The sequence below is a fragment of the Pelodiscus sinensis genome, chromosome 6, assembly GCF_052426305.1.
Source record: "Pelodiscus sinensis isolate ZL-2025 chromosome 6, ASM5242630v1, whole genome shotgun sequence".
Classification (NCBI taxonomy): Eukaryota; Metazoa; Chordata; order Testudines; family Trionychidae; genus Pelodiscus; species Pelodiscus sinensis.
In genome coordinates, this window is record NC_143057.1 from 59,258,718 (window position 1) to 59,502,510 (window position 243,793).

The window sequence follows — 243,793 nt, forward strand, 5'->3', positions numbered from 1 at the left end:
ATTTGTGTACCAAATGCAGAGTGCAGCATGAAGAGGTATATAGTTTAGTCATGCAAATTCTCAGCAAAATATCCCCTATGCCATACCCATTACACCCAATTGTCCACCACTTGCCATAGGCCATTTGGGGTACGTTTACACAGCAACATTATTTCACAATAATGAGCATTATTTTGAAATAACTTAGTCTATGTCTACACAGCAGGCAGTTATTTCAAAATAATGTTGAAATACTATCAAGCTGGAGGACTTCTTACTCCAATTCCTGTAACCCTCATTGTATGAGAAGGGTTCAACATAAGTGCTGTGTAGATGCTCCCAATTTAGAAATAAGTTATTTTAAAATAAGCTATGCAATTGACGTAGCTCAGTTTGTTTAGCTTATTTGGAGTTAAGTCCTGCTGTGTAGATTCATCTTTGGTGTGCTCCTCCATGGCCTTTGGAGAAGGGCACATCTAAATATTTTGTCTGGATAAACAATTATTTGTCTGAATTATTGTGCAATATACACCATTCTACCTCCTCCATTTATTCCCCAGTGGTTCCCAGTGAGCTCCTCCCATTCTACATATTCCCATAGGCTTTATGGGGATCCCCTTATTTCAAGGTGTCATGGTAACTATACATAGCATATAGTTCTTTATATATGGTGCTAGTCCCTTAGTTGAAATTTTTGCGTTCTCATACACTTCCACTTCTAGGTTAGCCTTTAGAAACCATCCATCACCCTAACACTAATGTGGACCCAGATGCAGAGAAGATACATACAGAGACTTTAGCCCTGAGCTTCAGCTGATAGATGGTGGGGTTGCTCCACTTGATCCATCTTGTTTTGTTGTTTCTCTTTAGTCTGAGAAAAATGGCATTCTGAGTAAAAGTACATAGTAATTCCTTGTATCTGGAAAACCCAACGATTAGAAGCATATCTGTATAACTAAGATGAATGAGAAGGGAGGGTAAAAGAAACAAGACCTCTGTGCTCACCTTAAAGAAAGCCCATTATTTCTTGAAATGGTATCATACTGTACAGATATCAGTCCAAGCTACTGTGGGAAAGTGTCCTGGTTAATAAAGCTCTAAGATATTAACCTATAATTTATTCCATATTATCTCATATTAATTACATAACTCTTGTACTTTAAAATGAAATGGTAGCATCTTAATTATATATAATTGTATACTATAATGTATGTGAATTATGAAGGAACTTTTTATAATTATCCTGACAGTAATGACACGTCCCTGTCATCTAATGCATGGGTGCCCTAACTGAGGAAGAGAGTTAAAGGGGCAACTTTCCATCTACACCAGCTCTAGTCAGCAACGTATCAGGTTTACAATCAAATACTAGGGAGAGAGAGAGTCAGAGAGTGTCTACTGCCTGGCTAGTGGACCCAGCTGTTTGACAGGGTGTGGTACCATCTTCCCTGTATGCATATTATTGTGTTCAGCAAAGACGAGGCATGTGCACACACTGATTAAAGGTAAGCTGTACTTCACAGTATTGGCTACTTCCCCTCTCCCTTCCTCCGCCTTTGTAATTCCCAGCTTTGGCACTCAGTGACATATAGTGACTGCTCTGCACAGGAAAAATTGTTTTGAGATCTAACAAGTAGCCAGCACTACGGATGTTAAACTGTGTTTAATCAGCTAATCGAGTAGTGGATGGAATTTCCACTCCTGGACCCAGGAGCTAACCCTGCTAGGCTCTTAATACATTTAAAAGGCAGAGGCGTAGCAGGAGGACTGGGTGTGAGTCGGGAATCGGGAACTAACTCTGCTGCGGCTCTGCAGTTTCCCCCCTTATTCAATAATCAAGTAGTCAATGGAAATTCCTGATGGTTCTTAATACACTTAAAAACAGAGATGTCTGGGACTGGGCACAAACCAGGACAGCTGATTCCTGGCTCATACCTGGTCCCCCGCCGCTATGCCTCTGCGCTCTCTCCCCAAGGAAATGGTGCCCGGGGGAGACGGCTTTTAATCCGGGTCCCCCCAGCACTGGCTCCTTCTCCCCCTTCCTTATTGCTTCTCTCTGATAGAGTCAGCAAGGGTGGGGAAGCAACTAGTTGAGTCACTAACTGATAAGCATCTGCTTATCTGATAGCCAACTAGTCACTTACATCTCTAGCCAGCACTGGTCCATTCCTCTATCTAAAGTCCACACATGTTTTTTTCACTATATACAGTACAGTCCCCGAGTTACGAATGGTCGATTTACGACCAAACCTCCCATTAAGCGGTCATAAAGACGGTCCCCGAGTTACAAACGTGACCCGCGCTTACGAACAGTGCAGTTGCAGTGTAACTCAATGGGGTCCAACTTACGAACATTTCGAATTACGGCCAAGTGTTTGATCCGTAACCCATTCGTAATTTGGGGACTGGCTGTAATAATGCATAAAATTGCCACTTAACAAAACACACCAAATCTAAATTAACACATAGAGATGACCTAGATAACCCATTTTCATTTGGAAAACACATCCAAAAGGAATATTAAAGCCCTAGGTGCACTGAAGCTGCAGCTAAACAAAATAACAACCAAATAGATATGAACCAGAAAAAAAATAGCACTCCATTTCACAAACAAACAATAAATACTGTGTGTGACTGGAGAACTTTCATTGTTGTGGCATAAAATACATCTTGTTAATTCTGCAGCACTCAGTGCTTGGTGAGACCACTTAGCTCTCCCTCGTCCATTCTTCTCATATTTACACAAAATGAATTTGCTTGTTTGTTTTTGCATGTTGCATTTGTTAATTCAATGTATTGATTGAAAAAAGAAAGCTCTGTCATTTCTACTGATTCTGTAAATAAATATGAAATCCTGCAAAAAGAAATCAAATCCTACCACTGAAAACAGCAGAGGAAAATATACTTTTAGTAAACTTGATTTTTAACTTTCAGCAGTAGTTATTATTAATACATAAAGGCTTACAGTCTTATGTGAAGAACTTGGTACAGGATTTTTTTTTTTCTTGTACTTCTCAGTAGAAAAATATAAAGAATATTCTTCTTTGTGGGAGCCCTTCAGTTTGGCCTGTAAAGTGTGACTTCTAGGTAAAGCTATGAGTGATGTACTGTCAGGTTTCTGTTTGGAGAGTATCAGTGGAATTATTTCTTCTCTTTTAATTCTGGTGGGTTTAAAACTAACTTTAAAGTTCATGGCTAAATACTGTCATAGTGTCAACTTTCCATAAAACCTGTGCTTTTTTGTAAAAAAAAAGGGAAAATAAGGTGCCGCTACCTCAGCCGACTGTTGGACATTTGCGTACAGAGGTGCCAGTACGCTCCGTTCTTTCCAGGTAAGCTCTGCCTGGAGGTGCTGGTATTGCATCTGGCGGTGCCAGTACTGCATACCAGGCAGTACCATCACACACAAAAAACACCACTGCATAAAACTATAACTCAGGCCAGATGCGCTCAAACTTCCCAGACTTTCACGTGATACTAAGCAGGAGCGGCCCGTGACTGTAGGGGGACTCAGGCGCCGCCGCCCGGGCACCTGATGATGATGTCACGGGGCGCCCGATGAAGACATCAGTCAGTTGATGGTCCTACAGGCGGGGGCGCCAATTGCGCGTTCTGCTTGGGGCACCAGCTGCTGCAGCCGGCCTCGGGCTGCTCCTGATACTAAGCCCCACAAAGTCCCTTTTATCAGATAGGAATCATTACTGCTCTTAGTGAGAGGCTAAAGATTTTCCCCAGCCCCCAACATAGTGGCAGTGCTGGATAGGGGTTAAAGCATAGATGGAAGGTGTTGTGCTCAAGGAGTCTCTGCCAGCATGACGGTCCTCAAGGGAATAGTGCAAGATGGCACAATTCAGAGCAGCCCTGATATGGCTGATATCACTCACAGCTACCCTCAGTACTGGACAGAAAGGTGATGATAAGCTCTGTCTTACTGCTTGGCCCTGTACTTCCCAATGCATTTTACAGATTCAACCCTAAAAATTTGTAAACCTTAACAAATCTTTCAATAGGCCTAATCCATGTTTCCATTTTAGTAATACAGTACTGTGATTTTATATAATGTTATATGTTCACAGCACTATACAAACAATGGGACTGATTGTGATGTGAGGCATATATTGTAAATACTGAGCTTGTTTTCTGAAACCAATAGAATTAGTAAATTTTGCACTGGGTTTAAATTTGCCCCTTAAAAAGCCCTCCATTTATAGCCTAAATCTGTATAAGATGGTGGCAAAATATATAAAGGAATCACAATCTTAGTTTCTCAGTTTTCCTTCAAGGTTTTGTAATTTCCCTTTTGGCTTTTGCTCGCCTTTTAATGACACAAAGCTCTAAAATGCACAATCCATGCTGGATAGTTTTGAAATGATTTTAGTATTTGGTTCTGCTTCTGTTAATTTGCTTGTGTTGCTTATAGATTTGCTGATCATTTTCTTTCCATGTTTACATCAGCAGCCTTTAACACAGTTGATTATAGTGGGTAGTCTAAACCAGCCACAGTGAGTAGAGAAATAATACGCAGCCTCAGTTATTTTAGCTTCAGGATTATTGGTAAGAATATCATTATTTCCTCAACTGTATTTGTAGTTCACAATATTTTCTACATTAAAAAGAAACCTTTGTTGTTCTGTCTCCACTGATACAGTGTCAGCAATATACTCTGCATGAATGTGCATGCAAAACAAACTCAGAACGTACTATAAACATGGCCAACATTTAGTTCATTGAAAAAAGTCTAGCAGATATTCACAAATATGGGTCTGCGGTTATTTACCTACATTTAATGGAGATAAGTTTTTTTCTACTGGCGTTTTCTTGTTTATTTCAAATGCAGCTGGCCAGCACAAGTATGTGACCCTTGTATTTCTAAACACCCATTCTCTCAACCTTCTCCCTGGTCAGAGGTGCATAATTATTCTGACGTGACTTATTTACTGAAGAAAATTCTGAGCCTCTGAGATCTGAAAATAGCAGCAAGGATGTGTACTGTTCATTTAAAGCTGTAACACAAAGCTAGTGGGGAAGAAGCTGGGGAAAGTTCTAAGCAGATGATGTATAGTGAAGCAGACAGAGCCTGAGTAAGAGCAATTACACTGCTTTTTGTTTCCTTAGCCTAATCAAATTCCTTCTTCAGCATTCGATGGGAGTATCATTTGGTGACTCTGTAACACTATCACATGATGTAGTCTTCTCTGGGACAGCTGCTATCAGATTTGTTCAGATGCTGCAATGGAAGGTGCAGGATATCTGCACAAGTAGAGTTGTCATAGAAAGAATAGAGCTTTTCTAGCATAGAGTTATACTTACCCAAACACCAATCCAGTAAGAACATTCAAAAAAATCTGGACTTGAACGGCTGATTCTTATTTTTCCCAATTCCTACAAATAGGGGGACTGATAGAAACAATTTATTGAATCTGATCAGATTCTTATTTCTGCTACTTAAAAAGTGGTCAAAATTGTGCTGCAGACTGTTCTATCTGATTTGTCACTCACAGATTTAAGCTGGAATTTAGCCAATTCTGTCTTCACAGACTGATGTAGTGCACGTGTCTGTGATCTCTTAAAAATAGACTATTGTGCTGCTTTACTTTATGGCTTTCCTGAGAAAATGCTGCTGTCACTAATCTTGAGGGAGCTGCACTGTCTCTTTCTCAAACATCAAATTGATTTTAAAATTGCTGTGGTGACTTATATAGTTAGGAAGCAGTTTTGGGCCTATGTGTTTCTCTGTATGAGTCTCATCACAGTATAAAGGTCACTGGAAGCTGGTTCATTGCCATACCAAAAATATAGGTTAAAGTCTTATGTTTATATCCTTCTAGTTGCTGTGCACCTCAAATTGGAGAAAAAACTGGCTAAAGTATTTTTGAAAGTCAAACTAATTTAAAATTTAACTTCTATTTTATATTTTTCTTTTTAAAGTCCCTTTTAACAGGGCACCTGCCACTGCATTTTTTAAATTAAGCTTATATTTATGCAGTATATCATTTTAGTTAATATTGTGTATGTACGACGGAAAAAAGACCAAGAGAAAATTGTGGCTTTGTCTGCACATTAAAATCATGATCCTTTTTCTACACTGGCTATTATACGACTATAACAGCACTTGTACCTACACAGGTTATTCTCATAAGGGAAGGAGTATAACCTATACCAGCATAAAGCACTTTTTTCCCCATGTAATTGTGCCAATACTAGGGGATGTATTGATTTCAGCTAGTTCAGTAGACAATCACCTCCCTAACTTGTTTAAACCACTGCAAAAACTGTGAGTAGACAGGGCCTGAAATAAAACAATACTCAAACCGCTAGTTAAATTTATGTTAATGCATGTTTTAACCCTGCTAAATCTCAGTTATTTGCTAGTCAGCTGTGGGAATGGTGCTCTCCTTTTCTTTGAGTACATAATTTGAAAAAAAAAAAAAAAAAGGGTGAGAAAGTCACTTTACTATTGAACTGGAAAGATTCTTTTCAAGCAAGAACTGAGTATTAAAAATTCAGAAACTAAAGACCAAGAAGAAATCTGAACTAGAGATCATCATGAATTGCTAAGCTTTCTACATTATTTGTAAATTTGATAATTAGGTGAAATTAGAAAGGAAGAAAGTAGGTCAGAAACATGATAGTCTGAAAACTACTCTTGCTGTACTTCTTGAACCAACATGATTTAAAACTAGGGATCTGTCTCTATTATAGTCTCAATTTAATAGAGAGGCAAAAAGCACCAGACCCTGAGACATATTTGATGGATTAAACTAAAATCTAGCATGGACTATCCATTATATAGCAGCATGTGTGCACAAACATGTGTTTAGGGAACAGTGCACGATGGAGAGACTGGGGGGTGTTTAGGGAAAAGTGTGTGATGGAGGCACTGGAGGACTCCAGGAATGGGTAGTGGGATACAAAGCCTTTTACCTGATAGTGGTAGAGATTTCACACAGTATCTGTGGCTGTCTTGTGGCTTATAGTATGTGAAATGAAGTGGTGGCTTTTTCTTTACAGTCGTGGCAGAAATAAGGACAGAAATGAGACTGAAGCTGAATCCTCAGCCCCAAAGGTGGTTCCTCCAGAGTAGATGTCAGCACATAAGTGGGGGCAGTATGAAGAAGTTTGCACTGACAATGTCCATACTGGATAAATACAATTTAAGGGGACCAACATTTCAGCTGGGAATTGGCCCTTCTAGCTCTGTTGAAGTCAAGAGACTTAAGCGAACATATACAATACACAAAATACGTGCCTCTGCGGACATCTCATATCCCCTCCATGTCCAAAGCTGTCAGGCTGGTTGCTTACAAGCCACTACACTGAAAAGAAAAGAAACCAACTTCAACATATACTAGGTCTGATTCAGCACTGCATTACTCATGCTTTATGATGGTGTAATTCCATTGACTTCAGTGGAGTTATTCTGGCATAAAATTCAAGTAAGTCAAGGGTGAACAAGGTCCAATATGTTTATTCAGCACTAAGGAACAGATTCTGACACCCTTATTGAGAGTGTTTCCCTTCTCGAGAAGTCAGGTTGCAATCTGTGGTGTGTTTCACAGAACAAGGTACAATGTAATGTGAATACGACTAACAGAATCTGTCCCTATGTGATTAGCTTAATAGTGAAGGACATTCAATTGACCATAGCTAGCTGACTTCTTAGCTGCAGTCTTTCACAGAAATGGAAGAGATGAGTTAGATGTTGGCATTTTTTAATTACAAAATCTCTCTAGTTCTTTCATGACACACCTAGCAATCATTCCCTGGAGAGTGCAAATTAAAAAAAGAAGCAGTTAAATTAATGCATTGCCACATTGCCACATCCTTAGGTATCTGAAGCACAGTTAATATATACTGATCTTGTAAGTGCTTAAGACCATCAAATAGGAAAATCAGAGATTTTTTTCTTTTTTTTGAGAGAGAGAGAGTATCTCAGAGAAACAAATATTCTCTGGTCACACAGTGGGGCCAAAAATAGTCAAAGGAGGAAAAAAACATTTTAACAAGTTAAAACTATAAGGTCCCAATTTGAGGCCCTTGAGTATTAACAAAACTCAAGGGTCTCAGAGGGAAGCTATGTTAGTCTGTAACTTTAGCACTGGCACTACAATTGATAGATACTTCCCCCCCCCCCCTTCCTTCTACCTTCTTTTTCTATTATAAATTCTGAGTCCTCCTTTTTTCTCCACTCAAGCTCATCTGAAAGCTCATGATACTGTGTATTTATATATATATTTGTTAGTCATTAAAGTGCCATGAGACTACTTGTTTTTAAAACTCAAGAGGTGCATTAATGAGCTGTTCAACCTTATATATACGGTTCATACTGCACACTGCTATAGTTAAGATGAGGCCAATAGTTTTATTTATAAGGCCATATTTTCAAAGAATATAGATCAGATTCTCTCTGGCTTCTGGCTTATATTGAACACAACAGATAAGGGGGACTATGATGGAGCTGGTTATTACCCCTTGATTCTCTCCTTAGCCCCAGACACAGGTATAAGTAGCCATTCATCCTTCCAGCCTCCACCATGCCCCTTCATACACCCCACATTCCCTCAGTAATGAGTGCGGGAGGATGGGAGGGAGGCACAGGAACCAGTTTTGCTGGATCACTATGTGCATCTGTCATCCTCAGCTGCCACAGTGTCTCCATCTGAAGAAGTGGGTTGTACCCATGAAAGCTCATGATACCATCTACATATTTTGTTAGTGTTTAAGTGCTGTAGGACCATTAGTTGTTTTTTAAGTTCTTCCCGTTACAGACTAACACAGCTACCCCTCTGAGATTTCCCAGCTGGAGTGTTACAGTCTGTGTCTGCACCCCTGGTGGCACCACCTGAGCACTACAAACGGAGAATACCAATGGCAAACAATTTGTTCTTGTGAGTTTGTACCTTGATGAATGTCAGTAACCGCTGACTTATGTCAGAATTGTGAGAGGAGACTCAAGTCCATAAATAGGACTAAACTGTGCGCCTTTGAAAGCACTGTTAGGCCACACACTCTCAGCATAAATAATTACTCTGGTAGATCAGAAGCACTATCAAAGCATTATGAATACATGAGAATGCCACTGGCTATTAGTGGTTTAATCTTTTTTTTGTTGTTCATATTCATTAAAACTGCTATATAACAGAATTTTTGAAAAATATTCCCCCAGATTTGTGAGGTGTGCTTAAAAAAACCACAATATCTGTATAACAAGGCAGGGCTTACTCAATATGCAACTGCTTTCAGTTTGAGAACTATCCTAGAAACCAATTAAGGCATTTGCAGATGACACTAAGCTAGGGGGACAGCTAGATATGTTGGAGGGCAGAGATAGGATCCAGAGTGATCTAGACAAATTGGAGGATTGGGCAAAAAGAAATCTGATGAGGTTCAAAAAGGACAAGTGCAAAGTCCTGCACTTGGGACGGAAGAATCCTAAGCATTGTTACAGGCTGGGGACAGAGTGGCTAAGCAGCAGTTCACGAGAAAAGGACCTGGGGATAACAATGGATGAGAAGCTGGATATGAGTCAACAGTGTGCCCTTGTAGCCAAGAAGGCTAATGGCATGTTAGGGTGCATTAGAAGGAGCATTTCCAGCAGATCTAGAGAAGTTATTATTCCTCTTTATTCAGTAGTGGTGAAGCCACATCTGGAGTATTGTGTCTTGCTCTGGGGCCCCCACCATAGAAAGGATGTGGACACATTGGACAACCAAAATAATTAGGGAGCTGGTGCACATGACCTATGAGGAGAGACTGAGGCATATGGACTTATTTAGTCTGCAGAAGAGAAGAGTGAGAGGGGATTTGATAGCAGCCTTCAACAAATGGAGATTGCCTATCTCCTAGAGCTGGAAGGGACCTTGAAAGGTCATCAAGTCCAGTTGCCTGCTTTCACAGGAGGACCAAGTACCATCCCTGACAGATTTTTGCCCCAATTCCCTAAATGGTCTCCTCAAGGATTGAGCTCACAACCCTAGGCTCAAGCAGCCAATGCGCAAACCACTAAGCTATCCCTCCCATAGTGCTCAGCCCTCTCCCAGAGCCAGCATCCCCTCCTGGACCCCATCTCAACCCTGACCCTCCTTCCTGAACCAGCCCCCCATGTCCCTTCCTACCCCACACACTAACTCCTGTATCCCAAGCACCTGTCTCAGCCCTGATCACCCCTCCCAGAGCCAATGCCACATTCCTCCTCTTGCACCTCAACCCCCTGCCATAACCCTGACCCACTCCTTCACCCCAAACCTCCTCCTGTACCCTAGCTCTGAACCCCTACGCAGAGCTATCCATACTCGGCCTAAGAACATAAAAATTGCCATACTGGGTCAGACCAAATGTCCATCTAGCCCATTGTCCTGTCTGCTGACAGTGGCCAATACTAGATGCTCCAGAGAGAGGGAACACAACAGGTAATTGTCACATGATCCCTCTCCTGTCATCCATTTCCAGCCAAACAGAGGCTAGGGATACCATTCCTACCCATCCTGGCTAATAGCCATTGATGGACCTAACCTCCATGAATCTATCTAGCTCCTTTTTAAGCCCTGTTAAAGTCCTAGTCTTCACCCTCTGGCAAGGAATTCCACAAGTTGACTGTGCACTGAGCGAAGAAAAACGTCCTTTTGATGCCTGCACCCGAATCCCTCTCCTGAACCCCAACTCCCTATTCCAAGCCAATAAAAGTATGTGAAGGTGTGGAAGAAGGAGTGACCGGGGGGGGGGGGGGGGCATGGAGTGAGAAGTGCAGCTCTTTGCAGAAGGGGCAGGTCCTCTAGGAAGGATTAAGGTAAATGTTGGATTGCCCTTAAGTTCAGAAAGTGATCTTGGGCATTAACTACACACTAGCTGGGCACCACTGTATTAGATAGTATTTCCTGGTGAGGCATACATAAAAATATCACTTCAAATTGGCAACCAACCAGAGCACTCTAAAGCACATGACAGTGCAATTAATGCAGTCTTACATTCATTGTAATTGCTGCTTGGTAAAAACCATCTAGTCCTTCCATTACAAAGTGCTTATCTTCCCCCCCTCCCCCAACATCTCTCCCTCTCCTCCTCTCCACACACACTGAAAATCAGGTATATGACAATTTTTTATAAATCTGATTCCTCTGGAATGCTCTATTTAACACTTTCAAATATACATACAGGCAGAGTTCACAGAAGAGCTGCACTTCTGAATTAGGTTGTATTTTAAGCTTGTACAAACACTGCCTATTCAAAGAATCTTCTGCTTTACAAAATCAACTATTGATATAGGTTTCCAATCAACAAATGGCAATATATTTTGGCTTCTGTATTGCTATAGGATTTTTTTCTCAAAATTTGTATCCGAAGCAAGGCACTTAGGAGGCTGACCCATAGACCACTGGTGTCAACCGAAGTTTTTCCACTGACTTCAGTGGGTTCTGGATCAAGCCATAAAAGGTTTACTGATGATGTTCTGTTAACCAATGCTTTCCTAGAACTATACCAGTCAACTGCAATTTGCATTTGCACCATTGTGCAATATGCAGTGAATTCTGCTCCACAAAGAAAACAATGAGATAGCCCGGAGGATTTCTATAATTTACTCATGCCTTCATTCGAGTGTAGGGAACTGATGAGGAAAAAACAGGACAAAATCAATCTTTTGGAAAATGCGGGCTCTAATGCAGAGTACAGTTCATAAAGTAAAATTCCTGCAAGGCATATCAGTTGATTGGTTTTTAATGGAGTGCAGACTTTAATCCAGTTAAAACCCAAGTCACACCTAAATCAATTTAGGATCCCTCTAGCTGACTTCAGGAAAGGAATGTATTAGAAAGCAACTTGTTTGTTATTGCTTTCATAATAGAACTACTCCAGTATATAATGGATGTGGTGATGGGAGAGGGTGCATAAGAAATATGGTAGCTGCATATATGTCAGTTTTTGTGTAATTAGTGAATGGACCTACCGTGGTTTTCACCAGCATCCATTGCCATCTGGCATTCAGAAGGCAAAAGTTTCCGTGTTCTCTGAGTTGTCCATCATTTGTTTATTTACATTGAACTTTATGAGCATACACCTTTTGCATTTAATTGATATGTCATCCAACCCACCCACAAACAAATACTCAAGCAAACATATGAGCCCTGTACCATAGGTTAATAAATGTAGACTTTGGTGAACCATGAAAAGCAAGTCGATTTTCTATTGAGTATGTCTGGCCTCCAAATCCCCAGAGTCTGATTCAATGATGATCAACAGGAGCACCTACACGTATCTCAGTTGTAGGAATGTCACGTAGGGAAAGGAGTGAATTTCTTCTTAGCCTGAATCTTAGTGGCCTCAATTACACACAACATTTAAGTTCACCTAGCTATATTCCTCAGGGCTCTGAAAATATAATGCCCCTTACAATCTAGTTTCATCAGCCTAATCTCTGCTATAAATGGAAGAACCTTTCTGTTAACCTAACTATAGCCTCTGACAGGTGAATTTACTAATGTGAATGAAAAGGTCTTTCTCATTTTTGCACTTGTAGTACAGGATAAGCCTCCCAAATCTGGAACTCTCTGATCCGGCAACATCTGTGGTCTGGCATGGTCACAGATGTTTCTTGACCAAGGAGCTGGGGATCCAGGAGCAGCAGCCAGCCATGAGACTGCTTCAGTAGCTGGGACAGGCAGTGGAGCCCCAGCCTGGCTAGAGAATCTCTGAGGTCAGAGGGACTTGGGGGTGGAGAAATGCATCCCCACCCAGGAACCCCTGGAATCAGCGGGGCCAGGTGGTGAACGGGGAGCTCCTGCCCTGGCCAGGGATCCCCTAGTGACATCAGGGCCAGGTGGCTGCCAGGTGCTCCTTGGCCAAGGAACCCCAGGGAACCCCTAGCAGGAGTAGGACTAGCACTGGCAGTGGGGCTGGCAGCAGCCAGGTGGCCCCAGACTGGGGAACCCCGGGAAGCCCCCAGCAGCAGCCCTGGCTGAGGAATCTGGTTTCCCCAGTAGCAGCAGGGCTGGGGTGACCAAATGGGCCCAGCAAGGGAACCTCAGGTGAGAGCAGGGCCTGGTGACAGCAGAGTAGAGTTGGCTGGGGAGCCTGGGGAACCCCTAGTGGCAGCGAGGTCAGCAGGGACCAGACGTCCCAGCCAGAATCCAGGGGAACTTTGGTGGCAGCATGTGGGCAGTAGGGTAGGAGCCCAGCCTTGGGAGCTCCAGGGAGAAGGACCTGGAAGCGGGTAGCCAGCAGGGGAACACTGATCTCCCCTGATCTGGCAAACTCCCTGGTTTGGGATTCCTCCAGTCTTGAGGGTGCAGGACTAGGGAGGTCCAACCTGTATAGACATACCCACAGGCTATTGTAGATTAAAGCCAGCACTAGGAAAAGCACTCAGAAGCAAATAAAAAGCAAGTGGAACAACATGTTCACACTGCTGAGCAGCTGAAAATGTCCAGTTTTCTCCAGTGTCACTCCAAGTTGAATTGTATTGCAGTAGTCAAACTTGGTGATAACAAGAGCGTGGCTGCTTCCACAGAGAAGTAATAAGCTCTGTTTTGAGTGGGCTGTGTTTTGGTAGCACAGATTGATCAATCGACTGTTGTATTGGTCTGAAAACTTTTTTTCCTTGTTTCTCAGGAATAAATTATAGCAGGTCACCCTGAGGTTGGTATGACACTATAGACAATTATCTGAATTGTAATCACAATGATTTCCACATAGCTACAGAGACTGTCCCTTTAAAACATCAGTAAGTGTATCATCTCTCCTCTTCCTCTGTTCCCCATCCTCTCTTTTAGTCTAGAAGTAATAGCATAGCTGAAATTCTACTTTATAATAATTCTTTGTAATTATATGGCATTTTACATTTTCAAAGACCTCCCGAGACACTGAGAAACCCTAATAGCGCTCAATGACTTTCTTTGAGTGTGCATCATGAATAACCATAATGTATACCTAGTGAAAGAGAAGAGGCTGCTTTCTTGGGGCCACCTTGCTCTGGGGCTGGCTGTTTGCTTTCAGTCATGCATGCTGTGCTACCAAACACAATTTCTCATCCAAGCTATGTTGGGAGACAAAGTGGTTTTGGTGGAGTATGTACATGAGTTTACAATCACAACCTGCTGCTAAGTTGCCCAATCTTTTGTTAGACCAATTACAGCATGCTGTGCATTTTCTGATAGAAGTTGCTGTTTTCAGGGGGAGACGGGTGTTTCCTTGGATACAAAAGGAGGACATTTCTTTAAACATGTAAGACTGGGGGAGGGTAGAGTTGATAGGTGAATATTAAATGCCTCAAAGGAATGCTGCCCTTTCTCTCCCCCCTTATAGTGCATTCATTGTTGATCAAGGCTGTCTTCCCTTTGTTTGTGTTCATTGTGGAGTGAAATGCACTAGTTATTTACTGGTGAAAATGAGATGGTAGTAACAAGCAATGGGAGACAGTGTTGTTTTTCATTTTGCATTGATGCCCCTCTACAAAGGCATGCATTTCTCACATTAATCTTCTCAAAGCCTTTATTGTCCTAGCTTCCTGTTACAAATCAAGCTAGCGATGGCAGCCCCATGAAATCCCATTAGAATACTGAAAGTAGTGTATTACAGTACCAGGCAATAGAGTAAATACAGAACAATAAGTATAATAGGGAGCGTATTAACCCAAAATGAAATGGAGGCACTGTATTGCATGCCAACACCACTAAGGTGCCTTTGCTGCTGTTTGAAAACAAATAAACAAAGTATTTGGGGTTCAGCTTCACAGCCAAGTAAAGGCTGAGAAGTTCAAATGACAGAAAGAGATAAGCATTAAAAACTTGACTGCTCTGATGCTTCTGCCTGGTCTCCCTAACTGTTCATGGACTCTCATTTGAATCTCCCTGAAAAGAGATTGACTTGCAGGGCATAAAAAGCTGTGTACATTTGATCTCAGGAACTGCAGAGGTGATTGGAGCCTGCAAACAGATGAACTCATTTTGGAGACTTTTTCTTTTGCTTCTCTGGTATCTGATGCAGCTCATGTGATCATTTGCCTTCAGGAGAGATGCTATCTTTAAAAGTGGCAGGGTTGATTTTCAGTGTCAGCCCCAGATGGATAGACTGCAAGGAAAGCTGCAAGTTAGTAGCCAGGGATGCAACAGCCTGGGAGGAATATATTGATATGGGTGAATAGAAAGACAGCTGGGTCTTCAGCATATGCCAGCACAGCAACTATACTGCCAGTTTCCCAGGGGAAGACTTGTATATGTCTTCTCTATTGGTGGTCTTAATGGTCTTGCAATTAAGGCACATACACATGCAACTGCAAGCCACCTGTGAGTGCCAATGTATTTTTGCACTAACAACAAATTGAAATCCAGTTTAGAGACCATGCTAAAAAGGATTTAACATTTATCCCTCTCTGGAAAGGGCAAACCTTTATAAAACCTCTGAAACCCAGGCCACAACTGTACATTCCCACTGCCTTTCCTTGCCCCAAATATCCATGTACTGGAAGGGTGAAAAATCAGACTACTGTACATAGCTTCATAATGACAGGAATCATCAACCAAAAAAGATTTTTAAGAAGAAGGGTCAAAGTGGCTTTTTCATGTGTTTATTGTACTTAGATAGCGTCATTTAAAAATTCCACATACACATCATGATTTCTGTATCAGCAAGTCAGTGCAGTGTTTACATGTGGACATACTTTTTTGCTTCAGCACTGGCTTTACATGCTGACCCATGAGGCCAGTGGGCTCAGGGATCTGTATATGCATATCAGTTTCCAAAGTCTGCAGAATTATATTCACCCTAAAAACGCCATAGTACCCCAGCACGAGGGAAAAAAAATTGTCAAGAAGATGAAATCTGGAAAGGCATCTGTCAGTGACGTGATCCCATCAGAGATTTCTAGAGCTGATGGTGGTCAGATGATTCGCCATCTCACCTGTTTATTTATCACTGTTTGGGAGAAATATTGAGTCCCCTGAGACTTCAAAGAGGACCTGATTGTAGACATATATAAGAGAAAAGGTGACCATGCATGCTGTGATTACCACTGGGGCATCCCACTGCTGTCTTTAGCTGGTAAGATCCTGGCTCATGCTCTATAATCAGCTGTCATTACATGTGTTCACAAATGGCATCATTCCTGAAAGTGTGGATTTCGTTCTAGTTAAGGCACTGCTGACATGATAGTCACAGCCTGACAAATACAAGAAAAATGCAGACAGCAACACCAGGATCTCTATGTGATTTTCATTGACCTGACCAAGACATTTGACACGGTCAATAAAAATGGGGTTTGGAAGAAACTTAGGTGAATTGGCTATCCTGAAAAAATTATCAATATAGTTCAGTCCTTTCACGAAGGTTGCATCCCTAATGAAGAGACATCAGCAACCTTTTGAAGTATCAAATGGTACAAAGCAAGAATGTGTCCTTGCTCCTCTCCTGTTCAGCATCTACTTTTCAATTATGCTGTTAGTTGCTTTCAAGGATTGAATATTGCGCATAACTATTCAGTTCCAAATGGATGGTAGCATTTTCAACCTCTGAAGATTTCAGGATTGCACCTAAGTGTTCACTACAACTCTCTGTGACCTCCTGTTTGCTGATGACTGTGCTCATTCAATTGAGGATGCACAGGAACTTTCTGATTGTTTTACTCTTTCTGCTCACCATTTTGGATTTGCTCTGAGCCTCGAGAAAACAGAGATTATGTCTCAGTCTGTTCTGAAAGAGCCCAGTACTCCGGAGATAACAGCTGCTGATACTGTCCCGAAGGCAATTGATAAGTTTCAGTACCTTGAAAGCATATTGTTCTCCAACATAAACATTGATGAATCTTGATGATGTATCTGCTTGACTAGCCAAAGCCAGCACTGCCTTCAGAAGACTGACCAAACAATTATGGAGTGAGTATGGTATTAAACTCAATAGGAAGGTAAGAGTCTATCAGGCAGATATCCTGCTGTATGAGTCGGAGTCATAGAACATATATCACTATTAGAGTTTCAAAACATATCTGTTCCATATGCCTCAGGAAGGTTACCCATGTGATCTGGTGGGACAAAATTCCTAACATGGAGATCCTTAAGCCTCCTTAAGTCATAAGCATGGAAGCAATACTTGTAAATCAACCCATTTCACTGGATTGATCATGTTATGAGGATGGATGATACACAGATACCAAAGATGGTCTTCTTTGGTTTGTTTGTGCTAAGTTCTCTATTGGTGGTCAGTGTAAGCACTGTAAAAATATCTTAAAGGTCAACGTGAATGCAGCATATCTCCCAGTGACCTGGAAATCATAGCTTAGGACAGATTGTTCTGGCAGCAAACTATTGTTCAGACTCTCAAACACTTCAAAAGTCAACATATCCAGAGATTACAAGAAAAGTGTAGGATTCAAAAAGAATGTGCAACACCCACAGATGGTGAATGTTTATGTGACCTCTGTAATTGGATTTACTTATCAAGGATTGGTTTCGTCGTTCACCACTGGCGTAATAGAAGATGAGATCCATCGAATTGTGAAATTGAACTTGTGCGGGAAATCTCATAAAAGATATCTATGTGAGTGTCCGCATTTTCTAGTTTGAAACAAGTTAAATGATCTAGGCTCAGACAAAAGTAGGAAGTGTTTACAAGCAGCAGCATTTAAAAACAAAAGCCCAAAGGGGGGGAATCCTAATTAAATACCTTTTGAATCTTGCCAAAAATTCCATTCAGGCTAAATGTAGGTTCTGGATAAAGATTTAGTTTGGAAGATAGAGAGAGCCCATCCCCAACTTTAATGGAGCCATTCCTACAGTTAGACTCCTTTCCCATGGCAGCAGGGCCAGCAGCAGCTGGAGAGGCCCGGGAGTGGAGGCCAGGGCCAGTGGTAGCTGGAAAGTCCAGGCATGTGGGACTGGGATCCAGGACCAAGGTTCCCTCTAAGCTAGGTGGCAGCATGGCCTGCAGCTGCTTAATGAGCCCCACCCAGGTCAAGGCTGTTGCCCATGGAGCTGCCTGGCTGGGGAAGGGGCACTTCTCCATCAATTACAGTGGCAGCTCCCTGATGAGGACAGAGCAGCGAGTCTGTCCCAGCCAGTAGAGAGGGGAAGCCTACTCTGTTAATTCCTCTGACACAGGGCCATGATCCCAGTGACACAGTAAGGTACTGTGGCCTCAACTCTGACCCACAGTGGGAGGTACGACCATGACATCACCACAGTCCCACTGTGCTGACCTCTGTACATATTTACACATTGTAAGAGAGTCTGATGAGCCTACAGTCAAAAGACACAAAGGATGGGAGAAGAGACATTTTTAAGTGATTTGCTGATATCATATAAGAAGTCTGTGGCATTAGTGGGAATTGAATCTAAAAGTTCTGAGCCCCAGAACAGTGCCTTAGGGCCAGAGTCAGCAAAGTACCTACCTTTTTACTTAAATGCTCGACGAATAAGATGATCCATTCTAAAATCTAATTGGTATACTTTGAAAGATATGAGGGAAGGATAGTGAAATTTATTTTCAGTGATTTAAACTCAGAGCGCTCTATCAGCTACATCAATCCACATTACTTTGCAACATTTCCTGTTAGTGTTAGCATGCTGCTCTCATTCCCAATAATCAGTGAGGCATCAATTCCAAGCATTGGAAGGGATTTGTTTGATTTCCTCTGATATTTTCAAAAGGATAAAAAGACTTGAAACTTTTTGGAATGCCACTGATCCACACATTAGAGATTGTGAAAGTCAGATGGAGCCAGTCACATCCTGACAAAAACTTTTAAAAGTCTAGCAGAATTCCTCTGTCCTTGCAAGAGGCCATCTTGCTTCTATGTATGATCTGATTTGGAGATGTTACAGCCCTTATGGACCTGCATTTAGGATTTGGTTATAACAATCAAATTGAGGTTAGATCCCTATTATAGAATTCCCCTGAAAGTTGCTTCACCAAGTTATAGTCTAAGGGTACGTCTAGACTACATGCCTCTGTCGCCAGAGGCATGTAGATTAGGCTACCAGACATAGGAAAATGAAGCGGCGATTTAAATAATCGCCGCTTCATTTAAATTTACATGGCTGCCGCGCTGAGCCGACAAACAGCTGATCAGCTGTTTGTCGACACCCGCGCGTCCAGACTATCGCGCTGAGCCGACAAACAGCTGATCAGCTGTTTGTCGGCTCAGCGCGGCAGCCATGTAAATTTAAATGAAGCGGCGATTATTTAAATCGCCGCTTCATTTTCCTATGTCTGGTAACCTAATCTACATGCCTCTGGCGACAGAGACATGTAGTCTAGACGTACCCTAAGGTATGGGAAAGAGGAGCTTGACTGAATAGAAAACTGTCTTCGGCTACAAAATTTGAACTGAACATAAACCGATTTCAGAAATATTAAGCTAGGTTGATGATTACTTTTTCTGTTAATTCCTGCTAGGGTACCCAGCATTGGTCATTGTTGGAAGAAGACCCGATACTCTGATAGATGGAGCTTTGGTCTGACCCAATATGGCCATTCTTATGTTACTTTTTAAATTTATATGTACCTCTGGTGTTCCTGCTTTCAGCCAAAGTCAAATGTGAATATATTACAAAAAGCAATAAATGTGTTACCTGAAATGCTGCATTATGGAACTTCCAGCCCAGTTTCTTCTTCAAATGCATGTATCTGTGTAGGTAAGTTTGGTTAAACTTTTAAATAAACACCCCAAACTTGAAACTAAACTTTACCTCTCTGCCATTTGGGATTCATTTCTATTCTATTTAAATTAATTATCTGCCACCAAGACATGACTAATACATTTGAAAATTTCATCTGTTCTAGTGTAGTTCCATTGACTTCACCCCAGTTAAATTTGACTTTCACTAGAATAAGCGAGATCAGAATCAGAGCCCAAAGTATTTTCTACTCTGGAGCCAGATCCTTCCATCTGTTTATAAGAATTTCCTCACAGAGATTGACACACACAGAAAGGTCATGAAGCCCACCCATTGATCCCAGGGAAGCTTCCTGGCACTCCTGTGCCTATGTATCAGTCAGAACCCTCAGCTACTTCCATCCCTTAATTCCCTAGAAGCAATATTATTCTCAGGAAGTAGGACTGGATATCTTTAGAAAAGACAGTTCAGCCCACACTATATTACTATTTATAAGGAATAATTATGAGGCTGAAGAAAGGGTGATATGTGTCTCTCCTCTGGGGTCTCCACTTCTCTCCCAGTCTTGTTGTCTCCAGTCTTTAACCTTTCCTCACTCAAGAGACCAGACGCACAGACTGCTGTCCAGAAGAGAGAGATGTTGCCATAGAGATGGCTGAGATCTCCTTCCACTGAAAAGGGAAAGACCTACACATGTAAAGCATCCTCATTACATGGATTGAAGGGAAACAATCCAGCTCCTGATTTGTAAATTAATTAGGGTTTCTAAAATGTATAAGGTTTTTGTTGAAATAATTTAAAGACATGAGCAAAATATTAGTGAAGCTGAATAAAACTGCTAAGTGTTACCATTTGTTTCCACGAGAAATGAAACTATGTGCATAAGAAAAAAAGAATAGCCATACTATGTCTGATGAGTGGTCCATCTATCCCATTATAATGTCTTTCAAGAGTGGCCTGTGTCAAATGTCTCAGGGGTAATGAAAAAAACCAGAGTAATTATTGAGTGATCGGTCTCCTAATATCTAGTGCCAGCTTCTGGCACTCAGAGTTTTAGGGACACCTAGAGCATGGGGTCGCATACCTGACCATCTTGGCTAATAGCCAGTGATAGACCCAACTCTAAGAACTTAATCCTCTCTCTATTTTTTTTTTTTAATCCTAGTTGTTATTTTGGCCTTCACTACATTCCTGAGCAACAAATTTCATGGGTTGACTGTGTATTCTGTGAAGTAGCACTTCCTTTTATTGATTATATTGGGGACAAGAAAATATGATTGAAAAGTGTAATACTATTGTAAAAAAAGGTGGGGGACTTCATCCTAGAATATATTAGCAGGAGTGTTGTAAGCAAGACACAAGAAGTAATTTTTCCACTCTACCCCACACTAATTAGGCCTCAGCAGGAGTATTGTGTCCAGGTCTGGGAGTCACATTTCAGGAAAGATGTGGCTATATTGGATAGAGTTCAGAGAAGAATAAAACAATTTATTAAAGGTCTAGAAAATATGACCTATGAGAAAAGATACAAATTCGTTTTGTTTTGCTTTGGGTATTTTTGGATTTTTGGTGTGATGGGTTTTTTTTGGTCTGGAGAAGAGAAACTGAGAGGGGACATAAGAGTTTTCAAGTACATAAAAGATTATTAAAAGGAAGAAGGAGAAAGATTGTTCTCCTTAACCTCTGAGGATAAGATAAGAGGCAATGGGTTTAAATTAGAGCCAGGGTAGTTTAGGCTGGACATTAGAAAAGCTTCCTGTTAGGGTAGTTTAACACTGGAATAAATTGTCTAGAGAGGTTGTGGGATCTCCATCATTGGAGATTTTTAGACAAACTCCTGTCAGGGATAGTCTAGATAATATTTAGTCCTGCCATGACAGCAGGGGCCTGGAAAAGATGATCTATTAAGGTCCCTTCCAGTCTATGATTTTATGTTTGTTTTAAACTTATTGGCTGCATCTAGACTGGCAAGTTTTTCTGCAACTTGCCAGCTGTCTACACTGGCCACTTGAATTTGCGCAAGAACACTGATGATCTAATGTAAGATTGTCAGTGTTCTTGCGCAAATACTATGCTGCTCCCACTCAGGAAAAAGCCCTCTTGCGCAAATGCTTTTGCGCAAGAGGGCCAGTGTAGACAGCTAAAAACTGCTTTGCGCAAAAAAGCCCCAATCGTGAAAATGGCGATCGGGGCTTTCTTGCTCAAAACCGCGTCTAGATTGGCACGGACGCTTTTCCGCAAAAAGTGCTTTTGCGGAAAAGCATCTGTGCCAATCTAGACGCTCTTTTCCACAAATGCTTTTAACAGAAATTTTTTTCCGTTAAAAGCATTTGCGGAAAATCATGCCAGTCTAGACGTAGCCGTCATGTGTTAATTTCTCAGAGTGATCTCTGGTTCTGGTGTCATGTGAAGGAGTAAATAACACTTACTTTCTCAATATTACTCATGATTTTATACATCTTTATCGTAAGCCTTCTTAAACATAATTTTTATGCTAACAGTCTGTCTTTTTCATCTTTCATACAAAGGCTGATTTATTCCCCTAATCATTTTGTTGCTCTTCTCTGTACTTCTTCCAATTCCAATATACCTTTTTTGAGATGAGGTGATCAGAATAACATACAGTATTCACGGTGTGTGTTTATCATTGATTTCCATAGTGGTATTTTGACATTAACTATCTGGAATAATTTTGTATCATTTGTACTTAGCCACCCTATGTTTATCCCTTTTTCCAGATCATTTGTGAGCAGCACTGGCCCTAGCACAGACCCTTGGGGAATCTTGCTGTTTACCTTTCTCCACTGTGAAAAATAGTCATATATTTCTACTCTTTGTAACTTTCTTTTTGCTCAGTTGAAGGGCAAATAGTTACAACAGAAATCCCCATTTTTTTCTTCTGAGTCCCGTTCAACTTTCTTCTGGATGATGTAGAATAACAGTCAGCTAGGTTTTGAACACCCCATTCTCCAGTAGCGTACCCAAAATAATGAAATATACTTTTGTGAGCCAGAGATGAAACTGGAGAGGATTATTTGTTGTTCTCTTAGGGGTGCATCTGCATAGCACCCTAAACTCAAAATAAGATACAAAATTTGCATAGCACTAATTGCATATCTTATTTCAAATCTATTTAGAAATATGCTATTTTGAAATTTGGTGTATCTATACAACACCACATTTTGAAATAACGTCGTATTTTGAACCGTTCCTTATCCCTCGTGCAATGAGGTTTATCAGGATGGCAAAATAGCGCGCCCATTATTTAGAAAAATATTTTGAAATAAGAGGCAGCTTGTGTAGATGCGAGGTAGCTATTTTGGGATAATTCCGGTATCCAAATAGCCGTGCAGTGTAGACATACCCTTAAACACAGAAAATCTCAGAAGTCTGTCAATTCCCAGTCTTGTTAGTGAAGGCAGTTCTTAAAGAATGAAATGTATTGTTTTAGTTCTGTTGTCAGCAACCGTCATTAGATCTTCAAATTGTCCACAACTTTCAATTTCAAACTATAGAACTATCTAGAAATCAAAACTATACATTATGACAAAAGAAAATCTATGAATTGTTTTTCAATACTTAAATCATTTAGGAAACTAGATACTTTAATTCCTTTTATTCTTAGAATTACAGTAATATTGCTACAGTTGAGAGAGGCAGCACAAATAAACCCTAGACACAATACAATTATGTTGTTTGGATTTTTTTGTTTGGTTTATTTATTTATTTAATTTCATAAGCCACATTTTCTCTGAAAGTGAAATCGAGTGGCTTGTCCTTCTTTTAACCTAGCAGATTAGAATAATCTTTTAAAACCTCATTCTCAGAAACTGCAAAGAGGTGTTTTACCAAGGCCTAGTCAGGGCATTTTACTGGCTATGGTATTCTAGAAAATGAATCAGAATTCCCACAGTTCTTTAAGAATTCTACCAGGACTTAGCTGCTAATTGCAGAAATAATGTGTCTTCACTTCAGCAGCCTTTCTTTATTTTAAGGACATTTTTCATCAACTTTAAGAGATTTTTCTCTTTGAAATGCCACATAATTTAATGCTCCCCATCTGGAAAGTTAATAATGTACATTAAGAAAGAAAAGGGGAAAAACAGAACTTAAAAAAAAAAAGGTCTTTGACTCCTGTGTCAGTGGAACCAATTAGCTGCATCAGTTTCCAGCTGTTTGAGCAGAAGACAAGGTCAACAGCTGCATCCTTTCAGGGAGGCAGCTGACAAAGCCACCAAAAGCCCCGTGCCCCTCTCAATATTACAGGTATCAAATCAACCAGGCTTTGTGTGCTAGCATTGAAAACTCAAATCTAAATTGAAAAAAAAAATCTCATTATTTCTTTTGCAGTGAAATCCTTTTCCGTGTTCATTTGTATAATTGGTTTTGGTTTCTATTTTATTTTCTGGGAGTTGGATTGAACAACATAATCCCATATGTGTGGAAATGTATGGGTTTTCTAGTCTGCCCATCAATAAGTGTGCCAGAACAATGTTAAAAATTACAGGGCAATCAATGAGTTCCTTTGGCACAGTCTAACTATGCAATTAATTGGTAATATGTATTGTGCTAGGTGGTTTTAACTTAACCTATTTCTTTGCTTAAAGAAATAACTACACTTAGCAATAGTCTCAGTATATACCATGAAAATCAAATTATTTCTCACATTTAAAGGGTGCTGTACTTTTCTTTTGAAAAACAGGGACATGTTTACTCTAGGGATTGGTAAACCTCAATGAGTTCATAGTCCAGGCATATCTCAGATAAGCAACTTAAGGTTTTAGTGTTTGTTCAGAGTTCATCCGAAACTTTTGTTAGTCTGCAAGACAAAGCTGAAAATTTCAAGGAAATAGGCTTTCTTGCAAGATTTTTGGCACTTTTGACCTGGCTGGAAATATTGTGTATACATCATTTTTCATATTTTAATGTTTCTATTTACAAGCCCTGCCATAAATAACAAGTGAAAAAAAATACTGTTCTGCACATTTCAGAATTTTTTTTTTTCAGTTTGGGATTGGTTCTAAAACAGAGTAAAGTGTTTGGAAAAGAGCTAGCAAAACTTTTTGAGCAAATGGTTTATTTGGCAAAAATAACTGCTTTGATTGACTCAGAACTATTTGCAACTGTGACACAAATAGTTTCAACCATTCACAAAAATGGCCAGAGGAAGAGATAATACTGATGATGACAATTCTACCCCCTCCCTGTAACATTTAACCCAGCAATTAGGATGCTCAAGGAGAAAGTCAGACACTCAGTTTTTCAATTCACCAAATAAAATTGAAAAGCTTCAGATTCGGTTCAACTCAAACCATTCCGCCCTCCACCCCCAGTTTTATGGACCTGCCACTTAAGAGAAAAAGCAGTTATTTGCCCAACAGTTTAGCATCTGTCCTATTTCATCCAGATCAGTTTGTCCATTGTTAATTTCATTACAAAAAAGAGAACAAGAGACAAAACCAAAGCAAACTATTCATAGTGAATAAAGTTAAGCCTTTTTCTGTTTTTACATTATTCGTGTATTTTATATTCATTATAATATCTGCTATGCATTCAGCTCCACTATGAGGTTAGATAGTTTAATCATGTGGTACTATTTCTGGATCCTGACTGGTTGGGTAACATTAATAAAGAACAGGGAGGATGTGGCCTATTCACTGGATCATTCTTTATGTCAAAAAGAGCTGGTGTTTCTGAATTTGGGAAGCTCTAGGCTAACAAGAGTAGTACTTCTCTTTCCAGGTTACCTGAATAGGCCTTGCCTGACAAATCATGGGTAGAAAAATTGAACAATTGTAATATTATTAATTTATGAGTCAGAATTATAATTCAACTTTGTCTCGGCATATTTACACAAAACAACTGAGCAGAAATATTCATGCACAGTTCTGCCTGTGCACTTTGTGAGCAAATTCTAGCGAGATTTACTTAAATGTCTCTCTTTGAGGACTTTCAGCCAGGGCACCTGTGCATTTTCCTGGAGGCCTCTTATTTCGAAAAAACATTCTCTTCCACATCCCCACGCACCTTTTTCTGATAAAGCTTTTTTGGAAAAAGGCTTCTCCCTCATCGTAAGAGGTGTACTGCTATTGGAAAAACCCCTCCGTTCTTTCGATTTTCTGTCAAAAGAACAGAATAGCAGTGTGGATGTAAGTGTAATTTTTCCAGAAAAACAGCCATTTTTCCAGAAAAAACTGCAGTATAGACAGACCCTTACTTTTCCCCCACTTTTAAAAAAAACCATTTTATTTTAATGTCCACATTTGGAATTAACTAAGGCCAGGATCCTTACAAAAGATGTGTGTATGTGCGTAAAGTTAAGCATGTGCTTAACTTGCAGGATAGGGTTGCCAGGTATCCGGTTTTGAACCAGACAGTCCGGTATTTGAGCTTTCTGTCCGGGAAACAAATTGAGAAAATACCGGACACATAAATGTCCGGTATTTTCTAAGTATGTTTTATTATTATCATGAGTATCAGTACGTAGTTGCGTACTGCCTGGCTGGTAGACACACTCACACTGCGTCAGCATATCCACCAGCCAGGCAGTACACAAATACTCATTAGAAAGGAGGGGGGTGAGGCTGGGGTGGGATGGAGTCCCTGGGACTGAACTCACCTGTGCACCCCGCCAGGACCGTGAGTGGGATGGGCAGAATCCCAGGATCTGTGTGCACCCGGGCTAGCCTTGCTCCCCGCCAGCTGGTTTCCCCTCCAGCCAGCCCTGCTCCCCCTGACCCTCTCCCTGCCACCCCTGCTTCCTGCCAGCCTGTTCTCCTCCTCCTCGATCTCCCCCAGCCAGCCCTGCTCCCCCCAAACCGTTCCTGGCCAGCCCTGCTTCCCACCAGCCAGTTCCACTCCCCGCATCTCCCCCGGCCAGCCCCACTCCCTCCGACCCCCTCCCGGCCAGCCCTGCTTTCCAGCAGCCATTCCTCTCCTCCTCCTCCCCCCCCCCCCCCCCCCCAGGTCTCCTCTGGCCAGCCCCGCTCTCCTCGACCTCCTTCCGGCCAGCCCGGCTCCCCTCACAGCTGCCCTCCCCTCCCGCATCTGAGATCAAGTGTGTCTGGTATTTTTTTGAAATCATCTGGTAACCCTACTGCAGGATGAAAGCCCAAAAATATTGTCTTTTTAGACAGTCCTAGTACCTAAAGTCCTGTGTAAGCACGAGAGTGGTTTATGACAGTTACTTATTTCTGAAGTAGTTCAAGCCTCAAATTACCAGTATCTTCTCATTATGTATTTCTATTATTATAGTAGCCAAAATTATGTTAAAAGAACATAGTCAAAAATTTGAAAGTTAGGAAATGTAAACATTGAGGTGCAATCCTTAATTCAGCAATTTTGTGCCTCTGGAGGCTAGAAGGAGCAATTTCAGGCAGGGCCGGATTAAGGGAGGGGCTATCCGGGCAGCTGCCTGGGACGCCAACCTATGGGGGTTCCTGATGGCAGCTGTAAGGTGCACTGGGGGGTAGGGCCGCGCAAGCGCCGTGCTCCTGGGGGCGGAGCCGCGCATGCATCGCGCGCCCGCTGCCCGGGGCACAGGAATGGCTCAAGCTGGCCCTGATTTCAGGGAAATCCTGTTCAGGTCCTGCAATCCTAGAACAGAACAGGCTGAGTCATTCTGTAGAGCTGACATATGTGCAGTCTGGTCAGCACATCTGTGAGGGGAAGAAGCATGTTCATCACAGCTAGAAGCTTCAGAGGTTATGTCTAGACTGCAGGTTTCTTTCAGAAGAAGCTTTTCCAGAAGAGCTCTTATGAAAAAGCTTCCGAAAAAGAGCATCTACACAGCAAAAGTGTATAAAAAAGTGATCTGCTTTTTTGAAAGATGGCGTCCACACCGAAGGGACGCTATCTCGCATTTAAGCTGTGATTACTATGACCAGAGTGGCCATCATTGTACTTGTGCTTTTTCCTCTACTCTCGAAAGAACTCCCTCTTCCCCATCCATACATGCCTTTTTCCGAAAGAGCTCTTTCGGAAAAAGGATTCTTCCTCATAGAAAGAGGTTTAGCAATGTTGGAAAAAAAACCCTGTTGACTTTCCATATTTTTTCAAAAGAACACAATTGAAGTATGGATGTAGATGAAGGTTTTTTTCAGAAAAACAGCTGGTTTAAAAAAAAAAAATTCTGCAGTATAGATATACCCAGAGTATTTAGCTGCCAAATGCTAATAAGTCTTCACTAAGCATATACAGACTGTCGTTAATTTTATTTGTAATTTTTTTTTTAATTTGGGCAAATTTTCATAGGGACTGCAAAAGATGTTTTCCCAACATTTTGTGAACACTCTATCAAATATGAAATCCTTTGCTCCGAAGCATTGAATCACTGAAGCTTCTACACAAGACTTGTAATATTCTTTTCAAGATGAGTAAAACAACAAACTTCCCCAATTTTGTTCTTGGATATGACTGAACCAGTTTTACTGGAACATTTTTAAAAATTCAATCTAAGGCACATCCCTGAAAATTTCTGCCCAAACAGTTTAAGTTTGACAAAGTTATAAACAACTGAAAAAGGCTCTTATAATGAAAAGTGTCAGGGAGCCTTCAATACAGGTATTGCTACCTTCACCACCTATAATTATTTATTTATGCATTACTTATTATTTTTAAAATAGCACAGCAGAAGCAACAAATAAAATTGTAATGATTTTTTTAAAATCTAATACAAAATGAAGAATTTTATTGGCAATAAATTTCTAAGATAAAGCAATGCATGCAAAACCAGAGTGTAGTACAAGAGAGCTTTTAAGTTCATTCAATATTTTGAATCCTCAAAGGTTCATATATCTTTGAAGGATAATGACTTTTTTGATATAAAAATCACTACCTTACAATGACAATATCTGATGTTAAAACTGCCTCTGTTAACATATGTTTCAAGCTGAAAAATATTCCTTATCTCATGGCTAAGAGGTTTTAAAATGACTGAATCTTGGATCTTGAATCACTAGGCTATTGTGTTTCAAACGCTTCTTCTGAAGTATAATGTTTCTCATAAGTATATGGTTTACCAATACCTTCTCTCTTCATTTCTGTCCTTCTGTTCTACTTTCCTCTTTTTGTCAATTACCCCCAACAATAAGTATTTCTTGACAATATTACCCTTTGTATCCAAGAACACCAAAGATCATAATAAGAGATTTTGCAATTAGCTGTTGGAAATGAGATAAAATATCCATAAATCAGAGATTAAGCTACACTGGCTAATTATATTTTCTTTATTATTGAAGCTATTTGTAGAAGGCTTATTCTCAATTTGCATTCAATCTCTTCAAAACTTACTTTTAGTGTAGCCAGCTGATGCTCCAAAGATTTATAGAAGGTGTCTCTCCATCAATAAAATCAGCTTCAGATTTTAGACTTTCCAAAGTCTGCACCTACACAGGAAGTTATCTGCTCCAGTATAAATGCCTAACAAACAGCGAAATTGTATTACTCTCCACTCAGAGTACTGCTTTATAAGACTCGTTTATGATGTCAAATTCTCTGAGAAAGTTGAATGTACTAGGTAGTCTCAACTTATTACCCTTGTTATCACAGTACCTTTTGAGAACAACTTGGCTCCTGAGAATGGTCTTATATTGTACAAAGGGTTCATTATCCGTATAGCGTATATCATATATCTCTAGATCAGGGAATGGAGAAGAAAAGAGAGGGATAATGGACCAAAGCCCCTGCTTTATAATGGCTGAGGACCTGGCCCAGTGAATCCCAGGTGTTCTCCTGATCAAAGTAACAGAAAAATATGTAATTATGCCTGGTAAAAATTGTGAACATTTTTTAGATTAGAAGATTGAAATGGGAAAAAGAGCAATCAAACTCCTGTCTGCAGAAAGCAGAAGGATTCTGAATCCATTAATGTGTACTAGGTTTTATTTCTTTATTTCGAAAACCGTAACATTTCCAATCTTAAGCACTGAGAATTTTACCTAATTTTAAAATTTCACAATAGGAAGTATAAATCAATACACATTTGTAAATACAACATACCATGTTCCTTAATCCAATAATACGCAGATTGTTGTTACTTTTATTCCAATGGCCCTAAGGCTCTTTGTGATGCTGTACTAATATGAAACTAAAATATAATCTCTGGCCTTAATTCAGGCATCTCAAACTCAGTTTACCTCTGGGCCAGTGTTAGTTCTCAAATCCTCCTCTCTGCCCAATAATGTCACTGAAGATGGTGCCTGGGGAAAAAAAGTTTCTCGTATTTTTTATTCTGAATTTCTTAGAAATAAAAAAACTGTCATACAATTGTATACAATTCTTCACCTGGCAGAGAGTTTTTAGTGTTTGCCAGACTGATTTCAAGAATCCATTCTATTTTTGGGGTTGGGATGGGGGATGATTCATGAGTTTTGAACTCTTGGGGTTTACAATACAGTACATACAAGTTGACAGCATCTCTTCATGTGTCCAGGAGCCTAGTCAGAGATCTGCAGAAGACATGAAACTGAGTCCTCACCTTGAAACCATTACTAACATCTATGTCATTGCACTGGGATCCTGCCTACCCCTCTCCTCCCCACTTCACCCTCCCTCCAGCTGCTAACGTTCATGTCCTTGTGCTGGAATCATCTGCCCCGGGTAACTGAACATGAAACCCACTGGCCCCACCCCACTGGCTGCAGAAGTGCATCAGCTCAGGTGTCTCACTGGCCACTCCAATGCAGTTTGCATTGCAGCAGAACCAGCCAGTGTGGCTTCCCAGACCAAGTGGTGCCCTCTGCAGCCAGGACTACGTGGGTGTGTCTTGACTGGTAAGATTTTGCGCAAAAGCAGTCGCTTGATTTGCAAATGCTTTGACGCTCCCGTTCAGGAAAAAGCCCTCTTGCAGAAATGATTTTGCGCAAGAGGGCCAGTGTAGACAGGCAGCTAAGATGTTTTGCGGAAAAGCAGGCTAAACGGAAAAAAGCCCTAGTGGCCATTTGGAGACTCCGTAGCCACAGTCAGCTCCTAGACTTCCTGGTAACCCGAGCCCCCTTAAAGCAGACACAGGCTGATGAGGTCACGAGGCAGGAGCCCTTCTCGGACCTCTGGCCACAGCTCTGCCACGTGGCCCCTCTTGTCCCCAACGCCACCCCAGACCACGATGGCAGCTCCAGGGGGTGATCAAGTACCCGCACCCCCAGCACAGGAGGGCCCCAGGGCCAGAAAAAGATGGGCCCCATCCTAGTTGTCGGGGGAGCTGGAAGCCCTCCTGGACCTCTGGCAGGAGGAGGAGGCCCTGCACGAGACCCGCTCCCGGCACTGGAACACGGACATTTTTGCCCACATGGCCCAGGCGCTCACCCAGCAGGGCCATCCAGCCCAGACCCTGGTGCAAGTCCAGGCTAAAGTGAAAGAACTGCGCCTGGGCTACGTCCAGGCCAGCGAGGGCCAGGGGGCAGGAGCCGACACCTGCCCTCACTACCAATGGCTCCATGTCATCCTGGGCCAGCCAGCACCACAGGGACCGGACGTCCCTGTGGACGCCTGCATGTGCCCCCCCCCCCCGTCACCAGGACCACCGAGGCGGAGGAAGGAGACACCAGCAGTGGGTAGGAGGGCGAGGCCAGCACCGCTACCCTGCAGGCCCCCTCCGGCAGCCCCGACATCTCCTGTGCGTCCGCAGAGGCCGGGGAAGGATCCACCGGTGAGTGTTGAACTTTGCACTCACAAGGGTGGGGGGGGAGCCAGGTGCCCGGAGGGGGCGCGGGGGAGAGAGCATGTCACTCAGGCCACGTGAGCTGCACGGGCTGTGTAGCATTAGACAGTATGCAGCACGTGCAACCATGTGGCCGCAGCAGGCAGCTCCAGAGCACACCTGTGACCGTGCTGCTCACACACATCCGGCAGGATCGGGGGGGAGGGTAGATGCCGGCTGGAACCCAGCCAGGGCCCCAGGGGCTCCGGCCAGAGCCCGCACCTCCGCAAGGGTGCAGCACACAGAATGGCACAACGTCCCATGCCTGGCTGTGAGGCACAGACAGCTGCTCCTGGGAAAACCGCTGCATCACAGGCCATGACCGTGGCCCCCACTGAGCCCCTTGCTTGCTTCCGGTGACTTGGCTGGCCCCCCGAGGGAAGTCCCCACTGCAGCCACACATGTCCCTGGGCTACGTGTGTAAGGGCTAGCGGGAGGGGGAGAGGGAAAGAGCTTGGGCTGGCCCTAGGGCCACCTGAGTTTTGCTGCAATGATGATATACTCCCCAGTCACTCTCCTGGTTCCGTCCAGGACACATCCCATATGATGGGGATCTGAGAGCCCAGACCACGTCTGCTAGATGTGCTCCCAGGAACTGTGTGGGGATTCATCTTGCTCCCTGTCAAACACCATTGATTAGCCCAAAGCCTCACAGCCTCCACTGGCAGGGAGTTCCACAGGTTAACACAACACAAGCGCCCTTCCACCCTCCAAGGGGCCAGGACACAGACCGGTGGTTCCAATTCATGGAGAAGGACCCTCCTCCAAGCATGCAAACATACAACACGAGGGGAAAGGGCCTTACTGAGTGGGCCCAAGCCACACTACTGTGGGGTCACCTGGGCTCAAGGGTGGAGGGCATGAGGTGTGGGGACAGTGGCCGGGCTGCCTGACTGAACCATCCTTTCTTCTGTTCCCTGCAGCGGGACAAAGCACAAGCCGGGGACCCTCTAGCCCTGTAGCAGCGGCGGCAGCAGCAGCACCCCCAGCCACCCAACCACCACGGCGTTGACTCCGCCACCAGGACCAGCTCCTTTGGCGCCACGTGCAGGCCGTCGAGCATGTTGAGGCAGCCATCACTCGGCGCGTGGAGGTGGGTGTGCAGTGGCGCCAGGAGGCCTGGGGCTCCTTCCAGGCCCAGTGCATCTGCATGGTGGATTCAATCGCCACCCTCACTGCACACATTGACCATGCCATCCATTATGGCATGGCCTTGTCCCATGCACTCGCCATCCCTCCCCTAGCACTGCCCATGTCCCCTCCTGCAATGGCCTCTCCTGCTCCTGTCCCTGCCCCTTCTGCTCACGTCACCGTGCAGCCTGCCCCGACGCGGCCTGCCCCCCATGTGCAGGTCCATCCCCACAGGAGCGGTCGCAGAGGCCACCCCTCCCAGAAGTAGCTCCTCCCCCTCCAAGTTGAAGGTCTCCTCCCGCTCCAAGTTGAAGGTCTCCCCTCTCCCCATTGTAAATATAACAAAGACAAGTTTTTGTGTTCCAGAAAAACTGTGTTTGGTGTTTATTGGGAGGTAAGGGGAAGGGAGGGGAGAGAGGGGAAAGGGTAGGCGATGGGAGGGAGTTGTAAAGGGAGACCGAGGCGACCCTACTATGGCGCCTGGGAGAACATGTCCGACAGGGCCTTCCGGATGCACACTCCATCCTGGTGCGCCTGGCGGAGGGCGGCTGTGCGGGGCTGTTAGTAGGCCTGGTCCTCGGCAGCCATCCATGAGGGGAGGAAGGCCTCCCCAATCCGCTCCACAAGATTGTGGAGCACGCAGCACACGGCCACTACCTCCGTGGCATTCCGCTCACCCATCTCGAGACGGGTGAGCAAACACTGGAAGCGGGCTTTCAAGCGGTTGAAAGTGCACTCCACTTGATTGTGGGCCCGGTTGAGGTGGTCGTTGAACCGGGCCCAGTTCTGGTCCAGCTGCCCCATGTAGGGCCGCATTAGCCAGGGCAGCAGGGAGTAGGCAGCGTCTCTGATGACACAGATGGGCATAGGCACATCCCTGACAGTAAACTCCCACTGGGGGAAGTAGGTGCCCACCTCCAGCCTGCAAAACAGGCCAGAGTTCCGTAGTATGCGGGAGTCATGTACCCTGCCGGACCAGCCTGTATAAATGTCCAGGAAGTGGCCACAGTGGTCCATGAGGACCTGGAGTACAATCGGGCAGTACCCCTTCTTGTTCATAAAATGGGCCGCTCGATGCTCCGGGGCCCAGAAGGGGATGTGAGTTGCATCCAGGGATCCCTCGCAGTTGGGGAACCCGAGGGCAGCAAAGCCGGCCACCGTAGCAGAGAAACACAGGGGAACACATCACATAAGGCAGGGTGAGTGTGCGCTCCTTTGGGCCCCCCCCATGTGTTGCCCTCTGTGCTCACGCGCACACACATGCCAAGGCTGCCAAGGCCCCACTCCCCCCCCACCAGCAGGCCTGTGCAAGGGAGGAAAGGCCCAAACCCCTGGGTGACCCAGAATGGAGTCTTGACTGCCCCTGGGCATGGAGTGTAGCACTCTCCCTCCACCCCACTCCCCCTGGGACTTACCTCCATCACGATGACACTGACGGTGGATCTGCCCATCCCGAACTGGTGTTTCACCGATCGGTAGCTGTCCACGGTGGCCAGTTTCCAGAGTGCGATGGCGACCCTCTTGTTGACGGGGATGGGTGCCCGCAGCCGGGTGGTGGTTCTCTGGAGCTCAGGGGTGAGCCAAGCACACAGCTCCAGGAACATCTGCTTTCGCATGCGAAAGTTCCAGAGACATTGCTGGTCGTCCCATTGTCCCAGGACCAGCCGATCCCACCAGTCGGCACGGGTGTCCAGTCTCCACAAGGACCTCTCCACCCTGGGGAGGGGATGCCACAGGGACGCCATGGCCTCCCTGGTGAGGGAGTCCAAAGCGATCTGCGCCTCCAGGTCCTGGAACAGGAGGGCAGCAGCCTGGAGCACCAGCTGCAGGCACTCCAAAATGGCCAGCAGGGGCCAGAGCAGGCACATGGCCACCTCTGGCTCCATGGCAGAAAAAACAAGGGAGATGAAAAAAAACAGGCAAAGGCACTAAAAGACAAAAGGCAGTGGTGTCCAAAAAGGCAGAGGGCAACTACCAAAACTGCTACGGCTGTCAGTCCCTGCAAGAAGTCTCCAAGCACTCAGCAGGAGAGAAACGGCTGTCCAGGAGATCCCTTTAAGCACGTGTCTCAAAGGAGCTCCAGCCCCCTCCCCCAGAAAGGGCTGGTGCCCTTTTGCCCTCTTCAAAATGGTTCTGGGCTTCTGCTTTTGCGCAAAAGCGTCCCGCCAATGTAGACGCACTTTTGCACAAAAGCGCATCATTATAACGATAACTCTGGGACCAATCTAGACGCGCTTTTGCGGAAATACTTTTAACGGAAAAACTTTTCCGATAAAAGTATTTCCGGAAAATCATGCCAGTCTAGATGCAGTCCATGGGTGTTGGGCTATGGGGTGTTGCTGGGAGTCATGTGCACAGGTAAGTCCCTACATGCTGCAGGATTCTCATCCTTCCCCTTGGGCCAGCAGACATGAGGGCTGGACTAAATAACTTTTTCAAAATATTTCATAGCTAGATTAGGGAAGTGCTTGGACTGTAGCTGGTTCGCAGGCCAGAAGTTTGAGATGCCTGTCCTAATTGTTCACAATTTACTCCAAGACTAGCAGTAACAACAGAAAGGCCATATAAAGGTTAATGAGGAAAGCCAATAGTGCAATAATTTACTTGCACACTTTATAAATACGTACATGGGGAACAAAAACTTGACAAGAGAGTCTTTAGTTTAGCAGGTCAAGGTCTAACTAAATCCAAAGGCTAAAATCTGAAGCTGGACAAATTTGGACTAGAAATAAAGTACATATTTATAAAGTACATACTTCATAATAGAATAGTGATAGAAATGTAGCCGTGTGTGAAGGGTAATTAACCATTGGAATAGTTTATGTTTTATGGTGGATTTCCCATTACACACTACTTTTTATATCACATTTGGATGAAGGTGAGCAAGGGGAAAGTCAGGTTTTAGGCAAGGGGAAGAGGAGGAAATAGTGAAATTGTTGAGGATGGATGGGGCATTTGGTAAGTTCAGGAGGAACTGTGGTGAGGAGGGAACACAATTTACTAACTGTAAATGGTCACAAGGAAACCAACCCTGAAGCTAAGTGTCAGCTTGAAAAATGTTGTCTACAATGTCAGGAGTCTAATGTGCCCTGCTGCTGCTCTCAAGACATCCACTCCATTCCCTCCAACAGATCTGCAAGATGTCTGGAAGGCTAACACATTCAGACTCTGGTGGAACAATGGGTGTGAAAAAAATTCTAAAGTCTATGCATCCTCACAGGCTATGCCCCCCTTGGAAACTTCATTTACTTCATAGGAGCATACAGTTGAGCACCTCCAATCATCCCAGTGACATTGCCCAGTATTGTACACTGGTAGATGTGGTCTTTTGGGTATATAGGTGTGAAAAAGACATAGTCATCAGCAAAGGGTCATAGCGTTGAACTAAGCAGATTTGTGTCACTTCCTCAGGAAAGGCTTTCATAGTTTTATTATCATATTTTCATACTGTACATTTTCGTAAGAAGTATGGATGGATTACACTCGGTGACTCAATTTCAAATGCTACAGAATAAAACAAAGGAAAAGGAAAAGAATTCTCAATGGAAATAAAACACATTTCATGTTAGTCAATCAACAATATCTTCTTGCTTGTCCTGTATGAATTATTCTACTTGTTCAAGTTTTCATAGGTTTCCTTTTTTTTTTCTTTTCTGGTGTTGCAATTATTATAGAGGTGAAATCACTGCTATAAATGAATTTGTGCTGCTGCTTATATTAAAGCAGCAGTAGCCCAAGCGTGCCTTACTCGTTACGTGAAAATGACAAACAACAGGAAGAGGTCAAGTTAATTAAAAAGTGATGATAACTTGAATCAATTGTTTTTCCCAGTTGTATTATGTCCATATAACCCCATATGCTCTTTCTCGATGTTATGTTGCCATGTGAAAAATGATATAGTTGCTTGAATCATTTTCCTAATTTTCTTTAAGTCTACTGTACACTCCCACCTATAACAACATTCACTTAGACAAATACATTGTCCCACTAGATTTACCACAAGACTCTTCTGGTAAACAAACTCACATTTATATAAAAAAAATATTGTCATGCATTCAAGCTTAAGAAGAGTTTTTTAACATCACTAGTAAAATCAAATCACTAGTGAAATAAAACTTCTGAAAAATGAAGGCAGCAAAATACAGAGGAAGGGACAGCAGAGAGAATTTAAAAACATAATGGATCAAATTCAGAGATGGTGCTAAGCAAATTTCAATTCATTTGCAGAAAGTTCGCTTGATGCAACTTAGACCTACTTCTAGAATCCTAAGTATATATATTCTACAAATTATGGCCCCAATCCTACAAAATCCTGGGATTTCTCACAGGATGTGTAGATTAAACTGAACAGATAAATGGGTATACGGATTTTCTGAACATCTCACAACTCTGTTTCTACCAGAATCTCTCCTCAACCTTTTTCTCCCACTACCTAGCAGTTGATTGGGTCTAGCTATCATGGTTTCACCACTATGCTTTGTGCTTCGTTGTACAACACTTGCTGCAAGTTGTTTATTCCTTGACATGTCAACAGGAATGTAAACGGGAGTTTGAATGGGAGTTCTGTTGGAGGAGAAGTTTGTATTTGGTTTTGTATTTGTATTGTTTGTATGTGTAGAGGCTTATAGGGGTAGTGTGCTGGGAGAGAAGCTGAGCCCTGATTAGGGAGCGGGGCTTAATTGATTAGGGGTCCTATAAAGGTAGCCTTCTAGTCAGGCAGCAGCATAGATAGCTGCAGCGGCACAGGAGCCAGCAAACAGAGCTGTAAACAGGGGAGTTTGAGTGGGAGTTTGTAAAGGGAGTTTGGATATTGAGACTTGTTTGGGGTTTGTTTTTGCTGTGGAGGGGATGTTTTGGTCTGTTTTTGTGTTCACCGGACTAATAGGATTTTGGTGAGAAAGTAGATAAAACATAGAGGCAGTAGTGGCCATGGCCCAAGTAGTAGAGAACACAAGGAGGATGATTGGATGTGGTAGCTGCGGTATGTACATGATTCTGGAGGGGGTACCTGAAAGGAGTTTTGTTTGCATGAAGTGCCGCCTGATAGAGCTGATGGAAGAAAAGATCCGAGGACTGGAGATGCAGGTGGAAACTCTGGTCGAGTTTAGAAGGGGGTTTGAGCAGATGATGGAGCAAAGGCATGACGTGGCTGAAGGGGAACGTTTAAATATGCAGATGGAAGCAGGCAGAGGAAAAGATGGGTCAGTGAAGGAAAAATAGAGCTCAAGAACAGGTATGTGGAGCTGGAGAATGAAGAAGGGGTACAGCAGGTAGATAATGAAGATAGAAGGGTAAGGAAGAAGAGAAGAGTGGCAAGTCCCATAGATAAAGGGGAAGAGTTAATGGAGACAACACCAATAATGAGCATTAGGAGGATACAGGATGGGTTAAAGAGGATTACAAGGGAAAATAGAAACAGCAAGGACTTGCAGCCAGAGGAACCAAGAGATAGACCACTGAATCGCACTGACACTAGGAAAAGGCAGGTCTATGTGATTGGGGACTCCTTATTGAGAAGAATAGATAGGCCAGTAACCAGAGCTGATCCAGAGAATAGAAGGGTGTGCTGTCTGCCAGGTGCTAAGATATGGGATGTGGAACTGAGGTTGAAGAGAATTATTAAGGGAGCAGGAAGGAATCCATTGATCATCCTTCATGTAGGAACAAATGATACAGCTAGATTCTCGCTGGAACGAATTAAGGGAGACTATGCTAGGCTGGGGAGGATGCTCAAGGAAATTGAGGCTCAGGTGATCTTTAGTGGGATTCTGCCTGTTTCTAGAGAAGGGCAACTAAGATGTGACAGGATTATGATGATCAATAGATGGCTTAGGCAGTGGTGCTATAAGGAGGGCTTTTGGATGTATGGTCACTGGGAGGCATTTATGGACAGAGGACTGTTCTCTCAGGATGGACTTCACCTAAGTAGGGAGGGAAATAGACTTCTAGGATGGAGGCTGGCTCAACTGATTAAGAGAGCTTTAAACTAGGAATTTGGGGGAGATGGTTGGGAGATGCCCAGGTAATCTCTACGCCAGATTTTAACACTGAGAGGGAAGAAAACGAAGTAAGAAAGGATATAGCTGGGGGTAGGAGAATGTACATGAAGAAAGGTAGGGTGGATACTAGTCTAATAGGTCATGTTGGAGGTACAATGTCTGGGCCAAATTGGGTAAAGAATGTGAATGAGGCCAAACAGCAAAAATTAAGATGTTTGTACACCAATGCCAGGAGCCTAGGTAACAAAAAGGAGGAACTAGAGTTATTGGTCCAGAAAGTGAAACCAGATATTATAGGAATAACAGAAACATGGTGGAATAATAGGCATGACTGGAGTACAGGTATTGAAGGGTATGTGCTGTTTAGGAAAGACCGAAATAAGGGTAAAGGTGGTGGAGTCGCATTGTATATCAAAGATGAGGTAGATTGTAAAGAAATAAAAAGTGATGGAATGGAGAAGACAGAGTCTGTTTGGGCAAAAATCACGTTGGGAAAGATAACTATCAGATCCTCCCCTGGGATAGTGCTTGGGGTGTGTGATAGACCACCAGGATCCAATTTGGATATGGATAGAGACCTCTCTTCTTTTTAATGAAGAAAATACTCATGGAAACTGCGTAATCATGGGAGATTTCAACTTTCCAGATATAGATTGAAGAACAAGTGCTAGTAATAATAAAAGGGCTCAGATTTTCCTAGATGTGATAGCTGATGAATTCCTTCATCAAGTAGTTGCTGAACCAACAAGGGGGGATGCTATTTTAGATTTGGTTTTGGTGAGTAGCGAGGACCTCATAGATGAAATGGTTGTAGGGGACAACCTTGGCTCAAGTGATCATGAGCTAATTCAGTTCAAATTAAATGGAAGGATAAACAAAAATAAATCTGAGACTAGGGTTTTTGATTTCAAAAGGGCTAACATTAATAAATTAAGGAAATTAGGGAAGTTGATTGGACTAAAGAAATTATCTTTAGGCCTGGAATTATTTTAAGTTAAAGCTGCAGAAGCTGTCAGAAGCCTGTATCCCAAGAAAAGGGAAAAAATTTATAGGCAGGTGTGTTAGACCAAGCTGGATGAGCAAGCATCTTAGGGTACGTCTAGACTACATGCCTCTGTCGCCAGAGGCATGTAGATTAGGCTACCAGACATAGGAAAATGAAGTGGTGATTTAAATAATCGCTGCTTCATTTAAATTTACATGGCTGCCGCGCTGAGCTGACAAACAGCTGATCAGCCTTTGATGTCGACACCCGCGCGTCCAGACTATTGCGCTGATCAGCTGTTTGTCGGCTCAGTATGATAGTCTGGACGCGCGAGTGTCGACATCAAAGGCATTTGTCGACCACCCAGGTATGCCTCCTGGGATGAGGTATACCTGGGTGGTCGACAAATACCTTTGATGTCGACACCCGCGCGTCCAGACTACCATGCTGAGCCGACAAACAGCTGATCAGCGCAATAGTCTGGACGCGCGGGTGTCGACATCAAAGGCTGATCAGCTGTTTGTCAGCTCAGCGCGGCAGCCATGTAAATTTAAATGAAGCAGCGATTATTTAAATCACCACTTCATTTTCCTATGTCTGGTAGCCTAATCTACATGCCTCTGGCGACAGAGGCATGTAGTCTAGACATACCCTTAGAGAGGTGATTAAGAAAAAGCAGAAAGCATATAAGGAGTGGAAAATGGGAGGGATCAGTAAAGAAAGCTACCTTATTGAGGTTAGAGCATGTAGGGACAAAGTGAGAGGCTAAAAGTCAGGTAGAGTTGGACCTTAAAGTCAGGTAGAGTTGGACCTTGCAAAGGGAATTAAAACCAATAGTAAAAGGTTTTATAGGCATATAAATAGGAAAAAAACAAAAAAAGAAGTAGGACTGCTAATTACTAAGGATCGAGTGGAGGTTAAGGATAATCTAGGAATGGCCCAATATCTAAACAAATACTTTGCTTTAGTCTTTAATGAGGCTAATGAAGAGCTTAGGGATAATGGTAACATAACAAATGGGACTAAGGATGTGGAGGTAGATATTACCATATCCGAGGTAAAAGCCAAACTTGAACAGCTTAATGGGAGTAAATCGGGGGGCCCAGATAATCTTCATCCAAGAATATTAAAGGAACTGGCACATGAACTTGCAAGTCCATTAACAAATTTTTTAAATAAATCTCTAAACTCAGGGGTTGTACCATTTGACTGGAGAATTGCTAATATAGTTCCTATTTTTAAGAAAGGGAAAAAAAGTGACCCGGGTAACTATAGGCCTGTTACTTTGACATCTGTAGTATGCAAGTTCTTAGAAAAAAATTTGAAGGAGAAAGTAGTTAGAGACATTGAGGCTAATGGCAATTGGGACAAATTACAACATGGTTTTACAAAAGGTAGATTGTGCCAAACCAACCTGATCTCCTTTTTTGAGAAAGTAACAGATTTTTTAGATAAAGGAAATGCAGTGGATCTAATCTATCTCGACTTTAGTAAGGCATTTGATACAGTACCACATGGGAATTATTGGTTAAATTGGAAAAGATAGGGATTAATATGAAAGTTGAGAGGTGGATAAGCAACTGATTGAAGGGGAGACTACAGCGGGTCATACTGAAAGGTGAACTGTCAGGTTGTAGGAAGGTTACTAGAGGAGTTCCTCAGGGATTAGTTTTGGGGCCAATTTTATTTAATCTTTTTATTGCTGACCTTGGCACCAAAAGTGGAAATGTCCTGATAAAATTTGCAGATGACACAAAGTTGGGAGCTATTTCCAATTCAGAAAAGGATCGGGATATCATACAGGAAGATCTGGATGATCTTGTAAATTGGAGTGATAGCAATAGGATGAAATTTAATAGTGAGAAGTGTAAGTTATGCATTTAGGGATTAATAACAAGAATTTTAGTTATAAGATGGGGACACATCAGTTGGAAGTAACGGAGGAGGAGAAGGACCTTGGAGTCCTGGTTGATTATAGGATGACTATGATCCGCCATTGTGACATGGCCGTGAAAAAGGTTAATACGATCTTGGGATGTATTAGGCGAGGTATTTCCAGTAGAGATAAGGAGGTGTTAGTACCATTATACAAGGCCCCCATTTGGAATACTGTGTGCAGTTCTGGTCTCCCATGTTTAAGAAGGATGAATTCAAATTGGAACAGGTACAAAGAAGGGCCACTAGGATGATCCAAGGAATGGAAAACCTGTCTTATGAAAGGAGATTCAAGGAGCTTGGCTTGTTTACCTTAACCAAAAGAAGGCTGAGGGGGGACATGATTGCACTCTTTAACTATATTAGAGGGATAAATACCAGGGAGGGAGAGGAATTATTTAAGCTTAATACCAATGTGGACACAAGAACAAATGGATATAAGCTGGCTAGTAGGAAGTTTAGACTTGAGATTAGACGAAGGTTTCTAACCATTAGAGGAGTAAAGTTCTGGAACAGCCTTCCAAGGGAAGTAGTGGGGGCAAAAGCTCTATCTAGTTTCAAGATTAAACTAGATGGGTTTATGAAGGGGATGGTTTGATGAGATAACATGATCTTGGTAACTAATTGACCATTCATTATCAGTGGGAAATAGGTCAATGGAGGGACGATAGGAGTTATTATAGAGAGCTTTCTGGGTGTCTGGCTGGTGAGTCTTGCCCACATGCTCAGGGTTTAGCTGATCTCCATATTTGGGGTCGGGAAGGAATTTTCCTCCAGGGTAGATTGGCAGAGACCCTGGAGGTTTTTTGCCTTCCTCTGTAGCATGGGGTACAGATCACAGCTGGAGGATTCTCTGCATCTTGGGGTCTTCAAAGTATTTGAAGGCTTCAATATCTGAGATATAGGTGAGAGGATTATTCTGGGAGGGGTGGGTGAGATTCTGTGGCCTGTACTGTGCAGGGGGTCAGACTAGATGATCATAATGGTCCCTTCTGACAAAGTCTATGAGTCTATGTCTACAAAAAACTTTTAGCTGTTTATTTTAATCACAGAAAGGGATTGTCTCAGAATAACATCACTAATATATTGTTGTGCTTTAGGAAATTGCCCATGGCTAAACAGCTCCCCAAACACACCAAATTCAATAATGGCACAGTAAGTATCAAAATAGGTTTAACAGTATTTTATCTTTTTAAGGGTACCACATGCCTATACTTTGAGCAGGAGGTGTAAATTCAAGCTCAAAGAGATGCATTGGAGTTAGCGTTGATGGAGTTGGTGTCCTAAAAATAGAACGCAGCCATGGCTGCCCTGAATCCATGTGCCTTGTGTCTCGGATGAATCCATACAGGGTAACAAGCCTCTCCCATGGTTTGTGCTGCCACAGCTACGCATCTATTTTTAGCACACCAGCTCAATCAGAGCTAAAGCGAATATGTATCACCTACCTGGAATTTACATCCCCAGTTCAGAGTGCAGCAGCAGCTGATACTCTACCAGTTGTAGATCCTGTGCAAGTGTCTTGGCAGTCACCACATCTATTAGTTGAACTTGCCAATGGGAAATATTTCTCATTTCCCCTAGACTCATGGCTCAGCTATGACACTAGAGACTGAGCTGGATGAGATTTATTTTAGACTTTTGCACAAACAGAGATAAGGAGCAGTATTGCACTGTTGAAAACACCAATGATTTTTTCTATGGTGCTCTTTGGCGCTAGAGTACTGAGTGATTCCTCAGTCCTTAAGCTGCTGTCTTGTGCTTCATTTTATTCTGTGTCAGTTCCATTTGGCTGTGCAGAACAATACATTAGACCTTCACAATAACGTCCTCAAACTGATGGGAAGCAGAGCCCCAAAGGGCACAGTCCCCAATAGCATTATGCATGTTGTTATTTAAGAAATATTTACTTTAGCTATAAAAGGTTAATTTTCAAATTTTCTATTTTTACGAAATACTTACCTCTGTTTCAGTATCTCCCTTCAGTGAATGGAATATTTATTTTACTCTGTGGAAGCTACTGAATGCTAAAACATGTTTCCAGTTAAGATGGTTTCTAACATGGTTAGTTTAGATGGGAATTAGACAATACTGATTCTGTCACTTTTGATCCCATAACCACGTTGGTTAGCCAAAACATATTAGAAACCTGTGTAGGTAGAACTGCATCTAAAGCAAGTGTAGATGGCAAGCCCTTTCACGCCTGTCTTCCTTGATAACCTTTCAAAAATAGAACAAAAAATTGTATTAGTCATTGTGAATGCAACTCTGTGAAATGGCTATAAATAGTGCATGATGGAAAATAAAACAGCAATAGTGAGAGTTGTCAAATCTGATGTTCTATTTGACGTAGCAAGAGATGCATAATATTCCTCTTTCAGAGTCCCAGTCACAAAATTTGGCCCCTCAGAAAAGATTTCCAAAGATGAGCAAAAAAAACCACCCAAACATGTTTTTTAACTTTTTTCTTTCCATTTCTATGCTTCATATGTGGTCTACTATGTAAAATATTATCTACAGCTGGTGGAGAAAACCATTCTCTATGGAGCAATATCCTTTTTTGATAACCTTGCCCTCAAAATCAGAACCTTTAATATAATTTTCAAATAACAGTTTTACATGGAATTATGTTTTAGAAATGCTGAAGAAACAAGCTATGACTCCGATTAATTCATATAAAAAATTTTCATGCATAACAGAGTTTTATTCCCATGAATCATCCCATCAGACAAAAAAGGGTGAAATCTTACCCCAATGAAGTCAGTGGGAGATTTGCCATTTATTTCAGTGGGGCCAGGATTTCAGCCAAAGAGCTTACTCATGTGTATAAAGTTAGTCACATGAGATAAATCTTCACAGGACAGCACTTTAAGGCAAGATCCTTATGCCTTAAAAGAGGTATACTGATCTTCCGCAAAAGGTTTTTTTTACACAAAATGGATCCATCTACACTGCTAGTATTTGTGCAAAAACCTCTTGTGCAAAAAGCCTCAGGCAGAGATTATGTAAATGAAGCATAAGAAGTTGCTAATGAGCGTTTCATTAGCATACTTTCTGCCGGCAAAAGCCAGCAGCGTAGATATAGCCTAACTGCCAAGTAACAAATATATTTCTTCTGAGTTTAATGGATGAAAAGGGGTTGAGATGAGGACTTGTTCAAATCCCTGGCAAACAGCTTGCTTCTGCAGTTCTATTTATTAATTCTGCAGTGGGTGTTTTATACACACCACACAATGCCATTGAAGGTTAGCACAGTTAAACAGCAACATAAATGAGTACTACAAAGTGATTGGCAGTTTATTTTAATTCAGCTGGGAAAACTGACTTGTGTTTTTATCATCCTTTGTATTTGGCAAAGGTGAAGGGCTATCTCAGTTTCACAAGATGCCAAGCTGTTGAGCAGATTCTGCCATTGTCTCAGTGAACTCAGAGTTGAATATTAAATCCAGGATCTAAGCCTCAAAAGGTAAAAGTGTAACATGGCCCAGATGGAGTTAGATGGGATTATTTCATTTAACAACCACATTAATCTGATTTTTAATGTTTCCTACAGAAATATTACTGACTCCTTCGAATGCTTGACTATAATTTGCTACTACTTGTGGCTTAAAATGAACTACTGCAGGCCAAGCCATTAGTGCAGCATGATTATCTTGTAATACCATTGAAATGGCCCAGATTTGGCAACAACCTCAGAGTTCCTGCTCTCAGGGCCCCCGGAGACTAAGTACATCATGGAGATGAAACACATGATTTTCTAGGCAATATATTGATGACACAATGCTGAGTGCTTATCCTTGGTTGGCCAACAAAGGAATAGTCAAGAACAGAGACTTCATAATTCACCTTTCCATGGGTGGAAGATTGTGGAGAGCAATCACAACAGCTGAGGGAGGAGTGCTAAGAGCAGAAAGTGAAATAGCCTCTGTTTGCTGGAAGTTGGTAATGGGAAACTGGGGATGAATTATTTGATGATTACCTATTCTGTTCATTCCCTCTGAGATATTGGCAGTGGCATTGGCCACTGTCAGAAGGCAGGATACTATGGCTATGTCTACACAGTGGCTGTGTCTACACTGGCACCCTTTTCCGTAAAAGGGATGCTAATGAGACACTTCGGAATTGTAAATTCCGCGGGTGATTTAAATATCCCCCGCGGCATTTGCATGAACATGGCTGCCACTTTTTTCCGGCTCGGGGTTTTGCCGGGGAAAAGCGCCAGTCTAGATGGGATCTTGTGGAAAATAAGCCCTTTTCCGGAAGATCCAGTAGGAATAAGGGATCTTCTGGAAAAGGGCTTATTTTCCACAAGATCCCGTCTAGACTGGCGCTTTTCCCCGGCAAAACCCCGAGCCGGAAAAAAGCGGCAGCCATGTTCATGCAAATGCCGCGGGGGATATTTAAATCCCCCGCGGAATTTGCAATTCCGAAGTGTCTCATTAGCATCCCTTTTACGGAAAAGGGTGCCAGTGTAGACACAGCCTATGAGTTTTTGCGGCAGAAAATATGCTAATGATGGGTCTAATTTAGCATAAGTTGTGATCTCATTTGCATATTTTCTGCTGATCCGTTTTTTTCTAGGGGTTTTTGCACAAAAACAAGCACTGTGGACATTTCCTTTTTGCACAAAAAACCCTTTTTGCGCAAGATCAGTATACCTCCTTGTTTGAGGCATAAGGATCTTGCTCAAAAAGGGGGTTTTGCACAAAAAGGAAACATCCACACTGCTTGTTTTTGCGCAAAATCCTCTAGTGAAAAAACAGATCCGCAGAAAATATGCAAATGAGATCACAACTTATGCTAATGAGTCACTCATTAGCATATTTTCTGCCACAAAAACTCCTAGTGTAGACGTAGCCTAAGTTAGATGGGGTATTGGTCTGACCCAGTGTGGCTGTTCTTATGTTCTTAACGGGCAAGAATCACGACTCACTTGATAGCTAATGAGTTATGTTAACATTTGACAGACTATGTCCTAAATCAATCACCAACAGCTAATTTGTATAGTCTAAATCCAAATCTGATGTTAAAGAAATGGGAAAATGTGTTCGAGAAAATAATCTTCAGAGGAAAAAGCCATAATTTAAAATTGAAGTAAAGTATTATTTGCAATTTACCCAAATGCTTAGAGGTGACTTACAATCCCCACCCTGATTCCAGATCTTACAAAATAATGTTTTAGCAGTTTTTTTCTAGATAAATTATGATTTCCAAAAAAAAGTACCCCATTGACAAAATGGGCACTCAGAAGAGCTTTAGGGTGGAAGGAAACTGTAACAAGCAAGGAAATAAGAAGTGGACAGTTAATGTACTGAAGTTTCCTTCATGTTATATAAAGGAGATCCTGGGCCTATTCTTATTCTCTGCTAGGAACAGTTTTTCTTGCTTTTTCTAACACAATATTCAAACTTCTGTAATCATGAACGAAACCTAAAGAAAATGACAGGTTTGCTTTTCTCTTTAATTTTTGACTTGTCCAGGAAGTTTTGGCTGGAATCTTCAAAAGCACCTAGAAGAGTTAGGCACCCAACTCTGTTGAACAGTAATGGGAGGACAGCACCCAACTCTTACAAATCCTACCCTTTACGTTTGCATTATGGAACAGAAGGCTAAGAGCTGGGAAGAAATTAATCTCCAACTTCCATTCTTTTATTTCCCCATGCACCCTGATTGACACAGCTCCTTCGCATGATTCATTTTCAGGCAACTATTGTGATATGAATATAACCCTTACAAATGCACACCCCGCCCACAAATATATATAGTGCCACGCACACACCTCCCCACAATACACACACACACAGAGTATACCACAGTATAGTGGTACAGGTTGGATCTCCTTGGTCTGGGACTTGACCCATCCTGACTGAGGGAATTTGCCAGATCAGGGGAGGTTCCCTGTCACCAGTCTCCCGGGTCATTGCCCCTGCCTCCTGCTGGCTCCGCTCTAGCCCTGCTGCTCCTGGACTTGGGCTTGGCTCCAGACTGCTGCTCTACACCCGGCCAGGGCTTCCTGGGAAATGGGCTCTGGGCTGCCTCATTTCTGTCCCACCCAGCCAGGGCTTCCAAAGGACTAGGCTCCATGGCTGCCCTGCTGCTGCCATGCCAAGTTGGGGTTCCCTGGCTGCCCCACTGTGCAGAGCCCATCAGGGGCTCTCCAGGATAGGGCTTGCCAGTCCCGATGGTGTTCTCCCCACCACTGGACTCCTGACCAGCTCTCATTCCCAGGTACCAGGAGTCTCCAGTCTGGCAACATGAATGATCCTGTTGGAATAAAGGATGGTGCCAGACCACAGAGTCCCGGATTTAGGAGGTTCAATCTGTACTATTCCTATGCTTCAGGAAAAGATGTAGTACTTTATCTATCTACATTTTTGGAGGTGACTTGCATGAAAAAGTTGATTGCTCCCCCTTTTTCATATAGGATCAAATACTGCAAATGGAGTTTGGAAAATGATGGATCATTTTATCACTATTGCTAACATTTGCAGTATGCAGGCTGAGATACTAAAGGTAATCAAATCTCCTGTGTCACAATGTAAACTGGTCTGCTGCAGGAGTCAGGAAAGAATATTTCTTCCAGGGAGGTTTTAGTGCATTGTTGGGACTTTGGCTGCCTTCTGAGAACTGCTGGAGGCAGAGTAAATTGGTCTCTGTTTATAGCAACTGATGGTAATGATGATTTTTTTTAAAGTGCTGTTTATGATGACAACCAACCTTCCTTACTTCTCCAAAGCACACCCTCCACCCCCAATTCTATACTGATGGCTGCAAGGGTAATTGTTGGCATATTTTAACTTTTTAATGGCAGTCACTCATCTGTGTCAGTATAATGAATGCTACTGTCTGTTCCCAAATCTCAGAGGTAAGTAAGTTTCCTATCTCAGGTCAAACTTAAATTACTGTTTAGAGGACTCAACCAATTTTTTTTTCACTTTGGCTATGTGTGGAGCAATGTATGCAGCAGAAAACTTTCTAACCCTCTGCTTCTATTGTATTTGCTTCCAAAGATGCACTCTAAGGGATTTTTTTCTTTTTTCTTTTTTCTTTTTGGATGAATATCCTATATGTTCTTTCTTCACTACTCATGCATACCATATAACAGAGTTTGAACTTTATAGTATAATGTGGTTCACTTTCTTATGTGAAAGAGAGGAAATACTGTTGTACTTCACATCAAAATCAGCCAGTTTGTAGCTGCTGGGACTTTTAATGATTGATGAGAACTTTGGCATAGTTTCTATTTGGAAAGGGTAGCTTTGAACTGATGGATGAAATGCGAAAGGAAGAGACTTAGATAATGGGCCCATCTCCCCCTAATCTCCTCACTAAAGAATACTCAAGGAAGAAAAACAAGGAGTCCCTTGTAACCCATGCAATGACAAGTGCCTTGTTTAATGTATTCAGTTACTTATTAGTAGACCAATATAAATCTAGCAGAACTGTGCGCAAAGTCAGCAGGGGGTCTGAATCCTGATGTTATTTTTCCCACCACTGAATAAATGATTCCTATCACCAGATTCAGAAGCTCCTCCTCATTAGTATGTATTAAATGAGTGGAATAAGCACTGGAAGATTTATACTGTTCTATATGCAATTTAATTAATAAACGGCAGTGCTGATTTTGGGGGAAAGAAGCAATGTCCATAGATTCCGCTGCACCTTTCATTGTAATTAGTGATATAAATCTATCACAGCATGGAGACCTTAAAAAGTGCCCTCATCATTTCCTTATCCTACTGATATTCATTAACCAGACCTTTCAGCAACCTGCATATTATAATGTGCTACCGTCATTAAGGTGGCAGCAGAGTTTTTATTACAAGCCCCCTACTTGCTGGGGTTTATAGCTCTACTGGAAAATTAAGGCTGGAAGTGTGTCAGCTAAGAAACATTTTTAATACAGTCTTTGCAGCAATAGTAGTAGAACTAATTTTAAATTCTAGACAGGCAAAAACCAAAAAGGGGGAGGGGAGACACTGGCCACCCTAGTTACTGGCAGAGCCTTCCAAATCTGCGGATATCTATTTTATATACATGGGTATCTGCATCCTTGGATGTGGATGCAGTTATCCTCAACTCATTTTTTTGGATACAGAAGCAGATGTGGATACAACATTTTGTATCTGTGCAGGGCTTTAGCTATTGGTTTCCAATGCAGCTTTGAGCCCATATAATGATTTTTAAATGTGATCTTTTGCAGGCCAGTCCTACCTATTGGCCATCTGCCTTGCAAAGTCTTGAGGAGGACACTGAAAATGCCTATTTGTTGCCACTTGAATAGTGACTAATAAACAGGGCTCGACAAATTATACAATCTACTCACCCATGGCGAGTAGATTGTAACCCGGAAGAGCCGGGTTCAGGCGATCTGCGCATGTGCAGAACGATTTGTGCATGCGCAGATCGCCGGACAGTGTGGCTGGCGAGCAGGGCTCGCTGCGGTTCGGTGAGCCCTGCTAATAAACGTGAACAGCCATTTCTTTCTACAAAAAAGAATTTCAGAAGTTCACTATCCAAACACCTATCTCCTCACATGTGGAGGTTCCCCAGGCACTGAAATCTGTGCAGTTCTGCTGCACCTAGTGACTGATTGTATCAGGGAGGTTCTTATTAGTGCATGTACTCCTTTTGTGGCATAGACTACCCTCCACAGAATGGACATTATGGAGCCTTGGGGATCACACAAGATTCCAATGGGCTGGAGTAGACTATGCATTCCGTTAGCATGAGGTAGGCTGTGGGAGAAAAGGATCTAAAGTTCCTCCCTGCTTCTCTCTCTCTCTCTCTCTCTATGTGTACTCCAGACCCAGCCTGAGTGCTTGGTGCTGGGGTCGGTGTTTATACCTATTGCCAATTTCTTGTTGTACTCAAGTCAATGCCAGTTTTGCCATTAGCTTCAGTGAGACCAGGATTTGGGCTGGACTTTCTAGTTCTATGCATATTGTACTACATATCACAAAGTTTAGGAAGATAATCTCTCTGATGTTCTGCAATCCCAGAGTTTAAAAGAAAGGGTCAAAACTGATTTATGCAAAGAATTGTGAGAATCATGGTTGAAATCCAAGCTCCTATGGAATCAATGGCAAACCTGCTAGGCCCTAATTCACAAAGGGATAGAGGGAATACATACATTTCAATAAAACACCCACGGTAGAACCATGGTTGGCACTGGTCAGCTGACTAGGATTCATCAGACTCAGACTGTGGGGCTACAAAATTGCAGTGTAAATGATCAAGCTCAGTCTGGAGCCTGGGCTCTGAGACACTGTGAAAGGGGAGAGTTCTAGACCGCAGGGTTCAGCCTGAGCCCAAATGTCTCCACTGCAATTTTTAGCCTCACAGCCCTCACCAGTGCAAGTCAGCTGACCTGGCCTCTGAGATTTGGTGCCATGGGGACTTGTATCATAATGTAGACATACGCCTTAGTGTTCATTTAGGCCTCCAGAAAATCACTGGAAGAGCAATGGGATACAAAAAGCCAGAGTTAGGTGCCAAAGATCCTTATGCAATGCACAGGGAGAGACATGTGCCTGAAAGCTTGTCTCCACTACACCTGGAGATCAATGCTGAACTGATCTATCCACCGGCTGTAGATTTATTTCTTCTGCTTAGATGCAATAAATCAATTTCCAAGCAATCTCCTGTCCCACCAGGATGAGAAGAATAGCCGGCATCGACAGGAGAACATCCCATGCCAACCTTACTGCATGCAAGATGCCACAGTGAGTATGTCAACTTCAGCTACACTATGTGCTATTTGTGTAGCTGAAGTAGGTCAATGCAGGAGTGAGTGTAGACTAGGCCTTAGAAAGCAAACCTAGAAAGTCAGCGTATTTGGCAGCTCCCCATCTAAACTAGCCAATGAGAGATATTGACTGGAGCAGGGGAGGGCCAGATGCAGCCTCCGACTTGCCTGGATCTGGACCCTGAGGCCCAGCCTCCCCCCTCCCTGCTCTCCCCAACATTAAGGAGCATGTGCTGGCACTCTGGACCCCCCCACTGCTCTACCATGGAGCTAGAACAAACAAAATCTTCTAGGCTGGGCCCCCCTAGTGGGGAGTGTCTTTTTCCTCAGCTGGGGCCATGCCAGTGAGAGGGTTTTTTTTTTTTTTTTTGGCGTTTTTTGGTTCTCACTTGTGTTTAGCCCCAATTGATTTTCCATGAGTCAGTGGCCCCCAAGCCAAAAAGGATTCCTCACCCCTAGATTCCCTAAGTCCAAGCTTCAGGGAGATGCCTAACTTTTCATAGAGAGCCACAACCACAAACCACTCTTATGGAGTCAAGCACCTAACAAGATTTTTAATAAGACCTAATATATTGGTAGCCTCTGGGCAAACTCATTGGATTAGACTCCAGTATGAAATTAGTGAGAAGACTTGGTGCTTGTGAGGCTTAGGCAAGGTAAACATCTAGGCACTAGAGTTAAGCAGCAGTGTGCGTGCCGAGAGGTAGAAATTTAGGTCACTAAGGATCTTCTACTATAAAAAATTATGCACTGAGTTTAGCTGCCTGCAGGGTTAGGCTGCAGCCAAGCTGGGCTTTTGCAAAGCACAGTGGCACCAAAAAATGGTGCCTAAGTTCCTATGCATATCCAGGCCCCAATGACTTTACTGGGGGGAAAACGTGATTTGACACCAGGTATTCTCATCCATAGGAAAATATAGGTAATATATTACACCAGATTTGTCCTTTATGTTGTTAAAAATAAAAAGAGGTAACTTTAACAGTAAAAATTCCCTACTGGGCCCTTGCAATGTGTGTGCACTGCTTAAATTCACTCATGGCATGCCTTCAAAATAGGGCATAAGTGGTATGTAGGCCCTTGGATTGGCTCTGTGTGAACCCTAATACATATGCTATGCAGAAAACTATGTGAAATACACACAAGCACCACAGGAAGTCACAGCAGTGAAGGAAGGTTGCTGGCTTCAGTGTATCATGAGCAAAAGAGCCAGTCATCAATAATGTTATAAATGGTGCTGTTGAGAATACTTTTCAGAGAATGGAGTTTCATAAATGATAACACACATATTTAATATGATGTTTATTTCATGAAATTTAATGTTTTTCCACATTTCCTCTCTGCTATATATAATCTGTTTAGTTCTATTGTTTCCATGTATTTGTGCATAGTTAGACATATAGATATGCTTTAACATAAGCAATAATGTCAATATTAGCAATACAGGATGCATTCTTATGTGTATGTTTGGTGAGATGGATTAGGAAAAGGGCAAACTTTTAACTCAAAAATCAAAGTTTGTGTCCATTAATAGCTGGAAAATTCCCATTTGTATAACGACTCAAGCAGGCTTCTGTTCCTGCATGGTTTCCTGACCACTTTGTTGGTTTAATGAAAAATGTTCAAACTGGCTGGCCTCTCTGAAGTATATTTCACTTCCTTTCCCATTTTGTTATAACAGCGTTGGCCTCAGGGGAATAACTAGAAACTGTGACAGATATGGCAATTTCCTGCAATATCTTTGGGAGATCTTACTGTATTAACTTTTATGTATCATTGTAGGTCAGAGATTGCATGTAATTGTATGGGGGAAGGTAACTATAGCCCCTGCAGGATCTAAGAACAGTCAGAGCCATCCTGTGCCGCCCCAGGACCTGTGTTCAAGGGGATGGAGGCATGGCAGCTGCCTCAAGTGTCATATGAAGGGAACCCGGGGGATTACCTGGGGGGCCTGGTGTGGGATGGCAACAGGAGACACCCCCTCACCATCATGGCAGGAGCTGGAGTGACCTGGCAGCCTACTCTGCCCCACTGCCTTCTCTCAGCTTGCTGCGCTCCACTTCACTGTTGTGACAGGAAGCAGAGAGCCCTGTTCTCATCTCCAGGGTACTCTGCTTCCCACCACCATGGTGAAGTGGAACATAGTGGGCTAGGAGAAGGCTGTGGAGTGGAGTGGAGTACAGTAAGCTGTTGGGTTGCTTCGGTTCCAGCCACTGTGGTGAATGGAGGAGGGGGGCATCCCATGCCAGGGCCCCCAGTAATTCCCCAACTTGTGTTGCTCAGGGAGGGGGTTTCAGACAAGGGGGTGGAGAAGGGGTGGAGTGGGGATGGGGGGGCCCATGGCAGGGGTTTGTCCTGAGCCCCACACCTGGGGCACTGCTGTGGGGGACTGTTTCAAGCCCCACGCCTGGGACACTAGGGTAGGGGAGTTGCTCTGTGAACAGTAGAATGGGATTAGGTAAATTCACTCAGATTATAACACCTTCAGAGATGTATCACCTCCAGGGGAAGCATATACTAGTTCAAACTGGAGTCTGCAAAGGACTTTTGGATAAATAGCCTTAGTTTAAACTGACTCAGGGTCTTTCTGATTTAGCAAATGGACAGCATCTTCTATCCAAGGGAGGTGGATAGTGCTTAATTTGTGTCTAGCCCTGCCAGGGCTGAGCCCGACACCTCTAGGCAGCCCTGCTGACAGAGGGAGGGGGGTTGTCAAAGGAGGCAGTTGCCCTGAGGCCTGGCGATTCAAAGGAGCCCTGAGCCCTTTAAATCATCACCAGAGTGCCACACCTTGCTCTCTGCACAGCTCTGAGGGCTGGAGGGGGACCATTGATATGATCTAGGTAATGCTGAGGGCTGGCTGTCCCAGCTTCACATGTTCTGCCCAAGGTCCCACTCCTTCTGGAGGCACAGAGCCAGCTTCCCCCTCTGCCCCCCCCCAGGGGGGGCCCACACAAGCAGTCAGCCCTTGTGCCTCTAAGGCACTGGATGTGAGGATGTAATCCTTAGAGAAGGGCTGGAAGGACTAATACCTTCCCTACCCCAAGGCTGGAGTTGGGGGTGAACTATGCCAGGCTTGTTAGCATTTTTCTGCAATATTTTTACTTGAAAAATAAATGTGCTTGCTTAGAAAACACTGTGTGATAATTAACTGTGGGCAATTATGCTGTTTATATTGTCTGGGGAGAAGGTAAAGCAGGCCTAACGAGGCAGGCTGACTTGCTGAAGATTTTATAGTGTAAGCAGGAATTTACAGGCACCCTGAAATACCCACCTCAGAAAAGAAAGAGAGATTTCTCTACCAAAGAGAGGTGATGGCTAAAGAGTCAGAAGCCTGAGAGTAGATTCCCTTGGTGAACAATTGAGGGGAAATACAAGTGCAATTGCTCTGAACTGTGACAGAACCTACTTAAACAACCCAAGAATTTTCCAGCTGGGATTTACCTGTGCCTGAGTGAAAGAGATTAGCTAAGGGATGATTCCAAGGAAATGAACAGACATGCTAGTTCTCTCTCTGGTGATAGGGCAGGCTTCATTAGCAAATGCTTTTCAGCTCTAATAATCACCAGTAAGTCCCAGACTAGCATGTCTTCTCTTGTGTAAATGCAAGCTGGTTACTTCCCAAGTCAGCCAAGATGTTAAAATGATGTTTGCAGAGTGCAATACTAATTTCTCATAATTAATCTGAAGGGAATTTAATGTCCATTATGGGCATTTAAATTCCACCAAGGCAATGTCTTTTTTTCAGTTACAATAAGGCAGAGAGTGGTCTCCTCAGTGTAGCAGTTAACTAGTAGTGAAATCCTGACTCTAGTGAACTGAATGGCAAAATTCCCCTTGATATCAGTGGGGCCAGGACTTCACTCCAGAGCTATGTCTACGCTGTGCATTGTTGCACAGTAAGATATGCAAATGAGGCACAGGGATGCTATGCCTCATTTTCATACTTAATAAGCTGCCATTTTTTTGGCACAGGCTTTTGCTCAAGAAGGAGTTGTCTACACTGCTCTTTCTTGCACAAAAAAAACCCTGTTGTGCAGAGTCGTTTCACCGCTTATTTTCAGGAAGAATGGCTCTGCGCAAGAGGAGTTTCTGCGCAAGAAGAAGCAGTGTAGACAGCTCCTTTTTGCACAAAAGCCCATGCCGCAAAATGGCAGCTCATTAGATATGCAAATGAGGTACAGCAATATTCATCCCCGCACCTCATTTGCATATCTTATTGTGCAACAATGCGCAGTGTAGACATAGCCCAGGAGATGGGGTTCCTGACACTCTTCCAGACTTTGCCACTGATTCAAGCTGCAGGACAAGTTACATCATATCTCAATTTGTCCATTAGTTTCCCGGGCAATATTCTTTTAGCTCACAGGAGTCTTGAGAGGGTTGCTTATTTAGGGCCAAATTTTGCCCAACTTATTTCAGCAAAAGGTTAAAGTTAAAGAACATGTGAAGGATTATTCAATAAAGCAACAATTATGTTCCTCAGTAGCTTAATTTTAGCATAACTGATTCAGCATTATGTTTCTGAGTTCATCATATAAACAGTTTTCCCTCTAATTATATCAGGCATGCATTCTAATTATCAGATATGCCCTCTAATTATATGCATTCTGTAATGTCAAAAGAATACATCTCTTAGATATAACCCATAGACTACACACACACATATCTATTTCTATATCCTATATGTTATACCAGTTCTTTAACTTTTTCTGGATCCCAGAATTCTCTACATTGGTTGGGCTGTGTTTGGGAAATGATCTTGAAAGTTGGGGCAGCACTGGAATAAAATGCCTATGGATAGGGCAGGATTAAGACCTTTAGAGGCTCTAAGCACTGAAAAGATTATGGTGTCGCCCCCTCCCCCATATGTAATTCAAAATAAAAACCATACTATACCATAAAATCTTTTTTTTTTTTTTTTGTGCCCCTGATTTGCTGGTGCCATAAGCACATGCTTAGTCTGCCTATTGGGTAATCCAGCCCTGCCTATAGAGGTTGTAAAATCTCCATCATTGGAGATGTTTAAGAACTGTTTAGACCCATATCTGTCAGAGATGATCTACATGATACTTGGTCCTGCTGTGAGTACGGAGGATTGGACTTGATGACTTTTCAAAGGTCCTTTCCAGTTCTAGTGTTCTATGATTCTCCTTACATATGAAAGGGCATTGTAAGACAGAATGTGATTCTGATCTCACACCAATGTATAACAGGAGTAGTTCCTGATGTCACTGGAGATAAATTGATCTAAGAAAGATCAGAATCAACACAGAAGCAAGGTGTATAAGTGACAGTGATGGTTGTCATCATCATTATACAGGCCCAGATTCCATCAGATCTATTTACACCAAGTAGTACCTTAGTCCATGACTAGCCCTATTAACTTCAATGGAACCACATGTGGAATAAAGTGTTAGTAAACATAGATAACATTGGCAGGCTCTAGTCTCATAGTTATTTTAATCTTTTAGTATCTCAACACTGTTAATATATACTTCCTGATATAGGTTGAATCTCTCTAGTCCAGCACCCTGACTGGTGCCGAACCAGAAACTTTGCCAAACCATGGAAAGTCAATATTGACTAGCAGTGTTACCAACGCTTCCACTGCTTACTGGGCTATTAGAAGACATTTAGAAGTCAAATAGATCTAAATAACAGCACCAAACACTGAGAGCCAGTACTGGCAGCTGTAAACAAACTTTATGAGATTGTGGAAAACTTGGTCACACCCATGATAAGCAAATAACTGGCTAACTAAAATCATGCTGGACCACAGATGTTGCTGGAGCAGGGAGTGTTGGACTAGAGAGGTTCAACCTGTAGTCACACCAGAAAAGTGTGAAAGAAAAACCTCCATATTCAGATATGTTGAACTGGTTTGGAACTCCATACCTATGGGCTACGTCTACATTGGCAAGATTTTGCTCAAATACTTTTAACACAAGAGTTTTTGCGTTAGAGTATTTGCGCAAGAGAGCGACTACACTGGCATGTGCTTTTGCGCAAGAGATGTACTTTTAAGCAAAAGCATTCATTCCAGTGTAGACACTCTCTTGCGCAAGAAAGCTCCAATGGCCATTTTAGCTATCGGGCTTTCTTGCGGAAGAAATTCATGTTGCCTGTCTACACTGGCCTCTTGCGCAAGAACAGTTGCATAAGAGGGCTTATTCCTGAGTGGGAGCATCATAGTTCTTGCACAAGAAGCACTGATTTCACACATTAGAACGTCAGTGTTCTTGCGCAAGAACTCCCCACCAGTGTAGACAAGCAGCATGTTTTTGTGCTAAAGTGAGTGCTTTTGCGCAAAATCATGCCAATGTAGACACCGCTGTAGGTTTTAGCCTTTAAAAGATAATGGTTAAAAAAAAAACCCATGAACAAGCAGAACCATGAAAATATCTTGTTTTGGTCTTGTTCTTAAGTATTATCTCTGTAAAATATAGGATACTCAAAAATCACCAGAAAGACCTGCATCTATTATCTTTTTATTCTACCTGGGCTGCAGTCACAATTTTCATGCTCTGCCTTAATCTGGGGGAGGAGTAAGTTTTCCGCATTCCCTACAAGATGTAGAATACTAACCCTCTTACAGCAGCTTGACTGCACTACCTGATGCAATAGAAGGGTGTGGACTTTAGGCCCACTCTCTTTTAATTTTCTCCCAGACCAAGAGTTAACGGCCTAGTGAAACCTGCTCTCCTCTAGTACCTTGAGTTGCAATCTGGATAAACCATGCCAGAGTGATATTGCCTCATACACTTTCTAGCTTCATTAGCCTTAACTACACTCTGAACCAGGGGTGGCCAATAAAACAGTGACAGGTCACCAGGATTAGCCCCTGGTGAGCTGCTGCCACTATATTCATCTGTGCCTCCATAGGTGCAGGTTGTGATCCCCTGTATCTGCAGAGGCACAGGTTAATACAGCAGCATGGGGGCCCACTAGAGGCTAACCCTGTGCGCTAGTATTTGCCCACCCCTCTCTGGAGTTACATTCATAGTATCTGCAAATCATGAGTTATTTTGACCTTATTTTGGGTGCATGAAAAATTGCATATCAGACATCATTGTGACTTGACTCACACAGATGAATGCTGATCAGTCAAAATGGAGACATACTTTTTTTCTTTTCAATTATTTGGTCATAATGTGTTTGACATAAATTTTTCCATTAATTTAAAAGTATTATGCTGTTTCAGAACACATGCAAACACAGAAGAACTCAGGATCCCCTTTTCTAAGCACCCTTTGTTTATTCTGCACTCCCACAAGATAGAGGAGAAAATCTGATTTGTATGATCAGTTTTTCCTCTTTTTTCAGGGACCAACAGTGATTGGCCAATCACATTTGTCCTACATTCTCATCCTATGACCTACTAATACTTTGCTAGGCATCAGCCTTTTTCTCAGCTTTTTCTTTGTTAGCTTCCTAACTCTCTCACATACATCTTTCTTGCTCCTTAGTTCTCTCTGTTTCCCCCACATACACATACACATACACCTCTGCTATTTTTTCAGTCTGTTCTAATCTCAGCAAAGTCTTCTCAGCTGGAGCTTTCCTCTCCTCTCTCGCTTGCTCTCCCCTTTCACCCCCTCCAAATCCTTTTATTTCTTCCAATGCCATCAACTCCAAGGATTTTTAAAGTCAGCTGCATGAGATTTAATGTTGTGAATTAAAGTGGGGGGAGGGGAGTGAATAAAGCCTCTTTCTTTTCAGCTACTGAAACCATTAAAGATTTCTCTTTTGGTAATATTGTATTGCCTAGCAATTCAAAACACTGAGTGTTCCTAAGGGCTTAGTTCAGCTGAAAGGACACTGAAAGCAATGATTTTTACTTATTTAACTAACTACTTTTTATTATTTTAAATTGGATTTGCTCTCAGTTTGATGCTATAATTGTATTTAAAACATTTTATTATATCGACCTCTTTCAACACTGACTTTTCAATTATGATAATTTTACACTTTTCTTGCCCCCCTCCACTAGATCTGAACTGTTCATTGCTATTTTGGGAACTGCAATAATGGTCTGCTTTGGGACACATTCATCTGCAGTAAGAACACAGACAAAGCCAAAATAAATCTACACTTCCCTCACCACCTTCCCTAAGCTCTTGATTGATGCCCTGATTTTATCAAGTCCTGCTGAGAACACCTTGAAAAATGCTTAAACTGGCTTGACTCTCCAGTTCAGATATTTTTGCACATTCTCAGAGTGCTTTTTTTTCACCCCTAAACAACACCATGGGGTTAGCTTCAAACTTTGATCGTATAAACAGGACCAGCAACTGAAAATCTATGAATTTTATTATCTTTGGCTCATAGCTGTACTCAGAAAGGATGTAATGGCAATGAAGAAAGCTTGACAGAGCTAAAGAAAAAAAAACTTCGGAAATGGTGAATAAAAAAAGTAAAGCGCAGTGCTACTAACTAAGCTACTGTATAAATGCTAACTAAAGAGCATATTGTACCTTCCCACAGAAAAACCCTTGGGAAGGGCAGTCTAAAACCCCACACAGTTCACCTCATATAATTTTTGCTAAATTTTTTCATCAAGTGGGAAAGTGTTTTGGCTTTGTAGAAGACAGATATTACCAGGCTTTTTGGATTTTGAAGGTTTCATGTGTGAAGAAAAGAAGCTCCCCTTATGGACAATCCTGTACAATTTAATAGCAACAAATGACTTTTCTAAAAATTTTTGGGACTGATAGAATACAGTAAAAAATTGTATCCTTTCTATGGAATTCTATAGGATGGTTAAAAAACTATATACAAAATGAACAATTCTCCATTAAATTCTATCAGCCAGATCCTCAGGCGCTGAAAATCTTCTGCAGTGGGAGCAGCTTATTCTTCTTTCATATGGCAAGAGAGGTAATTAGCAACATTCAACCAAGTCTAGATTAGTAAGCCAGTGTATAGCTTTGGAAGTGGCTATGTGTTGTCTGAGATACCCACCACCAAAGGACTGAAGTGAGCAATGTGGTCTGCAATTTGCAACTAGTGTCTACGCTTGCATTGTCTCTTACGTTCCTAAAATGACAGCATATTATACATGATATTCTGAGGTGGGTCAATGAAGATCATTGCTTCTTGGATAAGCTGAAGTTCTCCTATGCTATGGGGTCAACAACCAGGTGTTCGTGTGGGATATTAGCATTATCCCAGAATTATTTCAAATGTGCACCAGGATTCATTGAGGATCCCCAAAGGGCTTGCAAGATTTCAGTCTTTTGGTAGGTTCTGTGATAAGATCAAGCTGGCTATGAATTGGTAACATTAAATTGTTCTTGTGAGGTGTGTGTGTGTGTGTTTTCAGATTTAGAGTGGAGTTATGTGCCAGAATGGGTGTTGACAGTAATATTCAGTTTAGGATTCCCATTGCAGCATTAAACTGTGCATCCTGAGATTTGGTATGTGAGCTGCAATATTGGTACATAATATTCAGTGGTAGAGCATACCAGGGTTAGAGTTGCTGTTTGAAATGTGTGTGCACTTTGACACCCAATGTTGTGCCCACAAGTTTTGAGATAAGGCTAGTCCTTGCTTTTACTTTTCTTCATATATTTTTTCCAGGTGAACCTTAAAAGTCAAACTTCTGTTCAAGATTGCATGCTGGTGCTTTGAATAGGGCTCTCATTTCAGACCACAAAAGATGATAGTGTGTGATTCTTTGATGCCTTTTGGTTTAGGTCATAGGTTATTACCAAGAATTTGAAGGCATTCAGAGGAACTTCCAATATTACAATTATTCTGCCATTATTTTGAGGTTGGTGGAGAGGCTGTTGCCAATAATAGCAAGATCTTTGCTTCGTGCGCCAAGAGCCAAGTCATTAGCATAAATTAATGTATGCAAAATTTTATTAGGTAAGTAACTAATATAGATGTTAAATAGTCAGGGAGCCAACATGAAACTCTAAGATAGACCATCACTGAGCGTGAATCCTTCCCTGATCTGTCAGTTCAAATGACATAGTATCTTATGATTGCTCACTGTGGCCAAGAGTTGCATTTTGCTGGGTACCCCTTTTCAATAAGGTGATTCTGCATATAGCTACCTTCTGGGCATGTAGAAAAGAGCGTAAAGAAGTTATGTAAATGGACATGGATGCAATTCAGGAATTGTATCCACCTGCTGTTGAGCTGGTGTTTGACCTCCTTGAGACATTAAAACAAAGTTGGAGACTATTAGTCATACCTTTGTCAGGCTGCACTTTGTCCTGCTTCCTTGATGATTTGTAAAAGCTCATCCTGGCACTCCAGATGTTCCTTTTGTGTCTCTGTAGCCAAACAAATGTCATCTTCATATTGAAATAAAACACATGGTTTGGAAAGCCTAGAAAGAACTTAGATCATTTGTCCACGGAAGGCAGACAGGCTCTTATGGGATCCTTGGGGCAAGACTTGGCAATGGTACTGACCCCACTTCCCCATGAAAGTCAGACTTTCTTTAAATCGGGTGCTGACCAATAGCCATTGGCAATATCAATGGTAGAAAAACGTTGAGCTTTGGGAATTAAATGTATTTAGATAGAGCATTTTGGCTTCAACAGTTGCACAAGCTGGAGTCACTTCATTTAATTTTCAATGATCAAGAGTAAGATGCTGTGTCACCTCTGGTTTTTGTACTGGCCAAACTGGAGAATTGCATGCTGAAGTACTCTGATGAATTATTCTCATTGCAGCAAAAATTCAATGAATCTTGCCTAATCTGGAAAAGGATACTGTTGCTATGAGGGGAAAAAATATCTCCTCTTGCAATTTCAACGGTTACTTCCATCCTTTCACATGCTTGTGTTTAGCAAAAGCATTAACATGTTTAGCCACTAATGTCTACATATCAGCTCTCCCTCCTTCAGTGTTTTCTAGAGTACACATGCTTCGTTCTGCTATTGTTGAAACAATGTCACATATGGGAATGACAGCAGGCTGATTGTCTGATGTCTGTGAAATTGCAAGCGATTGGTCAAAACTATAATGTGCCCATGTTTTTGTTTTTTCAAAAAAATCTATTCCTAGTAAATTGTAGAGTTCCTTCAGATTTGCAAATGAATGTGTCCTCTTCACATGTCCTATTTATAATGCCATTCTTTTAAATAACACTGTTGTGATCTGGTTACTTGCAAATATTTGGAATATTGCAAATGTGTTACTAGCACCCTGGATTGCTCTGATGATAAAGAGGATAATTCTGCATTTTTATAATTGATTATGCTAATTGATGCCTCAGTAACAGTAATAAATCATTATTGCTGATATTGTGGATCTCTCTTTTACATTTCTTCCCAAAGGCCTACAGCACTACATGGGGCCGCCTGGCATCATGTTCTCGGTCCTTGTCAATCCATATGCTCCCTCCCTTCCTGGCTTTTATACCATATATGAGAAGTTGCAATCCAGGACAATGGTCCAATAACTACTGCGAAAGATTGAGGTGGAATGTCAATATCATGGAGTTAATTTGCTATTGTATTTCTTGCTTTTCAGCCTTCTTCACCTATTACTGAATATATAATTATTCTTTCTAAGTACTGATGAATTTTATATTTCTATAATACTACAACTTAATTCTACTTCACACATTTGCTATATATAACATGACATACTAATTCTGGGATGGTGTGACAGGGCACTCCCGCCCCGCACGATGCCTCCCGCCAAGCAGGTATTGCTTGGCGCCGCAGAGGGAGCAGCTTGGAGGTGCACAGCATGCTCCGGTGCCACACTGTGGAGGGCCAAGCCGGCCGGCGCACAGGCAGCAGGCGGGGAGCGTCGGAGTGAGCACGCGAACAGCGCGGTAGCACTCCACCCTCCCCCGAATGTCCGGTGCTCTGTGGATCAGCGGAATGACGTCGCCTCCCCCCCCCCAACGGGTGATGTGTAGGGGCGGCGGGACGTTTAAAAACACCGCCGCCATAGCTAAAAGGGGGGGATAGGAGGTTGGAGGCAGGGGGAGTTGCCAGAGAGATACTCCCCGAAGATGGCCGAGCCAGGAAGGCTGTTGAAGAACCAGGGATTCCGGTGTGCCACTCCTCTGGCCAGAGGTGAGCCCATCGACAGCCTGGCCGCCATAGGGAAGGTGAGCCTCCCCACGGTGTGATGCCGGGGGCGGGGAAAGGAAGCAGCCCAGGGCAGAAACCTCACGGGTTGGCGGGTTGATGAGTTGCGGCAGGATGCCCCGTCAGCCGGGACGGGTCTGAAGTGACCCGTGCCCTTAGGGCCCTGGGCTGGGGCCCATGAGTGAGGGTGAGCCCGGGCCCCCCTTTCTCCTGTCCCGCGGTCTTGGTGGGGGAATCCAGCAGGTATTTGGTTACGGTGTCACGGTAGAGCGTTCACTGTGACAGGCTGGGTGTACGAACAGCCTCCATGAGAGGCGTCCAAGTAACATAGTCCCCCTCCCCTTTTTCCCCGAGGGGGGGGCAGGAGCAGGGAATCCCATCGGAAGGGACGGGTACAGAGTTGTACCGACGAGCCCGAACCCGTACAGATGGGCAAATAATTTTTTGCCGGGTGCCGCACTGAAAGGGGCAGGGCCAAGATGCTTCTGGGCTTCCCCACCCACAGATCATGATTGGTCTGGGAGTGGGGAAGCCCCTTTTCCCCCTCCCCAGGCTCTCCCTAGGCACCCATGCTCCTGGTGGTGGGAGGAGACTTCCTGTGCTCTCCTACCCCCAGGCCAATCACTTTGAAGCACCATGTGCTTCTGACAAGGCAGAGGAAACTTTGTGCACTTCCGCCCCTCACGCCCATCCCCAGGTTCTAATTGGCTTGGGGGCAGGGGATCAGCAGGGCCTCCACGGGCCAAATCAACCCACTTGGTAGGCCAGATACGACCCGTTGAGGCCTTTTTGCCCACCCCTGTACTAATTAGTCATAGCATCACACAATAAATGAATAATAAACTAAAATCATTAACTACAATGTCATCCTTGTCAGTAGTTTTTCCATGTTTAGTGGCCATGAGGGCTTTGTTCTTATTGTGACAGACTGAATCCAGAAGTCTGCCACACTCTTGTGGAAGGCAGGTATACAGGGCACTGGATAAGTGGTTTTCTCTTTCCAGAATAAACTACTAGAGCCTGCTGCAATAAAATGAAGGCAGGAAAAACACCTAGGGCTAATTAACTAGATTGCTCCCTCAGGCAAGTCACTCAACACCTGCAGCCAATTACAGCCAGTGGAGTTGCTTTAAAAGGCCTCCCCAGGTCAGGTGAGAGGGAAGACAAAGAATAACAGAGTGGAAGGAGAAACAAGATGAAGCTGTGTAAGAGCTGGTTAACTGGTGCCAGTGGGAGACATTTTAGAGGGGTTGTTTAGGGAAGTGGCCCAGAGAAAAAGCTGCTAAATTGGAAGCTAAACAACCTTGACTGCTACTTTTGGGACCCTGGGCTGGAACCTGGTGTAGTGGGTGGGCTTGGGTTCCCCCCAAACCTTCCCCCATGCCATCCCTGAGCCTGTCCCAAGAAGGGAGGCCATGGTTTGGGGATGAAACACTCCCCCCCTCTCCCCCCAGTAGTCCTGAAGTATCCTGTGATGAGTCTAGCTCTCTAAGCTGTGGACTCTGCCTCCTGTAAAGAGAAAGGAGTTGTGTATAGGACCACAGTGAGTCTTTTGAGGCTAATATTATCTACCAGTAGGTGAGACCCAAAGGGCTTGGCCAGATTTTTGCCACACTATCTTCTGTAGTATATGGAGATAATAGCAGGGAAGTGGTGGGACTTTGTCAAGTAGAAAGAGCTCTTATGGTCTTGTGTTCTGTCACTTTGTTAATTTTGGTCTGTTACAGAGAAGGAATAAGGCAATGGCATTGGCCATCACTTTTGGTTGATAGGGTTTCACTGGAATTACAAAGGACTTGCAATTGGAAAGAGTGAAGTCAAGACCCTCCACAGTCTCATTCCATCTCTTTGGGAGGGCAGAATTCAATGACTCTATTAGTGCTTTTGCTGTGTTTGGATCGCTGCTCTTCTCATACTATTTGAAGAGTGCTTATCTCTGGCTGTCAGCAAAGCTTGCAATAGCTGCAGAGAATGTGTTTCAGAACAGCTTTGATAAGAAAATGAACAAAGTGGTCATAGTATATTGGGATCAACTTGATAGAGTATCCTGTTTTCAGTACCACCAATAGTATATGAACCCCAGTTCACTTTGTGGAAATGGTGATGAAATTTTGGTGTTGATTCAACATTCTGCATTTTGTCTTTGGAGTTTCACTAATTGAAAGTTTTGTGGTACTGTTTGTGAAGCACGCAAAGGAATGCCACTATTGTCTTTCATCAGAATGCACAGAGCTGAATTGTATTCATGGTTCCATCTGACTAAGTCCCTGATTGGGATTAAAAAAAAGGCCCAATCTGTGAGTTTGTCACTGGCTGCCTCATTTCTGCTATAACCCTGTTGTGAATGGTAAGCATAAAGGTCACCATTGTACATGGCACGATGAAGAAAGATGGATAAAGAAAAAGATTTGGAGGCTTGTTGATATTCGTTATGGTCAGTTGTCTGATTCTTGTTGTTTTGGATTCTTCCAGGATAAACATCTATAAGACTATACCAGGTATAGATGGCAAGGTCATATGTTCCAGAATTCACAGTGGCAATTAGATCATAGCCCTGAATTTAATATCTTGCAGCTTGCTCATTCACTGAACCATATGATTCTTGTAGAACTATAACATCAGCTTTGTACACTTTGAGAACTCTTTAAAGACACTCACACTTAGCATGTGACAGGCCTCCTACATGACACAGACTACATCCTACAGTTCTTCTGCACTGCCCCAGATGACTTTTAACACATTTCACATAGCTAAAATTGCATTAAGTAGAAGAGACACAAATGCACTTACAAACATGTGTGTGTACAATCAGTGCTCAAAGAGAAAAAGGAAGAGCTGGAAAGCCCCCATCCTAGAAGGAGATGCATAGTCAGCAGCCCAGCATTAACATGGTTTTACTTTCAATATTCTTTCTTTGCTCTATTTGTTTTTCTTCTCCCTTCCCTGTGACAGGTTGGATCACAAAAATCAGCTTGGGTTGTCCCCCGGTGTGGTAAACAAGCCACTGATGGCCGTCTTCCAGCCATCTGGCGCTCCCTCCCCACCACGCTGTCCTGCTGAGCCAGAAGCTCTGATCTTCCCCTCCCCTCCCTGGCTCCCCCAGCCAAGGCACAGAGTTGGGGTTACTGCCCCCCTGCAGATCAACACAGACACTAAACAAGCTCAACTCTGGGAGGACTCAACTATAAGGCATGTGGGGGGGAGGGCTGACACTCCCATCTCCCAATATTTATCCAAGCAACTGTGAAGTTAATTTTTGCACAGATTTTTCACTTATTTTTTCATAGTAACTAATAAATTCCTGAGAGAACTGAAATAAAATAAAAACCAGAAAGGAAAGGTCAACATAACATGTAACAGGAGTACCATATGGAGACTGTCATCTTAGGAGCTGCACTGATGTCAATATAATGACACTTTATATCAAATGAGGATCAAAATTATACGTGTTATATAACAGGGTTCTGCTATGAAATAGCTATAGAATTCTACTTGTTTAACATCTGTTCAGTTCTAGAACTCTGTTCCCTAGTGTGGTCCCCATACCTGGAGTCTCTGTATAGGGGGCCAGTCACCCTGCTCTTCTGACACCAGCCAGGTTTTTCTCGGGAATTCTGCTTCTGCTACCTAGTTTGACCAGGCCTGTGCACCACTCCCTCTGTGGGAAGCAGATGACATATGAGCAGTTATTGTTTGTCCTACAATAGCATGAATTTCTGCTGATTTTCCTGGCAGAAATACAACTGGTTGACCAGGGCAGCATCTTGCATAAAACAGCTGTTCCCTGGCCCTGTTTCCCTTCTGTCATTCCCCACAGCTGTGCACACCCAATTGCATGGAGTTGGCACAAGGTTCTCTGTGGACTCTTAGAGGAGGGGGGACATATCATGAAGTAAAGTCCTGATGTGGATTATGAACTCTTTTGTTTACTCCCCTGAGCATATTGCACAGGGCCATCCTGCTCTTACCCTGATTTCAGTTCACTTCAATATATCTGAAACGTCAAAAGCTTATAGCCCTAAATCATGGGCTTCATTTGATAGCCCTTCTTCAGTCAAAATGTCCATTGATTCCTTGCCCAAGAAAGAAGTTTGGGATCAGGCCCCTATAAGTTAACTATTCACCCAGCTGCTTCTTCCTGCTGGTAATGGTGTGAGCAGGAATGATTATCTATTGATCTAATGTCAAGCTGCTTTTAAACATACTTGGAACACAGCTGAATTTTGAGAATTCCTCTGATGCGATTAACAGAAGGATCTTATCTTCTCTGTGTAGGAGTAATTACTTTGCTAAGCATTCAACAATGTTGTCTTGACAGAAATCATATTTACAGTTTGGGCATTCCTTGTTGCTGTAAGATTAGAAAGAATGAAAACATATCTGTATTAAGATGTCTTTTTGCTCAGTGTTCTATTCTTGCATTTTAACATAATTGTATTCTGCAACTTTAATGTCATCTTGGCCTGGATGCACAAAAGTATGGCACCTGGAAAATCACTGCAATTAAATAGCTTGAGTTAGGCTTCTAAACAATGAATGGGGAGAGGTGCCTTATGCTAGCTTTTGCAAGTTGTAGTCTAATAGGCAGTGAGCTTCCTAAGCTAGCAACTGGGAGATGCCAGCTACTAGGCCCCACACCTCTCTGCTAGCAATTCACAGCCAGGAATCCCCCTTGGAGCTAGGTGCCTATACCATTCTTGAAAGGAGTGACATAAAATTAACAGAAGCTTCAGGGGGTAGCCAAGTTAGTCTGTACAGAAAAACAACAAATGGTCTGGTAGCACTCTATAGACTAACAAAACATGTAGATGGTATACATGTTAAATGGTTGAACAACTGGCTGGCTAATAGGTCTCAAATGATAACTGCAAACAGAATCCTCCATGAAGCAGGTGCATTTCCAATGGGGTGCCATAGGGATCTGTTCTAAGCGAATATTAATAATGGGCTCTTCAATGCAGCAAAGAAAAGTACATCATGATCAAGCGGCTAGAAGCTAAAGCTAGGCAAATTCAGACTGGAAATAATGTGCACATTTTTTATACCAAGAACAATTAACCATTGGCCCAATTTATCAAGGATCATGATGGATTCTTCATTACTTGCCATTTTAAAATCAAGATTAGATGTCTAAAAGACCCGTTGTGGGAATTATTTTGGGGAAGTTATACAGAAAGTCAGACTAGATGATCACAATGGTCCCCTTTTACCTTGGTATTTAGGAATTTCCTCAACACTTTTGGCCCAGTGGTTAGAGCACTTACCTGGGATATAGGAGACCCACATTTCAGGTTCCTCGTCCATTTAAGAGGGGAAAGGGATTTGAACAGGGATCTGCCATCTTGCAGTTGAATGCCCTAACAGGTGGACAATGGGTTATTCCAATAAGGGCCCGCCTTACTTTCTCCTGTTGAAGCCATGGGACTGTGGATAATGCATTCAAAAAGTCATTGGAGCAGGCCTGGGTCTCCCAAATCAGTGCTCTAAACACCATGCTTTAGAGTCATTCTCTTGCTTGTGTGTGCGCGCACATGAGGGCTGGCCCAAGATACGGGCCAACTGGGCTACCGCCCGGGCGCCACATTGTAGGGAGCGCTGTGCAGGGCTGCTGGGCTGGGCAGGGAGCTCCACGCACCCAGAGGCAGCACCGCGCTCACGGGGTGCACGAAAGGCTCGGGCCGGTCCTGGCGCACATACACACACTCCCTCCTTCTCTGTTTTGATGTGGGGCTCCCTTGGGGTATGTCTAGACTGCAATGCTATTTTAGGATACCAGAGGTATTCCACATCTTTTGAACCAGTCCATTGTTTCAAAATAAACTTTGAAATAATGGGTGTGCTATTCCAACATCCCTGTAACCCTCATTCCACAATGGTTACTGGGACAGGTTGGAATAGAAGTTTTATTTTGAAATTTGGCACTGTGTAAACAGCTCTGAATTTCAAAATAAGATACACAATTTTCATAGCTCAAATTATGTATCTTATTTTGACTTACAGGTGTAGTGTAGCTGTTAAAACTGTTGAACTCTGGATTTTTAAAAAAAATCAAGAGACAGACTGTGTGTGACAGTGACTCTTTAGATTTGTGGGAGGTGGGAGACCCAGGATCCAGTCCCCAACCCCAGTGACTCCTTCTGTTATTCAGTGCAACAGCTTCAACAAGAGAGACTTTAGAGTGCCCCACATCAGAATATCTCATAGCCCAGTGGTTTGGATACACACCTTAGGGGTTGTAGATCCAGGTTCGCAATCCCATCTCCTCAGATGGAGGGGGTATTTGACCTAGGCATCTCCCACATCCCAGGTTACTATCCTAACCACTAGCCAAAAAGAGCTTGTCCTTTCTCCCACTTTGTCTAAAGCATGCTTATAGGGGACCTGATCCAGAAGGCAAGGTTTGAGTACACTTATTGAATTAAGTCCTACATGGAGGAATGTCTATCTTCCCCCAGTTTATGCATCACTCTGGGTTTTAAATGTCTGGATGTCTCATGTAAAATGCCTAGGACATTTTTGCAGAAAAATTCAAGTGCTGAGCAAGTTGGAGTACCCATGGGTTTCTGCACTAGAGCAGGAGGGTTGTGAATCCAAGGGTATGCCTACACAGCAGGGCTAAAGTCAAATGAAGCTATTCAACTTCAGCTACTTCAAATGCATAGCTTAAGTCAAAATAGCTCAACTCAGCTTTTGGCTCTGTATACACAGCAGGAAGTTGAAGGAAGAACACTTCCTTCTTCTCTTACTCCTTGTGAAATGAAGGTAATCATGAGTTGGAGTAAGAAGTCCTCCAGCTCGCCGCCATTTTGGAATAAAGGCTTGTAGTGTAGACATGCATTTTATTATTTTGGAATAATGTCAGTCTTTCCAAAATAATGCTGCTGTATAGATGTACCCTTAGTGGTCTAATGCTGGGATTTAGGCATATTTAGTGGCAATTAGGCACCTAAGTTGTGAATTTAACCAGTACTTTTACCCTACAATAAAATAGGCTAAAGGGTCCAAATCTTCCTCTCCTCCTCATATTCCTGTTCACAGGCCCAGCAAGTTACTTGTTAAGGTGAACAGGATTTGTGTGTCAGTTTTCAGAAGATCAAACTCCACCACAAAATAGTGTGAAGGCTGCTGTTACACTATTAAAAATAGCACAATGCTCTCAAAGGTAGAAGAAACAAAGGAGAAAAAATGCTTCACTGGGTTGGGTATTGAGAGAGCAAAAATAGAGACAAAGTTAAGCAAAAGGGGAAAAAGTTTAAAGCAGTGAAGATGCAAATAGGTAATTTTGCAGACTGGTTCTAGTCAGCTGAGAATGGAGTAAGGGGAGAGGAAATTAAAGGTGAGTTTCTGAGGCTGAAGCAGGAAGTTTTTTTGAATGTGAGATTTGAAAGAAATACATTAGTGCAGATTGGAAGTAGGGAAATGAAGGAAACAGAAAATGGTTGGATAGGAAGCAGTTTTACAAAAGAGCTTAGATATAACTTTTCACTAATAATAATGTTTAGTAAATAAGGAAATAGGTTTCTCAGCTGCATTTTCTTGCAAAGCCTTTTGAAATCTAAAAATCTGGCCTTCATTCATGAGAATAAGTTTAAAATACTCCACCCACCTCCATTTGAGAGTCTTTTCTATGCTGAAGAGAGGAGAGTGAGTGAGAGCATTTCTGAAGTTTTAGTGAAGAGCATGAAGTATACAGTGCAGGCTAGATCTTGTTGTACTTCCCTTTCAAACTTCTAAGGAAGTCAATGGAATCTTGGGAGCCCAAGTAATACAGAATTGAATGTAAATATTGCATATTGTTGAATAGATAGCCTCCATCGGTGGGGATAGGGGGAGGGAGATATTATTTCAATTTTTCTATTTCTGGTGACTTAGGCCTTGTCTTCATTTACCAGGAGACTGATGCTACAGAGATTGATCTCCCAGGGGTTGGTTGAGTAGGTAAGGAAACACTAAATCAACCACTGATCATGCTCCCATCAACTTCAGTACTTCACTGGGTCATGAGGAGTAAGGGAAGTTGATGGAAGAGTTTCTCCTGTTGACCTTCCACAGTGGGGACACCACTAAGTCAAAGGAAGGCACGCTGACTCCACCTATACTGTTCACATAGGTGGAGTTCCATACTTAAGTTCGACTTTGCTCCCTGGTGTAGAATTGGACTTAAACAAATAGCACTATCAGTCTGGTGCCTCTTTAGGGAAATGGGGGTAGGGCACTCACCAATCATGTCCCATTCATCTGGCTTCATCCCTGACACTGTATTTGATACCCAAATCATAGGTACTGTACTACTTCAGTTTCTCTAATTTCAGATTTAGGGTAACATTGCTTAGTTAAAATTTATCCATCTTCAGAAATGATTCTGCTTGGTGCTGAGCTATCTTGCTTTATATTTCCAGTGAAAAGATATATTAAATATATAAAGTCTCTTTCTTTGGTTAGAAAATTACTCTAAGCATATATTCGACTTAAACTGTTGTGGGTGGAGGGAGAAAATATGCTTGATACCAGAAAAGTCTTTTTCCTTGTAATCTAACAGCTAGAAATTGAATGAATTTGTGTAACTTTATATCCTAAAATAAATGCCACAGCAAAGCCAATTTCTAGCAGTCCTTTCATTATCTAAAAGTAAAAGGCAGAAAAACAGTTGTCATAAAGAAGTAATTATTTTAATGCCATGCTTCTTATGGCCAAATAGTAAATCCCTTAGCTGTAAACTGTACTCCATCATTTAATTTATCTGGTTCTGAAATGTATTACTTGAGGCTGTTATTGCAATATGGGGCAGTTGAGAACTCAAAAATGGAAATTACTATCAAAAGCATTGATTCATACCACTAGACTGAAGACCTCAAAACATGCAGAGGGTTTTTTTTGTTTTTGGTTTGTTTGTTTGTTTGTTTGTTTTTAACACAGACCTGGATTTTTCCAGTCTCTGACTTTTTTTTATTCTGCTCCAGTATCTTTTTTTAAAAATTTTCCCAAACAATAATTTGATATAAAAGAGAATGGAGCTAAAGATTCAATGCAGTACAGTAGAATTATTGTTGAAAGAAAGGACAGCAGTGCTGTGAATCTATTCATGGGGTACATATACAGTAAAAGTACTGTTAGGAAACATTCACACACTAGTTAGATCAAAACAAGAGGTGGTGGTTTTGATCTAACTACCAAATGAATTCAGGTTATAGTTTAGTTCCTTCCCAGGACATTAAAGGTTGTTTCATATCCAGATTTAAGATCCTTGAGTAACACATGGAGATTTCTCTAAGCTGCATTACACTCACTGTAAAGAGATTCCACAGTGGTTTTCATCCCTCCCACATCCCAAACAGTGCTTTGTTTCAAACTGGAAACCTAGTGGGATTGAGCACTCTGAACGTCAATACTGTCTATGAGCAGCGGGATTTTGACCATAGAACCCCTAGGTTTTAGCTGCAGCAGTCAGACAAGATCGGAACAGCCTGAAAGTGGCAAAAGGGGAAAGGAGTGTCTTTTCCTCTTATTCCCCCTGTTCCTTCCCTTACTGTGAAAAAGTCACTAGTAAAAGAGTGCTAGAGCCCCCAACCAGCGGATTTACACTTGGCTTCCACTACAGTTTCATCTCATAATCGAAAGGGTTTTAAAATGATAACTGTGTAATTGGATCGTAATGCAGCCCGATTTGGAAAATTCTAAGGGCGCAGCTTTCTTTAGCGAGAGGCTACGAAAAAGGTAAGCAAGCAATTATAAATCAGTGTACTACTGGCTGGTGTGTGTAAAAGCAGCAACAGAAATATCCTGCCCCTTGAACGTCTCTAAAATAAAATAATAAACATTAATATTCAAAACAGCGATACAGCCTGCGAAAGAAAACCCCACCCCGCCCTCTCCAGAAAAGCAACGTGTCTCACATTTCAACGATATCCATAAAGCAAACAAGACAGCTTAATTGTTTGTTTCTCTAAGGGAAGGAGCTAAACCTGGAATTAATTTGGTTCAGCCTGTGAAACAATCCGTTTGCTCTGCCTAATTCCGGCAATTAAAGAAGTTTTCCCAGACACAATTAACATGTAAATCAGCCGCGGAGTGTAGGGCTGGAGCAGCTACCGCCGGAGACAAGAGTGAAAGACGGCTCCGGCTCTGTTCCTTCGCGGTACCCGAGCCTGGGGGCGCTAGAGCTGCTACTCGCCGGAATAGCGGCATTGACTGGCAGCAGCATCAGAGAGAGCAGGGTTCCCGGGAGGGGGGGTTGGGAAACCGGAGGATTAATCTATTAGCTCTGCTCTTGCTCCTCGCTGGACTGATTGGCATCGAGGCATGGACGGATTAACCCAGCCAGCAACTAGCAAACTGCGATTGGTAGCGTGGGGGGAGGAAACTGGGACTGATCTGCCAAACAGGACCAGCCGTATTTCCCTAGAGGCCATCGGATTGATGTCATCATGGTACTTCAGATTAGTGCCCTCAGGGTAATGTCAGTAATATACGATTAGGTTGCACAATAGAATGGGATACTTCAAAATGGGGAACTGTATGGAGGTAGCTAGCGACATACGTAGCATGGGTCTCCTGTACGGGAACTAGGGAGGGAGATGTCCGTGTATCTATGCACACACAAACCGAAAAGCATGAGACGTGTGTAAATCCATACTAGCATGACTGGAGGCAGGGAAGCTCCAGCCGGGCTAATACTAGCGCAACTCAAACGTCCGATCAAGCTGCCATTGAAGTTTGTGGTGGTTTTGCTGTCGCCTTCAAAGGAAGCTGGATCAGGCAGCAACTTTGCAAATGTAATCAATCCACGGGTTGTTCGCACAGGCGAATTAGTGCAGCGGCCCCTTCTGGAACACAGGAAAACAGCGAGTCAGAGCTGAGACGTCGCTTTCTCTGGGCTGATCCCCTTCACACTAGGTAAAGCTATTGTGTGCGAGCATGTTCTTAATCATAACATCTTATACGCACGCAGACTGTACTTACACACCATACATGCCTATATTGAATCTATTCCGTTGCACTTACGTTTCGGAGGTAGAAGTTAGACCACCTGAGTGAATTTTTCATTGTCATATTTTCAGCTTTTTTTCTGCAGATCTTTGTACACAAGTCTATCTCCCTTCTATTTTGCTGCTTCTCACTATCTTAAAACGAAACATTGCTACTAGCATGGAAACAGTTTTAGTGGACTCAACAATCGCGACGATGGAAATTTCGATTGCCAGCATCATCAGCGTTTATGGTTACCTCACTCAAATCAAATCTGGTGTAAACATAAGCATATACATATGGAAGAGAAATAAGGATATGCCTTGGGAATCCAGAGGAGCGGGGATGTACTGACCTTTGGGAAGTTTCCTTTAAAAATGTCTCTTCTTTTCTTTTCCTTTTTTTAAACGTGGGCGACTGATGGAGGTTGGGTCTTGGCAATTTAAGATTTTTAGAAGAATGGTTCTTTCTTTTCATGCATCGCATAAAATAAATCTAATACTTCAAATGTGCTTGTGCACGTAGTCCATGTTTTTTTTATTGGCACTGCATTTCCTTTAATAAGGATTTAAATAAAAAAATATCATTACATGTAATTACAAAATAGCAAACACAATGTTCAGACTACCATAGCAGTTCTGTTAACTTATTGGTCTATTTTTCTTTAAGGAGCTGTTATACCTACATATTTGTACAAGACTACTGTCCAAAAATACTGTGTACTGAACAGTTATTTTACATATATTTACATACCTTGTAGTCAATTCGCTTTGTGTGTAGGATGCTTATTGCTCTAGGAAGTGAGAACTGGAACTGTTCGCAGAATTAGAAAGTCTAAACAATTCACTTACCCTCATCCTTTAAAACTTTTCCATTTAAGAAAATCGATGAGTAAGTCCTTTCTTGTATTTGTATCTCGTCTCCTGGAGTACTTCTTCCTTGCCTCTTTAAAAAGTCAAGGATCAGTAATACTTCTCTCATCACTGCTTCATTCCCAGTCATGATTGCAAACACAATGCACTGTACATAAATACAGTATTTGGGATAAGCGCTTTTTCAGCTCTTCACTTTCGTTATCTCCTTGTTTGCATATAGCGGGGGGAGGGGAGATTATCCACTTGGAAGCTTGCCATGCCCTCACCCTATCCTCTACCCATTGCACATGCTCATCCTTGTTCGGTATAGCAAGGGACTGGAGAGGATGGGTGGGTGGAATCAAGCGAGTCCATCTGGAGAGATCCAGTCCGGGATTTGACTCCGCCCGCACCAAGCTGCCTTCCTTTGACAGAAGAGTTGGGACTCGGAGACTACCAGTGGGAAGAGAGGCAGGGCACTGGGAGAGAGGTTGCTCCGAACTCCTCTCCAAACACAGTTCAATGACCAGGAGCTTTGGGCTAAAGCGACCGCTCTTTCCTGCCGTGGCGCACTGAGTGCCGCCTGCCTAGGAGTGTTCCTGAAGCAGCCTCTACACCTGGCGCACTTTTGGTAGAAAGGGAGCAGGACAAGACCCTGAAATGACTTGCCTCCTAAGATTCGACTGAAGGAGACTTCCTGGAGTGGAATCCTAGTGGAATTTGGGTTTGGAGAGGAGTTGTTGCTAAACCTTTTTTTTTTCTCTTCCCCCTTTTCTCTCCCGTCATTGGAAATGAGCAAATTGCATTTGCATTCCAGAAAGTAGCAACATTAAACATCCCATCCCCCAAAGAAGCACACATGTAGTAATGACAAAGGATTGCAAAGGAGAGAGTGGATCCAGTTTCCCAGAGAGATCCCCTTAAATGGATTACTAAATGGGACACTACATCAGCTAGTTCTGTCCTCTAGCTGCCCAGATACATGCACCGAAAAGGTACGGTACTCCCCTCTCCATATCTCTGTCTAAGCCTTTGGGTTGCTTGCAAAGGAAGGCTCCTCTTGGTTTGCACTGGCAGGTCCGCGAGGAGCGTGTTCGGTGTGTGGTTAAGGCTGGCTTCTGGTTTCTAGCTCGGCAGCGTTTGCAGCGCTTCTGCAAGGCGGAGGAGAGCCGCCTGTCCAGGCACACGTTGTGCGGTTGCCCCTGCCGGGTCAGGTTGCGGTTTGGGGGCTGCCTTTTTGACCAGCCTGGCACTTCAGCCCGCAGGGAAACAGGGGCGCCCCTCGGGGGCTCGCGCGCTACCGGGCTGACCGCGTTTGTTCTCGCGCCTCACTCCGCCCGCTTGTGAGCAGCGGACGCGGAGCTGGAGCTGCTTTGCCCCGCCGCTGGGCGTGCGCGCCACTTGCGCTGCAGGGCGCCCCGTGTGACAGCTCCAAAGCGGGCCGGACCGGGCCGGGCGCAGGCTCTGGGACGCCCATCCCCCGCCTTTAGCGGCTCGCCCCAGGGCTGCAGGGCGACCGGCGGGGGGAGAGTCTTTGTTGTAGGGACAATGTGGGCGCCTTGCACGTGCGCAATCCCTGGCGCTGCTTTTTAGCCCGGGTGCCGAGGCTGCAGTTACTGGCAGGGGCGCTGGGTGTGGAACAAAGGAGCCGCCTGCCGGCTTGGAGCCCCCCACGCTCTGCCCTGCGCCCGCCGTGCCCATCCCGGTCCCTGGGTGTGGATGCGCGCTGCTGCCTGATTGCCCGGCTTTGTTCGCCAGCACGGGGCTGGAGCTCCGGGCTGAGCGCCCCCTCCCAGCCGTTACTCTGCCCGGAGAGGGGCTCTGGTGCTGTCCCTCCCCACTCTCCTAGCTGGGGTGTGCATGTGTCGGGGGCCATGCAGCGCCAGTCGACTCCGGGCGGCTCTGGGGCAGGACCGGTCCCCGCCCCCTCTTGCCGCTGCTGTCAGCTCCATTGGGGCTGGATGCGGCTCAGGCGCTCGCTCCCCCCGCTCCGGGCTTCTTTCTGCCCTGCTAGAGGGGCCAGGCGCTGCACCCAGGCCTGAAGGGAGGGGAGTCTCGGAACGCTCCTCTCTTGCCAGCTGTCCGCATTGACCCGAGTATGAAGGAGCCACAACACGGTCCTTGGGGGAACCAAACTCCCCGCCCTTTCCTTCCCCTGAGCCCTTGCCCTCCTGCGCACCCCTGCCCCCCTCCCGACAGTGAAGATCCCGGGGAGCCAGGCAAAGTTTGTCTAAAAGGAACTAACAGGGCTGGACCGCACAATGAAGCGTTTGTTCCGAGCTCCCTCCGAAAAGTGCTGCCTGGGTGAAAACATACAGGGGGGAGGGGAGGACTCCCAGTGGTTGGGAATAAGAAGGGAAGGAACCGAGATGGCGATAAGACCCTTGTCCACCGGACTACTTCAGACAGAGGGCGTTAGATCTGAAGGGACCCGAGGGCTTTCCGCCCCCATCCGCACCCCTAGTCAGCAGCAGGGGGCGGAGAGGGATGATGGTGGCAGGGAGGATGCTGCTGGTGGGAGGGTGTGTGTGTGTGTGTAGGAGCATGAAAAGCTCTCAATTGAGAGTAATGTGCATTAAGTGCTCTGGCTGTGAATTTGCATGAGCGAAAGTGGGAGCCTGAGCCTGCAAATCCCCATGAGTTGTTTTCCTGCCTGCTGGTATATTGGAAAAGTGGAGCAGCACTGAGACAGCCCGGGGGAAGGTTGGGGACTGGTGCCTGCTGGCCTCCTACAAGCAATTACAGAAGTAGATAAATCAGTCCGGGTCACGGGATTGTTGGCTCCGGGGCCAGAGAAGCCATTTGGGGCCTTCTTGTGGCTCGGGAAATGTTAGTGAAAGTTTTATCTTAGGTATGAAAAGACATCTGATTTGGCCTGCACGGAGCGCTCTGTGCCAAAGATTTTTGCTTTGCTCCTTGCTTGTGATGAGAGGAGAGGGAATCGGTGCTGACGACTGACATCCAGAGGAAGGGTTAAATGTAACAATCACAGCTTTTCCTGTCCCTTTGAAGCTAGACACCCACCAGCTTTGACAAAGTTTAGGAAGTAGGACTTTTTAAACCACAGTCAAAGGATTGACTGTTTCATGGCTACTTGTGATATGGTAATTATTGGGTTCTTCCTACACGTCTGCTTTGATAAATCCTTGACCTCTTGTTTAGAAGGAAATTTGTTCTTCTCTTTTTTTCTTTCATAAAATAATTGCTGGTGTTCAGGTATCTTTGTAAACTTACATACTTACGCCAGTGTTTATACATTTCAGACCTCCTTTAAACTGATACAGAATGAAGATCATGAAGTTCAATGCAGATACAGAAACAGTGGCTTTAATTAACTCTGCTATAAATAAAAAATGGAAATTCCTAATGGGGGGAGGGGGAAAGGATGTTTGGCTTTGTAAATACATAACAGAGGAATTAAATCATCCCAAACACCTTTTTCTTTATCTTTGGGCTACATATCTTATAGTATTGTTTGAAATATACTCTGATAACTTCTGTTTAATATAATCCAGAACTAACATTAATCATTAACCCAACCTTAAATATAGTGGCAAAATCATGTCTCCAGCTATTATCTTGTCTTTGTAATTTCAATGACTGTGGTTTACACGTTCTTATTTACTTTGGACCCCATTCTACAACCATTACTCATGTGAATAATCCTTTCCCACAGGAGTACATTCATTGACTTCCCAGTAGGACTTGAAGAAAGGCTTGAAGGATCAAGCCCTTTGTGCAAATCTTGACCAAATTTATTCGACTGGTTTAAATTATGCATAAATATTACTGATTTTAGAGTTTGGTTTGAGGATTTCAGAACAAACAGTGAAAAAGAAAAATGACCTTGTTTTGCTTAACTAATCTTGTTTAATTGGGCTGGCCAGAGTATTTTGAAAAATAGTGGGCCATTGCCAGCAAATCCTTCCTTATAGTAGTAGTCCCACATGACTTTGAATGGAACTACTGGCATGAGTAACAAAACCAAACCACCAAAATCACCTACAGTGCCAATGTGTTTCTCTGTTTATACAGTTTTCTTTAGAATATTAAACATCCCATTTTTATATTGGTAACTATTTATAAAAGACCCAAAGACAGTAAGACAAAGGGAGTATTCTTTTAGTATAAAACCAAGCACACCCTAAATATAAAAACAGATGGATTCAGATTCAGTTCTATACTCCTTGCTCAGGAAAATCTTCCACTGAGTTCAATGGAAGTTTAGTCAAAGGACTGCATATAGAGCCTTACCTGTGTAAATGCTAAACGTATGTTTTATAAGAACTAGTGCAGTGTTTCTCAATCCGTGCTATGAGAAGTCTGAATGGTATGTCACCACAACTGAAATTTGGAGAAAAGTGAATTTTTGTTCTAAGTTTTACAGCATTTTATTATTTTTGTACTTTTTACACCCAAAAATCTCATTGCCTGCCTGGCTACAATTAAGTTGCTTAAACAAAAGTGTTGCAATGGTAGAAAAAAATTGTGTGTCTGAAAACTATAGATACTGGGGGTACTTTTTTTTTAAAGGGGTACTTTTAAAAAAAATAAAGACTGAGAAACACTGACCTAGTGAGCTCTGCCCTTGCTTGCTACTCTCTGGCCACTTTTTCCTTGTTGGCCAGAGAGCGTGAAAGCATGATGATGTCATTCTGGTGTGAAAATGTGACCCTGCAAGAAAATTCTGTCACCCTGCAAGAAAAACTTTTTTATATAGAGAGATAATTAATTTCATGCAATACAAGATATTTGCTACATTTGCTTTTCATATAATAGAAATCAGAGAAGATATGAAAATGAGTGAACAGTTTTGAGTGAAAAGAATAATGCGGTCCGAGATGTTCTGCATATTTGCAATTAGTTTACATGAGAACTGTGTTTTTTTCTTATGACTGCATAATCTACCTTATCAGCTAAACCAGTGCTGCAAGGGGGGAGGGAGCTAATAAAATTTGCAAGGAACAGTGTATTTAACATCTCTTAACTACTTGAAGATAAAAGTAGATGTTAGCTATGGCTCCTTTTTAATATATGTAATTTGAGGAAGGCAGCTATTGCAATTGAAGTCAAAAGAAGGAGGTAGCTGGGGTAAAGACAAGGAGCTGTTTTCATTGATTCATTGATTTTTTTTTTTAAAGGAGCAAATTAATGACCTGTGAAAAATCCAAAATAGAACTGTTTGCATTTAAAAGGAAATAGGTGATTGTGAACCTGTTTGTGTGTGTGTGTTTGTAAGGAAAGAGGAAATTTGTCATTTTGTTTTGAAGGGCAAGAAGATACATAAAAAACATCTGAAAAGAATTCACACAGTTTACAGAAGAGAAGACATAAAATGTTTTATGATTAAATTGGCCTGTGATAACACATGGATTGCAGCCTACTTGTTTGCAGGAACACCTTGTTATGCTACCCAAACGAATGTTTTGTATATGGTACATGACTACCATATAGTATAATAAAATACTCAAAAATCTTACAGAATAAAATCTGGAAAGTAATATTAATTCTGATTTTTCATAAATATTTTGGCACATAAGGTCCACAATAAATTGTGCTGAACTGCATATCTTTCAATTACCAGTTACACCCACCACCATCCCTGGTAATTCTTAAAGTATTTTTAACAACCATTAACCAGTTATTCCACATTGTATTACAATGAGGTGTGCATGGGATATATGGAGATCACTTTGACAGAGAAATGTGACCACCTCTGGTACAAAGAGGAATTATAATTCAAAAACAAACAGCAGCAGCAACACAATTGTCAGGATAGGAAGTAAACAGCAGAGAAAATTGGTTCCTGATCTGTGAACTCTTAGGTAAATGAATAACTTTACTTGATCTCAGTGGGACCATTCACATGATTAAAGTCACTTAGAAGTCAATTCATGGCTTAAATCTGGACCACCAGATACTTTTGAACAGCCTGGGAAATCTTTTTATTTATTTATGTATTTATTATTATTATTATTATTATTATTATTATTATTATCATCATCATTATTATGTTTTGTATTATTTGCTCTGGAGTCTGGACCTTGACCAAAAATAGTTGATTACCCCAATGTAGGTTTTTGCAGCGCTGGGCAAGCAGAACGCAATTTGCAGCTGGAATTTGGTCTGTCAGCTGAATTAATTCAGTATTCCTGATGTTGGAAATAATTGAGCACTAAACTTTACAGTTTTATGAGATCTTTAATTACCTTTATCACAAATGGTCACGAATTTGGTTTAGGACTCATCCAAAGAGTGGCACTGATAGAAGGGCAGTGCCTTCAAGCACTAAACTGGGGTATTTGATATAGCACTTTAGAGTGAAGAGTACCCCCTTGTCAATTGCCATTTATTGCAGATCCTAGATTTCTTCTGAAGATTTTCAAAGCACAAACTAATATAGCCTGTCCCTTTAAAGCAACAGTGAGATCAAAGGGTCAAAGCAACAGGGGAAATGTAAATAACTTTAGAATTAAAGACATGTATAGTTAAGAAATCAAATACAGTATTGAGAAAGTCATAGTTTTATTTTAAAAATATACACATAGAAGGACTAATTATTTTTTACATTTCAGAAGCAGAAAAGTTGCTAATGGTTAATGAAGGGGACACAGGATATAGAGAAGGGAAGTGATACTTTTGGAAATCTCCTGCTCCCACCTCCCACTTTCCAAAATCAGCTTATTCTTGGCATTTGTCACCAAATGAACAGAAATAAGTCTGCCAGCCTAGTGTCTTTTGAAATTTAAAGTTTGACTCAAGTTATAGTTTTATAATTGAAAGTAGATATAACTTTGTGTAAACAACTTTTAAAAAAGCAAGAACTACGAGAAAAGAACCACAACCACATTATCCCATAATTCACTGCAAAACCCCATGAAAGTTCAAACTTCCCGGAGTCTTCCACAGTATGGAATTATAGTTATTTATCAGCCAAAAAAGAGGGGTATATAATACAGTATATGAAATACAAAAATGTTCTTGTATGAAAGGGGTTTTTATTAAGTTCCCAAAGTATATCTGTAGTGGTTGAAACAGAGATGTAAAATGAAGTAGATAAGCCAGCTATTAAGGGAACTGCCAGTTGCTATATCTCAAGAGTGAAGACATATGGTAATTCATGCATTCATGATCTTTCTTTTAAAAGTATTGTTAGTAATAGCTATTTCTATATACAGTATTTTAGAGCAGATACTTGGAATTCATGTTTAATGTGCTGCCTTCTCCTATTTCTTTTCAGTGGTTAAATCATCCCCTTCCCCTGCTACTCAGAGGATTTCTTCAACAATATTTTTAAAAGTTAATGCCATATTGAAATTAATAAGAGTTTTCCCTGCATGAAAGATTGCAGAATTGGGCCATTCATGGTAGGTTAAAAAGAAAGTATATCACAATATTTTTGGGTTTCCTGAATTTAATTACCTTCAGTGGACGCCAAATGTTTATGGAAGCAGAAGGAAGTGAAGAGTGGTTTTTGTTATGGGTTTTTAGGTTAGCCTGAGACCAGCAGATAGACCAGGAGTAGCCTGAGGCTGGCTGCGGCAGCTGGCGCCTAAGGCAGAAGGCGTGATTGGCGCCCCCGCCTGCACGGCTGTCAATGGCCGTGACGTAATCACGGGGCGCCCCGGCAACTGCCTAGTTTGCCTAGTCTCACGGGCCGCCCCTGAGATAGACACTATGTATCAGAAGTTTTCCTAGAGGGGATAGTGAACTTCTGACTTACTTACTGATTATGCATTTTAGTAAGAATTCCAGGACTTTCATCAATGTTGTAGTGACCATGGTCTACAGCAGTAAAAATGACAGTATCCTGATGCTGCTGATGAAAAGGAATGTTCCTTTTATGAATACCAATCCCAAAAAGCTGCATCCCACCATACTCCTAATCCAGGAAACATTACCCCTATTTCTTTATGTCCAGTCATGCAGCCTCAATTGGATGATTCCAATAGTAGATATGCTTGTGTTTAGCTTTGAAACATCTATGTATGAAATTGGCTGTATCACTCCCTTCATCTGGCGGATTTTTATCTGTCAGTTGCATGGGAGATACTTATGTATATCACACTGAAAAGATGGGTATCTAAACAATAGTCAGCACTTTGTACTGTTTTTAGGTGAACAAAAGCACAGTCTTCTTGATGCCTCTCAAAATCTACTTTTTATTGGTAGTTTGAGAAATTCTATGCTAATTTCTCCCGTGTTCTTGAATTATGGCCTACCTAGACACTGTCGCTGGGATCTTCATCTATTAATCATGGAAGCTGCTTTCTTATTCGGTTGCCATAGTTTCAGTGTCTCAGATAGTGTTGGGGTGCCTTGGGAAAGGCTTGAGATATACTAGGACTTGCAAACCTTGCAGTTATTTTGGCAGTAGTAGAGCTCTAAAAGAATAGAAAACAGCTCCCAACATAATTCAGTGTTGGATTAAAAGAGGCAACTCCTAGATGTGTCTCTCTGGACCTTGTTATGTGAACATACAGCTGATTTTTTTACTCCCAAGATTTGCTTCTTGCTAAGTCTTGCTGCTAAAAATGTACAGTTCAGAGAGTAATGGCTACTTTTATCTATTGCAAGAGTAGGAAAGGCTTTTCATTAGGACTGTTGATAAATGGTTGGGTAAATTAGGGCATTTAGGGCTTACTAAGCAATCCAGGTAATTTGTTTTAGAGTCTGTTGAACTTAGGTACATGACATCATGTGTTTAACAGAGTAAACATTTGTTTAGTTTCCATCATTAGCTTAATTTAACCTTTCCTTTTTGGAGAGGGAGATCTCTGTTCAGAGGAGGTAACATTTTACTGGTTACTGTGGCCATTTGAGTTACTTAGCAGGAAAAAAAAGGAAGTAAACTTTTGGCATTCTGTACTAGTGCTCTTTCAGCACTGTATGAGAACATGCCTTTACTTTTCCTTAAGGTTGTAATATCTGTTTTTAATTCTATTAAAACATTTGTAGCTTTATATAGGCAGAACTAGAAGCAAATACTAGTAGCTCACCTGTAAAATGGTGTTTTGTTTGACATTGGAGAAAAAAGTGGAAGAGTACTGATCTGGTATATCTAGAAACACTAACAATATATATTTCTCAGTCTAATTATTTATGTGTATTGTATGCAATGTAAAATATTGTACAGCTTTCATTTGGCACACAAATTATGGAACTGCTTCTTCTTAGGGAAGCAAAATTTCCATTGATTTCAGCGTGGGTGGGAATGATCCATTCATTTTAGCAAATATTTCAGTCCCATTTTTGTTAGATTTTATTTCCAATTTTTCAAACAGGAATCCAATGCTTCTCTTCAGTTTTAATAATGCAGTTTTGTTATCATATAGACTATGTCTAGACTGCTGCCTTTTTTTGGCAAAATGTAAGCAAATTGCGCTCTGAAATTTGTGTTCCTTTTTCCGATAGTTTTGTTGGCAGAGGCTTTTCCAAAATTTAGCCCGTCTACACTAGGACAAATTTTGGAAAAACCTCCTCTTTCGGAAGAGCCATTCTTCCTCGTGGAATGAGGAAGATAGGACTTCTGTAAGAGCATGTCTGCTCTTCCACAACAGAAAAAAACTCCATAGACATAGCCATAGATAAACTTGACCAGTATTTTTCTTTCAAGAAAAAACGTGTAAAATTCCTATCAAGCAAGGCATCATACTAAAAGCTGTGCAGTGAGATTAAAGAAAGCTTGACTTCATTATAAATTGAACTAATCTGAAAAATTAGCCTCTTTTTACTGTAAAATCATTAGATTTCATTCAAAGATGAGCTTATGAGCTTCAATTTGGAATTTCACTACACCAGCTTATCCGTTTTCCAAAAAGATCAACAAATAGTTTTAGTACATGTAACCATCCCTTATGAATTATACCTAATGACTGATTTTAAAGTCTTAACAGTTTAAAGTAAATTAGAGGGGATGGTAAGGCTTTAATTGCTGCTGGCTTTGGTAGATTTCTGGGCCCAGAAATTAATATAGTATATTTTGTACTTTCAAATGACATCATAGTTTTTAATTCTGTGGTGTGACTTTCTCCTACATTGCAGTTAGGTCTCCCGACCCCCAAATCTTTTCCATTAACCAGAGAAAGCATAGAGTCCCACAATAGAACCAAGCACCATCTAGATCATCCCTGAAAGGTGTTTGTCTAATCTACTCTCCAATGAGGGAGATTCCACAACCTCCATAGGCAGTTTATTCTAGTGCTTTACCACCTGGACAGTAAGGAAGTTTTTCCTAATGTCAAACTTAAATTTCCCTTGCTGCAATTTAACACCATTGCTTCTTATCCTATTATCAGAGGTTAAGAAAAATAATTTTCTTCCTCCAACAAACAACCTGTAAGGTGCTTGAAAGCTGTATCATGTCCCTTTTCAGTCTTCTCTTTTCCAAACTAAACAAACCCAATTCTTTCAGTCTTCCCTTATAGGTCATGTTTTCTAGACCTTAAATAATTTTTTTGTATCTCTTCTGTGGACTTTCTTCAATTTGTCCATATCTTTCCTGAAGTGTGGCATCCAGAACTGGACACAATACTCTGGCTGAGGCCTAATCAGTGCAGGGGAGAAGAATTACTTCTCCTGTATTGCTCACAACATTTTTATTAATGCATCCCAGAATTGTTTGCTTTTTTTTTACAACAGTGTTACGCTATTGATTCATACTTAGCTTGTAGTCCACTGTAACCCCTAGATCACATCCCATTTTGTATTTGTGAAACTAACTGTTCCTCCCTAGCTTGTAGTCCACTATGACCCCTTGATCACTTCCCATTTTGTATTTGTGAAACTGATTGTTCCTCCCTAGCTTGTAGTCCAATATGACCCCTAGATCACTTCCCATTTTGTATTTGTGAAACTGATTGTTCCTCCCTAAGTGAAGTGCTTTGCATTTGTCCTTATTGAACTTCATCCCGTTTACCCTCAGACTAGGGATGTAAAAGAGCAGTCAAATAGTTGACTACCCAGTAAGCCTAGGCTTATTGGGTAGTCGAGTCGACTACTCTCATTTCCTCCTTACCTCCCACCACTGCCTCTATATCAGAAGCAGCAAGGGGAGGGGAAGCAGGAGCCGGTGCTGGGGGAGCCAGCTTAAAAGCCAGAGCGAGCCGCCAGGCTCTTACTACATTTAAAAGGCAGAGCCACAGCAGGGTTAGCTCCTGGGCTGGCGTAAGCCAGGACTGTTTAGTTTCAACTCACACCACCCCTAGGATCTAACCCCGTTGTGGCTCTGCAGTTTAAATGTAATAGGAGTCGGGGCTGCTGCACTACATTTAAACTGCAGAGACCCAGCGGGGGGTAGCAAGCATCCTGACTAATCGAGTGGTTGATGGAAATTCCATCGACTGCTCAATTAGCTGATTAATCGCAATTTAACATCCCTACCTCAAACCATATATTCAGTTTGTCTAGAATATTTTGAATTATGACACCATCCTCTAAAAAACTTGCAATGCCTCCCAGCATGGTATCATTTCCAAACTTTATAATCATACTCTCTATACCATCATCTAAATTGTTGTCAAAAATATTGAATAGAACTGGTCTCAAAACTGATCCTTGTGGAACCCCACTTGTTATGCCCTTCCAGCATGACTGTGAACCACTGATAAATACTTTCTGAAAACTGTTTTTCAACCAGTTATACACCCACCTAAGAGTAGCGCCATCTATTTTGCATTTCCCTAGTTTATTTATCAGAAAGTAATGTGAAGCTGTAATAAATGCTTTACTAAAGCCTAGGAATATTACATCCTTATCCACCAGACTGGATATCCTATCAAAGAAAGCCATGAGGCTGGTCTGGCATGCTGACTATTACTTATCACCTTATTATCTTCCAGAGGTTTGCAGATGGATTATTTAATTATTTTTTCCATTATCTTTCCTGGTACACAAGTTAAGCTGACTGATCCTTAGTTTTCTGGGTTGTTCTTATTTCCCTTTTCATATATATATTTGCCCTTTTCCACTCTTATCGACTCCCTCCCATCTTCCATGACTTTTCAAAGATGATGGCTAGTGGCTCAGATACCTCCTCAATCAGCTCCTTAAGTATTCTAGGATTCATTTAATCCAGCCCTAGCAATTTGAATACATCTAACTTTTCTAAGTAACCAGGTGACATGGTTCAGGTATGCCGGAGTCAGGGTCACTGTGGCGCAGCTGGAACCAGGGCTGCGGAAACCAGGGCTACAGTGCATCTAGGAACTGGTTCTGGTGCTGCTGGGGACTTGCTGGGTCCAGGACACAAGGCACTGCGGTGCGGCTGGGTCTGGGAGACGGGACCACTGCCAGGAGCCAGAGCTGTAGCTGCTGTGGACAGAAGCTACAACTGTGGGATCCAGGGCTGCAGAGTGGCTGGAGGCTGGTGCTGCTGCGGCCACTGGGATTGTGGTTTGGCTGGGAGCTGATGCCGTGGTAGCTGGGGTTTCTGGCTTGGCCACGTCTGGTACCACTTGGTGTGAGGCCAAGTCTGGCACTGGTGCTGTTGTGGTAGACCCACCAGGGTTGACTGGCTGGGATCTGTGGGCCACTGCAGTGTGGCCAGGACCTGCCTGCCTGCCATGCGGTCCCATTGGCCACCATGACCTTATCAGGTTCCTGCCAGCTGGCACCATGTGGCTGGCAGTCCAATTAACTGGTTACCAAATAAGCATTCCAGAAAGCCTAATGCTTAATGGTTAATCGGTTAACCTTTTACATCCCTACTTAGGGGACATTGCTATTTACTTCTCTCCAATCTGGCAACTGACCATTGCTTCCTACCCTTTGTTTCCTATATGTTCACCATTTACTGATTCATGAAAGGATTTTTCCTCTTATCCAATGTCTGCTTACCTGGACCTTAAGTCTGGGTAACATCAATAAAATGGGTGCTAGGCACCCATTGCTTCCTTCTAAGTGTAGGGGTAGGGAGAAGTGATGGGAAGAGAAGTTGGAGCCTTGTCTGTACTTCTCCAGTGCTCTGGTACAATTGAGATATTGTAGGCAGTGGGTAAGGGTAGTAGTGGAACAGGCCAGCAGCAGAGTACCATCTTCCATAACACATGCCAGAGGAGCTGTGTGTCACTCCATGCACAAGTCTTATTCCAAAGTAATCATTTTTGGAGTTACAGAAGCCTCTCCGTGGAATGAGCTACTACCCAATGACAAAAAATGGTTTAGAATTTTAACACCTTTTTCATTAACTGGTACCTCAGAGCAGACCTCAACCTATTAATTATAATCTTGAAGCCTGGTTGATGAATCATCTAATCAAAGTCTGGCTATCTTTTAATAGTGCTTTGCTTCTAAGAATAGCTTTATACCGAAAATAGGGTATAATATGTTAGAGTTTTAAATTAAAGTTTTGTGTGTGAACAATAAATTTGTAGCTTACATAAACTTTTAGTAGCAGTCAACTAATCAATTTTAGAGTAATTTGTACTTATTAATTATAAATTCTCAGGTTTTGCATTTATGACTAACTGATCCTTAACCATCTTACTAAGAAAGGAACTAGATTAAATTGAATTTTAATATTTGCTGTAATGTGTTCTAGGAAAGTGATTACATAACATGACCTAGTCTAATAAGATTTCCTCTAATATAAGTAAATTCATGCAATATATTTTACGGATTTTTCATGGGGCAGTAACTAGAGTGGGGAGGGAAAAGTAACTTTATTTTTTTGCAAACAAGTAATAAGACTTCTTTTTAGTGGTTCTTTTGGGTCTCAGTATTGCAGTGCAGGCAAAAACAAACAAACAAAAGAACACTTTGAATTCCATAGGCGTTTTTCCTAAGTAAAGCCTACAGAATCTGGCCCTTAAAAATATTATTTGAATGGGAAGGACTTTTGCATAAGCTATTACACTTTTTAAATTATCTTCAAGGTGTTTCCTTTTAGTTCAGAGGAAGGGAAGTTCAGTGTTTTCAAATACTCTGATTAATTCCCTCCCCACAAGCATATATCGTAGGGTGGTGTCTTCTTTTCTCAACTTTTATCCTGTTCTGAACATAAGACCCGGAGATATTGCCAGAACACTTCCTTTCCCAAGGAAGAGGGAGAAAAGGCACTGTTCTTGTTTAACAGACCAAATGGATAGTTAGCCAACTTGGAGCTAACAGTTTGAAAACAGGGATAAAAGGTGACTGGATGACTAACAACTTGAATAACACAGTTCTTTCATTGACAAAATATGTTTCCAAGTACTGTATATAATTTAAATATGCTTATAATAAAAAATTGACTATAATTGGAAAAAGTGTTTAAAATAAAAATCTAGTCTATGTAATAATTAGACTATGTTCTCAGACACCAATATTCTATTTCATTTTTAACAACTGCTTTACATTTTTAACAGAGATATGTTTATGCAATAGTTATATTTATCTGTGTTTATTATTTCTTAAGATATCTTGTGTAACTGAGATGGTGGAGATGACATCACTTGCAAAATCATAAATAGCACCTAACAAGTGTTGTTTGTAACATTGTGCTGCAAGTATATGCTGCTGATGTACTGAAGAGGGAATGAAAATGTAGAATGAGTAATGACCGTTAATGTCAGAGAAGGGATCTGTAAGAATGCATTCATCGATTTACCTTGAATAGCAAATCAGTTCTTTTAGACATTTAAAAAAAATGGTCAGTAACAAGTGTTAGTTTAAAACAGAAGGAAACACTGATTGTCATTGCAGTCCAAGAATCCTAAGAACTTTGCAGACTCTAAATCTCGTCCTGTAGTATTTTCTGAGTACATGGTACAGTATCAGGGCCTAATTCTGCAGTCCTGATTCATGATGAACCTGAGGGTGCAAGTCTTGGGGCCCAGTGCTGCAAATCCTTTTTAGGCAAGTAGTCCTTACTAGGGATGTTAAAGACTAATCGACTAGTCGACTATCCGATATTTGCTTATCGGATACTCTGTCGACTAGTCAACTAGTTGATTTCCCTGCCCCCCCTTGCTGCCTCTATGAGATAGAGGCAGTGAAGGGAGGGGAATGGGTGCTTCAAAGTAGCGTTTCAAAGGGGCAGCCACTGCACAACTGATCCATGGATCAGCTGTGCAGCAGCCGCCCCTTTAAAATGCTGCCTCTGACATTTCAAAGGGGCAGCTGCTGTGGACCCTCGGGTCAGCTGGGGACTTGCCCAGCTGATCCCAGGCTCCCCATGGCATTTTCCCAGAACCCGGGATCCTCTGGGGAGTCCCCAGCTGACCTTGGGCTCCTAGCGGCATGTATGGAGCCTGGGGTCAGCAAGGGACTCTGTGTTCCTTGCTGACCCTGGGCTTCATGTCTTTAAAATGCACAAAAGCCCCCGCTGGAGACCCTTGTACATTTCAAAGCAGGCACTTTCATGCAGCCCAGATTCAGCAGGACTTCCTGCTGGCTATGGGCTGTACTCGGAGTTCCACATTCCTCCTTTGAAATGTACAAGAGCCCCTGTGTGGGCTCTTGTACATTTCAAAGGAGGAATGCAGAAGAGCCTATCGACTAGTCAATGGAAATTCCACTGACTAGTTGACTAGTCAGTTAACCGCATTTTAACATCTCTAGTCCTTACCTATGTGAATCATCTCATGAAAACCAATTAGACTTCTCATACAAGTAAGAACTAGTTGAATGACTACTCATCAAGTTTTTGAGACTACTTACAAGAATAAGGGTTAAAAGGCTGTAGCATTCAATCTACTTATACCTAATTGACAAAACTACGGACCAATCTTATTTCAAGTGGCAAAATCCCTGTTTATTTCATTGGGAACAGGATCGGTCTTTAGGGATCCAATCTGATTCTCACTCAAATCAATGGAAGGACTCCTACAGATTTCAGTGGGAGATGGACTGGACCCTCAACCTGGAGATTTTCAACTCTCTAAAGAAACAAATAGAAAAATTCCATGACATTCAACCCATCCAGAAGTGCCTTCTTTCTCTACATATATAAACATGTAAAACTTAGATAGCAGTTGTTTTGAAGAAGTTATTTCTTGTAGAGTGCTTGTGGCAAAAACTTTTAAAAGTGAACTCTTTAAAAAAGTTAAATTTGGAAAAGCCTGATATTTAGTGAACAAGATTGAACCCTCCCCACTCTTCCAGGTCACAATTTTATTTACTTTTAATAGCCAAATATGAGCTGCTGTATAAATTTCTTATGAGATGAAGACCTCTGCAAAGATGAATGCCATACACTTACACCCTAAACTGTGTCTTGTTCTGCATACAGAATTTACTTGGAGATGATATGTCACATTATCATTAGTTAGTACAGAAAAAAATAGTACAAAACAAGCAGCTTTCCTTGGTGTTATGTAGTAGCTTCAGAAAACGCTTGAACTTTCAAGCAAAAAAGCTTGTCACTTGATAACATAGCTAATTTTAAAATTAAATCTTCTGTAAAACTACCACTATCATTAAGGGAACAAAGAAGGGCTTAGCCTGATATTTTTCTTTGACAATAAAAAATATTTATCTTTTAAACTTAAAGTATTGGGGTTTTTTTAATCTCCGCTATTTACATCTTGAAAGCTAATAGAAAAATATGCTTTTCTTTCTGTTTTTCTTTTCACGTTACATATAGTCTGCCCTCTTGTGTTTATAAATCTCAGTGCAGACATTCTTGCCAGCCAGAGTTTAGCATGGGGAGTGAAAACATTAAATAGAAATAGGAAAAGACCCAAAAATCACTTTTTAAATGCTCTGAAGCTTTTATGTTTGTGTGTTGTCTTGCTGCTTACAAGTAATATAAGATGCAATGCAGTTGATAGCTTTCTGCAGTAGAGCCTGGTGATATCTCAAAGTGGGTTAGTGAAACTGACACAAACATGCACTCAGAGCCAATTTTCAGTAGTGAGTAAAGGACATAATGTGTCTGATTCAAATGAGATTCACTGCTGCCCTGAGGAACCACGGCTTGGATTAACATGCACTTTTAGGGCCCAATCCTGCTTATAATCAAAGTATTGGTGAAATTCATGTTTAATTTCAAGGGTAGTAGGAATGTCAGGCTATACAAGTGTTAATAAACTTAGACATGAAATAATAGATATTTTCCTTCATCGAGGCCATGGCTGTTCATTTTGGCAATACGTCATTTTACGTTAATATTAAAATAGCGCAGTCTAGGTTTAGTTCTAAATTATTTGGTTTTCTGATTATCATGCAAAGGGGATTCTTAAAATGGTAGATTAACTTCAAACAAATTAGCTGGATTTTCCTACAAAGAAAGGAAGGAAGCAGCTAACAAAGATTTCACAGCTTTTAAACAATCTTTCCTCCATTGGTGAAACAAAAGTAAAAATTGCTCCAAATTATTAAATAATTTCTGGCAATTGTCCCAACTCAGATGAAGTATATTTTTAATGGTTTCAGAGTATTTATCTCTTGATTTATGTTGTAAAGAAATGCAATTATTTTGAAATGTAAATAAATATTTGGAGGGTACAGAAAAATAGGCTGCCACAGTTCTATATTAAGCGAGTGCTCAGCAGCATAAATAAAATTAAGGTAATTTGCTCTTTTTATTGAAAAACATGTTCTTATTTCAGCTGGGGTGGTCTCATGAGCCTTAGCTTCCAGACCTGACCTTTCTCAGAGTTTGGTGGGTCTGCAATTTTGGTTCTGATTAGGGTGACCATCTGCCCCATTTTTAATGGGGCAATCCTTTTTTTAAACCACCTTGAAGGTGTCTTGAATTTTTTTTAAAGAGCAAATTATCTCATATTTTCCTCTCCGATGTGCCCCATGCTGATCAATCACAGTCAGCACAGCTGCAGCAGTCTCCTCTTTGTGGCTAGCACATGCATGTGGGTAGGTGGTGCTCTCAGGCAGTGTCCAGAGGCAGAAAGATACAAAGCCAGTAGGAGGAGAAGCAGCCTGTGTGTGATAGAGTGGTAAGGTCCAGGTGGAAGATGAGTGAGAGGTGTGTTACACCCTTCCCTGTGTGCACTCTAAAACAGGGTTTCTCATGGGGGCTACCAGCCCTTTCAGTCTGCGGAGCTGAAGCCCCGATACCTGACAGCCCCTGCAGGGCTGAAGCCCCAATTCCTGGTGCTACCCCCCCCCCACCCCACTGAATTCTCAGCACCCCACTAGGATTCTGAGCAACCTTTCCCCCCCCCCCCCCCCCGGCTGAAGCCCCAATCTCTGGTACTCAAGTCCATCCCCTGGTCTAAAAGCCTTGATCTCTGGAATGCCCCTTCCTCCCATCAATGCAGCTGGGATCTGTGGAGCTGAATGCCCAAGCTCTGGTAACCAATGCAGGGGTGAGGAATTGAAGCTGGGGGTGGCAGAGCTGGATCCCAGATCCCTGGTGCTCCCCATGCAGCAGAAGCCCCCTGAACTCCTGGGCAGAGCTGGGGGGAGGACTGGGAACGTTGCCCTCTAAAGTTTCTGTCGAACCACAGAGCAGTCTCAGGGACAGACCAACTACTCCTCTTTCCCTGTCTCCTGGCTAGTTTGGAGGTGGGATGCCCGAGCCAGGCAGTGTGGGGCAGTTGCTCCTTTGGCTGGTGCCAGGGCACAGGCAATGGGGATGCAGGAGATTCAAGTTTCTCCTCTGCTCCCAGCCCCCTTTTCTCACAGAGCTAGTTAGAGCTGTTGTGCCATGACTCTTAGGCTATGTCTACGCTCGCAGCTTCTTGAGGCAGAAATATGCAAATGAGGCTAAGTGTGGAATATCGCCGAGCCTCATTTGCATACCTAATGAGCTGCCATTTTTGCAGAAGAGTCTCTTGCGCCAGAAGGAGCTGTCTACACTGCCCCTTCTTAAGCAAGAAAACCCCTCTTGCACAATGCCGTTATTCCTGAAAATAATCGGCATAGCGGCATTGCGCAAGAGGGGTTTTCTTGATTAAGAAGGGGCAGTGTAGACAGCTCCTTCTGGTGCAAGAGCCTCTTCTGCAAAAATGGCAGCTTATTAGGTATGCAAATGAGGCTCGGTGATATTCCACGCTTAGCCTTGTTTGCATATTTCTGCCACAAGAAGCCGCGAGTGTAGACATAGCCTTAGAGCCCTCAGTGAATAGGGGCCATAGGGCACACAACCTCTAGCTACCCCTGGCCACACACAGCCCCTAGCTACTCCTTGCCTGCCCCGTGCTACCTCCCACCTGCAAAAATACCCTTGCTACTCCATCTTCACCCTGAGCAACCTCCTCCCTGTACCCTGAGCTATTTTCAAATTTTTTGAGCTGAGCCTCCCCACTTTGAGTTATAATTTTTGATTGAGCCTCCCTCCACCACAATCAAGACAGGCTGAGTGCCCTGTTGGGGTGAATCGGGGTTGAGGTGGTGTTGCCTCCCTGATCCTGCCATATGGAGCTGCTTGAGCTCCCAAAATAGAAATCATACTAGACCTATAGTTGAGCCTTCCCTCCCCTTTGCTCTACCCAGATCTACATGGCCCCCTTTCTTTGCTGGGTCTTGGAGTTTTTATAGCATGGGTTATTTTCGGCATGGGAGGGAGACCACATCGGTCTGATTGATTGCCACTGAACTTTTTTGCTTTCAAGCAAATTTACCAGTTGTCTTGTATTCACCATAGTGAAATATGGTCATCCTAGTCCATTTTTAAAACATTTCATTCGCATTGTGATGAAACACGGCTCAAAAACTTTTTTGTACAATTTATTGCTTTGAAAGTTTTTAAATTTGGAACAGGAAAAGGATAATTTTAGTAGTATTTTTAACCATCTTTAATTAAACTGCTGCCTGATTGTCAGCATTTAGCATCTAATTCTGAGCTTGGTTAAGTCCGTTGGTGTCAGAGGGTGCTATTTCTGACTTTTCTCTAGATCATTTTTCTTGGGGATGAGGTTTATGTGTATGGAGTGAATGAAGTCCCATGCAGGTCCTTTGAGATCCATGAATATCCCAAGAAATCTGCAGAAGGACAAAGTCATCTGCTTAGAGGACCTGTGCCAGCAGGTTCCTAGCCCTCTTGCCTCAGGATGGTGTCACCATCGAGTGCATCCTGCCAGGGCATACTCATCTAGCATTTACCCCAGACCACTCTGTGGAGGGGGATTACTCATTTAGAATCATAGAACTTGAAGGAAACTCAAGAGGTCATTAACTCCAGCCCTCTGTACACATGGCAGGACCAAGCACTATGGAGAGAAGTGGAAAAAAAGTTAAGGTGAACAGAGGCTGCATTACTGTGTGGACTCTCTGCTCTCTTGCTTTTTCCTCAGACCCATACCCTCCACATTTTCTCTGCCCCACTCTCCAGTCACAGATCTATAATGTTACACAGGCCCTCTGGGGAGGCAGTTAACCTCTGTTTCCATGGGAAAGGAGAAGGATTGTTGCACAAAGGATTCCCTCAGCACGCCAATCTGAGCGGGGATGATTAGGTCTTTTTTGTTTGTTTAAATGATTTTCCTTTATTACTGTGAATGTATATAATATGTTTCAGCCCCAAATGTTTCAGGAACTCACAATATGAACAGCATAAAATTCACATGGGACTAAAATGAGGAAATTAGGCAACTCTAAAGCTTTTGTCTTTCTGGGTATGTCATGGAAGTGAGGTAACAATGCTTAGTTGTGTGAATGAGATGATTATGCTTGATTTTACTGGTAGGTTGGCGGCACCAGTGAAGTAATCAGCCTTTCCAGTCAAGCCATTATTTATTAGGATTGATAAGAGGTGCTAGTTGTTAATTTTTCAGCACATGTAAAAAAATCAGATACATAATAAAACTGTCTATATTTTAGTTTAGTTTCAACCAAAGACTCTCCAGACATGTATTCCAAAATCCCAATCAACAGCCCTCTGCCATTAAAGAGCTGGGCAAAATAAGTGGGCATTGCAGTAAATCCTGAGGTTGTCAAAGATGGAGTCTGTCTGACACAGACAGGGTGGAGTGAGGTGAGCAAATGAGTTCCAAACGAAAAGATATCTCGTTGAGAACACCTGCCCACCAACCCCATCTCTTAAATCAATATGTTAACTCTCAGGGTATATCAAGACTACATGCTTCTGTCACCAGAGGCATGTAGATTAGGCTACCCGGCATGGGCAAAGAAAATAAAATTAAAATAAACATGGCCACCGCGCTGTGCCGATGATCCGCTGATCTGGCACACCGTGGTAGTCTAGATGCGGATCGGTCGGCTGGGGAAGCCTTTGCTGACTGATCCTGTAAACCAGACATACCCTCACTGTGTAACTGCCACACAGTCAAACAACAAAAGAGGTGATCTCTATGGTAATGCCATTGCCTGCACTATTGTGGGTGTGGCTAGGAAGAAGATCTGTTTAATAAAGAGGAGGACCACATTGGAGATATTGTCAGAACTGGATTTTCTGCTGGAGGTAGGAACCATAAAATTGTGGACAAGCTTAAATGTCTGGGATGGCCTATCATCTCCGTACATACAAAAAATTGTGTTAAAACACAGTCTTAGAACATATGATTTCCTTGAACTGTGCACAGTACTTCAATTGATATCCGTGGGGGTTCAGCATACAAAACAAGCAGTATTTTTAGTAGCAGTAATTTAATCTAACAAAGGCAAGAAAATTCAAAATTAAGGCTGTCACTCTGTGGTTTAAACTTACTTCATTCTGCCTCTACAGTACAGTACACAATACAAAAGAGCAAACATGGTCTTAGGCGCATGTATTAAATGGAAAGTTAAGAATGGAACGACTCGGTTAAATACATTTCTTTGCTTTCCTTGACTGAAATGAAATCCTTAACATTCTTTAATGAAGTATTTTATCTCTAATGCACATTTTTAGCTCTATTAACCATTACTTGGCTAATGTAGTGGTAGGAAAATGTGGCCTCCTGGTTCAGCATACATCTTAGAGCACTAAATAATACATTGGTTACCTAGTAAGGATATGAATTGTTAGCCAGTTAACCTGTAATGGCGATGCTTACCAGTTATGTTGAACCACTGCTTGCGCTGGAGCAACCTGCCATGCTGTGGGTGGGGGTGCTGCAACCCCTGGAGCAACGTTTAAGCAGTTAACTAATTACATGGGATTTTACATCCCTATTACCTAGGGGTTACACCTGTCAGTAACTCAAGAGGGTTTTAGAAACATATTTGGAAATTAAATAATGTCTTAAAAATAGTTTCTATGACAAGTTGATATCTACCTTGTATGTTAAGTACAAGCTTCCAAGCTCAAGAAGATCCTTCCGGATATCCTTGTACTTGATAACCTTAGAAGTTTTGCTGTGCAAAAGGCTATCTACCTTGTCTGCATTTTCTTTGGGTGGAGCTTCACCCCCTATGAATTAAATGTACAGTGCTGTATTGAATGTAAATCTACTGCACATATAACCCCTTCAGTAAACTGAAATGAATACGGCAGGAATACATCAGTGATCTGCATATATATTACCTTTCAAGAGTATGTATGTATTTTTGTATGTAAATTCAGAGTTAAGGTCCAGCTCACGAGAAGTTGCAGTATAGGTAGCTATTGGTTCTTGGCATGTATCCTGCCATCCTTAATGTTGGAACATTAGTGGAGGGAGAATATAGCCATCCAGGGGAGTGAGAGTATGACATTTCCCAGGTACAACCTGGGTTCTTCAACAGCTGTATCCTCCTCCCTCATCCCATTCTCCAACCTATGCTGCTTCTTACACTGCTCTACTGTGCCTATGTCTACACTGCAAGTATTTGTCGGCAGAGAATATGCTAATGAAGTGCTCATTAGCATTTGTTGTGCTGTCATTTGAATATCTTTGCTGATGCTTTTTGTGCAAGAGGTTTTTGGACAAAAACAAGTGGGTCTGTTTTGCGCAAAAAAACCCTTTTGTGCAAGATCCCTTATGCCTCAAAAAAGGAGACATACAAGATCTTGCTCAAAAGGGTTTTTTGTGCAAACGGGCCCATCTACACTGCTTGTTGGAAATGATATGCCCCAACCTTGCTATCCCAAATGGAGCTTGCCACACACTGGTTAAGATAAACAGTAAAATAAATTTATTAACTAAAAAAAAATAAGGAAGATCTTAAGTGAATTACAAAAACTGTGGCATAAAAGTCAGGATAGGTTACAAAAAAATAGTAAACATAAAATTTAAGCTGATGGCTAACAGAAATAGGAGGAAGATGAGTGAAGTCAACCATGTTCTTCCCCTCTTTATAATTCAATTGCTTGTGAGGGAAACATTCTTGCTGACTCATGGTAACAGAAAGTCTCTTGTGGGCATGAGTTTTGAACTGTCCCTATGATGGAATGTACATTTCTTGTTTACCCTCTTCCTCTTCCTGGAGAATGAATATTTAAGTAGGGAGTACCCCTTTAATACCAGCTGGAATGCCAGTGTGACTTTGTCTTTGAAAAATAGGTTTGGGCCTGCTTTTCTTAACCCTGGAGTATAACAGCGTCATACAGTAGAATCTTGTAACATTACATAAAACGTTGTACACATATTTTATCTAGACAATAATGTTCAGCAGATTATGAGTTTTCAAGTGATCTCGCAGAAGGCATACTTTGTACAATATATCATAACCTTATAAAAGGGTGAACATGGGGTACAGGGAGCCATTCAGGGAACATTTGAGGAAGAGGGAAGCTGGAAGGAACAGGTCTCTAGGTCTATGGGTACGTCTAGACTACATGCCTCTGGCGACAGAGGCATGTAGATTAGGCTACTGGACATAGTAAAATGAAGCGTCGATTTAAATAATCGCCGCTTCATTTAAATTTACATGGCTGCCGCGCTGAGCTGACAAACAGCTAATCAGCTGTTTATCGGCTCAGCGCGATAGTCTGGACGCTCCCCTGACGACATCAAAGGTATTTGTCGACCACCCAGGTATCCCTCATCCCAGGAGGCATACCTGGGTGGTCGACAAATACCTTTGATGTCGGCACGGGAGCGTCCAGACTATCGCGCTGAGCCGATAAACAGCTGATTAGCTGTTTGTCAGCTCAGCGCGGCAGCCATGTAAATTTAAATGAAGCGGCGATTATTTAAATCGACGCTTCATTTTACTATGTCCAGTAGCCTAATCTACATGCCTCTGTCGCCAGAGGCATGTAGTCTAGACGTACCCTGAGTCTGCACTGTTCCATGACTTTTGAGTGCGCCCATTATTTCAAAATATAATGGACTTGCTATTCTGATGTCCCTGTAAATCTCATTCCATGAGGAGTAAGGGACATTTCACAATAGCGATGTATTTCGAAATAAGTGCTGTATAGACAGCACCAAATTTTGAAATAAGCTATTTCAAAATTAACTTGAAATAAACTATGCAATTTGTTTAGCTCAAGTTGCGTAGCTTATTTTAAGCTATAAGTGCAGTATAGATGCACATTAGGGCCGTGTCCAGACTCAGGGTTTTTTTCGAAAAAAGTAGCCTTTTTTCGAAAAAACTTCACCTGCATCCAGACTCAAGCCGCGTTCTTTCGAAATTAAATCGAAAGAACGCGGCTTTTCTTTCGATGGCGGTAAACCTCATTTCACGAGGAAGAACGCCTTCTTTCGAAAGTTCCTCTTTCGAAAGAAGGCGTTCTTCAATGTAAATAGGGCTTCTTCGAAAGAGAGCATCCAGACTCACTGGATGCTTTCTTTCGAAAAAGCAAGCCGCTTTTTCGAAAGTTCAACGTGCAGTCTAGACGCTCTCTTTCGAAAGAGGCTTGCAGTCTAGACATAGCCTAGGTGAGGAACAGGAAAACCAACTAGCAGAGGAGTTGAGATAGTAAGGTGTGTATTGGGAGAAGATAAGAGATAGAGAGGAAGTACTAGCACCTTTCCAGTCTCCTCTGCCTTATAAATCTGTGATTTACACCAGTGAGATTTCTTTCTGATGAACCATTCCACCAAATGACCTCAGGAGGTCAAAGTGAGTGGGGGAAGTCAGAGAAAACAGTAGGGTAGGGAAAAGATCATGTTCCTATAGAACTCCTGAGCTTCATAGGTGGGGAAAAATAGAACCCCTCACTTATCTTCTTTTTCCTGCAAAGTCTTAGAGACTCCCTGACCTTCTTGCCTCCTTCTTGGAAGCCTTTGATGGAAAAATTCTCTTTTCATCCTTAACAAGTGATTGAATTAGAACTGGAGACCTGCCTCTGCAGGAACAAGCACGTAATACTTTCAGAGAAAGAAGATTTGCTCTCCAGCTAGGGTTACCAGGTGTCCGGTTTTCACCAATTTTCCCCTGCCTGTTCGGGATTTTTTGTGAAGGTATCTGGCAACCCTATCTCCAGCAGCCATTTAGCATGCTACATGAAGTTCACCAAAGCCAGCACTGACACTCTTGATTCAAAAGCACATAGGTTTTTAAATTGGACTTGACATTTTGGTTCAGAACAGCTAAAGGACAGTAAGGTAAATTTTATTGTTCTTCTGTTTGTTTACTTTCTTTGTAACAAAGTGGCAAAAAATATATATATAGAAGACTTTTTGAACTCTAGTGAAACCCTGTATTTCATTGGAGTGTCCAAAATTAGGAAGCCAATTCACTCAAACTTTGGATCTTGGTAGAAAATTTCTACTTTGACCTCATGACTAACCTATCAAACACTGCCTAGCAGACTTTTTTAATGGATTTGACTGAAGGTATCAATTTGCAGCCTGTAATGGTAGCTCTCTTTTAACCTTAAATCCACAGTAGTTGTAATGAGGCTCTTCCAAGCACTGGTCCTAGAGCAGTTATAACAACGAAAACATGTTGATCCTTGCTGACTCATCTATAGAGGGTCAGACCAAGGTTGCAGCATTTGGCAGAACTTGCATTGCTGCTGTCCATGATCTACCTCTTCTATCTGGGAATTATCAAACTGTCATTGTTGTAAGACTTAAAAAAATGTAATGCATATTACAAAAATATGTATATTGCAAAAAATATATTGCAGTGAATTTCCAAACCCCAAGTTTTAATGGAAATATTCCTTCAGATAGTCAAAATACTGGACTTTAAAATGTGTGCTTTATAAAAATGATTAATTCCTATCTTGATTATGAATCTTGCCAGAGGAGCTTTGTACATGTTATTCTTTTGAATGTAATTGATTAGTAACAGCTGTGATTTTTTTCAAATATTTTGATTTTCTTTAAAAAGACTGATTTTTAAAAATTCTACTTTAGTTCAAACCAGGTTTTTCAAAGCTAAAAGTGCTTGACAATGTCTCATTAATAATTAGATGGACTAGCTCCTACTTGGATAGGCTGCAATTAACTGTCTTTGGTTCAAACAGACACACTGTCTTTTCAGTTCCTGGAGCGCTTTGTGAATGTTTTTAGTATTGGTTGCCTGTGTGTTTTAAGAACCTGGCTAGAACCTGGCTTTATTACACACAGTTTTGTTTGATGCCAAACTATTTTGAACCCAGCAGAAATCTGTCATAGATACATTATAAATTAAATTACACATGTATGTGTACCATTTATATTTTCTAATGGTAGCATTTTTATGACCCATGTCTGAATTAGTGTATTCATGGTGCAGTGCTCCATGGAACGTGACAGCATTCAGAATGTAAGGACCTTGATTGTCTTCCTTCCCTCCTACCCATCCCCCCTCTGCATGGAAAGTAGCCCTGATTAAAGGAGCCAGAACATACTCAATCGGTAGTGCTGTGTGCTATTGAATCCATTGTTTTATTCTTCCAGTAAGAAGCCAAATCTCATTTTATAGCACAATGTGTTGTAGAATTTTCACTTCATTAGGACTACAGGCTTCCCTATGTCTCTGGTTTTCCCATTTATTGCTACTGCTGACAGTACTGTACTGTTTTCTGCAAGTGTGATTATAACCTACTTCTCTGAAAATTTGGTCCTTAATATTAACAAGGAATACAGGCATAATATATTATATCATTTGTAAACTAATGAGCTTGTGTACTAATGAGAAGAAGAGACAAAGATGGCAGTGTCTCTGATATTAGTATAGCGTTTTGGTCTTGTTTGGAGTTTCAGGGTGGTCTTGGGGGAAGTTTGGATAAGCACTTGTTGTGTGTGTATTAGCACTTGTTAATAGTGAAATAAACGTATTAAGGTATTCATTCATTGTAACACCAAAAAGCTTGAAATGTAAAAATTGGGCTAGATGATATAAATAAAAATACTACAGGGAAACAAAAATATTTGAAATTATATGCCACCTACATGTGGTACCTATGGGATGAATGGCAGAGTCACATGTTAAATAGCATTTGTTATGTACCTTTGGCCATCTCACCTGCATTTTTCCCATTAATACATCCATCCTTTGATTAGTTACAATATTCCAAACTTAGAAATACATTCAAACAGCAGTAAGTTTCTTCATCAAATACCCCAGCAGAAAAATATGATACTGACTTACCCAATAAATGAAGAAGTATCTGCTCAAAACTACACTTTGCCCAACATCAAAGACATTAATCAGTCATGCCTGCAATGAGAAGTTTAGGAGTTGATACCTTCTGACCTATCTTCAGGGTTAGAGAAGGATGGTCAGATCTCAGTTGGTATAAATTGTCATACAGCTGAGTATCAAACTCTAAAATGATGGAAAAAGGACATCTGTATACTGCCAGCTGGACACAAGGCACTTGATTCCAGGGCCTTTTTAGGCACCAGAATTTAGAATGTTGACATTTTTTTATTTCGAAAAATCTAAACTGGATTATTTTGAGGTTTCCAGTGTTGTCTTGGTCTTAATTTTCCCGCTTCTGATTTCCGTACACTTGGATGCTAAATAGCTGAAATAGGAGACTCAGGCTTTATCTGCACTATCAGGTTATTTCAAAATAATATCTCCCAAAATAACTATTTCAAAATAAGCTCATTCCTCTTCACAAGCAGGAGTTACTATTTTGAAATAAGAAGCCCATTATTTCGAAATAACAGGCTTGGTAGTGTGGATGCTTGCCTTGTTATTTTGAAAAGAGGGAATTATTTTGAAATAAATCCCTGGGGTAGACATGCTCTCAGGTATTAACAAAGGGATAGAAATATAATACCAAATCATGTACTTTAGCATTGTTATTGCTAGCAGTTTTCAACAATAATGTGAATAGGGCCTTCGTTTCACTCCATAGTTGCATATTCTTGCGCTGCTATTATCTTATTTTGAAATATTATGTAAAACAGATTTTGAATGCCGATTCAAATGATAGACATATTCTGGCTTTGCAGCGCTTCTCAGACTGACTCAACAAATGGAGGTAAAGGATGAGAGAACTATGGAGCCACATTGGTAACAAAATACCTCTATCAGAGAGCTTCTGTAAAGCAAATTATTGTTAACATTAGCAAATTTGTTAAGTTATTTCACAGTGCTGATTTCAAACCCCAGAACTGGAGCACTGAAGCTCTGCCTGTATCAAGTAACATTTGAGATAACTCTTTCTGTAACCTTTTTGCAATCCATATAAACATTGCTGACACTGTAAAATTTATAGCAGACCTTCAGGCTCAAAGTGCAGTTCAGTTGCACTCACAACAGAAAACAAGTGTTACTTATGGTTTTGTCTGTTGTATGAGAGAATCACAGGTTTAGGGAATTGACATTGGGAGCAGATTGTATTAAAGCAGATGTCAAAAATCTGCCGACCTCTGAAAAAAATATGCAAGAAATGTGTTAATAAGGGATGGATGCATCTTATACAAAATGATCTTTCAGAGTACGGCTTGGTAGCTCATTAACATTCAATATGTACCAGAAGAGATATAGGCCTTGTAAACTAAAATAGAAATACGGCTAGATAATCTCATTTTGTATGGATTCTATAGAAGAGGTATTTGACTTAATTATCATAGACCTATTTACATGCTGCCTGTGAGAGAAAAGAGGGTTGGCCTCATAGTCAAAACACAGTCTGTGGAGTTAAACTATTTTCATAATCCCTATTCAGATTCAGACTTTTATATGACCTTAGGGTAGTCACTAAATATTTTTCTGCCTTCGTTTCTTTCCATCTGTAAACTGAGCATAGGTTAAATTTATCTGTCAAGGGTATTACAGTGTTTAATTAATTAATGTTTAAGTGCAACGATTCTTCATTTATTTAATAATGCAAATATTATTAAAACAAATGTCTTATAACAAGTTAATATGACAATTTTCCATTTATTATGAATGAAGGGATTTTTTTTTCTCCAGAGTTTTGCCTTCATGTTTTATATTCCTCACTCATTTTTTGCAGCTGTTAAGAAAGATATCTGGCCTGACTTCTAGACTTGCTAGATAACCAGCAATGACTGTTGCAAGGGCTCCCTATCTCTTCGATCAGAGCACTAGGTCTTTACTTCCAGCCCCCACAGTAAGTAACATTGGTATTATCTTGAGCCAGATCCCACGGATCGTTTTACGCAAATCTCCCATTGACCTCTGTATGAGTTGCACATGCTTAAGGGCTGCAAGATTGAGTCCTTAACTGATCAGCTGACATGAAGGTACATAACAAAAGCAACCAGATCTTCTTGCCATTTTCCCAGAAAGATTATGAAAAATATCATTGCAACACACCAAGCTTTCATTAGCGGAGTCCATTCCCAAATCCTAAGTGCACTAAAATGTGTCACTGGATAAACTATTTATAGACAAAATGAAAACAAAACATAGTTCTCAGCATGTTCCCTCTAATCTTTTCCATCCCTGTGCAGAATAAATTGTGTTGTGTGCACTGAGACGTGTACGGATGTGGACCATCAAAAGAAAAACAAACCTAGTTGTGAGTGCTTTGCCAATCAGTTGAGTGACATTGGAATGTCTCCTGAGCGCATGCACAAATGAACATTGAAACATTGGTTCACAGTATTATTACGGGGAACATTGGTTCTCAAGAAAGTTTTTAACTTTTTGAGTTCCTCAGAATTTCAAATATATACAGTATTGCTGCCTATAACTACTCAAAAATCACGAGTCAAGACCCCCAAAACCACATGAAGGTTGACTTCTGAATCATGAAACAAAACAAAAAACTATAATGTTGAGATCTCCTTATTATCTTCTGGTATTTGTGTCTTTGAAATGCATATTTTCTGTCTTTTCTCTTTACCTATGTGGGCTAGAACATAGGGGCTATGTCTACACTATGAGTTTTCTCAGCAAAAATATGCTAATGAGGGACTAATTTGCATGAGTCACGATCTAATTTGCATATTCTCTGCCGAGCCATTTTTACGATGGGGTTTTTGCACAAAAACCCGAGTGCAAAAACGGATCGGCAGAAAATATGCAAATGAGAACACGACTCATGCAAATGAGACCCTCATTAGCATATTTTTTGCCAAGAAGACTCGTAGTGTAGACGTAGCCAGGGGCTTTTTAAAATAGACACTGAGATTCTCATATAATCACATGATTCCAGACGCAGAAAGTTGAAGAGAAACACTCCATGTAATGTGGCTCTGAATAAAACAGAAAGACTGCAAATAAAATGGAGTTAGGAATAATGGGATGATAAAAAATAAGTTGGTTTAAAAATGCAAAATAGCAAATCACATTTCCTGACAGCTGTTCCTCTGGGTCAGTCTGTTTGCAAACAATATTTATGGTTGTCACCTGTCAGCACTAAAGATACCATGAGTAATAAAGAAATAAAGTTTTACTAAATAGTTACATCATTCACTCATTGTCAGTTACGATAGTGTTAACAAGATAACACCACAGTAAATAACCATTTTGTGAAACTAATGCTATTCCTGTAGATTTTGGGATTTCCTTGGTTTGGTCATGGATTGTTTGTGAATCAACTATTGGATATACAGTATAGTTTAAACAGGATTTCTCACACAGTAAGGGGCTAGTCAGCATGAGTAAGTATGGCAAAATCTGGCACCTGGTGATTAATGCAGAAGAAAGAGTAATATGGGAGAAACAGCAGGGCAGTTCTTAATATGAACATTAAGTCTTAATTTTTTATAGGTTGTAAATGTATATTTTTATGAATGAGAGAAAGATTAGTATAATTTCAAAACTTATCAAGAGTCTAGTGTGGGATACATATCCAGATAAAGGTGACTCTCTAGGGGAGTTAGTCAGAATAGTATGTGAAAAAATATGATGCATAAGTATGTTGAACTTTATTCCTTGAGCATCACATAGAAAGTTTATCCTTTCGTGACCAGTGAGATTTTATTGAAAAAAATTGCCATGTGCAGTGGAAGTTATTTTATTAACCACAAAAGTCATCAGCACTTGAATTTAATGGTTGGTATATGATTGGCACACCAATTTTATTTGAAATCAGGAATTAAATTTCCTTAATCAAGGCTTGAAACAGGAAAAAAAAATGTTCAAGAGGGCAAAATTACTGTAAATTGGCCAGGTGCAGTTTCTTGGTCACAAGATACAACCACAGTGGAAGAATATGCCAGAAAGCAGGGAGGAGGTCCAATATCTCTGTTAAAAATATATTCCATAGCTGAATGCCTGGATTCTGTAATTGGCCAAAATCATCTGTAGTTGCAGGAGCTAGTTTCTATGTTATAACTGATACAGGATAAGAAAAACAAAGGATGAATGTTCTTCACCTCTATTTGTGGTCCAAAGCCACAGTAGAACAAACACAACGATTTACTTTAGTAAGCATCCCTTTCAGTGTTATTCGTGAATTCTGCATAATTTCCCATGGCAGGAATATTTCTGTAAAAGTGACTTACTTTCTCCAGTAGTTCACTGTTTCTACTAACAGTTGAGCCAAAAACCAAATTTATTGGAGTATCTACAAGAGCAAGCAACACAGGAACGTAAAAACAGAAAGAGCATTTGTTTCAAAGTTTACAGGTATATTTTGCAGCACTTCCTCAGTTCTAGTGAGGAAAGAATCAAATAGATTCCTAAAAGTTAAAGATGAAGACATACTAGATTACTCAGGACATCCCCATACAAAAACAAGATATTGTCAGCTGGCAAGAGAACACACCAGATGCTAAACTGACATAACATCTGTTCTTAGCCAAAAGGCCAATAGCATATCAAGTACTCATAAATTGAAAAGCCCATTTGCAACTCTGATGGGAACCAATAAACAGCAAAAAAAAGTTTGTGAAAGAAATAAAACTAATTCAGAAAGCAAAGTGATACATTAAGTTGAACATTGCATATTTGAATATTATTTATTAATAGGTTCTAAGGAGTTTTAGATTACTGAATCTATTGTTATGATACCTTAGCACCTTCAACATAAAATCATTTAGTAGCTGTGAAGTTCTTGTTGGACTTCATAGAGGTTACAAGTATTATTCACTTACATATCCCATATTTTTAATGTTCAGTTAATGAAAATTCTGTGTTAGTATTGCTGTTCTATAATTTTCATATTTTGAGAGAAAAAAAATCATAAGCTTTCACCACATATTCTGTATATAAGAAAACCTCCCCTTGACTTGAAAGGTCTGTAAAATAAGTGATAATTGCAGGACATATACATATTATGTACGGAGCCTGTCATCACTTTGACACAGATGGTCTTATTCTGGATTGTGATGAAGAGTACACCATACAGCACAACTCATGGGGAAGTTTTGTGGAAGTTGTGCCAAGTGTCAGAGACTCCAAAGGGCCATTATAGTAAGTGAAAATCAGTAGAGCATAAAGGTACTTTAGTTTCATCCTCTTTCTCTGGGCCTCTTCCCTTCTGAGGAGGGCTTGGACGACAGTAGTGCAGGCATGACTGTAGCAGATCTATGCCCTCAGAAGAACTCCTTACCAAAGAGAGTCCTCAAATAGTTTAATCTAATAGGCATATGTCAGTTTTACTCTGGGGGAATGGGACAAATAAGATGCTGGAGTATGAGAGATGGAAAACCATTTCCAGTTACTTGTTTGAATAATTATAGCACTTACAAAGTCCAAAGAATATGACACAGAAGCTCTTTGTCATAAACAACGAGGGTCTTGAAAATGTTTCTTTGTTTAGCCTTGCAACTCCTTTTAATTGGAGAACATGATTATATTTTTGTTAGTCATTATACTTTAAACATATAAAACTGCCAAACTTTGTCAGAAAACTAATTAAACTAGACCTCAACATTTTGCATGCCTTATGGAACACAGCACCTGCACTATAGAGAATAGAATTCTTAGCTGATATGACTGGAGCCATATTCTATCAGGGTAAACAGAGACAGTAGACTTTACTGACTGGAATTGCTAGAGGAATTACCCTAGTTTAGACTGCTGTTTGGATTAGTTTAATCCTTATCACAGTGTTCAACAACACTGAGATGGGGAAAGGGACTTTATTTTATTTATTCAGTGAGTGACTGTAGTTTATAGTTGAAGTGAAGTTCAGAATGCTTTTGTATGAAATAATGGGAGCAAACAGCTGGAATGTATAGATGTGTCATATTGTACAGGACTACTCGTTGTAAAACAATAGTTTGTAAATCACCACTGGTGACCAAAGGTCAAGGTGAATAGGAAAATGTGTTTGCATGAGATGCAAAAGGCCAGTTTGTGGCAAAGTTCTGCTGTCTTAGCTGCAGCCTTGATAGTTATTAAATAATAGGAGCAGCGAGGACAGAACATGCTGTGCTTTTGTTTGAAATATGTTCTACTTACAGTATTTTCAGTAGTTATGCCCCGGGCATTCAGCTGATTAAGTGGATCAGCATGTAGTGCCTTACATGGAAAATGTCTGTGATGGACAAGAGACTGACTTGGGTAATACCTTGCTATGAACCCAGGAGAGTCTTTTAAGATCCTGCAAGCAACACAGATGTTAAATGCTACATATACCACTGTGGAAACACTGTCTACAAATAGTGAAAGTCAAATCTCAAAGATCTGGATTTCAGAAACCATAAATCCTCATAGATCTGTATGTCATTTAAACCTTCCACCTTTCTCCACAGCTTGTCCCATGGCATGTTTATCAGGGAATGCTCAGGAAATTTAAGCTGAGTTAAGTAAAGGTGTGAATTTCAGGTGCAGTATTTAAAACTCATTAAAAGCCCTATGAACACACACTTATTCAGAAGCAAAGTGTTCTTAGTTGGATTTAGCTTAATTCACTTTGGAAGTTTAAAGCACTTGAACTAAATATATTAAAATTCATATCTTTAGTTAATGTAACAATATTTCCTCATGTAGATAACACCACAGTATTCTTCACAACTCAACCTGAACCCTTCTCCAGAACTATGCTATCCAGATCCAGATTCTTTTTCCTACCCTCACTTTGTATGCGGTCAACTCTCTCAGGGTAGGTCTACACTACAAAGTTAATTCGAACTAACAGACTTTAGTTCGAATTAACTTTGATAGGCACTACACTAGTGCTCCGCTAGTTCGAACTTAATTCGAACTAGCAGAGCGCTTAGTTCGAACTAGGTAAACCTCATTGCACGAGGACTAAGCCTAGTTCGAACTTACTAGTTCGAATTAAGGGCTGTGTAGCCACTTAATTCGAACTAGTGGGAGGCTAGCCCTCCCCAGCTTTCCCTGGTGGCCACTCTGGGCACCACCAGGGAAACTCTATTGCCTCTCTCCCGGCCCCGGAGCCCTTAAAGGGGCATGGGCTAGCTACGGTGCCCGTGCCAGGTGCAAGCCTGCCAGCACCCAGCCAGCAGACCCTGCACCTGGCACACCATGAGCCAGCCACCCGCTGCCACCCAGCCCTCCGCCTCTTCCCGGGATCAGGCTGGCGGCTCCCGGGAGCCTGGCCAGGACCGCAAGAGGCGGGCGCCTGCCTGGTCTAGTGCAAACATCGTGGACCTCGTCCACGAACTCCGCACTAGGCACAGGAAAGTGGCCGTCTAGGGCAGGAGAGCTGCCAGTCTGGCCACCCAGGAGCAGGTTTGCATGAAAATCAAGGTGGTCCACTGAGACCCCCGACCCTGAGCCCTGAGCTTACAATGGCCGTACTGGGTCAGACCAAAGGTCCATCTAGTCCAGTAGCCTGTCTGCCGACAGTGGCCAACCCTAGGTACCCTGGAGGGGATGGACCAAAGACAGTGACCAAGCCATTTGTCTCGTGCCATCCATCTCCAGCCTTCCACAAACTTTGGGCAGTGACACTATTTCTACCTCCTGGCTAATACCACTCCATGTACCCAACCTCCATGACTTGATCTAACTTCTCTTTAAACTCTGTTCTAGTTCTAGCCTTCACAGCCTCCTGCAGCAAGGAGTTCCACAGGTTGACTCTTTGCTTTGTGAAGAACAACTTTCTGTTACTAGTTTGAAGCCTGCTACCCATTCCTTTCCTTTGGTGTCCTCTAGTCCTTCTATTATGGGAACTAATGGAGAACTTTTCTTTATGCACCCTCTCCACACCACTCTAGCTTTTATAGACCTCTATCATATCCCCCCTCCGTCTACTCTTCTCTAAGCTGAAAAGTCCCAGTCTCTTTAGCCTCTCTTCATATGGGACCTGTTCCAAACCCCTGATCATTTTAGTTGCCCTCCACTCTCCCAGCCTCTCTCTTCCCCCTCCCACCTCCCTTTCCCAGTCTCCCCCAGTTTTGTTCAATAAAGAAAGATTCTATTTTTGAACACACATTTTCTTTAGTTTGTATATCAGGAAGGGGGGCTAGGGAAGGGTAAGTGGAAGGAGGTGAGGGAGGAATGGGGTACGCGCCCCCGATGGGGAGGACTGGGCTGGCTATGCGGGCTTCTCGGGGTGGAAGCTCTCCTGCAGCCCCCCGATTGCCCCCTCACCCTGGATGGCAGCCTGTGGCAAGTGCAGCCGGGGTGATGGCCGAGTGCTGTGATGTTCCGCGTGTGGGCACTCAGGGCACTCCAAGCCAGGAATGCTTTGCAAGCGGGGCACCCTAAGAACTGTCTGTCTGGGGTGGGGGTTGGGTCCCTTTAAGCACAGCCCTCGGCTAGCCTGAGACAGCAGCTCCACGCTATAAGTCCTCATCTGATGCTCTGCCGGCACTGCTTCCGGCCATCCTTAACCTCTGTTCAGGGTCCACTCTGTGTGGACATGCTAGTTCGAATTAGCAAAATGCTAATTCAAACTAGTTTTTAAGTCTAGATGTGCTAATTCAAATTAGCTTAGTTCGAACTAAGTTAGTTCGAATTAGCGCTGTAGTGTAGACATACTCTTAGTAATTCCCACAGCCCTACAATTTGATTGGGATGATGCCTTTTACTCACTAGTTTTCTTTCTTTCTTCCTTTTTTGTCTCCCTAGTTCCTAGTCTTATCCTTTTATCTTTCTTATTGCCCCAAAATCTCCAGCAGCATCTCTGTGTATCTCTAATTTCAAGGCTTTCCCAATTCATAGGCATCCAACAATATAATGCACATTGCATCCTGAGGAAACTTTGGAGTACCTGTGATCTGGAGATAACATTCAAGCCAGTAGAGACTTCTACACCTGCTGATCCCCGTATGATTGAGCGGGGTGGGTAAGATTTGGCCCACGGTCTGATTTAGCCCATGAAGCCACAGGATCCAACCTGTGGGCCACCCCACCAGGACCCTCCAGCACAGCGCAACACCATCTGCTCCCTGTGGCACTCTGCTCCAGGCATGTGGGGAGGAGGAGATTTCACATGCTGCCTCCATCCTCAGCACAATTTCTCATCTCCCGTTTGCCAGAGAGCAGCCATTAGGAGCTGAAAGATTGTACTGACAGTAGGGGCAGCACACGAAGCCTCCCTCAAGCACCCTTCCCTCCCCCCGGTACCTGAAACAGAGAACTACAGGAAGCAGCCAGCCACTTTGAGTGGCCTGGGGCTGCTGTCAAGTAGGGAGCATGCCTTGAGGTCCTTCAGGACTGCTGGCAGGGAGATGCCTAGGTAAGAGATTCCTGGCCCAGAGGCATCCCAGCCCCTCTCATACCCCTCCCCTAGGTCACCACCCAAACCCTCTATATTCCCCCAGGTCACAACTCCCAGACCCTACCTCCCCTCCTAAGCCCTTCCCTGAGCAAGGGCGGCACCACACATGCACCGGGGGCAGGGCCACAAATGCGTTGCGTGCCCAGGGCCGGCAGTGCATGTGCTAGGCACCCGGGGACGGGGGGGGGAGGCCACACGCCTGGGCGCGGGCCCGCGCACGCATTGCACTCCCGGGGGCGGCACTGTGCTCCCGGGGCGCAGGACGCACGAATGGCTCGGGCCGGCCCTGCTCATACCCCCTCCTGGATCCTGCACTGCAACCCCACCTAGCCCAGAGCACAATCCTCTCCTTCACCCAAACTCCTTCTCAGACTCCATACCCTCTCCTACACCCCAGTCCACTCCACGAGCTCCCTTCTGCACAGTCTCTGTCTCAAACTCCACACCCCACCATAGAAGAATGACCATTTACCAATCCTGGAGTGGTCCCCGATCAAAAATTATTGCCCACCTATGTGATAGAGACTGATATTATTCTTAGTAACCAGGGGGTCCTGACAGTTACATCAATAATTACTTACCCAAATCTTTAGAAAGATCAAGTTTTCATTTAATGTCTTGGCTGAGCTTTCAGTTTGTAGTCTTTTGTCCCTAAACAAATGAACCCACCCCTGAGCAAAATCAATGATTTAATGTTTCATTAAAGGAGACTTGGGTCTACTTTTATGTATTGTTGTTTATACCTTGATCAACATGAATCCCTTGCTAACACAAATCAAATCTCTTTGTAATAATTAAATCATTTTTCTTTATTCCTGAAATGGGGGCTGTAGAAAATGCTAGTTATAGTGTGCTTTGGAATGGATATCATAGAGAATCGATGGACTGAATCTGTGAACCTGTACACGATTGGCTGTATTGATCATAATTTTTTAAAACCCTTTTGTTTAGTTGACACTATCAGATAATGAATCTGTGTCCAAAACAGATGGAAAAATTATCGGATAAATGTTGATTTCAGTAGAAGCAAAATAGGGCCTTAGAAAATCAGGGATGAAATAGGGATGTAAGCAACTAGCCAAGTAGTCGAGTCACTACTCAACTTGTTGCTTTCACAGCAAGGGAGGAGAAGGCGATGCAGAGATACAGTGGGGGACTGGGCACAAGCTGGGAAACAGTTCTCTCAGCTCGCGCCCAATCCCCTGCTTTGCCTCTGCCTTTGAAATGTAGCAAGAGCCACGAGCTCCACCCCCAGCTCTTGCTACATTTCAAAAGCAAAGGCGCAACTTCTGGGACCAGGTGTGAGTGGGGACTACGGATAGCAAGCAACCCCTCCCCACACACACCGCCATTTATCAACTAATCAAGTACTCAATGAAAATTCTATCAAATACTTGATAATCTGATTAATCGAAATTTAACATCCCTAGTATGAAATCCTAGCTCCTTAGAATTCAGTGACAAAACTCCCACTGACTTCCATGGAGCATGAGTTCAATCCAGATTCTCAAAGGCTTTTCAGAAAGCTGTAATTCAGAAAGGTAGTAATGTAGCCTAGATTTGTTTATCTGCGAGGATATTATGTGCTGGTTGTTAGGGTGAAAAATCTGTGCAATAGTTATAACATTTTTATAGTGACTTTAATTGACAAAGAGCTAGAAATGTGTCTTGTTGAGTTTAGTTAAAGACAAGGGGGATATAACAATGGAGGTGCTTCCTTGCTTGAAAGTAATCTCTAAAAAAAGGAGAAAAATAGAATGGGGAGAAAAGAGTATAAAAACTGGGAAGAGAGAGACCACTTTTCTTGTATCATGTTCAGTTTTTCTACAGTTTATATGGGTATTTAATTCCATATTCCCAAAGACTGAAAGCTTTTTTATATTGTAAGGAGGAATGAATCTGGGGAACAGTTGACAAACTCTGGCTAAGTTAAACAAAAGCCAAACACAAGTCTTTTACTTTTTAAAGGTGCATTAGTTGCAGCTGGCACTTAGTCAAAACTGTCATCACCTCCATTGTCTTTGAATGAAGACAATTTAGAAGACATTTTTCAGTAAAAGGTAGAGAAGTGTGTCTCCCCTCTTGTTTCGTCTATACAACTGTTTTTGATCTTCAGCCACAAGAAATGCAGCCTACATGCAAACTGATCTCCATTCACAACATCTTAATTTATGGAAGCTCATGTTTATTAGCTTGCTTTAACGTGATGGTCATTAATTACAAGCAGAGACAACAAATGTGAAAGAGAAAAGGGTGGAAGATCTTGTATCTGTGGTTACTATAAGCGTTTTAAGCAGCATAGTATAAAGATCAAAAACAAAGAAATGAAACTGAAAATCCATCTACTCTGGGAATTCCATAAAATATGGAACTACTCCCATTTTAATATGATTCTTAGAAAGTATCTTTACATTTTAAATTGTGCATCTTTCCTGGGCATTTATAAACTAGACTTTTCAGTGTACGCTTAGATCTGAAGAGAGAAAATGAAAAAGAAGCAGGAATGTGAAGGGCAGAAAGAAAAATGCTGATTACTCTTTGGAAGTTATTTCAGTGACACTGCCCATATCTGAATTAGACAAACATATTATTAAAGATTTCAAAGGATAAAGTGTGTAATTTCTAATGATAACCTTAGAGCAGGGCTACTCAACACATAGCCCACGGCCTGTTTGTTTGCAGCCTGCGGTGCAGTTTGGTTTTATGCGGGGCTCAACACTCGGCCCACGGATGGGAGCCAAAACAAAAAAGTATTCGATATAATGGTCTTCTGTTGCTATGCTGTTTAGTAATTAAATTCCTGTACTGTCATTACTCATTAAAAGTGCTGTCATGGATGGAAATCGGGTAAATATTGCATTTTATTAATATCAGCAGAACTGACTTAAATGGGGCTTACATGTTGTGTAGTCTTGCCTTAATCTTTGTATTCATGCCCGTCAGTGTGAAATGTGAGACAGGTTGCTTTTCTAGAGAGGGCAGGGTGGGGTTTTCTTTTGCAGGATGTATTGCTGTTTTGAATATTAATGTTTATTATTTTATTTCAGAGCCGTTCAAGGGGGAGGATACTTCTGTTGCTTCTTTTGCTCAATCCAACCAGTAATACACTGATTTATAATTGCTTGCTTACCTTTTTCATAGCCTCTCACTAAAGAAAGCTGCGCCCTTAGAATTTTCCAAATCGGGCTGCATTACGATCCAATTACACAGCTATCACTTAAAAACACTTTCGATTTTGATTATGAGATGAAACTGTAGTGGAAGCCAAGTGTAAATATGCTGGCTTGGGGCTCTAGCACTCTTTTACCAGTGCCTTTTTCACAGCAAGGGAAGGAACAGGGGGAATAAAAGGAAAAGACACTCCTTTCCCCTTTTGCCAATTTCAGGCTGTTCCTGTGTTCTCTGGCTTCTGCAGCTAAAACCTCAGGGTTCTATGGTCAAAATCCCAGTGCTCATAGACAGGACTGATGTTCAGAGTGCTCAATCCCACATGGTCTCCAGCTTGAAATAAAGCACTGTTTGAGATGTGGGAGGGATGCAGACCACTGGAATCTCTTTACAGTAAGTGTAATGTAGCTCAGTGTAGCACAGGGCTACTCGACACATTTCTTTGTGGACCTCAGTGCAGTTCGGGTTTACGCAAGGCTCAACACACTGCCCACGGGTGGGAGTCAAAACAAAAAAATAGTCAATATAACAGTCTTCTGTTGATATACATTTTACTAGTTAAGTTCCTGGACTGTCATTGCTCATTAGAAGTGCTGTCATGTAGATGGAAATTGGGTGAATATTGCATTTTATTAATATCAGCAGACTTAAATAGGGCCTGTGTGTTGTGTAGTCTTGCCTTAATCTTTGTATTCATGCCAGTCAATGTGAAAGAAGCTATTTGCATATATTTGCATATGTATTTGTATGTATATGCAACTATACTTAAGTTGCGGCCCTTGGGATGTGCTTTGAGTATCATTATGGCCCCCAGGGCTTCCAAAGTTGAATAGCCCTGCCTTAGAGTATAAGATGAGCTGTACAGCAATCAATTTCATTATTGTAAAAAAAAAAAGTCATACCTCATTCTGCTTTTACACAGACATAAATCAAGAATAACTCCATTGAAGCCAATCAGTAAGGCCAGGTCAACTTAACGTATGCAACTCCAGCTATACAAAACAAGTAGTTGAAGTCAGCTTAATTTAAGTCAAGCAATAGCAGTGTACACACAGCAGGAGGTTTGCTCCCATTGGTTTCTCTTACTCCTCACAGGAAGAGCACCAGATGCCAACAGGGGCTGCCCTTAGTGTTGGATGTATGGGTCTACAGTAGACCTGCTAAAACAAGTGCTAGAAGATTTGACCTCCAGAGTGTTGATCTTGTGCTAAGTATAGATGTGCCCTAATTTATGGAATATGAGTAAACCTGGTATAACTAAGATCAGCATCTTTAAATTGCTCTTTGCCTGGATATTTTTTTCTTTCTTTCTTTCTTTCTTTTTTTTTTCTTTTTTTGTTTTGCAAAGCATACCTCAATCTGCTAAACTTCATGTCAGATGCTCAACATTACATCTATGGTACCAGGACAAGTATGATAAACTTCAAGTTGATGTAAGCAAGACAAGTAGTTTGATTTGTTAGCTAAAAACAATATACCACCACAAAGCAAATGAATGTTTGTGAAGCTGGAGATTTGTCTTCATTGCTTCTGAATTTCTCATCAGCATTCCTCCAGTATGTTTTGCAGTGCTCCGAGACTGAAGAAGAGCTGGTTATGCACCTTTAATTGTCCTTTCCCTTTTTAAATAGAAGTGTTATTTTATAAGACCTGGCTGCAGTGACATAACTCACTAAAAGAAGATGGGACTCATTTAGAGATGATTAATGCAGGAAAACAAAGATGCAAACTAAGATGTAATATATTAGAACATGAGGCTTCTCATTTTTATGGATCAAATTTCTTTAAGGCTTGCAGAATTTAGGGGTTTCTCCTGTCCTGAATATCCATTCATGTGTAGGATATGACTAAGTGCACTGGGTTTACTATTGTATGCTTTGGAATTAGCATTTGAACAGTGATGACAATAATGTGAGCTCAGTATCGACAGTCAAAAGGTGTGTGGGTGGACTATTAGGAGCAGCATATTTTAATTAATCCTTTGCCCTGTCCATGGTATTCCTTAGTTTCCAGCAGAGTTGTTTGCAATTATATTATTATATAATTTTCCATTCAAAGCCATCATCACCATTAGAAGTGAGAAATCATTGTACAGTTTTAAAGTATCTCTTCTTCCTAAATTAATCATTTTAGTTTCTGAAAACTGATGGACAGAAGTACTGCGGTGTTAATTTCATTTCCACAAAATCAGAATTTTTAGACTACCAATTAATTATTGCCAATTAGCAGTTTGTCTCAGCAAAGCCAGCATGTAATTCAAGCATTCCACAAAGTCTGGGCTTTCTGTCTCCTAGAATAGTGTGCATAAATGTTCATAAGGAGATTCAGCCTCTAGTATATATGGAACTAATCCAGTTGTCGACCTTCAGCTACTTTGTCTTCTTTGAGAGATCTCTATGAAGAACCATTGCAACAGGGGTAAGAGAACTCAATTATATGTCACTGTCAGTATGACTTGTTATAATTCCTATAGTTTACAGTGAAAACTCTGACATTGACTTAACTTTGCTTGTGGAAATTATATTTGCCAAGGATTCCTGGCCTGAGTTTAGGGACAACAATAAGATGTAGCCCAAGGACTGAGAGAGATTAAAAATGAAGCAGGGAAAAGAGGGAACTGTGCCAACTGGAAAAGGAAGAACTGCCAAAGAATAATACTATCATGCACTGTATTGCATGTTTTATTTGAGGATCTTAAAAGTGCATTACAGGTAGTGAGACCCATAATATCCCTGTGAGGTAGCTATCACTGTACAAATTTTACAGACAGACAAATTGAGGTATACAGTCATAAAAAGTAAGTGGAAGAGCTGAAAGGGGGAGCAAAGAGTGACTAGTCTACATTTGTCCTGGAAGACAATGGAGTGAAAATGATAAATAAACTACTTGCATAGTATCTGGTTTTTGGACGAATAAAAGGCTCAATCTTAGAATTACTGGACATCTTTCACCTGGAAAACATGGACTTGAAACACTAAGAGGAAACAGAAAATGTGCATTAAAAACAGATGGGGGGAATGAAGGCAAAAATAGGACCTCCGAATGTATTCCCTTTAAATTGCCACTATCAACCATCACTTGCCTTCCCTGCCTTTTGGCACATTGTCCTCCTGGAGTCTTTTTATGATGTTTCTCTTATTGTTATTTCAATTAAAATCAGATAATTAGGAGCCAGTAATAAATATTTACAGTTTGGTGAATTTATGACACTAGTTAACATCCTCGAGTCTAAAAGGAATTTTCCATCTCTAATTTCTATTACTATGATTTACTTTGTAGGGGAGGATCTAGTTTTTGTTTTGAGGGGGGTTGTTGGGGAAAAGGCAACCTTTTTTCATCTACCGCAGGGCTAATATATAATGACAATGGTATGTCTTTTATTCTTACCTCTGCTGGAAAACACAACCATTCAGTGGAAAATGTTCAATTTTTACCTCACTCTGTAAAATGGGCATGAGTGGCACTGTGACACAGTGATTGATCACTGTATGCCAAAATAACTGCCTTATAATTGACATAAAAGTTGCTACTGGCTTGGTATTTAGGATATTAATGCTGCTCTTAGCACAGGTCTGGCTTCCAGAATAAAGCATATTCCCTTTTCTCGTGCATATTAATTCATTGTCCTTCTTCCTTTTTCTAATAGCCCATGAGATTTGAACTTGAAGTCAGCAAAGTACAGGCTTTGTGATGCACAAAAGAACACCAGGTTTTTATCACACTATGCCTGTATTAAAAAAAAGCTGTTCAACCATTCAGTTGCTGCTTGTATTGTGCAGCTGTTATTTTACTGCTGAGAACATCTTGCTGTTGACAATGTAGTACCTGAAGAAAACACTAGCACACTGAGCTTTTCAGGAGGAGCTGGGATTGGGATTTTGCCAATTCACTCTCTGGAAGGTTCAGGCTTTTTCTTTTCTTTTTCACCCCCATCCTAAAATCTCTGTAAATAAGTTACATTTTTTACTTGCTTTCCAGTATCTGCTCCAAGATTTTTTCGCAATGACGTCTTCTCAACATATTGGCAGTCACTGTGTTTTAAGCCCACCTCACTAAAACTTTTTCATTGGTCCTAGTCCACTCACAGTTTGCAATACATCATTGTGTTGACTGAGTTCCCATGAGTGTGAATTCCTGGGACAATGTCCCTTTCTTCACTAAAGGGACAGTCAATATCTGGTCAGTCTCATCTATTTAAAGTCAGCCAAGCAGGAATCCCAGGGCTCATGGAGAGGATTCTTTGTTTGCTTACAAGTTAACAGGAGATTCAACTGTTTCTAATTAAAATTAAATACAAACAACTGTGTTAAAACAACACTAAGGGGCTGATTTAAACTTACAAACCCAGGAAATCAGAGAGAACTTCTACAACTTATATAGCTGATAGATTAAACTCTGCTTCTGGCAGTGGGGTTGCAATTCTCATTGCAGTCTATGGCCCAAATCCTTCTTGTCTGATTAATACAAAGAGCCACATATTTTAGCAGAAACTTTTTCCCATACATGAATGCATCATTCTTGTTGCAAGATAGTGTGAGGCTGAATTTGTGTATTATGATTTAGAGTGTACAATAAAGTCCACAACAAGATACAACCTATCATTCTAAGTACAGGATACAAATTCCATCTTGCTACCCTCCAGCCGGTTACCCTTCTATTCACTTAATCAAATTCAATGGCAGGTTGTCAGGAGCAGGCCAGTAGTTTAAACGTATGGCAATGACTGTACAACTAATGCTACGATAGCATCTAAAGCCCTGACCTTTGCACTACCTAGAATGCTGAAAGTTTGTGCAGTAAAAGCAAACTCAATAAAATAAAATGGTATTTTAGTAAAACCTGTGAAAAATTGTCTGCTGCACTCTAACAATCATGATGCGTTGCATAAAAACAGGAGAACTAATGGATTTTGGTGTGTGCTGTAAACCAAGTTCAAAAAACTATTGTATGTACTCAGGAGATATTTTTCAAACAAAAATATCTGTAGTTTGTCTGATTTTTTTTGACCAAAGTACCTTGTATATGTTACTGATCCATTCCCATTACATTTAATGAGGCTCTTTCCATTGACTATAATGGGAAGTTGAACTGGCCCTATAAGCCGATCATTAACACCCCCCTCCCCCCCCGAAAGGCTTAAACTGCCCCTTTTTCCCTTTAGGAACTGTGTACTAGGGATGCGAAAGTTAACTGGTTAAACACCCCAATGGGTGAGGCTTACCAGTTAATCAGTGAGGGCTGAAGCAGCTTCACACCTGCTGCAGGAAGGGTGATATTCCAGTGCCATGGGGCCCATCACAGATAGTGGCTGCTCCAGCCACCTGGGAACAGCCCCCGTCAGCGGCAGACCTTGGCGCGTTGCAGGCAGTGGCTGTTTCAACTGCCCAGAGGAGCCTTGCCTGTGGCAAGCCCAGGCAATGTTTTAGGTTATTTGTACTCTTAAGGAGGAATTTTTTTGGTATTTCTGTAACAAGTCCACATGCATACACAAAAACATATAGGTTGCTGGACAAGAACCCAAATCCTTCACCTCTAAAACCACACTGCAAGGCTATGTCTACACTACACAATTATTTCAGAATAAGCTATTCCAGAAGAAATACTCTGAAATAGCTTGTTTAGAAATAGCGTATCTATACTACAGGGAAGCCTGGAAATTTGTCTGAGGTAGGCTCCCCTAATGTGGGCATGATACCTCAATTTAGATCCCCAGGAAGCACTGGGGCGTAATTATTTTGAATGGCCTAGCAGAGGAGCTATTTCAAAATAGCAGCGGTGGAGTGTCCACACTACTGCTATTCCGAAATAGCTATTTCGGAAAAGGTGTTATTCCTTGTGGAATGAGGTTTACAAACACCGAAGTAAGCTGCCCATAATTTCAAAATTATTTTGAAATAATGGGCTAACTGTGTAGACTAGACGCTTGCATAGTTATTTTGGAATAACAGACATTATTCTAAAATAATGCTGCTGTGTACACTAACCCCATGAAAATTCCTTAAGCACGGTAGTTCTGAAAATTTATTCAGTTTGAACCACATATGAATACAGGCAGTCCCCGGGTTACGTACAAGATAGGGACTGTAGGTTTGTTCTTAAGTTGAATCTGTATGTAAGTCGGAACTGGCGTCCAGATTCAGCCACTGCTGAAACTGACCGCCAGTTCTGACTTACATACAGAATCAACTTAAGAACCCCAAGCGTCCCCAAGTCAGCTGCTGCTGAAACTGATCAGCAGCTGATTCCAGGAAGCCCGGGGCAGAGCAACTCTGCCTCGGGCTTCCTGTAGTCAGCGCTGGTCAGTTTCAGCAGCGGCTAAATCAGGACGCCTGGGGCAGAGCAGCTGGGGTGCTGCTGGGTTGCTCCAGTAGCGCCGCTCCTCGGCACTACTGGACCAACCCAGCAGCACCCTATCTGCTCTGCCCCAGGCGTCCTGATTCAGCCGCTGCTGAAACTGACCAGCAGCGGCTGAATCAGGACCAGAGCAGCTGGGGTGCTGCGGGGGGGGGGGGGGGAGGGGGGAGGGCAGCTCCGCTGTCGGCTTCCCCGCGGCTTTGCAAAGCCGTGCGGGGGGAGGGGGGGCTCGGGCAGCGGGGCTGCCCCGCTGCCCGAGCCTCTCCGCGGCTTTGCTCTGCGTCTTCCTGGTCTGCAGACCAGGGAGACGCAGAGAAAGCCCCAGAGTACACGGGCGGCAGGACCGCGAGGTCCCGCAGTCCGTGTACTCTGGGGCAGCCCCGTTCGTAACTGCGGATCCGACATAAGTCGGATCCGCGTAAGTCGGGGACTGCCTGTACAATGATTGTTTCAAGGACCAGCAGCTTTTACTGTTCATGCACTGAGGGCTACCTCCCCACATGTGATCAAAATACACCCCTGAGGCAACTACTGTAATTGCTGATGTGGAAATGTGAGCATAGGGAAATATTTAATATATTTTGGCTGTCTTTTAATGTGATTTAATAGCTGGAAAAGAGGGGAAGAACCAGCAGCAAATGACCAGCCAGATATCCGCAGAATGCTAAGGAAATGTGCCTCAGACTACATGCTACACTTTGAGATCCTCAACTTTAGCTAGTAAGAGCGAGAACATAAGTATCCATTCTATGGATCAAACACTAGGGCTGCATCTAGACTGGCAAGTTTTTCCGCAAAAGCAGTTGCTTTTGCGGAAAAACTTGCCAGCTGTCTACACTGGCCGCTTGAATTTCCGCAAGAGCACTGACGATCTCATGTAAGATTGTCAGTGTTCTTGCGGAAATGCTATGCTGCTCCCATTCGGGCAAAAGCCCTCTTGCGCAAATGCTTTTGCGCAAGAGGGCCAGTGTAGACAACGCGGTATTGTTTTGCGCAAAAAGCCCCAATTGCGAAAATGGCGATCGGGGCTTTCTTGCGCAAAACTGCGTCTAGATTGGCACGGATGATTTTCCGCAAAAAGTGCTTTTGTGGAAAAGCATCCATGCCAATCTAGACACTCTTTTACGCAAATGTTTTTAACAGAAAAGTTTTTCCGTTAGAAGCATTTGCGGAAAATCATGCCAGTCTAGACGTAGCCTAGAGGTCAATATCATTCATTCCCTAATGTCTATACACATATATATACTTTGCTTTTATCCTTCATCTACGTAAGATTAAAAGGATTAGTGAGATTTGTAAATTAAAAATATATATCATATTCATGAAAGCCAGTAAAATATATAATAGTACCTTTAAAGTTGGGGGGAAGCAGGTTTTATTTATGCAGCTCACTTGTTTTCTTTCTTTATTTCTCTCTTCCTGCTGGGCCACTTTTCTCTAGCCATCTTTTGCAATGATCGCTCATCTTTTCCTTTTCTTCCGCCTCTGATATCATGATACCTATCATCTCATTTACTTCCTTCTAAAGTCATCTCCATTTTTGGCCCCTTCTGCAATTCCCCTCCTGCCCCACAGAAACATTCCCCTGGTTTTCATTCCTTCATCCATCCTACTTACCTTCCCCCAAAAAACTTCCCTTCCTCCTTCCATGGAATGCTACCAATCCCCCTCCCCCCTCCTCCTTCCTTCTTTCCCATTCTCTGACCTCTCTCCTCCTGCAGCCCCATTTCCAGAGACCCTCCTGGTCTCCACCCCCCACTTTCTCTTTTCTTTGTTCCTTTTCCAGGTTCTCTTTGCTCTCACCTCAGAATAAATTCTACGTTCAGATATTTCCATGATGTTGACTACAATGGGAAATGCTTGTAAAAATCTGAGGGCAGAATATCACTCCTGAGCCTAAAATGGCCAGAGCAGGAATTATTTTGAGCTTTCCATTGGCACACCCCACTCCTTTGTTTCCTGTTGTTAGGAATTAGGCAGCCTGACTACTGCCCAGTCAGCAAGGGACAGATTGAGCAGCTGCTGCCTTGAATCCCAAGAGTTACGGTGTTCAATGCGTAGTAGTACTGCTGTAGAGCAGATCAGCCTGGCAACAGTGAATATGGAGGAAAAGATCTGTAGAAAAGAGTTTTTGGAACCCTTGCATTATGACACCTTTTTGAGTCTACATACATGTTCATCATTACAGTTTTTTCATATACCTTTTTATAGGTGTAACTAGTTACCTGGTAAGCATCACCCAATAAGGGTGATGCTTACCAGGTAACAATTAACCAGCACCCAGGATCAGCTCACACCATGGGTGGAGGGCTGCTTCAGCTCTATTGGGCCCACCGCACGGCAGGGCAGGGCAGGGCAGGAGCCGAACGCCCCACACAGAGCCAAGAGCCATGGCGTGGCTGGAGGATCCTGGAGCCACAGGAACCAGGAGAGGAAGCAGCAGCCCCCCGGGCTGGGGGCTGCTCCAGCTGGACTGGAGCCTCCCCTTCCAATCCCGCTTAATCGGTTAACCCGTTAAACCTAAACTTTGACCAGTTAATTGATTAAATGGAATTTTACATCCCTAGTTTCCATGAGGCCTATCAATATTTACTCTCCTAATAGTATTGTATATTCATAAAAAATTTAACTCAATATCACTGACTCTGTACTGTATTATTTGTAGTACTTAGGGCCTGCTTCTGCAATCACTTCCCACAGAGAATTCTCAGTGTAGTCAGTAGGAATACCACATGGGGAATGGCTGCCAAACTGGGCTAAGATGAGATAAACTTACTGGGCACAGGGACTACATCCTCCTATAGAGAACTGAGTGTACAGTTGGGTCTCAATAAATAATAGATATATAGAAATAATAGTGAATGATTGGTCTTGTAGTACAGTTGAGATCATAAATCATTGTATAATCAGGAAAAATGCATTATGGTGGCACATTTTATTTTTTCCTTCAAGCTTTGAAGAATGCCATTTAGTATATATAGGGAAAACCCATTGAGACTTCCCCTATTTCAAGTGACAATGAGCATGGGTATTTAATGCAATGTGATTAAACTCTCTGGGCACCAGTAGTAGGCAGCCATTGAACAGATCGTGATGAGGGTGGATAGAATTACATTCACAGTGCGTAGGATATCTGCTTTGAAAGCCGAGGACACAAAGGATTATCGCCTTTAGATGTTGAGTTCTGGGCTGTCAGTAAAATATCCACAGATTTTTATGTAGTGTCAGTCATGTCTTAGACTGTTAACTGCTGCTGTTTGCTATTTAGAAGCTTTCCTATTTTTACGAATATGACTGTGGGATGTAAGAGATGAGCCCAAGATGAGTAAAGGGTTCTAAATGGTATAGCTATGATACTTCCAAAAGTGCTGTCATACTATTGCTCTAGTCATTAGCTGAATGGATACTTGAGACTAATCAATATCAAAGGGACGTACACACAGCCATCTATTTCGTTAAGCTAATTTACATGACTCGGCTTACCCAAGAATCAAATTTTCATGCAGTGTCAGTCTTCCAATCAAAGAAAATAAAGGGAAGAGAAGGCCACAAGGCAAGGCCTATGGATGTGCACATTTCTTTAATCAGATACCCTCTAGTTCACATTGCTTTTAGAAATGAGAAATAACTACCAGTAAGCTTTATCAAGCTTAATTTTAGTCACTTCATATTACAGGGGCTGACTTAGAAGGGAGAAATTACATTGCCAAAGTTGAAATTGTAGAATTGGTCTAAGTTCTTCACTGCAAGATATGCTTGAGGCCATTAGCCACTCCTTGGATTAGAAATAAAAGTGTTGTTTTCAGAGATGGGGATCTGAGGGTTAGAATAGTTTGTTCAAATAGACCTGCAAAGCTCCAGTGGTCCCTGAGAAACATCAGTGACGTTTGTATATAGACTCACACAACAATGTGATCCTAGGGGAGTCATGGCTGCTATTTATATCATATAAGAGCTGGCTGTTACTTTAACAGAAAGCTGTAATGTGTTGTAATGTTTTCTTTCTTTACCCTGGTGGTCACTATACTTACTATCTTTTGTAATCTGACTTAAAAAAGAACCCATAATAATATTTAGTATCATCCTTTTCATCATTGCAAGAACTGAGGCTTAAAAAAATTAATAACTCCTGAGTGAAACTTTATTCCATTAATTGGAACATCTGGTAATTGTTTGTATGTTAAACCTTGATCTTATCTAAAGTGGTTGTTTCTGAGTTTTGTTTTTAACTGTGAATTTGTGGTGATTACTGGGGTATCCTTGTTGAATACAAGTTCCAGAAATCATTAAAATTAATTAAACTTTATTCATTTTACGTGATAAAGGAACACTGTTGTCAGATTTAAAAATGCTTCCTGAATGCTCTTCCATAATTATTGGATCAAGAATGGGGTCAACTATCTGATCGATCTTCAAAGATTTCTAAACCTGCTCCAGCTTCTCTAATAATGATTGCATTGTTTATCCAATTGTTGCTCTATTTTTTATGGCAACTTTTCAGGATAGAGATTTCACAGCAGTCCTCTTGGTATTTATGTAGCTCTTGTCAGTGCACCTAAAAAGCGCAGCTCTGAGTGACCACTCAATAATGAGAAAAACACAAAACAAAAACATTATTATGAATTGACTGTTACCAGAGAGATGAATCATCATATTTGTGCTTCTTGAACTGGAAACTGTATTTTCAAGCCACATCCCTGCTGGAACAGAAACCGTGCTAGCAATAACTCATCTTTTCTGGTGAACATTTCTATGTGCATGCATAGGGTTCTGAAGTCCCTGTTACAGGACTGAGGTGCAGTAGTTGTATATATACATTTAACAGTGCTGGCCTTGGTTGGAGAGGCTGTGCTCAGAGTTAAAATTGGTGATTTAAAAATCAAAATGACTAAATAAAACTACTTAGTTTAAACAGAACTGCAAGTGAGGAGTACTTTCAACATGCTTTATCAGTTTAGATGGACTGTAAGCTTTGCAGGGCAGAGGCCTGTTTTTTCTTAAACTTTGTAGATCTCTATCACACTTTCAGGAGACATATATTAACCAATAAGGGTGGCATCCCAGATGGTTTAGTCCGGGGTAGCCAAGGCTTTTTATTTACTTTTTCTTTAAACAGTCTAGTTGATCCCATGACACATATTAATCCCCAGCAGAGTTCTTGCACAGGGATGTAGCACAAAGGTTGTAATTTGTGTGTATGGCAGACACAAATTGGGATACAACAACCATGACTTCATGTTTGAAAATGGTTCCAAACCCAGTTACTGGCACTGGGTTTGGAACTGGTGGGAACTGGTGGGAACATGCTGTAATCTTTCCTTCAGCAGGCATAGTGTCACTAAAGCCTTTTAGGATATTGGTAACCCCTGGATAATGGTGTGTGGTTAGTTAGAAGCAAATCAGTAATCAAATTTCTAATGTATACGTCACCGGAGTCAGAGAGGATGAGCCAGAGAGGGATGAAGCTGCTGTTGGATAAGCTGGGGGGGATAGGTTTCCTGCCTTAACTCTTAAATAGCATCTGGTTTTGCTAATTAGGGCTGCTTTATTTCAGGCCTGTCATAAAGGAGAGCATACCTTTTGTCTGTGTTTATATTAGAAAGCTGCATATTGGAAATAAAAGGTTTTATATGGCTCTATGCATTTTTTTCAAAGTTATAATAAATCCAGAGAGAAGGAGAATACTGGCAAATGTTTGCATTTTTGAACCCATGGTATACATCTTATATTAGGCCAGCATTTTTTCTGATGTGATTAATTCTAGATGTTTCTAAACATGCATAACATCAAACAAAGGTTGTGACTTGAAGAAACTGAAGTGGAAAATGTTACAAATTAGATTTTTGTCACCATTTGTATTTTCAGTCAGGCAGAAGGCTGCTGGGCTATTGTGCCCATTTCTTGTAGCAGAGGGGCAGGACCTCATGCTACTCAGCTCTTCCATGAGAGAGAAGCAGCACATTCTACTCCCAAGGGGAAGCAGGTTGTTCAGTTCAATAGAGGAGCAGACAGCAAACTTCATTCTGTGGGGAAGAAAGAGGTGAGGGGAGAAAGGGTACTCACCTCCCAGAAAGGAGGCAGCTTCCTGTTCAGAACTCTCTCTCACTCCTGTAACCGCATCCACATCTTTCTATTGCAATCTTTCATTAAAATATATCTTTTCTGCAAACCTATCTAGTGTTACCCACTAATAAGTGAATATTATAGTTCTGATTTACACAAATTCAAACCAAATAGTAGCTTCCAGTATTATGAAATAAAATTATTTTCTGATCATCCAGATCATGATGATTATTAGAAGCACTGACAATGTAGTTAGCAGTGTCCAAAAGGCAGGGTAAGAGGCCGTCTGTCCCTCAGAATTTGCACCCTAAATAGATGGAAGAGACAGTTTGGAAATATCTGCTCTTGGGAGAGGTTGGAAGAACTTGGAACTTCAAGAAAAGTGTGGGTGTGAGGGTACCCAGTTACTTGTGTAAAGGAGGCAGCATTCTTAACTTTTATAGGCAAGTCATCATTATACCTTGCTCTTATAGACTGTGGAGGCTTTTGGAGGTTAAACAGAAAGTATGCTTGGTGTTTTCCTGCACAGTGCTATGTGCTCAGTAATAACTTTAGAGGACTCCATTCTTATTAAATTTAACTGGCTATTTATTAAAGCAATTTATGACAGCTCCACTTTTAACTCAGTTTTCTTAATCATGTGCATACTCTGACTTCATGGAGACTATTCCAAATACTTCTCTCCTGCAACTGTCCCTTCAGTTTTCATTCAAGTTGCTGCAATCAGCTTCTGTGAGAGAGGAGGCTGCGTGCACAGAACCTTAGTGAAAGGTGCACACTTGCTTGCTAGGGGAAATGCTCTCAGTTCTAGGGATAGACTGAGAAGCGCAGAGCAAGTGCTTGATTCCTGAAATTGGAGGTAAACTCAGGGCCTCAACAGAAGTGATAAGTACTAGGCAAATTTCAACCCTTTTTCTATTTGTGGATTCAATATTTTTTTAAATGTATTTGTTATTCAAAATAATTCATCAAAATATTTTTCAGTTTCATTTATTCTGTGGATGATTCTTTGAGCTGTGTTGCTTATCTGTGACTGGCCAAGTGGTGCTGCTTTGGGGTGAACCTAACTTTTAAAATCAATTTACTGGTGGACAGGTTTTCAAAACTGAATTCTAAATTTGCTTTCCATAGCTATTTACAAGTATGATGTCATCCAGGACCTGCTTCACTGATGATTCAGTTCTGTGATAGATATCCATGAAAAGTCACTCTTGAAGGTCAGGAGGTAGGAGGGACGTATAGATACTAGAAGTAGAGAAGTTCAACACTTCCAGAGCAAGGGATATAGACAGTAAAAGTTTAATTATTTTTTTCTCTCAGAACTGGTGAAAACACACACACAGAAACTGCATAAAAGAGAAAATAATGCAGGGCCTTCACACTATCCTAATCCCAAATCAGAGAGAGAGAATCTCTGAAAATCTGTTCTGGGGATACTGTGTCCCAGAATTTTGTACATATGCACACACATCCCTATATTAGTGTGAATCTTAAACTCTTGTGAATAACGTATTAGCTGTGCTGCATTTGAAGTTGAAAGCCTCTGAACTGAGCAACCATATACCATCACGTGGGTGATATTGATCCTGTTGTTCAGGACATCAAAAGTTACCAATGTACATAATCACAGACATAGTAAACAAAGAGGTGTTCATAATCTGGGATGAAATATATGTAAGTGTGCATCAAATAAATAAATATTTACTTGGAGTCAAACTGGAACTTCCTTTGCTGATGTTTTCCAAAAAAGAAGAAACTCCATGGGAGTCTGTTCTGAATTAGTAAAAGGGAAATTTTCCAAAAAGAAATGGGTAACAGAAGAGAAACATGACCGAAGTCTGCTACTTTGGTTACCGTAAGAAAGACACAGTGGAACTCAAACTCTCTGAAGGCTGATATTAGACGGGAGATCCCTACTATAGTTCATGGGGAGCTGAACTGCAATATGTGTCTTTTCTCACTTCACCAAAAAGAATGGGAGCAAGGACATTGGCCAATAAATCTGTACAAGGTCAGGAGAAAGTAGTTGATTCCTACAGGATTTATAAAAGAGGTATTGCAAAATCATCCATTCCATGAGCCAAATGCTCAAAGCTGCTGAGCACCTATGACTTCTGCTGAAATCAGTGGGAGTTATGAATGATGCTTAATCCCATGGATTCCAATGTTAACATTTCCACTGATTTTATCTGAAGGCCCTTTATTTGTAACTGGTATTGGGGGCCAAAGAATCTAGCAAGCCAAAGAATCATTGCTCTAAAGCAGGGATGGGAAATCACAGGGCCAGGGGCCGGATGCGGCCCGCAGCTTGCCTGGATCTAGCACCTGTGGCTCAGGACTTCCCTCCCCCAGCATTGGGGTGCCTGTGCTGGTGCTCCAGCCCCTGCCACTCCCAAAATCTAGTAGGCTTGGCCCTGTAGGCCAGTGTTTCTTAAACTGTGTTCTGTAGCACACTGATGTACCACGAGGCAGTTGGAGGTGTGCTTCAGAGAACAACAGAGTTCAAAACAGCCGCCCTTAAAGGGGCAGGCGACTTTTTTTTTTTTTTTTTTTTGGCTCAATAACTTTTCACTGGCCTCTTTTTTTTTGTCCCCCCAAACAAAAAATCCTTGGTGTTCCTCATTAAAAAAAAAATATTGTTTGGTGTTCCTCGGTCTTAAAAAGTTTAAGAAACAGTGCCCTAGGCGTGATGGAAATGTGAGGAGTGTCTTTCTCCTTCTCAGTCAGGGGCCACATCAGTGAGGGTTTGATTTTGGTTTTTGGTGGTGGTGTTGGTGGGTTTTTTGGCTTTGTTTTTTGCTGTTCACTTGAGTGTGCCCCTCGACTGATTTTTCTGTAGGTCAGCAGCCCCCAACCCAAAAAAGATTCCCTATCATTGCTCTAAAGTAATGAGAAAATGTAAGATTCAGTCCTTCAGCTTGTACTCAGGTGTAGTCCTGTAGACACCAGTGGGTTTATTCTCATGAGAAAGGGCTGGAAGACTGAGTCTGTTGCAAGTACGCAAAACCATCATGCCAGCAAAAATCTCTTCAGGCTTTTCAAGATACCATAGAACACACATCTATCCTGCAGTCTCATTAAAAAGCTATTTGAGTATTTGATCTAATTCCTTTTGTGCTTTTAAAAAAAATCTCTTCTCTCTCTGCTGGCGGAGATCCTTATCTTGGCTGTAGATCAACAAACCCTGGCAACTGACCAGTTGAACTTGCAGGTTATTGAGGCCCATCAAAAGTCATTGGAAATTGCTCTCAGCCATATTTGATACAGATGATATAACCAGCAGAGATGCAGCAGGAGAAACAACACAGCAGCAACTACAATGTTCCTGGTTCTACACAGGAATTATACTTTTATCATACAATTTATGAAGTATTTATACAAGCCCAAAATACCCAACAATCATGCCAGCTAGAAAACAATAGTTATCCTTTAAAGCTGTAAAGTTATCAGACTCTCATGTAGAATATCACAAATGTTCATTTAATGATTTTTTTCATGTGCCCTCTCCTCCTCCCCTTTGAAGGGTGAAGTCTGTGGAGAGGGAGAAGAAAAACTCTTTGGTCATCTGAAAAAAAGGACTAAGTTTCAATTACAGCCAAACCAAACAATTATGTATCTCTAGAGTTAGTTAGTAGCCTATCCTGACAGTCAGCTGGTGGGTATAATTTCATAGTTTGGCAGAATGTTGATGTCTGTTGCTGTATGAATTTTTAACTCTACACAATTAGTTGGATTATCTGTAATAATGTTTTCCACATCAGCCTTAATTGTGTGAATGGGTCGAAGTTTTTTCCCTCTCCAATATATCTCATTATTATTTGTTGGAACACAAGTAAAGTCAATCATTCCTAAAATAACTGTAGAAACATCAACGACATAGAAGTCTTTTTGTATTATTGTTACTATGGTGGGCCGAATAGCTTAGCCTGTCTTAGCTTGCTACCTGGAAACAGACTGCTGATTCATCCATGTGACATTCTTTATTTCCTTTGCAAAGACCCTGGCTAGGTTATTGAAAGGGCAGTGAATATTTCCTGAAGGAGAGGAAAACGACTTTGCTTTGTTCTACCAATTATCCTGAGAATGGATTAGAGCTTTCCCTTGTCGACAAGGAAACTAACCCATCATTTCAGTTCATGCATTTATATTCTGAAGACCTCTTTTCTCTCACTGCACTGGGCAGGCTCTTTTCCTCAGCCTTTCCAGAGATGTAAAGTACATAATAACAGAGCTATTACTCTTCTAACTTGTAATCTAGGCGGCTACCAATGTTGCTCTGACTCCCTTTTTATATTATTCTCATCCTCTCAAGAAACAATGAATACATATGGATGCTTGTACTCTAGAGTAAATGGGTGAGGGCATGTCTACACCTACAGTGGTGCAGCAACACAGCTGTACCAGTGCAGTTGTGCCACTGTAGCACTTAGTGAAGATACTATCTATGCACAAGAGCTTTTCTTGTTGACCAGAGAAGTCCTCCTGTCAGCATAGTGCTGTCTACACCAGGCATTACATCCACACCGGTGAGTGATGGAGTTCTCCTGACATAAGTTTGGCTGCATGTATGCCTGCATAGAAATGTAGTGTGCCTGTTTGGTGCCACATCTGAGCTCTTTCTGAATTGGCACAATCTGTTTCCTGACTATCTATATGTCAGTTTTGTGCCTCTTTTTCACATCCCTTCTCATCAGATAATTTCACATTTCCTCTTGATCCTGGTTTGTCAGTAATTAGAGTGATTGTGCAGTGTTCTATTTATTAAAGGAATTGTGATTTTATATTTAGGGATTAATTGGTAATATCTGCATATAATATTATCCTAAAATATATTAATTACTGTAATTAACGTTGTGTCCAGGATAGCAGACAATAGGTGCTTGTATTAAGAGTACCCTGGAAGTAGGATCATTTAATACAACTGTTGGCTCCTTTAATTTACTTTTTTCCTATTACCAAAGTAGATAAAATGAAGCTATAGATGAAATATATGCCATGTTGTCTCATCAGTGATTCTTTTCCCTTTTTGAGGGTAGGATTCTCTTTTGTATCAATCTCTCTCCATAAAGTTGGCAAAGCTCTGGATGATGTGTAATTTGGTAATTTTCTGGGCATATATCCAGCCAGAGTAGAGCTCAGAGACTGCTACTTGCAACTAGCAATTACAGCAGAGTGCAGGAACTGGATGATTGGTAACTGCAAGCCTGGGGATCATCCCATTTTGGAAAAGTAAAACTAGATAGACATTCAGAATCCTTTAGGACTTTTGCCTGTTTATTTATAGACATACACACGTATGAAAAAATCTGAAAAGTATCCAATTCCAGAAATTACCAATGAAAATAAATAAAGTAAAATAGAAATCTAGACAATCTATCTACATTTTACATATGCATTGCTCTGATATTTAAGCACCTGAAATAAAGTGTGCATGAAATGGTGGAAGCAATATTCCAGTTTCATTCTTGCTGCAGTGCTCTCAGTTTTGTTATCACCATTGACTTATGCTTACCTACAAGGTGCTTTTAAAATTTGCCTTAGGGATTACATCTGTTTTTCGACCATTATTCATTTTTACAGCAGTCTCCTTCTTGCCATTCCGCAAGGTGGAGAGAAACTTGAGAAAATTGATTTCATACACAAATAAGGGAATAAATGTATAAACACAACTCTCCAAGAACTCTTTGCTTACCTGCAGTTTTTATCTATCAGGGACATACATAAATTATCATGATGAAGAGGCTGCTTTCCAGGAGAAAAAAACCTGCCTTTACTTTTCCGTTCTCCTTCAGAGTTTTGATGTACATTTATAAAAGTCTCCCTGTTTGAGTAGAATGTTGCTATATTTCAGTTGGCAGCTTTTCAAGGATACATTATTAGGGGCACAAGAACAAACCATACAACTACATAGGAAAGATAGGAAGCATGGCAAGAGATCACTCTGCCTTAACCAGGAGATTTTCAATTATCTAAAAATCAAAAAAGAATTATACAATAAGTGGAAACTAGGTCAGATGGCAAAGGATAAATATAAACAAATAACACAAGGATGTAGAAACAAAATTAGAACAGCTAAGGCATGAAATGAGATCAAACTAACTAGAAACATAAAAGGGAAACATTCTACTAATACATTAGAAGTAAGAAGTAAAAGAAAGTAAGACATAAAAGAAGTAAGAGAAGTAAAACCATGGATAGGATAGGGCTATTTTACTCAATAAGGGGGGGAGGGAATTGTATCAGAAAATGTTGTAGTCAGTAATTTTAGTTTTATTATTCATTAATTGTTTGATTAATTAATGTTATACTCTGTATGCTCAATATATGTTAATGAAAAACAATAAAATTGGAAAAAGTATAAGAGAAAGCAGTACAGTATTTAAAGAAATAAGGTAATAGGTCAAACAAGCTAAAATACAAGAAAACGGTAAGCAAAAGTTTGCAAAATCTAGCTTTGCTATTTTAGTCCTTGAATACAAAAACAAGTAACCTAAAAATAACCCAAAACCCTAAAATTCAAAAAAGAAGGCAAAAACTGGTAATATTGCAAAAGCAAATATGGACAAGTTAAATTTAATTATAAAAGTGCTCTAATAACAAAAATGTGTTTATAACATGTGCCTATATACATTCTAGAAAATGTGGGGTCCCTCGAGTCTTCAGAAAACAAAACAGTAAAAAAAATGCACAATGAAGGTATAAACAAAATCATTGTACAAAAAAGTGGTACCCAAAATAAACAAATTAAGCTTCCTACAAAAAAACTCTAGCAAAACCCATTACCGTGTTAATAATCAATCCATCCAAGGGCCAAAAAACTCTACATCACCCCAAAATGTAAGCATTTCTATAGTTGTAGTTAGTTCATGGCACTTATCTTTTTTTTAATGGCTGTTGCATTTATAATTTTATTGACAATTTTAATGAAATTGCTAAAAATAAATGTTCTTGTAATTGTATACGTTATGTGCAACAATTTATTGTGTTCCTATGGGCTCCAAACTGTACAAAGCAAACTCCCCCAAACTAAAAATACCTGTACATAAAATAAATGGCTACAATGTGGAAATGACAAAGGCAGTGTTCCCTCTAAGCTGCACCACAGCACAGTTTCATAGGTGATTAATCAGCCCCATCCAGTCAGTCAGCTCCATGTATGGAGCTCTGAGCCTTTGACTGGGCAGGGCTGATTAATCACCTGTGAAGCTGTGTTGCCCTGAAGCTTACAGGGAACACTGGACAGAGGTGCCTAATGACTTCTTTCAATGTCAATCTATAAGAAAAAAAAGGGAAATTAGGACAACCTAGAAAATTATAGACCAGTCATCTTAACTTCTGTACCAGCAAAGATATGGGGGCAAATAAATAAGCAATGAATTTGCACACATCTAGAAGCTAATAAGAACAAAACCTGTAGCTTTCTTTGACAAAGAATCAAACCTTATGGATAGGGGTAAGTGGTAGATGCAGGATATCTTCACATTAGTAAGGCTTTTGATACTATCCTGCATTATCTTATCATAAACAAACTGAGGAAATACAATCCAGATTAAGCTACTATAAAGTGGCTGCAAAACTGGTGGGAAAACCATTCCCACAGAGTAGTTGTCAATGGTTCATTGTCATGCTGGAACAGTGTAATGAGTGGGGTCCTGCAGGGATCAGTTCTTTGTCCAATTCTGTTTCATATCTTCATCAGTTATTTAGATAATGGCATAGAGAGTACACTGATAATATTTGCAGATGATGCCAAGATGGGAGGGGATGCAAGCACTTTGGAGAATAGGATTATTATTCAAAATGAACTGGACAAACTGGAGAATGTCTAAAATAAATAGGATGAAATTCAAGGACAAATGCAAAGTACTCCATTTAGGTACAATCAGTTGCACATATACAAAATGGGAAATGACTGCCTAGGAAGAAGTACTGTGGAAAGGTATGTGGGGTTGGTTCATTGTGGACCACAAGCTAAATATATGTGAAAAGCATAACTCTATTGCAGAAAAAACTTACGTCATTCTGGGATGTATTAGCAGTAAATATATAAGACATGAGAAATTATTCTTCCACTCTACTCCATACAGATTAGGCCTCAGCTGAAGTACTGTGTCCAGAGCTGGCCAACATATTGGAGGAAAGATGTGGACAAACAGGAAATAGTCCAGAAAAGAGCCACAAAAATGATTAAAGGTCTAGGAAAAAAAGACCTATGAGGGAAGATTGAAAAAACTTGGTGGCTGTGTCTAGACTGGCCAGTTTTTCCGGAAAATCAGCCTCTTTCCGGAAAAACTTGCTGGCTGTCTACACTTGCTGGCTTGAATTTCCGCAAAAGCACTGACTTCCTACTGTAAGAAATCAGTGCTTCTTGCGGAAATACTATTCTGCTCTCGTTCAGGCAAAAGTCCCTTTTGCACAAAGCTTTTGTGCAAAAGGGCCAGTGTAGACAGCTCAGATTTGTTTTCCGCAAAAAAGCCCCGATCACGAAAATGGCGCTCTGTTCCGAAAATGCTTTTAACAGAAAACTTTTACGTTAAAAGCATTTTCGGAAAATCATGCCAATCTAGACGCAGCCGGTGTGTTTAATCTGACAAAGAGAAGACTAAAGAGGCATATAACAGTTTTCAGGTCCCTAAAGGGTTGTTACAAAGAGGGGGAAGACAAAAATGTTCCTTTTAACCTCTGATGATGGCACAAGAAGAAATGAGCTTACATTGTGGCAAGAGAGCGTTACGTTGGACATTAGGAAAAACTTCCTATCAGGGTGGTTAACCACTGGAATAAATTGCCTAGGGAGGATTTTCATAATTGGAAATATTAATTTACAGGTTAGAGAGACACCTGTCAGGGTGATCTAGACCAGGGATCTCAAACTCCCAGCCCATGAGCCATCCCAGGCCAGAGTGATTGTGCAATCTGGTTTAGTGCTCCCAGCAGGCCAGAGGAGAGCCTGTCTGTGATTGACTTCAAAGACCTGCCCCTTCCCACCATCACCCTGCCTACTTCCTCCCCACAACACCTCATTCCCGAGGACACGGCTTCAGAATCATTGGGAGTGGTGGCTGGTCACGCCCCCTGCACACCCCATGGAGCCACAGGTAAGCACTGGGCAATTGCACTCGCCCCACTGTGCTCTGTTTCCCCTATGACTCCTGCTGCTGTGGGGAGTGTGCGGAGAGGAGGACGTGACCACTGCTGCCACATGGGGGGAAGTATCCCCTCCCCAGTGATCTCTGAAGCCACATTCTCAGGGACAGGATGCCATCAAGTGAGAGGGCAGGGTGATGGTGGGAAGGGGTGGGCTTGGGGGCTAGTAACAGACAAGGAACCGCTAGCCCTCCAGGAGTCCCAGGACAGATTATGCAATCACTCCCACTGGTGATGGTCCATGGGCCGGAAATTTGAAACTCTTGGTTTAGATAATACTTAGTCCTGCCATGAATGCAGGGGATTGAATCAGATGACCTCTTGAGGTCCCTCCCAGTCCTATGATTCTGTGATAGACAATGAGCTTGAAATTTGGCCCAAATCCTGTTATTGACAAGTCTATACTGTGCTAGTATATATAATGGGTACTAGGTTCTTATTAAGTTGACATTGTTGCTGTGGAGGTAATGCACTTTCATGGGATATGGCACAAGTGATTGGATTAATCAAGCAATGATTTAAATTTTCTAAAGTGGTTAGCATTGTGGGATGGTTGCCATGAAGTTGATCCATATTCTGGTTTGTGGTATTTCAATCACTTTTGAGCTAAATTTGATTTTTTTTTAAACATATACTGTAGAAAGTTGCTATTCTACTGAATGTAAATCAAGCCAGGTTAGTGATTCTTTTTTCTAAGTAAATTGCATTAATGTGCCTAACATTACATATCCATAATTGTTCAAAAGCTAGATGATGTGCTCTGATTACTCAACAGTTGACTTAAATGTGTTCTCTGCTGTTTCATGAAATTTAAAGGTGGGCATTTTCATTTCAAATAAATAAGAATGAGTTTCTTAAAGAAAGCAACCAAATGCCACAAATCAAGAGATAATATTTCATTTCTTGAGTCTAGTTTTGAATTTTAAACAAATATGCAAAAAATTATTTATGATTATGTAAAGCAGCAATCAGACATTCCAAAACACAATGATATGTTATTTGGGATCCTAATTTTGGTCTGGAATAATACTGTGCTCTTTTTGTTGTGCAGACATAAATCAACTGTAAATTACTTTTTTTTCCTTTGGGTGGGGGAGGAGATTGAAGAAAAGACTGGAACCTTTTTAAATATGCACCAACAACAATGAAAGGAGGCATATGCTGAGTAACTGAGGGAATCTGACCTGAAGAGTTTAATGCATTAGAGGGATTATTTTAGGATTACTGCCTGATCCTGATGTTATGTTTACCGCAGACATGTAGCAGCTCAGGGGATGTCTGCAGGGCTTTGTCAAAGTTTTAATCAGTGGCAATTGGCAACAGTGTTTTGAAAACATACATGGTTTTATGTTTCACCGTTGCTGTTATTGATAACAAAAGAAAAAGGGAAGACCACATTTCATTTTCTCATACCTTTGAATCACATGGTACAGTGTAATTTTAATTCCATATACAGAAAGAGGGAATAGAAGGTCAATTGACTAGCAATGATATTTCCCAGGCAAAGTCACAGCTGGGAAAAATGATGGTGTTGCTGGTAGTGTATCTGTTTTCTATTAAGCTGAGATGAAACAGCAAAGTGTATATTAGAGATGGTGTTCTGTCTTGTCTAAAGGCAGTGTTATGTTTAGCTCTTACATCAGTTCAAAATCTTGACAGTGGTTTATTGAAGTCCACAAACAATCAATAGAGCTATTTTTATCTCTTACAAAGAGAGGTGTATTTAAAACAGGGATGTAAAATCCCAGTTAATCAGTTAACCCGTTAAATGTTAGTTAACCGGTTAAACATTAGATTAACCTAAGTGGGATCCAGGGCAGAGGTCCAGCTCCTGCTCCCAGCCCCACACTGGGCTGGTTGCTGGCTCCTAGTCCCAGCCTCGCTGCAGGACACTCCTCCTGGGTAACCAGTTAATGGTTACCTGGTGGTAAATATCACCTGGAGGGATTAGAAATTCACACCCCTAATTTAAAATAATAAAGACATTATTGTGATGACTGAAAGTTATTTCTGTTGCTCTATATAGGCTGTGTCTAGACTGGCCAGTTTTTCCGGAAAATCAGACGCTTTTCCGGAAAAACTTGCCAGCTGTCTACACTGGCCGCTTGAATTTCCGCAAAAGCACTGACTTCCTACTGTAAGAAATCAGTGCTTCTTGCGGAAATACTATTCTGCTCCTGTTCAGGCAAAAGTCCTTTTGCGCAAAGCTTTCGCGCAAAAGGGCCAGTGTAGACAGCTCAGATTTGTTTTCCGCAAAAAAGCCCCGATCGCGAAAATGGCGATCGGGGCTTTTTTGCGGAAAAGCGTCCATGCCAATCTAGACGCTCTGTTCTGAAAATGCTTTTAACGGAAAACTTTTCCGTTAAAAGCATTTCCGGAAAATCATGCCAATCTAGACGCAGCCTATGTGTTTCTGGTAGTAAGAAGAGGAATAATTTGGGCACTGCCTTTGTTCTTTAATGCAGGGCTTATTGCCCCCAAAATAAAATGGAATAAGTTTCTAGCAATGATCCTCCAAGCACAAGTAGCTTTTTTGCCAGTTTTGGAAAGCCTATTTTCAGTATAAAACTAAGTAGTTATAGAAAGTGAAATACTACTTGATATAATGCCACCAGCAGCTTCAAGGCAAAACATTTTCATGGTTTCTTTTGCCATGTGAGCAGGTTATTGCCACAGAATTACCCATTCCTTTAAAATGTGTACCTCTGGTACCCTGACAAAGAGATAACCAGGGGAGTAGAAAGGAACAGATGCTTCAGCAAGGAACTGTGGCCATTTTTTCATTTGCATTGGCTTTGTATTTCAGTGCAAATATCACTTAACAGGGAGCTGGTAAGGTCCCTGTAGATTGCTTACAGTAAAGGTAACAACCCAAATCGATAGGCCTGAGATACTTCTAATTCCATCTGGGAGATGTTCATCTTCCATCTGATTGTTCCCTATCTGAACCACAGAATCCTATTAAATCTGTAGTCACTGGAACTGTGTCACTCAGGTCAGCAGAAGGTTCTTCCTGTTTAAGCCTTTTTTTTTTCTTTTTTTTACATTTTCCTTTTGTACTATACTGGGGTGATTGGTAATAATGGTCTATACAAGATAGGTTGCCAGCACTATCTACAGATATGACACCTTCTTCAGGAAGGGATTCATCAGTTCTGCCTGGCTTTTTCCAAATCTGTTCAGCTTATCAGTTACTGATCCAGGAAGAAGATATTATACAACAGACCTGACATGGCTGTGCATGATCTATTGCCAGTGTAACGTTGCAAATGATTACTCACTTTTACACAAACCTCAACATGCTGCAAAAGAACAAATCCCTCTTGAAACATTTTTGATAAATATTTGCATTTTGAGTTGAAAATTGATTTTGAGTTGCTCTGGTTTTACTGGAAAGCTGCATCCACCCTTGAATAGATGATTATGCAGTATCTGCTTGTACTTGTGTGATAGATTTTTTTATTACTCTCTTCAGTAAAGGTATATGCTGTCACTTGCTATATAAATCAGAATATATCCTATGTTTCACCACCATGTATCCCCTAGCCCAGTCGTTATATCTGGCATGTAGCCTGCAGCAGGTGGGAAATAAGTAAGCAATGCTAAATCCAACTACAATGGTAGTATAGTGCATATATCTGAGGATGGCTATCTATTTCGCCTATGTGTGGGGTGCACTTGGAGATATGCATAATCAATGTGCATAGAATTTATATGCACATGTATTATGCATTTATTTATTTTATTTTTATTGTGGTAGTATCCAGAGTCAAATCCTAGATAAGGTGGTCATTGTACCAGGCACTATATAAACACCTACAAAATGGTCAGACCTTGCTCCAAGAAACTTATAAATCACAGAGGGTATAGTCAGCAGGAAAGGGCTTCACTGCACACCAACCTGGACCACATGGCATTGTCTGCGCCCTAGCCATGTGCATGTGGGAGAAGTCCCAGTCAGTGTGTAAACTGAAGTAGCCCAGGTGGCTACTATACAATCATAGTCAGATACCCGGACTGTTTGAGACGTGTGGCCACAGAAATAAGATGGGCAGCTGAAGAGACAACAGGAGCAGGACAAGAGGGGGGGAAGATGAATGATAGAAGCACAGTGGGGCACAGAGTGATGTTGATGATTGGTAGCTATGGTGGAAGAGGGACTTGGCATGAGTAGTTACAGCCACCTGCACCCAGGTGTCTGATTATCATCAGAGGAAAAATAGAATTGGCCTTCCCAGACATCATTTTGCTGTGTGCCAATTCAGTGCTAATGCCTGGCACTCCAAACAGTTTCCTGATGATTACCACTGTGTCACCTGCATTGTAGTGCTTGTTCATTTCTGCAAGCACCCTTGAGCTTTCCATTACTTCTGTTAATTCCTTTTTGTCTGCTTGCCTATGGCACCGTTCCATCCCCCAGTGGTCATCAGAACATTGTGTGTGATTGTTTTCACTGCCACACTCAGCCATATCTGAGTGGTCCCTGGGTGGTAGATGTAACCATTACAAAACAGAACTGCTGTCCAAAAATCACATCTAGCAATAGGATGGTTTTCCTGGATACCTCCCTTTGCTGATTGCATCTGTCCATCTTTCTTCTTTTCACAGGGCTAGTGGATTGCAGGCTACATTCTTATTATTGCTGTTTTATTTCTAGCTTCTTTTTCTGGCTTGCATAGAGCCATGACTTTCTCTGTCTGGGTACTGTAAATTTAGAAGTGGTAAACAATAATAATAGTGATACTCTGAATTTATACTAGGATTTCCAAAGATTTCTCCAGCTGGAGGTAGGGAATCATAGTGTAGTCAATTAACCAATAAGCAAAAGCTTATAGGTTAATTCTATAGACAACAGTCATCCCCTCCCCCTTGCCAGTAAATTGTTTAACAGGCTGACGAGCAGCCCAGCTCATTCCTGGCACCCTGTGCTGCTGCCTCTGATACAGAGGCAGCAGCGTGGAGTGGCAGACGGCTCCTCAGGAATGGGGCCAGGGTGCACTGGCTGCTGGCCTCACCCCTGCGAACTATAGAATAGTTGAGTAACCAATAAGAATTCATGAGGTTAATTATTATTAAGTTAACCAATATTTAACAACCCTAGCTGGAGGCAGTGGGGTTTAAGTAAGCTGACGATCATCACACAGCAAGGCTGTAGTAGAGTGGGAGTTAGAATGCACGATGGGCAATTGAGTCACATAGCTTGTTTTTACTATTAGAAAGCACTCTCCTTATATAAAGTGAGAGAGACATATACACACATGTGCTTTCAATTAGGGTCCTAAATATCTGTGTCACTTTTGAAAATGAGGCTTAGGCTCCTAAATCATTTATCAAAATTTTATACAGAGAGGCGAGCAAACAAATTTAGGCAAACCTGCCTTTTAGAACTTGTAGATGTTTTTATGTTGTCTAAGTTCTCTTCCTATCCCTTCATTAATTTTCATATTACCTGAAAGTGATATGAGAACCTTTTCTCCAGGTATTTATGGAGACCCCCCTGGATTCTGGCAGGTTTTATTGTCTCCGTTATTCTTTTCTTTGGGAGGAAGGTATGTTTTGAACACTTGAATTTCTCATTCATTGATTCTTCAGAATGTTTTTTCCCACGCATTCCAAAACTTGCTTGCAGGAAGGTAGCTTGTCTCCTTTAGTTTGTATGAATATATATGTATTCTTCTCATTATTAGTCATAGAGTTTTATGGTCATTAACAGGGCTCGACAAATCACTGAATCTACTCGCAATGCGGGTCTTGTGCATGCGCAGTGTGACACTGGCGAGTGGGTTTTGCTGTCATTTGTCAAGCCCTGGTCATTAAGATCACTTAGGGTATGTCTATACAGCCAGCAGTTATTTCAAAATAATGTCAAAATACTGTCAAGCTGGAGGACTTCTTATTCTGACTCCTGCAACCCTCATTGTACGAGGAGTAAGGGAAGTCAGAGGAAGAGTGCTCTATTTTGAAATAAGTGCTGTGTAGACGCTCCCAATTTCAAAATAAGCTACACAATTGATGTAGCTCAATTTGCATAGATTATTTCAAGTTAAGCCCTGCTTTGTAGACTCACCCTAAGTCTAACAAGGGCCATTAGATTTCCCCAGGTGCTCAATGCAGGACAATGTAGCACTTTAAAGACTAACAAGATGGTTTATTAGATGATGAGCTTTCGTGGGCCAGACCCACTTCCTCAGATCAAATAGTGGAAGAAAGTAGTCACAACCATATATACCAAAGGATACAATTAAAAAAAATGAACAAATATGAAAAGGACAAATCACATTGCAGAACAGGAGGGAGATGCGGGGGGGGGGGGAAGGAAGGTAAGTGTCTGTGAATTGATGATATTAGAGGTAAGGAGAGTGGGATGTTTGTGAGTTAATGGTATTAGAGGTGATAATTGGGGAAACTATCTTGGTAATGGGTGAGATAGTTCAAATGTTTGTTAAGTCCTTGTTGGAAAGCTTCAACAGTGTGTGGATTGAATTACAGCATATTCTTTGGAAAGATATCTAGCCTTGATTTCAAGTATGATATGTGTGAATCCAGCAAAAGCTGTGCAAGACTGATCATGATTGGAGACCAACAGAAAAACCCCAGCATTGTTCTGCATTCTGACTTTGTTAGAATTACACCTGATTAACTGAAAGTACAGCTGAGCTCAAAAGTTAAACAGGACTTTCTCCAACAAGGAAGATTGTAGCTCTTCAGGACTATGCCTCTGTTCTCAGGATCCAAACTAGCTTTCAATTTTCACAGATTCTATCAGGAAATTAGTGCTTCATTTTTACATATTACATGTAATATCTGCGGAGTAAAGTTAAACCCTTCTTATAAAGTCCAGACACAGTCACAAGGTACAGGCAGTCCCCGGGTTACGTACAAGATAGGGACTGTAGGTTTGTTCTTAAGTTGACTCTGTATGTAAGTCGGAACTGGCGTCCAGATTCAGCCGCTGCTGAAACTGACCGCCAGTTCTGACTTACATACAGAATCAACTTAAGAACCCCAAGCGTCCCCAAGTCAGCTGCTGCTGAAACTGATCAGCAGCTGATTCCAGGAAGCCCGGGGCAGGGCAACTCTGCCTCGGGCTTCCTGTAGTCAGTGCTGGTCAGTTTCAGCAGCGGCTAAATCAGGACGCCTGGGGCAGAGCAGCTGGGGTGCTGCTGGGTTGGACCAGTAGCGCCCAGAGCGGCGCTGCGGGACCAACCAGCAGCACCCCAGCTGCTCTGCCACAGGCGTCCGGAGAAAAGCCTAGTCTGATGGGGGGGGGGGGTATACTAGCTGCGCCCCCCCCCCCACCCCAGCAGACCAGGAAGACACGGGCGGCGGACCGAGACGCACCGCGGTCCCGCCGCCTGGGTCCTCCGCGGCTTTGCTCCCCGTCTCCCTGGTCTGCTGGAGACCAGCAGACCATGGAGACGGGGAACAAAGCCTCTGAGGACGCCGGCAGCGGGACAGCTGCGGGGCGTCTGGGCTGTCCCGCTGCCGGCTTCCCCCGCGGCTTTGCAAAGCCTCGGGGAAGCCGGCAGCGGAGCAGTCCAGGCGGCCTGGGCTGCCTCGCTGCCCGAGCCCCCCCACAGCTTTGCAAAGCCGCGGGGGGGCTCGGGCAGCGAGGCACCCCAGGCGCACCTGGGTTGCCCCGCTGCCGGCTTCCCCGCGGCTTTGCAAAGCTGCGCGCGGGGGGTGGGGGGGGCTTGGGCAGCGGGGCTGCCCCGCTGCCCGAGCCCCTCCGTGGCTTTGCTCTGCATCTTCCTGGTCTGCAGACCAGGGAGACGCAGAGCAAAGCCCCAGAGTACACGGGCGGCAGGACCGCGAGGTCCCGCAGTCCGTGTACTCTGGGGCAGACCCGTTCGTAACTGCGGATCTGACGTAAGTCGGATCCGCGTAAGTCGGGGACTGCCTGTAATAGGATATTGTGGCAGTAGCAATATATTCATTTCCTTAGCCAAAGGGTTATTTTGCATGCATTTCTGCCTTGAACCATCCCTCAGTAAACACTAAAAATGATCAGACAGCAGAAGGCTGATGTCATGCTGGTTCTTTTTCTTTGGCTCATAGAATTATAGGCTTCCTGAAGTTATATATTGCATTTGGCTCCAAAAAAATGAAACTATTCTTTTTATATCACAAGCCATATTGAGACAGGGATATTATTACCTCCTTATCTTCAAATACTCCTTGATGCCAGAAATTTGTTTTTTCCCAATGTGTAGTTTAGAGACTAATAATTACATAAACTTTATTTATTTATTGATATTGAAGCATCTAAATGCCCTTATCAGGATCAGTGCTACACCGTGCTGTATTCTTGCTTCCACGAGTTTACAATCTGAAACATTTCCCTATTTTTTCCCATAAAGGACTCAATTTGCACAGCAGACAAAGGAGGCTATGTCTACACTATAAGTTTTTGTGGCAGAGAGTATGCTAATGACGGACTCATTAGCATGTGTTGCGATGTCATTAGCATATTTTCTGCCAATGCTTTTTGCGCAAGGGGTTTTTGCACAAAGAGAAACAGTGTGGCCGCTTCCATTTTGTGCAAAAACCTCCTTTTGCGCCAGATCCTTATGCCTCTCTTGGCTATATATAGAGAAAGGCATAAGGCTCTGGCGCAAAAGAGGTTTTTTGGTGCAAAATGGAAGCAGCTACACTGCTTCTCTTTGCAAAAAACCCCTTGCGCAAAAAGCATCAGCAGAAAATATGCTAATGACATCGCAACTCATGCTAATGAGTCCATCATCAGCATACTCTCTGCCACAAAAACCTTGTAATGTAGACAAAGCCAGATTATATGATTTCTTTATATCTAATCATTGCAATGACAAAGAAAGGAAAATATATATTTACTTAGGAAATATCTCCTCTCCCTAACATCTGTGCTACCTCATTAATTTCAAGGAGATTGTTCAAGGTAAGACACTTTTTCATCTATGTATACCTTCATTAGTCTTAGGAATTCAGGAAACCAGATTCCTTGTTTGTGTCGCTCCGAACTCAGAAGAAAGTCATCCCCTTTCTCAAAACCTCACTAGCTGAACAAGTTGTTGTAGAATTGAAATGGAATCTTTCATTCAGCTACTTCTTAAAGCATTTACCATGCTGTATCTCAGCAGTTTACAATTTTAAAAAACCCAGGCAAATAATAACCCTCTTGCCAAAATAAATACTTTTCTGTTGATGCAATGTATGCTTTCTGAATAGGAATAATGGAAGTTCTTTGATACAGAGCCTCATCTGGTGTAAACGGGTGCAGCTATATTGAAGTAAATGGAGCCATATCAATTTACACCAGCTGAGGAGCTAAACGTGGATGATTACAAAGCCATTATTTGGAGACGATACCTCTACTCTGGCCATCACCATCTGGCTATTTGTGCTTCATCATATGTTGCATATGGAAAGGCATTTGGTTAGCAAGTAGTTCCATCACACTTGTAAGTCAGGACATTTCTATCATTCCCAGGAGCCCAGCTAGAGTGGAGAGGACTTGCTGAAAAGGGAATGTATAATAGAAAGGCAGGTAACTAATTCTAACAACCATCTTTCTAAAATTTCACTGGAACTGATAAAAAAAATCTCGCCCTACAGAAAGAATACACAAATTCATATTAAATCAGTATAATTACCTTCCAGAAAAAGTTGACATAGGCTGATAGAGTAATCTTGGACCCAGGTCTCCACTGCACTGCATTTACCACAGGAAAGAGTGGGTGTAATGTGATAACAGATCAGAATGGGAGAATTTTGTACTGGTGCTGACTACACAAAGTGTAAGTGTGGTACACAATCAGCCTCCATCTTTATTAGAAACAAATAAAACAGAGTATTTTGGCTTGAATTCACTAAACAAGTTAGGTGCCTAAGTCTCAGGTTTGACACCACTGTGATATACAAAACTCCTGCTGAATCCTGTGGGACCTAAACTCACATGACCCCTAAGTTTTTGTGGAGAGTTCAGTGGGCACCTCTATTTCAGTCTTTGAGCATGCTGCTACCTCCCCGTAGCTATTCACAAACCAGGGGAGCACCGGCATTTCCCTGCCTAACTTGGGTGTGTAGGGCCCAATCAGTAGGGGCCCTGCAAGCATGCCTATTGGATTAGGCACTTCAGAGGATTTCTGAAACATTATGGGGGAAAAGATAGTGATCCCTCATAGCATTTAGCTCAGCAGTTGGTATGCTTACCTGGGAACCCTCCATTTCAAGTTTCTTCCTGTACCTGAGGGGAGAAAGGATTTGAACAAGAATTTACCACCTCTTAGGTGAGTGCTCTCATCACTTGATGTGGGGTTCCCTCAGTCTCTCTGGATGAAACTTTTGCACTGCACTTAAATAAAGAGTCCTTGGAGCAGGAAGACTGATCCTGAGTTCCAGCAGGCTATAGAATCACACACATGCTTGTGCGCTCGCTCACTCTTGCGAAGTCATTTGGGCCAGAGAGCGCAAGTGAGCGAGCAAAAGCATGACTCTATTGCCAGGTGGTTAGAATGTACAGCTGGGACCTGGAAGATGGAGAATCAGGTCCCCCTGTTCCAGTGACTTTTTTAAATTAATTATCTAGAGTGCTTCAGCTTCAACAGGAGAGGCTGAGGGACACCTTGCTCTCACTTCCAAATAGCCTATATCCCAATGAGTAGAGCACTTATCTAATCTCAAAGAGAGAGAGAGGAATTCAATTGAGGGGAGGTTCCCCCACATCCCTAATCACGGGGCTAAAAACTCTGGAGTGTCTCCTCCCATCCAACTTCTTGCTAAAACGGTGAAGGCACATAACGCTAATGTAACCCACACACTGGGTATTGTTCACTGTCCTGTGTAAGCAGGACTTAAACCACTTACAGAGAAAGAACTAATGAGTGTACTCCTCAATCTTAGCTGTGTGCCAGCTGGCTTTTAGCTCAAGCTGTAAAGAGGCTCATGAAGCTGCAGAGGTCACATGTTTGGATCTGCCTTTTGGCGCCATGCTTAAGAGAGGGTTTAAATCTGGAAATTACAAAGAGGGATGGGGCCTCCAATGCAGAAGGTTTAGCACACAGCCCTGTTGTTGGCATCTCTCATTGGCTCGCTTCGATGACACCTTGCTAGCATGCTGGCTTCTGTGAATCACAGTCTAAGATGTCTATTCATTGTGTAGGAGCTTAGGAGCCTAACTAAGGCTTTGTGAATCACAATGATCCTCAAGGCACCTAAAAAAGTTAGTTGTTGTGTCACTGATCATCACAACACTTCACTTCTTTTTGTGAAGTCTGGCCTTTGTGTATAAAAACAGCTTTGCACTATTGAGCTGTTAGGCTACGTCTACACTGCGGAGCTATTTCGGGATACCTTCAGTATCCCAAAATAGCTATTCCCCTTCTTAAGAGCAAGTCCATTATATCAAAATATAACAGGCTTGCTATTCCGACGGCCCTGTAAACTCCATTGCACGAGAATTAAGAAATGTTTCAGCACAGCGCCTTATTTTGAAATGTGGCTCTGTGTAGACAGTGCCAAATTTCGAAATAAGCTATTTCAAAATTACCTTGAAATAAGCTACACAATTTGCATGCCGCAAAGTCCACATCTTATTTCGAAGTCAGGATGCTGTGTAGACACACCCTTAGATGGCAGAACTGAAAGCTCCTTAGTCTTCTCTTTGTGTTCATCTAAAGAAAAAATCTCAACTATTAAAAAAAAGTATAGTTAAAAAAATTATATTTAAAATGACTCTGTGGTATAACAGAATTATAATTAATCTGAGGGGAGAGCCTCTTGGCTACATGTTTACACAGAACAGTTCAGAAGGCTGAGTGACAAGAAGGGAGTAATATATCACAACCGTCTGTGAAAAAAAGTTTTTAAGGCTTTGCAGTGAAATGGCTAAGATTTATCAATGCTGGCTTAATGCTTTTCCACATATAATACATACATTGTTAGCTAGTTGATGATGTGCTGATAGAAAATAACATAAAGACGCTATTCTTCTGTTGCAGAGTCCCACTGTAAGCCATATTAAGTTTGACTTATCAGCCTGCAGACTGGTAGTGGGTAAAAAGCTTTACATTGAAAAACTGAATTGCTTGTTAAATTTCTTCTAGATAAACTACTCTTCCTTTCCTGTACTTCAGAAAAAGAGCTTTGCATTTGACCAAAGCATTTGCAATGAGGAAGGAATTGAAATTTATTGATATAGTAAAGCACTATACTTTGTCACCTTGCAATGCACTTGTAAGAGACAAAATAGGCACTTCATGCTGAATATGAAAAATGAGTCTTTAAAGGTAAAAAGCAAAACTGCACTTCAGGAAGGCTTGTAAGAAGGACGAAAATCAGCCCCTTTATTCTTTTTTCCTTTTAATGCAATGAAATGCAAACCCTAGAGGAAAGTCTGATTTCGATTATTGCTGTTTGTTTGCTATTTCTGTTGTAGTAGTACATAAGAACCTCAATCAAGAATTATTAAATTTGGCACTATGCAAATAAACCATGCATATTCCCTGCTCACAATTGTCACTGATGAAGGAAGGGAGACAACAAGATAGCTACAGGAAGGCACAGTTGTCTCATTAGTCACAGGTGGCCACCAACCTAACCCGTTCCAGTCAGAATGGTTTCTCTTGAGACGCCTGTGCATTAGTCTCTCCCCATATATTTCCTCATGTAAAATATAATAGCAGCCAGTTTCTGTTTTATGTTTTACTTAATATTGTACTTTCACCATTCTTCAAATGCTGCATGGCAGCCAAGGAGTCAGTTAATCAAAGTGGCTCACATCAAAGTTTATTTTCTGTGGGTTCAAACATTGGTTAATAAAAATACAGAAGCAGCCAAGTTTTCAAGTTTGTGTGTGTGAACAATAATAGGGAAACATGGAGTATAATAAATCATCTAGTTATTGCCCTGAGGGATCACAGTGCCCTTCAACAGAGTTTCCATCTAAAGTTAAGTTATAAGAGCTGGGCTTTTCATTAAAAGCATATATTAGAAAAGGCAAATTAATTAGTGTGATGTTTCCAATTGAATAAATGATTGGGAACCAACTGTGTCAGTGAAATCACAAGCAAAAATGCAGTACTCAGAACTTGTTAATGCTTTTTTTGGCATGGAATTGGAGACATAGGTATCTAATATTAAATGATGTTGCAAAAGGGCAAGTTGAGACTTTATTTGCCAAATTAACTTTCAAAGATTATCTAGGTTATAAAGTTTGACTCCTGTACATAAATCTTGAATGATTGACAGACTACTGTATTATAATGCAGTTTTTTCACTGTATGCACAGGAAACTTTGGTTCTTTTTATCTCCAAGATTTGAGGGTTTATTTATTTACTTATCAGATGAAATGTTAATGAGTGAATACATTGGTGAAACATGAAGGGAAAAAACCTGATGTTAGCCAGTTCTATTCACCTTTATTGTATTGCACGTTGGATTGTTGATTTTATGGTACTTAAATTGATGGGTACATATTTTTATGGTAAAGCTCAATGACATGTTCAGAGTGCTCCATCAAACTCTCTGTGTTTCTGTGTTTGATTCACAACTCTGCAGGGTATGAATCAGTCTCCCAGTATAACCCTTAATCACTTTTTTAAAACCTATATAATGTAGTGCAGCTTTTATTTATGGCCTGAGTCATCATCTAATTATGTAAACCTACCCAAAGAAACACCAGATGGAGTATTTCCCTAAAAACTCTTGTCAGCTATACATTGACTCAGAAGTTGAAGTTTCTTTACTGGGTCCAATCAGCAGAGACAGAAAATGCACAGGCAGCACACGGCATATTTAAATCCGGTCAAAATCAAGCTGTAGGTGCCACTGATATGGGCAAGTGAGGCTTATTGTAGGGCAAGAATGAAAGAGAAGGGGCCAAAAGGACAGGCCCTTTTAAAAATTAAACTTGACAATGAGAATCCCCTTTGTTACCTGTTGACCATTCAAGCCCTACTTTCTGTGTGCAGCTGTTAAAAGAGAATGGACAGAAAGTTCTTACACTCTTGTTTGTTTTCCGCAGGGTGAAGTGAAGAAATAAAGACTCCCAGCTGAACTACTATGAGGTCAGAAGCCTTGCTGCTATATTTCACACTGCTACACTTTGCTGGGGCTGGTTTCCCAGAAGATTCTGAGCCAATCAGTATTTCGCATGGCAACTGTAAGTATGAAAGGCCCGCTGCCTGCTTTCTGCTCTCCCCTATGCTTCAAAAAGGAATGTATTGATCACTGAACTTCCTGCTTACACAGTTTTAGCCGATCTGAAGTGAACAATATTTTTTTGTTTCTTGATGGCTCTTCAGATCAGTCAGGTGATTACACTAGAGCAGAACACTTCCACCAGGACCTGTTTACAGAGCTGATGAGCTACTTGCTCCTCTAATGCCATAACCTATAACAGTGGTTCCCAGCTTTTTTTTGATACCAGGGACCTGCAAACCCATTCACAAACTTTTGGTGGACTGGTAACATTTTATGTACAGGATTGTGTATTCAGTATGCACGTGATGAATATGCAAATGTGCAAATAAAACAGTCCCCCAAAAGCCCAGCCCCAAGAGCCCACAGTGCCAGCCTTAACCCCTAGAGTCCCACACCCCTCCACTATCCCCAATGCTGGCCACTGGCCCCAGAGTCCCCTGCACCCAACACCCCCCCAATGCCAGCCTCACGCCTTAAAAACTCCCCAGTGCCAGCCCACCATCCTAAATGCCTCAGTACTAGCTCCCTGCCCCTTAGCACCAGACCCCCCCGTACCAGCCTCCTGTTTCCAGAGCTCCACAGCACCCAACTCTCCCAGAGCCTCCTCCTATGCCAGCCCCCAATATTAGTCCCATCCCCAGAGCCCCCCAGTGCCGGCCCTGCTCCCATAACTCCCCCACTATTAGCTCAGCCTCCAGAACTCCCCAATACTAGCCCTGACCCTGGAGCCCCCAGTGCCTGCCCTGCCCCCCTCACCTAGCCCTGTGCTACTGCCTGCATTGTGGTGGTTCTGGGGGTAGGGTTGGGGTACACTGCCCAGAGCCTCCCCTCCTACCACGGCTGTTGGGAGAGGCATGTCCTGCCACACCGCTCAGCGAACCAGTACTGGGTAGGAACAGAGTCTCCGTCCAGCTGCAGAAGAGCAGTTTACTGCATAGCCCTCAGGCTGTACAGGGAAGTGCTTTTCTGCAGGCAGGAGTAGACCTTGCCCCTGCCCAGCACTGGTTGGCTAAGAGGTGGGGGCAGGACAGGCCTCTCAACAGCTGTGGCAAGAGTGGTGTACCCCATCTCCAGTCCCCAGAGCCACCATGGCCTGGGAACCAGAGGCTGGGCCACGGCCCAGTGTTTGGAAACTGCTGACTTGGAGTTTCTGCAGTGCAGCTAGTCTGCAGTTTCCCATGCAACCCACAACAAATGAGCAAAGCTTGTTTTTCATGAGCAGAAAGTTTCTTACCTGACACCCAAAAGCAAAGTTCTGGTGGTAGTAGCTCACTAATGGAGCTGTGTGGAGGATATACCATTGAAATGATTGACTAGAACTACACAAATGACCAGATTTGGTTGCTCAGTCTCTGAGGAATCTCTGTCCCACTTCACCACTTAGCATTTAGATTTTGACAAAACAACATTTTAGTGACAAGACATATTTTTTTGCCACAAATATTCTCCATTTTCTGACCTGAATTAATGGGGAGTCTCTCTGAGACTGGACTAGCACAGGACACTGCAAGTCAGGATCAAAATGGTCCTATTTAATATGGCTCAACTTTATAGGAAATCATTCACTGCATTTGATTACCTGGCTCAGGCCCTCAGTTTAAGTGCCTCTTTATCATGGTTACCACAGTCCAATCACAATTATGCCAAAAAACCTTCTCAGGACTAAATTCATATGGGGGCGTTAGGCATCTCACAGCCCCTTTAGTAGCCTAGGTACAACAAGCAGATTTAATTGGTATTTACAGAATCACACTTAGCTGCTTTGTAACTCTGGAGTTACCTAGGCATCAAAGTTTCCACTTGTGAAGTTTAGGCAGTGCCTAAATTTATGCCATGAAATCTTACATTGCCCAGCATCCTGGCATCCCGTTCACACTGGTGCCCTGTGAGTATACAATGTAGGCATTCTCCCCACCAGTATGGCAATCCATTTCCATAGTGTCCAGCATGCTAGCCACTAACCATGTGTGGCTATTTGGCTGGTTGAGTGCGGCTAGTTGGCTTGAACAATGTGGCTATTTGGTCAGCTGAGTGTGATTAGTTTGCTATAGTGGCTACAGCTTCAGAATTAGTTTGACACCATGGCATTAGACATAGTCATAGACCGGACAAAGGACAGTTGGAGAACAAGGTAGTGTCCCACCTGTCCCTTTAACCCGTAGCCATGACCAGGCCTGCCAGGGCCCAGAAATTCTAAAGGGCCTGGGGCTCCCTGCCATCACTGCTGTTACTGTAGCTACTGTGGCACTGAGAGCTTTGGGCTCCTTAAATCACTGCTGGAGCCCTGCAGGCATGCTCCAGGTGGCTCTAAGGACTGGAGAGGCAGCATGGAATGCTCCAGCAGTGCTGAGGGCTGGCTGCCCCAGCTCCACCCCTTCTGCCCAAAGTCCTTCCCCTTCCGGGAGCATGGAGCTGGCCTCTTCCCACCTTGCCCAGAGGCCTGATATGTCTGTCATCTCCCCTGACCATGGCTTTCTCTGCCTGATGTGAGGCTTGGGTTTAAACACAGAGGTCCTCCTCACAGATGAGTGCTGTAATTTCTGGGCTTTCCCTCTCTCCTGATGGAGCTATTGTACTTTGTATAAATAATTCAATATTCATTAGTACAGATATTTGAACTTGAGTCTCCCACATTCCAGATGAGTGCATTCCACCTATAACATCATTGCCACTCTCTCATGTCTCTGAGTATGATATTATTTTATACAAATTGGAACAATGTCAACAGAAGAGTGAGAAACATCACACTGGTTAGGGCACTCTCCTGGAAAGTGTGACGCCTGCATTCAAATTCCCCACTGTCTGGTGTGGAGGAGAGATTTAAACTGAGGCCTCCCATCTCCTAAGTGAATGCTCTAGTCCCAGGACTATTGGATCTGAGGAAGTGGGTCTGGCCCACGAAAGCTCATCATCTAATAAACCATCTTGTTAGTCTTTAAAGTGCTACATTGTCCTGCATTTTGCTATTGGATAAAAGTGCAAGATGCCATCTGCAGCTCAGTTTTTCTTGGGAAAGGGTTGACTTGACTTAGGATTCATGGCTATGAACCATCTCATGGAGCTAGGTACCTGAGAGGAAACAGGCATTTCCCTCTTGCTCAGACTAAGGCCATGTCTATACTAGAAAACTATTTCAAAATTAGTAAATTCACCTTAACTTCCAATTTAATAAATTCCAACTAACTGGTCCATACTACATAGAATTCCTGAAATTAGTCCAAAACAGGCTCCCTTAATGTGGATGCACTACCTTAACTTAGAGCTCCAGGAAGCACTGGGGTGCAATTAGTTCAAATTACTCTGGTGAGTAATTATTTCAAAATAGTGGCACCAGAACATCCACACTAATGCTATTTTGAAATAACTATTTTGGATTGAATGTTGCTCCCAATGGAAAAGAGTACAGATTTTGAATTCCTCAGCCCATTGTTTTGAAATAATGGGCTTGGTAGAGTGGACATTCCACCTATAAATTCGACTTTGTGAGGATTATGTCTAAATGAAGTCCTAGTGTAGACCTGCGCTTAGGCACCTTTTGAGAGGCAGGGCTTGGGCCCTTCTCCTCAGCATTTCCTGCTGGCTATCTTAGCTGGCAGCCTGCTCAGCTTACTGGAGACTGTGAATTCCATATTTAGGTGCCTAATTCTCCCCACACACTGTAGGAATCCTGGGTGCCTCTCTTGGGGCTGTGAATTCCATTAGATAGCAGGGCACAGCAACTAAATCTAGCCCTGGATGCTTTGCAGCAATAAGGAAGTGTTCAGCACCTGTGTGGCTTGTCCCCTGCATCTGTAAAAGTGTGGTAAGGAACGGCAAGTCAGCAATCTTAACCCCTTTGCAAAGGAAAACATGGGAAAGGTCTATTTCTATGTTATGAATGTCAGATGGCTACAAACATATAGGCCCCAATTCACACAAGGTCCGTCAGTTACAAAGGAAGCAGTGTTGGACAGAGGAAAGCTGGAATGTTAAAAATTATTATTTCTCAAGTAAATCTTGATCAGGAAGATTAACCTTCTGAACCCAAATCTTCAGTGAGTTTGGTTAATTTATTTACCCAGGAATGCTCAGATCAAATGCAGCATCTGGTTTACAGGGAAGTTCCGGTTTCTACCCAGTTTTATAACTATGCTGATGAAAACACAGGGGGACTTTCCCAAGCCTGGACAGTGAATCAGTAACTCCACCATGATTAGAGCTGAGAGAGTTTATGATAAAAATTAGAGTATCTATAATAATAGCCCCTTATGGTAGCTTTATTTGGTTGGAGCCAATAGATTTTTGGGAAAGGGCTTAATGCTTGATTTGATGCCAGTCAACTGCATTATGTGACTGTGCAGGAATTCTGCCTTCTAATGCTGCTTCTACTTACAGTCTCCTTTTCTTTCTGTCTTCTGCATGTCTTTCTGATTACTTTCCTGGGAGCTGGCTAGTTGACTGCCTTTTGCAGACAGACAGACAGACAGATAGAAACTCTGTCAGAAATGTTTTCTGGGTGGCTATTATAGGATCTACAGACAGATTGTATATAGACCTCATCAGTGCACATTGTCTTTCCAGCAATGAGAGCACTGGCATATAATGACTCATTGACTGTCAGAGTTAGGGAAAAGACTGAGTGGCTACTGGCGCAGACTTTCAATCAGCATTATCATCTGGCTGCCAGGAAAAGTGATGTATCAGACAGGGTGCCAAAAATAAATAAATACGGCCAAAAACATTCAAATAAATAAATGTCAATTAATGGGTACCCACAGCTTCTAGAAAAAATACACACAGCTGCCTTGCAGTGACAGCCCAATACTGCAGGAAACCCATGGAGTTGGCAATTTTGTACCTAGTAGTGCCAAGTCCTTTGCTCTGCCCACTAGCCAGCATAGTCACTGCAGTGCCAGGTTATTAAAAAACAGTGACCCTCTTTTATTTGCAGACTCATAAAACATTTAAATAGAGATCTGGACTTTTTAGACATAGTCTGTGGATCCTCCAGGAGTCCATGTAGCATAGATTGAAAACCAATGTACTATGGTAGTGACAATCTTTTGCAGATCCCTTAGACATAGTCTGTGGACCTCCAGTTGTCTTCAGACCTCAGAATGAAAACCACTGCATAGTATACATAAAATAGCTTTGTCCTGAAATATAAACGTTGGCAGGCAGCATCCAGCATTTAAATCACTGCAGGGAATGAAAAGAAAACTGTGTGAAAGTGCTAAGTACCTTTATGCCAAGAGATCTCAGAGCAGTTTTAAGCTCTCAGGAATTACAGTTATTCATTTCTAAAAACATAATGGCTTTCTTCTTGACAATTGCAAGCAAAGATTATAACCTTGATGAGCTATGCAATCCATTGTGCTGTTACTTCAGTACCCCAGGTGATGTTGTGGGAAGGGACAGCAGGAGCAGGAACTAAAGATTTTAGCTGTGGATTTGGTGATGGGTTATTCCATGACTTCATAATGTGACCGTCTCTCTGTCGTTTGCTTTCTTTCTCCCCATCCCTTCCCCTTCTTACAGATACAAAACAGTATCCGGTGTTTGTGGGGCACAAGCCAGGACGCAACGCCACACAAAGGCACAGGCTAGACATCCAGCTGATCATGATAATGAACAGAACTCTCTACATCGCTGCTAGGTCAGTAGAGTTTTCCTCATTCTCTTCTACCTTCTACTAGAAAAAAAATGATATTCTGAGTTCATATCTGCTAGACATTTATTTTAGGATTTGATCACATACATTGGTCTTTATAGTTTGTGACACATCTTAAAAGCCACGTTCATCTGTCACCTTGGGTTCAATCCTGCAAGGAGTTGAGCAACTTCTAGGGGTGCTGGGACCTGCAGCCACCATGAAAGCCAATGGAGGTTGAAATGACTTACAAGAGCTTGCAATATAGAGCCAGAACCAATATTTCCTTACAGGAGTTTGTGATTTTTTTTTTTTTTTTAGCAACAATTAATTATATATATTTTTGGAGAACAAATATAAATGATCCATTCTGTGCATGCATTCATATTTGAATAAAAGTAATTAATCTTTAATGTTGCTGTTCTAGACATATTTTGTAGTAAAAAAAAAAAAACAGACTAAATATGCTCACTGTTTTTCTTTTGATGTACTGCAAGAGATTAATTTAATGTCTTTTCTGCATCTTTTAGCTAGACAGATATATTTTTAAATACAGAAACACATGCATTGACATGAGAGGCTTATTAGGCCAGCTCCTTAATTGGTGTAAATTGGCATAGCTGTGGCAATTTCAATGGAGCTACACCAATTCACACCCATTGCAGATCTGGAGCATATTATATGTAAAGACTAATTCTCCCATAAATTGTTGGCTTTTTAATACTAACTTAATGTTATCATATAAGTGTCACAGAATCATACCTAAATACCATGTTGATTGGCACATAAGAAAGAATACATTCAGGAGGCAAATGTGTTAGAGCCACTGATTGATGGATTGATTGATATGCCAAGGAACTGAATTGTTGAGTAAGAAGGTGCCATTTTTACACCATAATTGCACTTCCAAAGTGCTTCTCATTATGTCTAGACAGTGGAGGAATCTGAAGAATTCACTGCAAAGCTTACTTTCTGACAAACTCTTCAAATACAGGCTTGCATTCCCCACATGCCTTGGAGATTTTGCGTCCCCATTCCTCTTCTTGTTTCCTATGATCTTTCCTTTCCTTAGCAAATACTCTTCAAGACCAGCAGTCCCTAGAAAAGGATGCAGTTTTGGAATTGCGACAGAGTGGGAAGTACTGTTTTAAGCTAAGAGCATCTATTTTCAAAACAAAGCCATTTTGTCTCCCCCCCCCTTCCCCTTTCCTCAGACCCTACTCAAACATCATTGTGCTGATCCCTGTGCATACTCCAGCCTGTTCTCAAGTATTGCACGCCATGTTTTTATAACGTCTCCAATTCCTGTCCAAAAGGCACTAAAGGATGATCAAGTCTCAAAATCAGGTATTCTGCATTGCAACCTGTAGCACTCACTAAAGGACTAGCCAGGCTGGCCTTTAATGTTCATTAGGGGCCAAATTCTGGGAACGAGGGAAAGTGTTACTCCAAATAAATAGATAGGGGTGGGCAATAAGGTGGAGGACTGGAATCCTCAGCTTTAGCCTCTATAGCACCTCTATAGCACCCACCACACTGCCCAAACAGTTGACAGCTACTACTACTGGTTTTGGAATAGGAAGCAACGGATGTGATTTATGGTGCTCCAGGTAGTATTCTGAGCAACAGGATCCATGCTGTGCACGTACCTAGTGGCTGGGTATCCCATTGTATAACTTCACCTGCAATTAGTCTTCAACGAACAAGTATGAATCTTGGCTTGTTAACAACAGAGGCTGTGGAGAGTCTCTCAGGGAGGGTGCTCCACTCTTTGCCTTCTCATGAAAATATATCACCAGTGTGGTTAGGTGCATGGGGTGGGAGGAGGACAGAGAAAGATTGGCGGCAGGATTTCCGCAATATGTTTTTTTTTCATGGGTGAATTCTCTTATTTTCTGTACTCATGTTTGTTAAATTGGTAGATTATTTTCCCGCATGACAATTAGAACTGAGACTCACTAATGCAAATCTGCTTGATGGATTAAACTAGACAAACTAAAAATATTTAAAATATTAGTCTTAAGTGCATGTAATATATATAATATTTGGGTATGAATGTGTGTATTTTATTTAAATACAGAAGGGCTTCAACATTACTGGGGACAAATGACCTGCCAAAAACCAGAAAGAATCAACTTTTACTTATATGAGCACAAAAAAAATCTTCTTACACTTTTCTTTGCTCCAGTAACTTAAAAACTGTTACGTAGTTTATTTTCCTCCTCAGAAAATAACTGGGAAAAAAATCCCTGCTAAGTTGAAAAGCCTATGTGATAAAAGTTAAAATTCAAAGGGTCATTTTTATCTTCAAGTGATAAACTTTCAAACATGAGTAATCTTTCCATAATTAGCTTGAATGAAAGTTTATATCTGTAACACTAATGGTGGCAATAAACTGAGAAACTGAAGCAAATGTGAACTCAGTTGAAAGTGTTTATCAAAGAGCTTCATAACAGAATTAATTGAAACTGTATTTAGCATAAATCCCTTAGCTACCATATCAGATGCTTCTTTTAAGTTGTTTTTAGGCATCTAAATATAGTGATACTAAGTTTACATTTGTACCCAATTATCTGAAAAGCAACCAAAACAAATGATTAAACAGTGAAGTTTTTGAGAAAATCCAGTGCTCACTGTTTGCTGTGCAGTTAATTTCCTTGGGAAAAAGGACAAACTGATTTCAGAGACAGCTACCAATTTATTACTAGATGTCTGGCATACAACAAATTCTCTTTGTCAATTGCTTATTTGTTAAATATGATATGAGGATGTATATAAGAATTATGTACCATTATTAAATATTTTTGTGGCTTTGGAAAGATTGCAGTGCAAATTATGGGATGTCTATTCAGCTGATGTAAGTTAGCAAAGGCTATGTCTACACTGTAGAGTTTTAACTCTGCTGCGTCCAGGGAATGAATGCATCTGCTCTACCAAAAATGTTTTCCGGAAGAGCAGACGCACTTTTTCAGCATCCCCATAAACCTCATTTTACAAGGAAGAAAGGATGTTCCAAAAAAGGTTTTTTTTTCCGACTTTGGAGCAGTGTAGATGGGACAAGTATCAGAACAGCCTCTTCTGAAAAAAGAAGAGGAAAAAGCTACGCAAATGATGATTCGCAATTTGCGTAGCTTTTTCTGGAAGAACAGTGCAGTGTAGACATACTCACGCTTCACTGAAGTCAACACGGCTAGAGCAGTACACCCATTTGCATCAGCTGAGCATCTGTCCCAGGGTATCATTCACTTTTGGGCAAGCAGAGTAGTTTCTCCTCCAGACCATAGTTTGCTTCACTAGGACTTTTCATAGGCTTATGCTATTTTATATTTTCTACTTTTTTCCCCTCTCCCAACTTCGTAGGGTACAAATTGTGTTCTATCCAGGCAGTATCCGGGTTAAGTCAGTCCGACTTAAGTCGGACCCCTACTTACGAATGGGGGGGGCGCAGCTAGTGCAGGGTGCCTCCCCCACTGTCGCCGCATCCGGCAGCGGGGGGGGGGGGCGCTTCCCCCCAGCAGACCAGGGAGACGCGGAGCGACTTTTCTCGCCGCGGAGGACGCGGGCGGCGGGACCTCCGAGACGCGCCGCGGTCCCACCACCCGCGTCCTCCACAGCAAGAAAAGCCGCTCCGCGTCTCCCTGATCTGCTGGGGGGGGGGCACAGCTAGTGCGCTCCCCCCACCCCCAGCAGACCTGGCTTTTCTCGCCGACACCTGGGGTAGAGCAGCTGGGAGGCTGCCAGGTTGGTCCCACAGCGCCAAGGTGCGGCACTACTGGACCAACTCAGCAGCACCTCAGCTGCTCTGCCCCAGGCGTCCCCAAGTCAGCCGCTGTTGAAACTGATCAGCGGCTGATTCCAGGAAGCCCGGGGCAGAGTACCTCTGCCTCGGGCTTCCTGTAGTCAGCCGCTGGTCAATTTCAGCAGCGGCTGACTTGGGAACACCTGGGGCAGAGCAGCTGGGGTGCTGCCAGCTTGGTCCCGCCACACCAAGTGTCGGCGCTACCAGACCAACCCAGCAGCACTCCAGCTGCTCTGCCCCAGGCTTGTCCGATTCAGCCGCTGCTGGTCAGTTTCAACAGCGGCTGAATCTGGATGCCAGTTCCAACTTACATACAAATTCAACTTAAGAACAAACCTACGGTCCCTATCTTGTACGTAACCTGGGGACTGCCTGTAATAGGGATATAAGTGACTAGTTGAGTGATTACTTGACTACTTGCTATCCTGCCACCCTTGCTACCTCCTGTTTCCGAGGCATCAAGGAGGAGGTAAAATCAGGAGCCGGTGCTGGGGAGAGCCAGTTTAAAAACCAAGTCTCCCCAGTACCATCTTCGCAGAGCGCGGGAGAAGTGGGGGAGGTAGAGCCGCAGCGGTCCTGGAGCCAGCACGAGTTGGGACAGCTCAGCCCTGGATCACGCCAACTCCAGGAGCTACCCCCAATGCAGCTCTGCAGTTTAAATGTAGCAGGAGCCAGGCTGCCTGCATACCCAGCTCCTATTACATTTAAATTGCAGAGCCACAAGGGGGATAGCTCCTGGATCCAACGTGAGCCAGGACTGAGCAGCTCCCCTTATCGACTAATTGTGTAGTCAATACAAATTGTTTTCTAGAAATTGTCACGACTTTTTCTGCCTCTTCCCCCATCTGAGTTTTTTTTTTTTGAAATGTTGCCCCTGAGCTGTCCCTCCGCATATATGACAGAATAGGAGTATTTTCTTCTTCCCTCAGACAGTACAGGTTTGCACACACCTTTCCTAAAGTTCACAGTTCAGTGCCATCTTATTTGGTGGTTGCTTTTGTTCCCATGATCTGTCACCTCCCATATGTATGATCAGAATGGTTCACTGAGCCCCTGCAGTACCAGAGTGCAGTTACACATTTCCAGACACTGCACTGAGTGGCTAAGGGTCATGCAGAGCCAGCAGCATTATTTAAATTCCCTTCCTCCACAAGAGTATACCATGGCAACAAAATTCAGCTCTACTGACTGGAGGTGGGAAAACGGAAGCAGTAGGATTAAGTCAGTTTGTGTTAGAATTACTTAATTAGCAGCGAACTGTTCACATGCCACAGCCAGTAGACAGTACTGGGGATGATAGGGAAAAACAGTCCCTTCATATCTATAGTGCCTTTCACTGGACAGTTCTTTTAATTTTTGCCAATATTGTGAGCAACTGTGCGTTAGATACAGCATGTGGAAATGGTTTTAATTATCCAGAAATCAAATTTCATAGAGGTAATTCCACAACTTGGGATATGAATTCTCCTAGGACACTTTGGCAAGACAAAAAGTAAGTTGCTTACTCACTTAAGTCTCTCAGAAGAGCCATTGTTTGAGTGATAGTAAGTGACACAAGCCTCTCTTGGAATCTCACCCCTTTACTTCTACTGGATTTTTGTTGTTACTTAATCTTTTACAAAGAAACCCACAACCCTAAAATGATCATTAACATAAAGAGCTGTACCAGAAGGAGAGCAATCAGAATAGATTTTCAGGTGTTTCCAATGCATAATTATCAGTCCATTTATAATTCAGATTATTGGCTTCCACTGTTATGTAGAAGCACCAACTACTATAAAACTGATATTAATTTTGTAATTTTATTCTTTTACTGACTGTGACCAAAAAAAAAAAAATCTCTTCACTTTGGCATGAAGCAAACTGCCTCAACTGCAGTGGCAGACACGTTTTTTTTTTAAAAAAGCCAGTTTCTATTAGCAGTGCTGTCCCTTTTCTCCAGGTGACAGAAGTGTTGCTTATTTTCATTTTACAGCAAAGAGTGTTTTCTATCTGCTTTAGTCAGAAGCTAATATTGTTTCTCTCAAACTCAATAAAAGGAAGCTAATCTTGACAGGAGAGGCTTTTAAAATGGAAGTGGTCTGAATCCTACTTTCAGCAAACTCCTATATAGCCCCCTTTTAAAGCTCTAGATTATTTTCTAGTCACAAAACTTCTTGTATTTTTGAAAAATCATTGCTATTTCAAGGAATATGAGATGTAGGGTGTTCTTCGCATCTCTTGCCCAATTTGTTGTGGCTTCTTCAGGTGTTTTGTTTTTTAATTCTGTGCCCCAGTTAGAGTTGCCAGGTGTCCAGTATTCACCCAGACAGTCCAGTATTTTCTCCTTCTGTCTGGTTAAAAAAAATCAGAAAATACAGGAGACCTAAGATATCTGGAATTTTCTGATTTTTTTTCCCCCAGCCAGGAGGTGAAAATGCCTGGCACCTGGCAACCCTACAAAAACTCAGCCCATGGCCTCCCACCCAAATACGCCCCCCCAGTCTCCCGATCCCAGACCCCATGCTTACCTGGTTCCGCAAGGCTGCTGGCACAAAATGGCGGCCGGCAAAAAGACCAAGGGGAAGCAATGACTCCCCTGGGTCTTCGCGCTCAACCGCTCCCCTGTTCCTATCCCTGCACTCACTCTTAAAGGGAACATGCTGTTTTAATGCTGTTTTATTTAAAAACAAATTTTATGGGGGGCGGGTGTTCTGTATTTTTGTTTCAACCATCTGGCAACCCTAGCCCCAGTCAACAATATCTCTGTGCTCCAGTCACTCATAAGGGAACTGCTTAAAAATAACCCCTCACCAGACTTTCTGAGTCTGTTTCCCCTTGCTCAGGGAAGATTGGCAGTTAATTGTAAAAAAAAAACCCAGGTTCTCAGCAAAACAGGAAGGCAAGCACAGGAAAGACATGTAAACTTTTTTTGAGGATGAATTTAAGAGCTTGATTTGGCCATCAGTGTGTGAAGAGTAGAATAATTTCTGGAAACAATTTTGTTGCTGTCAATTTTTTCCCTTCCATATTGTCAATCAAATCATTATGGCTGAGGCTGGAGGTGTAACTTTAAAAAAAAAAGGCATTAACCTCTTTAACTCTGAAGGACTAAGAATGGCATACTGAATAACATCCCAGAAAGCTGGTAAAGGTTGCCTAAGTAGGATTGCAGCTGATATAAAGATGCACAAAAACATATGCCCACCCCAGAGGATATAGAATTAGCCCCTTTTCCTAAACCTTGTTCATACAAGTAAGCTGTTACTAGGAAGAATCTTGAGTTGGGTTTTTTTTTGTTTGTTTTGTTTTGTTTTTAGAATTACTCTTCATATTGAAAAGCAAAAGACTTTATGTATTACAGCGCATTCTCAGAAAAAGCAATCCAATCAATCATTAATGTTCTCTTGTATAGTGTCTATTCTTTTTTTTTAATTGTATAAAATAAATTGACTACTGCTTTTGACTTTGCATTCATTTATATTTGTTTACAGGGACCATATTTATACTGTTGATATGGATACATCACATACAGAAGAAATTTATTTTAGTAAAGTAAGTTACTTTTTAATCATCCTGAAACCAAAGACACTAGAAAAAAACCCAGAATAAATAGGAAGTGGATATTGTTTCAATCAGCTTACCAGCACTGCTGTAAAAACCGCATTAATCAAGTAAGGTGGAATTGCTAGCCATGTATGGGGAAAACTGGAATAACAGTCATGACCTCTATGAATTCCTGATAAGTGACTTAGGTCGCCTGATAAACAGCCAGTACTGAAATACATTGAGGTCCCTATAACCCATCAAACACCTATTCACTGATATTATGTAGCTTTCTATAATTACTATACTGTACCAATTAAGAGTACTAAAAATCATCATCAAAGGAATAGGACTACTTACGTATTTTTATATTATGGATGTAAAATCCTGTTCAACTAGTTAACCAATTAAACATTATGTTTAACCAGTTAACCAATGAAACGGGGCAAATAAGCAAGGGTAGGTTGCTATGGCCAGGCTGTAGTGATCCCCCCCCCCCCCCACAGATAGCAGCTGCTCTGGCTGGGCTGGAGTGTCCACTACCAGTGGCAGGCCCCTCAGGACTGGAATTTAACTAGTCACATCCCTATTTCATACACAAACTTTTAGTTGGTCATGCAAGTAAACAATAAATAAAATCTTATTATAATATCATGCTCTAGAGTGTTGTAAGAAAATCCACATTGCGTACATGGGAAATTTATATCCATAATGGGAATAGTTTTGCTTGCATTGCTCTCCTGTATATTAGCATGAATGTTGCTAGAAATAACCTCCAACGAACTTTATTATACTGATTGCATACTGCATATCCTACGTGCTATATGTGGTATTCATAGAACACAGGGGTGAATTTTAGCCCAGGAAAGGAAAAATGGATGTGTTAAATCCATGTTATGGATGAGCTTATGACAGGATAGTCATACTAAAATGATGTCACTGAGAAGCCGAGGAAACAAAAACTAGTGTTACATCCATGAAAAATGTTTTAGTGAAGGACTCTTAAGCTATGTCTACACTCGCAGCTTCTTGTGCAAATATGGCCGTTCTTGTGCAAGAATCCACAGAGCATCTACACTGCCCGCCCACTCTTGCGCAAGGAAATTTACAGTACGGCGTGGCAAGAGAGGGCTTCTTGGGCAAGAGCTATGCACTTTTTAAACAGGTATAAGCCCTCTTGCGCAGGAGCTCTTGCGCAAGAGGGCAGTGTGGACGCTCAGCAGCGATTTCTTGCGCAAGAAAGCCCTATGGCTAAAATGGCCATCGGCGCTTTCTTGCGCAAGAGAGCATCCATACTGCCATGGGAGCTCTTGAGCAAAAGCACAGCGCACACATGGCAGTGTGGATGTTTTCTTGCGCAAGACTTCTTGCACAAAAACCCTTGCACAAAATGTTCTTGCGCAAGAAGCCGCGAGTGTAGACAGCCTTAATGAATGAGCACTAACTCAATTCCTTCAGTGGAAATGTTGTCAGGTATAAAGGTGTTAGTATTTTTAAATAGGGAATTTTTAATGAAGTTTTACTATAATTATTCAAATCAACTACACTCACTCCATGGCCTAATTGATGACTATATGTGGAGTCAGGATCTTCAGGGTTTTTACCTTCCTCTGCAGTGAAATGTGGGGGCCATCTGCAGGGATCACTCAGGTGTATCACACTTAATTCCCTACCCTGGCATGGGGCCCTAGGGGCACTTCATCTCTCATGTCTCCCATTCGTTGCCTCGGGTACAACATATTCTAGTCTTTTGTGGGCTTTAATTTCTGTTGTTAGATTAAGACAGGCATGTCCAAAGTCCGGCCCGCGGGCCAATTGCGGCCCGTGTTCTGGTTTAATACGGCCCCACAGGTAATTTGGCAATATTTATCTTTTATGGCCCCCAACGAATCCATATGTATTGAGATGAATACATTGTAAAATCTCAGTTAATGTCAGTTGGTCTAAATCAGTTATAAATATATTTGGACACAACATGTATACTTGGTGTTATGTTCCTGTTCATATTTTTTGAACTTAAAAGTTGACAGACAACCTTTATTACCAATAATATGTAATGTACTTTACAATGTTCCTGACATATATTTCAGCTTCCTGGATTTTTTTTTCATCTGGCCTTCAGATATGAAAGGCAGAGTGATTTAACACCTGTTTAGATTTGTCATCCATGTGACGAAATGAAAAGTATGCTGTTTGCAATAAACTTTGCATAAAATAGTTAATTTGCATTTAATTTTAATGGTTCAAAGAATGTCAGGCAAAATGGTCGGCCCTCACGCATGTTCACTTCATCAAATCTGGCCCTTTTTGAAAAAAGTTTGGACTCCCCTGGATTAAGATGTGGATGCTGAGGTGGTGTAGATGGCCTGTGATATACAGGCAGTCAGATTAGATGATTTGATGGTCCCTTCTGGCCTTAAACTCTGTAACTCTGTAACTTGGCCACTTGGAAGGCTTAAGATTTGCTCAATTCATAAGATGGTGTATGTAGATTCTAGTTCAGGGTTGGGCAAGATACAGCCCATGGGCTGGATCCAGCCCCCCAAGCTGTTTGATCTGGCCTGCAGCCTGCCCTGCTATGCCTCTGCCCCCAGGCCAATCAGGATCTTAGGGCAGGGGAGTTCGTACCAGAAGGAACCGCCAGCTTTTCAGAATGGCTGGTGGTTCCCTCTGGGTGCCATGTGCCCCTGTCATGGCAGGGCTGGGAGCTGAAAGACTTTGTGTGCTCCCCTGCCTGTCAGGGGAGCGTGCGAAGTCTCCTTTCCTCTCTCACTCTCAGGGGCACATGGTGCCTAAGGGGAACTGCCCCTTCTGCCTAAGGTCCCACCCCTTCTGGGCAGAGCCAGCCTGGGACCACTACCAAAATTGGTGAAGTGGCCTCCCTACAAAAATTATTGCCCACCCCTGTTCTAGTTCACAGAGGAATGAAAATGAAAATTGGGATTTACCTGTAATCATTCCAGAGGAACAATATTAGCAGATAAAACCTGTTGTATTTTGATATACAAAGGATCTCTGAGCCTGTTAGCTAATGTGTAGTTAAAGAGAATAATGTGAATTGGGTTTCCTTGTTCATCTGAATTAGACTGTGCCAATGTGTAAGCTTTGGCTTGATAACTAATGAGTTTATAGTCCATTTACAACAATTTGCTTTTTAAAAACAACATCAAATTAAAAGAAATGATGAGAAAATGGATATAACAAATGGATATAAACTGGCTAGTAGGAAGTTTAGACTTGAGATTAGATGAAGGTTTCTAACCATTAGAGGAGTGAGGTTCTGGAACAGCCTTCCAAGGGAAGTAGTGGGGGCAAAAGATCTATCTGGTTTCAAGATTAAACTGGATGGGTTTATGGAGGGGATGGTTTGATGAAATAACATGATTTTGGTAACTAATTGACCATTCATTATCAGTGGTAAATAAGTCAATGGAGGGATGATAGGAGTTACTCTAGAGAACTTTCTGGGTGTCTGGATGGTGAGTCTTGCCCACATGCTCAGGTTTAGCTGATCGCCATATTTGGGGTCAGGAAGGAATTTTCCTCCAGGGTAGATTGGCAGAGGCCCTGGAGGTTTTTCGCCTTCCTCTGTAGCATGGGGTACAGATCACAGCTGGAGGATTCTCTGCATCTTGGGGTCTTCGAAGTTTTTGAAGGCTTCAATATCTGAGATATAGGTGAGAGGATTATTCTAGGAGGGGGTGGGTGAGATTCTGTGGCCTGCACTGTGCAGGGGGTCAGACTAGATGATCATGATGGTCCCTTCTGACCTTAAAGTCTATGAGTCTATGAGAAAAGAAAAGAGTTTTTAAAAAGTGAATATATTTTTAAAAATTGACCAGTTGTTAAGTTCACATGTTTCTAGGTGTTAAAAGGTGAGATAGATTCTGGTTTAAAGAATAGATAGCAACAGAAAATTAAGTGAATGTTCTACATCACTGAACTTTCATTTTTATGGTGAATTAATAATGGAGAAAGGGTGCAGAAAGCTTTCAATAAATATATGTTCAGCAGCTAGTCTCCCCTAGGGAACTCTTACTTCTGAAATCAAATGCAACAACCTCTGGGCTCTAATTGATTTCTTTCTTGATCTTTGCAGAAACTGACATGGAAATCTAGACAGGGTGATGTAGACACATGCAGAATGAAGGGGAAACATAAGGTAGGCAATTTTCATTTCTCCTGAAGCTGCCACTTTAGTTTAGTTTCTTAACTATTATCTCAGACTGCTCTCTGTGATGCGGAATGGATCATGCCATTCACTTCTTTGTTAGTAATTGCTTTTTCCATCAACTTATTGAAGTCTTTAATTTGCAAAAATAGTTTGCTTTTAATGTGATGAAACATTACGACAGCAGCTGCAGTAACATCATGAAATACTTAGAAGCAGTGGGAATTACGGACATAGTGCTAGATGTACTGATATTGCTTAATGCAGCCTTGTATAGCTAAACACTGCTGTCCATTCTCCATTGGGAGTTTACTGAAAAAATCTCATAAAAAGCCTTAATACAAAGTGTGCATTTGTAGACGCAGAGGAACTGATTCTGGTGTGATTCCAATGTTACATTACTGCAAACTATGACTAACACTAGTCAAATCACATTCAGGCCCAGAATTTCTGGACCTGATTTCCATCAGTTTTACTCTAATGTATTCCATTGGATTAATTCATGATACTGTTGTCTTACAGCCATGTATCTGAAAGTTCCTCCATCTTGAGTAAAGCAACAAAATTCTTGAACAATAATGAAGTCCGACCTGTAATGTAAATAAAATGTCTTCACTTCCAAGCAACGGTGTTAAAACAAACAGAATGAAAATTCATGGTCTTGTTCACTGTCAGTTAAAACATTGTGGAACAAAAGCCCAGAATATCACAGTGTCTACTAGCCTGTTTCATTTTATCCCTTACAATAAAAAAAGTATGGCACAAGAATAAAGCCAAAGGATCTGTACTATAGTGGGTAAAATACTTATTATTTTTCCGCAGGACGAGTGTCATAATTTTATTAAGGTCCTCCTGAAACGAAATGATGATACCTTATTTATCTGTGGAACAAATGCCTTCAACCCTTCTTGCAGGAACTACAAGGTAAGTTTTGTGTTCAGGAGCTTGCAGCTTTGCTCTTAGAAATTTGACAATTTATTTTCACTGTGTGGTTGGCAGCATAAAAGGGGTCAGTATACGTTATATAGTTTATCCTCATTTATTTGACTTTTTCAGCATTGTACATGTGGAATCTTGACTGTGCTTCTGTAGTTTGCCTGCAACCCTTACACATCAAAGTATATTGCTACTTTATCTTATCCTTCACAGTTGTCTTGAACAATAACTTCTAACTGCAAAAACATGGACTAGTCCTCTGAATTTTCTTAAATAAAAAAGTTTATTAATGATACACCTCAAAGTACAGGCCTGTTGCTGAGAGTTCTCATCCATAAAACATTCTGAATCTTGACTATTGTGTTGTACCCAATGCCAAAGATGCTTGCCTAGACACTAATGGGCTTAGCATAATAGAAACTATGCATTTTTTTCTGTACTGTTATTTGGGGAACGCTATTAGTAGGGAACATGTGCAGGATGCTACACACTTCTTCATTCTGTGAAAGTGATTTCAGCAGCAGACTGCTCCAGGGAAATGCAGAGGAGGAGAAGAAATGGGGTATCTACAAGGTCAAAACTGCACACAGAAATTAGGAACAGGCTTCACTAAAGAGCTACCCAGCTGTCTGTTACTAAAGCATACGGTGGAGTTGAAGGTCTTGTGCTGGACTCCACAGAAATCTATGGGTATTTTTCCAGTTGCCTGAATGATAGCTCAGGGCCTTAGAACTCAGCCTAAGAGCTGAGCCTAACTCTTTTAGAATCTGCCTTTGTCACCAGCTGGATTCCTAACCCCCCTTTTTTTTTGGGGGGGGGGGGGAGAAGATCCAGTTACTACTGATAAAAAGCATATACCTGCTCGCATAATAGTCAATGGCAAACCTCTCATTACTTCAAGGTACAGAATCAGGCTGAGAGTTATTGTAAGAAGTGTCCTGAAAACGAACTTAAAATATAAACAGCCAGGAAAGCATCTTCAACATTGACACACAGTATGACCCTGCCTCTCACCATCCTTCCTCTGCCATGGTAGTTCAGCACCTGCAATAGCTTTAGCCTGGGAGGAACATCTGTGCATGTGCAGAGCAGCAGCATAGTCTTACCTATTGGTCTGGGAAAGAAACTTCTTCAGAGAGACATGCATTTCTAGTTAATTCTATTTTGCAGATTCCTGATAAATGGCGAATTGAAGTTAGACTAACTGGTCTGGTAAAAAAAAAAAGTGTTTTTTTTCTTCCCTTATCCCCAACCTCTGATCTGTGTCATGTAGCCAGGTTTCCTGTTTTCAATCCTAAATTTAGTTTGCTGTTTGTCATTGCTTGGTGTACAGTACAGTTAATGCCGGTGACAAATCCCAAAGAGTCACCTTGTTGAAAAGCTATTTCTTCATACGAATGCAGATTTTCTTGGCATCCTAATGTGAGGATCCTTTCTGCAGATGTTTCATTCCCCTTGATATATGGCCCATGCTGATTCCCTCACCTGTTACCATGCTCTGAGAGCCTGCACGGTGATGTCTCCTGGGGCCTATAGAAGGTCATTCTGATACAGGCACATACTTTCACTGACTGTATTTCAGGGATTTCAGATGGCATCAGGGCAATTGAGACATGCCAAACTGAAGATAAGGCCATCCCTCAGCATTGTAAAGTGAAAGTGAAGATGACCCTGGAATGCTGTGCTCCTTGGAGAGGGAAGGAGCTCCTGAGCATGGCTCATTTCCCTTCACCATCACTTGAAATGCTTTCCCATCCTAGAGTAAATGCAACTGCTTCCCTTCAGAAGGTCTTGACAGAAAAGACACATGGCAAGAAACAACTGATGGCAAAGCATCCATTGATTGACTTTGATTTCATTATATATGAGCTTAAAGTTGATTATGGTAGCATGATGGTGCTAGATGGGTTATTTTTCATGGTCTATGATTCTGAACTCTGCATTAGAGCTATACAGTCTGTACTGGTGAAGTAGTTAAATATACTAGAAGGATTTTGCTCCAACATAAAAGTTATTGATGTAACTTGAGCCTTTTTAATGGCTAATAATAAATGTATTGATTGCCAATTAATACTAATTAATGAGTGGGGTGGCGGGAAATAAGATTCTCATCCCAGAATCAAGCTCCACAGAATTAAAACTGACAAGTTCATATCTTAAAGAGCACCAGAGCCGGCCTTAGGCCGATTCACCCGATTCCCCTGAATCGGGCCCCACGCCTAAAGGGGTCCTGCGCTCTGAACCCAGAAGTGTGCCGGGCACCATGGGCGGCGAGTTAATATTCAGAGCTGAGGACCTTGCTCCAGCAATATTTGGAGCTTGGTCTCTCCCCTGGCTCTGCCTGGAGCAGTCTCCAGCCTCCACCTGCCAGCCCCCCTGTGCGTCCTCCCACCCGGCCCCAGAGAGTCCCCCTCGGCCCCATCCCATCCCATCCCTGCCGTGTGCGGCTTTCAGTGCAGCTCCCCCTTGTCAGCTGCTGCTGCTGCCGCTGCCATGCGCAGCGTTTGCAGGTGAGTGGGGAAGGACAACCGGGTGTGACGTGATGTCACGGGCCTGGGACTTTGAAACTACTCGGCCTAGCTGCGGGTTCAGAGTCCGGGGCCCGAGTGCAGACTCCGGCCCCCACAAAGTGGAAGGCAGAAGGTAGGGGAGGGAGTTGTGTGGAGCGGGGAGGGGCGGGAGAGGAAGGGGCTTGTGCGGAGGGGGAGGGGGAAGAAAGGGGAAGGCACCAAGGCACAGGGTGGAGGAGAGACAAATGCCAGGGGGCCAAGTGCAGACAATGAGGAAGAGGGCAGGAGGGGAGGTGTCAGTGGGAGGGGGGACAGGGTGATGCTGGGAGAGAAGAGGAGAGGGGAAGGGCATTGGGGGCTAGAAGGGGGAGGGAAAGACCCTGGGAGAAGGCTTGAAAAAAGGGGTGAGCATGGAGAAAGTCATGTGTGAGGGCACAGAGGGGCAGGAGGGGAATGGGGGCAGAGAGTGGTGAGGGGGTGGACATCAGGGAAAAAGAGAGCAAAGAGGGCAGGCACCAGGAGGATGCAGGGCTAAGGGATGGTGCAGGTGCCAGGGGATTATGGGGTGAAGCAGAAGGACAGACACTTGCAGGAGAGGGACCAGCATCAGAGGAGAGAGGCAGGAAAGGTGTATAGAGGAAGGTGTTAGAAGAGGGGATGAGGAGGGGTAGCTCACATGATCAGTGTGGAGCTATTGGAGGAGTGGGCATGGAGGAGAGAAGGGCTGGTAGAGGGGGGCAGATCACAGGAGGGCTGAGGGCAGTGAGAAGGGCAGCAGAGGAGGGTGAGGAGTTGGGGGCAGCAGGCACAAGGGGAGCTGATGGAGCAAGGGGAGGAGACATGGCAGCAGAGAGAAAAGGTAAAGGTTTATAAAATATTTATTAATAACTTGGGTGCCACAGTGGCACATACAAACAAGCCACATGAACTCAGTTCAGGTGTACAACACAAAATCCATTCTGCTCATGGGAGGAAAGTCTTAGGCTATGTCTACACTGGCGGCTTCTTGCGCAAGAACTCTTGCAAAACAGTTCTTGCGCAAGAACATGTCCACACTACCATGTGCAAGCTGTGCTTTTGCGCAAGAGCAACCATGGCAGTGTGGATGCTCTCTTGCGCAAGAAATCTCCAATGGCCATTTTAGCCATAGGGGTTTCTTGCACAAGAAATCCCTGCAGAGGATCCACACAGCCCTCTTGCGCAAGAGAGTTTACGCCTGTTAGATAAGAGCGTAGCTCTTGTGCAAGACACTCTCTCTTACCATACCATATTGTAAATTTGCTTGCACAAGAGCAGGCAGGCAGTGTGGCAAGAAGCCATGAGTGTAAACATAGCCTTAGAGGGAACACTTCCCCCAGCCTCTCTGCCCCCGAGTTATTGTCACACACATTGGATTAATGCAATTGCAGGATAGTTGCATGAGGTGGATTTTGTGGGGGGCCAAACTAATCCCTGTTGGTAGGAGGATGGTGGGAAAAGTCCTTCGAGAGGGGTTACATGACACCTTTTACTTCTGGTCATGTGTCCATCTTGCCCCGAGCGTGTCACCTCCACAGGTCTGGTTAACGGGGGTCAGGGAGTGTGGCTAATGGGGGTCGGGGCATGGTTAACGGGGATCAGAAAGGGTCGCTAATGGGGGTCGGGGTGTGGTTAACAGGGGCCAGTCGGTGTGGCTTATGGGGCACCTCCAAAATTTATAGAAATCTGCTGCCCCTCCCGGCCCTGGAGGAGGAGTGTGTCAGCTGCCTGTGCTGCAGGCGAGGGGGGTGTGGGTGTGGGTGGGTGGATTTTATACTGGGCTTTTTTTTTTTTTTTTGCTCAATCCAAAAAATCCGCCCCTCCCCCCCCCCACTTGAAACTGCTGCGGGCCGCACTTCCTAAAGCCGGCTCTGAAGAGGAGCTCAGGGTGATTAGCAAAGGCAGTCACACTGAGGATAAAGGAAAGCCTAGCTATCTTTTTTAAACAAACAATACAAACAAAAAAGCGCCAAACCACATCAATAAATAGGTATAATATACAATATTAGTGATGTCTTTGATGTCATTCCCTGCATTTGCTCATATTCTTATATTCAACCCTTCTGGGGACCTGGGGGTGAGAGACAAAGAATGAGCCTTGTCTCTGGCATGTCAACTGAATCCAGTGGTCCAGAACCTCAACACCCAAAGATCAGTGCTAGCTAACAATGAAGAGCTGAAGGATGGAAAGCTAGCCCCTGCAACGTGGTGGCTTAGTCTATTTAAGGACCTGGGTACTATCACAAATATTCACTCTGATGCCAACTTTCCATGTTTAAATCTAACTTACTAAGCCTCATAATATTGGGTGCAAGTATCCTATAGGTTAACATATTAATGCCATTTAGCTCTTTATCATATGCATTACCATTGCTCAAGCAAGTTAGTGGTTAGACCAGGCCCAGTATTCAGTGTTCCTACAGTTGCCTGGTATTGTTATATACCAGCTTCCTCTCTTGAGCAAGCTATTCCCGGTTCCCCAAAATCTGGGATAACTGTCAGTCCAATATTTCTATGCTAAGGATCATAGGCCTATTTTACTTTAATTTTCTTAAGCCAATGCTTTACAGAAAACAGGCCTGTAGGTTCCTTGCATTACTGAAAAATAAAATAAAAGGCTAAGCTAGCTCTACATTGCTGGATAATCTTACTAGTTGTAATATATTAATCTTAAACATGTGGGATCTGCACCTTTCCCTGTAGTTTACTAAAACCTCTTGAACTTGTGCATAAGGTTGAGCTGATTATTTGTATAATTACTGTACCTGATGGTGAATTAATTTCCCAGGGGTTACACTTAAGTCTAAGATTCTAGCCCTACCACACAGATTAATTCTTGCTTGATGGTAAGAGTGTTTCTGTATACCATAAGCTCAATCATTGCAGTAACACTTGGAAAGCCGACCTTTCCAAAGTGCACTCAGGAAAGAGAATAGCACAGTTTTGACTACCCAAAATAGTGTCCCAGTTTAAGAAGGGGGGCAAAAGGCACACATACAAAATTACCTTGTGCTTTCCTTCCTATTTGTCTGAGTTGCAGGCTATTGCTCTGGATAATAGCACTACTGTTGCATCATTTTGAGGATACTATTTGCATATTTTCCAGAACCACAGATCGCATAACCTATTACACTTCAACAGGAAGCTTATGCAGAGATAAAATATCAGCTGAAGACTTTTGTAAAATGTAGTGGGGATGAGAACAAGAAGCTTTAAAGATGTGTGACTTATTGGATGCTCTTTCCTAGATTGATTTTTTGTAATGTTATTATTTTGCATTGTTCTTAACTCTGAGCAGAACCGCTGCTACAAAAAAGGACCTTCTTCTCTGCCTGACATGAATAGTGCATAGGTTTTGTCTTGGTTTCTTTTCTGAATACATTCCTTTTTTTTTTTTTTTTTTTCTTTCAGATGGATACATTGGATTTCCTAGGAGATGAGTTCAGTGGAATGGCCAGGTGCCCCTATGATGCAAAACATGCCAATGTTGCATTGTTTGCAGGTAAATAAAGAAAAATGAGACTATCTCACTCCTTCCCTTCTTGCAGGTCCTGCTTCCTATGATACAGTATCCATCCCCATAAAATGACACATTTAAAATGTGAGAGACAAGATGGGTGAGGTAATATCTTTTATTAGACTAACTTCTATTAGGGAGAGAGACAAGCTTTCTAGCTTGCACAGCTTCCTCAGGTCTCATTTAAAATGTGGCACAGTAAGTGAATAAAGACTCAAAATAGGGGCCATGAGGTATCATTAGTGCAGGAAACTTCTCAAGCTGCAGGATTAACTTCAATACTATAAACAACATTGTTTACAGCATGTTTTCTGATTCATGTTTACTGGATCCATGCTGATAGAAGTGAGATAAAAGAATGCCAGATCAGTGTGAGACAGAAATCCTGACCCTGTTCTGCTTCTATGAAAGCAAAGGACAAAACTCATATTGACTTTAGCAGGAACAGGCTATGACCCTATATTTGGTTAAAATTAAGGTATCTTTCATAAGGAAGGTCAGTTCAGAGATGTTTAAAAATATCTGTGAATGCACTCCTCTCTGCATCAACAAAGAAAGCAGAAGTGCTGTGTTTTTTTTAAAGTAGAAACATCTTGACAGATCACTCCCAGCTGTGGCAGGGGAAGGCGAGAAATCTGTTGGTTTAATAATGATTTATGCTGCATGTAACAGAATGCAGTTAACTAGTGTTTTTCACAGTAATTTAAAATGTGAGTGCATATTAATGGGGTTAATTTAAGCCAATGATTATACAATGATATTTTAGTACTTCTCCACTTTTACATATTTCTGATTATATTGTTTAATTATTGCACTTGTGTTAGTAAGAACCTTGGTGAACACATCTTTGGTTTGGCTGTAACATAGATGGTAAATTATGCTAGCCACATAGGAAAACATTAATACTCTTTTTGAGCAAGTATCTTGCTGTTACATAGAAAATGGTGATTAGATACTTACTCAAAAAGAAGTTAGAAATTCACTTGAGAACGCAGCAGTTCATAAGCAGATCAGCCACTAAATGGAGGTCATTGCTGTAACCAAGAAGACATAGTATCATCTACAGTGTCTGAATTGACATGCTGTCTTTTACAAATATGAGATTCTCTAGGAAGATGCAGCATGCCCTCACTTAGCATAGTATTAATAGTGCCATCTAATTTAAAAATACTAAGGAATAATTCATTAATTATAGTAAGGAGAAAATTAGAGAGATTTTTCTAGAGAATTAGAGAGATTTTTCTAGAAGTTGGAGAGTGGCCTTTTTTTTTTTTTCTGACTTCTCTTTTTACTCCAGAATAAGTTTAATGCTTCTGAGGAAGAGGGTTTTAAAGAAATAGCATCCACTAATATAAGTGTATTAGATAAGCAGGTGAAGTAAATTAGGCACCATTCCCACGTCATGGGTGCATGTCACACATTCTTACAGTACACTTAAACTGGTTCCTAGGAGTAAGATACAGTGCACGTTATCACAAAAAATAGATAATTGAATAATGAGGTTCTGTGTATCTGAATGCCTCTCAGTACAAGATGTAAAGTTTGTCAAATAAATCGTTACAGAATAGATCAAGTAAACTCACCTAGCTTTAGTAAAAAGATTCTGTGGTTGATGGATTATAAAGTCTGATCCCCTAGGAAAACCTTTTGTTGTAGTCAGCATCTTAGGGAGCTAGCCCACCTGATTTATCTGCAGGATATTCTTATGTGTATAAGATCCTTTGTGCAGCTATTGTAGCTAGTGTGTGTGAAGCGTGATTGGTCACAAGACCTATTGGGATGAGGCAAGTATTAGTGTTAAGCTTTAACATCCACAGTTGAAAAGTTCAGCCTTTTAGTGTCTGCTTTTAAAACATTTATTTTTGCCTAAGAAAGTGGACCTGTTTTTAAACAGCCAAAATCTGATATTTGTTGTGTGGTGCAGAAGTTAGATTACTGCCCTCTAAATGAAAAGATTTAATCTGTTGGTTTTTTTTTAAATCTTGAGAGAACATGAAATGCTGTCTGTTTCTGTTAGTTGGAAATTATCAGAGGTAGGACAAAAGGGCTGAGAAATCTCTGAACAAGGGAACACCCATTTTGTCATATAAGTTCTAGCCTAATACCAGTGTAGATCCCAATGAGTAGTGCAGCTCATACCTACTTCATTTAAACACGACAAAGACTTGAGTTACTGGAGCTGCATAATGTTCTATTCTTTGTGCTACTATAAATTATCATGGATGAAAGACATTTCTTATAACCTAAAATAACCCTACAGTACTAGGAGCAGATTTTGCAGTTGCTATCAAATTAAACTTTGTTAGAGTTCCTGTTTAACTTGTTATGTTTTGCCTCATCTCTTGTCCTTTCTGTGCCCATTCTCAGCTCTCCTCCTCCTATGCTCCTTAAGAGGTAAACATGCCTACGCATAGATCGGATGCCCAAAAGGATAGGGAGCCTTCATCCCCTACATTAGTGTTTTTTCAGATGAGACCTTAAAGGAAGGGAGTTTTTTACACATGAAAGACCAAAAAGAAAAAAGGAAATAAGTGTCAATTAGCTAGCATGACAAAATCAAGGAAAAAGGCTCTCTAGAAGTATCTAGTTTGACAAACTTGTGAAAAACTAGTCTCTTGGTCTCCCTCGTATCCATTTATTTTGCTGGGATCTGTGGATAACAGCCCCATCTTTTCCTGCCACTATTCCAGTCACATTAGATTACCTAAGGTATTGTGGTAATGGAGTCAACAATGAAGCCGGGCAGGACATTTCAGTCTCAATTTATGTGATCTAGTAAACAGGACATTTTCTAGGAATACCCTTTTTTGCAGTGCACCCTTCTAAAAATTGCCATTTCATTTTAAAAATGAATATTTCAGTATGCCTGTGATTCCAGTTATCCACTGAGAATTTTCATTCCCAAGAGATTGAGATGATTTCATTTGTCCCATCTCATATGATTGATGAAGGCAAATAATTATATTTCTCCCCCCCCCCCCCCGTCCTATTTTTTCTTTTTCCTTCCTACTCTGCAAGAGGGAAAGCTATATTCTGCCACAGTGACTGACTTCCTTGCAATAGATGCAGTAATTTACCGGAGCCTTGGAGACAGCCCAACCCTGAGGACAGTCAAACACGACTCAAAATGGTTAAAAGGTGAGTAGTTAAGAAAAAAAAGGAGTAGTATCTCTGATTAGAGTCTTGTATCGCTGACAGACCTTGCCACAGTTTCATTTCAGCAATGCTTTCCATCGGATAGAAGAAACTAAATTACATCTTTTACTACACTGATTTACTTACATTGTCCCCCCACTTCCCCTACCAGTTACTGGATACTGAAAGAAACTACAAGTGCCATCACAGCAAACTACATTTCCAAGCCTGAATCTTTCATTTTATAGCTATTGTGTAAAAAAGATGGAATTTTCAGAGCTGGGAGAGGAGACAAAGGTTCTTGGGCTGTGCCTAAACCAACTCCTTTCCTAGGATTGTGGTAGGTAATAATTAGGCTTTTATGAGATATAATTTGTTCTGCAACACTACGGTTGATCAGTATAAATACAATTCTTACACAAAGCCTTATTTTTGTAGTAGTATTTAGGTAATGTATGGCTTTGCTGCTGAATTAGGCAATTTCTAAATACCCTCTTTGTTAAGAGAGTTATTGCTTCACCTCACAAAGGCATCGTTAATGGTAGTGAGACAAGCTGAGGTATAAGGGCTTGGCTTGCATGCGAAAATGCAGAAGAAACCTGTGTGTGTGTGTGTGTGTGTGTGAGAGAGAGAGAGAGCCATATGTACTACTGCTATTGCTAAGTCTGGGGAATATCGGTTGCATGTTTTGTTGTTCTCTCCACACAGGAGATTTTGGCCATAAGGATCTACCCTTGCACTAGCTAGCTATGCCCATATTTGAAACTGTCACCATCCTCACCTTTCCCTATTCTCCTGCAGAAATCCACAGGGAGAGGTCATTTCATTGGCATGCATGCAAGTGCATAACTGCTTTTCATTGGTTCTCCACTGCATTGCCTTCAGCCACTGCCTCCAGTCAAAATTCATTGTTTCCTATGTGATAAGCCATTTTCTGGGTGAAAGGTTTGAAAACTGAGCTCTACCCCCTCTGCAAAACTAAAGGAAATTATATGCATTGTGTGCTTTGGGTAGACACATAATGTGCATTGTCCAGGAGGAGAGTAGAGCCATGTGCCCTGGCTGTTGGTTTCTCCCCAGGACATCCCAGAGTAGGGAGGTTGACCTGGAGGTGGGGAGGGCCGCATAGGCCTCCCACTGGCACTGCCTAGCCCAGGAACAATGGGGGCTGGCAGCTGCTCCCGAAGGCAGGCTGAGGTGTCAGCTGCTGCCAGGCTAGTAGCCCCTCTGTGTTCATTCCCTCCTATCAGATCCCTTCCTTTCCATTTTATGAGAAACAATCAAATTCCAGGCACATCTCATTGTCCTGGCACAACCAAACCCTGACAAGGTTTTATGATGGGATAAGAGGAAGCTGCATCCCAAATTTGGTGGTCCTAGTTCCTATCATTTAGGAGGAGTTCTTCAACAAGCAGACTCACAAACAGACAGACAGACACACATTTTTAAAATATATCTATTATGTAATGTACTCTTCATCAGAATGTGTTGTTTGTTTACAGAACCTTACTTTGTCCAGGCAGTGGATTATGGTGACTACATCTACTTCTTCTTTCGGGAAATTGCAGTGGAGTACAACAGTATGGGAAAGGTAAGAAAATTGCCTTGAATTGTTTTGTAATATTCAGGGGAAAAAAACCCAAACCCTGCTCTAGGACCAGTGCTGTTAGGAATGACCTTGAAATGAGAACCATAAATCACAATGACAAGGTCATCGTTTTGAGAGGATCCTGCTGCTCAGGCCAAAAGGTTGGTTGGAGTGAAAGATTGCAGTGTCTGGATACACAACATGATGGTGGCAATATGTGCGGGAAGCTCTTTTATTTTCCTAACTCGGCAAAGTAAATGGCAAATTCACTTAATTCATCATATTAAATTGTAGTAGTTAAATTTTTACTTTAAAGAGGCCAGCTGTACTCAGGAGATGAGAATCAGGAGCATTAAGTAAACAAGGCAGGAATTTTGTTCTTTGCTATATTGTAAAGAACAATCGAACACTTACTGAATAACATTTTTTTATATTTCCACAAAAGGCTTCCGACTAAGCAGACAAAAAAGCTGACCAGGGTCACAAAGGTGCAGGATATGAATACAAGCCCAGTGAGGTTTGCATAGTTTTGAGTGGCGAAGATATGAGAACCAGAAGCTGGCAGCGTGGGTTGCAGGGATTGTGAATATAAAGTGCTTTTGTTTGGGGAAATAGAAAGCTAAGCAGCCTGTATGGAAATGAGTTTATATGGGCTGAGAACTGATCTGCGGGAGGATTTATGGTTGGGTATTAAATGCCACAGCCTTATCTTTTATAGCACACTCTTCCAAAGCTGAATTTTCCTTTGTTTTGGTTTGTCACCGATTATGGAAACATGGGATTAAATTAAGCACCTCACTGTGTCATTTTTATTTTTTTAAGGCAGGCTTCCAATAAAGTTTCTCTGATCAAAGACATATTTCATTTTCTCTTTTTTTTTCTTACCTTCGCTGCAGGTAGTTTTCCCACGAGTGGCTCAGGTTTGCAAGAATGATATGGGAGGATCTCAGAGAGTTCTGGAAAAACAGTGGACTTCCTTTCTCAAGGCTCGCCTGAACTGCTCAGTTCCTGGAGATTCACACTTCTATTTTAACATACTGCAGGCAGTTACAGATGTTATCCATATCAATGGCCATGATATTGTCTTGGCAACCTTCTCCACCCCCTATAACAGGTAACCAGTGCAATTGCCTTTTGGCTTATGCTTCCTATGTACCATGTGTTTGCCTTTTTATTGCAGTTTCTTTTTACACTTTAAAACAACAAGAAGCAGTAGCTACTAAAATATATTTTTTTATTTAGCATGTACATGTGGGTACTAATTTTCCATTTTTAAATACTCTGTTACTGTTTATTAAATTATATGACTTGTTTGAGGTGAGCTTTAAATCATGTGCTACATGGGCACCTGCATTAGGTTCATTGTCTTGTATGATGCAATAACTTTACATAGGAACAGGAAACTCTGCAATGTCCAGCTAGCAGAATTTTGTGCTCTTTCTGTTGTCAGAGCATGATTGGACTCTCCCAGCTCTCTAAAAGAAGGTGTGGGTTCCAGCCTGGTTACCCCGGATCCCTTAATATCCATACACATGTCCCTGGTCTGCCACCCCACCCCACCAACTCCTGCTAGCTTCTTGCAGTCTGTCTTCTTGAATGGCTGTGCTCTTCAGTTCTTGACCTAGTTGCCAACACACCCATAATAAATGGCTCCAAAGTGTGGAGAAGATACTAGTGGAAGTTAACAGAACCTCATGTTGTGTCAATTTCTGTATCTCTCACCATGAGTTTGCAAGGGAGAATCTGGAAGACTCCAGATCTCATTTCCTGATGTCCAGCCCTTTCTAAGTCAATGGAACAGCAACCCCCAGGTCTGGATGTTAGCAACTAGTCAACTATCTGATAAGCCTATGCTTATCCAATAGTCAAGTAGTGACTTGACTAATCACTTCCCCCCACCCTTGCTGCCTCTATCAGAGGCAGTGAGCGGTGGAGTGGGAAGCAGGAATCGGTGCTGGGGACAATTGGCTTAAAAGCACAGTCTCTGCGAGAGGCAGAGGAGGCAAAGGCGTAGTGGGGGATCAGACGCGAGCCAAGAATCAGCTGTCCTGGCTCGCATCTGGTCCCAGACGCCGCACTTCAGCCTTTTAAATGTATTAAGAGCTTGGCAGCGCAGTTTCCCCCCTTATCGACTAATCGACGGAAATTACATCAACTAGTCCATTAGTTGATTAAATGCAATTTAACATCTCTACCCCCAGGATGCTGTGTTAAAGACAATTCTGTAATGTGAGAGGAAAGCAGGGGGCATGGCCAAGTGAGAAGAGGTCTTCCCATCTCATGGGTGCAGAATCCCTCTCTGCACAGACCTGTCTTCCTATGTGTTTGTACAGAACCTGGCACAACAGAGACCTGTTCTTGTAAAGGGGCACTGCCACAACACAAGAAATAAATAATAATGGGATCCATTGTTCTAACACCTGCATTTTATAGTTGAGTATATAAAGGCATCTGTTTAGCATTTGTTACCAGTATATATTATAACATGCTGTTCCATAAGTTATTAAAACACATAACTGCATCTAATTACTGAGGTCTCAGGAAAAGTTAAAAAAATGTTCTAATTAACGAAAATATGCTGCAGGGCCCCAGGGGTCTGTTTCTTTTTCCCTGTTATAAGGGACATTGGGGTTGCAACATGAACTTTATTGCTGGAGTTCATCTGCGCTGGTTGTACATTTCCCACTTATAGTCAAAGGGTGACCCCTCTGAGGTCAATGACAAAACTCCCACTGATTTAGAACGGGAGCAAACGCAGGCCTCCGATGTATAATTACTGCTTCTGACAACAAAATTGGAGTAGTCGCTGTGGAATAATTATGCCACAAATGCAGGACATGACTTCAAACAAAAACAAAGCAACAGGAGCAAATGACCCTGATTTCATAGAAATCACCTTAATAAAACAATAACCAATTTAAAAAATCAAAAGAAAGCCCTGGAGAGTGAGGTATGTCATTAGAATTGTCTCTAAATGGAAAGTTTTCCAATGGTTTCCATGCTGTGCTGTTGGTAATCATTAAGGTATCTACCACAATGACCGTGAGCCCTGAGACCCACCTCCCTGTAGCTGAAGCCTGGAGACTTGCCACCCTTCAGGGCAGAAGCCCTGAGCTCCCCTCTCTAGCCCAACATTCAAATCTCCCCCCCCCCCCCCGGGGGTGGGGCTCTGGGAAATATTATATGAGACTTTAAGCCCCAGCAACCATCATGTAAAATGTAAAGCATTATTCCTGTGGGCATAGTCATTTTTGCAGGGGCAAAAGGGTGGTATATTCTGGCTGGAGACACTGCAAGAACAGTTCTGTGCGTGGAGTAGCTATAGCTAATTTCTTATCCATTGAGCTGGGTCTCGTAAAATGTCTTTGTTCACAGGAATTAGAAGGGGCAAGTAGGAAAGGAGTACTCACTCCCAGCCTAGAAATAGGTGATGGGTCTGGGTCAAGCTGGTACTGGGGTTATGGGAAATATTGGATATGGATTGCTGTTCTCCCGCTGTGCTAGTAGGTGGCTAAGTGGCTCCCACTGCTGTGAACCTCAATAGCCAGATCTTTGGCCTGCCCATATCCATCTCCACCAGGATGTCTTCACTATGCAGGGAGTGCAGAGTTACACGCTGGAGGTGTTTTTGTTCTCCATACCAAACCTCCTGCAGTTAAATTGCTTTTGGCCCTTCGTTAGGAGCTTAATTCAGTAAAGTGCTGAACTCCTCCATCTCCAGTGGGATTTCACTGGGAACTGAAGGTACTCAGCACTTGCAGGGATTGCTCTTCTATTTTCAGGATTGAGCCCCAAATACTCAAGGCATCCCTCAGTTAGACTCTAAGGACCAAATTTATCCTGGTGTTGCTCCATCAAAGTTACCCCAAGATGAACTTGGCTCTTTCTCTTTAAAATATTTCAGAACGTAAACTCACATTAATAACCTTAGCACTTTGTCTACTTCCATGAGACAACCCAGCCTTTAGAGAGCTATCCAACTCCCTCTGTTTCAAATAGAGCTAGTGAGAGTCCCCTATTTGTTTCATTTGCTGACCTTTGGACGTTGCATTTTGAAATTAAAATGACAAACTCTCATTAATTTTAGAAAACTCTTTTCATATTAATGTATGTTCCCTCTCATAGTTTTCTTCCCACTTTCAAAGGCCAAGTGCAAAGTTATTTTCAGTGGTGTGTAACAGTCTACTAGCTAAAAAGCCTGATTATAACTCTTGGCCAACTGGTGCTCAGTATTTATCTGATCAAAATCAAGCAGCAGAAGTCAGACACAAATTCAAGAGTTCATGTGTAAACTGATAAATGAATAGTAGATAAATGAATAATTCATAACTTAAGTCATTGAGCAAGAGGAACCTCTAAACCCTGCTGGTAGTGTTTGTGTAAGGATGTAATTATATTTGGACATGGTTACTAGCCGGATACATGCTAATAATCAGAAAGCTTTAATTAAAATGTTTAGTGGCTATAAGCAATGTTGTATTAATTCCCTGCAAACTTTTTACAGTTGTTGAAGTTAACTGTGCGTCGGAAGTCAATAAAAATGTATAGGAAAACCTGATGGAGATCTGAACCTGAAAGCATGGGGTGGTACTGTTCAACTCTCAGGCTTAATGAGATCCTTCAGCACAGAGATGCATCAGCTCCAAATTCCAAATTATCTCCAGATTATATTTTTGGGGCCCAGCAAGAACTGTGAGAATCCAATATTGAGAGTGTATTATACATTACAGGAACTTGATTTTCAAAGTGCTGGACACTAAATTGGCTAGCCTGTGATGCTTCATACATCACCAATGGCAGGCATCATTTCCCAGATTCATTTCCCTCTTCACGATTACTGAAATTCATTCTTTCTATAGAGGCTTTTGAGGCAAGTTGTGCTGATAGGAATGGACTACCCATTGATACTTTTTTAAACTTTTCCATGGGGCAGACTTTTACTGTCAATACCCAGAGGTTAGAAAGTTCAGGAATGATTAGCCTGTGACAGAAAGACTTCTATGAAGCATGTTTTTCAGTCAAAATTTTATGCATAACTGCATAATGAGTAACAATTTCTGGGAAATGTCACGTTGCAGCATCCCGGGCTCTGCAGTTTGTGCCTATGACATGCTTGACATTGCCAATGTATTTACTGGGAGATTCAAAGAACAAAAGTCTCCAGATTCTACATGGACCCCAGTTCCTGATGAACGAGTGCCGAAACCCAGGTATGCATTGATATGCTGTGTAGTAATGAATTGTGTGTTGATGCACACACGTGTGATAGTTTGAGCAGCAATGTGAAATACAAATGTAATGGGAAATGCATATTTTAAGTGAAATAAGAATTCAGTCTGATTCTGATCTAAGTTATGGTGACATAAATCAGGAGTAGTCTGTTGAAGTCAGCTTTAATACAGGATAAGTCAGATCAGGATTTTACCCATTAGGTCAAAGTCAGGGGTTGCTTAAAGGCTGTGTAAGTGACACATTGTCAGGAAATGAATGGCACCAATTTGCCATTCATAGGGGAACATAACAAATATAATTAATGTGCCAAGTATGAGGAAATAAGGGGGAAGACGGAAAAGCAACTAACCAGAGAATGTTAGATAAAATAGGGGATCTGCTTTACTACCCATATTCATTGCTTCCCATATGTCCCCTTCCCTTAGAATGTTCATTGCACTCATTGTGTGGACCAAATGAATAACAGTTCAGTGCATGTTACATAACCTTGCTGCCTACACCCATTTTTTGACTCACTCAGTCACGCTCAGGGCAAGATTCCATTTAATAGTATACTGTTGTAAATCTGGAATAATTCTATATATGTCAACAGAGTTATACCACTGGCCCCAAATCCATAAGGCATTCCCCCACCACTGTTAATGTCATCATTTAATTTGCTCCTACATGGGGGTTGCACCCAGTTACACCAAGTCTGAATTTGGCCCATTATGTTTTAAACACTTAGGGTATGTCTACACTACAGCGCTAATTCGAACTAACTTAGCTCGAATTAGTTAATTCGAACTAAGCTAATTCGAACTAACGCATCCAGACTAAAAAACTAGTTCGAATTAGCATTTTGCTAATTCGAACTAGCATGTCCACACAGAGTGGACCCTGAACCAGGGTTAAGGATGGCTGGAAGCAGTGCCGGCAGGGCATCAGATGAGGACTTAGAGCGTGGAGCTGCTGTCTCAGCTAGCCTAGGTGCTTAAAGGGATCCAACCCCCACCCCGGACAGACAGTTCTCAGGGTTCCCCGCTTGCAAAGCAATCCTGGCTTGGAGTGCCCAGAGTACCCACACTGGGCGCATCACAGCACTCGGCCATCAGACCGGCTGCACTTATCGCAGGCTGCCATCTGGGAAGAGGGGGCAATTGGGGGGCTGCAGGAGAGCTTCCACCCCCAGAAGCCCGCAGAGCCAGCCCAGTCCTCCCCATCGGGGGCTCATACCCCATTCCTCCCTCACCTCCTTCCACTTACCCCCCCCTAACCCCCCCCCCTTCCTGATGTACAAAATAAAGGACAATTGTGTTCAAAAATAGAATTTCTCTTTATTGAACAAAACTGGGGGAGACTGGGAAAAGGAGGTGGGAGAGGGGAAGAGAGAGGGTGGGAGAGGGGAGGGCAACTAAAATGATCAAGGGTTTGGAACAGGTCCCATATGAAGAGAGGCTAAAGAGACTGGGACTTTTCAGCTTAGAAAAGAGTAGATGGAGGGGGGATATGATAGAGGTCTATAAAAACATGAGTGGGGTGGAGAGGGTACATACAGAAAAGTTCTTCATTAGTTCCCATAATAGAAGGATTAAAGGACACCAAAGGAAAGGAATGGGTAGCAAGCTTCAAACTAATAACAGAAAGTTCTTCTTCACAAAGCAAAGAGTCAACCTGTGGAACTCCTTGCTGCAGGAGGCTGTGAAGGCTAGAATTAGAACAGAGTTTAAAGAGAAGTGAGATCAAGTCATGGAGGTTGGGTCCATGGAGTGGTATTAGCCAGGGAGTAGGAGTGGTGTCCCTGCCCGAAGTTTGTGGAAGGCTGGAGAGGGATGGCACGAGACAAATGGCTTGGTCACTGTCTTTGGTCCATCCACTCCAGGGCCCTAGGGTTGGCTGCTGTCGGCAGACAGGCTACTGGGCTAGATGGACCTTTGGTCTGACCCAGTACGGCCATTCTAAGCTCAGGGCTCAGGGTCGGGGGTCTCAGTGGACCACTTTGATTTTCATGCAAACCTGCTCCTGGGTGGCCAGGCTGGCAGCTCTCCTGCCCTAGACGGCCGCTTTCCTGTGCCTAGTGCGGAGGTCGTGGACGAGGTCCACGATGTCTGCACTAGCCCAGGCGGGTGCCCGCCTCTTGCGGTCCTGGGCAAGCTCCCGGGAGCCGCGAGCCTGGTCCTGGGAAGAGGGGGAGGGCTGGGGGGCATCGGGTGGCTGGCTCGATCCGTGCCAGGTGCAGAGTCTGCTGGCTGGGTGCTGGCAGGCTTGCACCTGGCACGGGCACCGTAGCCAGCCTGTGCCCCTTTAAGGGAGCCGGGGCCGGGAGGGGGGCAATAGAGTTTCCCTGGTGTTGGCCAGAGTGGCCACCAGGGAAAGCTGGGGAGGGCTAGCCTCCCACTAGTTCGAATTAAGGGGCTACACACCCCTTAATTCGAACTAGTAAGTTCGAACTAGGTTTAGTCCTCGTACAATGAGGTTTACCTAGTTCGAACTAAGCGCTCCGCTAGTTCGAATTAAGTTCGAACTAGCAGAGCGCTAGTGTAGCGCCTATCAAAGTTAATTCGAACTAACGTCCATTAGTTCGAATTAACTTTGTAGTGTAGACATACCCTCACTGAACTTACCATTTTGCTTTTATTACTAGGACTGAGATTTTCTATCTTCAACTTGATTTGTAAGTTTTTCCCTGGATAGGAAGCTTGAATGACTCTGCAAGATCATTAAAGTCTCAGATGGGTAGTTGTGTTACAATGAGTAGTCCCTCTGGTACCTTAGAGACTAACCTTAGATATATAGAGAGAGAATCATGAGCTTTCGTGGGCAAAAACCCACTTCTTCAAATGAGATGATCTTGCGATCTCTTCACCATAGTGTCTCAGTACCTATGTTCCCCTCCCCCTCTATCCATTAGCTTAGCTAGCCTTCATGATACTATCTACTCACAGGAGTAGACAGTGAAGATTTTGTTACCACAGGGCATCTTTGTATTGCCAGCCATTGCACATTAACATACTAAGCTGCCTCTTTGGTTCAATGCAGCACAAGCACTCTAAGTTCATTTATTTGAAGTGTTCGTTCATATAAAGGATATTGCGGAGAGGTGCACCACTGTTAGATTTTATAAGTGAACATCCATTTCAGTGGTTATGTGGGGTCACACAGCAGATAAAGCTGCATCACAAGAATTGAGGCTGAGCCAGTATTTACCAAACAAATATGTCAAGCATTAATATTTTAATGCTTCTTTTGAGCCAATGCCAAACAACATGACCTCTGCCAAGGGATGAACTGGCAGAACGAATTCAGATATTTGGCCTCTGCAACTGATATTTAGCACTATTGATTAATTCTAAGTCACATTGAAGTCCATGAGAGCTGGGGGCACTAGGCTTCTCTAAAAAATAAGGTCACTTCTATTTAAGTGCTTAAATAAGGTTTCAATTTTAGGACCCTTATTTGAAAAGTTACCTAAATCTGGAGACTATATACTATGTAGGGCTAGTGTCATAGTGAAAATGGGTCTAATGCAACTGACTTCCATGGAGCTATTCATATATGTTCATAAAGAGTTGAGGGGACTTTTACTCTTTTGTTGTCCCATCGTACAGCAGCTGAAGAATTAAGTGGAAAGAGGAAGAGGCTGAGCAGTTCATTGCAGGAAGTAGTGATGAAAAAAACCTGATTTTGCTATGCTGCAGCTGGATTTGGCTTACCTTAAGCTGAGCTTGATGGCTCCACACTATGGGAGGCCAACGGGAGCATACATTCCCTCCAGCTTCCATTGCTCCTTGCAGAAGAAGGAGTACCAGACGCCATCAGGGGCTGCCCTGAGCATTTGATTTATGGGTCTACATTAGACCCACTAAATCGAACGCTATAAAATCAACCTCCAGAGGGTTGATCTTCTCTGCAGCGTAGACCTGCCCTGATTGCTCTGGTCAGGCTAAAATGTGAGATTATCTTAGGGGACAAGAGGACTTTTCAGGAATAAGATGAGCAAGTTTGCATTGCAATTATCCAAGAACACTCAGACTGCATCTCAGTCTAACTGCTGGGCAAATTCATTCATGCCAACAGTATTGGATGTCACTGTTCAGGCAACTACACCTGTATTCATCTCTATGGCGCATCAAGGGCCCGCACTCTCAGGTTTCCAGCTCCCTCACAGTTACCTCACTTGGGTGGAGCCCTCCCTCTTTCCAGACCAAGGTATCTTCATGCTGTCCAGTTCTCTGACTATACAGTGATTTTCCCAGGAAAACAGTCTGCCTCAACAGGCCTGCTTACTTCTCCTCTTGGGATGTGTCTAAACTACATGGATCCGTCGACAGAGCCATGTAAATTAGGCTGATCGGCAGAGGGAAATGAAGCCACAATTTAAATAATCGTGCCTTCATTTAAATTTAAATGGCTGCCGCACTCTGCCGACCAGCTGATGATCAGCTGTTTGTCAGCAGATCGGGGCAGTCTGGACGCGCCACAGTTCACACAGAAGCCTTTGTTGATCGGCGCAGGTAAACCTGGTTTTATGAGGCATACCTGTGCCCGTCAACAAAGGCTTCCTTGTCGACTGCGGCGCATCCAGACTGCCCGATTGCCGACAAACAGCTGATCAGCAGCTGGTCAGCAGAGCGCGGCAGCCATTTAAATTTAAGTGCCCTTGAAGTGTAATTGCCCAGCCCTGCCTATGCAGGCCTCTTTTATTCTTAAGGACAAAGCACTACAAAGGACACATACTAGAACAATAAATGAACCTACACTTATGCTAATAAGTTTACCAGATTTCATCCTGACCTTCAGATGAGGTCCAGGAGAAGCAGTGCTTCGTGCCCCCACCCCAGAGGTTTTCTTGTGGTTTTAGATGCAGATGTGGTCATCCCAGCTCAAAAAAGATATATTGAAATTGGGAGGCTATGAAGACCAAGACTATAACAAGGTTAAAAAAACAACTAGAGAAATTCATGGAGAATAAGTCTATTGATGTCTATTAGCCACAATGGTCAGGGATGGTGATCTTAGCCTTTTTTAGAAGAGGCTGGGAATGCATGACAGGGGATGGATTGCTCAATGATTATCTGTTTTGTTCATTCCCTCTGGGGCGTCTGGCATTGGCTGTTTTTGGAATACAGGGTACTGGGCTAGTTGGATCTTTGGTCTTACCCAGAATGGCCATGCTTATATATTTGTAGATCACAGATTCAGCTCAGAACAAGCATAGTCATATGAAAAGATGAGTTCATCCTTTATACAGGGATCTTTGATCTGGAGTACTTAGTTAGGAGACAATGGCTGTTTGCTAGGACATTGCTGTCAAAGGCCTCCCAACTACCTCCTAGGATACACACTTCACACATATTCTCCCAAACTTATTGGAGTTCCTAACATTTACATGAGTCAAGTCCCTAGAAAAATTACACACAATCCTACAGTAACATGTAAAAAGATGCAGTTGTAATACAATGGACCCCAAAGATACTAAAACCTAATTCAAAAAAGTTTAACTTCATTCATTAAAGTTGATCTTAATTCAGTGAGATTTGCTCAGGATATTGCCAAGCTGGGGTTCTTATATTTGTCAGAAACAAAGTGAAATCACAGTAAATAAGGTGTTCATATTGATGCTAGTTCCCCCCTTCCCCATTTGGAACAGCTTATTTCACACTTGTAAAAAACAACTTTTCTCTTGAAAATTAAATGGAGTGCACTTATTCCATATGAAAGCACTACAGTTGTGGGGCCAGTTAAAACTAGCAGAGTGCCTTGTCCCTGTACAGGATCTTGCCAAATAAGTCTGCACATTTATATAAACTCCATGTGGCTGGATGTACTACTGACTCATGTATTTTCAGCTTCATGATCTGCTTGTTTGGGTGGCAATAAATCTAAGTATTCCTGAGACAGCAGAACAGGGTCCTGAACATTCACTAAGGTCTGAGTGGGCCCAAAGGAAATCTAACAGTACTTCATTTGGTGGCATTCTGAGTTGCTCAGCACAGAAACTTTGGCACAATCTTGCCTAGTGCCAGATGCTTAGAAAAGCAGTTCACTCAGAAGATGTGCCTTCAGGCACTAAATAAGCACTACTCCCCTGCCCTTTTGTTGTTGTTTTTTTAGGCCAGGTTGCTGTGCTGGCTCTGTGTCATTAGAAAAGTACATAACCTCCAATGAGTTCCCAGATGATACTCTAAACTTCATCAAAACACACCCTCTCATGGATGAGGCTGTTCCTTCAATTGTCAACAGGCCCTGGTTCCTGAGGACGATGGTCAGGTAAATAACTAACTTCCAAATGGATTTTCCTCACCCTCTTAGCATGTTGTTGGGATGTGTTAATGAACTAGACTTAGGAATATTTTGAAATTCTAATAATAATTTCTGCTGTGCTGGGCATGAATCCAGCTATGAATGATGACAGTGCTGAATAGATGCTATGGAACTCTCAGAGTGGCTTTCAAGGCTGGAAAAGCTTTCAGTACTTTTCAGCCAAGATGCACTTGAAACCAGATTGCAGAGGAAATGGAGAGCAGGGAACATTGCCCTGCATGTTAGCTTATGGGTCAGTATTTGAAATAGTTCTGTAGAAAACTTTGGGTAAAGTTCAACAGATGGCCAGGGAATATATCCACAGGATATAAAGATGCCTGTCAGGATATGTTCACAGGATACAAAGATGTCTGTCAGGATATGTGCTGCTGTGTTTCAGTGTTTACACAAGTGTAAAAAAAGAAATAATAATATAACCTCCATCTGTTCTATGACAACAAGAAAAGAAATAATAATACAGAGATTTATACAAAGGCACGTAAATCAACAATCCTCAGAATCTGTCACTCCCACCTGTTGGGAAACACATTTCTATTCTATCCTGTAAAGGTTCTTAAACTGCTCTCATCATGATAATATCTAAGCACCTTCGAGTAGCACATTAAGTGAAGTGACTAACATCTGCCTCATACAGTTTATTCTCTTGGTCTCATTCTCTCCCATGGGGGAGAATTGTGTGTGCAGTGTGGTGTTTAATTTGGGTTGGGTTTTGTTTAAAGGAGGAGGGTTTTTTTTAATGTACATGTTGCTCTGTGTTTGTTAGAGAAGATAAGGTCAAACAGGACACCTAGCACTTGCAGAAGAAGGTGATGAGGTTTGTGATGGTCTGTGAAAGTTTATTCCACAGTCTCGTACTGGCCTCAAGAAAGATTGTCTTGCACATAGATGAGCTTTATCCTTATTGTAGAAAATTCCCGATGTATCAAGCTTTAGATGGTCTTTTAGATACTGCGGGCCCAGGCCATTGACAGCTTTGAAGATAAAGACTGGGAACCTGGCCCTTGATTAAATATTCTATTGGAAGCCAGGGAAGGGAGTGGAGGATAGATCTGATTTATTTGTGGCAGACAATGTTGTTGAGAAGATGTACTGCAACACGCTTGAATTAGCTGGTGTTTCCTCAGAGCTGGAGGCTTCATGGCTGGGAGTTTTGCCATACTACTGTCCACATATAGGCGATGCAGGTATATGTAAGGAATGTATAACCAAGGACTGGAGTCTTTGGTATTTCTCATCCTACCAGAGAAGACTGAAAACTGTTGTGTGCACCAGCAAATAGTCAAGGTGCACTCCTAAATTATGAACCAAATTTATCAATTGTGTGTGTGTGTTCCTTCAACTAAAGGAGACAATGGCTACAAACTCCTCTAAGGTTTTCTTCTACCCACTAGCATCACCTTTGTCTTGCTCAGGTTCAGCTTCAACAAAGCTGTTTTTCATCATGAGCTGATGTTGTCCTATCCCTGGGCTATCTGATGGTAGTGGTATGGTCATATGTGGTGAAGTATAAGTTCAGCTGATTTAGCTTTCAGCTTTTCAGTATTATGCTGACACAGCTTTTACTATCTAAAAGATGAATATGGATATGCCATCACTATTGCTTTTTATAACAGAATATGACATTTTAAACATTTCCATGTGCTAATTTTCTTTCCCTGCTCGTAGAAGTCATCAGACTAGCACTTTGCTTCTGATTAGAAAGGTAATTGTTAAGTGGTTTCAGACACTTATGCACCTCTTCAGATGGCTGCTTGAGCTTTGCTGCTGCAAACACTTTTGCTAGCTGTGTAACATACATATTCACAGACAAAACAGCACCTTTTTGGTGCCCAACTAGAGCTCTGTGTGTGAACTTATAAGGTCAGTCTCACTGAAAAAAAATAGCTTCTATTTCTTATATAATTACTAGAAAGCTATGAACTATTATTTGAAATGGAAAAAGTGATAACATAAATGATAGACTAACTCAAGTAATGACAGATGCTATGTTGTCCTGCTAGATACCGTCTGACCAAGATTGCAGTAGACACTGCTGCTGGGCCACATCAGAATCAAACAGTGGTTTTCCTGGGCTCAGAGAAAGGAATCATATTGAAGTTCTTGGCCCGGACAGGAAACAGCGGTTTCCTAAATGATAGCCTTTTCCTGGAGGAGATGAACATTTACAATCCTGAAAAGTGCGTATCTGGTTCTTTGTACTCATTTACAGGGCAGCATTGACACATCTGAATTTTCATGGTGAAGGTAGTCTCAAGAAAAAAGGAATGGCCACTGGAGAGTCATTTTGAATGTTTCTTTTGTGTTTACTTCTCTCTGATTTTCATTTATCTTAGTTTCAACACATATAGACAATTGCCCATAACAGGCAGCTCTTAAGCATCCCTGACAATACAGTCCAACAAAGACAAACAGAGCAGTAGCTAATCAACAAAAATGAACTCTCCACCCTCAAAATGCTGATTTCCTTCAAAAACCCACACACAAAATAAGACCTTGCAACCTTCAGCGCTCATCAAATATAAAAAGAATAGTTTTGCAGCCTATCATAAAGGTTAAGGAGGGAAGTGAATTCAAAACGGGCCATATGGAGTCTTCCTTGCTGAGAACTCCCCCTTGTATATATCCATTTTAATAGTTGTTTGTATACCTTAGTAACATGACTTCAATGGATCTCCTGTATTCTTTTCCCCTGGCCTGATCATTTCTCCCTTCTGTAACTCACTCAAATTAAAAAGTCATTATGCCATAATTAAATTTGCCTAGAAAACCCATTTATAACATTATCCTATTCTATCAAATCAGATGCAGCTATGATGGAGTAGAAGACAAGAGGATTATGGGAATGCAGCTTGACAAACAAAGCAGTTCTCTATATGTAGCATTCTCTACCTGTGTGATAAAGATTCCCCTGGGACGATGTGAGCGTCATGGCAAGTGCAAAAAGTAAGTGTTTTGTGATAGGGTTTCTCTCCACATTTCAAACCCTTTTGCATGCCATAATGTGCATTAGAGATCTGAAGAAGAAAAAATTCCAGAATACTTCATGATCTTTTCTTTCTTAAGGGCCTGTATAGCCTCCAGAGACCCATACTGTGGCTGGGTGAAGGAAGGTGGGGTGTGCACACAGCTGCTAGCTGGTGTAAAGTAAGTAACCACTGACTTCAGATACACAAAGTAAAAATTAGCTGCTTTTGCAATTATGCTAATCAGATATTATTTTTGGACACAAGTGTTCAAAAAAATCCAGCAGGAGCTCTTGGGAAAAAGAATGTGAAAAATGTTTGTTTTCATCCCATTTGCATTCTATGGAATTCCAGAGAATAATTTGATGCAAACTCTCCACTGCTTATTTACCCTTAGGTAAAGAAGAGAAGACAGATACATAGTAAATCCCATGCATTGCTCAAAGAGGGAGAGCTGAGTGAGCACGTCAGGACCACACTGGTGTCATCATAGTTGATTAAAAGAGACAAAATTCCAAATTAAATTACTGAAGCAGTTTGACCACCAAAAATGAAACCAGACTTCCTAATTTACTAAGATGAATCACAGAGCACTAAAGTACACTGAAGGAATTGGTGGGTCTCTCATGCTTAACAGTGGAATTTTAGTACTTCATGACAACACTTTGGGACTCTAAAAGCTTGTTTAAATACATTTATAAATGCCTCATTGCAGGCAACAGACCCACCTGATATTTTGGCCAGATCTGACACACCACAGTCTTGCTCACTTTAAGCCTTGGCTGTACTTCAGGTTCTGAGTACAGGTGTATTGTTGATAATTAGATACCCACTGTATTCCTGCTGACAGCCTTGCTTAGTTGCTTCCTTATAAGGTCTTCAATAAATACATAACTACTGTTATTTTTATATATATTACTTTACAATGATTTTTTAAAGATTCTCTGTGGATTTGTGTTAACTATAAGTGTCCTGATGTATTCTCTTCATTACAACAATGTGAATTGTGCCTCAGACAGCCATTTGGTAGAATAGTATTAAAGGATATAGTGTTGACATTTATCTCTGCATCTATGAAATTTCTGTAGTATTTATTATCATAGTTCCTAGGCTCAGTACCTACATACTGGTTTAATGTATTTTTCTTGTCAAAATATCAGTGCACCGTCTGCAGAGTACAAGCAAGCTGAGATAGAATCATAATTGCTTGCTGATCGCTTCATTGTTTGTTTTAGACTTATCACTTTATTCGCAGATGTTCTCCCATTTTTCATAAAGATATGTATCTGTTTGCCTGATTTAACAATACAAGAGGTCGTAGATTTTGCAGAAAAATATGTCAACACATCTTCTGCACCCAAAAGAAACCATTAAGAGGTGAAAATAACTCCATTTGTCTCTGCTTGCATTTTGCAAGTTTCCCAGTAGCGTAATAAAGAAATGACCAGTTTCTCTCTGTATCTTTATTTCATTTTAGAGGGTATGACTTCTTTCCGCTGAGGCCTATGAGTGTTGTTATTCACACCATTATGTTTCTATCTGTTGTTTAGGTTGGCATTTGAGCAGGACGTAGAGCATGGCAATACAGATGGTCTGGGTGACTGCCAAAGTAAGCAAAGCTTTTACTCACTGTTCAGCTTGTCTCAGAGAATCTTTCTCACTTTCCAAAATCACCATTACCTGCCCAGAGCTCTACTGGTAGCAAAGAAACACATAACAATAGCAGCATCCACACTTAAAGTAACCAGTACAAGAAAAGCATTTGTGTGTCTGTTTACAGAAAACAATTACCATTTTGGCTTATACAAACAGTGGCACTTGTCTTAATGTCAGTTGTGTTCTGGGACAAATCCAGCATTAAAGGATATTAATTATAGCAGATATATAATTGTATAGTACTGTATCCTCATTGCTGTTATAAACTCAAGGGTGGGTGAAGGGCTTGATTGATTTATGTGTGATCTTGCATGCAGGGTCTCAGCTGTGCAATGCAAAATGAACATTTGTTGTTTACAAATGTTGGGTGAGATTGTGACTCGGTCTGTTTTCCCATACATGACAGTGAGAGCTCCTTTGCTCTCTTTTCTCAGACCTTGAGTCCCAGCCCACAGGGGTAAGCAAGGCTACCCTCCCTGGAACAGCAGTGACTTGAGGAGGAGTGAGGAGTGTCTATTGCCTTGTCTCCACTACCTACTCACTGGCCAACACAGCTGAGACAGCATGTAGTGGGAGGCAGTAATTTGCAACTGGATGGCCAGAGGTAACCCCTCAGCAGTAAGGGTCAGCATAGAGGGAAGTGCAGCTCCTGGAGAGACAAGTGCTGACTTGGGATGCTTCTGGGGCAGTGCAGTGACCCATCATCATTTTTATGGGCTGCGTCATGTGCCAAAAGTTCTTTTAGATTAAGCATATTTAAGTTTAGACTTTAGGAAAATATAATTTTGCACATAATAAGCCAAACCCTTTATTATTTGTGCATCTAAAACTCTAGGGATGAAATCTAGACTCCACATAGATCAGTGGGCATTTTGACCTTGATAGTAATGGTGTCAGGAATTCATTCTTGTTGCCTACATCCAGGGGCGGCCCGAGGCAGGCTGCCGGCACCCCAGGCAGAATGCGTGATTGGCGCCCCTACCTCCACAGCCCTCAATGGCGTGATGTCATCATTGGGCGCCCTGTTTAACACGGCGCCCTAGGCAACGGCTGAATTGGCCTATACGCATTGGCTGCTTCTGCCTACATCGTTGGGCTTGTTTATGTTATGGAGTTCTTTTCTGATTTTCTTGATTTATGCACATTTACTAACGGGGACAATGTAGGCAATGAGTTTGAATGAACACTAATCACTAGTGGCCATAGTATGATCATATGAGTTTACCACGAGCACCTAAAGTATTCACATTGAAGTACAAAGCACTGTGGTCAAGTAAGGTGCTAGTCAACATAATGAGCATGGGCTCAGAAAATGTGGCCTTTTGGACTGTACATGTGAAGTGATTTTTTTAAAATAACCCTTTAAATCTGCCTCTATGTGCTAATTCCATGAGGGACATTTTAAAACCCATGCCAAAAATCCTTTTAATAACTACTCCCATGGCATGGCTTTACACAAAATATTTATTTCAAAATTTGTTCAGCAGTGCTTACGGATACATTGAGCTTCATTTGACATACTTAACATACCTTAATATCCTTAAAGAGCCTAAGCTCTTTTAATTAGAGAGAGATTTAATACACAAATACCACATATAACTTTACAAGGTAAATTTCTAGTGTGGCAAGAGTGCAGGATTTCACCCCATCATTCCCAGCAGTGGAATTCTGAAGCACAATCCCTGTATGACATTTTGGAAAATATGCCTCTTTGTACCTTGGAAATTCAGAGTGAAAGCTGTCACTCAGTCCTTAAAGAGTCTGGCTCTCAGGGACTGCAGCACGTCACATGCAGTGAAACCTTATGTGCTGATTGGAGACCCCAGAAATACCTCGGGCTGCATTCAAGACAGCCATCATTCTTATTCTTGCCTATGTTGGATTAATTCAGAACCTGGACATTATTTTAAACCCATGAAACCATGAACCCAATTCTTCACAAAACAATTTCCACTGCTGCCTGTGGCCACAATAAGACTGCTGGAGCTGAGGAGTTAATGTAGAGTGAGCCAACACTTATGGAATAAATAACAATGAAGCATGTTGACTGAAGGCCAGAATGTGCTTGACTCCTGCATAGGCACACTGCAGAGAATGCCAGGACCTCTTTCTCTTTATACAGCCATTTCTTATTGCAGACACTCTGGTTGGGAGAGCTTGGGATTTAATCTTTTGGAACAGATGTACTTAGATTTTCAGAAGGCCTTTGACAAGTTTCCTCACCAAAGGCTCTTAAGCAAAGTAGGTTGTCATAGGGGAAAAGGGGGAAGGTACTTTCAGCGATTGGTTAAAAGATAGGAAACAAAGGATAGGAATAAATAAGTTTTTCACAATGGAAATTTACAAATAGCGGTGTCTCCCAGGGGTCTGTATTGGGATGAACACTACTCAACTTATTCATAAAGGAGCTGAAAAAAGAGGTAAACAATGAGGTGGCAAAATTTGGAGATGCTACAAAATTATTGAAGGTTGTTAAGTCCAAATCAGACTGCAAAGAGCTTCAAAGGGATCTCACAAAACTAGCTGACTGGGCAACAAAATGGCAGATAAAATTCAATGTTGGTAAATGCAAAGTAATGCTCATTGGGGAAAACAAAATCCCAACTATACATATAAAATGATGGGGTCTAAAAATTAGCTCTTACCACTCAAGAAAGATCTTGGTGTCATTGTGGATAGTTTTCTGAAAATATTCACTCAATGTGCAAACATTTAAAAAATGTTAGGAATCATGAAAAAAGGGATATAGAATAAGACAAAAAACTATCATATTGTCTCTATATATCCATGGTATGCTCCCATCTTGAAAACTATGTGTATATGTGGTTGCCCCAGCTCAAAAAAGGTATATTGTAATTGGAAAAGATTCAGAAAAGGGCAACAAAAATGACTAGGGGTATGGAATGGCTTCTATACAAGGAGAGATTAATAAGATTGGGTGTTTTCAGTGTGGAAAAGAGATGAGTAAAGGGAGATATAATAGAGGTCTATAAAATCATGACTAGTATGGAGAAAGTATATAAAGAAGTGAGATTTACTCCTCATAACACAAGAACCAGGGGTCACCAAAAGATAGGTTTAAAACAAACAAAAGAAAATATTTCTTAATACAATGTGCACTCAGTCTGTAGTGCTCTTTGCCAGAAGTTGTTGGGAGGCCAAAACTATAACAGAATCCCGAAAAGAACTAGATGAATTCATGGAGGATAGATCCATCGATGGCTATTAGACAGGATGGTCTTCCTAGCCACTGTTTGCTAGAAGGTGGGATTGAATGACCAGGGATAGCTCACTTGAGGATTATCTGTTCCTTTTATCACCTCTGGGGCACCTGACATTGGTTACTGATAGAAGACAGGATACTCAGCTAGATGATCCAGTATGGCTATTCTTATGTTCTTATGTATGTTCTCATCTTACTCCCACATCAGTCTTGACTCATGGGTGAGGAGGACAGGGTACACTGAAATCTGGGTTACTAGAAAGCTTTAATACACATTCCTGCAGTGCTTCCCATGGCATCTCTCTCAGGACAGTATTTAAATGGCCCTTATTTTGTATGGGCTCAGTCTCACTTTTCTTAAAGTCTTTGTGAGTTTTTGTCATTACCTGCAATGTCAGCAGGATCAAGCCTTTTTTTATATTTACTCTGTAAAAAGTTGTAGTTGAAACAGAGAATTCCATAGCATCCTTCGCCACATACCACTGTTCCATGGACATAGAGATACCAACGGCTATCTCACTCTAGGTTTAGTCCTCCGTAAAATATCAAATACCTCCAAAACTCAGCTTGAGACATGGAAAAGTCAGAGTAGGGATTTCTCCAAATTTCTCCATAAGCAAACACTGAATGACTTGAACACAATCAGACAGCCATCACTTGCAGAGTTTAAAGTATGCATAAGTTGAGGCTTTAACTATTTAAATGTTTGATAACTAATGGTCTGTGAGGTAACTGTCCCTCCTTGGGACCTTTTTCTACTGCAATGATTATAAGAAATGGCTCAAATAGGTTGAAAGGCAGTGGGGTGATATTTGAGGTCAATTAACTATAAAATAAGGATGAGAAATTATTCAGAATCAAGCTATGTGCTCTGGGGACTTGATCCTACAAAGAGAGTCGTGCAGTGGCTGGGGTCTGCTTGCACTGTTGTCTCTAAAGGAGTGAGGCTTTAGTGTGTAAGTTCCTTGGGGCAGATCCTGTGTCATCTTCTATGTTTGTGTAGCATAGCCCAGTTGATTTTCATTGGGACCTATGGGTACAACCACAGTACATTAAATAACAGACACACAAGAGGTTTTGTTAGTAGCAAATACTTAGTATGTCTGAGAAACAATGATTTTTACCTCTTGTTTTTGTTTTTCTTTCAGATTCCTTTGTAGCACTGAATGGTAAGGAAGTTCTTAGTCACATCATTACCTATCTGTTTTGCTCAATTTTGGAGGGCTTATCTTACTAATCTTTTAAATATTGTCATGCCTTGATTTTTTAAAATGCTTTTTCTTAATTTATTTATTTTTCATAGCTATTTCAACTCCTTCACCAGCTCATGAAATATCTTACAACACAGTGTATGGTTAGTTTATTGATATTTTTTAAAAAGTCTCCCTCAGATCCTTGTGTTAGCTAGTAAATGCCATTCCCCAGTAGAAATTGTCTTTTTTGTTTTATTGGGCCTGATTCACTAATTTTAGGATTATTTGTTCTTTTTCACATACAATTTTATGACTTCCCCCAAAAATTACTTAATTGAGCTAAAATAATTTATGGCCAGTGTTAGTGGCAGTCCAACTGTGGAGCTTTTAACCAAGCTCACCCAAGCATGTTTCACCAGAACACCAAGAAAGAGTAAATGTTGTCTATTTACTAAGGAAAAGAAGGCAGGAAAATAGGTCCATTTAGTCAAGTATCCTGTCACTGTCATCATACAGTACGAGATGCTGTAGGGAAAGGAGCAACAAACCGTGCTTCAGGCAGTTATGGAGTAGCCTAGTCATAAGGAAAATTACATTACAAGCCTCACTAGTTAGAATTTGGCTCATGCCCTGAAACATGAAGGTTTCAGTTGCTTCCAAACTTTTGGGTCGTCTTATTCCTGTTGCTGCTTTCCTTCTCCCAAACTTCCTGGTGCTTCCACATCCCAGCAAGCCATCTACAGGCAAATGGCATCACACAGAAAGTTCTGATTTTCAGAGCCAAAGTATTAGTTATTGTTTCTGTAATTGGTTGGATCACAAAATCTCCTTGAGGTTGTCCCCTAGTGCGCTGATCAAACAACTGATGCCAGCCTTCCTGCCCTTGGGGGCAAGACACTCTGATCTTCCCTAGCCAAGGCACAGAGTTGGGATTACTCTTCCTCCCCCCAACAGAGCAACACAGACAGTGAACTAGCTCTGCTCTGGGAGAGCTTTGTTATAAGGGCTCAAAACCCAGGAACACAGACCTTCCAAACCTCAAATAAATCTGTGTTATCCTGTGTAAAAGTTTTACACAGCAAACGCTCATAAGGTCAGCTGCCTTTCTCAGTGAAACAGAGCTCTGCACCGTTGTTGTTCCTAACTCCCCCCCCCCCCCAAAACAGTTATTTACACTAGGCTTGCTAATAAACAAAAGTGTTTTTATCAAGTACAGGCAGTCCCCAGGTTACGTACAAGATAGGGACTATAGGTTTGTTCTTAAGTTGAATTTGTATGTAAGTCGGAACTGGCTCCAGATTCAGCTGCTGCCACTGAAACTGACCAGGGGCTGACTACAGGAAGCCGGAGGCAGAGTTGCTCTGCCCCCGGCTTCCTGGAATCAGCCTGATCAGTTTCAACAGCTGCTGAATCTGGAGCCTGGGACAGAACAGCTGGGGCGCTGCCCGGTAGGTTCCCACAGGACCAACCCGGCAGCACCCAGCTGCTCTACCCGAGGCGTCCCTCAACAAAAGCCTGGTCTGCTGGGGGGGGAGGCGGGGCGCACTAGCTGCGTCCCCTCCCCCCCAGCAGACCAGGGAGACCCGAGCAAAGCCGCACAGGTGGAGGGACCCCGCTGCCCGTGCGGCTTTGCTCCTGTCTCCCTGGGATGCTGGGGGGAGTTCCCCCCCCAGCACACCAGGGAGATCCGAGCAAAGCCGCACAGGTGGAGGGACCCCGCCGCCCGTGTGGCTTTGCTCCTTTGCCCCCGAGCAAAGCCGCACAGGCGGCGGGGGTCCCGCTGCCTGGGCGGCTTAGCTCCCGGGCAAATGAGCAAAGCTGCCCAGGTGGCGGCTTTGCTCGGGTGTCCCTGGTCTGCTGGGGGGGGGGGTCCAGCATCTTTGCTGGACCCCCCCAGCAGACCAGGGGGACAGGAGCAAAGCCACCCAGGGGGCAGGGGTCCTGCTGCCTGGGCGGCTTTGCTCCCGGGCAAACGAGCAAACCCGCCCAGGCGGCAGCTTTGCTTGGGTGTCCCTGGTCTGCTGGGGGGGGTCCAGCGGCTTTGCTGGACCCCTCCAACAGACCAGGGAGACCAGGAGAAGCTTTTCTCGCCCTGGAGGACACGAGCAGCGACCCGCCCCCCGTGAGCTCCGGGGCGAGAAAAGCCCCGTTCGCAAGTGCGGATCCGACATAAGTCAGATCCGCGTAAGTCGGGGACTGCCTGTATAACAAATAGGATTTAAGTGATTGCAAATGAAAACAGACAGCTCAAAGTAAGTTACTACATTTCAATAAACAATGCCAGCTAGTTCTAATCCATGAAGAAACTTGTTACATGGAAATTCTTACCCTAAACAGCTGTTCTTATCTCAGGTAAAAAATGTCAAGGCAGACTTGATCTTTACTCTGGCCTGGGTATACAGAAGGGATCTCAAACTCCCAGTCCGCAGGCCATCCCTGGCCAGAGCAGTTGCAAATCTGGCCTGCGAGTGGAAGGAGGGCTATTGATTTCCATTTCCCAAACCCTACTCCTTCCCCTCACCGCCTATTCTTCTTCCCCCGCCCTATGGCACCCCATCCCACAGGGCGTGTCTTTAAGGATTACCCAGGGGAGCAGCGGTCAAACTCCCTCTCCCCCTCCAGGGTGGCAGGAGCCATGGGGAAGCAAATCTGTGTGCCTGCCAAGTGTGCTCCACTTCCTCGCGGCTCTCCTTATTTATGGCAGCGTAAGTGAGAAGATAGTCAAGCCCTTAATCTTTGTATTCTTGGCATCAGGGTACTCCTGAATTTGGCATATGGGGCAGCCTCACATGATCATCTATAATCAAGTGATAAAGTGGAAAGCCCACATAAATGACTCTTCATTCATGCACATTCATTTTGCCATACCCATGAAGAAGGTCACTCTGTGAAAGTCAGATACATATGAACTAAAAGCCACATATTTCAATGAAAGGCTAGGACTCTTACCTGACAGCAAGCTTTCCCCTCTGCAAAATTGTATGCAAGTAAATTCTTTTTTAACCATCAATTTTTAGTGAATTGGGCCCTTATTTTACCCCTCCTAGCTACATTCCTTTCCCCGTTGTAGTATTGATTTAGCTTTTTCCTCTAATTGTCTAATTAGGTTGCTACAGTTGTTAATAGTATAGTGTGTGGAACATCTTAATCTCTGGAGTCTTTAACACCTTCCACATATTAGAGCAGCTATTAAATCCACATTGCATCCCTGACTTTGTGTTCAAGCTAAAAAGTTCATCTTTGTTGCATAAGAACATGGTAAGAATAAACTGTAGTTATAGAAGTACAGTTCTTCTGACTCATCAGCAGTGCTCACAGACACTAACCATATTACCGCTTCCAACTTCCTCAATGTGCACTACTCTAGTTACATCTGATTGCTTGTTCTTGCTGTATTATTGTGATTACAGACTTGCAAACGAAAAGCTTCACAAATTAATCACTAAATCACTTTTTTTTCCAAACAGCATGCGTCCTGAAACATCTGCTTTCAAAATCAGAGCTTTAGGAGTACTATAAATCCATAGTTATTCAAATGGGGGTAGTTTAAAACAACAACACAATCCTAATGAGGTAGTAACTGTAGACATTTTAAAACATAAGCCATGTTAAAATAGAGCTATTGGGCCTGGTTCCTATTTATGATAAGCCATTTTACATTGTTGTAGTTATGTACCAGGGTTTTTAAGTGGGTGTGAATATAACTTAAGGCCATTTTATGCAGACAGAGTGGTATAAAGTAGCCTTAGTATACTTGAGAGAAAGTCATGTTATGTAACATTGCATATGAGAAGCATTGCTGAGGAACAATAATCACTATGGGCAAAAGTCACTCCTGCACTGTGAGGCAGCACTAAGCCTATGCAGCATTTGTAACCCTTATTTACATTGCTTAAGCAGCACATATGCCTAAGCAGTGCACCATCATAAATCTGAATTTCACAAGGGAGTGATGGTGTCAACACTCATAGGGCACAGTGAGCCTACCAAGGGGAACAAACTCTGTGTCCAGCAGTGTTTTCAGGATCTAGCCTGACCCCAAATGGGAAAGATTTCTATTTCTAATCTGCTGCTGCCCCACACTCAGGTAAATCAGATGTAAGCAAGTGCACCTCAGTTACATATAGAAAGTCAAATCTCAATGTGTTTGAGAGAATAGATTGATTTCTTACATTTGTGTGAAACATTTCTCTACCTAAATGCCATCTGGTACACATTAATATCATCATATATCCATAGCTTTCCATTACCAAGGAGTTCTCCATGCATTTGTAGCATATGGGTCAGGAAATCTTTTCATAAAGAATGTGTCCCTTAGGCATATCTTTCCCCTATATTACTGTATGAAGCAATGTTTTTTTCTTTAACTATACTTATTGCATTACCATAAAATTTCCCCTTGAACACAGCTAAATTGAAAGTGTCTGCATGGAGATGGAGGACACAAAATACATATCAAATGCAGGTATAAATTATGCCTGCTATTTGACAGTGTTTTCTCTTAATTCCTTATTAAGCTAGAACTAACTGCTTTCTTATGTTGAGTGTAGCATTATATGTAGGGCTGATCAAATATTGTACAGTATTGCAGTTGGTGAATGTGTGTCAAGTTGTAGTTTGGAGCCTTATGAATACTGGCAGTGGTTTTGTATTTAGGGAAAAGAAGGCAGAGAAAGCCCATAACTTCCACTTTCTAAGGGTGCATCTACAATGCACCATTTTTCTGGAATAACAGCCATTATTTCAGAAAAACAATACTAACGTCCACACTGCAATTGCGTTATTTCAACAGAAAGTCAAAATAACGGACGTTTTTTTCTAATGGCAGTAAACCTCATTCCATGAGGAATAAGCCCTATTCTGAAAAAGCTTTTTCGGAATAGGGCGAGTGTAGATGTTTCAGTGCTGCTATGTCAAAATAGCTCTTCACCAGGGCCATTCTAAAGTTATTCCTCCCCAGTGCCTCCAAGTCGAAATAGTGCATCCACATTAGGGGAGCCTGCCCCAGACTAATTTTGAGGCTTCCCTGTAATGTGGATGCTCTATTTCGAAATAAGTTTTTCCGGAAGATGTATTCTGGAAAAACTTTTTTGAAAGAAGCTTGCAGTGTAGATGTACCCTAAATTGTTTCTGTCCTGTTGCTTCTGTTATTTCTTTGGGATGAGCACAGGAGTTGATAGGCATAAGTAAGAACAGTAGAAAAGCCGTACAGCTACAGTATATTCCTATTTCAGGAAGTCACATGTTTTCAGTAACTGGATCTGTACTAGTCCCTTTAGAAAAGAGGCTTTTGGAATTCCTGGAGATAACAGTTACATGGATTCTAAACCGAATTTGCTAACAGTATTTCTAGCAATGCTCTTGGTTTTTCAGAGGTCTTTAGACATGTATAACCACTTGGCTTCTCTTTATTGAAGCAAAATTTAAAAAATGCTCTATTTAAACAAAATGCAGCCTCTAATTTGCAGTACTTTAGAAAGACTGATAATGGAACCACACTTCCTGTCATGCTAGATTAAAGAATAATACAGTACCCTTGTCAGTATCATCCTTCAGCCTGGGGTACAGAGCTAAATTAATCTTGTTAATGATTAGCTGTAGCATCTCAAGATTGGATCCATGGTAAAAACACTGGAGCTGACCTCCTTTCCTGAAAATTGTATCAGTTATATACAGGAGACAGCTTCATGCATGGCTTGTGTTAAATACTGTTCAAAGTGCTGCCACATGTAAATCTGTGTGATGACTCAAAAGACCTCCTCAAAAGTATATGGACGCACAAAAGCATTTTCTTTTTCTCTACAATAATTCAGTAGTGAAACTCTAAATCGGGGGTGGATCTGGCTTACAGAGGCCCTGCTGCTCCCCCACCTCCAATCAGTTTGGACGGGAAGAGGAGAGGAGTACGCAAAGTTTCCCCCGCTCTGTCAAGGCCTAGAGATGGAAGAGCGTGCGAAGTTTCCTCCGCCCTGCCCCCACCCTATGAGGAGCTTGCAGCACTAAAGTGCCAGGCGCTCCTGGCAGGGTGGAAGACGACTTTGCACGCTCCCCTATCCCCAGGCCCTCATTGGCCTGAGGGCGGGGGAGTGTGTAAAGCCTCCTCCTGCCCTGCCAGGAGCGTGTGGCACTTTTAAGCACTGTGCAGGGCGGGGCCAGAGTGAAGGAAACTTCACACGCTCCCCTGCCCCCAGACCCTGATTGGCTTGTGCATCTAAGGGAAAAAGAGGTGGTGGGTGGGGGTGGCGGGTACACAAAGGCACTCCCCCACGCCTAGACCAATCATGAGGGGGGGAATCCAGACGTATCCCAGCCATGCCCTTTCCACTTGAGGCCCCGCCCCTTCCGGTGCAGCCCAGACCCACTTCAGAAATTTTTGAAGTGGCTCCCCAGCAAAAAATTATTGCCCATCCCTGCTCTAAATCATAGCAGCAACTTAATAAAAGTTTCTGCCTTTTCACTGAGTTCATTTGCAACTCAGTCTTGTGAAGTGGTATAAGGACCATTGAACGCACAGAGATCAGTTCAATACCATGGCACTTTCCCCAGCTAAAGTCCACTTCATGAGAAAACTGCCTTGTGCCTGGCTGACATGCCTCCTGAACATGTTAGTTAATCTGAACTATGTCAAAGGTGATTGCCACAACCTCTATAGTTAAAAACAGCAATAATGATTGCAGAATTGTTATAAAACTCCATGGAAAAAAACCTATAAACCTTAAGAGTATGTCTCCTGCAGTGCATGCTAAATTGCAACAGCCTCCATAGAAAACACAAAGTGGTTTGCAGTCAAATAAACAGCTTGGAAAAAAAACCCTTTTCTTAAGCCGGAACTAATTAAGGCTTGAAGGGGCCTGGATTGATTAAAAAAACTAGCATTCTACACTAAGGCAGTTGGCAGACAAATCTCACCTGGACCTTGCTGTGGTGGCCACTGCAGTCAGTAGATCATCGTCATGAGACAAGGGTATTGACTTTTGTGATCCTGATCTAGATCAGGTGAATAGAGCCAGGACCTAATAAGCTGGTGCTTGACAGCTATCCTTATACTCCGAGGCTACGTCTACATTGGCAAGATTTTGCACTAATACTTTTAACGTAAGAGTTTTTGCATTAAAAGTATTTGCACAAGAGAGCGTCTACACTGGCATGTGCTTTTGCGCAAAAGCATCTGTGCCAGTGTAGATGCTCTCTTGCACAAGAAAGCCCTGATGGCCATTTTAGCCATTGGGCTTTCTTGCGCAAGAAATTCATGTTGCCTGTCTACACTGGCCTCTTGCGCAAGAACAGTTGCGCAAGATGGCTTTTTCCTGAGTGGGAGCGTCATAGTTCTTTCTCAAGAAGCCCTGATTTCTTACATTAGAACGTCAGCGTTCTTGTGCAAGAACTCCCCGCCAGTGTAGACAGGTGGCAAGTTTTTCCACTGTGCAAAATCTTGCCAATGTAGACACAGCCCTAGAATAGGGACCCCTTTTCTTCACACTAATACATCCATTTGGCTGTAAACCACTCCAAAGCATTAAAACAGTCTTAAGCCATTCCCAGAGCTTGTGGCTTTTCAAAACATCAGTGCTATCATGGGAACATTGTCGGGCCCGGACTCTCTCCTGCCCCTGAGAGCATGAGACGGGAATCAGTTGACTTCTCTTTGCCACAGTTAATGTAATTCTCCTTAAGAATGTCTATATGAAACTTTGTCCAGTTTTACTTTCAGTTGGTTTTAAAAATCAATTAAATTAAGCCAGTCCAAAACTGTGTGGACATGCTTAATTCAGTGTAAACCAGGTTTATCTTGGTTTAGCTCAATGCCTTACAGACTTAAGCTGGCTGGACTAAAATTGTAGAAAGAGTGAACCAAGCCATGTTTTGCACGAGAGATGTTAAATACTATGTAACTGACTAATCAAGTAGTCGCGTCGATACGGCACCTCTGCCTTTGAACTTGAAAGGCGAAAGCGCTGCATGGAGCCCAAGCTCAGCAGGGAACTCCCGCGCTGACCTTAGGGTCCATGCGGCGCTGCCACTTTGAAACGCTGTGGGGAGCCCAGCATCAGGCTTCTGCAGCATTTCAAGGTGGCAGCACCCCGTGGAGCCCAGGGTCAGCTGGGGATTCCCCCGCTGACCCCAGGCTCTGTGCGGCTCTGCTGCTTTGAAATGCCACGGGGAGCCTGGTGTCAGGCTCCTCGCAGCATTTCAAAGTGGCAGCACTGCATGGAGCCCGGGGTCTGGCCCCAGGCTCCACATGGGACTTCCGCTTTGACGTACCTCTTTCTTTCCTCTCTCCCCTTCCTGCTTCTTTCTGATAGAGGCATCAAGGGGGGAAGCAACTAATCAACTAGTCGTTCACATCCCTATTTTGCACCAGTTCAAACCAAAACCTTTAGGTAAACCAGTGAAACTTTGATTATAACCAAGGCCCATGTCTCCCACTGACATAGGTACACACATGCCCACTCTAATTAGTTTCTCACAACACTAACAAATTCATAATCTGTATTTCCTTTGGGCAGTGTTGAAAAATGCTTTTAAAGGGTTGCTTGGTCTCAGGAAACCCTTCCAGCATTCATGAAACGTGCTGATTATTTTATGCTCCTAAGTGTGAGACAGCATAGTGAGTGACTAATGTTGTGGTGTCTTCCCTAACTGTATTTGCAATGTAAAAACAGGCCATGCCAGTTCACTAGTTCCAAGCACCACCACTTCTGACTCTCCGGCTCAAGAGGGTTATGATACTAGGGGACGTATGCTGGATTGGAAGGATCCGGTTGGCTCATCTGAAAACACAGATCCATATGCAGCAGTCTCATCCCATAATCACCAAGACAAGAAGGGTAAGGCCTTGGAAATTAATCCATGTGGTGGAGGGGGAGGACGGGGTGACTACAGTGTAACTACTTCCAGCTGGATCACAGTATCATGCAATAAAGCTCCTTCACTATAATTAAAAGCTTATCAAAAAGGCAGAAACAAAACAGCTAGTCTAGGATTTAGTTCTCAATAGTCACTGACTAAAGAACCCACACAAAACAAATGTAAACAAAGCTTTGGAAGTGGGGCTTTAACCTTGTGTAAGCTTCATGAGTTAATGATGGACCACTTCTACTGCTTTACAATACCATTAACACTCCGAGCTACAGTTTTTCCATCTGAGGGCTGGAAAGTGTTCAGCATACTGAAATTAATTTAGCCTCATGCCCCTGTAAGTTAGATAGGGAAACTGAGAGACATGGAAATGTATTGGATAAGTTTATGAAGGTATATATGCATTGAAAGATGCAAAGAGATGCCAGATTGAATTTTCAAGAGCACTTATGGCTAGATCCGGAAAGGGACTTTGGGCACTAGGCACTTTGCCAAATAGTAGAATCCACAGCTCTGAGGTAGGTGCCCAGGTTTCTTATACAATGCATAGGAAGTGATAGGCAACTAAGAAGGGGATTTTCAGAAACCAATAAGCTGAGTGGAGAGTTGCCTAATCTAGTCAACAGGAAATGCTGAGAAGGAATGGAACTTGGGCCTTGCCATTCAAGGTTGGGCAGCTAACTCTGGACCAGAGGAAACCACTTATCTCCACTTAGGATTGCAGGGAAACACTCTCTTGAAGTTAGAAACCTCAGCCAGACTCATTCTTCTCTCATGGAAAAAACAGAGAAAGAACCCCACACAGATTTATAGCAATAGCCTAATGATTAGGGCACACACCAAGGTCCGATTCATAGTCCCTGCTTCAAATCAGGCAGAGTGTGAATCTGAAAACAAATCACCTGCATCACCTGTGAGCAGTGCCTGGGTATCCTAGAACACTCTAATTAACCAGCCTGCCCCAAATATTCTTGATTGGGTTGCACCCAGCTGTCATTTATGTGAGGCTTGATCCAGGAGGCATGATCTGAGAATGCCCTTAGGTTGGATAGATAAGGGAACACCTCACTTTTCATCCCCATGGCTCACCATGGACTGGGACACCACTTCCCACAGTGCCCATTGGCTGGGAACGGTGATCCGTGGCCAACAATCACCTGTGGCTGTGAAGGAAAATATAGCAAGAAGGTGGGCACTAGAAGGTAACCCTGGCAGACTGGATCTAGCCCATGGACCAGTATTTGCCCACCCCTGGTCAAATATCAAAGTGTGGATTTACTCTGAAGTGGACCCCTTGATAAATGGCATAGTAATCCTCCTTGAGCCTGCAAGCTTCTCCTACTTTGTTGCTGGGCCCTTTGATTTATTGTAAAAGCAATTAGCTCTTGCTATGGTAACAGCTGCAGGAATGTTTGCTTTTCTGTCTGTCATGTACTTACAGAAAGGAAAACAAAATGACTCAATGATAATGCATGATTTACCTGTAATCCTTAATTCCTCTGGTCAATAAGTCTGGCACACTGTAAATGGCAGATAAGTAATTGGTTTGTTTTTGTTCATCTATCTTTTGATAATACACACGAATCTGAGCAAGTATTTCTGTTCCTTCCCACTACACCACCCTCAAAAGAAAGGGTTGGCTGCCGCCTCCTCCCATCCACTTAAATAGATGTATTTACCCTTAAGTAGGCCTGCATCTGTAATTTGGAAAGACAGATCCTGGGGGTTAGCCAGCCTCTCAGCTGGTGGACATTGTTGTAGCTCTAGCAATATCTATGGAGATTTAATGAATTACACCAGTGGAGTATTTGGTCATAAATATGCCAAGAATGCAAAGGTTTATTTTAGTTTTAATGCCATTTGTTATGTGTGGTTCTTTGCTTCATAACTGTTTTGTACAGCGGTGCTCTTAATGGACAGATGGCTACATCTTAAAGGCATTTTATTTGCCGGGCACAAGCAGCTTTCAGAAGAGCACACAGTGGAAATATTATTAAAAATGTATTGTATTTTTGGATTTTAAGACTTTTGGTTCAAGTTACTGAATGAAGAGGTTGCTTGCTCTGTGAGTGATGGTTACCAAAAAATCTTATTAGCACTAGACAAGCTCATTTAAATAATATGCATTCATTGGGGCTTAATTATGAATATTGACAAAGCTGGAAGTAGTCTACATACAAACAATGGTGGCAGAGGTGACTGCATGGTTGTTTACCATTACCATGTACTTGTGTGCTGTTACTCCTTGCTTTGCCCAGTCAGACCCTGGTTGGTTCCAAAATTACTTTTGATTCAATATTTTTAAAGGGCAAAGGAATGAGTTGTTATGCGATATTAAACTGATCAAGGTTAAGCTCAATATTCTTTTATAAATTTTTTTCGTTTTCACTTTCACTGTGGACATTTTTCCCTTTACTTGTTTACAAAAAACCCCCTGCAAAATCTCTTTATGTTTTTAAACATTTTCCCTTTGTTTTGCAAAGTGCTGTGTGGTGTTCTTTAGTGGTTGTGTTTATTCTTTTAGAAGGTGCTTTCTTTCTTTTCCTGCACTCAGAAACAACTTCGCTCTAATTCTACTGAAACCACTTGCTACTTTATTTTCTGTGACATTGATGCCTTGATGATGTCACATCCATATGCTCAGCTTTTAATTCAGCACAGGCATGTTGGGGAATATCTGCGGAGGTGCAACGAGGGGGTTCTTTAAATGCGTTGACTCATGGGAATGTGACATTTGTGTGCCACAGCTTTGGTAACTAAATATACTCTGGAATTGTTGTTTCTGAGATACCTCACATTTCTTGCCAAAATGAAAATGTGTAATGCACTTCATAGTGTAGGAGCAATTTGTTGCTATCTCATTGGCCTTTTCATTTAGGCCACTGAATAATCTGTTGTTGATATTGCAGAATGAAAAATCAATTGCAATTGGCAAACTCGGCCATTTTTTTGTTTGTTTTCCCAGGCTTCTCCAAAAAGAACACATTTCCAGAGTGTGCTTTTGTTTTTTCTTGCTGTGTTTTAATTTAATTCTTTGTGTTTCTCACCTCTGTCAAAATGGTAGCTCCTCACCTTCCTGTCTAACCTTTCCTTCTGCTGCCATTGTATTTAGCCTCCCTCCCATTAGTAATAAAACCAAGCTCCTTGTGTGGAATGTTCCAAGGCTTTACCCTGTACTCTTTGAATAGTACGACAGTGCTGTATATATGTATGGTCCTACTAACAAAATGGTGAGTAGATACATAAATCTACTAGCAGGTATAAATGAAGAAAATGAAGTCATTTTCTTCAAGCATAACTGACCTTGCCCTTCATTATCCCTACTGGCCATTGTCTACTGTCTTCTGTCCTTGCTGCCTTTCTTTAGAAATGCCTGATCTCTTTCAAGTCCTGAATTCATTAATGCACAACAGCCAACCTCTTGGTTTTCTCTCTCACTTGCTAGATGGCTGGAGCCTGCCCTCTTATCCACTGTGTTTGAAAATTAGATGCAGCCATAGTTTTCGCTTTCTTGGGTTTTTCCACAGTTTTTATTATGCCTAATTCAAGCAACAGAGGGGTTGGCTGTGTACTCCACTGGAAGATAAAAGTCCAGGAGGTTGTTTTTAGCAGTTTTAATATGTCTTTTGCATGGTTAGGTGACCCTTTACACCCTTCCTTTCTTTTTTTCAGTTTCTTCAACACAATAATATATAGCAGATTCAAAATAAGACGTGAGGTGTACAAATGACAAAAGTAGCCAGTGAATTAATTAGAATGTCAGGGATGCAAATGTCAATATTATGTAATGGAACCTCCTTTTTCTCAGCTTCTTTTAATAATATGTGCAACTCTGGCCCTGTCACAATTTCTGTGCACCAGTGTGAAGCAATCAGCTAAGGTAGTGTCTACACTGACAACGGAACAACAAAAGTTTTGTTGTTCAGAAGTGTTAAACACATGCCCTGAAATACACACGTTTTTTGAGGAGTAACATTAGTTCGAACCAAGGGCTTTGGTTCGAACTAACGTGTCCCAGCGCGCACTTCCTGGTTCCAATCAGCTGTGATTCAAACTAGCGTGCCAGGTGAGATCTTGCTAATGAAGCACGAGATATTTAAATCCCCACTTCATTAGCTATTTTGCTACACTACATTTGCATCCCTAGTCCAAACTAGGGAGCAAATGTAGACGTACCCTTAGATACTATCATAATAGAGGATTAAGAGGGTAGAAATCCATCTTTGATTTTAATGGTTATTTACCAAAGTCTTGTTCACATTGAATTGAAATAAAAACAATAACAGCCTACAATAAAGATGGGAAGCACCATTTCATTTTGCATAATTTGAAGCTAATGGCACTGTATCCCTTCATGGCATGAGCAAATTTGTCCCAGAGAGTACATTTAAGTTTGCTCTATTTTTACATTAATTGATTTTGATTTATTCAAGATACGGAAGGATTCAAAGCATATTTACAGATGCACTCTAGGGGAAATTCATTATGATCCTGCTGCCATTTTGTAATAGCTCAAATTGATTCTGTGTAGCACAGAATTTGTGCAGATCATCCTTTGAGTTCCATGTTATCTGTTCAATCTCCAAGGGCAACAAAATTGCCTGTAACCAATCATAGTCATGGGAATGTGCAAAGGGACTGCCCCTTACTAAGTTTAATGAAAGAAGTAGTTGTATGCACAGTCAGTTCCAGGCCAGGAAAGAGGCAAGTACCCAAGATGCATAGATGTCTGGAGTAAGTTATACCTGTCTTCATTATCCCAGATCAAAACCAAACTATTGTCCATACAATATAAAGAGGCGGGTCAGCTGTATCAATTTCACAACATTTATAAGTACTAAGTACAGAACTTAGATTCTGGAAAAGCAGTGAAAATACAGTCATTGCTGAATCTTTGATTTGTTACTCTGCTGGTGGAAATCTATTGCCTGCAATTCAGTTAAAACAGAAATAATAAAACTGTGTAACAGAGTGGAGAATCGGTCCTGACACTCTGGGTATCTCCATTGCTTTTCTAGTTCTAGCAGTAGTTTGTGGGGATAGGTTTGAAAGTTAGTGGTAATCCAGATAATACCATATTTCATACTGGAGTTTCAGTTAAGTAACTTGAGATGGTGCAGTGTATAGTCTATTTAAACCTTTTATGTATTCCATATAGAGTAAAACATTCACATTTCAATTAAAGTAGAGGAATCTATTCCTAACAAAACCCAACAGATTTCTTTTACTTAAAAATGTTCTCAGATGAATTAGCATTAAATTGTTATAAATGTACTTGTTTATAAAAGGAATAGAATTCATGTTTGTTTTTAAAGGTAATTTCTTACAATGTTTGTGGAGACAATCAAATGCTTCTCTGGAATAGTCTTAATAAGTGACTCATCTGAGGGAATTGGATAGTTAGGGATTTGGCAATGGTATTCAGAGCTTTTCACCTCTAGGGCTATGTCTACACTTGCAGCTTCTTGTGTGAGAAATATGCAAATGAGGCTAAGCGTGTAATAGGGCCAAGCCTCATTTACATACCTAATGAGCCACCATTTTTGCAGAAGAGGCTCTTGCGCCAGAAGGAGCTGTCTACACTGCCCCTTCTTGTGCAAGAAAAACCCTCTTGCGCAATGCCGCTACGCCAATCATTTTCAGGAATAACGGCATTGTGCAAAAGGGTTTTTCTTGCACAAGAAAGGGCAGTGTAGACAGCTCCTTCTGGCGCAAGAGCCTCTTCTGCAAAAATAGTGGCTCATTAGGTATGCAAATGAGGCTCAGCAATATTCCACGCTTAGCCTCATTTGCATATTTCTCACGCAAGAAGCTGCACATGTAGACATAGCCTAGGACTACAGTTTGACTGCAGACCAGGTCAGCATTAACAATATAATCGAATTAATAGTCTCAGTGCAATTCCTAATGGATAGGTATCCTCATTGCAAAAGCCACCACCCTAATGGGCAGTCACAGCAAAAAGATTGCCAGCTAATTATCCTGATGTTTTGAGAAGTGGTCCTTATGGCTCAGTTTTAGGCATGTTTGCAGAGTGGTGTGGAGATGCTATTACTGATGACACCTCCTGGTGTATCACCTCCAAAGCTATGCAATGTAACTTTTTCTCCTGATGCATCTTTCATTTCAAATCTAACCTGGACCAAAACATATTAGAATAAAATAGGCAGTAATAATTAATAACAAGGCACAGAAATTAAGGGGTATAGGTGAGAGTGGAAATGAAACCTTTTCAGCTGAAAATGGAAATTAAATGGGAAATTGGTGTAACAGTGAGATGCAGGAAGGCAGTTCCAGACAAACTGTCTTAAGACTTTATTTCAGTAACACTTTCGTAATACTGTATATGACAGACAGTAAAAAAAAGGGGCAAGAGAGAAGTCTACTTGGCAAGGTAAATGGAGAGATCCATGGATAAGTTTTAAAAGAAAGAGCGAGGAGGTCATGTAATGCAAGGTAGCAGTTTAGTAGCATCTGTTATCAGCTCCAGGCTGAATCTTTTCTAGAACTTTATTTGAATCACAAAACAATTGACTCCCCAACTGATTCAGTCAAAAAGCTTTCTAACCAATATGTGTAAAGAGAGAAGGCAAAACTCACAGTGCTAAAAGATGGGAGAAGATCAAGAAAACAGCTGAGAGGAGAGAGCCATGCTTTCTGCAAAATGCAGCTAAGATCACACATGGGATTGCCTTATACTTGACCACAGTAATTAATTTTAAATCAAAACAGCTCTACAATTCTTCTTAGACCAATTAGCTGGCAGGGTGGATGGATTTCATAATTAGCTAGCAGCTGAGGAACCATCAGTAACAGTGTATGAATCAGTTCAAATAGCAACAGAAACCTATCAGCCTACTCTGAGGATAAAGATGAAGATACTCAATACAGAAGCTGCCAACTTAACATTTGACTTCTGAGTCTCCCTGGAAGAATGGAAAATCCTGTTCCAAAATGGTTGCTGGGGGTTTTTTTTTTGTTTTGTTTTTAAATCAGAAAGAACATCCAACCTGCTCGATATACAAGTAAAAAGGGTATATGTTAAAAACAAAGCTCATCAGGTGTCAAAAGTGGAGTCAGGAGACATATTCACCCCCAGCCTGTAATTATCCACTTACATAGCTTTAAAAGCCTGCAATCCATCAAAGCTACATTTGACAACTGACAAGCTCTATTTTTAGTGTTTTCCCTTTTTATTGTAGATCTAGTAACTTGGGTGTCCATTCAGAAAAAAAGCTCTTTGAATTAGAGTTTTCTGCTCTTTCAAGGAGTAAGAAATAAAGATTTCACTCCACCAGGGAACAACTGCTATTGCCACAGGACTTTTCCCCATTTTTGTAGCAAAAGAGGCTGCATCCAATTCAGCAAGAATCAGGGTATCAGATATACTTCCTTATGGACAACATTCAGCAGCTGCCCTCTCCTATAGGGGCGACTGCATGGTGGAGCACAAAGGGTTTGACTTTCTGATTCCTGCAGCCTGTTCTACACTAATCCTAAAATATTTTCAGACTGTGAATGGCTGTAAAATGCATTATCCAGTTGTGGTCCCACACAGTCATCACAATATCTGAAAATAGAACAGTTGGAGGCAGTGATGTAAGTGATGGCTACACCATCTCTATGATAATTACAGTGGCTTTATGCTAATTAGGGTAGTTATTAGGCCCCACAAATAGGTCAAGTTTCCAAGAGAGAATTTAGCCTTTTCAACTTAAAAACCATGAAAAGGCTCTGAAATTCGAAGACACTTTAGAGCAAATAACATAACTCTAAAAAAGAGTCTTATAGCATCTTTTTGCGTTAAATTAATGCCAGTGTATAATTAAAATGGCAATACTCTGTTAAAGTTATTTGAATAATTCATAGTTCTTATAAGTTATATAGTATGTGCTTAGATTCAATGATTATATTAATTAATAGGGAACATCTTCTGTAATAATTTGCCACCTAAGTGTTGATTGAGAGCAGCCTGCAATTTCCAGTTAGCTTATAGATTATTTGCTAATTGCAAGATCCCGTATGAAATACCACTTCCATTCTTTGTATGTGGATAAACTTTCCCTGACTATTTTCAATATCCTTTCTCTGGTGATATTCCCAGCTATTGATCCTTATACTGGATGAGGATTGTAAAAAAAGAGAGTTTTAGATACTTCTTTCACTCAAGGGTATATCTTAGTTGACTGATTAATGACTGACACACTTAATTATGCTAGTTTAAGTAGCATAATTCAGATTTTTCCCTGGTTTATTTTATTTAATATTAAATGCAGGAAGCCAAATGCATTGCACGTGAAACATAATCTCTCCTACAAATGTCCTTGATATAGCAAGATACTTCAGGCTGCAGGGACTGAACATGATTTTCCCTGCAATTGTTCCTGATGGGTATCAGGGGTGGCTGTGGCATTGAATGGCACAACTGAGAGCCAAGAGACTATCTGTCGTGTGCACTCAAAGCCCCTCTCTCCCCGCCCCTCCACCAATGGAGGAGAAGAAAGAAGCGACAACTTAACTGAACTGCAGTAGGGTGAGGAGCCTGTGCAGTTTAATTTAGCCATCCTGTGATTATGCATTATAATTATTATATTATTTAGAAATGTAATCTAATCTGTTTACAATAGATTAACCATCCACTAGCTCACCCATTGTATGTAGTAGAGATTATTTATCCAAGAATACCTTTGCTACAGCCATGACACAAAATACAGCCTCCCACCACAACTCTCCTCTGGTCATTAAAATGCTGTATTTGGACTATTAAAAGCATTAACCACCTAATAAAATGTAAGTTCTCTGCTCAATTGAAGCAATACATCAAAATATCTTTCTAGATAATAAAGCAGATCCTCAACTATTATAATCACAAGAAAGTTAAAGATGGATGGAATTAAGTACTTGCTACATCCTGGCAACTCCTTGTCGGAGCATTCCAATATCCGCCCATAAACTATTTATCTTTACCCTGAACACATCAGTCATTGTAACTGAAAAAGGATGTGATCGCTAGTCTTCTGGCACTCATCTTACTATGTATCCCCCCAATATTCAACTGTGGCAGAGAAGCAGACAGCATAACTCAGGAGAAAGTTGTAAAGACACCATAGTGCTCCCTGGGTCTCAGACATAGCTGTGTGTTGGACCACACCTGCTTGAAGATTGCAATTACTTAGGCCAGGTCTACACTACGGGATAAGTTCAAATAAAGATATGCAACTCTCCGTATATTGATACATTAAGATACGCTAGTTGCGTAGCTGGAGTCAATGTATCTTGGATTTGAACATTGGCGCTATCCCCACACCAGGAAGTTGATGGAGAAAATGCTCCCATCGACTTCCCTTACTCCTCACAAGGAGTAGGAGTACCAGTATCGATGAGGGTACACTCAACATTTGACTTAGCAGGTTCTTACGAGACCCGCTAAATTGAACGCCAGGTGATTGACCTCCAGAGCATCCGTCTGCAGGTAAGTATAGATGTGGCCTCACATTAGGTGGCCAGTGACCCAAAGGACTCTTACCACTAGTCAAGGAAACTGTCCCCCATGTTGACTGCAAAGGATGTAGCATTTTTCCAGTAAATATGTTGGAGCAGATCTTCAGCTAGTGAAAATTGTCACGTGGATCTAAATTTTAAAATAAATGGCAGTTCACAGCAGTCTTCTCAAGAGGATGTTTTGTTTTTTGGGGGAAAGCTTTTAAAGTATATATTAGAAGCTATGACACAGCTATTTTAACATCACAGTCACGCTTGGATAAGAAACTACTCCTTTCATGAACAACTGAGAATTAGTATTTTCCAAGAAACAAAAGCTCAAATGGAAACGCGACTCAACAACATTATCACATTTAGGGCACAGGTGGTTCTTTTGTATGCCCAACAATGATTTTTTAAAAAATTTGATAAAGGCCATTGAATGCTTGCAAAAAATATGCCATCTCATTAATGGTTTGCCCATGATACTTACAGTTGTGACTAAAGAAACAACTGGCAGATACTCCCATGTACTCTTACAAAAGGACAAAGATGTAGTAAAATTCCTGCAATTACTGAAGAATAAATGGTATCATTTGAAGCAGCACTATCAATATGTATGAGAAAGGTGTAAGGGACCTCTCTCCTGGCAACTGTATCAAGTCCAACAGCTTCGGCAACAAGTTCCATAAATCTGTTCTGGAGCTTTAAATGTAGAATACTTCAGTTGTTTTATCCCTCCCTGGACAAGGGAATGTTATCCCTTTCCAGTTTGGAAGTCAGTATAGCTACTCTCCTGCAGGGTAAACAGTCAGACTAGTATCATTCACATCAATTAATATAATAATAAAATACTGGTAAAAGTGTCTTTTAAAAAGACATAAGCTACCTCTACCCCTATTAATTCATACTGATGATTCTGGCTTATAAGTACAGGTGTGGCCACAAGTCACAATATTTGATAAACAATAAACAGCATTCGTCACATCAAACTAACAAACATTGTAGCATTAGCGGCCCTAGCATTACATAGTCCCATAGAACCAATCTGTTTGTAGTACTGGCAAAATCTAATCGCTAACATCATTTTACAGCCTCCATCATGTTCTTCCTGTGTATTCTTTATTCAAATAACATTCAATCAGAGTCTCTCAAAGAGGGGCACAATGCAAGTGTGTCCTCAGTTACGTCTTCAGTATGCGCTCACCATTGAGCAACTCACAGGCTCTACAGAGACTCTTGAGAGCTTTAGGGACTCAGAATCCATAATAAAAAAAATAGCTGTTTTGCAGATAACATCCTTCTTTATCATCACAACACACTAGTCTCCATTCAGTGCCTTAAATAGATCTTGAAAGCCTACAGCAGTCTTTATACTTTTTGCTAAATATGGCCAAGTCAAAGGTGATGTGCTTAGGCACCCAGTCAGCAAGATGCTAATTAATTTTCCATGGCAGTGGTCCTTGGAGGCATTCATATGCCACAGGGTACAGATCTCACCCAATTTAACTAAGCTAATATTGCTAAAGCTGCAAGCCCATGTTAATACTTGACATCAAGACTTTCATAGATGAAATAACTTTGCATTATCTGTGTTTGGCTGAGATAATTTAATAAAAATGAATAGCTTTCCCCAAATGATATATTGTATTACATGTCCCTTGCATACTTCCTCCTACATAGCATTAAAAAGAACTTAATGGAATATGCAGCAATTTTATATGGCAAGAAAAGAGATCAATGAGCAACTTTATTAAGAATATAGCTGTAGGCATATATTATTCACCACCTGATCAGGACAGTGATAGTGACTATGAAATACTAAGGGAGATTAGAGAGGCTATCAAAATAAAAAACTCAATAATAGTAGGGGATTTCAGCTATCCCCATATTGACTGGGTACGTGTCACCTCAGGACAAGATGCAGTGATAAAATTTCTTATACCTTAAATGACTGCTTCTTGGAGCAGCTGGTTCTGAAACCCACAAGGGGAGAGGCTATTCTTGATTTAGTCTTAAGTGGAGCACAGGATCTGGTACAAGAGGTAAATATAACTGGGCCACTTGGAAATAGTGACCATAATGTAATAAAATTTAACAGCCCTGTGGTGGGAAAAACACCTCCACAGCCCAACACTGTGCCATTTAATTTCAGAAAGTGGAACTACGCAAAAATGAAGAGGTTAGTTAAACAGAAATTAAAAGGTACAGTGACAAAAGTAAAATCTCAGTTGCGTGGAAACTTTTCAAAGACACCATAATAGAGGCCCAACTTAAATGTACACCCCAACTTAAAAAACACAGTAAGACAACCAAAAAAGTGCTACTGTGGCTTAACAACCAAGTAAAAAAAAAAGTGACAGATTAAAAGACATCTTTTAAAAAGTAGAAGTCAAATCCTAGTGAGGAAAATAGAAAGGAGCATACGTTTTGTCAAATTAAGTGTAAAAATATAGTAAGAAAAGCCAGAAAGGAGTTTGAAAAACAGCTAGCCAAAAATTCAAAAAGAGATAGCAAAATTTTTTTTAAGTACACAGAAGCAGGAAGTCTTCTAAACAGCCAGGGGGGCCCTTGGACAATCGAGATGCTAACGGAGCACTAAAAAATTATATACAGGCAGTCCCCGGGTTACGTACAAGATAGGGACTATAGGTTTGTTCTTAAGTTGAATTTGTATGTAAGTCGGAACTGGCTCCAGATTCAGCTGCTGCCACTGAAACTGACCAGGGGCTGACTACAGGAAGCCAGAGGCAGAGTTGCTCTGCCCCCAGCTTCCTGGAATCAGCCTGATCAGCTGCTGAATCTGGAGTTTCAACAACTGCTGAATCTGGAGCCTGGGACAGAACAGCTGGGGCGCTGCCCAGTAGGTTCCCACAGGACCAACCCAGCAGCACCCCAGCTGCTCTACCCGAGGCATCCCCCAACAAAAGCCTGGTCTGCTGGGGGGGCACATTAGCTGTGCCCCCTTCCCCCCAGCAGACCAGGGAGACCCGAGCAAAGCCGCACAGGCGGAGGGACCCCGCTGCCCGTGCGGCTTTGCTCCTGTCTCCTTGGGGTGCTGGGGGGGTCCAGAGGCTTTGCTGGACCCCCCCCCCAGCAGACCAGAGGAACAGGAGCAAAGCTGCCCAGGCGGCGGGGGTCCCGCTGCCTGGGTAGCTTTGCTCCCGGACAAACGAGCAAAGCCGCCCAGGCGGCGGCTTTGCTCGGGTGTCCCTGGTCTGCTGGGGGGCTCCAGCGGCTTTGCTGGACCCCCCCAGCAGACCAGGGAGACCAGGAGAAGCTTTTCTCGCCCCAGCTTTTCTCTCCGGGGCGAGAAAAGCCTCGTTCGTAAGTGCGGATCCAACATAAGTCGGATCCGTGTAAGTCAGGGACTGCCTGTATTCATTGCGGAGAAACTAAATGAATTCTTTGCTTCAGTCTTCATGGCTGAGGATATTGAGGAGATTCCCAAATGTGAGTCATTCTTTTTAGGTGACAAATCTGAGGAATTAACCCAGATTGAAGTGGTGTTAGAGAACGTTTTGGAACAAATTGATAAACTTAACAGTAACAAGTCACCGGGCACAGATGGCATTCACCTAATATTCTGAAAGAATTCAAATGTTAAATTGCGGAACTATTAACTATGGTTTGTAAACTATCCTTTAAATCAGCTTCTATACCTTATGGCTACATCTACACTGGCCCCTTTTCCGGAAGGGGCATGTAAATTTCAGCAGTCGTCGTAGGGAAATCCGCGGGGGATTTAAATATCCCCCGCGGCATTTAAATAAAAATGTCCGCCGCTTTTTTCCGGCTTTTAAAAAAGCCGGAAAAGAGCGTCTAGACTGGCCCCGATCCTCCGGAAAAAGTGCCCTTTTCCAGAGGCTCTTATTCCTACTTCGAAGTAGGAATAAGAGCCTCCGGAAAAGGGCACTTTTTCCGGAGGATCGGGGCCAGTCTAGACGCTCTTTTCCGGCTTTTTTAAAAGCCGGAAAAAAGCGGCGGACATTTTTATTTAAATGCCGCGGGGGATATTTAAATCCCCCGCGGATTTCCCTACGACGACTGCTGAAATTTACATGCCCCTTCCGGAAAAGGGGCCAGTGTAGACGTAGCCAGCGACTAGAATATAGCTAACGTGACACCAATATTTATAAAGGGCTCTAGAGGTGATCCTAGCAATTACAAACCAGTAAGTCTAACAACAGTACCAGGCAAATTAGTTAAAAATATAGTAAAGAATAAAATTGTCAGACACAGCGATGAACATAATTTGTTGGGGGAAAGTCAACGTGGTTTCTGTAACGGGAAATCATGCCTTACTATTTTACTAGAGTTCTTTGAGGGGGTCAACAAACGTGGACAAGGGGGATCCAGTGGATGGATATAATATACTTAGATTTCCAGAAAGCCTTTGACAAGGCCCCTGACCAAAGTCTCTTCAGTAAAATAAGTTGTCATGGGAGAAGAGGGAATGTTCTTTCATGAATTGATTTCTGGTTAAAATACAAGAAATAAAGAGCAGGAATAAATGGTAAGTTTTCAGAGTGGAAAGAGGTAACTAGTGGCGTCCCCCTAGGGTCTGTCCTGTGACCAATCTAATAAACTTATTTACAAATGATCTAGAGAAAGGGACAAACAGTGACGTGGCAAAATTTGCAGACGATACCAAACTGCTCAAGATAGTTAAGATCAAAGCAGACTGTGAAAAGCTTCAAAAAGATCTCACCAAATTAAGTGATTGGGCAACAAAATGGCAAATAAAAGTTAATGTTGATAAATGCAAAGTAATGCACATTAAAAAAAATAATCTCAACTTATGTACAACATGATGGGGACTAATTTAACTACTCAAGAGAGAGATCTTGGAGTCACTGTGGATAGTTCTCTGAAAACATCCATTCAGTGTACAGCAGCAGTCAAAAAAGCAAATAATTAAAAATGGGATCGAGGCAATAAGATCTTTTCTGTCTTATTCTCTACATAAAACCATGGTACGCCCACATCTTGAATACTCTGTACAGATGTGGTCGCCTCATCTCAAAAAAGATACATTGGCATGGGAAAAGATTCAGGAAAGGGCAACAAAAGTCATCAGGGGTTTGGAATGGGTCCCGTATGAAGAGAGATTAAAAAGACTTGGACTTTTGAGCTTAGAAAAGGGGGGATAGGATAGAAGTCTATAAAATCATGGTGGGTGTGGAAAAAGTGAATAAGGAAAAGTTATTTACTTATTCTTACAACATAAGATTTAGGGGTCACTAAATGAAATTAATAAGCAGCCGGTTTCAAAGAAACAAAAGTGAGTTTTTCTTCACTCAGTGCACAGTCAACCTGTGGAACTCCTTGCCAGAGGATGTTGTGAAGACTAGGACTTTATCAGGGTTCAAAAAAGAGCTAGATATATTCATGGAGGTTAGGTCCATCAATGTCTATTAGCCAGGATGGGTAGGAATGGTGTCCCTAGCCTCTGTTTATCTGGAAATGAGTGACAGGAGAGGGATCACGTGAGGACTACCTGTTGTGTTCCCTCCCTCTGGGGCATATTGTATTGGCCACTGTTGATAGACAGGATACTGGGCTAGGTGGACCTTTGGTCTGACCCAGTATGGCTGTTATTATGGAAGCTCCCAAGAAAAAAAAATCCTCTCCATTGAAAATTCTATAACAGTAGATCCTAAGGAACATGCTACAAATATGCAAAAAGTCAACTAAGTACCTTGCTATAACACCATCATTCTCATTGATTTGAAATCCAAAAAGGAAAATTTGAAATGGAGCCTGAAATGAATTAGAATGCAGGGAAGCTGTATGTGGATGAAGATTGAGTGCATACTGCATATAACAGAGTCTGGAGACCAGGGACTGGAGAGGAGGCCATAGACAAGTAAAGAGCAAGAGTCAAGATGAGAGGCGTGAAAGGCATAGCTTTTCATTAGAAGTACAGTTAGATAGTGACCTATAGTGATGAAAAGAGAATTGGAAATGGGTGATCTAGGAAAATTAAGAATCAACATTATAATCAATAGAAAGCAAAAATGTCAGACTCATGGAGTAGAATCAAGAACATCAAGTCGTGCTTGTGTTTGGGACTCTTGCCAGCAGAAATATTGTTCTTCTTGAAGCATTTGCTAAAATAATGCTGGATCAAAGGCAAAAGTTACCTGATAAGGCAGCTAGAGGGTGTGAAGTCTCTGAAAGTATTAAAAGATATAAGTAAGCAATTATCATCAGGATAAATATGGTGGATAAGTTTAAAGGTAGTGAGAATGTGAATGAGAGGGTGACAGTAGAAATATGCAGAGGACCAGGAATTTGACTTTATGGAGTTTCATAGGTGGAAGAGTTTCAGTGTGCCACCAGCACAGTTGGAGAGCAAAGTTGGAGATAGATGAGAGTAATACCATGACAGGATATCCAACAGAGAAAATGTTCAGTTACATACCTGTACTGTACATGCCTAAGAGACACAGAATGCACTTGTAATGCTCTCTGTTACTCCACTCTTTAGTTACTCCCAATTTGAATTGGTATAACTGAGAATAGAAATCAGCTTCTGGTCTTCTATTTTTGAGGTGGAAATGGAAGCAGAGGTATAAAGGCGTCTGCCTGTAGCAGGGACATTGCCTCAAATTCAAAATGATTTAACACTCACTGAATGTATTCAAGGTCATACTAAAACTAGGAAGTGCAATAAGGGCAGAAAAATAACAAGCACAATATCACCTATAAACCAACTATTTTTTCCTCTCTACCTGTTTGTTTCAGTCCCCCAATTATTTCTAAGCCACAGTCATCCAATCTTCCTTTTTACTGAACAATAGCTAGGAAAATATGTTTTTATTCATATCTTTAGAGTAAAGCTTTAGAGTAAAGCTTTGAGACCAGATATTTTACCATTAATGTAGAAGTAACTAAAATTTCAACAACTGTATTTGCTTTTTATCGCCAACTACGTGATAAATATTGTGATTTTAATAATATGATGGATTCACAGAAGTCTCACCGATTTTCAAATAGTTTCCTCCTGTAATAGTTCAGCTGAAGTCACTAGGACAATTCCCATGAGCAAAGGGCTGCTTGCTTGCATGAGTAAAGGTTGCAGGATCAGTCATTTAGTTCTTTGACAGCTTAATAGCACTTTTGATGGACCTCAGAGGATATGATGTACAGGGCATACTCTTATTAATTAAACATCTGGGTATTCAACAGATACTTCATTAATTAGTTCAGCTGTGCCCTCTTCATTCACACTAGTAGCTTACTTTCATGTTTTGTCTTGAGAAGAAGAAATGATTTATGTTTTTGGGACACACACATGATGATGAAAAATTAACCCTGATTTTTCCTCAAGTGTGCTAGTCAGAGAAGCTTCCAGTTTCACAGAGCCATGCAAAGCTGCTTAAATTGACACTTAGCAAACTTGAGTTTTCCCCACTGTGCAGAGAGGTCATAGATCAGACTAGGCTGTATGGAAAGAGAAGAAGCACCAGAGAATTTGTCAATGACGGCTTCTCTTTTTTTGACACTGCACATAAGAACTGCCTCGGGAACGGCACAAGGCTGCCCGGAATACATAATGCCTACTGCTGCCTTCAGAGGAAAAAAAACCTCAATTTGTTCTGTGCCAGGAGAGAAGTAAGATGCAGTGAAATGGGAACAGCTAAGATGAGCGATGCATATTGCAGGCTACAACAATTACTCTGGAGCACTGAAATCATACATATTCACATGAGCATATGTAAATCTAGTTCAACCCAGCTGTGAGATGATCCCCTGAAGTAAACTAATAAAAAGCAGCTAACTATGTTTAAGATCTCAAGCACTATCAAAAGATCCTAAAATGTGTAGAGATTCTTTTAAATCAGAAGAAATGTAAAAGATTTTAAAGAGGCTTTCCTTTTGAAAACACAAGGCAGCCTAAACTTTCAGAGAAAAAACTACTAAGGAATTAATTTTCTTTGACATTTGGATTTTATTATATAGCTTGTTGTATTCTCTGCAAACTCACATGTTTTATTTTTTCCATAAGAAACACAATTGTTATGCCTTTTCTTATCACACACAAATCTTACCTTTGTTCATTGTGAAGGGTGAAAGGGGAGAAACAAGTACACTAATGAAATCAGTAAAGTTTACAATGAACAGCCACTGAATACCATTTGTCATTGGGGGAAATACAGTCAGGCAGCTTCTACTGCAGGGACTTGCCTTACGTCTAACCTTTGGGACAAATTAAAGCATGCAGATTTCAGAGCTGCAGTATCTATCATGCCTAAATAATAGATGCAGTGGAATATGCACTTTGAACCTAACATCATGTTTAAAAAAAATCAATACTTTAGTTCATTTATGGAGGCACCACTCAAAAACATAATAAAAAAAATTCTTTGATTTCAGTGGAAGGTTTGCCTGAATAAGAACTACAGGATTGGGCCTTTCATAACTACATTACATGCTTTTTAAGAGAAATTATTTATACAAATATTTATCCTTGATACTGTATCTTCAGTGATATATAGTCAATAGATCCAACTCATGCTTTAGGATTTATGTAGCTAATATAATGCACACTAAAAGTAGATTGTATGCCTCTCATTGAACTAAAGACTTTACATTGACATCACTCCTAAAGAAGTTTTTTTAGGTCAACATACCAGCTGTCTGACCTGGGACCTTTAGAAAGCTCCTCAGGGAGAGGTTTCTTTACATTTGACCCTTACATTAGATTTGTTTTCTTCTCTTTATAAGCAGACATGCATGTGCAGCTTCTCTTCTTGTAGGACACAATCACCTTTTTTTATAGAGAGGCTGAAAGTCATTCATCAGGAGGAGGAGGGGCAATTTAATTTGGATCTATTGGAAGAAGGAACAAAACACCTTCAAAAACCAGTAGATAAGTCCTTCTTGGATAGAATTAGGGATCAGAAATCACTGACTCATTTATGTTTGATCAGGAACTCTGGTGCTTTTCAGGTTGTACTGCGTGTTATTAAAAATACATAGTCACTGGATTTTTTTCACAGTTTTGTGGTCCTTTCTGATTGTGGAATCTACACATCAATGAAATATAGCTCTTCTCATCGTTGTTTATAAAACTCTCTTGGAAAATTTATAACTGCAAACTAACCTCATTTTTCCCTCTAGCATGTGTGCACACTGTTTTGATATTGCAGAAATTCCTCAAATTCTGAGCTGCTGGTATAGATTGTTCAAAGACAGAAAAACTCAGTCACATGAAAATTACATTTGCAAAGCTTATGGAAAATAAGGCAGTGGTCCCCATTAAAAATGTATCCTTTGCCAGTAGTTTTAACAAGAGTGTTTTAACTGTTGGCCAATAGTGACATTTTAAATGGTAAGATGGGCAGGCCCCGAAGAATGGCTACTGGGTAAAACCACAATGGGCCAGTAGAACAGGAGTAGGAGGTGGGAAGTACATTTCTTACTTGTTTCTATGACCCAGGAATCCTGCCAGAGTGGGCTGCATGACCTTGAAAATGCTCCTTCAAGCAAAGAAAATTTTCAAAGACCATGGATATTCCTGTGTCTGCCATCAGCTCTGATTTGGTTGTGCAGTTCAACTTCAGCTAATTCTTTTCTGTCATATCTATTTAGAGAAATGAAAAAAAAAAGCTTTTCAGACCTGAAATAGAATTTATCAGTACATGAATGTATGTAAGTACAGCACTAACGCTTGAATGCACATATTGAAACCCCATTTTCAATCCAAAATTTATATTTTAAAGCCTATAAACACAAACATTCATAATGAACCAATACCACCACCTTCTGCAGTGCTAATTAAGTCTAATGCAGCACGAGAAGCACAAACGATAAACAAAAAGCTGATGGTAAAGAAAAATGTGAACAGCAGGTTTTCCTCTTTATTCAGGCTCACCTTGCTCAACATGATCAAGTGATTTGAAAGGTGGGGGAGGAATGGATGTGGGCTGAATCCCATTCAACCACGGAGCATATCATGTCAAGATGTGCAGCTCAAAATAGCTTCAATGTGTACAACTCATTTGCTGCCCCTTTGCCATGATGCAGTTAGTCACTGGAACATTATACTCAGTAGTTTCCCTTCATCCCTGCCAAAATATCATATATCAAATACCATTTCGAAGTTCCTTTTCCATGTATGCCATTGCCACTGGTTAGGGTTAGTACTTTGCCATCTGGTCCACATTATATTGGAAAACATAAAGATGATAGCTTCCTGCTGAGAAAACCACAGAGCACTCTCATTTCACTTTTGGTGTGGTCATCCTGTTTGTCCTGCTCAGAATATAGAGATGTCTTTTAACACTGAGTACAGCTATCAAGGGTATTGAAATGAAATTGTCTGTGTTGACAGGTAACGCGTGTTCTAGTGAAGCAGATTCTGCCTTGCATTTCACATGTGACCTCCACTGGCTTCAGTGACATTACATGTGAGGCAATGAGGTCAGAAGTCAGTCCCTTGTATTTCTGGAATGGTTTTTCAATAAGTCATTCAAATCAGAAAAAACGAGTTGGTTCATTTTCATTCACCAAAGCAGTGGTGATGAGTACACTGAAATTTCAGAATTGCCTTCACCAAAAAACAAACTCCAGAATCTATTTTTAGACAACTCTGACTCTAGGGCTTTTCTTGATGTTTTGCCATCTTTAGCTGTGATCGCAGACAAGACAAACAAACTCGAGATTGTATATGGGAGACTTTTTTGTCTTTTTTGACTAGATGTAATAAAAAAGAATACAGAGAGTTTTTGTTGGCTCTATGGTCACTGGGTCTGCGCTCCACAGATGCCTATTAATCACTTCACTATGGAGACAGACACATCCATCATATCATAACAGCCTTGAAACAAGAAGGCTGGCGAACTGATAGCAAGCCCTCGGCTTCCCCCACAAAAAGGGAGAACCATCACATTTTACATTATTTCTTGGGCTTTCCTTGTTCCAAATTATGATTTGGCTTTGGTTCTTAGTACTGTACAACAAAATTGAACAGTCTGATTTATGACACTGATTGTTTCTTAAGAGGTGTTTCTATTGATTTCGGTGGGATCAAGTCCTTGAAACACAGCTTAGCAATGGTAGTTTATGTGTTCTTTTGTATAATGTAGAAGACTTGTTAATTAGGTTTCAGAAGACACAGGTTTCCAGAGCCCAAGGTCACACAATACAACTACTGTTTAGTCTTGAAGATATTAGACCTATGGATAATTATTATCACACCTGTAATTATACTAGTGCAGATAAAGAATTTTATTTCATCTACACTTTGTCCATCCCTCATTTCAGAGCTGAACTATTTTGATGTTTATGAAACGTTTTTTTTCCAATCCCTATCAAAAATCATCCATTCACTAACTACCTTTGTAGCATGTTCTCTTGTGGGGGTGAAGATGGGCCACAATTCCTGTTTCTATCCTCCCAACCCTGGGTGTCTCGAATGCAATTTGCTATCATGGTGAAGCATACAGAACCAAGATATCCTTCTGATAGATCTCTAAAGCTCACCTCTTCACATTTAAATGGCACTTTGGGGGGTTCCTCATAATTTATGCATGATTGTATATACAGTAGAATGCTAAATCCCAGAGAATGAGAGATCACTCCCTAGTCATTATATAAGCAGCACCAATGGAAAAGTAAAAAGAGATGATCTTGCATGCTCAAAGATTTTACAGTCTCAAAGTCCTGGGCATAAATTCTGAGAATTCACTAAATTCTTTTACGTATTTTAAATTAGTAAGATCAACAGGCCTCAAAAATGTATACCAGAGACAATTGCACTGGCTAAGGGGAAGTGGAAAAACTTTAAAAACAATTAACAGTCTTGCAGCACCTTAAAGACTAACAAAACATGTAGATGGTATGCTGAGCTTTAGTGGGCACAACCAACTTCTTCAGATGAATGGAGCATTACAAGCCCAGATCCAAGAATAAATAAGGGAAAGGGGGAGAAAGGGAAGTGGAAGTGGTTCCTTTAAACAAGAGGAGGAGAAGGAAAAGACCAGGATGTTTAATATCTCCATAAAGCAGAACACCCCCCAAAAAAGTGGGACATCAGATGACTAAACTGCCCCTCAGTCTCTCAAGAGGATAGTACAGCTGTTAAGAAAAAGCAGAGCAAAGGCTTGTTATGGAAAAGAGGATATATTAGGGAAGTAGAGGGCTAAGATGGCTCAAGGATCCCAAGAGGTTTTTTAAGTATCAACACGATTAGATTATTAGTTACATGCAAGTCCTGATCCCTAGAGGTGCTGAGCACTCATATCTTCAAACATGTTCTCTGAAGCTTTCTGTGGTTTACCTCCACCATTATCCAGCATACTTTCTCCTAAGATTTATTTGCATCTATTCTGTAAATAACACAAACCTGTCCAGGGAATGGTTTGTTGTCATTTATGGCGATCAACCTTCATATACTACATGAAAATTGTATGAATGTTTGAAGGATGTGCTTGTGAGTATACCTGAAGATAAAGTTGAGTTTGAAACAAAAGAAAACCCCTTCTAATGCACTAATAACCACATAAAATACAATAATCAATCAATAGTCATATTTAGAAAGTTTTAATCAATGAAGACCTACTCAGCTGATTTTAAAAGTAGCAAATAATGTTTTGTATAGGACATCTGTTATGGTATTATACAATTAGCAAAACTCATGGCCAGAACATTTTCTAATCTTGTTTTTTAAAAAACCCTCAATAACTAAGTATACCACCACATTATGTTATTACTAGGTTTTTAAATAAAACAAGGATTCAAGTCTTTTCAGTGCCATGAACTCATTACAGTTTTTTGGCTGTTTGTCTAAAGGTATAGCTTGGATGATGATTTGAACCCCTTATATGCTCCAAATTTTCAAGAGTTTAGGTTCTATATTTTTGTCCATTGGTCTGCCTATGTTAATACTTTGAATGATTACTGTTCATAAATGCCCTGAAAATTGCCATTCTCTCAACAGCCACTGGACAAGGACTACATGGGCAGCAGCAGGGCCTGCTCCCATTCCGCAGCCAATGTCTTTCTACTAGAGCAATTGTAGCTTAGCATCAGGAGATAGTTTAGACTCATTCAGTCAGTCCTTGTCTCTTGGGACTGCTGCCAATGGTGCTAAATACTTGAGATGTGCATTGGTAATGGATTGAAATCATCTCCTCATTCCAGATATGGTTTTGGTAAGGTTATCTCATAATAACAGGATGCTAAACAGCCCTAGCCACTACTTTTTAGTGCATTTTACTTTATCTGTGCCCTGAAATGCATTTAATTGGTAGTCAAATCCTGCCCACTTTAAATCATATGATTAAATCTGACATTGTTGGGATTACTCAAGTAAGGAAGGTCAGTTGGATTTGACCTATGATCAATATAACTCATTAACACAACATTGCAGCCATACAAGCCACACATATCTAGAGCAAAGCTACAGAAACTGACATGTGGCTCTCTTATGACTAAGTTTTCTTTTAGGCTGTGTCTAGACTAGCAAGTTTTTCCACAAAATCATCTGATTTTGCGAAAAAACTTGCCAGCTGTCTACACTGGCCGCTTGAATTTCCGGAAAAGCACTGATGATCTCATGTAAGATCGTCAGTGATTTTCCGGAAATACTGTGCTGCTCCCGTTTGGGCAAAAGTCTTTCTCTGAAAGACTTTTGCACAAAAGGGCCACTGTAAACAGCACAGTAGTGTTCTCTGCAAAAAAGCCTCGATCGCAAAAATGGCGATCGGGACTTTTTTGCGGAAAACCGCGTCTAGATTGGCCACGGACGCTTTTCCGCAAAAAGTGCTTTTGCGGAAAAGCATCCTGCCAATCTAGACGTGCTTTTCTGAAAATGCTTTTAATGGAAAACTTTTCCGTTAAAAGCATTTTTGGAAAATCATGCCTGTGTAGACGTAGCCTTAGAGTTTATTAAAGTTTGAGCAGAATATAGAGCTCATGAAAGTGAAGCTCAAATGGCACTGGCTCAAGTCAGGTTGCTGCAGGGTTCCTGATTAATTTCTGCCAGTGAAGAAAAAACTCTGACCTCCAGCACCATTACTACTCAGCTACAGCTCTCAAAAGCACATATGGACACTCATTCCAAACTGTCACATAGTTTTGTAATGCAAGCTGTAATGATTCAGCATCCATTTGAAATATGTTAGTGATAGCAGGGTCCCATACAGTTTTCGGATACACTAGCAAGGGCTCACTATGTCACAGTGTCCCAAGTTTCTACCAATCCAAACAGTATCAAAATTGTCATATCAATGGAAGAATTTGAAACAATCATTTAATCTTTATTGAATCTATTTATTCCATTTTCTTACTCAGGCAAACTCAGGTGAAAGAATCCGTAAATCAATATCAGGTTTTAACTTGAGCTGATAAAAGCAAGAAAATGTAGGTTATGGGCCCAGTTGCTTTGTGTCCCAAGTTCCAGTGGTCTGATCTGGATGAGGCACCTGTCAAATTGGATCCTCAGGGGCTGAAGGCAACCTTAACTCATCTCATAGTGCCTACCAGCATATATGTGTATGTTACCTAATATATTTATGACCAGTTTTGCAACACCAAAGCAATACATTGCATTTAAAATACTTTCCAATTCTGAGCCTCCTTCTGAGGAGATGAATGCACTTTATAAATATAAATGAATTTGGCCAGATACACCCTTTTCGGGTAAGTAAATATCCACTTTTTACAGTAGAGGAAATGAACCTCAGAGAGTATAAGGTCAAGTCTAAACTTTCAAAATTACTAAATTTGACTTAAGAACTCCCAATTTAACAAATTCGAACTAGCATGTCCTCACTATGGGGAAGCATCAAAATTAGTCTGAGGCAGGGTCCATTAATGTGGATGCACTACCTCAGACTTAAAGCCCCAAGAAGAACCCTGGGAAGCTGCGGGAGGTCTCCTGGAGACCAATAAGTTCATATTAGTAGCACCAGAGCATCTACAGTATTTTGAAATTACTATTTTGGAATTAGTATTACTCCTCGTGAAAAGGAAAAGTACAGAGTTCGAATTCCATGGCCCGTTATTTTGAAATAATGGGGTTGGTAGCATGGACGCACCACTTATACATTTGAACTTGGGAGGGTTATTTCAGAATAAGGTCCTAGTGTAGACCAGGGCTAATTGATTTGTCCACAATCACAACAGGAAAGGTGCAACAGAACAAGGAATAGAAGCCAGATGTCCTCATTTCAAATCCCATGCCTTAATACTAGCCCATGCTTCCTCTTAAGTAAGGTTCAAAAGGATTTGCATTTTGGCTAAAACTTTTAACGCTAAACTTTCATTCTATTGTTGTTCTAAGCTCAACTATCAGGCCAGATTCTACCATATTCACATTAAGTAATCACATTAAGTTATGGAGAAAGGGTGGTAAAATCTGCCCCTTAAAAAGCTTCCGGGGCTTCTTTCATTTAATTTAAAAATAGTTTCTTTTTGCACATTGTTTTCCCTTTGGGAATTACTTCCATGTTCTTTTATTACTAAGGACATCCACATGAATTCAGGATATTTGTTTCTTAAGGGATAACAGCCCTCTACTTTTTTGTTCCTCACTTGAAATCGTAATCCTCTGTCACAACAGTAATTTCCATGGCAACCAATTGTGATGTCACAAACAGGAGATTCTGATTTCAAGAGCAGTTCAGCTTTTAAAAATCCTGGTTTGTATTCAAATATCATTTGTCCACTTACACACACTAATTAAAATGGGGATAATTTAAGTATAAAACTAGAATTGTGTCTAGACAGAGTGATTATCGAAGCTTTATATGAGTCAACAGCAGCATTTCAATGGTATCCTGAAATTGTTCTCTGGATAGGGTTTTTTGTGGGGGGGGTTGTTTGTTTTTTTGCACTTGGTTCTAATTTGGACCATAGCTATCCGCCTACCAAATACATAAAACCTGTTGATTTATGACATGAAAGATTGGTATCTTCACAAAGTCTTGTGAGGCCCTTTGAGGTACATTTTCTCTCGCTCATAATAAGAACATTGTTTATGTTTCCTCGGAGTATGCTTTTAATGCACTTGCATTTGCATGCTCTCAGGGAGAAGAGAATGGGGTATTTGAGATTCTTTTTTTAAACTACTTTGTCAGGCACTTATGATCTGACAGTTGTGACTCCTTCTCACTTAGCATTAAAAAAACCAACTGGCTCCACACTTGCATTTGATTAGCGTATGCAGGCTTGGTGCACAACTAAGTAGGGAAAGGAAAAGCAATGCTCTTTAGATATGCAATATCTTGGTTAATGTTCTGTAAGATTGTTGACTGATTCAGTCACATCATTTTTATTAGGCTAAGGATATTAACTCTGCTGAAGAAGCCAACAATGACAGCAAACTTTAGCAGCAAAAATAAGACCTGACATCTCTAAGTACAGTGTAATGCCATAAAATGGTCGTGTGTGTGTGTGTATGTGTTCACTTTTTACCAGGACAGCAGAGTATACAGCATATTTACCTGTTCAGAACAAGAGAGATTTAAAAAAAATTAGCAATGACACTCTTAAAATCTAGAGGGTATTTTTCAACTTATTCTGTCTCAATGTATTTCAGTGTTGGCCTCACACTCTGTCTCTATGACATCCCAGCTGCAGTCCAAACATATGACACTGGCTTCCAAGCCTTGTGACAAAGACAACAAATAAATAGCACGGCAGAAAGCTTGAAAGGATTTGAGAATGATTTATGTAACGTACATAAAGCTTCTGACTCCTCAGCTTTTTCAGTGTCAGTAATTTACAGAAATAAAATATGAAATAACATAAAGTGGGGGAGAGATGGTTTTGACGAGTGGGTGAAGAAATATGTGCTATTTCTCAGCCTGAGAAACAACCTTATCTAAAAACCCTGGGGGAAATCTCAGCCCTGCTCAAGTCAATGGGAGTTTTGCAATTAACTTCAATAGGCCCCGGATTTCATTTCCTGGTCTAAATACCATGGAATTTCAGAACTTGTTCTGAAAGCTGATCTCAGATATAGACCAAATTCAGCAAATGGGCTTCTCTTTGTAAAGAATGAATTTATACCCTGAACATACCTCTTCCCTCCCCCTCCCCTCAACTCTTAATTGTTCAAGCCTAACTCTTAATTCAACAGCGTAAGCGCAACTTTGCTCAAAGCAAGGTCAGCCAACAGGTACAGTATGGATGTGCATTTGGGATAGTTAATGAAAAGCTGAGCACAAATAAAATCCCCAGTTAATGCCTTTGAATGGACTAGATACAATAAGAAGCTTTTCCTGTTAGTTATTTTGCTTATGACTGTATGATGTTTGTTGCAGGAGTGATTCGTGAGAGCTATCTCAAAGGCCACGATCAGCTGGTGCCGGTCACCCTCCTGGCTATTGCAGTCATTCTTGCTTTTGTCATGGGGGCTGTCTTCTCGGGAATCATAGTTTACTGCATCTGTGACCATCGCCGCAGAGACGTGGCTGTTGTCCAGAGGAAGGAGAAGGAGCTGTCCCACTCCCGCCGTGGCTCCATGAGTAGTGTTACCAAGCTGAGCGGTCTCTTTGGGGACACACAGTCCAAGGAGCCAAAACCAGAAGCTATTCTCACACCTTTGATGCACAATGGCAAACTTGCTACCCCGGGCAGCACTGCCAAAATGCTAATCAAGGCTGACCAGCACCATCTGGACTTGGCTGCTCTGCCAACCCCTGAGTCTACCCCAACCCTGCAACAGAAAAGGAAGCCCAGCCGTGGCAGCAGGGAATGGGAAAGAAACCAGAACCTTATCAATGCCTGCACAAAAGATATCCCCCCAATGGCATCTCCTGTGATTCCAACTGACCTGCCTCTCAGGGCTTCTCCCAGCCATATCCCAAGCGTTGTGGTCTTGCCCATCTCTCAGCAAGGCTATCAGCATGAGTATGTTGATCAGCCAAAAATGAGTGATATGGCGCATATGGCTATGGAGGACCAGAATGCGACACTTGAGTACAAAACCATAAAGGAGCATCTCAGCAGCAAAAGTCCCAACCATGGGGTTAACCTGGTGGAAAATCTGGATAACATGCCACCAAAAGTACCCCAGAGGGAAGCCTCGCTGGGTCCTCCTGGCTCCTCTCTAGCTCAGAGTGGTCTGGGCAAACGATTAGAAATGCATTCCTCTGCTTACAATGTGGACTACAAGAGAAACTACCCTACGAACTCACTCACGAGAAATCATCAGACATCAACCCTCAAAAGAAACAATACTAACTCCTCTAATTCCTCCCACCTCTCTCGAAATCAGAGCTTTGGCAGGGGAGACAACCCTCCGCCTGCCCCACAGAGAGTGGACTCTATACAAGTTCATGCTGCTCAGGCACAGGCTGTGACTGTATCTAGGCAGCCTAGTCTCACCGCGTACAACTCACTGACAAGATCCGGGTTGAAACGCACACCCTCGCTAAAACCGGATGTACCCCCCAAACCTTCCTTTGCCCCGCTTTCGACGTCCATGAAGCCCAATGATGCGTGCACATAATCACAGTGGTGTGGGGGGGACAGATATTAAACCGAGTTTGCCCTTTAAAGCCAGTGTTCTGCAACTGCATCACTAGTTCCACTTGACAAGAAGGCTGTTGTTACACCGAGGATGCGCTGATCCTACTCTCTGGGAAAAGTGGAATTTTTTTTAAACCAAGCCATCGGATCCATGGTGAAGGTTTGCAACTGCAGGACTCACCCCCACTACCTGACAGTTCTTTACTCAAAACACTAACTTAACATCACAAACGTTGAGCCAAAAGCACACAGGTGAATGATGACTGTGACATTTCACCCCTCTGCCCCATTGCACAGTGCATTCCTGAGCTGGGAAAGAGTGCTCTGAAAGCAAAGCAAATAAAAGAACTTAAAAATTAAATACAAAATAAAAAAAATCATTGATAAAGCTAACTCTGACTTAACAATGGCAGACGTTTACTCTGTGCAGGTACTGTGAAATGCCCATCAGTGTTACAGCCATTTGGTTATAGCAGATAAATGCCACGTTGGGCAAAACTATGTCATAGATTTCTGCTACTCTTCTCTTTTAATGAATAACATGTGACTGTTAACGCAAATAACGCCTATTATTTATTGTTCATCTTTTGTTTTTCCTAAGGAAATGACTTCTGCATATCATCCTATGAGCAGCTCTTCAGAAAAAAAAAATACGTTGAAAATTATACCTATTTAACGTGAAACCCATTAACTGGAGTAATTAAAACTCTTTTATTTTTCCAATAAATTCACTGAGTTAAATAAGTTGGAGCTGGAATTTTGAACTTTGTGTTTGGACTGTTTGCTCTCTAGCTGAAAAAGGGGGAATATTTATTTAAATCTGTTAGTTAATTTGCTGGCTGGGCTTCTGCTCTATGACAGGCAAACAAATAAAATCCCCTGAATTCATAACTCCTAAAGCAACTGTAAAAGGAACTCTTTAAAAACTGCACATTTGTGCACCATTGCTGTCAACATGGCTTTGTCAGTCATTAATACTTTCTGTGAAGGCACCAGCTTGTGATGTGCCATCTCATTTCACCTTGCATGTGAGATGGCAAACAAAATCCACAAACAGTGTGAACTAATTAATATGCCGGCTGTTACCATGCATAAATTATGGTCTTATCACACGGGTTTTTCTTGGGAATACATCTGTGAATAGCCTGTTTTCTTCCACATGTAAATTTGTGCCTTACACCCTCAGTTGTGTATGTTTGTGAGCTGTAGTATGTAAAACCTTCCCCTAAACACACCCTTTGAATAAATGCAAATATTTATTTACTTTCTCGCCACTAAGCCCCATGAAGAATTGGAGTAAAGAAATTCAAAGAATGTAGTGATTACTGTAACACCACCATATCCATCAAGAAACTAGAGTAGTGCTATACCCTTCAATTCAGTTTGACTTTCTAGTTGTGCCAATTCTGCCCTCAGACCACCTCTAAGCTATGCTGGCAGCATAGACACCGTATTGTGGTTGGCAATTTCCTCCCTCTTATACTTTCATATCATTTCAGTATATAGAGAAATGAGTAATGTACTGTTTCCAAGTCTGGTTTATCCACTAGATAGAGACAAGCACTGTGTGTGACTGGCCAGCCACCGGAAGCAAGCACCATCGACACATTCTGCCATGTGCATACCAAGTATATGAAATGAAATGGAAGTAGGATAAGGCAGGCTGGCTCCTGCTGTAACTAAATAACCGCTACAATAAGGCCATCCAGAACAATGCAGCATATAAAACCTTTGGGGAGGGAATTAATTTTGATTTTTTCCTTTCATGTGACTCTGCATGTGGCCTAAGTGTGCCCATGCCCATGTGTAAGGTATTTTATAATGTTTCAGTTATTCATGCACAAAAATAGATTTATTTTTAACCTGTTATAAAAACTCTGTCGACATACTGTAAACAATAAGGGAAGGCCATTTTTGTTTTTTAATCTACTGGGCAGTATATTTGAGGAAGTTGTTTTCATTGGGAATTTTATAATTAATTTGTTTTGCAGAGTTTTGGTTTTGTTTCTGAACAATCAAAAAGAGAGTTCAAGTCAGCTAGCGTGTAGATGGTATTTAGAAAGTCTGGATGATCTAGACCAAAGTGTGTAACAAGGGTGCTTGCATGTAATCTTTCATTCCATCACTGCTTTTTTTATTAAACTGACTTGTTCACAATTAGTGAACTATGCAGACTGCTGTAGATAGATCTGTATCCAAAGCAATTTTTTTATTTAAACCCTTTCAGAACAGTATGTAGCAGCAAAGTCTTTTTTTTCTTAAAAAACAAAACAAAAAGTAGCAGTAGAAACTTACAGCCTTCCTCCCTCTACCCCCCCCAAACTCCAACCCCTTGAGTACCAAATGTGCAGTGCCCATTGCTATTATTAAGCAAAGCATTCTGACCATGTAAAAATGAATAATCACTGCAACAGCCTTGTACAGAGATATGCCTTTGTAGTATACGTCACATCAGTTACCAGGTTGACCTTGAAATGCTCATTTTGTACTCAGTGGGTCTTCTGTTTTAATCCTTCTACACTGAATCTCCTGGCACCCCTCACTTAGAGGGGTACATAAACCTAAGTGTGCCTTTGCTTTCCACCCTTGATATACACTGGTAGATGCAACAAATTCAGACTCTCATTTGTTGTAAAGTTGTAAAATATTGTGATGTCACTGACTTTTCCTTCATCTCCACATCCCCCTAACATCTGATTCACAACTTAATGTATGTTGTAAAAAAAACAAAACAAAACAAACTAAAAACCCAGAAAGAACGGGGAAAATAAGGGGAAAAGGGAAAGGAAAAAAGCTCTTGATTGCATAAGGTAATAAAACTAGACTGTTCTACCATAGTCTTTGTGTCCTGTTCTTTTGTTTGTGATGATTTGTCTCCTCACTAGAGCTCTAAACTGAGATGTGATGCTGATTGTTTAAAGAAGCTTACAGTAAGAGAGGAAATTGTGGGTTATTTTCTTCCTCTTATGGAAGATGAACTTGACTTTAGCATGAGACACTGGTAATTAAAAATTGAATTACGTATTTGCTCACCCTCTATTCATATTCTGCATTTTTCTTTTTATGGGCTTGTTCATCATCAAATATTTATGGCAGACTTGATAGTTTAACAGAGCAAGGCTGTGATTTTAATCATGCATGGTCCACCAAAAATAGATAATTATACAGATGAGACTTCAGTTCTCTGTTTTATATATGAATAAATGGGGAGGTCACATTTTTTACATGGCAGGCATAAAACTATTAAACTTCATGGGGCATGATTTACAGAATGTTATAACATATTAAACTTTAATTTTGCAAGGAAATACTAAAGAATAAATGAGTTTATTTATCGATTCCTGGGTGTTATTAAATTTACATGCATATTCTACTCCAAATTGTATAACAGAATTCCATAAATCTGGACTACACTTTTTTTTTTAATAGCCATTAAACAAACTTTCCATTACATACTATTTTAACAGTTTTCTAATATGAGTTTACAACAAATGGATGTGAGGGATACACTGTAATAACTGAAGTTAGTCATTGTGCAGGCCATGCACACACTTTCCTAAATAGTTCTTGTAATGCCACTCACTCCTGACCTGCAACATTGTCTAGATAGATCCCCATATATCTACCATTATCTCTCTGCCTCATTTTACATATGGGGCATTGGCCCATAGAATGCTTAAAAATCTGATCCACTATCCATTGAAGTCAATGGGAACATTCTCATTGGCTTCAGTGGGCTTTAAATCATCCTTTAAGTTCACACAAGAAGTCTGTGGCCAAGGCATGAATTCAAGTCTCTTGACCTTTAGGCCAGTGTCTCCCCCACAAAACTATGCTTGCCTATCTCCTGTCAGACCTAGGGTTTTCTTGAACAGAATTTGCCAATCATGCTGAATTTTAGATAGGGCATGGATGCACATTTAATGACGACAAAGGTGAGTCCACCACATTAATTTTTATTTGATCCAACCCTGTGTCTGATTCCACCAGAGGTTGCTTTCCCTCTCTGGGAGCTGAGGTCACTCAGAACTTCTCAAGAAGTGTTCAAAACCTTGCATGATCTATTCCTAGAAGTTCCAAAAAAAAAAAAATCAGAGTGCAGAAATGGAAAAGGTCTATAGAGTTCAACATATCCATCTTCTGGTAACGTATGAATATTCTCTCTGCTATGTTTTCTCCAGCTTCGTCTTGAATGTGCCAAATCATTCAAGCTAAATGAGCTCACTAGCAAGAACTTTACCCTAATATTCAATCTAAGGCTTCCCCTTCAGACTATTACTCATGGTTATCGTTTATATTAAATAATGCCTCCTTTAGTGTTTTTCCCTTCGGATACGGTAGCTGTGAATTGTAAGCACATCCTGTCTGGCTACAGGTTAAACTTCTCTAGTCTGGCTCTTTCTGGTCCAGCAACATCTGTGGTCCGGCATGATATTAATTAGCTGGATGGTCACTTTTCATGGATGTTGCCAAGTTTCCCACGGTCCCATAAAGTTTGTTTACAGCCACCAATCTTGGCTCTCAACGTTCTTTGCTGTTATTTAGCTCTGTTTTATTTCTAAATGTCTTCTAAGAGCCCAGTAATCAATGGAAGTGCTGGTAATGCTGCTAGACAATATTCACCTCCAATATTTTGGCAAATTCTCTAGTTTGGCATCAAACCAATCCTGAGAGTGACAGACTAGAGAGGTTCAACCTGTACTTAGCTGGGTTAGACATATTTAACTCTTTTCTCTTCCTCAGTTGTTCCAGCACTTTAATCAGCTCTGCTGTTTTCTCAGCTGCCTCCAGTTGTGAATAGCTTTCCAGCAATGGGACAACATCCAACACTGAACATAAAGTTCTAGGTAGGTTTGCATTAGTCTATATAGGCAGGGAATATTGTCTAGCTAGGTACATACACTATGCCCATCACTGTACTATCCATGTATACCACCCAAAATGGCATTTACCTTTCTGCTCTTGTAACACATTGAAACTCATGTCTAATTTGATGTCCATTGTCACTCCTAAATCCCTTTCAACATTATTGTTTTCCATGTTTCAACTTCCCATTGACATTTTGGATTATTTTCTCAAGACATTAGCATTAGCAGCTATTCCACTTAAATTATTCTAGGATAGCCCTAGTCTCATTAACCTTTGGAGCAGAGTGGGAGGAGGACTGAGCATTCGCTGGCATAGTTTGATATATTTAATTTTCACTTGATGAAAGGTATCAAACAGTATTCCAGAGCTAAGAGAAGAAAAAGAGGAGGCCAGTTGAAAAACCCTGTGCTACCAGGGAAGTTCTCCGACTGAGTATTGCTTAGTTTTTAGACTGCTCATCCCTGAGAACAGAGAACACTTCAGACCCTGGTGAATTTAAGATTAGGAATGAACGACTTCTTTGGGAAGCTCACCCTGCTGTTTTCAGCAGAACAACAGTAATTGCAAACCAAGGTCTTGATCAAGAGCGTGCAAAAGCAGAGACTGTCTGTGGAAGACCATTGGAAGGTTCTGTAAATAATCTGCCTGTAAGAAAAAAGCATCTCTTTCTGGGATAAGGTACTTTTTCTCTCAGTCACCTGTTTTAAAGGCTGTCTCTACAGCAGCGTTAAAAGTCTGTAAAGGCAGTCATTCATCCTGCTAATGTGCTGCAGTAATGGCCTAGTAGAGGAGGAATAAATGAGGAAGAAAAATGCGCATCATGAAATAAGAGACATTTTTCATTTGCTGTTTAAAAAAAATTGAAGATGTCATTGAAAAAATTAATTAGTGGATATCATATAGCAGAAATTCCTCTGGTTTGGTTGGGTCAAGCAAGAAAGTGTCAGGAGAAAGCAATGGAGCTTTGAGCATTTTAATCAGTTTAATGTCACAGTATCCATCACAATGACCTCATTTAGCATGTTGTTATGTGTGAAAGCTCATTGCAAATCAGCATTAATTTGCATAAATATTTTGCACAAAATCAAACATACTCTCCTAAATGAATTTTAAAAAGTGAATTTTATAGATAAATCCTTGTTCACTGGAGTCATTTTTACAGTGGTTAGCACTTATTGTGAAGGTGGACTGGGGTACTGCTGAGCCCTCTGTCTTTTACCAACCTGGAATCCCTCTCACACTGATGCTACAGCAAACTGCAAGTCCCTGTTGGTCCTGCACTTGTAGAGTCATCCTCAGGCAAGGACACATCCAATTGAGTTACATGAATGCTTTTGCCAGACATTCATGAACCAACAATAGACAAGCTCCAGCCAATTTCCCACAGCTCCCCAGCTTAGGTCCTGGACAGACACCTGGCCAGTGTAAGTTTATTACTAGTCCATTCCTCCCTCAATCTGGAATGGATATGTCACTTTCCCTCCTATATAGGTTCTTCCAGTTTGCTGGAAAGATCTTTTGCTATAATGTGAGTCAAGCAGTGTCGATTGTCTTATGTGCTCTATCCCAGAATTCTGCAGTTACTTACTTACACACACACACACACACACACACACACACACACACACACACACACACACACACACACACAGCAAAACTGCACATACAATGATAGCCTATACAATTTAACAGAATATCAATGGTAAATGGGTCAAGACTTTTAAAATTAAACCTCACAACGACACACTTTGTACTAAACATTATAATCATATCACCATGGAAAATATGGGGGTGCCAGAATGTTGCTTTGGGATATAGTGTCTCACTCGCCTAAGCTGCTCCACTAAATCAACAGACCTACTTGTATGAGTAAGTGCTCATCATCCAGAGGAGTTGTACTGCCAGGACAATGATGATCAATTCATACAGAGAAGCCTAACCTCACAGCACAGAGTGAGACATCAAAACATTTCTACCTGAGAAAATGCAGGCTTTGTACCATCTCTAGACTCACACCCACTGTAGGCCTATGTCGTGACATAGGAACCTCTAACATCGGCAAGTCCACCAGAGCAGCAGGGTTGCCATCTCCTCTACTGCCAAAAAGGAGCCACCACAACTTGCAGCTGGATGACT

General features: G+C 41.7%; 1 protein-coding gene and 1 long non-coding RNA gene across 6 annotated transcripts; one reads left to right on the forward strand and one right to left on the reverse strand.

Moving 5' to 3' along the window:
* Positions 1–72,035: 72,035 nt before the first annotated feature.
* LOC102448283 (uncharacterized) lies at positions 72,036–75,290 on the reverse strand. The gene is made up of 3 exons (XR_332821.4): positions 74,952–75,290; positions 74,456–74,655; positions 72,036–73,958 (listed from the first exon to the last, which is right to left on the reverse strand). It is a non-coding gene; the product is annotated as an uncharacterized LOC102448283 (long non-coding RNA).
* Positions 75,291–75,402: 112 nt separating this feature from the next.
* On the forward strand, positions 75,403–239,625 carry SEMA6A (semaphorin 6A). 5 transcript variants are annotated; one of them, XM_006134487.4, is made up of 20 exons: positions 75,403–75,949; positions 150,384–150,521; positions 156,080–156,197; positions 163,464–163,524; positions 167,615–167,677; positions 168,509–168,610; positions 174,562–174,652; positions 177,686–177,805; positions 179,305–179,393; positions 180,287–180,504; positions 184,469–184,600; positions 190,716–190,871; positions 192,926–193,102; positions 193,728–193,868; positions 193,989–194,069; positions 195,439–195,497; positions 199,916–199,936; positions 200,071–200,121; positions 208,624–208,788; positions 235,579–239,625. In XM_006134487.4, the coding sequence occupies exons 2-20, from the start codon at positions 150,422–150,424 to the stop codon at positions 236,766–236,768; spliced, it is 3,135 nt and encodes a 1,044-aa protein (XP_006134549.1). In that variant the 5' UTR covers positions 75,403–75,949; positions 150,384–150,421; the 3' UTR covers positions 236,769–239,625. The 5 variants fall into 5 exon arrangements, with proteins under 5 accessions (XP_006134549.1, XP_006134551.1, XP_006134550.1 ...); XM_075931971.2 differs by lacking the exon at positions 75,403–75,949 and adding an exon at positions 76,095–78,058; XM_089779291.1 differs by lacking the exon at positions 75,403–75,949 and adding an exon at positions 103,968–104,172.
* Positions 239,626–243,793: the final 4,168 nt, after the last annotated feature.

Coding starts and splice junctions, on each gene's coding strand:
- SEMA6A (XM_006134487.4), top strand. CDS start 150,422: ATGAGGTCAGAAGCCTTGCTGCTATATTTCACACTGCTACACTTTGCT. Junction 168,611..174,561: donor CTTCTTGCAGGAACTACAAG/GTAAGTTTTGTG, acceptor TTTTTCTTTCAG/ATGGATACATTGGATTTCCT. Junction 193,869..193,988: donor CGTCATGGCAAGTGCAAAAA/GTAAGTGTTTTG, acceptor TTCTTTCTTAAG/GGCCTGTATAGCCTCCAGAG.